Source organism: Ostrinia nubilalis, chromosome 11 (assembly GCF_963855985.1).
Source record: "Ostrinia nubilalis chromosome 11, ilOstNubi1.1, whole genome shotgun sequence".
NCBI lineage: Eukaryota > Metazoa > Arthropoda > Insecta > Lepidoptera > Crambidae > Ostrinia > Ostrinia nubilalis.
The window spans coordinates 16,478,376-16,727,500 of NC_087098.1; the positions used below are offsets into that span (position 1 = coordinate 16,478,376).

Below are 249,125 nucleotides of genomic sequence, written 5' to 3' on the forward strand. Positions count from 1 at the left end.
ATCAGTTTTGTTAACGAGAATCCTTCTCCATGGTTAGGTCGTGGATTTTTTTACAAGTCACTGAAACAGGCCAACCTAAATACGATAAAACTCAGAAACAATAAATAGATCGGTATGTTTCAGTACTGTAATCCTGCAAACATCAAGACTAGTTACGCTGTAAGTAAATTGGAGGTTGTTACATGACCGCTGCACAAAGCGCTCAACAATAGCCCCATGTAATTGCATGGCATCAGGCTGCGGGCCATGTGTGTGCGCAACGTGGCACAGCTACCAGTCATGAAATAACTGCCATTATCAAACCAAACGTTCACACCCCGTCATCGTGGATCGAAGATACACATGCGCCTAAGACGCAACCTAAGTTCATAAACTGTCTTTTACTGAACTGCGTGGACGGACGACTTAGATTTTTGCGGGCATTTATCTGAAATGGCGTTAAAACATTCTGCTGCGTGTGTTGCCAGTTAGTTGTTAAATCGTCTTTTTGACTTTTCATTTACAGGTGGATCATACGATACCTACATACCTACTTGTAACTTTGTGCTTATTCGGCTTTTATTTATTTACTTTTTAATGAAAATGTTGACAAACAAACAAACTTTTTAATGTTAACTTGATGTTATAATATACGAGTAGTACCATTGGCCAGATGACAATATGGCTGGAAGAAAATAGCATAATTGCAGACGCGTGCGTAACACGTGACCAGCGGGCGTTAAGCTGTTAATAGCGGTTAATAACTTTAAAGAACAACAAAAACAATTTTATTATGTGTGCTATGTCTTCTGGACATAAGTGCCACTTGTGGTCTAAACTGAATAAATATTTTTGATTTTGATTTTGATTTTTTGATTTTGGACATCTCCATCACTACTCTCACTCTTTTAGCTTTAACGCCTATCTATAATGGAGGCTACATGCGTTACATTTCTTGGGTGACTTTCTTGACTATTACTGGAACGCAAAGAAATGTTATGAATCGTTATAAATAAAACTCATTCCAAAGAAATGGGACGGGCACACAAACCATAAATGACTTCAAGGCAAGGTTCGGCCAGGTGGCGCCTCAGTCTTTTGTTTATTGCCCTCGGCTTAAGCTTACCCACTGGCGCCCAACCTGGTAATATTATGTGACCCCCAATTTTTAAAAACTTACAAGCATTAGTTCTAAAGATACGAGCTGAAGTGCTGCTACGAACTGTCTGCTACGGACTAGAGTTGGCTACGAAAGATTATTGCTTATAAAGCAGTGTAGTACCGGTCCGATGACGAGTGCCCCAGTTTCTTTTTTGAAGTTTGAGAGCCACTGGCCTAGACGGAACACTTTCGGCCGTGTCGTGACTGTGTCGTTGCAGATTCTATTCAATGAATATTAACTTATTTTTATAGAACGCATAACTCATCTGTACGTGTTAGGAAGTCTAAAGAGACTACATACTAATTCCTCGTAATGCTACGTCATACACTTTGTGTTTGATGTGTTCAAGAGCAAAAAGACCGTGTAATTTATTAGGCTTAGGTAGTAAATGTTAAAGAGTTTGAACTGCTAACCTGTTAACAGAATCTGCTGATCTCTGTCAGACTGATAAATTTGTGGATACTTTAGAGGAAATTGTAAGTTTGTGGCTGATTATAGAAACTAAGTGGTATTTTCGTACCACCCACCGCTACAATGTATGCTTATTTTATATTCTTTAATTTTATGGATGTTTGACTCCAGGGCACTGATCAATGTCGTAGTAGAGCTAGAAAAAGATGTGTTGATTGCGACCAAAGAATATTTATAAAGCGCCTCACTGTATTCTTATTGCATCAGTTTTCTTTAGCGGAGTTGAAGAATTTGCTAGTTTAAAAATCTTGTTAGAATGGTTTGGCTCGGAAAATTTAGTTAGTGAAATCTGTTATTTAGCTCTTAGAAACATGTTCCTATTTTTATAGAAAATGTTGCAGGTATAACTTGAATTTGTGGCTTGCTCGACGAGGATGGTTAAATTATAAACATCGCATACCTACATAATATGCCACGAGCATTTACTTATTACCTGGTTATTTTGCCCTTGCGGGATTCGACCCCGCAACCGCAGTTGGCATTTAATCTGTAAAACTAACCACCAAACTAAGACCGTCAAGGTACACCTGCTCATCAATTTTTAATCAAGGATTAGTAGCTAAGCCATTGTTATCGATATCAAAGAGACTGAAATAATAAAAGATATTTTAATCCTGAGTTAAGTTAATCTGTGCAAGTGGACTTTGGCGGCATCCTAGATAATGGAAAAAATATTGTTATAATATCTTTGTAATCACATTTTCTATTAAATCTCGTAATTCATGAGTGAAAATATCGTTCCATTTGGTAGTTAAAGTGTCGGCAATGAATAGATTTTACGATAAAGTCGAAATCAAACGGGAAAGGGTACATAAAAATGTTTGTTTTACAAATCAATTATAATAATTAAGTAGGAAAAAAGAAATAACAACAGACATTTGTTCTGAGGGAACATGACGAGAGATTAAAGTTTTGAACTTCACGACACGGGTGTTCTTTGCAGACCAACCACTGATTTCTTATAAATAAATAATATTTACATAATTACAATAAGTGAAGTACAGTTAGTTACACATGCTCATAAGATGTCATAATGTGCATGTGTACCTAACTGTACCTTATAATAAGATCAATGCTACTTTTGCGTAGCATTCTTCTTTCTCCCGAGGTCGGAGGCCTCCTCCATGGTGTCTGGGAACTTGGAACCCAGCGTCTCGGGCGTGACGAAGATCAGCGCGCCCGACAGGCAGGCGAAGCTCGCGAAAAGCACGAACGGCAGCTTGTCCCACACAGCCGCACCCTATAAACACAGCAATAAGTATTGTTTGTTAAAAATACAAAGGCTTTAATATAGAGATGTGATTAATGCCATTAAGTAAATGATCGTAAGAAAAACTAAGAGTAATTGTCATAACCATTTCAGAGCATAAATTTCACATAATATCTGACCTAATGAGCTGTGAACAACCAAGTAATAGTAATTATGGGGTTCGTTATGTTTGGACGGCACATCAAGCTTTCATCTTTAGATGCTATGTAGCGAGTATTTTCGCTTCCAACAAAATGTAGAGTCTGGTACTGGACTTACATAAAACGTATCACGTATTTGTTGTTTGTTATGTATGATATCATTCCCAAGCACTTATAGCACTCACCAGCGCGGGCGTGAGCGGCGCCAGCATGGAGCCGATGCGGCCCATCATGGACGAGAAGGCGAACAGGCTGTGGCGGTGGCGCGTGGGGTACAGCTCGTTGGTGTACACGTACACCGCCGTCATCACGGTCGCGATGCAGTACGTGCCCACCAGGTATAGCGTCAGGGACAACGCGTATTGCGCTGGAATCATATTGGTACAATTCCTTTCAAATTACAGTTATAATGAGCACTCATAGATTCACATACTTTACATTTGTGTAATTACTAAAAAGGTGTCATACCCTATAGGCGTCCTGCGTCATCATGAGGATTGTAAAAGGTATCGTGTAGACTGAAGTAATTATAATGAAAATTCGATTCTTCGATCTTCGATTAGACCAACGACTCTTTCCTCAGATGCATTTCAGCATGATACATTTTTTTGTCAGACAGTCAATAATCAAGTCATTCAAAACATACGTGCATACTATGGCATTCAGAATCAGATATCAAGTAAACATACTTCATGAATAATAATCAATACTTTTTCTTCACTGATAAAATATATCAATGTAACAATTGAAATAATTTAGATTAAAGATAATCCGGTTTAATAGCTGACAGTATTAAAGAGAATACCTACGTTTTCTGCTCAGCAAGTACATTAGTCGATTAAACGTAATCTTTATAGCACCTTCCTTTTTTGAATGTCATTGTAGATAAGTAAATTGGTTTAGGATGTTAAAATATTAATGTGACGTACCTTCTGGCATAAAGATATATCCTATCTGGCAGGCCGCGCACAGCCAGAATGCTATAATCAGGACGGGTTTTCTTCCGATCTTGCCCAGGAGAAATACAGCAGTCCAGTAGCCAGGTATTTGTGCAGACGACACTGCCATGTAGTTGAGATATTTGTTCCCTGACATGTTCACGGCGTTGATCGAGAGGCCATAATAGATGAAAGTTGTGGTAATCCACCAAATAGGTGAAACTACACACCGAATCAACACCCTTTTATGCCTGAACACCTGGACAATTAACCACGGTTCGTCCTTCTTTTGCTTGTCTATCTCAGCTTGATTCGCTTTTTGTTCTTCGGCCGTCCTTCTGAGAGCTTTCAAGGACTTGTCGGATAAGTGTTTCTTGTTTACTTTAGCGATTTTTTTGAGCACCTTCTCGGATTCTTCATAGCGCCCTTTGCTCATATACCAACGAACAGATTCGGTCATGAGCCAGAAGTAGGCTATGGTTATGAGCTGAGGGACGTAGAGGGCCAGCGTGAGGTTCCTCCAGTTGGGCACGCCCCACGCGATGAGCCCCATGGTGATCTGGCCGAAGGAGAAGCAGGTGTTCATGCTGGCGCCGGCCGCCACGCGGAACTTGGGCCCAACCACTTCCATTACTAAAAACAATCAACGTTCTTTGATTAGTACTAGTAAAACTACCAATATTGTTACTAGATAGATTTCTTGATAGGGTCATTAATTGTTTTTTATTCAGTAGGTACCATCATAGTCGCATGCTATGATCATGCCCCTCTATCATGCTCTTATCGGATTTCCAAACTACTATCTTTATGGGGAATTCAATAGGCACAGAAGCGTGCCCGATATCATTCAAAATATCTCGACTGCCATAAAACTTACTAAACCTTTTCGACATAAACTGTCTGCTTCTCCAATCAAGGTTGAATGTGGAAATACCAGTCAATAAAAAAGCATAATAATAAATAAATAATCTTATTTACCAAGCCTTATAGTTGTTTAGAAAACCATAATAAAATGAATTGAGTCGACAAAGCGAGGCAAAGAAGTAATTGCATAGGTTCTCAGTATTACTAAACAAAAACATACTTTGACAGATCAAAAAGTACTGGAACCGACTCTACCATAATAGTAAACTTACGCAAAATGTAAGCAGTCGAGAATCCACCGGAGCCAAAAGTGGCCTCCGCGAACTCGGAGATGACGAAGCCGACGTAGGTGCCGGCGAAGAACCTGAGCGCGCCGATCCAGGCCGTGTTGAAGCCGTTGAGCGCCAGCGCCGTGCGCCGGCCCCAGCGGTCCGACACGAAGCCCGTGATGGGCAGCGCCGTCAGCGTGCCGAACGTGCGGATGGTCCCGATCAGCGACCGCCGCCAGTCGTCGCACGCTAGTCCATACTGCACAAAACAATATACCTTGCAGTTTGTCATGAACATTATTAGCTTGCTAAATATGTAGTAAAATATGGATGAAATTAATTAAGGGCTGTTACAAGAAGAACACTGCAGTAAGCGTCAAGTGCAGAACGTTCCTCTCTTTTTTAACGAATATCAAGCCTTGATCTTTAATTGAATCTTTCAATATCAAATTAAAGCAAATCTCAATCAAAACAAAAATGTGATGGAATGATAAAAATAAAGGAATAAGGTAGATAAAAGTGATTAATTACTCGTACGCATTATCTTGACAAAACGTGTCAATGACTTTCCGAATTAAATTACGGGTAGTTTGCACGTATTAAAAAGTAGTTAACAGAAGCAGAGGCACTAACTAAACTGATACAAAAAAAGATTATAACTAAATAGTGTTTCCAAAGCAGTAAACCTACGTCATATACGACGGAGTCTGTATTCTCGTAGAGATGTCGCTCGCAGCTCTCGAGCCGGTCCCGGTCGAACCAGTCGGGCGGGCAGGCGTCGGCGCGCGCCGCGGAGGCGTTGGCGGCGGCGAACCGCTGGCAGCCGTCCAGCGCTGCCGGGCTGCCGGGGATCGCGCTCGGCAGCCACTCGCTGTGGAACTCGGGCTCCTCCAGGTCGCACTCCGGAATGTGACATCTGGATTGAAAAATGCATAAAGTTTGATTCTGATTATTTACTGTGGGCCTCACACGTAGATTTGAGCATGAGAATCATGGTGCCTAATATCTGCCATGATTTATGAATTTATTTATCGGGATTTTTAATTTCGTATTTTACTGCTACATACGAAAACGGACAGATACAGATGAGATGTCAATAGGCCAATTTTAATCTTCAGTTAAAAGTTATTCGACGATGAAAAATCAGCTCTCAGTGAATAATGCTATACGATAAAATAAAACAAACTTAACGAAAAAACATGAGTTTCCATGTAAAGCAGTTTATTTTTAAGGTTTTAAAAAAATTATAAGATCGAAATTTCATTCAAATCCCAACAAACACGTTGACTGACCCTAAATAAATAACCAAAATAAAAGTTACACTAGTAGTAACTTTATACTCTTGGAAGACATGGTGGTAACGGAGGCTCACCTGGTCGGGATCCGGGCGGTGGTGAAGACGTACTCGTTGGCGCCCCACGACGCGAAGACGACCATGAGGGCGGCCAGCAGCAGCGTGCGCGCCTGGAACCAGCCGAACTGCCCCAGCTCCTCCACCAGGATCGTGTCCAGGTCCACCGGCTTCGACTTCACCCCCTCCTCTACGTTATGGGAGTTAGAAAACTCCCCTTTCTCTGCGCTTGTCATTTTTTATTCTTTTAAGTTCGATCCGATCTAAGCTTGCCAGTTAAATTATCATTTCTCCAAACAGCGATTAATTTTTTGAGATTTTCTTTTCAATTAAAGTTCTCGACGTCTCTTTGAACCAGTGCCGCAGTGTGTAATAATGACTTTCACAGATATCGATACACAATTTAAAACACAATAAATGTTATCTGCGGTTGTCTTGATGGAAAATAAAAATAATAGATAGACAGATACACACTACTACAGTTTGTTGCACAAGAATTATTACGAGTAAGCGTTGTAGTTCGTAGTGTTCTAAGGGATTTTTTTTAATACACAACGAGCAAGCTCTTGGCCTGTATCTCACCTGATGGTCCTGATGGTAAGTGATGATCAGGCCGAAGGTGGAAACGAGCTTCACCCGGAATCCTCAACCACGGAGAAACTGGCTATCTCACCTCTAACTGCCGGAACACAACAATGCTGTTAACATTATTGTTATGGCGACGTAAGATGGTGGTAGCTAGCCAGGCGGACTTAGAACAAGCCCTACCACCAACCAAACCGAACAGAAAAATCTGCCCCCACTGGGAATCGAACCCGGGACCTCTGCGTCTGATTTTCACAAAGTGAAAAACGTTTCCGCCATGCCACATATTTTGTCATAGTATCACATCTCGTGTAGAGCCAAGCTTCTAACAGCTTGGCTCTACACGAGATGTGATAACTTTTTCACAGTGCAATTCATACAGTTCGCAAAATGTTTTGTATAAAAAAACGACATGAATTTTCCACGGAATGAAAACCCATTGAATTTTGCTACTTGGAAGCGTAGTCTGAACTCAATGATAAGTTTCTTGCCTCCGCGTTCCTACATTATACGCTCAAGTAAAGGTTTTGAATTTATTAACTAATACTGTCTTAATTTATAGTACAAACACATTTAATTTTATATTTACTGCAATTGCTTAGTCGTATTAAACAGCCAAAGTGATCAATAAACTAAAAATAATTTAAGTATAAAGTCGTTTAATCAATCTTATTGTATTGTTTATGAGAATGTTATTTTAAGAACATTGAATTAAAAAAGTATGGTACAAGTTTAGACAAATAAGTAGATTCTGTTAAAATTTTCAGTTCTCGTTACCCTCTCTACGCAGTTTTTACTACTGACGCTATCTACCGGCGACTTCCGCTATCAAATTGTAAGCTATGACGTGTGATTCAGCGTAAAATATTTTAAGTTCTTTAATGCTTGAAATAGATGGCGTTGCTTACCGATAAATCGATTAGCAATCGCGAAATAATAATGATAAATCATCACCATGATCACCATCAGAGAAATGCCGCCGACTGCGTTGTTAGCCGACGCCAGAGCCCTGGGACCCGATTACGCTAAAAATTTTCATCTTCAACGTGCCCGGACGTCAGCTGTGACAAATCAGTATCGCAGAATCGAAGAAATCGAAGAAGCGCGTCTGTATTGGAGACGTTAAAAATTAGCGTAATCGGGACACTGGGCTTTGTCACTCCGGAGTCCAGAGTAGTCCGGAGACACTTGGCTCCTACCTACCCACATTACCAATGCATAAATTATAATTAACTATGAACATCTTGGAGTCCAGACTTCAGACCGTCAGAAATGGAAGCACATCGCCAGGCACATCGTCAGCGCAACCACGACCACTCTGACAAGAGTGCCCGACTAAGAAGAAGAACAGACTTCAAGGATAAAATAATAAATAAAATTAATCAGTGTCTGTATTGTTTCACCTTGAATCAAAGAAGCTTCATTTTAACACTGTAAACCGTGTGATGTGAATGCTATTTATTTGTACCTTGGATTCAGGATAAAATGCATAGACAACTAGGCTTTGCTCGTACCGTGGGTCACAATAAGCTACTTCTTTGTTTGAGCTGGCTTAATCTGGTCAGGCCTGGCTCACTCCGCGCGGTACATCCGATAATTACCTAAGAAAGAAATATTGTGCGGCGTTCGGGTGTTTAAATTCGAAAAGAAATCTACCGGATTTATCTTTTTTTTCGCTTCCCAAAGATGCTGAAAGGTATGTTGGCCATGTAGGTAATCAATAATTCTTAGGATAGTATAGGAACCTAACCTACCATGACTACTGCTCAGAATGCGTTCGTTCGTTTCAGCCAAATGACGTTCACTGCTGGACAAAGGCCTCTCCCAAGGTTTTCCATAATGAATGCGTACTTACCTACATACGTACCTCATTACAAATAAGTAGATTAATTATTTTTTCACTAGACAGCAACCCTAACAGCGTAAGAAGAGTTCAGAGGCACGCGATAGAAAGAGACAAAACTTGTAGGTGAATAAAATTGTAGGTACGTAGTGCTGTGCGAGCTGAATTCCACTGTATCGCGTCGCAGCAAGACTCGCATTTATTTAAATCGTCTTGCGGAGTAATCCTTCTGTACCTGTACTATTACTTATTCTGTGATCTGGTGCCCGATATTGATAAAGGTAGATATCAATACACCAATGTCCGCACAAATGACATCTTGACATTGAATCCCGCGGCAGCAGTACAAAGAGACGTCGATAAATTAATAAAAAATCGTACCTACCTAATGCGTTATTACAATTATACTGTGTTGTCTTATCAGGAATAAATAATAGAATTGGAAAATCCATATAATCGGTGGATCGTGTAAGAAAATTTAAAGTAAAATATGGCAAGCGCCGAGAATGGTGACTTCCCAGACAAGCAAAGAATACAGGCGGAGCCTAAAATGAGTTCAATCAATTTGGATAAAGTCCTGGAGGATGAAGTTGGGGCGTTCGGGTGGTTCCAGAAGCGGGTCATCCTGCTGGCGGGGCTGCTGGGGGTGTTCGTGTCATGGTCCAACAACGAATACGTTTTCACTACTGCAAGAATCCCAACCAGGTACGTCTCATATTTTTACATTTCTGAACACTTTGATATTACAGGGATGCTGTTTCGTACAACTTAATAAGTCAAATCCACACAAATTATTTTAAAGAAAAAGAATTTGATTCCGAAACTGCTTGACTATTTAAAAAACTTTTTACCATTAGAATCCTACATTATCCCTGATGAACATAGGCTGTAGAATATTTTCAAAAAGGTATTTTTATTAAAGTTCGCCGAGTCAGCTAGTTGGTGATAAGATTCCAGATCGAAAATAATTCCTGATTCGAAGGAACATTTATTAAATATTTTCAAATACTTTAGAATTAAAAAAATACCTTTATTACAGACTATTTTGACAGAGGTTTTGATAATGATAGGTAGGTACTTTTGTTCCGATAAAAGCTGACAGAATGCAGCTTTACGCTCTATTTGTCATTTCAATAAGTTTACGTAGTAGGAGTTTAAGCAAGTTGCTATGTTATTTTTATTGATTGCCATAAAAATACAGAATACTGCTTATCTGAATATCAATTAAGTAAAAATCGATCTACTTGTGCGATAATATACCATAATTTGTCTCTTTTTTAGAAAGAATTTATCTAATCGTATTTTACTTTAGACTCGTTATGACATAATTGTACTCGTATTATCTTATCTTTTTCAGCCATGCTTATAAACAATCAAATAATATGCATCTTTCTAGAGGACATAACAATAGGTTTTTTATCAGATCTGATCTTTAATCAGAAATGAGGAGATCCGTTATCGAACTAAAGTTGCTAACATAGCCCGACAGATTAGCAAGCTGAAGTGGCAATGGGCAGGGCACATAGTACGCAGAACCAGGCCTGGCTCACTCCGCGCGGTACATCCGATAATTACCTACAGCCAGGCCTGGCTCACTCCGCGCGGTACATCCGATAATTACCTACAGCGAAGCGCCCCGCCGGCGGGTATTATATCAGTCGAGTGTCACGCGCGCGCCCGTCAGGACGCTGGCGTGCGTTGTAGTACCTAATTCTATGATCGAAGTATTATTACAAAATGGACATAAAGAGAAAGAAATATTATTGTGCGGCGTTCGGGTGTTTAAATTCGAAAAGAAATCTACCGGATTTATCTCTTTTTTCGCTTCCCAAAGATGCTGAAAGGTATGTTGGCCATGTACTCGTAGGTAATCAATAATTCTTAGGATAGTATAGGAACCTAACCTACCATGACTACTGCTCAGAATGCGTTCGTTCGTTTCAGCAAATTAATGACGTCCACTGCTGGACAAAGGCCTCTCCCAAGGTTTTCCATAATGAATGCGTACTTACCTACATACGTACCTCATTACAAATAAGTATATTTATTATTTTTTTACTAGACACTACTAGCACAAAATATAACAGAAGGTAAACTCATGTATGTACCTCGCTTTGCATACCTCTCTCGCTCGCACGCTCGGCCGTCGCGCTAGGGTTGTCTTGTCATGTGTTGCGTTTATTTCGATAAGATAGAAAAATGTTACTCTTAATACTATGCAAGAAAGACAATAACAAATATCTACGTATACTTATTTATATTTAGTACGTTATTATAGTAATAGTTTGCAAACAAATACACGAGAAGGAAGTAGTATTTAGTTGAGTGACACTATTATCCAACTAATATTATAAATGCGAAAGTTTGGATGTCTGGATGTTTGTTGCTCTTTCACGCAAAAACTACTAAACGGATTTTGATGTAACTTTACAGTATTATTGTTTATAACCCTGAATAACATATAGGCTATAATTTATGACGATCTGTGACAAACTAAATTTCACGCGGGTGAAGCCGCGGGCAAAAGCTAGTTATCCAATAATTCCTAAAACCTCTCTAAAACAATTTGATATTCCTAATAATTGAGTTGGCTTTCAATTTCAATTGAAATTCAAATAAATAACTTACTTACCTCCCCGAATCAACTGGTAATTTAAAAAATGAAAATTCGGTATTTAATGATGAGTTTAAGCAACCAAATACCGAACAATTATAATACGACTTTTTCTGTTCACTCATTTTCGTCAATTTCGCAAAACAAAATAATATCACAGGCGGTTGACCGGCGCGTGACTCAAGCGAACCACAGCGAACGTGTGGCGAACGTCTGTCGCGCCACGTCGCGCTCGCATTCGTCCAAGACAGTCTTGCTTGCTAGAGCGGTGTCTATGTGTGCGTGGCTCGAGCGCGTTTAGTATGGAGTTTGTCTTCTGTTATATTTTGTGCTACTAGACAGCAACCCTAACAGCGTAAGAAGAGTTCAGAGGCACGCGATAGAAAGAGACAAAACTTGTAGGTGAATAAAATTGTAGGTACGTAGTGCTGTGCGAGCTGAATTCCACTGTATCGCGTCGTAGCAAGACTCGCATTTATTTAAATCGTCTTGCGGAGTAATCCTTCTGTACCTGTACTATTACTTATTCTGTGCTACAGCGAAGCGCCCCGCCGGCGGGTATTATATCAGTCGAGTGTCACGCGCGCGCCCGTCAGGACGCTGGCGTGCGTTGTAGTATGATTATAATTCTATAATCGAAGTATTATTTAAAAATGGACATAAAGAGAAAGAAATATTGTGCGGCGTTCGGGTGTTTAAATTCGAAAAGAAATCTACCGGATTTATCTTTTTTTTCGCTTCCCCAAGATGCTGAAAGGTATGTTGGCCATGTAGGTAATCAATAATTCTTAGGATAGTATAGGAACCTAACCTACCATGACTACTGCTCAGAATGCGTTCGTTCGTTTCAGCCAAATGACGTCCACTGCTGGACAAAGGCCTCTCCCAAGGTTTTCCATAATGAATGCATACTTACCTACATACGTACCTCATTACAAATAAGTAGATTAATTATTTTTTCACTAGACAGCAACCCTAACAGCGTAAGAAGAGTTCAGAGGCACGCGATAGAAAGAGACAAAACTTGTAGGTGAATAAAATTGTAGGTACGTAGTGCTGTGCGAGCTGAATTCCACTGTATCGCGTCGTAGCAAGACTCGCATTTATTTAAATCGTCTTGCGGAGTAATCCTTCTGTACCTGTACTATTACTTATTCTGTGGCAGAACTGACGGCCGATGGGGCAGCAAGGTTCTGGAGTAGAGGCCGCGTACCGGAAAACGCAGTGTGGGACGTCACCCACAAGGTGGACCGACGACATCATAAAGGTAGCAGGAAAGCGCTGACGCAGGCCGCTACCAACCGGGCAACATGGAAAGCATTGAGGGAGGCCTATGTTCAGCAGTGGATGTCCTATGGCTGAGATGATGATGTTGAATAGGTTATTTGTAGGTATCCTAATTTTTCTGATATCCAGTAGGTACAGAAGTTTTTTATGCATAAAAAGGTAGGTATTTGATCAAAATCATTCCCGATATTATATTCAGCTTTTGTGGCTTTTATATCTTTTTAAATGGGATTCACTTTTTTACTTCAGATGTCACATTCCGGAGTGTGACCTGGAGGAGCCCGAGTTCCACAGCGAGTGGCTGCCGAGCGCGATCCCCGGCAGCGCGGTGGCGCTGGACGGCTGCCAGCGGTTCGGCGCCGCCAACGCCTCCGCGGCGCGCGCCGACGCCTGCCCGCCCGACTGGTTCGACCGGGACCGGCTCGAGAGCTGCGAGCGACATCTCTACGAGAATACAGACACTGTCGTTTATGATGTAAGTTCACGATTCGTTACGTTCTCTAGAATCGCGTTCTTAATTTGCTTTAAATCCAGTATTGATTTTTCTCAGTTTGACCTGGCCTGTGACGAATGGCGCCGGGCCTTGATCGGTTCCATGAAGGTATTCGGCATGTTGCTCGGGGTGCCCCTGACCGGCTACGTGTCCGACCGCTTCGGCCGGCGCACGGCGGCTGTCATCACTGCTGTCAACTGCGCATGGATCGGCATCTTGAGATTCTTTGCGAACACCTATATAGGGTTCATCATATCTGTGTTCGCAGAAACCGCTTTCGGATCTGCATACACGACTGTTTTTATTTTAAGTAAGTAAACCACTAAGTCTGACAAGAAAACTCAGACAACCATTTGTTAATGACATCAATTACCAATATTCAAGCGTAGCGTACCTTAAGGCTTGGTATTTCTTCTAAAGTAGGTATTTCGCGCTGTCAAAATCTGCGCGCGCAATTCTTCGCCGAAAACAGCGCGTCAAAGAGCTCCCGCCACAATTTCCAGCTACACAGTATAGAAATACGCAGTTGGTTAGGTTAGGTTGACTTCCTTCCCTTCAAGCGTCACACTCACAACACTTTCTAATAGAAATCATATCCAAGTGATACAAATTAAAACACCTTTCAGACTTTTTGGGAATATATTCTAGAATCGAATAAATATAAAATATAACTGCAGAAGTAAACACTGTTCAAAGTGGCCGTGGCGTCGCCCGACCTTCTGGAAGTTCTGCGCCGGCTTAAAGAATTTCAAGATTACGTCACCCGACCTATCGGTAGGCCCTTGGGAGCTTGAGCGATTGGAATTTTTTTTTATGATAAGTTACTCTTAGTAGCGATTATTTAGAGCTTGGATAATACATTTAATTATAGTTGTTGCAATTCACGAAGCTTTGCATGTGGTTAATAACATTAATCAGTATAGGTACGCATCAATTTTGTTCAGTCTCTTTGTTTATTAATAAATAAAAATATCATACTAAAATTGCAGAAACATTATTTGTTTGTATTGGTCTGGGTGTTTTCTTTCTATAATATGTATGACGTATGTACGGGGTTCTGTACCTATCAAAAATTGTTATAAGCATCACACGCGGTTACCTGCGTACCTCTGTGCACTTATGGGAGTTTAAGCAGAGGTCCCTAGAGTTTGACTTTGAGCTTTGTTTATAGTCATTACGAAGCAGACTGATGGGAAACTGCACTGTCTTGAATTCGAAAGGGTAATTTGACGGTGTTTGGGGAATTCTAGGAATAAATACAGTCTCCTCATTGAGATTGAGACATTTCAATTTGAGATTTCACTTGACATTGAACACAATCTGAAATGGAGTTTTCAAACACTTGTAAAAATAAAAAGTAATTAAATCAAAGGCACTAAGTAGTATTGATATCAACTTCGAAGAAAATGACTGCCAAAATTACTTTCTACCCGAATCCACACGTCTTTCATGAATTATATTAAGGTATTGTTAAACTAAATTTCAAGTAGATTGAACCAAGGAATCACTTTGTCCCATACAAACTTTGCCCCCTTTTTTCACCCCCTTCATTTCATGACCCCATTTCGGAAAATCTTTTCTTATGAGATGCCTACGTCATAAAAAGAACACACCTTCCAACTTTCAGGTCTCTACGATATCCGTCAGTCATTTAGGACAAAGCATTTTTATTAGTTGTTCAAAACTCTATCGTTCCAGGTATGTCATTGACAGGAGGGCGCTACTATCTTAATGGGTTATTCATTAGTCCACTTGACATTTCAGAATCGTTTGACTTTAGATACCTAAGCGATTTGATATTCGGAGTTTTTTAATGAAATCAAGTTCTGAAATAACTTGAGGTGTTGTACCCGATCAAGCTTTTCATTGCAGGACAGTTAAATAGTTTTATTATTAGTTTCTTCTCTAAGTCTTAATTTGTCAGAGTAGGTAAAGGCTCCATGAGAGCAAAATTTAGCTTTATAATAGTTTTTAATTTTTTTCTTGAAATATTTGACGCCTTGTAATCTCTTGTAATCTCTCGTTAATATAGGTCCACACAAATAAATAATGTTTGACTTCGACTTTAATAATTATGCTCTTACATAATTATAAATAAACTAGCTTTCCGCCCGCCGCTTCGCCCGCGTGGAATTTTTTGGTTTTTATATAACTTATTACACTCAGATATAATGTGGCTTTCTATTGGTGAAAGATTTTTTAAAATCAGTTCAGTAGATCCCGAGATTACCCCTTACAATTTAACAAATATACAAACACACAAACTTTACCTCTTTATAATATTAGATTTATAGATAGGTAATTTGAAACCCTATTTTGTTTTATTCTTTTTTTATTTTAAATATTTCACGATCCAAACTAATGATTTACTGTAAGTAAATGCTAAATAGTAAATATTAGTTTGGATTGTGAAATATCCTACTAATATTATAAAGGCGAAAGTTTGGATGTCTGGATGTCATGATGTCTGGATGTTTCACGCAAAAACTACTGAACGGATTTTGTTGAAACTTTACAGTATTATTGTTTATAACCCAGATTAACATTATGACGATATGTGGCAAATAAATTTCAATAAATAAATAAGACGTGTCTAAAAGCGCCATCTATCGTCATTGGTTAAAATCTACAGCACTGGACAAACTACGGTATGACGTTCGTAAATATTCATTAGGGGGAAACCGTGAAACGCCATCTATCAACATGGGTAAAATGAGGTAAAACATCATATCTAACGGGGGTAAAACGAGGTCCACGCGAACGAAGTCGCGGGCGGCCGCTAGTTTATAATAGGTAGCTTTCCCTCCGCAACCTTATTGGTATTCCATGTATGTGTCTTTTAACTGAGTTCTGTTAAACATTTCATGTAAAATTTGTCCAATTATAACTCTATTTACATCTGCATCTGTAAGCAAGGATTCATGTTCTCCAGCCCAGATGCCGAGTAAACAGAATCGTCTTTCAGTGACGTGCAGCTGCCCCTATATTTGACCCACTGACCTAATTTTTTTTTATTTATTTGTGTCAGTGTGCTCTTCTAAAGAGTGAAGACGATTGTATGTAGGTACTATTAAAATGTAATTTTAACTCATTGGTTTTGTCTCATATTTGAGGAATGTATCATGAGTAGAGTCTTAGTTTAAAAGGATGCCAACGATTTAAATTTCAATAGGTAGACAAAATTCAGAATTCTTAATTATCAAAAATTTTAGCTTTCTCCAGTAACACTGGTATTATTATACTGTGACTCATCAAAGTCATCATTGTCAAAAATATTGACAAATCGAGAACTGTCACGGCCAAAAAACTGGCACGCGTCCGTCCTCCGTAAGCGCCACCGCGCGACTGATTGAGATTGTCCAAGCCGTCATGGGCGATTTTTTCCACATTTTTTAACATAGTAACTAAATAAGACGCAATATGAAAATTTCATCCGTTAAAAGCCCTCAAGTTATTTCTGAACTTTAGTTTAGTAAAAGATTCAGAATCTCAAATCGCTTATTTTAAAAATAAAACCATTATTAGAAAACGAATAGAGGTAACTTTGGGAATTTATTCTATCGAGTCAACTTCATCAAATCGTGTTTCCATCCGTTAATAGCCCTAGAAAATATCCTCAACTATGCTCAAAAAAAATCTTAGCCTTTTATTTTACTGTTTAGTACCTCAAAAATGAAAAATGAAAACCTCATTTTCGGCATTTTCTCTGTTACCCGGCCTTAACTGACAAAGTTATAAAACTACTAAGATATCAAAAATAGTGATTTCAAAAAATATACGATTAGAACGCGGTTCTCATCACCTTTTTTATTTCAGTGATGGAAATAGTGGGCCCTAAGTTTCGCGTGGGTGTCGGTGCCACCATGACCTCATTTTTCTCCATCGGTCAAATGATAATGGCCCTAATCGCGTGGGGTGTACCAAACTGGAAGCACCTCACTTTGGCGCTCTTCGCTCCGCAGTTCATTACAATAGCGTACTTCTGGCTTCTGCCTGAGTCGTTCCGCTGGTACATGAGCAGAGGTCGATATGAAGAATCTCAAAATGTATTAAAGAAAATTGCAAAAGTAAACAAGAAAACACTGTCCGAAAAATCTTTGATAGCCCTAAAACAGTTCGGCGAAGAAGAAAAAGCAAGGCAAGAGAAGCTGAAAGAACAAAGTAAAAACGAACCATGGCTGATTGTTTTGGTCTTCCGCCACAAACCGATACTGATCCGGTGTTTAGTGTCGCCCATTTGGTGGATTACTACGACGTTTATTTACTACGGTCTTACGATAAACGCTGTAAACATGTCCGGGAACCGATTTGTGAATTACATAGCTGTAATGGCCGCCCAAATACCGGGATACTGGAGTGCGGTGTTTCTCATTGAAAAAATTGGCAGAAAACCGGCTTTGATCACAGCATTCTGGCTATGTGCAGCATGCCAGATAGGATACATTATCATGCCAGAAGGTACGCTTAACATATTTAATCTAATTATATTTGAGTTTTTTTTATACAAGGTCACCTCCAAAAGCCAGACGAGATTTAAGGGACAAATAAAACATCTTAAATTAATTCGTTTTAGATAATACAACCATATTTTTAGAATGCTAGTTTTCGAGATTTTTTGATGTTATAGGTATCGAGTGAACCCGAAGTGCTCAGTGCGGTCCGGAGGCATGGCATCGATCGTGCCAGACAGTGCATCCGTGTACAAGGACGTCACGTATGTAAATAATGTGAAAATGACAGAGAGGGCCGATAAACAGGATGCTCTTAAAAATATTACATTTAGTTTGTTAGGAAAAGTAAAAACAGACACTAGCGTATTTATTTTTATTTTAATGCTAGGGTCCAATTTTTCTAATATAATTAGATGCCCTATTAAAATTTCGTCTGTCTTTTGGAGGTGACCTTATATACAGTGTGTCCGGGCATGTAGTGATCAAACTTTATGGGCCAAATCTAGGGACAATTTTATCGATAAAAATACTTCAAATTTGGGGCTTGACCCATTTATCGCAAAATTACAAGGATTTAAGTTTTTAATTTTTAGTTTTCACCTCTTCCTTCAAAAACAAGTGAAAGCGTGGGTAGCTTAACATTAATAAGCAAATATCTTATATCTTGCGATAGCCAATAAAATTATCTATTAGCAAAAGTAGAAAACACATACAAGTTTCATACATTTTAAGGGAGTAAGAATGGATTTAATTAGAAAAAAACATGACTTTTTTCACTTCTTTTTCAGTTATTTTCCAACACAAGAAAAACCAGGTCGTTAAGGTATGTTTTATTTGCATTGTATTATTAGTATTTGAGCTATTCTACAAAACGAATGTAAATTTATTAGTCTACGTCTATTAGTTTCGACGTAATTGTTGAACAAAGATACCCCTTCGCAGCGGTTTCCATAGTAATCGGAATAGGTTGTGTGATTCTTTCAGGCAGTGGATTTTCGCATGTCGCGTGCGCTATGGAAACCGCTGGGAAGGGGTATCTTTGTTCAACAATTACGTCGAAACTAATAGACGTAGACTAATAAATTTACATTTGTTTTGTAGAATAGCTCAAATACTAATAATACAATGCAAATAAAACATACCTTAACGACCTGGTTTTTCTTGTGTTGGAAAATAACTGAAAAAGAAGTGAAAAAAGTCATGTTTTTTTCTAATTAAATCCATTCTTACTCCCTTAAAATGTATGAAACTTGTATCTGTTTTCTACTTCTGCTAATAGATAATTTTATTGGCTATCGCATGATATAAAATTTTTGCTTATTAGTGTTAAGCTACCCACGCTTTCACTTGTTTTTGAAGGAAAAGGTGAAAACTAAAAATTAAAAACTTAAATCCTCGTAATTTTGCGAGAAATGGGTCAAGCCCCAAATTTGAAGTATTTTCATCGATAAAATTGTCCATAGATTACGCCCTTAAAGTTTGATCTCTACAAGCCCGGACACACTGTATAGTAGGTATACGAGTACTAACAGCATGAAATTTAGGCAGCTGTGATCACAAGCGGACTGGTGGCTCAATCGGGCTTGAAGATCCTCAGCTACCCTAAAATTGACATTTATTACACTGCTACTGTTACCTCGACACACAACACTCAGTGTCGGGGTTAATTGTGATTTATGTAATGAAATAGCACATTATTATTGTCGTTTTCAGGGCAATACGCGCTCTCCTTGACGTTGTATCTAGCGGGCACGTACTGCATTTCCAACGTGGTAACTGCAGTCTACTCGTACACCGCCGAGCTGTATCCGACTAAGTACCGCAACAGCTTGTTCGCGTTCTCGTCAACGATGGGCAGAATCGGCAGTATCTTGGCTCCACTCACGCCTGCACTAGTAAGTGTCTACTATAATAAAGCTTTGCTTAGAGTTCTATCATTGCATAATTTGAGTCGTCTTGTGATCTTCACGAACTAGTCTAACGCCCGTTTCCTATATTCAATCCTTGTCCGAATCCGGATTTCAATATTGTCAAACAATCAGTTTTCGATCGAATATCCACAAATTTTTATGCGTTTATAAATAGTCTTAAAATAATATAAAAATACTGCGCCGCTTGCATCCAGGTACTTCCCGCGACCTTCACCAGATCGTCGGTCCACCTAGTGGGAGGCCTGCCCATGCTACGTCTTCCAGCTCGTGGTTGCCACTCAAGAACTTTCCTGCCCCAGCGGCCATCAGCTCTTCGAGCTATGTGCCCCGCCCCGCGTTCGGTCTTTGTGGAAATCCTTGGGGGAGGCCTTTGTCCAGCAGTGGACGTTTTTCGGCTGAAACGAACGAACGAACGAACGAATATAAAAATGTAAAAACATCGAAAAACATTAATTTTGACCAAAAACATACTGTTTGACAGTTGACGGTCGGAACGACGAACGGATTTGGATTAGGATTGAACATAAAAAATATTTAATAAGTCTAACATACAGGGTGGAAACGATAAGTGATCTCACTCGATTATTTCTAAACTATACAAGATATCCAAAAACTGCTTACTGATCCTAAAAGTGCTTCATGAGCTCTATCCAACGGTACCAATAATAGGTTACATAATAAATTGGATCTATCTGAAAATTCAATGATTCCAGCCTCCATACATTTAGTAAAACCTCATAATATTAAAAACTATACAAGATATCCAAAAACTAGTAACTGATCCTGAAAGTGCTTCACGAGCTCTATCCAATGGTACCAATAATAAGTTATAAAATAAACTGGATCTATTCGAAAATTCAATGTTTTCAGCTGCCATACATTTAATACTGCCACAATCATAGCACTCATGTCTTGATAATATTATAGCAAGTAAAGCCTAAAACCAATGTTTTCCGTGAATAATTTTAAATAAGAATGAAATTCACGAATTAATTTTAAGTGTTTATTATTTAAAATAAAAAAATTAACACTTCTAATATTGTGTGGCTGGCATAGTGGCATACATTTAGTATGGAGGCTGAAAACATTGAATTTTCGGATAGATCCAGTTAATTCTGTAACCTATTACTGATATCGTTTGAAAGAGCTCGTAAAGCACTTTCAGAATCAGTAATCAGTTTTTCGATATCTTGTATAGTTTAGAAATAATCGAGTGAGATCACTTAACGTTTCCACCCTGTATAAAATACGAAGATGTTTGTGATCAGTAAGACATATTGAATTCCAAGGACATAGGAGAATTGAGTTTAGCACTCAGATAAAATTATAATCCAGTAGTTAATTCTAATGTAGCGCCACAATACACTAGGATCTCGTTGATGATTTTCCCATTTCCAGGGAGCTGCGGTGTGGGACAAGCTGCCGTTCGCGCTGTTCGCCGGCCTGGCCTGCCTGTCGGGCGCGCTGGTCTTCATCACGCCGGAGACGCGCGGCACCAAGTTCCCCGACACCATGGAAGAAGCCTCCCAACTTGGCAGGAACAACAAGCGTACTAGTACTAGGTTATAACGAAAAAAAAAGAGCTAGAAGTTAACTTTGCATTTTATTACCCGACTGCGCCAGAAGGAGGGCTATGTTTTTTTTTATTTTGGTACTTGCAACTTTACTACTCAATACTCTAGGATACCACTCCACAAACTAAAGGGCTTTAATGAATGTGCTAAAGTGTAAGTTAAATGGGGGTCAAAAGCACCTCAAAATTATTTATTTAATGTTACACACGGCTGTTGAATTGCTAGTTTACGAGTATTTTTCTTTGAACGTGGCTGGACATGCTTCCGGATGTATTTGCTTCCAGGTGATGTGGAAATTAGTTTTTTTTTGCAAAAATGCATACTGGACTATACTTTGCGGCGATCTTTTAACAGCACAAAAAAGTTATCAAGACATCAAAAATTTTACATTTTCTCTAGTTTATTTTTGTATATTTTTTATTATCATATGTTCTCCCCTTTTCTATGATTGATGATATGAATCAAACATATTATCTGCTACTTAAGAAAAGGGAAGAAGAGAGTACAAAATCAACTATTAGGCGCAGTTTTTCCAATATGGCGGCGTCCGCGGCAACAGTAGGAGGTCGCAAAGCTGAAATGTAAAATTAGAGCAGTTACCTAAATAGCACATCGAAATCTATAAATACTAATTTTCAATACTCCCGGAAAACTTTATTTTATACCAAATGACTGGATTATAAAAATAAAAAAAAAATTCATTTATTTCCAAAAATACTTGTATACAGAGTTATTACCGAGTCTTCCCGGTAAGTAGTCAGAGACACTTGTATTGGGAATAACTCGCTACTTCCCATTAGGATATCTCTAATTAATTCTAGGAGTATTAGTTCACTAAGTAAGCATTTACTTTGGTATGTAAGAAAATTACAGCAGTATATTGTAATAAGTTATGGTTGATTACTGACTCTCTTTCATTGACATAGAAAGATTTACGCTTAATGATAGTATATTAAAAAAAAAGAAAAGAATAGGATAATGCTCGTTATGTGTGGTTGTGTGTAGGAGTGTTAGTGTGAGTGTGTAAGTGTGAATGTGTAAATGTGAGTGTGAAGGTGTGAATGTGTAGTATATGTATTCGTTAAAGCATGAATAATATGAACATGTTCAAATACTATGTGTCTTGTCACGAGTCTGTCCTGTATGCCCTACGGAGTGGGTTCCTTGGGATCAGTATAAATGTATGTACTGCATACAGGGATCGTGATGGTGAGTTTTACAGTCAGGTTTTAGTGGTGAAATTTGTTTAAATAATTCGTACTAGTAGGTTTTCAACCTCCTCATAATTAAGTGAATATAACCATTTAGTTAAGGTTTCCTTGCAAGTATGAGTTATCATTGGGTAAATATTCAGTAATTTATTAATTTTATTGTAAACAAAGGCAGACTGGCTCAAATATTGCCTTGTGGCAAAAACTGTACGTATTGTGGGGGCAGGCGCAACAGCATCTTTCCTTCTCTTGTGGGTAAGGTCGACATGAGTTAAAGATTTATGACATTTCAGTACAAGGTTCAAAATATAAAGTTTCCTAATTGTAAGTAGACCGCTAATTTGATATAATTTATCCGTAGGAAAACGGTAAGGTTTAGAATACATGACCTTGATGAGGGATCTCTGAGCTCTTTCTAATTCAAGAGCGTGGGTTTTGCCTGCACCACCCCAGATTGGGATACAATATGTAAGTACTGACTGAGCTAGGGCTATGTAGATTTTGTTGTTTAATTTATTTGTCATGACCTGTCTCAGTGACTTAAAGACCCAAGTGAGCTTTCTGGTTCTATTGATTAAGAGCTCCATGTGTGGGTACCAACTGAGTCGCTGGTCAAGTATAACACCCAGATATTTGGTTTGATTGACTTTATCTATAGGGGGACAAGTACAGTTCAAGTTACCAGGGTTTCGACAATTGTGAATTTTTATTTGAAAATTACTGTTAGGTTGTGATTTGTTAGATGGAGTAAAGCAAATATAATTAGTTTTCTGGATGTTTAATGTTAGGAGGTTATCTCTGAGCCAGTTGAATATGATATTCAAGCCCCTCTCAGTCCGTACAAGAACTTCATTCCAAGTGTTGCCAGTAAACACCACAGCAGTATCATCCGCATAGGAGAAAATCCTCCCCCCAACATCCCGGAGATTACATAACTCGTTTATATATATTAAAAAGAGTGTTGGGCCGAGGACACTTCCCTGCGGGACTCCGAAGTTGACTGTTGCTTTTTCACTGATGAAGCCGTCAATTTTTACTTCCTGGGTTCTGTCCTCCAGGTAACTTTTAAATAGTAGGAGTGGAGTGCCTCTTATTCCTATATCCTCAAGCCTGCGCACAAGAATAGGCACAGAAACGGTGTCAAAAGCCTTTTTAAGATCCAAAAAGACTGTAAGACATTTGTGGATTAAATGCCGTTAGATTTATTCTTCAATGAATTGAATTGTCACTTCCATTATGGACTTACCTACTTGTTCGTAATAAATTATATACCTAGGTGTTTTAGGTTTTAAATAGAAAAACTTTCAGCGCGTTCGAAGCATAGCAGAACAACTATTCCCAGCTCTCGTTCCCACCACTGCAACTCCTGTGTAGCCAGGATCTACAGCTTGACCGTCACAAAAACCCAACCAATGAAGGTCAAGTTTGTCCCGGGGGAAAGTTAAACTGTCATTAGACCCGCAACGGAATTAATCAGAAGAACATAGAATCAGACTGCTCAATGCTCATGACTGACATCATCAGTGGAACACTCGCAAAAAGGCAAGACGGAACAAGTTTGAATTCGTAAGTCGAAGCATAGCAATAAAAACATGAATTTTATTGGTCTCCTTATTTATTTTAAATTCGCGTAAATTCGGTAGTTGGTTGTCTTGGCGTGCGCGTGCGGCCGAGGTCGGCGGCCTGCCGCATGGTGTCGGGCAGGCGCGCGCCGCGCGTCTCGGGCGCCAGCAGCACCAGCGCGCCCGACACGCACGCGCAGCCCGCGAACAGCGCGAACGGGAACTGCTCCCACACTAACACGCTCTGAAAACAAGTGTTCAAATTCTGTATCTCATAATCATCATTTCAGCCATAGGACGTACACTGCTGAACATAGGCCTTCCTCTGCTTTCCATGTTGATCGACTGGCAGCGGCCTGTGTCCAGCGCTTCCCTGCTATCTTTATGATGTCGTCGGTCCACCTTGGGGGTGGACGTCCCACGCTGCGTTTTCCGGTACGCGGCTCCCATTCCAGAACCTGGCTGCCCCATCGGCCGTCAGTTCTGCGTACTATGTGCCCTGCCCATTGCCACTTCAGCTTGCTAAACCGTCGGACTATGTCAGCGACGTAAGTTATTAATTTTGTACCTCAAAAAAAATAATTTAACCTACAATGCGATATTTCGATTGGATCTTTCAAGATCCGTCATAACCTTCTCGGTGCATCATAAAAAACGTTAATCAAACATATTATCTGCAACATAGTTATGTCACAAAATAAACACTTGTGATTCACGTGTCGACAAGTGTCGCGTCCGCAGTTTGTTATCTAATCTTCGGCATAATCTTTAAGACGGCGCGGCGGCGCGGATGGCCGCGCCGCCGCGCCGTCTTAAAAATATCGTATACCGCCGTATTTATACAAGGTCTCAGCTCACCAAAGCGGGCGTGAGCGGAGCGAAGACGGAGCCGAACCGCCCCGTCATGGAGGAGAAGGCGAAGAAGCGGTGCCGGTACGGGGTGGGGTAGAGCTCGGCCGTGAAGATGTACAGCGCGCTCAGCATCGCGCCGCTGCAGCTGCTGCCCGTCAGGTAGAACGCCAGGGACAGCGCGTATTGATCTGAAACCGACCGACCTCATAGATAATGCTATCTCTCTCACTTCTTCTAGGTCAGAGGTTCTTAACCTTTAAGTCACGAGGGACCATTTTACCAAATTTCTGTCTTGTCAAGGACCACTTTTTTTTTTTCAATGACCTATGCAAGGGGAGGTCGATTTCTCGCCCACTGTGCGCCGTTTGCGTTGTATTGACTCGACTCATCACATCACATCACTTGTTTATTACGATGTCTTCGTGGACTACTTGGAATGCCTCCAGGGATCACCAGTGGTCTGCGGACCACCGGTTAAGAACCACTGTTCTAGGTCAATGAAAATTTAAATACTATTCTCGTTTTTAGGATCTTCTCTCATATTGACACGTTATTGCTCAAAGTACAAGCACGTTTCAGACAGTTTACACAATACTAATACCTGCCTTTCTAAATACAAATGACTTAAATAAGTACCATAAAGAGTAATATAAATAAATTAGTCTACCTATTAGTCTGTCTGGTACATATTTGTATATTTATGTCACTGGTTTAAATTACCTAAGTACTTACTTTTGGGTATGAACATATATCCTATTTGGCATGCAGCACATATCCAATAAGCACCAGCCAAAACTGGTTTTCGTCCTAATCTGTCCAAAAGAAAATTAGCTATCCAGAATCCAGGAATTTGGGAAGATGCCACAGCCATGTAGTTGAGGTATTTATTCCCGGATATACCCACTGCATTAATCGTGAGGCCTTGGTAAATTAAGGTGAAGGTGATCCACATGAAAGGGGTCGTAAGACACCGAAATAGTACAGGTTTATACTTAAATAGAAGCTTAATGAGTGATGGTTCCTTTTCTTTTTTCTTATTTTCTGTGTCATCTTTTCGTGACTGAATTTCATTTTCTGTTTTTCTTCTTAGAAACTCTAAAGATTTTTCAGATAGTTGTCTCTTGTTGACTCGCGCTATATTTTTCAAGGACTTTTCGCAATCTTCGTACCGGCCTTTGGTTATGTACCAGCGGACTGATTCACCCATTAGCCAAAGGTACGAAATAGTAAGCAGTTGAGGTGTAAACAGCACGAGGCTCAGGACTCTCCAGTTTGGCACGGCCCACGCGATGAGGCTCAACGTAACGAGGCCGATTGACAGGCCGGTGTTCATGATCGCACCGGTCAGCACTCGGTTCTCTGGACCAACCATTTCTAGGACTGAAAATAATAAACAATCAGTTAAAGAAACTGCTAGGTGAGCAAATATATGTATATAATTATTATTCAGTAAAATTCTTATAATCAGGTTTTATTCCTTCATCCTTTCAACCAAAAGACGTTAATTGCTAGACCAAGGATTTTAAGTAAGGATTCATAAGTGCCACTTGTGGTCTAAACTGAATAAATATTTTTGATTTTGATTGATTTTGATTTACTCAACGACGAGTCCTGCGCTACCCTAATCTAGGTGTTCAAAAATGGTTACTTACTCAGGATATAAGCACATTGAAATGTCCCACCGCCGATCGCAGCTTGAATGAACTCCAAAATTATGAAACCAACGTAATTATACGCGAAGTATTTGAGAACTCCCAGCCAAGCGCCGTTAAAGGCAGTAAAGACCAGCGCCGTCCGCCGGCCCCAGCGGTCGGATATGAACCCCGTGAACAGTTGCGTGAACAGCGTCCCGAAGATGCGGATGGACCCAATCAGTGTGCGGCGCACTTCATCGCAGGCCAAATTAAACTGTTGAAAGATTAAATTGTGATCAGACAACTATTCATTAAATACATATTTTTTTGTGTGCCTTGTATGTCACTATTAATGCAAAATATACCTTACATCATACACGACGGTGTTTGTATTCTGATACAGGTGCCGCTCACAACTCTTCAAGTGGCTCTGGTTGAACCAGACGGCAGGGCAGACGCCTGGCTCGAGTGGCCCGGCAGTCGCATTGCCGAATCTTTGGCAGTTGTCGAAGGAAGTGTGACTGGTACCAGGAATTGCGTTAAGTAACCAGTCAGGACTAAATTCAGGCTCCTCAAGGTCACATTCTGGAATATGACACCTGAAATCGAGATAATTTATGCATATGATAAATTATTATTTTATCTTAATTTTGTTCGTGCCAATTATGTAAATATTTAGGTACGTACCTGGTTGAAATTCTGCCTGTTGTAAATACATAGGCATTATTGCTCCATGCTAAAAAGATCACGGCTATTAGGGCCAAGAGAAGATTCCGCACCTGGAACCAGCCAAATTGCCCCACCTCCTGTTGCAATATTGAGTCAAAGTCTAGAGATTTCTCCACATTCTGTGTTTCTCGATTTAAAACTTCTGTTTGTTCTCTATCTGCGTTCGCCATTATTCTAACCGATTTTATAGTTTAAATTATGCTCTCAAATAGTTTTTCACATACAAATGTGTCTCTATTTAAAAAAATTAGCTAGTCGTATTTTTGGAATGTTATCTTTATAACGTCTTCCTACTTGTATATTTTAGAAGGGAATGAGGATAAGTCAATGATGTATGGCCCCGGTGTCATTTGATGTGTAATAATAAATATGCATGGCAAATTGATACCATTATTTGTGATAAAATGATTTGTGATTCAATTATTCTGATGAAATCTTTGGTAGGTAGTCTTTTAACGTATTTTTAAATACGCTCGTCGATGATATTTAAAGTAGGTACAGATTGTTTGAACACAAACACCTTACCGGATCACATCAACATTGCGTCGGGTCTAATTCATTCTCGGTTAACAACAGGTTTCTTATGAAAACATACAACTGTCCCAATAACTTCAATTTATAATACTTTTTGTGTGCCGTTGTGTGTTTGATAGCAGTGATAGATAGTTCACTTTTTGTTTAGACTACATTAAAGTTTTGTTTACTTTTAGAGAGTTTTAAGTTTCTTTGCACTTTAATAAGGTTTTTTTTAAATCAAAACACTTTCGAAATCAAATATTAGTTTTTATCAACGTTATCACCCGATTAAATGTATATCTTCATAATTGATATTCTATGTACCTGGTTGTAGACTAGTAAAATAACCAGAATTTAATCTTATTTCACTATTTTCATTCGTGCTATTCATACCTTTCCCTTTGATCTTCAATTATTACATAATGTCACCAATCTTGGTATTTTTTAACTTCTTAACACTTCAATCACTTTTCCGGTTTTTAGCACGTGTTGCTATTATTATCACTATAATGTCGCGGCGTCGTCGCGAATGATAGGTTTATCATGACTGTCGATCGACCTCTATCTTTTTGGTCGATTTATTTCGTTGAACAACTTTATCGAACTGGAAACTTGTAAAATCACTGGGAACAAGAATTGTGCGCGGTCGCAACGCGCGGCCCGCGATGACTGCCACACACAGCGCGTGCGCTTCGGTGAACTTGTTCTGCACACCATTGAATCCAGTTATTTATAAGTCAGGAATGGCTAGATCGATTTTAATGATCTCTAATGTGTTGGATTAACCACCAAATGAATTAATCGCTACTTCGCTCCGCCCTGAATAGCAGAACAAGTATTTACGAATCACAGAAGAAATAATAAAATTGATATAATAAATTCATTCATTCCGCCATATTCTGCAATTGACAACTTTACGTCACACCACACAGTTGACGAGATAGTAGGTATACAAAGTACACCGGTACAGCTAGTATTAATAAACTACAGTGATTGGAATAAAAAAAAAGTCGATCGTTCGCGATTGTGCTAGCTACTTAGCTATGAGCCAACAATCAACATAACGAGTCACATGGAATACGTTGAAATTACACCTTACTGCGCCGAGTTCTGGCAATAAATGTGAAGCAATGTAACTAATTTCAGAAAGTTGTCCTTGTCTTCAGACAAGGCCAGAAAAAATGTGGGTTGAAAGGATACTCTATGCAAATTTTGAATCGAATAAAGTAATATAAATATTACGTTTCATTCATAACAATAGTCCAGTTATATGTTATTAAAATAAAATGACAGACCTTAAAGAGTAATAATTTATTTATATAAGCTATCTTCCAATCTTTGTTCTGAATAAGGAATCAATTATCTACTGTTATTTTTAAAATAAGTTCTTAAGTACAATTTATTATTATCTCCAAATTAAAATCTAAGCTTCATGTTACAAAAAATGTTTTCGAATTATCTTTTAATAGGTACTTTATGACTAGACTTCTAGAAGTTAATGACTCTGGTGATGGTGGTTTAACCAGTTGTGCAGTGGCCTTTCTTCAATTTTAAAAAGGCAGCCTGAGCTGAATATGCGATTCTGGTGCATTTTGAATTTAAGTTTGTCTTGGCGTGCGCGCGCGGCCGAGGTCGGCGGCCTGCCGCATGGTGTCGGGCAGGCGCGCGCCGCGCGTCTCGGGCGCCAGCAGCACCAGCGCGCCCGACACGCACGCGCAGCCCGCGAACAGCGCGAACGGGAACTGCTCCCACACCATCGTCGCCTGCAACAAGAAAGAAACATTTATTGCAATGGACATCACAAAAGACAAAAAAAATAAAACCGACTCCAAAAAACCTACACTAAAACGTAGAAAAATAATTACTAATTACCTACTTATTTATTAGGACGAATTATTAATATTTATGTAGGTATACCATGATTGATACTTCTGGAGTCGGTGCCAAGATTATGAAACATGTAAAGTTTGCCTGCACCGACTCCAAAAGTATCAATCATGGTATACCTACATAAATATTAATAATTCGTCCTAATAAATAAGTAGGTAATTAGTAATTATTTTTCTACGTTTTAGTGTAGGTTTTTTGGAGTCGGTTTTATTTTTTTTTATAAAATTTTACTTATTTCTTGCTTTTTAGTTAACTAATTATTACCTTGATGTTACCACTGAAGGTAGGCAGTACACTGAGACCAAAAAAAATGGGTTCATAATCGGCGGAGATATTGCGTATAAAAAAGTTCATCCCCAATTTTCCACCCTTGGGGGTGAAATATTTTCTTCAAATTCGCATGAAACCACCCTTTTGATAATACCAATTCAACAAAAAAATAATTGTTCAAATTGGTTTATAATCGGCGGAGATATTGCGTATAAAAAAGTTCATCCCCAATTTTCCACCCTTGGGGGTTGTTTTTTTATTATTAAATTTAAATGGGACCACCCTTGAGGTATTACCTATACGCCGAAAAAAGATTTGTTCAAATCGGTTCATAATTGGCGGAGTTATCGCGTAACAAACATAGAAAAAAAAAAAAAAAAAAAAAAAAAAACATACGGGTCGAATTGAGAACCTCCTCCTTTTTTGAAGTCGGTTGAAAAAAGCAAACTAGGCAGAGGTAACACACAAAACATACAATGGAAGAGAAAGTAAACTGAGCAGTGTCACTCTGTCGCACAACGATGCCCATCGCAATGGGACCCCGACTCAGCATTTATATTCAACCGGCCCACGGTGAGGAAGGCCATGCCATTTACATTTTGATCCGGTTTCTAAATTCAGATTGCATATTCGCCCACAGATCCCACTCCGGCTTCTAGGGTACCCCCATTCTCCTCTTCCAGTGTTTTTTATACAGGTTTTCTCCACGCGGCCCTGACAGGACGGCCGCCGTATAGGATTACGGTCTGCTCTATGCCGCTGCTCAATCAGCTCTGCTGATCAGAGAAGTATTGAGAGCGGCCCTCTAAAAAATGGGCCCCGCCAGCCCCCGGCTTTAAAGATGTCCCCTGCATCGTGACCCGGCAGCCTCCGGCCCAATTGTGAGTTACAGGTTGCCCTACAGGCCCGCCGAGTTGATGAGACAAGCGAGCCTCTAGCCTGAGGCGGAGCTGCGGACGAATGTCCAACTAGGATAATAGCTCGCGGCTCCGTTTCTTTGGGTTCTGGTGGAAACCGTCGGGCTTTAGTGGGTAGGCGGGGAGAGTCTCACATAATCCACTGGCCGTCCCCATCGACCAGTGGGTATGCGCAAAGCATTTCCCGACGTAAAAAAAATGGGTGTGTGTCCCGTATCTTTAACCCGGGGCCGCGTCCAATGGTAAACCTAAAATTGGACACGAATTAGTACACCTACCTACTTCTCCTTCAGTTGTAAGATCGCATCCTTTATCATTTTGTTTTATTTTAAAGTATTTATCCTAAAAACCGAATCATGAAATGATAAATTTGGGAAAACCGTATTGTGCTAGATTAGATAATTCGGAAGATAAATTATTTGTAGTTAAACAATAATGATACAACGTAAATCGATGTAATATAAATATTATGAACCCGTTTTATTATCAACATTGAACCTTCTCATAAATGCAGGCTCCTGTTGTTACTGACGTTCTTCGTTCAGAACAGAACGCTTTTTTTTAGCTTTTTCAATGGGCTAAATCTGGTGTCCAATTTTGATAAGAAATAAAAAGTTTAAACACTTATGAGGTCACCTAAGTGTCGGCTATAACTTGTTTAACGTGCTGTTGTTTTATTATTATCCGATTTTACGACTTAGTAACTCTAACTATTGATATGCAACAACAACAAAAAAACAGAGATATACAGGGTGTTTGGCGCATCGTGTGCCAAAATGATTTGGCGGATAGAATGGGTCATTTCCTATATTTTCAGCCCCCATAACACGTTCCATGCCAGGCGGCTACTTTTAAATTAATTTTTTTAGTAATTTCACCAAAATACCCAAATCGCATCATTTAATTTCGATTTAAAAAAAAACTACTAGGCGCAGCCCTAAAGTAAATATTTTGTTTTGACGTGCATTAATGTAGGGTTGCATCAAATCTAAATTTACTGGCAAATATCATCTAGTTTTTTTAAAATTCAGCTTTGAAGTTTTCAGAAAAGTTAAAAATGGACTGAACATTTAAGTTTACATGGGTATAATTTTCTTTTTTAAAAGAGATAGCGATCTTCGGATTTTACCAAAACTTCTCTAGTCTATCCTCATTCAAACGGTATACTAATCTTGTTTAAATAATAACAACAACTTCACAAATTACTTAAATTAGTGCATTGACTCTACTCGGACTGATTTGCGAAATTTGTGTTTATAGCCCCTTTATGTGTGAATATAGCACGTTTAACACCTACAGGTAAAAAATATTTATCTTATGCAATGTAAAAACCTTTTCCCAATCGTTTTTCAATGTGGATTTCTTGAAATTAAAGACGAAAATAATTATTTTGATCGTTTATTACTTATTACAAATTTTGTTCAAAATGTCCGCCTCGGCAACGTATACACTCAAGACATCTTCTTCTAATTTTCTCTTTTTATTACTACAAAGGCGTTTTCTACTCGTGGATTGGAAGAGAAGAAGATGTCGTGAGTGTATACGTTGCCGAGGCCATTTTGAACAAAATTTTTAATAATTAATAAACGATCAAAATAATTATTTTCGTCTTTAAATTCAAGAAATCCACATTGAAAAACGATTGGGAAAGTCAGAAATTTGATATCATCATTTTAATTTTTTTAATTTTCATACAAAATAAATTTTATAAAATCCGGTTTGTATGAAAATTAAAATGATTAAAATGAAGATATCAATTTTCTGACTTCACCATACCATTTATATGCCCATGTTAACATGGGCTAGTGTCGGATCATATACCCATTTACCTAACACCCTGTATAATTAAATAAATAAAAAATGTTAAAAAAGATATATTTGAGCTCAGAGTTATATTTTATTTTCTGTACTTAGCCCACTGTAGTACTTTTGTAACTCTGCATCAAAGTGTTCTCAATCGACAAAACTAGTATTGCTCTCTGATTGTTCGTTTATTTCTACCACTACAGACTCCATAAATAAAAATCATAAATAAAATGACTCGTTATAATGAGAATTATTATCAAACAAAACAACAATTGCTAATTTTACTACTGTAAATAAAGAAAAACAAGTACGGACTAGATAGATTTGTTTACGTTTAAACCGGTAATGGCGGCGGCCGGGTGGCGGGGAGCGGTATAAAAGCACGTGAGTCTTTTAACCAATCAACGTGCACCTTGCCTTTGTCGGATGATTTAACGGCAAGACGCCGTAAATTAATCAACTTACTAAAATACATACGTTAAATAGTACATTTCAAATGCCGTTTATTATTTTCCGAGAGTTGATCAACTACCTAGAAAATTGATCAACTTACGAGTCTTGTTATTTTCCGGTGACAGATAGATATAGATAAATTATTTTTGTAAACTTGCTTTTTTGTTATATTCCTTGATCAATGATTTCTGCGGTCATAAGCGGAGTAAGAAATTGTACATAATGTCAATGGTTTTACGGTCGAATATTCATTCGGTGAACTGCTAAAAACTCAAACGATGCGTTGGTCAAACGTGCATTGGTCTACAGTTCATTCGGTGAAAATTATAAAAGTGAAAAAATTCCATGGGATCTGTCAGTTGGTAAAATGGTTTTCGAAAACATGTTCGGGACTCGATAATGAGTATCGTCAACAAAATAAAGAAGTTATTTAAGTAGGTACAATTTTAAATCAAATTTATGCGTCCAAAGAGGATCTATAGAAGATGAATGCTTGAAATCATAACTCTCCTTCTGGCGCAGTCGGGTAAAATGGTACATGTTTAGATAAGTACACGGCAATAGCTATACTATGAACAAGAACAAGTATTATGGAATTGTTTTTTACTTTGATCTAACCTGCTAGGTATTCTCGCTGTAGTGAATATGTACTCGCCCGATGCAAACGCTGAAAACACGACCGGTATCGTGGCGAGAGCCAGCATTATGAGCTGGTATCTTCCAAACTGTCCCAACTCCTCAGTGAGAATAGTATCCAAATTGATGTCATTTTTTCCCTCGCCAGCATCCCCTTTCTCCTCACTGGACATCCTTTTGAAGACGTTATGGACAGCAACTGACTTAAAAATAAAACTTACTTCATACACTCATAAGTAACTTTCTTTAATATTTATAAAAATGCCAACCGAATTAAAATGTTCAAACGTGGGGTACGTTTGATGTTTGGGTAACATCTATGATAATTAATCGCTTATCTTCTGCTTTCCCACATTACGATAAGATGGTATGTGACAAGTCTATCTAGTATCTATCTAGGACAGCTTCCTCATTGACTTGAAGATAAATCCTAAGTAGGTCATTTAAATAATTTTAACATTTGGTAAAACTGCGACATTGTTTCTATGAGTTAGGTTTTGTAAGCTGGAAAACTTATCCCATTATATTTTTTATTTTAAGAAATCAATCCGAGATTATCTTGGCCCTCTTCAGAACAGACATTTATTCCTTCTCTAATAAATTAAGTCACCATCCTTTGAATTATTCGCTATTATTATGGGATATTTTTGGGTCTCCGAATTGCCTAATTTTTTAATGTTTATGGCATACTAACTTCTTGGCTGATGTGTTTAGCTTCTTTACGCCTAAAATTTTTTCACCAAAACTTAATTTCCCAAATACGACATTATTCCAGTTATTTGGTACCTACAAATTAACGTGGTTACCCGGAAAGATTTCCGGGAGTTTTAAAAATTGGTATTTTTATAGATTTTGATGTGCTCTTTCCGAATTTCAACTTTGCGACTTCGTACGGTTGCCGCTCTCGCCGCCATATTGAAAAAATGCCGCCTAAAAGAAGGTTTTTGATAATTACTTTTACCCTAAAGTCTGATTTTTAATTCGACGGAATTTCGACATTTCAGAAGTGTTGCCAACATTGAAACATTCCCACTAAGAATGGAGAACATTTTCACAAATTAAAAAATAATCCTTTCTTGAATTTAAGGTTTCACTTGAAAAGCTAAGGCTTAAAAATGTACTGATCATTTCAAAATGGTTATTTGAATTTTTATTATCATATTTTTGAAGTTATAAATAAAATTGGGAAATTATTTTTCTATTACTGGACTCCCTGGCCAATAATCCATGGGTTACAAACCTTTTTTATGAAAATCCTTTTGTTAATAAAATCTTAACTACATAAAATAACCAATTTAACAAGATGCCAATTTTATAATCCAAGTTTTATTTATTTATTGTAAGTTGTACTTGATGAAATTTCATTACATACCTATTATTTATTAATAATTCAAAGCAAAAAAGGCTTATTACATCTAAATTGTCAAAAAATGACAGCTGTCAGAATTCCGCCGAATTAAAAATCGGACTAGACCTACATGATAAAATTATTTTATACAAAAATAAACTAGACAACATTACATTGTTTCCATAACTCTTTTTGTAAAATCAACAGTGTAGGAGCAGGAGCGCCGCAAAGTGTATTCAATGTGCATTTCACCTACAAAACTAATTTCTTTACCACCTTGTGTAAAGTATTATTTTATTCTTCAGCATATCTAGGCACCCGGTAGCGTGTTCTGTCACGATCAAAGAAAAAAGAACTCGCAATTTACAGGTGTGTGTAGTATTAAAGAAATCATTTCGAGCTACCTTTGACCCCTTCACAATTCAAAACCTATTTAACCTACATGCATACAATTCAGCACATTTATTTAACCATAATTTACTTGTCCAGAATCAAAAATTTTATAAATGGAGCTTAAACAGTTATTGATATATTGACGTTCCAATCGAGTCAAAGAGATCAAGTTAGTGAGTTAAATAGAAAGACACGGGTGTTACCCGACATTTATTAATGAGTTTCATTATGTACTCACGGTTTGACGTTTCGGCTGCTATGCTGCAGCCGTGGTCACGAGCAGACTGGCGGTTCGCGAGTACATAATGTAACTCATTAACCCACTTGTTACGGAATTCACTTTTTCTATCACTTACCTTAAATCAGTCCTGATAAATTTATCTCAAAACAATCGCTCCAAAACTTTATAGTTATTTACGTCAGTGTACTTATAAGACTTGGACAGTACTGCGACACACCTCATCTTTCAAATGTTGCACATAAAAATTGTTTACACTACCCACATTAATAAAAATATTTATGTAAAAACTAGCGTTCTTTTAAAAGAACGCTAGTAACATAGTCCAGTAGAATTAGCTTTTAAATCGGAAATAATTCCTACAAAAGATTTTATTGTTTTAATGGCTTCATTGGTTGCCCATTAAGACTCTCCTAAGTTTTCGACTTCGACGGAGTTGTGCTTAAGTGGTGGGGGCCCCCGAAAGAGGCATTTTTTCGGTTTTCCGGTTATACCGCCGCGTAAAGGACTTACCCTATCAAAAAGTGGTCTTCATGACGGTTGAAGGGCACTTAATCCTGCATTGAATAAGACCAAATTCATATGTTTTGGACAAACCGTTCTCGCGCTAAAGTTCGGCAAAATAGAAAATATACGTATAATTAATGACCCTCTCCACGTCCAATGGTTTGTTACCCACAGGCTTCCATGTCTTGAAAAGGGCCACCTCAACTAGTGTAACCCTATCAAGGCTTACGAGCTTGATGCGCCTATCCTTGTTCGTCCCAGCCGTTCCTTAACTGCGGTTGCTGCACCTCTTCCTGGCACTCACCTGAACGACTCTGTGTTACCTACTGTGGCTGCCCCTCTTCCTTGTATCCTCCGGCATGACTACGTTGCCTAGCCGTATGCCTGGTCTAAAATTCGACGCCAAAAATCAACAACAACAAGTTCATATTAAAACGCTGAAGAGTTTTTTGTTTGTTTGTTTGAACGCGCTAATCTTAAGAATTGCTAGTTTGATTGAAATCATTATTTTTGTGTTGAATAGCTCATACATTGAGGAAGGCTATAGGATATATACAATCACTCTACGACTAATAGAGGCGAAGCAGTAAAGAAAAATGTTGCAAGCACGGGAAATAGTATTTAAACTATTTTCACTCGTACGAAGTTGATTTTGTGGCGTCGAATCTTGGACCAGGCATATGGCTAAGCAATGAAATCGTACAGGAGGGTACAAGGATGAGGGGCAGCCACATTAGGTAACACAGAGTCGTTCAGGAGAGTGCTAGGAAGAGGTGCAGCAACCGCAGTTAAGGAACGGCTGGGACGAACAAGGATAAGCGAATCAAACTCGTGAGCCTTGTTAGGGTTACACTGGTTAAGGCAACCCTTTACAAGGCTTGGAAGCATGTGGGTAACAAGCCACTGGACGTGGAGAGGGTCATTAATTGTACGTATATTTTCTACTTTGCCGAACTTTAGCGCGAGAACGGTTTGTCCAAAACATATGAATTTGGTCTTATTCAATGCAGGATTAAGTGCCCTTTAACCGTCATGAAGACCACTTTTCGATAGGGTAAGTCCTTTACGCGGTATAACCGGAAAACCGAAAAAACGCCCCTTTCGGGGGCCCCCACCACTTAAGCACAACTCCGTCGAAGTCGAAAACTTAGGAGAGTCTTAATGGGCAACCAATGAAGCCATTAAAGCAAAAAAATCTTTTGTAGGAATTATTTCCGATTTAATCAATTTTTGTGTTTAATTCTACTGGCCTAACAAGTGGGTTAATAAATTTTGCGTTAAGACTCGTGTCTTTCTTTTTAAGTCGAAATGGAACGCGAAAATTTAAAATCTTATGCGTTAGTGAGTAACAATCAGTCATACAATGCCCGTTTAAACGTCAATATAATAATCAATAACTACATAGGAGCTACATTTAGTCCAATGAATGCTTTAACGACGGTGTAGAGCGAAACTCTGAAATGTTCACTTCCTAACGTGACGCGAAATTTTAAAATTTCGCGTTCCATTTCAATTATTAAAATGAAGAAACTTAGCAACTCACAGCTTGACGTTTCGGCTGTATTGTTAAAGCCGTGGTCAAAAGCAGACGTCCACTCATATAAAAATGTCGCGTTGAGACCCGTGTGTTGTTGTTATCTGTACTCTAGCTCTCTATTTGAGTCGTGGTAGCCTCGTATATTTCACTTTTAGAATACACCTGTGTCAAACTGAAAATCTTTAAAGAAAAGGAAACATAATAACAATATCGGTAATTGTATTTGTGAGTTTACTTTATGATTTTATTAACTGTCCTATGCTCTTGAATAAAGACACTCGAGAGAGTTTCAATTCTGAAATCGCTTATATACCTTTGTTTATCACGAATGAGTCTGAATCTATTTTAGTGGTAATTGTAAAGGTGCAAATAAAAATATTAAGTAATATTAAATTTTTATGTAAGTTTTAAAGCCTTTTATCAATATTGGTATAAATAATATTTTATTGTGAGTTGTCAGTGTTCCGGCCGAGGTCCTCGGCGTCGCGCATGGTGTCGGGCAGCTTGGTGCCGAGCGTCTCCGGCGTCGTGAGCACCAGCAGCGCCGACAGCAGCGCGAAGCTGCCGAACAGCACCGACGGCAGGGGAGCCCACACCTCTTGGGCCTGAATGTGATAACGTGAGATTTCAATCAATATTTATCAAAATTAAATAATATACCTAGCCCAATAATTTTACCTTTATCATCATCATCATCATTTCAGCCATAGGACGTCCACTGCTGAACATAGGCCTCCCCTAATGCTTTCCACGTTGATCGATTGGTAGCGGCCTGCATCCAGCGCTTCCCTGCTACCTTTACGATGTCGTCGGTCCACCTTGTAGGTGGACGTAACGCTGCGTTTTCCGGTACGCGGCCTCGGCGGCGGCGACGCATTAGCAAGCTGAAGTGGCAATGGGCAGGGCATATAGTACGCAGAACTGACGGCCGATGCTGCAGCAAGGTTTTACCTTTATATTGTGAAATTATCTCATATTCATAATGCCCAAAATAACCATATTCATATCATAATACTCGTACCTATAATGGACAACACGCATAAGTCGTAATATTAAGTTAAATTATGACTTAATTTAAAGTTTAGATCACACACATTACACTAGTTTTTATTTCACCTCAATCCATCCAGTATTACCGAAGATAGAGCCTCGAGAAGTTTACGGACATTTTAAAATTTTCAAAAATTTCCAATATTCGCGCGTGACGTCACAACATGATTTTGCAGCCCCCGCACGTTAACCCATTTACCACTTTTTGTCTTTTTCCAACTAAAATAAAATTTTACCTAACTGACAATTGTTGTTAGTTGTCATCGTTCAATCACATTTCAAACTAGGCGCTAAAAAAGTAACCATTATTATGCCACCTATTGCCAATTTTGTGCACTATGAAGCCATTTTTACATTTATGCACTTAAATAGAAATTTTCTGGAAAAATAACCAAGTTTGTGTCTCTGTGCTCAATAACAAGTAAATAGTCCAGTATTTGTTAATTTTACTTGGAAAGTTTTCCGGAATTTTTGAAAATTGGTGAATAAATAGATTTCGCTATGTTCTTTCCGAATTTTGTGACCTAGTTTATAGCCGCGCGCGCGCCCGCCTTATTGAAAAAAATCCGCCTTAAAAAGGTTTTTGACAACTACTTTTTTCATTTTATAATTTTTGGGACATAGACAAGCTAAGAAGCTTTGATAAATGTGATAAATTTCATGTAATGTAAGTTAAATAGATTAAGAGTTGTGAAACAGTCAAATTAATGTACCTGCTAAATTGCGAGTTATTTGTTTTCTTTGATCATGGCAGGACACGCTGCCGGGTGTCCAAAATATGCTGAAGTATAAAAAAATTCGCGTTGCTGAAGTATACATTTTTTTTGTCTTGTTTGTTTCTACATTACATAATTGTAACCTACTAATATTATAAATGCGAAAGTTTGGATGTCTGGAAGTTTAAAATAAAGTAAAGTAATGTTTATTTCTCACCAGCATAACAGATAATATTATGATAACAAACAATCAGGAAAAACAAAAAGTAAGAATGTTGGTGGGTTGATACCTGAACTAGGAAGATTCCTGTGTCTCAGGTTTGTTACTCTTTCACGCAAAAAGTACTCAACGGATTTTGTTGAAACTGTACAATATTATTGTTTTGTTTGTTACTCAGATTAACATATAGGCTATAATTTATGCCGATCTGTGACACTAAATTTCACGCAGGTGAAGCCGCAGGCAAAAGCTAGTCGTGAAATAAATAGGAAAGTTTAAGGTTCTGAAACGTGGTCGCTTACTATGGGCCTCATAAGAAAGCTCAAGGTCACCCAAAGGGTGATGGAGCGGGCTATGCTCGGGGTTTCCCTGCGTGACCGAATCAGAAATGAGGAGATCCGCAGGAGAGCCAAAGTGACCGACATAGCACGCAGAATTGCTAAAATCAAGTGGCAGTGGGCGGGACACATAGCTCGTAGAGACAGACAGAGTTGGGGCAGAAAATTTCTTGAGTGGCGACCACGGGCTGGAAGACGTAGCGTGGGCAGGCCTCCTACTAGGTGGACCGACGATCTGGTAAAGGTCGCGGGAAGAACCTGAATGCGGGCAGCGCAGGACTGTTCATTATGAAAAACCTATGGAAAACCCAAAGGCCTCTCGCCTTTGTCCAGCAGTGAACGTCATTTGGCTGTAACGACGAAATAGGAAAGAATGTAACTATCAAAAATCTTCTCTAAGGCAGCATTTTTCCAATTTCGCAACGAGCGCGGCAATCACACTTAACTAACAGAGAGCATAGCGAAATCTATTTTAATCACCAATTTTCAAAACTCCCGGAACACTTTCCAGGTAACCACGTTAATTTGTACCAAACGACTGGACTATAATTAAATAGATATAAAAATTTGGGTACATCTTCTCAAAAACAAAAGAACTGGTGCTAAAAGGGTTAAGTGACGTTTTGACGTTTGTAGAGGGCCTTGTAGAAGGGGAGGCTATGGTGCTGAATGTGGATTAACTCGAGTGTCATAGTAACTTATTAGACTGCTAAGCTTGATGATAAAAAGAAAAATATTTTATTCAATGTACATAGTCTGGTCATAAGTTCTGTCATATGATAATAACTTTTGAATTTTGAATGTAGGTTTCAAAAACATTTTTTACTGAATTAGAATTAAAAAGAAAAAATGTGCGATAGTTCGAATTTTATTGTATGTGTAGTGGACGCATAAAGAAGTCCGAACTGCAGTTGTCACGTTGCATTGCTACGCGCCAAAGCAGATTTTCGTTGTGCTGAAAAAGTTTAGTTTATCTTTTCATCAAATGATAGGTATAGGTGTACCAGAATCTCATGGCAAACAAAAATATTGGAAAAGTGTGTCTTTCATATGGCAAATGTCTATGGCTTTATTGTCACCTGTCAAAGTAAATCAAGTGAACTGTCAGTCGCTGCAGAAATTTTGTAATCTCTTCATGCCTATTTGTTATTTTTGTGAAAAAGTCGAAAAAGCTCAAGCAAGTCATATTGTTTTCAATGTGTATTGTAAAATAAGGCATAATTCAAAGTCAATCTTTGATTTTAAAGCGCGTCGTTGAGTTGACAGTAAGTTGGAGTGAAATTGGATACATTTAGTTTATTACCTAACTGCGTCAGAAGGAGGGTTTTTATTATTATTATTCTTATAATAGCTGCTTTATCGGGGGTTTCAGGTGTACCTCACAAATTGGTGCAGAGGAATGGTGAAATTGTTATGACCATGTAAATAAAATTGAAAAAGATTTCATCAAGTAAGATGTAAGATAGAATAATTGAAATGGTGGAAGAGCAATTTATAATAAATACCTCTTTATCTTGATCATCTATTGAAGAAAAGTGTAATCCTTGGAATCGTTTTCTAGTTCTGAATGAAGTGATTAGTTATAAGTATGATACATAATAAAATTAGTTACATAAAGTAATATACGATTTACTTATTTTTCAAGACATTTTCCTATTATTATTACTGACGGGATTGCTACCATGTACCTTAGTTTTGAGTTTCCAATATTTCGGCACTGTTGCAAGCGCCATGGTCACGGAGTAACTGAAGAAATTAAAACCAGACATCGTTCAGATGTGCGTTCAAAAGACCTGAGATTTTAAAAAATCCCACGTTTTGTTTAAACAGTAAGCGAAAAAAAAGTGACTTGAAAATGGAATACAAAATGATAAGGTATGGTAAATGATAGATAAGTCTTTATCAATGAAGAAGCAGAAGTTCAATTTCATGTGTCCTCCATCTAGGCTAGTTTCCATCGTCACTCAAAGTTTGGCTGCGGTCTCAAATTTGGGCTTAATTGAGGTATTTTTTGGGTGAGAGGCATAAGAACTAATGCCGTTTTATATCAAAAATTCATACTTAAAGGTAATCAACCAGGTACAAAGTATTTCCTTGTATGTTAGTCTGCCACTCTTTAGTAAGTCCCGAAATCCCCGCTTCGGCTCCCCTACTAACCATTCTAACCATTGTACACAGATAATATCTTACATGCAGCTTTTCATGTTACTACGTCACATTTTCAAAATCCGCGCGGAAAATCGCTCCTAGCGGAAGAGCGCACTTTGAGCTTGAATATTTCAGTCATTTTTAAAGATATCAAAAAAGTAAAAATACAGTATTCATTCTAATTTTTTGTAGTATTTTTTTGGCATCTTCAACAAAAATTGTGCGCCATGTCCATTGTGTATTATAGTTTTACGTGTTCGTTAAAGATCTTAGATGCCCTACAGGTAAGCCTAGTTTTGTTAGAATTCCAAACGTTATTCTTACCGGGCATCAAGGCAATCAGGGTTACGTTGAACACCTAAGCTTCATATATTGTAATGATATTTGTCTGTGTATCAGAATTGTTTGTTTCCCTAATATAAATAAATACCAAACAGCAGTGGTAGGGTTAATATTGGGACGTGTAAAAGTGCTTTTTAAAAGCCTATTTGCAAAAATAAATGAATTTTATGAATTTTACCTAAATTACTTTGGGTACAGACTACCAACTCATTATCTACACCATGTCTCATAGATAGCTTGCAAAAGCTAACGCTAAAGCAAGATGTTAGGTAACTTCAAGAAGAGAGATACCTATTGTTATTGATTTTAACTAACCAGAGCTGGCGTTAGTGGCGCCGTGATGGAGCCCAGCCGGCCCACCATGGAGGAGAAGGCGAACAGCTTGTGTCGGTGCTTGGTGGGGTACAGCTCCGCCGTGTACACGTATACCGACGTCATCACCACCGCTATGCTGTACTTTCCGATCAAGTAGGCGGCTAATGAAAGCCCATCCATACCTGAAATTGTTTACCAAACTTGGCCTTATTAACTGCTTTATTCGGCATCCTAAATAATTCATAATACATACATAGGTTTCTTTAAAAAATATGATAAATATCTTGAAACAAACTCATACGAACCTTCAGGTAAAAATGCAAATGTAAATTGACAAACTGCGCACAATGTGTAAGCGCTAATCAGGACAGGCTTCCTTCCAATCCTATCCAACAGTAATATTGCTGTCCAGAAGCCAGGAATCTCGATTGCTGCTACGATAGCGTAGTTCAAGTACGAATTTCCAGAAAGGTTCACCGCATTGACGTTCATGCCGTAGTACACCAATGTGTTCGTTATCCACCAGATTGGAGAGACGCAGCATCTTAATAAAATCACACGAGACTTGAAGACTAAAATTGGGAGCCAAGGCTCTTTTAGTTTCTCTCTATTCTTCTCCGCTTCAGCAGAGGCCCTTAATGCTTCCAATGATTTCTCGGATAATTCTTTCCCATTTCTCTTTGCAACTTTTTTCAGAATATTTTCAGCTTCCTCGTACCGGCCTTTGCTCATGAGCCACCTCACTGACTCCGCAAGTATCCAAAAGTATGAGATGACGAGCAGCTGAGGGGCGTATAGTATTTGAGTTAAAGGTCTCCAAGCTGGCATTCCCCAAGCGATGAAGCCCAGTATTATCTGACCAACAGCGAACATGGTTGAAATCGTTGCTCCTGCTATTACTCGGTATTTAGGACCAACTAGCTCAGTTACTGTAACAATAAATTCAGTTTAAAAGTTAAACTACCCATTTTAAAGCAGGCGTAAACTTAAAAATTTAAAACGCCAATAAACATTTCGGCTAAAGAGCGGAATAAAACACTCTCTCCTACTACTCATCTTCTCTACCCATCGGTCTACTAACAAACAAAAATTGCTGAGGGCCAACTTTACTATGTCAAAAATTTGCTAATGGCCACTTTCACACACCTAAAATATAGCATGAAGAGAAAGCCCCTGCTCCCACAGCAGACTCGATGACCTCCAGCGCCAGGAACCACTCGTAGCTGTTGACGAAGGAGCGCACGAGGCCGAGCCAGCCGGTGTTGAAGGCGTTGAGCGTGAGCGCCACGCGCCGGCCCCAGCGGTCCGACACGTAGCCCGTGATGGGCAGCACGAGCAGCGTGCCGATGGTGCGGATGGACCCTATCTGAGATCGCCGCCACTCATCACAGGCAAGATCAAACTGAAATCACAATTTCCAAAAAATGGTACAATTGTCCCCGGTCTACCCTATTTATATTATAATATAGACTTTATACGAGTAAAGCCTGGTCCATGAGCACGTAGAATTTTGTCCAATGACCCCGTAATTATGTTGCTGTCGCGCTCGCACACTCACTGCGGGCGCCCGTCGCACAGTCGCGACAGCAATATAATTACGCGCGAGCGATAAGGATGGGTAGCTTGGGGTCATTGGACAAAATTCTACGTGCTCATGGACCAGGCTTTGGTCACTACTTCAAATATAATCCCCACTCATCCCTACTTTGCCTGTCTGTCTACATCTCTGTCTGTCTGTTACCGCTTTCACACCTAAACCACTGAACCAATTTTGATAAAATTTGGTACCTATCTATCTATAGAGGTAGTTTCAGTGGCGGATTTACCAATAGGCCAAGTAGGCCAGTGCCTAGGGCGGCAGATTTAGAGGGGCGGCAAATTTAGCAATTTTTTTTTTACAGGAAAAAAATTACAATAATACGTATACACAAACCATACATAAATAAACGATTAATAAACGCACTGTAATATATACTAGGTACTTATGTGATCATGAATTTTAAAATATTCCAATAGCGTTTCAATAAAAATAAAATAAAAAACTCGTAACACAGGATCTTCGGAGCCTAGCACGAGCACCATCTCTCCACAACTTCGCGTATATTGTCTTACAGGGTGGCCCAGAAGAAAATTCACTTTTTAAAATTCAAGCAAACGAAAACTGTACATTTTTGTAGAACTTTAGCTATTGCAGTTTAAAGGAAATTTAGTGCAATTTATTTTAAAATTTACTATATTTTATAAATTTTATCGTACATGTGATTCCCTTGACGTTTACAACATTCGGTCAACATACGTCAAAATTTTGGAAAACTTTCGTAAGCGCTCCTGCACACGACGCCGCTACCACGCCGCCGCCGCGCCGTCGCCGCACCTTTGCATTGTTTATACGCGCCGCGTGAACACCGCTGCCGCGCCGCCGCCGCGCCGCGCGCGAAAATATGCTTTGACGGCGCGGTGGCGGCGCGGCGGCGGTTTTACTCGGTGCGTATGAACAGTGTAGCGGCGCGGCGGCGGCGCGGTGGCGGCGTCGTGTGCAGGAGCCCTTAGAGTTACCTCAGGATGGATGAATGCTGCAGAGTTTTTGGATTATTAGAGTACCTACTCTGCTCATAAGGTAACCCCACAAAAAGAAGTCTGCTGGAATGAGATTAGCGCTTAGAGGCAGTGAGATTTCACCCCTGCTTAATTGGTTTATTGCATTGAAAGGTGATTAATTTTTGAGAGCGCTATACTGGTAGGCTGAAAAACTTTTTGATTTCAAAGCTGCAAGATTCTCAAGGTTATGACCGGAGCACTTGGTTTCATCAAGATGGGGCTGCGTGTCACACTTCAACTGAGAGCATTTAGATGGTAAGAGACATGTTCCCACAAAAAAATAATTTCAGGCAGGGGCGACATCTCCTGGCCACCAGAAAGCCCTGATCTCACTCCAGAAAATTCTTTTTTGTGGTGTTACATTAAGAATAGAGTATACTTTTATAATTCAACAACCATGCAGCAACAGAAGCTGAGCATTCGGCAAAAAATTGAAAATAGGTTTCGAGGTGATTCTGACGAACGCATTCCAAGATTTTGATGTATGTTGATCGAATGTTGTAAGCGTCAAGGAAATCTCCTGGGCGATGTAATTTAATAAAGGTAAATTTAAAAATAAATTGCATTAAATTTTCTCTAAATTGCAATAGTTAAAGTTCTATAAAAATGTACAGTTTTCGTTTCCTTGAATTTTCAAAAGTGAATTTTCTTCTGGGCCACCCTGTATTACCAAGCCTTGGTCTTTCTGTTTACCTTTAAGTAGTTCTTAGCTAATTATACTGGATATAGCACTTCGCATGGCTCTGTGCACACCGGTGACAAATTGTTCAGGTGAGAGAAGCTTTTCTTGCTTAAAACGGGTTAAAAACTATCTACGATCTACTTTAAGTCAAGAAAAGCTTAATATCATTAAGTTCACAATCATACTACCTAATAACGGGATTAAACTAACGTATTGAATTTCAAAAGTCAGTAGGGGCAGGCCTGCTCATCTCCGCGAGTTTACATCGAAAACAAAACACGCACGATGGCCCACCTACAGGATACTATTCGACAAGGCCTCACATACAAGCGAACATTGACTCACGCACGCGTATTCTTGTGTATGATGGAAGAAAATAAAGAAAATGGTGTTACTAAATACTGTGCAGTATTTAACTGCCTAAATAATAATAAAAAAACCGGCCAAGTGCGAGTCGGGCTCGCACACCGAGGGTTCCGCCGTACAAACGTAGCGGTTTACAATTTATGACGTATTAAATCAAATTACTTACTTGATTCCGTTGCGAGTAGTGGCGAATTTCAAAATATGCGGTATGATTATTTTTTATTTATTTATTTTTCCTATATTTGCATTATAGGTAAGTACTTACCTCAGCGTTTTGAATTTTTGCGTTGATTTAGAATTTCTCACAGTTTAGAGGCAATTAGATTTAAGAAGTGTTTGATATGAATTTCAACTTTAATATCTCTACGCGTTCATGTGAAAAAGGGTAGGTAGTAAGTTTATAATTATTAAAAAAATATTTTATGTCATGTAAGCAAAAATAATATTTTAAATTTTAATATAACTTCAAATTTATCATTTTCGCAATTTTTCCTTTATCTGTACTATATAACGTTGCTTCGTGCCGAATTTCAAGATTCTGAGTTCACAGGAAGTACCTTTTAGGTTTTGATTCCCTAGCGTGTGACGGAAATTCGTCTAAGGTGTCGGTATAAACTGCTGTATCTTTTGATCGCGTTAACTTAGAAGTTTGATTTTTTTACTTCTTAAAGGGACAATAGATCTAGGTATTTGGTATAAATTTCAATTTGATACCTTTATTCGTTCGTGAGAAATAAGGTAGTAAGTTTCATTTTATTAAAATATTTTTATTATATTATATAACTAAAAAAATGTAATTTTCGCAATTTTTCCTATATTTGCATTATATGCCAATGCTTTATGCCAAATTTCAAGATTCTGAGTTTACGGGAAGTATCCTGTAGGTTTTGATTCCTTTGCGAGTGTCGAAAATTTGTTGAAAATATCGACATAATCGGCTGTATCTTTTGATTAGCTTGGCTTAGAAGTTTGATATTTTCACAGCTTAAAGGGACAATAGACCTGAGTATTTCATGTGAATTTCAGCTTGATACGTTCACGCGTTCTTGAGATAAAGAGTCTTGACAGACGGACGGACAGACGGACAACAAAGTGATCCTATAAGGGTTCCGTTTTTTCCTTTTGAGGTACGGAACCCTAAAAACAGAATGTACTTTTTTAAGTTAGCTCAAGACACTGAGAGGTAAATAAGTAGTTAATATTATTCATGATAATTCATGCTAAATCATGTATTTCCTCCGCCATTTTCCGCAGTTTGGCACCTCACGTCACATCATTTTACCGAAGTCAGCCCTATAGCTTCGGCGCAGTGCCGATCACTGACGTTTGTCAACAAAATGGTGCTTGACTCTTGAGACAGGCTAAATTACACCATATTGCTAATGACATTGAGCATACATTTTTTTAAATACCTTCGCGTAGTAAAACTTCTGTACTGGTAGTACTTATTAATTATTATTCTGTGGTAGGGGCGGCAAAAATTGAATGGCCTACTAGCGGCAAATTTGCAAATCCGCCACTGGGTAGTTTTAGTCAAATTTCACGTGGGCGAAGCCGCGGAAAAAGCTAGTAGGTAATAAACTCAGTTCAAAGATGATCTGAGGTAATAAAAGACTGATAAAAAAAACTTATCGTGCTGCCATTAGGAAGTCAGCGTTTCGAGACCAAAATCTGGCAAGTGCTGAGAAGAACGCACAAAACTTACGTCATAAACTACACTGTTCATGTTCTGATAGACGTAAGCTTCGCAGGGCTCGGTGTCGGAGGTGAACAGCGCGGCCGGGCACGTGCCGGGCGGCGCCGGCGCCTGCTGCGAGCTGTTGCTGAAGCGCGCGCACTGCTCGAACGCGCCGCCGGCGTTCGGGATGGCGGCGCCCTTCCACGCCGGAGCGAAGTCGGGCTCCGCGCCGTCGCATTGCGGTATGAGACACCTGCAAATGGAAATCATCAAAACAAAAATAAATCATGTGCATGTATCATTTTAAACTAAATTTCTGATTATGAAAGATAGAACAGTAGCCATGGAAGATTGAATTTAATATTACCTCGGCATCAAATAAATCGCACCTCCCGCAACAAGCACTTCTGAAACGTATGCATCCCCAATTCCCACCAACATTGGTTCCATTTGAAAGTCTAGTTCTGACCTTCATTTCATTAAAGGAAAGTTATTTACCCCAAAAATGTGTTTTTAGAAGGATCCAGAGTCACTTCTTCAAAAAATAGTAGTTACGCTTGAGCCAACTTTTATGGCCATAAAACTGTTAAATTGGTATTAATCCCTATTCATCTGTTAAAAAGGACACGTAAGATCATTATTTGGTTTTAACACCACAAAAATTTGTCTAATTGATCCTAGCAGAGGTGAGCCCGAAGTGAGGCCTTTTTTCAAGTCACATTTATGGTACCTGTTAATTGCTTATAAAAAAATTAAATGTGTGTTTCTTTAAGTTTATTTATTGGGCTTTCAAATAACACCAATATTGTTGGGGCACCATGATTGTGTCAGAAGAAAATCTTTAAAGTTCACGTTGCGGAAGGTGCGGTTTATTTGATGTTGAGTATATTATTACCATGTATTAAGTTTTTTTTTTTTTTTTTTTTTTTTTATGCTAGACAAGGCAGGTATTTGACCGCAATCGCACCTGGTGTTAAGTGAGATGCAGTCTAGGAGCCTAGTCTAGTTTGTATTTCGTGCCCCTGTCTCATGGTGTCTGCAGAATACCAGTGGCCGTAATGTGCTTCTGAGTAAGTTATGGCCTCATACTAAGCAAAGACCAATTTGGTACAACTAGCTAATACTATTTTTGCTCTTTAAGTTGATTTGTATCGTTGTAATTTTGTTGGTGTTATTTTTATACACGGCAATAAATAAACATTATCACCATACAAATTAATTAATACTTTTTAATTAGATCTGACCTGCTAGGTATTCTCGCAGTAGTGAATATGTACTCGCCCGATGCAAACGCTGAGAAGATGACCGGTATCGTGGCGAGAGCCAGCATCAAGAGCTGGTATCTCCCAAACTGTCCCACCTCCTCTACGAGAATAGTATCCAAATCGATGTCATTTTTTCTCTCGCCAGCTTCCCCTTTCTCCTCACTGGACATATTTTCGGAGATATTTCAGACACCGCGACCGTTTCACAAATAAGTAGTATTTACATAGATAAATTTCCAGCCAAATTAAAAGGATAAAACGTACCCCCAAAGTACTATCTGTGATAACGCCATTATCTACTTTTATATTGCATTATTATAGGATAATCGTAATAAAGATGATAATTAGAGCTTATCATTGATTGTATAGCCACACATATTTACATTCAATTATGTATTGCCGTTACCTAATTATAAATATTCTTAATTCTTTCATTCAAATTCAAATTATTCGTTTTACTTAAAAACATGTTAAGAATAAGGCTGAGTTGCACCACCTTTTGACCGTAACTTTGACGATAACCGGTGTGTTTTGTATGGAGTTTGACAGATTTTTGACGTTTGTCAAAGTTAAAATAAGATGGTGCAACTCAGCCTAAGAAAAGTGAAATGGAAATTTTGTGAAGAGTAGTTTTATTACAAAATACAAATAAAGGTCATTAAGTTTCGATAAGCAAAATAAAACAAGCAAGGTACATAATGCATTGCTAGTGCTTGCGAGTCGAGATCTTTCTGCTGGCCAGGTCCTCGGCGTCGCGCATGGTGTCGGGCAGCTTGGTGCCGAGCGTCTCCGGCGTCGTGAGCACCAGCAGCGCCGACAGCAGCGCGAAGCTGCCGAACAGCACCGACGGCAAGTTGGCCCACACCGTCAAGGCCTGCAATATTGTTTGCTATTAGTTTAGTTGTAGCAACTTTGTTGGCTGGAATTTTGGGTTATCAATAAAGCACTTTGTACTCCAAAGCCACTGGCACAAGTCCAGGACATTATGTGTGGCGCTCTGATTCCAAGAGCAAGTCGACTTTGGTGTGCTAATCACGTGCGTTTTGCTTTTGGACCATCCTTAACAATCTAAGTATTACAAAGTAGTTTTAAAGGAATCCCATAGTGTTCCTAAAGAAAATATTTTTTTTACTTAAATACTACTACTACTTTGCCTAGCCGATTCCCATTTTATTTGGGGTCTGCCCTCCGCGTCATGCGTCTCCAGGCGGCTCGGTCCTGGGTTTCTTACTTACCTAAATCTCCCTAGTAAATATAGCATAATTAAAGTAAAGGACTAATAAAGCTCTACCTACGTGTAGTAGTTCATATGAGCTATTTACCAGAGCCGGCGTAAGTGGTGCGGTGATGGAGCCGATCCTGCCGATCATGGAGGAGAAGGCGAACAGGTTGTGGCGGTACTTGGTGGGGTACAGCTCGGCCGTGTACACGTACATCGACGTCACCACGATCGAGATGCTGTACTTGCCGATCAGGTACACCGCCAAGTTTAGTCCTTCCATTTCTGAAAGTGATGATTAGGTTGAAGCTAAATACACTTTTTTTAATTGAGTCAGACAATTTTCTAGGTAATAGGAGAGTGGAAGCTTTGGGAGATTGTTCCGTTCCCTTGAATTGATGAAGGTAGTAGCACATCTCTATTATTATAGGAAATAATATTCGTTCGTTCGTTCTTTCGTTTCAGCTGAAAGACGTCCACTGCTGGACAAAGGCCTCCCCCAAGGATTTCCACGGTCACGGGAAGAGCCTGGATGTGGATAGCGCAGGACCGGTCGTTATAGAAAGTCCTTGGGGGATGGCCTTTGTACAGCAGTAGACGTCATTTGGCTGAAACGAACGAATTCTAATAAAATTAATGTTGCCAACTTACCTGAAGATGAAAAGGCAAATGTAAATTGACAAATTGCACACAATCCGTAGGCCGAAATCATCATAGCTTTTCTTCCGATTCTATCCAACAATAATATTGCTGTCCAGTAACCAGGAATTTCTACTGCTGCCACAATTGCATAATTGAGGTAAGAATTTCCTGAGAGGTTTACTGCGTTTACGCTCATCCCGTAGTATACTAAAGTGGTAGTTATCCACCAAATTGGAGTTACGCAACACCTAGACAAAATTACTGGGGATCTTAATACTTGAAGCGGTAGCCATACTTCTTTAGGCTTTACTATATTTTTTTCTGCTTCTACAGACTCTCGAAACGCTTCAAGAGATTTATCAGATAATTGTTTTTTATTTCTTTGAGCCACTTTTCTTAAGATCGCCTCCGCTTCTTCATAGCGACCTTTACTCATCAGCCATCGCACAGATTCGGTGAGCAGCCAATAATATGAGATAACGAGCAGCAACGGGCCGTAGACGACCCGAGTCAGAGTCCTCCACGCGGGCACGCCCCACGCTATGAAGCTCAGTATTATTTGACCGATCGCAAACATTGTTGAAAGTGATGCACCCGCTATCACACGGTATTTGGGGCCAAACATCTCCGCAACTGAAGACAAAAAAAACATCATTTGCAGTAATAATGGTAATAAATAACAAAAACATGCAATTTACTTAGGACTCGGATATAAGCCCTTTCTACTCTCATTAATCATTAACTATTTACCTAGTAGATACCTCAAACACAAATCATGCATAAGTGGCTGGATTTCACCATTTTATTTTAACTTTAACAAACGTCAAAAGTCTGTCAAGCTCCATACAAAAACACTGGTTAAAATTATAGTTACAGTTAAAATTAAGGTGGTGCAATGCCTAATGTAAAGACATTATCTTTTTGTGAAAAGGAGGCACGGTCATTATATGCCACCAGTGAACAAAGATAATTTTACCTGGCTTGTACAAAAAATACTTTTACCTAAAATATAGCAAGAAGAGTAAGTCCCGGCACCTATAGCAGACTCAAGCACCTCCATAGCTAAGAACCACTCGTAGCTGTTGACGAAGGATCGCGCGAAGCCGGTCCAGGCCAGGTTGAAGGCGTTGATGGTGACGGCCACGCGCCGGCCCCAGCGGTCCGACACGTAGCCCGTCAGCGGCAGCACCAGCAGGTCACCCATCACGCGCACCGACCCGATCAGCGACCGGCGCCACTCGTCGCACGCCAGCCCGAACTAAAAGGCACAAGTGGTTGGAGGTTCGTTTCGTTTTCAGCCAAATGACGTCCACTGCTGGACAAAGGCCTCCCCCAAGGTTTTCCACAATGAACGGTCCTGCGCTGCCCGTAGAGACGATGGCCGTTGGGGCAGGAAAGTTCTCGAGTGGCGACCACGGGCTGGAAGACGTAGCGTGGGCAGGCCTCCTACTAGGTGGACCGACGATCTGGTGAAGGTCGCGGGAAGAGGCTGGTTGGAGGTACGCGTGTGCTTTTAGAGATACCATCCAGTATTGGCGTCGTTTGTGACTGTCGATTGTGACTGAAGAGTAAAGTGAGCAAACTTAAAATATGGTATTCTTTAAACTATGCTCCTTGCGATTGCAGTGTCCAATCATTTTTTTTTTAATTATGTTGGTACTCAATACAAGACTTACTTCGTACACAACACTATGCGTATTCTCGTAGACATACTGGTCGCAGGCCACGACGGTGGAGTTGTCGAACCACGAGGCAGGGCATGCGTCGGCTGCGACGGGGTCTTGGAGACTGCTGTTGCCGAACCTGGCGCACTGGTCGTAGCCGCCGCTGGCGACCGGCAGCGCGCTCGCGAGCCATGGCTGACTGAACTCTGGATCTTGGCCGTCACATTGCGGAATTAGACACCTGGAATTAACGAAAACTGTACAAGCGTGAGCTGGTCGAAATTAGTTAACAGATGTAAACTCGTCGAGATATTAGTTAAGATAGTTTAAACACAAGATTGGGGTGATAAGTACTTCAACGTAAAAAGATAAATAACATCTAATAGAGACAGTGAAACTGTAATTATAATAATAAATACCCTATCTACAATAAATTAAATATGAGTTACGACTTGCCTGGTGGGTATCCTAGCTGTCGTGAAGACGTATTCTGTCGTGAATCCAGAGAATATGACAGGGAAAGCGACGAACGTGAGGACGGTCAGCTGGTAGCGCCCCACCTGCCCCACCTCCTCCACCAAGATGTCGTCCAGGTCGATTCCCTTCTTCGACCCGACCTCGCCATTCTCCTCAGCAGACATCGTTCAGAGTGACGCAACTACCGAATCCGGGTTTATTTCCCAAGTTTATGCGGCCATTCTATTGCACGAGATAAAGAAAATGCAGGCAAGTCAGAGCTGTGTATTTACAGCGAGGTTTCTGGGCAATTACTACTATTTATTACTGTTATTTGTTCGAATATAATAACGTCCTCGACTTTTAAAATAATTCAAATTGTTATGAATGAAAGGAATCGGAGCTCGTGTGTCTAATTGTATTTTTACATATTTCAAATATTTTTTTTAAAACAGTTGGATAACAAGAAGCACATGAATTGTTCTTTTACAAACAATAGACTACTATATGAATACGAATGGAATATACGTACGCCCAGATAAAGATTTATTGTGTTTTCTTAAGCCTTACGAATGCTTTGATTCTTTATTTTGTTTAAAGAACAAATAGTGTCTAGACAAACATTACATAGGCTTTAAGACTTAATTTCTTATTTTAATTAAACATTGTAATGTAATATTAAATGTATTTTATTAGGTACCTATAATAATTGACCGTAATTAAAAATTTGATGTTACTAAGTAAGGTACGAGAACATAAAACTTATTGTTATTTTTTGTTACTGAAATTGTTCCACAATATAATATTAAGGTTCCGTGAATTTTCATGTTGTTCGCAAACTATTTTATAACGTGATCTTATTATTTTATTCCTTATCAATTTTTATTTATTATGATAAGATTTAAGTTTTCATACTCATGCACTCATCAAATAAAGCCGAACTTCTTGTCTCTTCATTTTACCAACACTTGCAATCCAAAGTAGTTGGTATATTGTTATTATAATGTATAATTAACGAGTAATATTTAAACCGTTATTATTATGTTCTAAACGAAAAGAACAAACTGACATTTATTGTTTCAGTTAAAATTAGAAACAAGTAACAATAAAGAATATTCAAATTAGGTCTTAGCTATAATTTATGTAATTACTTTGTAGATTAACTCAACGAGGCTAAGAGTAGCAAATATGGAAATACAACCCAATACATACATTTCATCATTATTTTAATTTACTTCAAAATTACCTATTTAAATGTAACAATTTGAGAATAATTTTAACTCATTCACTGAAACTTACATTACAGCAATTTTTCTTCGTGGCAAAGCAACATCCCGCACTAGATGCTAAAAACAAACATTAATTAAGACTAGTTTCTTTTTTTATACAAACACAATGATTATGTAATATATTCCATAATACAGCCTTTTAGTATCAGTAGATCTGAGGATCTAAAGAAATATCTCGTAATTTTTTTATCGAAGCCTGACACTTGACGACTTTTCGAGTAGTGTCTAATCTGCGCGCACTGACGCCGTACGTGCTAGCAGATAAATAACTGCGTGCGGTGCATACACGTGCAAAGAAGATACGTCAGTCACTCAGGATAGACTCCAAACAGTCTAGATAACAAACCTTCCGATATACTCGTAGTACAATATTACTAATCCAATACCCATGCTGGATGTTGAAATATTATTAATCATAATTATGTTCTTCTAATCTCCAGCAATCCATATCTATAATTTCATTGCTTTGTGATGCTGATGACCCTTTTTTATAATAAGTACTTTTTTTATTTCTTAACAGTTCATAGTTCATCATCACCATTTCAGCCATAGGACTTCCACTGCTGAACATAAGCCTCTCTCAATGATTTCCACAATGGCCGGTTGGTAGCGGCCTGCATCCAGCCCCTTCCTGCTACCTTTATGAGGTCGTCCGTCCACCTTGTGGGTGGACGTCCTACGCTGCGCTTTCCGGTACGAGGCCTCCACTCCAGAACATTGCTGCCCCATCGGCCATCTTAATAGTTAAAAGATCTGAATTCCTCCGAAACTTTGTTCAGATACGCCACTCCGCGATGAATGAATAGGCGGGTCAATGCGTTCCAGTAAAGATAGATATAGTCTGGTCTCCGAGCACGTAGAATTTTGTCCAATGACCCCAAGCTACCCATCCTTATCGCTCGCGCGTAATTATATTGCTGTCGCGTCTGTGCGACGGGCGCCTGCAGTGAGTGTGCGAGCGCGACAGCAACAAGATTCTACGTGCTCGGAGACCGGGCTTTAGAAGAAAGTATTTATTTATGTCAAAACAGTTCGGTGTCAGTAGTCGGTGCCCGCGTCGGAGGGCTCGCGCGGCTTGATGATGCCGAGCTTGGTGGCCAGCGCTGCCACGTTGGCGCGCACCTCCTCCTGCACCAGGTTGAACGACATGGCCAGCAGTGCGATCCCGAACAGCAGGTACAGCGAGCACAGCGCGATGGAGTGCACCGCCGCTGCCGGCTCATCCGTGTTCTGGCCCTGACAGACATATCATCATCAGTATCCTATCTACATACATACAACTCGAAAAACATAACCCTCCTTCTGGCGCAGTCGGGCAAAAAGGAATGCACTTATATGTAAACAGGATCATCAATTTCGAAATGTTCTTACTGGTATAATACGATCAAGTAAAACGACGCTTTTTAGTTTTGTTGCGGGATACTGATGACGTCATTTATATCACTAGTAAATACCAGACACATGTATATTGTTTTAAACTTACATGGTCACTATCACCCGCAAGTTTTCTCAGTTACTCCGTGACCATGGCGCTTGCAACAGTGCCGAAATATCGGAAACTCAAAATTAAGGTACATGGTAGCAATCCCGTCATTAATAATAATAACCAGACACATGATTCCGAAAAACGCGACAAAATAAACCATTTACTATTTTGATAAGATACATTTTTAGTAACTTGTCGTTTTTACTTTATTATGAGCCATTAAGTCAGATTAAAATTAATTTTATCAAAATCCTTTATCTCGAAAGTAAATCAAACAAAGAAATTATGAAGCCATAAAGCGTGTATAAAATAAAATAGAAATGTTTTAAGTTCAACATTTTAATCAAGGGCATATTAAATATGTCATAGTCAATCTAATCAAATTATTGGCTACTAAATAAAAAGGGCTTTAATTATCTTATCACTTTAAGATCTGTAAAGCGATAAAATACTATGAGAGTCAATTACGCATAAATTAAAAATTAGAGCGATTGAAAACGATAATCTAAGGAGTAATATAACACGTAACATAAACTACAACCGATGCTGTTGACATCCGAGGTGGGGTAGTATTCGATTCAATCACGAATCTCGTAAATTAATACCTCGGTGATCTAGTGTGGCGATGGACTTTGTAGGTCGGGCACTCTACAATACCTAGTGTAGTAGGTACACTGCCTCCTTACATTTTAATGGGTGGATTTAGGTCAATATAGTTTGGGACTAAGGTTGACTGGAGGAAAATGCCGAAAGTCATTAAGTCCGCCTTATGTACACTGTTATATGTGCATATAAGTTTGAAATAAATAAATAAATACAGGGTGTGTCGTAAATAGTGGTCCAAAGCAAACATACAAACATAGTACATACCAGTATTTTAAAAAAAATGTTTCAAGGTTGTTCAAAAAAAAATTTAAAATTGGTACCTTGCGTTACAAATTTGATTACATTTATGTATTAACTAAGTATTACAATCATTTTTTTTTTACAAACTGAATTTAAATAAACAAGTTTGTTTCGAAATTCAATACTCACTACTAGCAAATCGGTTGACTTTACCTTTACTTTTTAAACACCCTTTAACATAATTATATTTTTTTAAATACTGGTATGTGGTACCTCAGTGTACAGTGTATCGACCCTTTTGCTTTGGACCACTATTTACGCCACACCCTGTATATGCAATTAGGCTCTAAGTACGAGTATACCTAGTATTTGTATAATTGGACTTTTTATTGGGCATTCATATATTATTACAGTTTATGTGACTAAACATGTAAGCTATTTAGTTTCTCTGAGAGCTTCTTGTGTTTTTGATCAGTAAATAAATATGGCATGTGCCTATATTATCTGAAATAAACCATGTTTACGTGCTTCGAAGTTCCGTCGTCCGTAATACCAGAGTAAATACAAATGAGTAGGTCATCTTCATAGAAACGCACCGAGCGCGGTTTGTCACACACTGACAAAATTTAGCGTGGATTAGCGGGGTGTTGCGCTCCTACTCATTTGTATTTACTCTGGTAATACTTGAGGTAAGATGTTCGTACCTGCGCGGGCACGAAGTCCCCGAAGCCGATGGTGGTGAGCGTGATGAAGCAGAAGTAGGCCGCGTCCAGGTACTCCCAGCCCTCCCACTGCTTGAACAGGAACGTGCCGGCCACGATGTACGACGCTACAAGGAACACGCACAACCAGATGGGGACCGGCTTGATCTGGGAATTTGTAAAAATTAATGCAAATTTGGTATCAGAAAGAATTAAGTTCTTAAATATTTGCTTACCTCTTCTTTAACAGGTGCCTCCACTGCGTAGATTTCCGACTGGCGAGAGCCCCAAACTATGAAAATTATGAACAATATTTGTATATCCATTTCCCAATGACTCATTAGTTCAGTTCAGTACCCAAAAAATCATATATTCTGCAGGTATACTACGAATAAAACAAATAGTTCTAAAAAGTGCTTACCTGGAGGCCGATTTCGTTTTGGTATTGCTACTTCATCGCTCCAATCGTCTCGTTCTGGCGATGGAGTCTGTAAAAAAGTTAAAGTTTTTATTAGGTAAGTGCTCTACCATTTTAACTTGGACCATGTGTAAGTACATTATGCGGTCTCCAAGGCATTGTCTGGAGAAACAAATTATCTTGGGACAAATGGAAGGCAGACGCGCTCGGGGCAGGGCACCGATGAGATGGTCGGACGCGGTGAGGAAGACGGTGGGCGGTTGCATCGTGCGGTCCACACAGCTTATGACCGCAGTCTGTGGAGGAACACTATCTGTGGTCGCGATCCTCATCAGTGAGGGACCGAGGAAGAAGAAGATTTGTAAGTGCACATAATAGGTTCACTTTATATTCGCGCTCGTGGAATTGGACCTATGGAACTTACATAGTGTCTGTACGGTCTTGCGCCATCCTCGACGGTCTGCAGGCGCCGCAGCCGGCGGGCCCGGGGGTCGGGCCGCCTGCCGTCCTCCAGGTCGTCGTCCCAGCGGTGCTCGTACTCGTACGCAGCGCTCTTGGCCCGGCGCCCGCGCTTGCTCGGCCCGTAGTCTTCGCGCTCGCGCTCGTAATACTCAGACCTGCCTCGGCCCATTCTAAGAAAAATTTTGATCGTTAAAAATCTATTAAATTAGGTCCTAAACTTTGGTATACTTGGATACATGCACATTCCACAAATGCAAATTTTATGCACATAGATTAACATTTACGTACAAGACTTTACTGTACATGTATAATCTTGCCTTTTTATCTTGTCGAGAACAATTGCCTACCTCCAATCACTACGATCCCTCCTACTCCTCGGATTATCAAATTCATAATCATCATCTTCCGGATCATAACCACGATCTCTTGCATAGTAATCATCTCGCTCTCTCTGTTTTTTGTCCCTTTCCTCCAATGCCTTCCTCTCTTTGTAATTCTCGTAGTCTACATCGTGGAGGTCATGCATTTCGAACATATTTCTATCATCCATTTCGTAATGTCTGGAGTCATCAAAGTCTCTTCTTGGACCATAATCTGGCTTGGGTTTTGAAGGTCTCGGTAATGATTTACTCCGCAAATCAGGCTTCGAAGTTATTTTTTTCTGATGATTATCTAACTCTTTCAAAGCAGCTTCTAAATCTTGTAGAGGTAATGAGATTTTTGGGAAATCTTCTGAAAAAATAAGATGTCCATAAATTTCCTATCATTGTTATTCCACACTTCCTAATTTGTATTACCTACCTTCTTCCTCCTCATACGTGTCTCGGCCATATCGTTCATATTGAACCGGAGATCTATCATCTCGGTCAAGAAATTCCCTTGGCGCTAAAAAAAACATCATTCTCATTAATTAGACGCAACTTCTAGTAAAATACGACAGATCCTCATCATCATGATCATCAGCTTATATTGAGGCTTCCTACGAGCTGACAATAGTGACTGAGTTTCTTGCGCTGCTTCTTCTCAGCACTGGCCCATTTATTGTCCCGAAGCAGTGGTAGGGTTAATACTGGGACGTGTAAAAGTGCTTTTTTTAAGCCTATTTACAGAAATAAATTAAAAAAAAACTCATTACAACTCATTTATTGAGTTCGAGTATCAAATGAGTTTTAATGAGTTTTTAATGAGTTTTAAAAGCAACTAGAGATCAGTAGAGATCACGTCGTATCATTCAGTGTTCAAATCGTGAACTATCTTTCATCCGTCATCCTACTATTCCGTTACACACAAAACTCGTTAATCCTACATTTATAGCCTAGTGAATATAAAAAATAAATATGTAGGTGATAATTACCATATCCTCTGGCGTAGGTGGAGGGCGGCTGCGAGCGAGGCCGCGCCGGGGCGGGCGGGGCCGCGTGGGGCGGCGCGCGCGCCCGCCGCGCCCGCCCGCTGCTGTACCCGCTGTCGCGGTACCTGCATGCTCAAGTCAACTTAGGTAACGATGGGATAAATTAAAAGTTCTATAATACGTAAAGTAAGCCCAGAGCACAGTTTCAACTTATCAATAAGTTGAACTGAAATATATGCTAAAATGTCATTGAATCAAGAAAAAAGTCCTGAAAATATTGTGTTTGGGCATCATTTCAGTATACGGATTAAGTTTCTGTGTCACTGATGGCAATGAGCTGACAATCTCAAACCTGGTAAAGGGTGTTTGAAAATAAACACGTGGTGAACATCGGTTTAATTGAAGGTAGAGCCTTTATAATCTAGATGCTACTAAGTAATGCAGTTCGTATAAAACATTTTGTAATTTCTGGTGTCATATACTACAAGCCCAGCTTAGACAAAAATCCAAAGTAAGTACATACCTACACTAGGCTGTTCCTGTTCATTCACTATGGATGAACAGGAATAGCTAATATTAAGATCAACTGATAAAATGTATTTAATTGCTATTTAATGCAAATAGATTGAGATTGTACCTGCAATCCGTGTCGGAGTGAGCACGCTCGACGGGCCGGCGCCGGCGCGTGGAGCCGCGCGTGCTGCCGCCGCGGCCCGAGCGCCTGCGCACAACAACGGGCAATCTCTACGCGTGACTTCTAGTGTGGTAAGTTTGCTCAAATAACATAATAAATGCTATGTCAACGTGAAATTGTGAACTCTGTCAGTTTATAATATAACGCGTTAGATTGTAAACTAACAGTGGGTTAGGTTAGGTTAGATTGTAATTTAACTACGTCAGATTATAATCTCGGAAAAACGGAATTCACAATTTTACGGAGACAGCTACATAAACTGAGCGCATTCAAAGGATAGCCAAATCGAGAAAACGAAAACATCTGCAGAGTAAATGCTCCCGACTTCATGGTTTCGACTTGAGTAAATTCAGTTTTTAAAATATCACGGGTTATTTAACAGAGTTTATGACTAAATGCTCTTTCATTTGTGGATTTTACAGTCCAGCTGGTTTGGTGATAATGTAAACTTAAGATCATCCTGAGTGGTATGGTATGGTACCTATTTACTGTCGTAGATTTGTGAAAATCTTGTGTAATACCTGATGGAAGGATGGTGATGTCGATGCCGCCGCTTTGGAGGCCGCGTGCAGACGTAGCAGCACACGCGCCAATACAGGAATCTAGGTCACAATATTAAAAATTAGTTTTTTTTTTAACTAAAAGATTTAGCGTGGAGTTAGGTCTTAACAGTCCAGTAACACAAGCATTATGAATGTGCGCCTGTAGCCACAATGCCCGCACCATTTTACATTTAGGCGGATGGACGCTCCCATGATTAGTAGTTTAGTACTAACAGAGGCAGTCCGATGCGCGTGACATATTTAAGTGCGTAAGTGTAAGTAACTCGTGGGCTTAACTTGGTCGAGAGTGAGCGCTCACTTTGTGAGTGTTCTTACCAATGGAAACCTCCTAATTAGTGTATAAAGTCTGGCTCGGCATCGATGGCCATGGTTAGTACCTGAACGATGAAGCCATGACGTCTCCGATGTTGGAGAGGCACAGCAGCATGAGCGGGATGCCCAGGATGGCGTAGAAGATGGTCACCACCTTCCCCGTCTGCGTCTTCGGGGCTATGTGCCCGTAGCCTGAATGACAGACATATTCAATTGAGAAGTAGTAGGGTTAATGTGGTAAAACTACGATTGATTCGCCAAACTACGTCTACTTGTACTACTTATAAAATGTACCAAGATATTAAATCGCATGATTGTGTGAGAATTCGTTAGGAATATTATTTGATGCACCTGAAAAGTGTTATATGCAAAGTGTATTCATTAGTTTGCTAAGCGAAACCTGCAATACATCACCTACCTAATATTTGCAGATTATTGCCGCATAATCAAACTTATTTAAAATGATTTATAGAAAAATGCTGAGTCAGGGACCTTTTTGGCACAGGGCACTTAAAATCTATTTTTATTTTTCTTTTTTGTTTTTTTCTATGTTTTAATCTTGTATTGTGCCTATATCATGTACCTATTGTGTATTGTGCCAAATAAATAATATTCTATTCTATATTCTAAAAATATTTCGTTTAATAGCTATTGAGTACCTACTATTGACTAGTTTCCAAAATATTTTTCGACACTTATAAATCGGTATGTCCTTCTTCCTATTAAGTACTTGATATCAAGTTTTGTGAAACGCTAGAACTATAAAAACAACCTATTACTTATCATACATCGCGATAACCGCGTGCGAAACAACTAGTAGTCCATTTTAACCAAAATAAACAACGACCTTGTCTGTGGGTTGCATAACGTGAACGCCTGAGCCTGAGCAAGAGGCGGATCGACGTAGAGCCCGTGGCGGAGTGCCGCAATGCCGTCACACTACGGACCTAAATGTTAATTTCATCTCTGAGTCATAAGCATCGGTGGTTCAGTGGTAGAATGCTCGCCTGCCACGCGGGCGGCCCGGGTTCGATTCCCGGCCGATGCATACTTCTTTTAGTGTTATTTTTTTAATTACAAAAGAAATAATTTAATTTTTCATAATGTTGGATATAATTTCCATTTCACTGGTCAAACACCATAGGCATCCACTTATCCTACAATTTATTGATTCGTATATCATATAAAAACATCCTTTATTCGTTATTTAAAGCAAATTATTACTACATATTTCATTTGGGTGATTAAAGGTCAGACTAAATACCATGAATCATTGACTACCTACTATTTTTTGTCGTTATAACTTATGTACCAACATGATTAGGCAATATAAAAAATTAGGGTTCAGTGGCGAATGGTTAAACTTAATTGGTCATGAGAAATGGTTATACAATTTGCTTATTTTATTTTAATAAAAAGTAAGAAAGAAGGAAAATGATTTATTCCTTGAAAAATTACGACATAACTTATGAGTTAACAAACTTAAAATAAAAATGCTGTAAAGTTCTGAAGAACAGTCAATTCAGGTTATTTTAGGTAAGTGCTTTCGTATGAATATAAATCTGTTTGAACTATAAAACTATCATCGATTATATTACTCGCAGTAATTTATATGTGTAGAAAATAAAATAACAAATGTTTAAAGTTTTGTATGTACTTACAAGATGGTCAGGCATAATAAAATTTATGGTCAGGCATAATAAACTTTACAAGTTATTCGAAAGTTATGCTATCTATTATTTAATAATAGATAGCATAACTTTCGAATAACTTGTAAAGTTTATCTGTGGAAACTGATTAGGCTACTGTACTATTTTTATTTTTTAACTTCACATGTATCAACTCATGCTGTTTGTTTCCTTAATAAAGAAAAATAAAAATAAAATAAAATAGTAGGAAAAACAATAAAGCTACTATCTTTTACCCGCGGTTTCGCTCATGATGATCTTGATTTAATATAAAAAGTCCAGGTAAGTATATCGCTCTCCCACGATCAATAACAAGGATAGGTAAAATAAACTATTATTCAAACTGAAAGGTATTTACCATATTTACGAACTAACCTATGAGATTGATATTTGATGAATGTAGTATTAAAGTTTCTTTGAATGTTCTAAGTTTACAGCAAACTCCTTTTGTGTGGTTTTCCATCGAAAAAACACTTAAATAAACATTTTGGTGAATGTCATAAGTACGTATGCATTTTTTGTCTCGATACAAGATATTATCTGGACTTGATCTGCCTTTATTTAGAAGTCCACGATTTTTTTTCCCTAAAAATCGAAGTGATTTCCGTTACGTTATATGAAACGGATGCAGCCGAGGTCGCCTTCTTGCGCCCGCGCCGAAACAAACAACAAAACGGCCCAATTACTGCTTCATTAGCCGCTCGAACGACCCACATTATATTTTGATACGTGTACTAATATGATTTGCGACTAAGAACCACTATTTACCAGGTAGACGTACGATATCAACACATTTCTCAATAACAAAGTCTTTATAAAATATTTTCAGTATTTCATGCAAGTCTAAGAAAACCGAAACCATTACATTTAACTGCTTAGCTGCCAGTCTATCACAGTACAATAAAATATGAAAGTACTTATAACAGGTGCAAAAAATACGAGTATTAGAATAAAATCTCCACTATGGCTAATACCAATTTAATGAAGAAATTACCAAGAAGTATTGTTGCCCACTAATTACGTGTATTTATTCAAACCATTACACTCTAGATAGATAAACATAGAGGTCATCTATTATTATGTAAAAACACCAAATATAGGGTATTATCTCATAATTAGATTGTATATCATATCGCCAAATGGGAGTAGCCTTCGGCCGGTGATTGTAGAGACAATGGACGACCTCCGTGCTTTCCCGCGCACGGTCGCCACGGGAGACGATGGACAGACGGTTGGCATCCTATGCAGATGTAATAGGTTATATTTTACAAAAATGAAAAACAATGTTGTCTAGTGCTGAAGCTGATGCCTCATTTAAGCTACACGGCTCATTGTTAGTATACTACGAGATTGCAGATAGTTCACCACAACGCGACGGAGCTAAATAATGAACTTCAGGGCTAGTTAGTACACATAAACACGATACGACGTTGTATCGTGGGAATAAGAGCCACGATTTCATTTTGATTTTGATTTTTTGACTGTATTAAAAAGACGAATAAAGAAGAAACAAGGTCACAGAAGATACTGGATACATCCATTTCATTCAATTAAGAATAGCGAGAGTCAAAAAGTCAACGTCGTGTCGCTTGCTCGTCGTAGATTTCCACTTTACAACGTCGCAGCACCCTTAAGTAGCAGTATCATTTCTTAAACCGACTCATTTCGGAATCTCAGTATACAATTAATTTAATAAATCTGATAAACCCATGGCTCGTGAAAGGCTATCGGCGCACAATGTTTGGTGAGTGCGTGGGTCAAGGGCGCGCTGTTCCCACCGCGCGGCCTTCAACTTGCGGCCGCGCTGCGTATCGTTCAGAATGTAGGGGTCTACAAACGTAGAGCTTTCTTGATAGGTATAATACTAAAAGTCCTTCAGTTTATCAGTATCTACATTTAGCTATACTACATCATATCAATATAGAGTCATTAATGGAATTTCAAAAAACTTTCGCTAATCTTTTAGGTAAACTGCTTATTTGAAATACGTGCGTAGTTTCCGAAAAGCCTTTTTTCTAGTGACTTACATAATTAGGTACATAAGAAAGACTTCCCTATAAGTATTTAATAAAATATAATACCTAGGTACCTAATTATTACAAAATTTTTGCGAAAAATCACCGGTACCTTTAAAAAGCTTTTGGAAGATCAACCTTCGACGAAGTATGTGTCAAGGGTGCCAGCTTCTGTCTTATGACGTCACATCGTTTAAGGGATGGCCTCGGTCTGTAGAATTTTGAGACGAAACGAATTACTCTACGTATGCATATTGCATCTGCAGCATGCATCGATTTATTATTTAAAGTAAGGTCACGTTTTATTGCCATAAAGGATAAAAATAACAATTTTATGAACATGAATTAAGTTAACAACGTAGGTGGGTACGTAAGCGCACTCGCCGTCAGAAGTAAATTATTATAATAAATCTAACTTATATTTTTATTTTATAATTTCTTTACATTTATTACGGACTGAAGGAATTCTGTCGTAGTTAAAGTAGCCGAAGGCGGCTTGGGAGTATACATATACATTTACACAAACAGTACAACACTAAGAAATACAGACTACATTTATTTTACAACAAGATCTCCTCCAGCCGACCGTGGTCTTTGTGTTGTATTGTATTATCTTACAGTCACCTTGATAATTGAGTTAATTTATTGAAAAACATTAAATACTTTAATAATTTTACTCAGTTTCAATAATTTAAATAATCTTAATTATTGTCAAAGTTACGGTTCTTTTCTAAAACCAATTAATAAATTGAAATTTGTGGACAATAAACATGGAATCTGTTAAGTCAAATCGATCCAGCATCTTGAATGCGTTGTAATTTGTTACGTAGTGATTTGCTAGTTCTCTGGTTTCCGTCCGTCACTTCATGTTTGACGATAGATGAAGGTTTAAATGTCTTTATTGTCCAGCTAGACTTAGAGGCTAGTGAGCGGCGGGCATTACAGCAGCGTCGTTTCATCAGCGGCGCGCACGCAGCTGAAACGCCGCAAAGCTCAGTTACATAACAGAGGGCGCGAGGAACGGTCGCTCCCAATCATGCTATTAATTTTAACAAATTAATTGCGTTGTGAATTTTGTTTAATAACTTCTAGTAAACCAGAATGAATTTTGGTGAGTTTTTTTTTGTTATTTTGTGTTTTGCTTTTTTTAATTAATTCTAGTTCTTTTATGAAAAAGGTAAACTCCAAACGTACTATTAATAATAACAAATTTATTAATGTTTTTAATAAAATATTTAATTTTTAATATCTGAAATTACCAACTTTTCTGAAATAAAATTGGTTATAATAAATTAAATTGAATAATTTCAACTATAAAACAAAAATAAATGTTTTCCTTTTATACATTATCAATAATAATGTAGTTTAACTGAAATTAATTTGGGCCCATCGTTTTTTTTAATTATTCATGGAAATAGCTATGATCAAAACAATAGATGTCAAATAGTCCATGTCACATGTCGTCAAAAGCCTAATAAGCGATATTAACATTGTAATATGTTCGCCGTCCCCACAAAAGGACTCGTTGCCTCAGAAGTCCTTGTGGATTTCGCAACCCTCGCCGCCCGCCCACGGCCGCGGGCGCCGGACTTGCGACGCTGTTCCTTAAACGCGTACACATTGCTGTTTTGCTGCTGATTCTTTAAAGTATATTCTTCCTCGAACGCAAATATGTGTGCGGTGCAATTTTAGAGTCTGCGTATACCTACAGAACCGGTGGCTAGTCTAAAGTTAAACTTTAGGAATACTAAACATTATCATAGTCGTATGTACCAGTTTCGTTTTGCAATTAACACGTTTTGATAAGTTGTTAAAGTTTTGATGTGTGTTATCTATTTTCAAAAAAAAAGTATTTAAGTATGTTTATATCCCTTGTCTAAGTACCCATAGTACAAGCTTTGCTTAGTTTGGGACTAGAGGCGCAGTGTAAAATTTCCAAGGATATTTAGTACTCATTCGACTTTCAATCACTACTTACACATAAAAGTTACAAACAAACAAAAAATTATCTTAATTTTGGTAAAAAATAAGAAAAAGATCATTAAGCCCTTATTTTGCAGAGGTTTACCTAACTAATCCACGCGCCGATATAATACGTCCGTATTTACAAACAGCCCTGCGTAATGACCCGCCGCGTGTTTTGAAAATACGCGCACGTGAATCGCAAGCGTAAAAGATTTCTATATTATTAAATTGCTTACCACTTTAACTATTGTATAGACAACGCAAAACAATGGCTTGATGACATAAGACAGGTACTAGCACTAGATTTTTCCGTGTTTAATGAAAATACAAGAAGTAGGAATGGACATTCTAACTTCTTGATTATGCTGAAATCTCGTTTCTTCACTCTGCGCCATTTTTCACAAAGTAATCTTTTCGAATAATTAAATTGTCTAAGGATGTGACTTACTTTTTAAATTGAGTACAAGTGAGTTTAAATCGTCATAGGTATACAAGATGCATTGATAGTAAAATTATAATAATATGCCTACCAACTCTCGGCATTTAGAACATTTATGGGATCATTAAAAGGGTGATGATGTGGTTGGTAGTCGAGTAGTAGCTACTTCTCGTGATTCAAATCATTCTGAGGTCATCTTCTCTTGCATAAGATCTATACGCCCATTCTCTTGAAAGATTCATAGGTTTCAGAGCTACCTGGTTATTAAGTGTTGAGTCATGTAAACATAGCGCTAGCAGGAGGTGTGGTTTAGTATAAAGCAAGGCTAATTTATGCTTCCATATACTTTAAACATAATATGATGTTTAATATCAAGATACTCGTATTTCCGATGTTCAAAACAGTTCTATGAGTAGATTAAGTTGGTAGAGACTAAAATGTGTTCATTATTTATGTAGAATGGAAAGGAAGATTTTAAAAATATGCCAATTCTGTAAAGATAGATTAAGGTAGGTAATAGATTAAGAGATAAGGTAGAGTCGCTATAATAAGGTAGAGTCGCAGTGGTGACTGAGTTTGTTGCGGCGCTTCTTCTCAGCACTTGCCAAATGTTGGTCTCGAAGCGCTGGTAGGGTAAAAAGATTATGAGACATGTAGAGGCTCCTTAAGAGCAAAATGACGATTTGTAAGAACTATTTATTAGTCTAAACAAAAAAAGAAATTTTGACTTTGAATAGATTAATAGATATCGTAGAGTGCCTAGACAGACTTTATCTTAAGAAGAGAACTGATAATAATCAGAAAGAACGTAACAAATTGCACGAGGATCATCTTATCATTAGACAGCAGTTTCTTTCAAGCATCAGACAACCCAAATGATATTTTGAAGAACTTATAAAAAGATAGACGAGAAGCGATCGCATATGACCGCTTTACAATTGGTTTTGTCGCTATATTTTGATATCGATTCGCGGGACTTAAAAGGCTACCAAATAATAATATTTCTGAACATTTTGTTACAAGAATGTTTCCCTCGCAGTGCTGGTGGTGCTATGCGCGGCGGCGGCGCTGGGCGGCGCGCGCGCAGACAGCTGGCGCTGGCCCGAGGGCGCCGCGTCCGTGCGCATCGACACCAAGGTGCGCTTCACCGACGACGCGCCGCGCAGCGAACACAAGTCAGTACCTAACTAACCCCTTTATTTAGACTCCCCGAAAACTGCAAATTTTAAGTCAGTCGATAGTTTGGTCGGCTTCCAGTTTGTATGAGGAATCGGCCGATACCAAATTCCCAGTCGATGAAGCACCTGATGTCGTGCCCAAGCAACTGCACTCAGGAGGATTTGATGAGTGCTGCTGACAACGCCACTCTTGTGGCGGAGTTTTGGGCTGACACTGTGTAGGTTTATTGTCGACACGAAAAGAAGAAGAAGATACCAAATCGGTGTAATGTGCGCACTTCCCTAAATGTTCATACTGATCAACAGCCCGACCAAACTATCGGCAGACTAAAAGTCTGCAGTTCCGGGGTGTCTAAAACTCCTCTCAAAACATATGCATTTTGAACCCTCTCATTACGATGCATCCCCAGATGTTTGTCTGGCTCTGCGCTAATTTTTTGAGAAATTGTGACAAACTCGTGAAAAAATACTAGAGAATTGTACTCAGTTATGCTCTATGAACAAGCATCTGCCTGTAATTCTATACTTCCTGTAACATAGGTAGGTATTTACCTACTCGTACTTAGTTGTAAAATGTTTTAATTACTTCGTAGCTACATTATTAGTGTCGTTAAAATTGTATGAAGTTTAAAAACATAACAAGCATTAAACATTGGATCAATTAAAATAAGGTATTGCTACATTTGTATACTTCAAAACATTGATATTGACAATGCAACCTTCGCAAACCAAATTACATTCTCGTTCAAAAGTGCTCGTAATTACATTGGAAAACCCCAACAGTATTGCATCTTACAACATTGGCTCAGTGAAAACCCGTAGCCTCAGCACGATTCGCTTGAGCAGTAACAGACAAGCAACAGTAGAATCTCGCAAAGTAACTTGTACTTACGCTACATCACATTGTCTTCTTCATTATCTTTACTTAGATATTCATTATTTATTCATCAAAAATAACAAGCAATGTTTAGAGATGCAGCTAATTAGAGATCTAAGTGCTCCGGAATAGTTTCGACCTAAGTTTCGACCGATACAATAGTTTTAGGGTTGTACATTTTCAGTAATTTTCAAAAACAACATTTTGAACTAGCTAGTTATTGACATAATTAGAAGGCCACTTGGTGTAGTGATTCCCTTACTTGTCTGGCAGTGTTAGGGTAAATAAATAGTGAAGAGTCAATATCTTTATTGTATTTCATGTTCATTTTTTTTTATTTTTAGTTTATCTACAACAAAAACAGTGTTTCTACGAATAGTCGTCAGAGTGTAAAGTCTGCTTGGCTTAGTAGAGCTTATGCAGCAACTTATTTCTTGTAATTCCTGATTCTTATCGCCGTTTGCATAATGTGTACGAGTAGCTGGCAGCCCTACGACACGCGATATTTCCAGTCGGCTCAGTTTCGGCGCCTTGGCACATATTCGCGCGTCATTGTTCCGAGTCGCGCGGTATCGACTGCATCGAGTCATGCACCACTGCGCGAGACGGTGGACTATCACATAATAAGAATAAATTGCGATAGTCCCAGGAGAAGCACATGGGACCCTTAAACTGGCGACTCTACATAATTTAATGGCGACGGGGGAAACTTAAACCCATATTCTATGATTTTACGTAAAGATACCTACTTAGTTCAACAATTAATTAGAAACATAATTTCAGTAGTTTCTAAGCTGAAAAGTCTTCCCATTGGTACTCAATAGCTTGCATTGGAGAGAGCATGTTGAGCTCTATGTTGACGTAGGCTGATTTTTGGGCCATTGCAATTCAAAGTCAAAGTCAAAGTCAAAATTTCTTTATTTGTTTAGACTAATAAATAGTTCTTACAAATCGTCATTTTGCTCTTAAGGAGCCTCTACATGTCTCATAATCTTTTTACCCTACCAGAGCGCTTCGAGACCAACATTTGGCAAGTGCTGAGAAGAAGCGCCGCAACAAACTCAGTCACCACTGTCTGCCGGTTAATATTTTCGTTTCACTACTTACAATTCTTAAACGTTTTAACATTATTCGATTCGTTTCTACAGAGGAGCTCTTGTTTTGGTCCTTGCTAATATCCGGCGCAGGCGCATTATTTTCCGATACAATACGCGTGCGTGCGCGTCCCTTGCAACGTCCGACGTCTCAATGGGGTGACGTCATCAAGAATGGCTCCGTTCATCTGATTGCCTAGTTTCCTTTCGCAATTAGTAGTACAAAGGTTTAGCAATATCATGAATATCCTGCTTTATTTCTTTTATAGGAGAACCTAATTATACACCTTAGACAAGGAATAAAGTGATCTTAAATATGTTTATTAAATTCAGTGTAATCGTTTTTGAAAGATGAATTCGAAGGGCAGCCACTACTCGAAATTCATTCATTTTTTATAAGTTTATGTGTATGTAAATATACATACTCATGTTTCTTTCCACGTGATGGGTGATCATATCCCCACTGAGAAGACATGAAAATATTTACTAGATTATAATCATTGTGTACAGGAAACATAACTGATGATTTCTTGTTTCATTGAGCTATTAATTCAAATGATTTCATCATTCATTTCACACTAACACATAAATCGTAACAAAAGATTAGTGTTTGCGTGCAGACTTTATGTATCCATAAATGATAATATTATGATCATCTGCAATTTGAATACATTCGCATTAATGCCCTGCTCGTGCGTAAGTGTAACAATTAGTTTCTAATTTGATCCTTGAAAGAGTCTTAATAATACCACTTTATTAAAATATGCCAGTTTTCTCAAACGCCCCAGATCCGAGACTATGCAACTGTTTTACAACTACGATTAAAATCATGAATGATTTTCATCAGCTTCATTTACACTGAACACCAAAGTAGAGCATGAAAATTAATAGTACTTGTGTTACGATATATTTGGTAATGCGAAAGTAGGCTGTAACGAAAAATGTAAGGGCAATATAATGTAAGTCAATAGACGCAATATCCGTAAAGTATTGCAAAAATGCAACACAATCTATACTATCACTAGCTGACCACGTCTGCGTTGCCAAACCGCGGCGTTGGCAAACCATTTCACTGTTGTACTTCCTACCAATCTTGCGCATTGACACCAGTTACAATGATACGGATTACCTGCAATTTGATGATCGTCAAATAAAATAAAATTTAGCTACCTACTTACCCACAAGAAAGAACTTCACGGGTACAATAATACGATATTGAAATGTTGAACAGAAATAATCGAGGCGAGGTGCAAGCCGATGAGCCCCAGTTCGAAGAGCCGTCCAACACCGAGGGGTTCTACAACCGCCCCCCGGGGGCGGGCCGCTACCCCGTGCGCGTCCAGGCCTACCACCCCTACAGGGTCGACGAGCAAGGCATCTACTCTTTGAAGAAGACGTAAGTAGCACCCATAATTATGAGCCTCGGATAAGGGACATGGACATGTATCTCCCATACATCTACTACTGGTGGCATCATACCGTTTGGTTTTAGAACCATGATGAATCACTTGACATTGACTCATTCCATAATAATCGGTTGCCATAAGTAGGCATGAACACGCGAACATTTAATCATCATTTCTTCCGTGATTTGCGAAATTAACCCCAATTATAAGCCATTGTAGGATCACATTAATAATATTAATTAAAAATTGAACGTAAACACTGAGGTACTGAAATAGTTAATTAGTAAGTAATTTGTATTTGTAAAGCAAGCTGACATTATTATATTTGTCGGCCGTTTGGTGTAGTGGTTCAGAACGTGCTACTATGCCAAGAGGTCCCGGGTTCGATTCCCGGCCGGGCAGAAATTGAAATGATGAATTTTAATTTCTGTGACGGGTCTGGGTGTTACTATGTATAATATGTATGTATTAAAAAAAAAAAAAAGTATATAAGTAGTATATCCGTTAAGCTAGCACCCATAACACAAGCATTAAGTTGCTTACTTTGGGGCTAGCTGGCGATGTGTGAAATTGTCTAAAGATTTATTTATTATTTATTATTTATTTATTTATTATCATTATAGAATGTAGGTTAACACGAGATGACTCTTATCTATCACACAGGATGAATGAATACCTCAATTTGATATCACAGTCTGCAGTGCTTCTTACGCCATCAAGTATGTCATTTTAATGCTGAACTCAGCCCATTCATATTATCCTTCACTCAAGAACTCACTGAGCAGTTTACTCAGATCCATTTGTTCGTATTAAAGTTCCCATACTTATATTTTTGCAGGCCGCAACACTACTCGGACGGGACCCTGGACTCGCTTCAGTACTGCAAGTGTGTCTCCACGCCCGAATGCAACCCGTCCGTGGACTCAGCTGTAAGTACACCACTCAGGACTGGACAGGACATTTTCTTATGCTATCCTTTCCTCTCGTAATGAATGCAATCGTGCAGTTTATAGGTATAGCCTAGCCAGTAGCTATTATTTTATTATTTAAACTTACCGATTCCATTACATTTTTCAGAAAGCATGTGGTTTGGGTAAATTCTTATGTTGCTACAAACGGCCGAACAAAAGCACACCCCAGAACACAGGTAACAATACCCTCTATGGCCAAATAGATAAGGACTAACTACTAACAACAGGTCACTGAAAAAAGCCTGATTTCCTTGCAGAATTTTTCAATGAAGTCGAAGACGAACGTCCAATGTTGCTGCCCGGTCAAGGCGAACGCGCCGGCCCCTTCCCGCCGCCGCCCGATACCGTCCTCAACGGCGTGTTCGGGCCCGGCCACGGACACGAGGCCGCGCTCCTCGGCACCCTGCAGGACAACCGCGGCCCGCACCAGGCCGTCCTCATAGGCCCGGAAGGCCCGACTGGCCAAATCGGACCTAAGAGACCTGTACTCGTGGGCCCCGGGGGACCCACCGGCATCATCGGTCCTGATCAAAACCGAGGAATGCTCGTTGGCCCCGACGGTCCGACTGGCATCATCGGCCCGGGAAATAACCGAGGAGTTCTCGTCGGCCCCGACGGTCCCACTGGTGTCATCGGCCCCAATCAGCAGAATAGAGACGTATTGGTCGGCCCGGGTGGTCCCACCGGTGTGATCGGCCCCGGTCAGCAGAATAGAGGCGTGTTAGTGGGCCCGGGTGGGCCCACCGGTGTTATCGGGCCGGGTATTGTGAATAAACAAGAATACGAATATTTCAATTCCGGTAAACACGATGCTGGGCAAGACGAAACGGCACAGAGAGGAATTCTAGTCGGTCCCGGGGGTCCCACAGGAATCATAGGGCCGGCGGGCTATGGGCGGCGACCTGTGCTCGTGGGCCCTGGCGGCCCGACGGGCATCATCGGGCCGTACGGCGGCCGCAGCGGCGGGCGGCCCGTGCTCGTGGGCCCGGGCGGCCCCACCGGCATGATCGGGCCACCGAGGAGATACTACGGTAAATAATGTGTGTGACGTGTGCGGCTTAGTGACTAATAAACTTAACTTGACCGCGCCATCGCGGCAGCGTGTTTGAGCGCCGCAGTGGTCGCCGTAGACTGGTATGTGTAAATATTATGGTAGTTAGAAGCGTGTGCGCCTCGTTGCTCGCTGTAGTCGCCTAGGAGGTTACCGTGTGCAGTAGATGTAAGTGAACATTGTACAACTAACTCGCCCGACCGTTCGCAGGGTGTTCGCGACAAATTAGAAACAAAGCTAAAACTTCACCCACTTCCAAACCTAAACCATGCAAGAGACATTGATATCTAAGTAATAGTTTTTTTGGATTTTTATAAGCAAGAGGAACCATTAATTTTGTACCTAAATAAAGTTACCAATCATCCCTTTTGTTTCTTATTGTTCCTTATCGTTTTTTCTGAAAGTTTAACTGAATTTATTTATTCAGTACTTATTCATTTCACTTTTACGAACATCGAGCTACAAAGTTTATTTAAAAATATGTCAGGTGAAAGTAATCTCCGAGGTTCTTCACCGGAGCGATTTTGACAGATTTTCTCGAATTAAAACAATTTGCCTGAGGGAAGAAACAAAGATGAAGGAGTGCCGACCGCCTGGCGCGTGGCCAGCGACTCAGGCTGGGACTATGGCCGACAATGTTACAACACATTACGCATTCAATTCTTATATCAAAGAAAATCTATGTCTTATGAAAACAGATCAAAGTTCGTTATTTATAAAAAGAGATTAATGTTCTGTGGGTGTAATAGACTGTTTTGACATCACATAGATTAAACAGATAAACGTCTCTAAGTCCCATCTTAATTTCATGTACCTACCCACCTACCACTAAAAGTGAATGTGTACTAAAATCAATGGAATTTGTTGTTAACTACGAGTATAGTACGGGTATACATTTACACGAGCACATACTTACTGACACAGATAATATAATATAGACTGGTAACTTATGTGATACTCACCGATGGTGGTGATGACAATGATGGAGTAGAACAGGGCCCCCGTGAAGGTCCACTGGATGTGGTCGGTGCTCTCGTTGCCGTCCCAGCCGCGCACCTTCATCTCCAGCAGGATAGAGTTCTCGAAGTCCTGATGAAAATTATTGATGTCATTACTTTAGATTCTTGGAGCTTTGCCAAGCTTCAAATGAGTTTATCACAGGTTAAATTTTATAAATTATAGAGTTAGAACACTTTTATAATAGTGCATATTTTCATTAAGTTTAACGTATATTCTTATCATACAATTTTCCTGATAAATTCCGTGTTCCAAAAATAACAAAGGTCACATCCAAATATTGAGGAAAACCTTGCATAGTCACTTGTCGCCACCGGACACTTATAACTATCATTTTATTAGACCTCATGTAGTTAGGTTCCTCGATTTAAGCAATGAGGTACTTTATACTTCCACCTTGCCATGAGTTGTCCAAAAATCTGCCGTAACAGTAACAAATGTAATGGCCCTTTATTATCACGGTAAAATACTAGAAAGAACTGACGATCTGGTGAAGATCGGGGAATGGACGCACCTGGACGCAGGTAGCGCAGAACCAGTCGTTATAGATGGGGGAGGCCTTTGTCCAGCAGTGGGCGACAGTATAAATGAGAACAAGTGTTACCTTGAGCATGTCGACGGCGCCGGAGGTCCAGTTGCTCTGGTTGAGCAGCGGCACGCGCGTCGTCATCAGCCACATGCTCTGCGTCGTGTTCTCGCGGATCCTCGAGATGTTCATCTTTACCTTCAACACAAACTCCTTGTTTATTCTAAGAAAATCATTTTTGTACAATACACAGTACTTAGGTTTATTGGATGCAACTCTATTAGTATTCATCCTAAAACTTTGAAGCTGTGTTATTTAGAACTGAAAGTTATTATGATAATTTTGTAGTAGTGTTTTATATTTATAAGTAGGATAGTCTACCATTCTTGCCTCAAAAAGCGCTACAAATCCTTTAAAGACATAACTTCGAGACAGACAGACCTACGAGTATTACAACAACGATTCCGATACAGTTCTTTTTGTTTACGAAAGATTTACTTATTTGATTAAATCATTATTTTTCTCATTTTGTATGTAGACCTAGCTAAATTTAGAGTACATTCCATTTAAGAATAGAACTAAAACATTGAAACAATCATTCAAATCAATGCCAAAGCTATGATGTGCCGGTGCCGCGGTACGGTGGCGTCCGCGCGCTCTGAACATATCTCTCACGCGCCAATTAGCGTCATCGCCTGAAAAATTATCGCGCAGTTTGATTTATCTGCAGACAGCTATTTTTCACCATTGACTGTGAGTAGAAAGACTGTCAAAATAACTAAATCTAATTCTAATCTCTACGTCTAAATAACGTAACTAAAAGTACCTAAATATGGATGGGAAATTATTTATTTTCATCATCATGGAAATGATTATATCTGAAAACGTAGTATTTACACCAAATGACGAAATATGATGTAGGTACCTAGTTAGTGTGCATGGGTTGAGAGGACCCTCCATACCACGGTCTTTGGGATTTAGATAAGACACAGCGCCTAACGTAATAATCATACTTATTGTATTCACCTTGGGAACTGCGCTGCGACTCTAGGCGCTTGAGTGAATTCAATTTCATAGTTCGTTCAGAGGCGATTAATCCTTCATAGACTGATAATAATATAATTATCATGTATATTCATAGCCAAGACCTATCTGGGGGCACGGCACCCCACCAAGTCGAGCAAAAAAGCGGCACGGCCGTACCATCCTTTTCTCGAAGCAATTCAGGCCATTTTCGACCGCCTGTAACTTCGTTGTGGATAAAACTAGAAGGCTGAATTTTCATTAGTTATGCAGGCATTGTAAAGACACGGTATATTTAAAATTTCATTCAATTTGAACCAGTAGTTTAAGAAATATAACGGGTCAAAGTTACTTAATTTTGTCACTCACTGACTCACTGACTGACTCACCGATCATCAAAATTCTAAGGCACTTCTAGCAGACCTAGAAGCTTCAAATTTCGAATATAAGTAGTGTTTGGTGTATGAATCAAGGAAAAACTAAAATATTTGGGGGCACGGTAGTGCAACCGCCAAGTCGAGTAAAATTTTTCAATTTCGGTCCAGTTTTCTAGATACATAACTGCTGTCTACAAAATACAAAAAGAAATGAGATTTGGGGGCACGGTAGTGCAACCGCCAAGTCGAGTAAAATTTTTTCAATTTCGGTCCAGTTTTCTAGATACATAACTGCTGTCTACAAAATACAAAAAGAAATGAGATCCCATCAAAAACAATACTTGTCAAAAAAACCAAGTCTCGCAACTCAGTTGTTCTACGGTAAAAAGTTGTGAGATCCATGTAATACCAAGTCCAGGCCAGGAAATCTTTAACGTTTTACATAAATATTTGACTTGGCCATCGCATGAAAACACGTGTAAATTAAATTATTTAGTGCGATGGCCAAGTCAATATATTTATGTAAAACGTTAAAGATTTCCTGGCCTGGACTTGGTATTACATGGATCTCACAACTTTTTACCGTAGAACAACTGAGTTGCGAGACTTGGTTTTTTTGACAAGTATTGTTTTTGATGGGATAACTTTTACTCCAGACTTCTGTACTAAATGCTCTGCGATAGTTTTGAGAATCTATGCAGCAGTCCATTGTCATCAAGATCGTAACAGGCACACGACTTTGATGTGATTTACTACTAACAAAATGGAAGTAAAAAATAATAATAAGACACCAGGGGGCGTACTGTGAGTTTTCGTCAAACGCATTCGATGTCGACTGCGTAAAAAAGTGACAATAAATGTATGACGAATTGTACAGCGCCTCTCGCGGAGACTTTCAAGAACTAAAAACGCGCTCGCTCGCTAGTGACGACGTTGGAGGTAAACTCACTCTAAGCCCTCAGAATAACTTCGTACCTCTCGCTCGTACTGCGCCTCCAAGCGCTCGAAGGTGACGGCGCCGAGGATGCAGTAGGCCACCACGAGGCTGATCATCACGAAGTGCGAGAACACCACCGAGCACAGCCGCCACGTGTAGTACAGCACCTGCGCAGGCCACGGGAATGGGCTGATAAAACAAAAAGAAAACATGGCATCTATATTTCCTGGCCAAAGTTGGAGCGTAGAATTAGTTTTTTACTATGCCGTGATATCTTTGGAAAGTAATTTATAATATTTCCATATTTGTATTAAAATTTTTTAGTTATATCTCGTGGCATATCAAACTTGATAAAATCGTATAAACTTCGAAAATCTCTAGGATACTTAATTACTTATTTAAAACATTTACTTACATATTGTTAAAGTTTATTTTAAAATTCATTACTGAATTTTTAATTATAAAAAGTCATTTATTTATTTCTATAGCAACATTCATCAAATAGTTTCTTGACAAAAATTTAATAACTACAAAATGCACATTTTATTATTTTAATGTGGGTAGTTGTCGTACAACCGGTCGGCGATAAGATAGCTCGCCCGCTCAGTCCGTGTTTTATTGTGCGCGGGGACAGTCTTGTTCGGGTGTCATTTTAAGGATTTTTCAAATAATTTCAAATAATAAGCGGCCGCCCGCGACTTCGTACGCGTGGATCCCGTTTTACCCCCTTTTCCCGAATTTTCTTTGCTATAAACCTCACGGAGCCCGAGACCTTTCCAACGAATGCAAAACCGTGGAAATCGGTTCGTGCGTTCTGGAGTTATAGCGTCAGGGAGGAAAACCCGACTTATTTTTATATAGTAGATTTCGGCATCGTGCCTACATGAAATGTGGTGACAGTTGTGATTTTTAAAGTGTTTGGAGCGTACAGTGATCTCGGTGGAATTAGTGGCCACAACATCAGTACGTCAGTACATTGTGGAGCATGTGAGTAGCTTTTTACTACTGCATTTTACTCGTAAAGTGATCATACATTCACATCTTGCCAACCACAATAATATGTTTTCAATCTATTAATATAAAACTACCTATTTAATACAAACATTGTGTGTGAGTAACGTAAGTATGCGCTGTTTTCCTATTGCCGTTGTACTCGTATGTTTAAAATCTTTCGCGGTGTGTTGGCATATTCACATACCTTACCTATTTGAAGTCAATTTAATGGAAAACAGCTATCATCTTGTCGACTGTTTAGATTTAGTAGGACGCGTATTGGGCAATTTCCCGAATGCTGGATGTAAGTAATATATTTATCAGCGTGTTCCTCATCGGCGCGCGCGCAGTTTACGAGCGGTCGCTCGCTCACCTCCGATAAATCACGGCTGTAGTAGCCAACTCTTGATTAATGTTTCTGAAGCTTTTTGTTCTTAACAATTTACCCATTAGTTGAAATTTTTAAACAGATCTTTTTTTAATAAAAAAAAGTCAAAAGTCAATGTAACAAATATTTGTAGTGGGTAACATTTAAAAAAATCGATGAAACTCAGAACATTAAGTAATTAGGCACATTATTATCCATTTCTTCGACCAAACTTTTATCCGAGATCTCCTGGTATAACTGACATATTGACAGTTTTAGTATGGAAAATATATCAAAGCTGACGATTTATTCTGAGATTAACATTTACTCTTGTTTGGTCGAATCCACCCTAAGTAATTTTAAATCTACGCGTATTATGCTCACCGCTCAGTCTTTTTATGAATCAATAGAGAGGAAAACAATAGTAGGTTATGATCGTATTTGCGGCATAGTTCAGATTATTCATATACCTACAAAGCTCGTCTGCCGAGCTTCAGTCAGGCCAATATAATATCATCGTTTCAGCCAAATGACGTCCACTGCTGGACAAAGGCCTCCCCCAAGGTTTTCCACAATGAACGTTCCTGCGCTGCCCGCATCCAGGCTCTTCCCGCGACCTCTACCAGATCGTCGGTCCACCTAGTAGGAGGCCTGCCCACGCTACGTCTTCCAGCCCGTGGTCGCCACTCGAGAACTTTCCTGCCCCAACGGCCATCGTCTAATAATATCATACATACCTTCATCACATAAATGCTTTCGTATAAACGAAGATTACTGTAAATTCGTAACGGTAGCAGTAACTAAGTACTCACTTTGGCACATTTGCTGGGCGGAGGCATCGCGGGGCCCTCGGCGCGCTCCACGCGGCCCTCGCGGCGCGACATGCCACTTACGCACTTCGCACTTTCACACGAGAAAACACTTCAAACTCTTCTTAACACTCAAAAGTAAATATATGATATAGTACACAGTTTCCATAACGATTTGTTTTTTGTCATATTGTCATCTTGTGTCGGATTATACACATTTTATCTTATTAACTAAATATTGTACACAGTATTTATTGTCTAGGGCAAATGTTTAATTAAAATCAATTAGAAAAAGTCACATAAAATGATGACTACACAGAGGTCAGAGATTGAAAAATTAGCTCTTAATATTGACTGAAATAATAATTTATTGATTCTGCTTATCGAGATTCTTAGAGCTTAAAAAGATTAATCACTTTTTCATTTATACGAATATGGTATAAACTGACAGAGATTGCTTTTATGGCATTAAGTTCGCTTGGCGTACCATTAATGACATTAAAGCATAAAACAATATCTGCAATCATCATCATCATCATCAACAGCCCTTTACAGTCCACTACTGGACTATGAGCCTCCTCCACTATAGTGGAGGGTTTTGCCATAATCCCCACGCCTGGCAGGCGGGTTGGAGATCGCAGTTTAAAAGATTGATGTTTTTCAGAGAGCGCTGCTGCCCGTTCTCTGTTTGATGTGTAGTCCCTAAGTCGCCTCTTACGACACCCGCGGGAAGAGTAGGGGTTGGTGACAAATGTATTCTACTCTGCCGTCACCACACGGCACATCTGCAATATTGATGTTAAAATATATTAGCTGGCTTCACAGCTGAAACGGACGTAAGTTTTAAATGAGCAAACATTTTCTCAGAATTAAATCTAATTTTCCAGAGTCAATATTTACGTTAGTACTACTCGTATTTACTACACTACTGATCGGTTTCTACTAAATAATCACTGGCCGCTAACACACTGACAACTTTGTTGCAACAGTCATTTGCACTTTTCAACACTCTTTCCATCGCTATTTTCTCCTGAAGTCGAAAATTAGCGAATTTTCCCACGAACCGTAGATGCGCGTGCGCTTTCCGCGAACTGGTGCCGGCTCGGCGCCCGTCGGCCGCGCTCGGGGAGTCTCGGGATACTAGGAGTAGGTACCTATTCCGCGAGCCGCGGGTTTTATGATCAAACGGCTATTTGGGTCACCACTGGACAGGCAGGGTTAACAAACTCAGTGTTTGAATTAGAAGAAAATTTGCAGGTTTTGCCACTCTGTTGTGCTTCCGTGACGCATGACAGAGTGGCAAACGACGCTAATGCCTATGTGACAGATAGGGTAAACCACCCAATTATTGGCACTTTAAGCAGCTACTTCACAAAACCGGTAAAATTTGCATGTAAAAATATGTTTTATCAAAGAAAAAAACATTTATATTGGTCTTTTAATCTTTGCAGAATATTATAAAGTACTTATCATTAATAAATTAAATCATTTATTATATGATCAAACGAACTTACCAAGTGAAGTTCGATCTGAATTATCCTGTTTTCGCCGAAGAGATTTTTAAAAAAATACCTCAAAATACCAGTTGTTGGCATAGCCAAACCTTTTATTGGCAGTGATAAATAAAAATACTGAAAAATAGCTGCTAGGTCTTATGTAGAGGTTTTAAAGAGATTCATGATAGAAATAAACAAAATAAAATCCTTTGTTATAAGAAAAGTAACATTTATTTGTATAGGAACATACCATATCAGTTCAAACGCTTATATTTAAATATGGTTTTAAACTTTCCATAAACACTTTTATCAAATCTTCTTTTCTCTTCGGAAATACTTTTTTGCTACTGATTTTTATTTTATCCAGTCAACAAAAAGCTGCGTTCTTCCTCGTCAGTTAAAATTGTGAAAGGACCGGGCTTAGAGCGATGATCAGGATGTTTCAATCTGAATTGTATAGTAGACCGTGGTACCACTTTCAAAGCCTTATTCCACTAATCCCGGGGATTAGTGAACTTTTTATTCATTAATCCCCGCTAACGCCAATGGAGCTTATAATGGGGATTAATGAACTTTTTAGTTTATTTTATTTTTCTTTATTCAGAAAACTACGTTAAAAATAAAATACTAATGTATGCATCATGTACCTTCTATTTATTATTGGATAAGAACTCACTTATTGATTATTTTAATAATCAAATTAAATTAAATTTAAGCCTGATTACAAAGCTATTAATTTACGCCATTTTTATCTTGTTACATCTTGGCCCAAATTTGTATGTAATCGTTTCCATCTTCAATGATGAATGGGGAATAACGATTCAATATCCATAGTGCTTTTGGTTAATCAGGTAAGTGTTAATTTTTTTAAGTATTGTAATCAGTCTTAAATTTAAGGCCGGCAACGCACCTGTAACGCCCCTGGGTCTGCGGTCTGCGGGTGTCTATGGGCGACGGTAATCACTTACCATCAGGTGATCCGTCTGCTCGTTTGCCTTCTATCACATAAAAAAAAAAAATAATTTAATTTGATAATAAAAATAATAAGTGAGTTCTTATCCAGTAATAAATAGAAGGTACCTGATTCTTACATGAGTATTTTATTTTTAACGTACTGGGGATTAATTAACTTTTTAGTTCATTAATCCCCATCGTAAACTCCATTGGCGTTAACGGGAATTAATGATCAAAAAGTTCACTAATCCCCGTTGACGGGGATTGTCAACGGGGATTAGTGGAATAAGACTTTGAAAGGCTTTGAAAGTGGCTGAAAAGATAATATTTTTTATTGGCACCTTTTTAACCAATGTTTGACACCCGTGCCAATAAATGGATTTTATATAATTGGCAGTGGGCCAACATTTGGATTGGTGTATCCAAAACGTTAAAAAATATTTTAAATGCAATTTAAACTCAATTTTGAGACAAACAAGGTATAATTTTTAATAAACTCAAATTATTTTAAATACCCTTTTATTGGCATGTGTGCCAATAAAATGTATAAACAGATTTTACGCATACCAAATGTTGGCACAGCACAAATAATTAAAAGTTGGCGGTTAAATTATAAAATAATGTTTTAAAAAGGCAGTAAATATATTCAATAATAAGACAAAATGATTATGTATAGGGACAACAAAATAGATTTGCATTTTTTTATAAGATTATGATAGCTCTTACCTTAGTAAAAAACGAATATTTCGATTGTTTTTTTCGCACACGTCGCGGTTGTCAAACAAATGGTTGATGCGCCGCGATGTTTGAAAAAATAAAAAACGTGTGTAGCCAGTTGAGTAATAAATGATATTACTGTACAATTTCTACTAAAAAATATAAGGTTTGGCTACAAAAAACCTTAATTTTCTTAAAAAACTGGAGCATGCCAATAAATTGGTAGAGTGCCAATGATTGGGTGGCTTACCCTACTCATATTTTTCCGTATATTATAATAATCAATCGTGCATGCCACTTCTCTTTAAACTCTTTATTATTTTAAAAATAAAAGTACATAGGTACATAATATTTTCAATGCAGAAAATTGTCAACCCTAGCTCAGCGTTCATTCATAAGCTATATTCCCTTGCACTGCTAATAATACGATTGGGAACATCAGTTTTATGGCACGTGCGCCAGACTAGTGTTTCGGGATCTTATACTGAGCCATAGGCTTTACTCCTATTATTGTTAGTTATTAATATCTTACTATGTTATAAGATGATGATAATAGTAGTCTCCATAAATCACTAACTAAAGCATTTTTTTATCAAAATTTATAATTGATTTGACTTTAATGTTAAATTAGGATTTAAAAATAAAGATAAATTCACAAATATACTTTTCAAATAGTGGTTAATTCAAAAGATAGATGAATAAAAATAAATTACGATTAAATATGGAAGTTTATTTACAGAATCACAACATTACATTGATACACAACAAGAAAATAAAGCATTTACGTTAAATACTATGGAACATTTGTACCAACCTAATTGCAAAATAACGTATAAGAATAAATAAACTATGTCAACATTAATATTTAATATTATTCCTGTAAACACGGAATGTAATACACATGATTGTATGTATGTCATAATGAATTCTTCTATAAATAGGTAGTCTACATGTATAGCGAGTGTCTTTTGTAGGAACAGTGTCAATCTAGCTAATGTTTCTTTCAATCTGAATATTACAAACAAATAATCTTGAATATTGCCTGAAAGAATATGTACTCTACATAGTACATATAAAATTATTTCAATACTGTTGTGTCTCGCTGCTTCACTTTATTTCATAAGCAGTGAGTACCTCACTCGAATCAACATTCAGAATCCTTTTATGGAATGAAGGCTCTAGTCACCAATGGCACTATCAAATACTTTAAAATGGGCATAATTCAAGGCTGCCGTCTGTTGAGATTTTAAATGCAATGTTTTAAGTAGTTTTGTATATAAAAAAGGAACTCCGGCATGTATTCTAGCATGATAGAATTATTTTACATTATACCTAATCAATCACAATTCGAATATTTTAAAGAGATAGGTACAGAATAGACAGACAATGAGTAGCAAATAAATTGAGGCTGATAAAACCACAATAATAAATATAATTTACGTATAATAATAATAAGGTCTTAATAAAAAAATCATGGTCATTTGCTTTTACCTAAGGGTACTTACATCTAGATTGGTAATTAGAAACCTGACATCGCGGTAACAACGAACTGTGACATATAAATAGATTTACAAGAATAACTTAAAAACCATAGCAATAAGTGTATTGAGGCTTGTTTAGGAGAGTCCTGCACCTAGCTTCTAGAATTCATCTGAATATCCTCGTTGGGTGGCGCCTTCTGCGCCAGCTGCTCGGCCTCCTGTGGAAATTGTATTTATTAGAGTTTTTAACTCTTTATACTTTAACTACTTAGTTCAGTAAAATGACGCGTGATATTGTAGGCAGCTTTAACAAACTACCGTAAAGTGCACATTTGAATGAGTAAGGTCATTCGTATCCTGCGATAGCGCTCTGCACACAAGTCAACATTCGTAAATGTGGTGGTCTAAAGCCTGGTCCGTGAGCACGTAGAATTTTGTCCAATGACCCCAAGCTACCCATCCTTACCGCTCGCGCGTAATTATATTGCTGTCGCGACTGTGCGACGGGCATCCGCAGTGAGTGTGCGAGCGCAACAGCAACATAATTACGCGCGAGCGATAAGGATGGGTAGCTTGGGGTCATTGGACAAAATTCTACGTGCTCACGGACCAGGCTTTAGCTAATACTCGTAGTACGGTATTGGCTCGTACCTGGATGGTGTCCGGCAAACGCGTGTTGAGCGTCTCGGGCGTGGTGAGCATGAGCGCGCCGGCCACCAGCGCCGTGGCGCCGAACAGCACCGATGGCAGCCATTCCACGTAGATGGCCTGCAAGAAGGCGCACACAAATTATCATGGATGCCAAAAGATCCTGATAATAAAAACCGACACAGTATCTGAAGGATTGATACGAAAATGAATCTGCTGTACCAAAATGCGCGCCCACCATCAAAGACCTAGCAACGAGTGTCATACTCGTACCAGAAATATACATCTCATATGCCCTGTACCTCTAGCATGAACAACTTTCGTCTTCGAATCGTTTTATTCGACAAAACTCTATACTCAACCTTCGAATTAAACGCTAATGTGACAATTTTGATTCTGATCATAAGTTTCGTGTGACCATTTCTCATACTAGGTTCACTTTACGACACGTTCACAAGGGCGCAGTTGTAGTTTTCGTACTAAATCTTTTGGTGACGATTCGAATACGCAAACGATTCAAACTCGAAAGTTTTTCGTGCTAGCCGTACTGGACACACCTGGCAGCTAGAACTCACCAAGAGCGGCATCTGCGGCGCGAGGATGGAGCCGACGCGGCCCACCATGGAGCAGAAGCCGAGCAGCGAGTGGCGCGCGTGCGTCGGGAACAGCTCCGACGTGTACATGTAGATGCCGCTGAACGCCTGCGTGATGGCGATCTTGCCCAGCAGGTACAGCAGCGTCGCTAGCCAGGAAAGGTCTGAAGAACATTGTCAAAAATCATTCAATAATGATAAAATTTTACGTCCGATCAAGTTGCGTGAACAAAACACGATAGGTGTACTATCATTGTGTCAAAGTGAACAAAGCGCTTTGAGTAACATGAATTCTAAGGCGGGTGTAAATGTTGATGAAACATTTAAAATTAGTTTCAGATCTTACCTTTAGGAACAAATGTTATGGCAACACAAGCAAACCCGCACACTACGTATGCGGCCAACAGTGTCCGCTTTCTGCCGATGCGGTCCAGCACCAGCGCGTTGGTGACCACCGCGATCACCTCCACGCTCACCACCAGCATGTAGTTGGTGTACTTGTCCCCGGCCAGCGACACCGAGTTGATGGCCAGCCCGTAGAATACGAATGTGCAAGTGATCCACCACCACGAGCAGATAGCTAAGCGAGTCATTATGATCGGCGAACGCAGCACTTGCATCCACAGCCCTTGCTCATTCTTCGCTTCAAGCTTCTCCTCTATGGGCTTAGTCTTTTCTTCTGTGAGCTGCTTCATGGTTTCATCTGATAAGGTCACGTTGTTAGTCTTGGCTGCTTTCATAATAATTTCAACTGCCTCATCTTTTCTTCCTTTTGATAATAGCCATCGAATACTTTCTGGGAGGAGGTAAATGTACAGAAGGAATAATAAAGATGGTGGATAGACGACCAGGATGAATGTTCGCCAGTAGGTGAAAGTCTTGGCTAGCATAGCGAAGCTGAGGCCTCCCAACACCAACATAATTCCGAGGAACGCCGTCGTCAGCACTCGCTTGTCTTGTCCAAGTAATTCGATGGCTGAAAAAAATAGTTTATTTTTAGATTTGGCGCTTGCTTTTGGTAGTCTCTATTAATATTAATTAATAGACATGTTAGAGATCAGAGGTTTAACATTGAAAACATTGACTAAGTAATTCATATCATGTGGATAAAAATTAATATTATTACAAGAAAGAATCCTGTAGGACTACGGACTACTAGTAGAAACGAAAGCAATATGTAGGTATATTCCAACGATAAAACTTACTAAGAATGTAAGCAGCCGGGAAGGCACTGGCACCGGCCACGGTTTCCAGGAACTCGACGATCACGTACATCTCGTAGGAGATGGAGAAGGCCTTCAGCGAGCCGATGGCGCCCACCAGCGTGCAGCTCAGGATCAGCGCCTTCTTGCGGCCCCATCTGGAACAAGGTGACAAGGATTTAAAGATGACATCAATTTGAAGACGTCCCTAGACGTCTTGAACTCAAAAAAGTTGGGCTCCCAACCACTTGGGCTAGATAGAGGGCTGAATTTTTTTTTATCCACAACGAGGAAGCTCTTGGCCTGTATCACACCTGATGGTAAGTGATGCTCAGGCCGAAGGTGGAAGCGAGCTTCACCCGGAATCCTCGACCACGGAGAAACTGGCTATCTTAGATACTATCGGCAGTTAGAGGAACTGCCAGAACACAACAATGCTGTTAACATTGTTGTTATGGCGACAAACTTAGGTAATATGGTGGCAGCTAGCCAGGCGGACTTAGAACAAGCCCTACCACCAACCAAACCGAACAGAAAAATCTGCTCCCACTGGGAATCGAACCCGGGACCTCTGCGTCTGAAGCAGGTGGTGTTACCACTAGACCACAGAGGCGGTTATTTATTTATCTGATATAATAATTTGATCCTTTTGTAGGCTTAATTTTTTAACCGATGGAATAAAACGAATATGGTTACATCCTAAGGTTAAATCCTGTTTATATTTCGCAATATACATTTTAAAATATTGAGCGACTAGCTACGAACTGGATGGCAATCACATTGGCCTATGTAGCATTAAATTACGAATACTTAATTTGCTCACCTGTCGGATATGTACCCAAAGATGGGCAGCGAGACCAGCATGCCGATGTTGTGGATGGTGCCCACTAGAGTGCGCTTCCAGTCCTGGCAGGCGAGATTAAACTGGAATGGAAAATTGTTTCGTTATTAGAATATTATTACAACATGTAAAATTGATGAGTAATATATTCGGGACTATTACTTAAAATTAAAATTCTCTATGGTTTTAAAAACAAGGGTAGAGATTTTCTATCCCCATGGTAACGTTTAACCAAAAGCTACATAAAGATTGCGAATCACATTTCAGAAAACACGTAGTTTTTGCTAAAAGAATCGTACAATATCACAATGTACCTAAGTGGACCTTTTAACCACAATTTTTAAAATAACATAATAGTCCAATTAACGAGCACTGTTAGGCAAATTCAAGATCCCCAGTTGCAAAAAAATATTTTTTGTCTGTATCACCACTGTGGCATCTGTAAATAAACCAAGGGTGCGCGCGCGCTGCGTGAACACCTACTGACGCGGAACCAGGGCTGTCACACATTCAGTTTAATTTCATACTAAACAAATAAAGACACGAAGCAAAGCATACGAGTAGGTGCTACGAAAAAGCTTCGAGAAAAGCTTGCTATGAGTTAGTCAACATTGGATCCGCAATTTTTAAACTCAGACACTATGTTCTTCTGAACACGCCTTCAATAATTGTCTAAGAATCAATCAAATAAGTATAAAATGAGTCGATCAAATAATTGAGTTGTCAACCCTCACCATCAACAATAAGAGCACCGGGCCGTAGCGCAGTCATTGCTGAATTGCACAATCATTCGCTTGCGATTGTGGACTCAACCGGAATCGAACTGGGATCGATTTAGAAATGTATGTGTTACGCATTTGTATCGTAAATAAAAAAATACAAAGTATACTAAAACTAGGTAAAAGTTACAAGTATACTTTTTCCGGTTTTTAAGCAATACTATGCACGACTGTTTTTGAAGCGTGTCAGCTGATCGGCCCACTCCCGCGCAGCGACCGGTGGTCACGCGTTGATGCAACCAATGTCACGGCAAACCATAGCGCTCGCCGCGACCGCATTATTGAATCTACCCATAAAATACCTACTTTATTGCATTAGAATACAAATAAACTTTTATTTTCGTTTAGCAAATTGCTAAAACGGTGGCGAACTTATTATATTAGACGTAACGCTTTTTATGACCCCAACCACTGTGTAAAATACCTTTGACATCATTGTATAATTTGTTAAGTCGATGGCGACAGAAACGACGCAGAAACAGATTTTAGACCGCAAACATCGCGTGAAAGGACTCTTGTGTCTTGTCCTCTTATCGTACATCATATCTAATACAAATACACAAATAAAACAAGTCATAAAATTTTACTCTGTTCCGTCTGTATTAATAAATCTATCTTGAAAATACCTACTTTCACGTTCTATGACGGCAATTGTTAATATTACACATTATGTGTGTTGCTAACAAACTTTTTTTTAAATATACGAGTAAGTTAACATATAATAATACTATCTACGTCCACGGCTGAAACAGTAAACATGCTTTTAATGTGGTAAACCTTCAACAAAGAACCTAATATTTATTTGGCTTTATCAATTCAACGAATTATATTATTAACGGAGTTATTCCTAGTTATAACTTTTATAAGTAGTTATGTAGAGTCATCACATGAATTAACGATGTTAACGATTAAGTAGGTATACAACGAATGTATTTGCTTTTGCGGAATTCAAGTTTGTGCAATCAACTTAAAAACGAGTTAGTCTTGGCCTTTTACAGACAATTTTTCTGTTCGTCTTTAATAGCAGCGTCATTTGTATGAATGAAAACATCGCGTGCGGTGCGATTGAGAGTCCATCCGCGTTGTCTCAAAACAATGAATGGCTTCTTTTCTGTTGGAGATGCGCGCCCATTCATAGCGGCGCGGACGTGTGCTGCCACACGTTTACGATGATACCGTTACAATCCAGTGGGATAAAGAAAAAAAATGGTCATTCCCGAATATTGTTGAAATAAGTGACCTCGCAAATTTTCCATATACCAAAAAAGACCCTATGATAACAGTCAAGTGACAAAACCCAAGTAAACAAAAGATCATTAATTGTTTAATAAACATACACGAGGTAAAATCTTCATTCAGCAAATAATTCACGAGCAAAAAGTTGCGGCTGTTTTGTTTGACTGAATGCTATTAGGATTCGGTTTTCCCATATTCATTTGCGTACATAATTCTAGGAAGAATTAGAAGTTTGCTGTCTTCAAGCAAAACACATGACACTACCAAGTGGGTACCAACCAATATTTGACGTCGTAAAAACAATAAGAGAAACGGAACTTGATCACGATCATCTTTATATTTAAGAGCTTCTAGTGCTCTTCATAGCCTACTTAACCAGTTTAGAACAAAAACGAGAAAAACTAGTATTGACCAGATTTAGTTCCAAAAAACATAATATTACCTACATAAAACTCGGGACTAAGCAGTGAACTCTAAAGACAAGGGCTGCCACAATAGATCAAACCTGGTCGAGTTGGCGCAAATAAAGGCCCAAAAACCAATAATAATAAATAATACATAAAACTCTTTGATCCTGCAACACGTAGGTATTAGGCCTAGACAGTCATGTCATCAAGTCCGTCGGGCTATTTACGTATCGAACTGTATTTATGCATTAATAATCACTTTGTAACCATAGTGTGCGCATTGTCCTTCCGGTGACCTGTCATGCCATGCCACTTCCGGTCTAGCGCGTATAACTTCTCTATATTTCCTGACCTTTACCTTTGAAACCTGTATCCTCTACATATTTTATCACGCGAAATATTCTAATGCATACGAGAAAAATGTCAATGAAGCTAAAAATACATTTTTGCATGGAAAAACCGATGCAATAATGGCATTGTTATAAAAATATGACAAAACTGTAATTTATACAATAACAATCATGATTAACATTTAATGTATTGTAATGTTAATAGTAATAATGTAATGTCCGTGTAGTGTCCACTACAGGTATAATATTCAAAATATTTTTGTACTTAAATAGATGAGACAAGAATTCTGTAGGTACACAAGAGCCTCATTATGGTTAAAAAAAAATTAAAAAGTTTTGCAATGTAATCATTTACGTAAAAGTGCCTTTTAAAACAGGACAGGCAATGCCTAGTGTGGAGGTCTGTCTTTTGCTTTGTACTATTTGATCTGTTAATAAATATTTTCATTTTCATTTTATTTTCAAAAGCCTATTTGCAAAAGAAAAAAGAAGGAAGAAAGTATTTATTTGATGCGAGCATTAATCTATTCTAAGATTATAAATGCGAAAGTAACTGTCTGTCTGCCTTGCTTTCACGCCTAAACCACTGAACCGATTTTGATGATATTTGGCGAGCAAGTCTGGGGTCTTACTTTCCACATAAGTATTTAAATAATTAACATAAAAAAAGGATTTCAATTATTTACCTCAGCCACTATAGTGTCTTTCGAGCCATACACCCAGTGGTGACAAGGCTGCAGCTCGTCGCTGAAGGCGTCCTTTGCGCAGGAGTCGGGCTCGGGCAGCGCTCGCCGCGAGCAGCGCTGCTCGCGAGCGCCGCTCGGGAGCGCCAGCCACGCCGGGCTGTACTCCGTCGCGTTGGCCGCCTCGCATTCGGGGATCAGGCACCTGTAAAACGTCCAACACAGGTTCAATGCCTATGTCGTGTCGGGTGTCAATGCTTGAACGTAAACGGTCCCGCGCTGCCGTGCTAGCTTTTGCCAAAAAATGGAGTTTGCTGATAGCAGTAACTCCATTTTTTGGCAAAACTATAATGAGCTCTATTTCAGATGAGCTGAGAGGACTTTTTTTAACAGCAAAATATTGGAGTTACTGATATCGCTAGCACGGCAGCGCGGTTGATGGTAGATTAATGAAGTAGTTCATCCTGGAAAAAATAACCAAAATACCTAACTTACGAAGAATAGAATATAACGTTTCATCAATTCGATGCGTTGTGTTTAATTAATAGCAAGTCATTATTAATAAATTAATGTGATTTCAATATTAATGGTTTAAACTGCTCTTAAACTGGTGATTTAATTATCAATGAACGCACGAAGCTTTTACCTTACATGACACGATTGACACAGAGTTTTGCAATTGGCGTTGAATTCTAAGTTTCTTGCAACACTTCTTATCAACACTTACTAAAATAAAGCTTTATAGAGGCCCTCTAACCTCTTTAGCAGTGGCTGGCATTAGCCCTGGAAGTGTACAGGGCTATAAAGTATTCAGTAAAATATAATAAGTAAAGGTAGTCATAGTCATAGTCATAAATGTTTATTGCATCATGTTGGTACATTTGGTATTCTGCATCCAGCGCCTTCCTGCTACCTTTATCAAGTCGTCGGTCCACCTTGTGGGTGGACGTCCCACGCTGCGTTTTCCGGTACGCGGTGCGATGTGGAAGTCATTGGGGGAGGCCTATGTTCAGCAGTGGACGTCCTATGGCTGAAATGATGATGAAAGGTATTCTAATTGATAAAAACTGTGCCTAATATGGGTACCAGACAACCGTTGTAAACATACTTACGTAATATTTTTTTAAATTGTACAATGTACATACAATAAATTATAAATCGGCCATTCTCAGATTAGCTAGTTTTTACGTGTCCGGGCTGTTAAATCTTTAAAAATGACAAATTAGAGACATGCAAGTATTTTTATATGTTACTTAACAACCCCATCCAGTTGTGCATTAAATCATAGGCCTCTATTTTAAGTATTTGTGACTTAATTAATTTCATGAACCTCTGTTCTCTAATTACCGTTACGCGTCCGCACACCGACTTAATGTTAAAACTTGGCTGTAATTTTTATGTCGTATAGATTTGGTTTACTCCATTCAACATTTTAAAGAGTACAAAAGATTGTCTTACGCATAGCAAAATATCTATTCAATAGAACTATTCTGTAAATAATTAGAATTAAAAAACTGCTTGTCCGAGCGAAAGTCCTAATTCCCGTGACGTTTTCTGTTTTTGGGCACACAAGCCTAAATAATAATATTTGACACATCATTTACGCGCGCGGCGCGAGCCCTTAGTTAGTTCTAAGACCTGTTAGCAAGTAGACGTCTATTGCGTTGGCGTACCGTCGATGAATTGCGTAAGAGTATAATTACCATATCTTTGGTTTTCAATTTTTCTAATTACCATATCCTTATTTTTATATAAGATTTATAAAGGTCGATCCACGTTGTTAGTTTAAATAGAAACATTACTTTGGCCTCCGTACATTGTAGTAAGACAGTATTTGCATACCCTGCAGATTTTGGAAATTTTGAAGAAAATCTATCGTTTTATAATTTCCATGTACTAATTACCATATATTTATAATCACCGTTGTATGAAATTATTACCTACAAATTGCACTCACGATTGAATAAGTATGATGATAAAATATGAAAAAATACCTACACTTTCGCATAACATCTTTACGGACTTTTCTTCCAATCTGACATCAAAATTTTGAAAAGCTTTCGTTAGAGTTACCTCGAAATAGATTCGATTTCATGATGAATGTTCAGCTTCAGTTGCTGCATGGTTGTTGGATTATAGAGTATATTTTAACTCTTAAGGTAACCCCACAAAAAGAAGTTAGCTGGAGTGAAATCGGGGCTTCCTGATGGCCAGGAGATGTCACCCCTGCGTGAAACATGTCTCGTACCAGATATTTATTTTTACTATCAATATCATTGATATTACCATGTTCAATCATTAATTAATATTTGTATGTCTAATACCATTAAAATCGATCCATATTACCTTCGCAATAAGAAGAGGAGATTGTCCAACAGTAATACTTACCTGGCGTGAACACATTAAGAACAAAAGGGAAGAAATGAACAGACAATGGGCCTTTTCAAGGCGAGATTGTATAGGCACTTTGTACCATCCTAGACTGCATCCTACCTGCCTTGTTATGCATAGAACGAAGTTTTTTCTATGCATAACAAGGCAGGTACTTGTTATGCATAGAAAAAACTTCGTGATATGCAATAGATACTGGGCAGAAGAAGCTTGGAGAACAAACTATTTACAAATGCATCCTAAGACCCATGTAGACACATGGCATCGACCCAGCCTAGCAAATGTAGAAATAATTTAACGTTTTCAAAATAAAGTATTAAAAATCTTGAGCTGTGCACCTTGGTTTACAAAGTCCACTGAAGTGATACCAAACGTCAAAGAGGAAATATATTTGCTGCATCCCTTCTAAATTCTGAGAACTCTACATTCAGGCTCAGGAGAAAGCGAATAGCATCAATCTGAAAGCGTATTGTAAAAGAATCGAGGTGACAAATCATGGGATGTGCAGAGCTGGTGGAACTGTCATTTTTACAAATTCAATCCAATCTGATAATGGCTGATGGCTGATCGCAGATAGATTAAAAAGAGGAAAAAAACATTAATATCATCAATGCAAGATGTTGTTTTTTTGTTATTTTACATATCTTTTCTAATTACCGTTAGATAAGGTATTAGCCTTATCTAATTACCGTGACCATAAAATTTTTAGGTCTCATTTACGCGGAAACCGCTTTGAATAATTGGACGCCTTTACAATTGTTAAATTCGTACTTTTCAGGTGTTTTATATTTAAATGCGTTTAAGTCAATTAAGCCAAATTTCAAAATTGATATGGTAATTAGGCTGAGAACGCCTAATCGTGAGAATGACCGAAATACAATTATTAAACAAATATGAAAAATTGCGTATTAAAAATGGGTGAAAACGATGTCAAAACTATTTTTCATTCAAATACGTATTAGTCAAAAATTTTTAAAACGTATGATAAAATTGAAGATTACTGAATTATTGCAATAGGCACATTTTCTAATATCTGTTAAAGATATGACACGAATAATCATGGGTTGGAATATAATACGTGATTTGCGACACATTCTATGGGTATTATCTTTAATAGTGCAGTAGTCTCTAATATTGAATCCAAAGCAACGTTCATGCAAACTATTGTTGATTGTTCTCATCTAAAAGACATGTTAGTTGAACAAAAAGCGACTGTTTTATTCCAAATTAGATGTCATTTTGTTGTTATTGAACTCTACAAGTGTACACTCAGGGGTGACACATCTTCCTCTAATAAAACTAGTTATTTGGTAGAGATGCAAACAAGTGTTGGACTAACTGACACGAGCTAAACACCACCATGACGAACATTCTCTTTAGGCTCTTAGAAAACATAATATTTCATTTGAAAAAGCAAAGTAAAAAATTATCGTTTTCAATCATTCTTTTCCTGTTCATCAAACAACATCGACGATTTTTTAAGCAACTAGATACATTACTTTTAATGTTTCTTTAAAATGTTGACCCAAAAGTTCAATTTTGATTTTATTACAAGTAGATTGACACTCCCATGTCAGTTTCAGTTGGATTCGCATCCTTAAGTGTAATGACTGGTTTCCTGGGCATCAGCAACAATGGAGACGCAATTAGATTGTACGCCATTAGCCGGACACGTGGCCAGTTCATGGTTAAATAAACGTAGAACTTGCGTTTTGCAGTGAACAATACGAGATATCCTTAAATTGATCCTTAACTTATAAGCTTAAACACTTTTCTAACAAAAATCAAACGTAATATTAAAATAGACCTACTTGTTGGCGACAGATCTGGTAACACTGGTGCTGGGCTATGGACTCTAGCCTAGCAACGGTGTTGGCCATCTTGTTTTTCTACATACTTTTTCAATACGATAGTTTTCTGTTACACGTGATCCAGAATACAGTTTTATTTAAAATTATAAGCATTTCATTTCTGTAGCTGCAGAACTCAAACTACTCTTGTGCTTCAAAAGAAGAAATCTCCATGAACTTCATTTCGACAGAAACACAATATTGTGCACCACGCAGTAATTCGCATCACTTAAGTCTTCCGACCTAGGTATTTTAATCACGTTGCTAATTTTTCAAAATCTGTTGTAGAAAGTAACTACCACAACTGAAACTTCAGCAACGAAAACCACTCAGTTGATGATAGATTTGATTGTGGTACCATTTGCTCGGGTTCTAGATTATTTTTTTATAGATGTGCCAAGAATCGATCAATATTATTTCTAAGCTATTCTGTAACTTGACATATTTATTAAATTCCAATCAGTACCTCTATTACGAAAAACTTTCGAGTTCGTTTCGTTTGCGTATTCAAAGTGCCATCGAAAAATTTTGTATGAAAAATTAAACAGCGCCCCCTATATTATAGCCGCCCTAGGGGGCGCTGTTTAATTTTTCATACAAAATTTTTCGATGGCACTTTGAATACGGAAACGAAACGAACTCGAAAGTTTTTCGTAATAGAGGTACAGTTCCTCTGAATGTTTGGTCGCGTCGGGAACAGGCTTCTTGGAGATATGCTATTGCATTGCGTTCATTTTTCTTGCGATTACCTTTGTTTCGATTGACGTCATTATTCGCATACGTCGCTATTATTAGCACTATTATGTTTGATGGATGCAAGGTAAATACTGTTGAATGCTAGAATTAAAAACCTAAGCCAGTTATTAAAACGTCAGTGAGGGAATCTTTGTGGATTTTCGCCACCTGCGCAAATCACAGTCCATTTGACTAATAAATGCTTTTTTCCATAGAAGGAAGGTAACAAAGGTCATTCGTTACTGGTTAATGTTCAAAACTAAAATAGTTACGCAACATTCACATTCATCATAATAGTTATAATGGTCGTTATTACGAGTGGGTATTTCAACCTTTTTATGTTTGCAAATAGATTTCGAATAACTGTGTGCTGGGCCATCCTTTAAAATGATAATGATATTTACCTGTACCGCCTCTACCATAATGTGATTAAATGACTGCTATTTGATTTCCAAGTGTAGTTGGGCTTTAATATACCAAAACTGTGCAATCGTCACCTGTACGGGACATCCCCCGCCAGGAATATGAAGGTGGCGTTGTAGACGTCGTTCACGAGCACCACCAGCCCCACCAGCGCGAACAGCGCCAGGTGGAAGCGCCCGCGCACGCCCAGCGACCGACACGTGAGGTCGATGACCGATTCCTCCTCATCATTCACTCTTCGTGACATTTCCACTGACTCTAAGGCTCAATGTCTAATCTCGCTTTGTTACCAATCGAAATGAAGTTACACTACTGTAAATCAAACTTACACACACTAGAACTGACTAGTTTACACTAAAACTTAGAAAGCTTAACACGTTGTGTCCGAGTAGGCCTGTGTAGACGAGAAAAAGTAATACGAGAAATTATAACGGGTTCTGTCTGAACTAGTATTGACAGTATTGTTAAACCAGAACAAATTAATACGTTGGCTATTATTGATGTAATTGATAGAACTCTATATTTTTGTGTAATGTTTAAATAACATTTGTTTGTAATGAAAACATAAAAAGTTTCAGTTAAGCTGAGATAAAGTTAAAAGGACAATGTTCGTTCTCCATACATTGTTCGCCTAAGAACCAACAATTTTGACATATTACTACCCGAAAGCGAAACAATACGATTCTGTGTGTAAGAACAATGATTCCTGATGGACACTTGCCATTAAATTAATGATTAAGAATATTAAATCACAGCGATTTTATAATATGTCGTTTATGACAACATGGCGTCTAATGTATTGTGTGAATGTATGAACACCGATTCGCGAAAAATGTTTTGTATTGTCGTCACGCCGAGTCGCAGCCAAATAGTATAAAATAATAGAACAAGTTTTAGAAATACAACTCGGCATTCCACTTTTATAATATGCCCACATATTGCACGTAAATAAACAACATGAATCGTAGGTTGTTTCCACCCTTGTCATCTGACACATGAAATAAACTCCTATTGTATTATAGATATCGAAGCCGAATCGTATATAATAATAGAATGGGTTTTGGAGATCACTCGGGGTTCCACTTTTATAAAATACCTACATATTGCATAAAAATAACACGAATCATGAGTTTTCTTTTCACCATTTACATCTGACACGAGATAACAAACTCCTATCTCCATGACTACCGTCGTAGTCTATGCCGCAGACTACAATATTTTAAGCAAGAAGTTTCAAACCTTAGCGGCTACAGTAACCCCTGGGCCACATACATCGTGATAACATTCGGTCGACACCGGAACGAAGTCTTGCGATTATGCAAAAAAGCACCGTATTCTAGTGCGGCTATATCACGTTCAACCGGGGTTTTAATTCGACTAAAGTCCTGACTAAAGACTGGAAGAAAATACGCCGCATTGTATGAGCACTTCGTGTTCGTTAAAGCGGCTTCAGATCTAGAGCCTACATAGTTTTCTTTCCAATAATATCCGCAAGTAGCGCTGCATGATCTTTACAACAAAAACGGCAATAGTTATTAAGGTGCCAAAATTATATGATTACTTTGACACGGTATTATACACGTTCGAAGATTTGTCATTTTCATTCATTTCATCATCATCATCATTTCACCCACAGGACGTCCACTACTGAACATAGGCCTCCCCCAATGACTTCCACATCGCACGGTTGGTAGCGGCCTGCATCCAGCGCCTTCCCGCTACCTTTATCAGGTCGTCGGTCCACCTTGTGGGTGGACGTCCCACGCTGCGTTTTCATTCATTTATTATTTTCTTAAAGTGCCGGAAAAAAAATAGTTTCTAGCTGTCCCAGCAACTTCGTCAATAAAAAGTTGTCTTGTCTTATCTTTAAAATCGTAATATTAATTTCTGAACGTATCCTGTTTGACACCTAATAATATTATTTGACACAGCTGGCTCGGCGAATTTCGGCAAATTAATTTTGACATTGCAGAATATGACTTTTGATAGGTTTATCATAGAATTCGGCGGGGATATCCTCACGGAGGAAGTTCGAAAAATGGCGGAACAAGATCTTATAATTATGCAAGGCCGAAGCTGTAACGCGCGTGCTCCTACGTGTAATCCGGCGAGTATACAATAAATAGTAATGTCTGGTAAATACTGGTAATACGTATCGTTCGTTCGTTCGTTTCAGCCGAAAAGACGTCCACTGCTGGACAAAGGCCTCCCCCAAGGATTTCCACGAAGACCGATCCTGCACCGCTCGCATACAGGCACCTCCCGCGACCTTTACCAGATCGTCGGTCCACCTAGTGGGAGGCCTGCCCACGCTACGTCTTTCGGCTCTTGGTCGCCACTCATGAACTTTCCTGCCCCAGCGGCCATCAGCTCTACGAGCTATGTGCCCCGCCCCGTCTATGTCTATATGCGCTACGATTACAGGGTATCATTTTGCATAGTCGCAAGACTTCACTCCGCTGCTGTCAAATCAATGTCGCATAATGTTATCGCAATGTGTGTGGCCCTTGGCCAAATCACAGAAGCCTATGCGAAGAAAGAGCACTTGAATGACAATGAAAATCAGGGTTACCATTTTATAAGATCTCCTCACTATTGAGGGTAACAAAGTAACATTAATAATCTAGCCATTAATTACATTTATTACCTATACGAGAAAGTAAAGCAACATGCGGTTTTATTTTAATTTGTAAAATATTTGTAACAGTTTGTTCTAAGTTTAGTTTTACAACAGTATTGCTGTTTCAGCTGTCACTGTGAAGCTTTGGGAAAATAAATAAATAGAAAAAATATTAACATAAATATTTATTTAAGTTTTTATGTTCATTATCATAATATGCCAATTTAAGTTACACTGTATGACAGTCTTTGACACTAAACAAACTCTTCAGCTTAATAATACCTACCTACAGGGCGTTTTTATAGTTACTCTTGCTGATGAAACAAGAAGGGTTGATTCTACTACTGAAATACAACTACTTTTCTTACAGGACCAATATCAAATTCTCAAAAAAATTCACATCCTCGTGATGGTGATAATTTCTATGGAGAGGTTTTTTTATATTCGGTCTCTTGGGATAAGTTATTCCATTTGAGCAGTAGCATTAATCCTGTTTATTTGATCACATACAAAAATAACACAAGTGTTTAGGAAAACTTCTTCTTTGGTATGGTATCACCACGGAGTTATAATGGCGGCAACTTTGTATCACTGACTTGTAACTTTCAAACAGTATGAATAATTAGGGCACCACATTGGTTTTCTTTCTGAAAAAAGGCTTTCACTTTTAGTACTAACCCTTTAGCACTATTTCATTGAAATAAAAATACAATAAACGCACAGAAAACTGAAATTGAGTCAACTGACGTGACATTTATAATTTGTTGACATTATGACAGTTTGACAAGACTAGGGATTGAAAAAGTTTTAATTGAAAAAGTAAAATGACAATTTATTAATCGATTCACAAGGATATAATCGATTAAAAATATTTATAAAATGTTCTGATACTTGCCTGTAGCGATTATCCAATCCTGGTTTCTACTGAAAAACTACCTCGTGGCAAGATTTTAATAAAATAATAAAATCTTTATCTTCTCTTTCACAATCTATAAAAGTTCATTTGGTCTATTATTATACATGTGCTATGAATGAGGGTTTTCGCGATTGAAAAATCCGCGAGATGGCAATACGTAGACGCGAGGTCCAAATGCTGCATGATTGGTGGATTTTGACATATCTGTCAATGTCATGTCAAAAATAACCAATCATGCAGCATTTGGACCTCACGTCTACGTATTGCCATCTGGCGGATTTTTCAATCGCGAAAACCCTCATTGGCATAGATTATGAGAGACTGGCAACTATACTAGGTTGATATATGTTTCTCTCACTTCAACTGGCATTGGATTCAACATCGGATTCTGACACTTTTACAGTTATGATACCATGAATATCAGTTTATGGTCCTAATTATTTTTATTTTATTTACGACCTTCGACCAGTTGGACACTTTAGATAGCTTCTTGTAATAGTGTCAATATCTTTTTAGCTTTTATAGCAAATCTAGTCTTCAAAGCAGTTTAATCGATTTATTTTATTTTCAAAATCGATATTTTATTGTCTATGATGGCCGCAGGAACATCACTATACATGGACTCCCAGCAATAAAGTACGGTAATGCCTCGTACAGATTTTATCGGCAAAAATTATGGAACTTGATAGGTTTTAGACCATGCCACGCACCAAAACGTCCGGAAGTTGTAATAGTATTATAGAATAAACGTTAAAAGACTTATTTATTTAATTTTTCAATGCTTAAGTGTCCATTAGAATGAATGGGTGCTTAATGTATTAAAAAAAATAGAAAATAATTATGATGGGTTAATGTTTTTGGGCGGTTTTTAGGCGGTTTCTGACAATGTCCTTTGCGTATTTTTCAATTTGTAAGCGTTTATTTAAGACTCGAACCAGGCTGTGAACTCTACATGGAAAAACTCTTGAATTTTTTGTCCTACAAAAAGAAGACTGTAATAAACGCCAGAATGATCAAAATAAAATTTAAATCAGTGCTCCGAGTGGCTTGCAAGTTGCAGGTTCAATTATCTCCTGCGACGAGCCCAATAGGTCCCAGGACTTAGTTTGCTCAAGTCCACGAATAATAGCATATTTTATATAATTCTATATTTTCCTACTTACGCCGCTAAAATTCAATTAAACGTACTTTTTGAATTCTTGGTTTCATGCGACTGATGTTATACAAGTGTCGTCTTTGTAAGTAATTCTCGTAAACGCTACAATGTAACCTTGTTGTTGATCAAATAAATAAATAAATAAGAATACCTACGAAAGCTTATTGCGTTGACTTGTAATTGACACTTATTTGTGAATAAAGTAATAAAGTTCTATTTACTTAACAAATTACATGGACCTATAAAAAAAGGCGGACGGAACTCGCGCTACAACAAAACTGTGACGCAAAATTTTGGCGTTTGTCTATTGTGTGAGTGAATTTAGGGATGCCATGTTAGCCAAAACATTTTACCCATTTATTTTAAGAAAAACATAGATCGGCAGATGTTACTTGGAAATGTAGACAGAATTATTCCGTGCCATTTTAAAAGGATGAAAGGTGTATGCGTTTAGGTTGGCGCGAAATTTTCAATGTTCAAATTTTCTTACATTGTTTGCAAGTCAGTGTGTCAGGGTATGTACAGTCACGGAATGAAAAGGTTCGTCAGTTTTCAAATTGATTCCTTCAACGAATCACGAGCACATATTACCTTTTGAAACTATGTTACAGAATAATCTCGAGTTAGAGAAAATAATCTTTAACTGTTCGCCAGTAAAGTTCAAAATTATTCAGATCAAAGTTGTTTGACGATTAAACTTGTCAAGAAGATTATTATGATTGATAAACTAAAACCTTTTTGTTGGTTCAACCTGCCATTATCTATTAAATAAAAAAAACTATATTTTGTAACATTGCACTGATGGGATGGAAAAATAAACAAGCAAAACCTTATTCGTTAGCAAACGTCATACCTATTTATTTAAATGTTAGCAGCACTGTTTCTTGCACGGTTATGTTGGCAGGTTTGACTCTAGTGCAAGCGAAAACCGACACTAAGGTGACGAACCTTTTCATTCCGCGACTGTACATAATGTTGATCAAAAATGATTCACGCAGTTACAAATTACGAATCTTGTGTACATTATAATCATAATCTTATGCATCATCAATATATTATTATTATCTCTGATAGATTTTTTTTAACATACAACCTGACACTGACTTGCAATCAATGTAAGAAAATTTGAATTTCGCAGTTCCACATTTTTGGGAAGGATCAAATTTGCCTATGAAAATATATCCCATTAAAACACAATTATTATGATAAATTATTTTATTTCCATAGTATGCGTAATACATACTAAAAAGTCCTAAAATCATTATTAATTTCCCATATTTCGGGTAATTTTCCCACGTAAATAACTGAGAACACTGGTCTTTGACGTATTATTTTTTCGAGTGAATGACGTTTGATTTCAATTAATTTCAATATTTTAATGTCGGGAAATAAGTGATTGGATTATTATTTTGCCTGTGAAATGTGATTCCTTAATTTTTGTTTGTTCGAACAGAACGGTTTTTACACAATTTCATCACACAAGACATGTCGTATTCGTGTTGTTTTTTCGCTGCTTAAATGTGTCAACTGTGTGAAGTTTGCACTCGAAGTGGTGTAACAGGGTGTGAATGTGTGCGTGCCGGCCTGTACGTACAGGCAAGCTGGTGTATCCTAATGTCACAGTATTTTGTTGATGAGAATCCGTCCGACTTTTTTTATAGGTCCATGACAAATTATTAAAAATTTTGCCCGCGGCTTCACCCGCGTGAAATTTAGTTTGTCACAGATCTTCATAAATTATAGCCTATATGTTATTCTGGGTTATAAACAATAATACTGCAAAGTTTCATCAAAATCCGTTTAGTAGTTTTTGCGTGAAAGAGCAACAAACATCCAGACATCCAAACTTTCGCATTTATAATATTAGTAGGATATGTAAAAGAAAGAGCAAAGTTATCTGCGGATTCCAACATTAAGGTCAAAACAATAATTATTGGATGATTATTATTTATATAGATCGTTATTTAACCTAACGTGTCCAGGTTTCTCCATATCAGGTCAACCGGGATCGAACTTATCTCCAATCGACCAGTCTGCTTCTCTGACAATTTTCAGTTTAATATCATAGCTATTAAAAGTTATAATGTACTTTACATAATAATATCTAATGTTTTATTTATGTTTGGAAAATCCAAGAACATAAAAAGCTTATTTTTTTATCTTCGTATGGTACTATTAAGAACCTTAGGTTGTAGTGACCTAGTAAATAATCAGTTTTGCGTGCCGCTAAATGCAACTTGCAGTCACACAAGTAATTTTCACGCGCCCCACTCATTACTGCGTGCATTTTAAAGTGGTAGCTGATATTATTAGGGATCTGACTGACAGAAAGTATAAATAAAACAAATAAGGTATACCTAGTTATTTATTGGAAAAGAAAATTGATACTGTATCCGTATTTTTTATGCATAACAAATAACAAGGCAGGGATTTGACCACAATCGCACCTGATGTGAAGTGGGATGCAGTTTAGGATGGTACCTACGAGTACATAATACATAATCTGCCCTTTTATAACGGAAACGGATGCCACTTATGACGAGCTGTTTTGAAGATTTTAATGAATTCTAGTGAAAAAATAAAAATAAGCGTAAAATTTTATTAATATATGTAGTTGAGTCCTTGAAATGAAGCTTAAAATAAAAAAGAATCATGTACATGGCTGTTGTACTAAAGGAGTTATGTAGGTATTAATGAATATTCAATTAAATAATCGGCAATTTCATACTTTACACTCTATTATGTATACTTGCGACATTATTTATCTTAGAAAAAAAAAATCTAAACACCTTTTAGTAGCTTGAAAAATAATACAGTTAGAGAGAGAGATGGTTAAACGGGGGGGGCGGCCCTGAGTATGTCGTGCCCTGAGTGCCCAAGCAACTGCACTCAGGAGGATTTGATGAGTGCAACTGACAACGCCTTCGGATTTTTGGGTTGACACCTGTGTAGGTTTGATGTCGACACGAAAAGAAGAAGAATCAGGCTTATAATTCGGTCCAGGATGCAGTAGTAGTGCACCAGCTTCATGGTTGGTGTTCTTTAGTTGACAGGTGGAGCAGTGATCCACTTACCTATAAGGTACATCTGCAGCCAAGAATACGTAGTTGATAGCGTACAGCGCGGCCACAAACACAGGCAGCGCCAGGAGAACATAGTTAGTGAGATGAAACCGCTTGAACTGGCCCAGCTCTTGCATGAGCCGGTCCGTGTCCACGCCGCCACTTCCAGACAAGTCCACTTCGTCTTTCTTAGACATTTTTACTAATAAATTAAACCTTGATTCGAGGAGATTGTGTTAACTAAGCGATTCAATTCAATATAATTTCAGAAGTTAACGGAGAGTTTTAGATTACGCAAAATTTACACACCGCACTTAAATTTTAAACGATATGTGATCTTAATTCACTGATTTATATTCTTGTATGTGATATTTATGTTCTTTAAAAAAATAAAAGTAAAAGTCAAAATTCACAAGTTTAAAGTTTACAAAATAAGGTATTTATATTTGGATCAGTCTTAGTATTCAAAAAATCATTTGTTGTTTAACAAAGTATGCTCAAGTACATTTAAAATTGTCCACGTAAAATCATATGCAGTTAAAACAATATTGATAGCAAATGCCGGATAAACCGCGCGTGTTGCGAACCGCGTGCGCGCGCGATCTGTGCGCGGGAGGGCGCGCGAGTGATGCGCCCGCGCCGAGGGTTACGGAATCGTTGCTATCGACATCTTTCTACATGAGTAGGTCTTAAGAATATAAATTACAGAGGAAACAAATTGGGTTTTTGTTTTCACGCTTATTGTTAATTGTATCGGAAAATATCGAAAACTAAAAAACAATGAGGCACGTGATAAAAACCCAACAAGTAAAAAAGTATGGAAAAATTAATCAAACTAGACACCACCAATTCCAATTTCAAGATTAAATGCTTTTTCAGTACGTTCGTAATAAATACGTAAGATTGTGCCATGATTCTCGGTAAATATAAAAAAATGTAGAGAAGTTTCAGCAATGTTTTAATTACGGTACAAGAGACGCACTAAATGCCATTTTATATAGCATTATCTTCCAGTCAACCAAAGCCTAAAAACATATTTATAACTAAAGGTACTGGCAGTAATTTAAAATAATGAACATGCAATTTATGCATATTAAGTTCCCTCACAAAACATCCTTTCGAAACGGCAAACAAAACATTAGGTTGAAGAACTTATTTAATTTAATATTATTTTATCATTTATGTTATTGTGAAAAAGTTTTATCGCAGTTTCTTTTGTCTTTATTAAAAGAGGCTTTATTATCATACATTATTTAATCATACAAGTATTTAAATCAATATTGTGTTTGGAATTAAAATTATTACCATTATAAAATGAACATCTTCCTTTGTTCAGTTTTATTCGTTCCTCAGCTGGATAAAGCCTTTATATCCAAGCTTCATGAAGGTAGTTTATTGACTTCAATGACCAATTCCAGGTAGAAAGGTCTATTAACAAAAAACAACGTTATGGCACTACCTTTGGCTTGCCTTGCAGTGCTTATGCTGCCCATTGCTGCTTGCCGATGAACGATTAATCTTTTGGAGTATAAAATAAAACAGAGTATTATTAGCATGTCAAATTCGCACTTATCATAACAGCCATAGGACATCCACTACTGAGCACAGGCCTCTCCCAATGATTTCCATAATGATCGGTTGGTAGCGGCCTGCATCCAGCTCCTTCCTGCTACGTTTATGAGGTCGTCGGTCCACCTTGAGGGTGCAGAACTGATGGCTGGAGTGGAGGCCACGTACCGGAAAGCGCAGCGTAGGACCACAGAGTACGGCCCTCTTTTATTAACCATGGGTAGAAAGAGCGTTCAGCGCACGCCATTGGGTATTTGCCCTCAGCGTTCTATGAACACTTATCTAAAACAGTATCACATTCAGATCACGTAATGCGTGTTCGAGTGGACAATAAACATTTTTATTTAACATTAAACATGTAGATAAGTAGATTTTTATTGCACGCGACACCGTACGAGGCATCATTATGATTTACCTTCCGGAAGTGGACATCATTGTGTGCTAAACACGTATTGTGTAAACGACTTATTATGTTTAGACTCGTATTGATAAACCGATTTCAGTTCTGAAAATATTTTATACACATGTACCGCCCACAGAGCAGATACAATACTTACAATATACCTCTAATAGAACCCTTCATGTAACCTTTCGTACAATGACAACTACAGTTAATTTTACACCAAAAAATGGTAATTTCAAAAGTACGTACTCGTATATCTGAACGTAGCCTCCGGGGAATCAACAACCTACCACCAATGTGACGTCCGAATTAAAAACAACATGTACAAGACTAAATTGTTAAATTAATTAAAGGTTCTGGAGACTGAATGCTGCCCCTGACCACTGCTAAAGTGTTTAAGCTTTCTTGCTAAATCGAAACCCAATGATGACACAGATATTACTTTCCCTGCCTATAGTATATTATGAAAACTTGCGTATTTATAGAATGTATCAAACAAAACAACTGTAAGGTTTATTAAGCACTGTTGAGCTTACTCTGTCATTACTGATTGCTCATTTTATATTCAGCCAAGGCCCCCAGCTAACTACTGAACTACATCGTTGAGACATTTTGTCCTTATCACAAGTGGCTATTAATGACCACACATTGACAGACAACTTGCGAAACATAGAAAGGCCACCATTGAATAGCTCTCAGTGAATAGGTGTGTGCAAACATACAATAGATCGATTTGGACAGGTTTTCAATAGTCTATCACCAGCAAGTGCCAATGGCGAAATAAGTATGTAATTGTAATTTAGGTACTCCTATACATATAATTTTAAATTAATGACCTAAGAAATAATTATGCTACTTATTAATTTTCAACTTAAAAAGACAATTTGACAGACATTTGACCTACAGTATATTTCGTTATTATAGCATGTAGATCTCAAATAAGATGTTTTGCTAAATACAATTTATTATTAGCAGAAAGTCAATTGATTAGGGATGTTGGCATTATTAATAACTTGTGTTTATCCGTTTTCCAGGGTCTATTATGTCGGCAAATAGATTCTCAGTGTCGAAATGTAATACAAATATTGAATTGAATGCGATATTGGCTTGTACTGTTTGTCATCGACGCCTCGTGGGATAGTTATGTTTGATTTATCTTGACAATGTGTGTCGGAACTCGCGACGTTTCCACGGACGAACTAAAAATACCTAAGTATATTTTATTGCTTTATAAATAATCAAGTATCGAATTGAATTGAAGCTTCATCTACTATGTAACTGCTTAATTAACTTAGTTTATACTCGTATATTCCGAGTTCCAGATATACATATTGCTGTTTTAAGTAATCAGGCGTTCATAGGCCTGCTAGCTCTACCATCGCCTTACACCTTACACTTATCTTATGTATAAATGCGATATCAGAGTTTTCGTACAAACACACTCTTAACAGTATTTTAAGAATAATTATATCACTGTCAATTATGTTTGTTGGTGGTTAGACCAAATATCTATCAAATAACAATATTAAAGTTAGAAAAGTTTCATTTTTAGAGACAAACGAAACGCCTTATGTTTTCATACAATTTATATTATTATATTTCTCAGGAAAAAAAGGAATCTATCGGTTTCTCCGTTATATTATATGTCATATATCTAAGTATATGTATTACTTGACACATTTTTTAATATCGTTTTAATCATTTACGACTATATTTAAATTAATCGAAATGGGTTTCGAATTAATGTAATTCATTTTATATTATGTATAAGGGTGAATATCAACAAACTCGTTTTTTGCCTAATTCCGGTGGCGAATTTTAATTTCCACTTTCCAAAACTTTTTTGTGGCAGAAATAATAGTAAATAACTTGTATTATTCAATGATATGGTAGAGATCAAAATATTATTAATACTTCTCGAGATATGTCAATTTGAAATTATCAAGAGCCACCGAAATTGTATTTGAGCCACCGGAATTAACAACCCATCCACCGAAATTTATTTATACAGCGGACTTCGGAATGTTACGGATGATTGTCTCAAATTACTTATTTATTTGTAATCAATTAAGTATTATTATCCAGTAAAGATGTTTATAATTAAAAACAATATTCAATCCTGTATTGTGACCCTAAAAAAGCATCAAATCTTCCCACGTAAGTCGTAATAGCCGACTAAGGAATCAAAATACTGGAGGGTGGGCTGCAGCATCTTTCCGGTTATTATACTACCATACTGGAACTACCAACCAGCCTGTTAAGCATGGTGATAACGGCAAAATCCCTCCATAGAGAACAAATCCAAAACTTTCTGGCTCTAGCCGCCAACAGCCCCGTTATTCTAGAGTCATCACAAAGACATCATACATGACCCTCAAACCCAGAAACCAACTCTAGTCCCGGGAGGGCGACCAACTGCCCCAGGTTGGTGTTAGGTTTATCTTCCATAAGTAAAAATATTGGTCCAGGCTAGCCAAGTTTTCATGATGGTATCATACCTATCCTATACTCAGAATTACGCAACTAATTATTCGCTAAAGACCATGCGAACTGGAGATTAAGTATGAAGATATTTCTAGATCTATACCAGCTACTGAACTAACACATTACATAATTATTTGTGACAGGGTAATTTAACGGAAAACTATGCAAACCTAGCGACAATGAGCTAGATGAAAGTATTACAATTAAGAAACGGAGGACTAAATCCAGCCAGCCTCATAGAGAGAGAAGGCCTAGCAAAAGATGCCAGAACTGTAAAAGCGTACTGAGCTGCACCCTAATAGTACTGCAAAAATCAAAATGTAGTAATCATTTTTAGACGAACAGGCAATTTAATCACATTTGCATTCTCCGATCACCACACAGCTTATGACCGCAGTCTATGAAGGAACACTATCTGCGGTTGCGATCCTCATCAGTGAGGGACCGAGGAAGAAGAAGAAGTCATCACCGAAATAGAAGAATGCCGAATAAAAGATGCTCAAAAGCTGTCGACTGATGAAGCCTAAGCCACGACCAGTGCCAATCCAGCTCCAAAGCCCCACGAATTTTCATCTCGAGTGGCAGAATAGATTGCAACCTACGAGACTAGGGAAATTTTAGCTGTTTCAGGACTATTCTCATCTGTTTTTAAGATTCTGCTTAGTATCGATGTATAAATAGCTATCCAAGTCCTCACGCTGATACAAAGTGTATTATAGAGACGATTTTTTTGTAATAAATCAAAAGTATGTATTTGCGAGGACTAAATTGAATATACCAACATGAATAACGAGGATAGCAGAACCATTTTGGTAAATGCCTAAGCTGCTAGGAGAGATTAAGAAGCACTACTAGTAATTAGGCTGAAGATCGAGATTATTCCGACACTTTAGCGAAGATATCCTAGACTTTAGCTTGAGTGAGATTAGAATGCCCTATTAAAAACAACAAGGTATGTACCAGGAGATAATGAAATCACAACTGAGCTTATGAAATCAGATGGAATGCTAGTACTAAAGTTCTCTTAAATACCACCATGTTTATTGGTCGATAAACCAAAAAATAAGACATGGTGGTGGTGCTAGAGACTGGAATGGAATGGACGTTGGCGATGGTCCAGAGTCAGGTGAGGCAGCTTTTTCCTGAAACATCCAGTCTCCCAGACAACCTCATTTTCGAAAAGACGTTTGTAATACTACGTACATATTTAATGCTGCGTCAAATTATGCAGAAGACTGAGGACTATAATCAGTCATTATTATTGGCCTTTTTGTACCTTCTTCGATTCGGTCAAGACCTGGGCTGTGCTACAGTCTCTTTAATGGCGTCAAATTGACTGTCGATACATGCAACTTCTGAAGTATTTGTATGAAAACTTCATCATATCAGCCCTCCCCCAAGATCAGAACTCGAAACTTATCTGATTGCTGCGAGGGTTCAGAGTTGGAGACACCATAATCTCTTAAAGTCTTCACTACCTCCCACTTAGAGGTTTTCAAGCTTCTGAGCTAGACCGAGCTCAGTATCAAGATACGGCGAGTATATAACACAACTTCGATTCACTGACGATATTGTAGTTATGACTGAGACCTTAGTAGACCTAGGTACAATGCTCCAGAGCCAATAAGACCAATTCCGGCAATAGATTCGCCACCGGAGCCACCGAAATTGCGCCACCGGAATTGAAAAACTGTTACAAAATTCAAATTATAAAGAAAACTATAATTCTGATCAATAATTTCTGTATGCAGATACAACAAAACACCAAACTTTAATCATGTTAAAGAATCGTTTAGCATCTAATTAAGTAGCTTTCACTAATACACTTGCCAGCGAAATTGAAAAATTTTGTATTCCTGTGCCGCTGATACTAATATTTACGGGTCTGCTGGAAAAACAATACCACAAGTCGCAAGTCTTTATAGCCCGATCAGGAGGACACAGTTGAGTGATGCAGGGAAGAAGAACTCTACGTCTCTCAAAGATTCTTTGGAGAAGTAAGAGAGTGTCGAAATTGAGCCACTGTAATTGCTTTTTTTCGTGGGACAGTTTTGAAAGGCTATTTAAAACACTTAAAATATGAAATATCACATTTCTTTCATATCATTTGGAAGTCTTATTTAATGTATTTTATGGCTATACTATGTTTAAATTACTAGAATCCCCGAGAAAGAAGGAATAACACAATTTATGAGTAGAAATAGAGTTAGGACGCGCCACCGCTATTAGATTTTGGGTCTTTGAAAATTTTTTTAGTACATAAAATAACTACCTATTGTCCTGAAGACTTTGCTATCGTGTAAAACGCTGTATAAACTATATACAGAAAAAAAATCATCGCTCTAGTTACATTTCTCCCATCGATTCTCAGCTCCGCCGCGTAAAAAACGTGTTTGGGATATTCACCCATAATATAAAATTAATTTATTGAGAAATGTACACCAACAACAAAACACAAAACAATCACAGCATAATAAATTAAAGAGGTTTTGGTTTAAATATGTGTGTCTAATTTCACATAATTTTATTAAAAGACCAATGTGATTAATAATATGGCACACAATAACCAACGGAGATAAAATTATGTATTTAAAACATGTTCACATGTTATTTTTATGAGACTACAAAGATTTTCCTTTAAACTCGATTTACCTCAAGATGGTGCATCTGATATATCCCTATCTTTTAATCAATTTTCCGCGATACGTTTTCTTCCCTCGCTGCCTCTTCATCTTTCTCAGGGCAAACGACAGTGATACAAATCGAATGATTTGTTCAGTGCTAGTAAGGGTTGTTGGTTAACGTATTATTTTTTAGTGCGTGCCTTTGCTCATTTAGAATCCGATCTGTCACAAGAAGTCGTTACTTCATAGCGCGTTTTGAATTCCAGCAGATTAGCGATCTTTTTATCGGCTGATAATTTGGTCGTCTTCTAAATATGGGGACACGACCGAATCAAATCGGTATAATGTGTGTACTTTCATACTTGTTCATACTGATTAAGTCTGTAGTCTATGAAGACTGATACATAGTTTTGTCTATTACCAAAAGTAAGTTAACACGTTAGTATTCCGAAGATGGTAGTAAATATAAGATTTTCAACTTTCCCGTTCCATTTCAACCAGACACGGGTCTTCACGCTACGTCTATTAATGAGTTACAGTCTGCTTGTGACCACGGCTGCAGCATAGCAGCCGAAACGTCAAGCCGTGAGTACATAATGCAACTCATTAATAAACGTCGCATTAAGACCTGTGTCTTACTATATTAGTAAATAAAGAAGCGGTTACCTGTAAGGCACGTCCGCGGCCAGGAAGATGTAGGTGGTGTGCAGCAGCCCCACCTGCACGGCCGCCAGCGCCACCAGCGCGTACACCCGCAGGTGGAAGCGGCCCGCCTGCCCCAGCTGCCGCAGCACGGCGTCCGCGTCCACGCCGCAGCTGGCGCGCGCTCCCGGGCTCGCAGTCGCCGTCATCGTCGCGTCCGTCAGGCGCCAGCGTCGGCCGCGCACGGTGTGCTGACTGCTGCTGCTGGAGCGCCGCTCAGTGGACGGCGTGCCCTGAGGGCGCTGACAATGCCGTAGAAAGCCACTCGGTCATGGCCGCCCTCGGTCTATTGTACCGTCACATAGGCTGCACTCGCGCTGCAAATGAATTCATCTCGTTCACTACGAAATTGTGCAATCAACACTTTGGTGACGATGTATTGTTGAATTAAAGACATGTTTGCAAAGAAAATACCTCATCAACGATTTCCGTTGCACATCACATTACATATTTGTCGGTAGATCTGTAAAAATTAGGCTTGTCGACTAATATAGTTAAATAGCTTTCCGCCCGCGGCTTCGCCCGCGTGGAATTTTGTCTGTCACAGAAAAACTTTATCGCGCGCGTCCCTGTTTCAAAAACCGGGATAAAAACTATCCTATGTTCTTTCCCGGGACTCAAACTATCTCTATGCCAAATTTCATCAAAATCGGTTGCGAGGTTTAAGCGGGAAAGCGTAACAGACAGACAGACAGACAGAGTTACTTTTATAATATTAGTTGGGATATACATTATTCGTAGTTACTTAATTAATTTTTATAGCGCTCTGTGGCTGTGATGACACAGTGTCTCACGTACTTGTATATCGATACAAAATTAAAAATTTGACAAAGATTATAAAACGATACAAACATTAAATTGATAAAGCTCTCATCAGCCGTTTAACTGCACCGTCAAATGCGAAACAACTCGTTTTATGCAGTTAGCCGTTCTAATATACGCGTATTTCATTTCATAAAATCTCTACATTACCTAGGTACACGAGTATAGCTTCGGGTTTTCCACTCCGTAGGCACGCTTCGGATGTATATCCATTTGAAGCAATGTGACTAGTTTAATTTTCCTTTTAGCGCGGAATTATTCGTCCAATTGACATTTTAGATGAGAAAATTAGGATCGCACTTAAAACTCTTCGTTCGTTTAACTCATACCGATGTCATTTTTTAGAAAATACCTAGTATCAGAGGAAAACATCTATCTTAAAAGGCCTGCACTTTAGTAATATTCTGATATAGGCGTGTTCAATGATCTGTGCACAGTGTCTAACTGAACTATGCGAGAGCTCCCACACTTGCCTATTAGTGCATAATGGCTGCTGAAAGCGCACAAGTAAATACGTTTCAGCTCTCACACGGATGTTATAACACCATGGCCCTTTGTTACCCACGGTGAACCTTACAGTGTTGTGTAAATTACTTAACTGTGACTGCTCATGTTTTTTTGATACCTACTTCACGAATGTAGTGTAAATTAACACATTGCAATAGCCAAACTGTGTCATCCAATTCCACTATGATACCAATAGAAACTAGAGTGATCCTCTAGTACAAGTTTATATTTTAATTAATTTTTTCAAATCAAGTAAGAAACATAATATACCTTACCTATGTATTTTTTGCAAGCATCAACTTGTATGTAGAGCGTGCCCGTGCCAAAGAGATATTAAACTTTACTTACATACACTTCAAAAACATAACCCTTCTTCCGGCGCGGCGGAGTAAATTGTTCTATTATACGCATAAAATTGTGAAAATACAAAAAGGTTCTCTAATAAAACAAAAACCATTGAGCAAAAATAATTATTATATTTTTACTACAAAATAAACAGAGAATTTTATTACTCAGGGTACATTATAAATTAGAAATATTTGAGCACTTTAAAAAAGTAAAAGTAAGTTGCAGCAATCCTACACTAAACATTAGATCTCAATAGACCTTTACATTTATTCTGTACTTTTAGCCTTAACTACAATTTAACGTGACTTTAACTATACAGGCTATGAGTAAGCCGGGAAGGGAACCGCTCTTACAGAGAATTCTGGCACTCGCATATTTACATGTAATCAAATAACAAATACGGCAAATATTACAACTAAACTACAACAGAAATTAAAAGTCCATACCATTAGAACTGGTTATAAAAATCGTGGAATTATAATTATGAACATCATGTAGCCCACTTATAGAAAACTTCACAAGATGTTTTGATACTTAATCAAATCTCATCAACTTTAATAACTTGTACTTACACATAAAACGCTAAATACATAGTTATTATTTGCCCATGGCAAGAGTACATACATCCGAATTAACCGGATCGTTTTACCCTGTTACATTGATATTATATTACAAGTTAAAGTCTTAAATCAAAAGCAGGTTTAACCTCCTTTTACATTACAATAATTTATTCATAATCTTAGTACTTTTGTCTTGTACTTTGTGTTAAAAACTTAATCTAAAGGCACGTTAGACGCCTACTCTAATATTAGCAAACACTACTGTTTGCAATAAGACTCACCGCACCGATTTTGCTTAGAATATATTTCCAGGCACTCAGAGCTTCACATTAAAATTATAATTACACTATCGTCCTCTCGGTTTGAATACGTTAAACACTTATTTCTAAATTTCTTATATTTTCCAGCGGTGAAGATAGATCACGGCGTGTCGGCGAGCGAGGGGGTGGCGGGCGGGGAGGAGGAGGAGGAGGCGGGCTCCAGGTCGGCGAAGGAGTCGGGCAGGCGGCGATGCAGCGTGTCGGGCACCAGCCGCGTCAGCGCCGCGCTCAGCAGCGGCAGCGAGCCGAACAGCGCCGTCGGCAGCCACCACCGGTACACCGCCTGGACAATGACAGGTACTCTCATTAATATCTACTTACATGATTAGGCTCTTAGGCTATCTCCCATGCTTCAATTTCATTATCTTGCTCTATGTACAAGAAAATATATTTATTAGGTTAAACGCATGAGTTTTTCCACTCATTTATTTGCGTAAAAAAAGGTTTAAAAGCTGGTCTAACTCGATGGACCAAAGAAGATACCCGGCAAAAAAAAATAGGAAACTCTTTGGTGATGCTTGCTTACTTCCATTGATTGATGCGATGAAGCTCTGAATGAGGTTAATCCATATCTTTTGAAAAGGCTGGGAGTAGAGCTGCTAAATAGAAATCAGTATAGCATTTTATATGCGCTGGTCCAACGCTGATGGGCAGCATTATAGAGAACTGGTTGATTCCTATTTACGGCGAGGAGGTATCATCATTTATTTTAGATAGATATTGCTTATAATTTTGTAATCAACTAACTATAAGCCTTCTACATTAGGTAAATCTATATCTTTACTTATTCACGTTATGCGACGACAATGTCATAATAAAGTCACAAGGATTTCGCTAGTTTTTAAAGACACTCTATATTCCTACAACTTTGCCGTTAGACATTTTCCCTATCTAAGAGATACAAAGTCGTAAAGTAAAAACCTAATTAGCTTGCTTGGTGTATATTTGCTTGCACTGTGCGTATCACAAGTACGTGTACGGGAGGTCGACCGGTCTCAAAATCTGCTTACACAGTTGTGGCACTAAGTGTTGAGCTAAGTATAGCATAGCAATCGACGACACAAATAGTACCAGCGCCGTAACTGGCAGCTTGCGGTCTGCCACACCCACCGCGCGATCACATGACACTAAGCTTCGGTAGGTACCATACGAGTACATAATATAATCATAGAGAGTGCGCCTATAATTGTGTATTTGCAAAATATTTATCCTATGTATCTAGCTCTTAAAGTTGCTAATTGAACTTTAAAAAAAATACTTAGGTGCGATTATAAGCTATGAATGAGCTAAGGTTTGAAAATGATAAACTCTAAAAGTTTACTTACTAAATATTGAAAAAATACTAACGCTAGAAATAGAAAACAGGTAAAGTTAAATAGATTTATATCGAAATGATGATGAAAAATGAAATATTCGTCTTCTCACGAGTAGACTACACTATCAGACAAGTGAGCAATAAGTTTCCTCCTAGGGAATTGTATAAGTACAATTTGAAAGTAAATAGTTTTCTGGTATCACGCCAACACTACGGAGATTGATATTAGCTGGTCACGTCAACTCTTAGGCTGGGTTGCACCAACCAACTTTGACCATAAATTAAGCCTTAGAGTGTATGGCGATTTAACAGTATAATATCCAAAGACCTTCATGCTGGACAATGGCATGCGACCATTTGTAGAGAGTAGTTGGTCTTGTATCTATAGTATGCGAGTAATATACCAGCCGTACGATGTCACAGTAGTGTCAAGCCTCCCACTCGGTGAACAGACGATCTTGTAAAGATCGCGGGAAACACCTGGCTGCCGGCAGCGTAGCACCGGTCGTTGTGAAAATCCTTGGAAAGACTTTAGAGTCCAGCAGTGGACGGGATTTCGTTGAAGCGAACAAAGGAACAAGGTAGCAGGGAAGCGTTGGACGCGGGCCGCTACCAATCGATCAACATGGAAAGCATTGGGGTAGGCCTATGTTCAGCAGCGGACTTCCTATGGCTGAAATGATGATGATGAACAAAGGAACGTACCAGCAGCGGCGTGAGCGGCGCCAGGATGGCCCCGACGCGGCCCATGGTGGAGCAGGCGGCCAGCAGGCGGTGGCGCGCGCGCGTGGGGAACAGCTCGGCCGTGTACACGTACAGCGCGTTCAGCGACATGGTGGCGCCCACCTTGCCCACCAGGTACAGCGCCGTGCCCCACACGCTGCTCGCTGGAAACCAAAAAATTTCTTTATACTTTTTACCCTTCCTTATTTCCTTTTGAAGCCATTAAGAAAAAGCAAGAAACTGATAACTGAAAACCAGTAGGTTGTTTATAGTTCGTTGTCGTCAGTGAGTCATCGTCGCCGAGTCACAAGACGTATCAAGTGGTTCTCACCAGGACCAGTTCGCGGGCCGGTCGCAACATACCGGTCGCCGGCGCCGCTAACAATTTCCAAACGACGGTTATGTATCGATAGACACTTTCTCATATATTATGTTAATGGCTTATTGATAAAAACAAATAGCATCTAAAATAAAGATGTTAAAAAATGCCATGTTCTGTTAAAAGTGCATACCTAATAAACAAAAAGCAAAATCTTTTTCATCATCATAATGCGAATATTATTTGTTGTTTTAGAAAGCTCAAATTAAAGCTCGAGGAAGCTTAATAATAAGCTTTGTGAGCAAAGTTAATTTTTCATCTAAAAATTCTTTACCTACCTAGGTACTAGGTACAAAATATCTTGGTTTTAGCGCAAGACGCTAACAGGTACGCTGTATTTCTCCAAACTTGGCTTATGTCTACAGTGATGTGTGTCTAATTTATTTTAAACAGCATTTCATATTTATAAATGGGCAGATATAAATTAAAAAAAAACATCTACCTCAAAAGCCACGTGTGAACACGTGAACTGACAGAGTGGTTGGCCTTGGCGGAGTCAAAGGCCTATAATGTTTTGACTGTGGGTAGCAATAAGATTCGTTAGAGGAATGATTTTTTAAGGAAAAGTTCATTATTGTTTAAAAAGCTTGGACGGGTTCGTTGCTATGAAGGTGTCATTCTGAGTATTTTATTTTATGGCGCTTTCCAAACAAATCGTTACTTTACATTATTCTGGAAAGAATTTTGCGTGAATTTCATAAGTTCGGAGAACAAATTGATGCTCTCGAGGGTTATAACAGCACACAATCTGTAGAAAACCTGTTGATCATTGACAGATTTGCAATACAAAGAGCCGGTTGTTCGTGTGTATCATTTTTTCAAATCAGGTTTGAAGCCACCACCGGGCGTTAGGGCTATATTTCACCGGGACACCATGGCGGCGCAACCAGTCGCCGGCTACCAACAAAATGTATACAGCTCTATAGAGAGTTACTCACCTGGTGTCCGTTTGGTTGCGCAAAGCTCTATACATTTTGTTGGTAGCGGCGACTGGTTGCGCCGCCATGGTGTCCCGGTGAAATATAGCCCTTACAGTACTAAGCAGCGCAGTGCACTCACAGTCGGGCAGGCACGGGATGGTGATGAGCGCGGCGGCGGTGACGAGGAAGGCGCCGGTGAGCAGCGGCCGGCGGCCCACGCGGTCCAGCAGCAGCGTGTTGGCCAGCAGCGCCGGCAGCTCGGCCGCCGCCACCAGCGCGTAGTTGGCGTGCGGCGAGCCCCACAGCGCGTGCGCGTGCACCGCCAGCCCGTAGAACACGAACACCGCCGACGCCCACCACACGAAGCACACGCACAGCCGCTGCCGCAGCGCCTGGTACCTGCGGCGATCAAGCGATTAGCGCGTGCTTGATTCAACTTATATGGAAAATAATATAATGGACATGCCATCTAAAAAATGCATGTCCAGCAGACGATAGGAGATAACGACGTGGAATCGTTAAAAAGTTATTCAAATATGCACAAATAATAAAGGTTCTACCTACTGAGAGAATTAAGATTAGAATCTTTTGAGCTTACTTTATTAACGCTCTGAACAAGCTGTCGTCTTCAATGTCCACCTCAGCCTTGTTGTTCAGCTGCTCTGCTTCATTCAGCAGCATCTTCTCGATGCCTTCTTGAGGGATGATGACCTTGTTCCAAGTTGCTGCCTTCTTGATGACTTGGACGGCTTCGGTGAGTCGGCCCTGGATGGTCAGCCATCGGACGCTCTCGGGCAACAACCACGGGTACAGCAGCAGCAGGAATGAAGGGGGATAAGCGAACCGAGCCCACGTCCTCCAGTAGCCAGTCAGGTAGTCCAGGAGAGACAGCGTTGCAGCCCCCATGGCCAAGGGTATGCCCAGCACTAAGCTTGCCAGAATCCTTTGCTCAACACCTAGCCACTCGATCACTGCAAATACAGTAGAATGTTTGTAAGTCCTCGGTAAGTCAAAAACCTCACTAACTCGAGAAATTTTTTTGTGATGAAATGCTAGGACTTTAAAAATCACGAAAATTGGTAAAATGATGTATACTACAATACTTTGTTACAAAAGAGTTTGTTTAGAGGTGTTGCTGAAAATGTAGTGAATAATTCATTTTAATTAAAACATTTCCTGTTTGGAAACAGCAGAGTTACAAGCACTCTGTAACTCTGTTTAGCTTTTAAATATTTAGACGCAATAGAATAGTCCCCTAAAACCTGGAATCGTTTAATAGCACCGATTACTTACTTAGCACAAAAGCAGCAGGATACACGCTGGCTCCAAAAACTGTCTCTAGTAGCTCCGAGAGGAGATACGCGGGGTACGAGGTCACGAAGGACTTGCACAGGCCCAGCACTCCCGCGCCGCAGCCGCTGACGATCAACGCTGCGCGGCGTCCCCATCTAAACATACCCTCCAAATACATAAAAATATCCTAGAAGAATAACTACAAAAAAGCTTTACAAAGCTTTAAAAGGGAATGGAGTAAATGACTTCAAAGAAAACTAGCGACTAAACATAATATTGGTAAAATACTCACTCTATCAGAGATAGACAGAGGTAATTTACCATTTTTTGGGTTTTGCATTACATAAATTCCTTTATGGAGGCCAGGCTGCCTGGCCAGCAGGCTTAAATTATTTGAATGAAAATATTATACTTTTACTCCCTAATTTCAGGATATCAAATACACTGACCTATCTGAGACGAAACCCATTATAGGCATGGATATTAACATGCCAATGTTGTGAATGGTGCCCACCAGGGAGCGCTTCCATTCTTGACATGCCAAGTCGAACTGAAACAAAATGCAATGTGAGATTCGTGCGAGTGCAGATTCTAAAATGTTATGTTATTTTATATTGGCTTAAAGCAGACAAATACTACGAGATAAATTAATTAAACGCACCTCAGCAACTATACTGCTGCCGGTCTGGTAGACAAACTCCTCGCAGACGACTGTAGTTTGGTTGTCGAAGGCCTCGTCGTGGCAGAGCGAGTCTGTGGGTTTGAAGCGTTTGCACGCTTCTTCGGGGAGGGCCCAGCCCGCCCACGCCGGCTGCCACTGCTCCGGAGTCGCCACCCGCGACGCCATTGAACCGTTCTCGCATTCTGGTACATGGCATCTGAAAAATCCTTTCGATTAATCATCTCAAACGATTCTTGTTTACGGTTCGTTAATTTCGTGCAGATGAATGACTCAGGCGAACATTTTTAAGTTCAATTTAGGTAATTATACTAGGTCATCAGGAAAATTACAATCGTTTAGGGTTCTTAGTGAAAGGTTAAAGATGTTGTTCTTCATTTGGAATAGTTTGTACATTTCTTTTTACAGATAACTACAGTCGATTTAATTTTTTTAATTGAAAATTACTAGTGCAATGCAGAGCCCATGTTGCGCGCAGCTGATTGTCTCCTGGCAGTATTGAACTCTCATGACCTACCGTCTAATTTCGGAGCACCACGAATGGACCAAAATACCTTGTCTAATAATAACACTAGCTATTGCTTTTCTTTTCAAAATGTAGGTTGGTGTGCTAACACCCTCGCACGCCACCGCCGGCTGATCGCTTGCAAAAACACACCAGAACCGAACGTAACTCAGGGTTGGAGAATGTGTTGTTCTGGAAAATGCCATTGAAACAAAAACTCTTCACAAAAAAGCAATAACGGTGTCCTTGCCAAGAAGTGTGAGCTGCGCATTTACTTGATCCACCTTTTTGTGCGTAAACTTAAAGCATGCCTTTAATCATTTAATGTACACAATAGCATATTGTCGGCAAAAAGTGCAACCTGCAACATTGCGAAGTGTATTTTTAGATCGTTGCGATAATGTGATTGAAAACTTTGTTACATTATTTTTACAAAAATGTTTATCAACACTGATTTTTAATGAGTAATTAACTGATAAAACAATATTTGACGATCATGAAGAAAACTATAAAATGAAAAAAATCAGGTACACATGCACCAGTTCTTTTTTTTTAATCACATGTTGCTGAACCATGGCCGAAGTTAATTAATGTCCATAGCAACATGCCATATTCCACGGATTCCACCTCAGGAGTCAATACTCTCTCAGATGTGGGTCAGCGCGCGCTGATGTCACGCGGAGATGTGAACCTGCTGAAAAACTAACTGAGACATCTGGCAAACTTCCACCTGGAGATAAATACCTAACTTGCAATAAGACAATAACTTTTGCCAAAGGATTTGACTGAATTTTTAATCACTTGATACGATGAAATACTCCTCTAATGTTTGCTGTGGCCGACAGGGTCCAAACTGTAACTATGATGTATTTTATCTTATAGAAAATCCATAAACGTGTGGAATAGCAATAAAGAATTGAAAAATTGAATGACTCACAATATTATGTTGTTTGTTTGTGCACAAGTGGTTGCTTATCAAACTCAAATATTACGATATTTTGTCTACAATACGTTTATTTGTTTTTAATACGAGTAAGTTGGTTGCCAAACTTTTGAAAAGTCTTATAATTTGCAATTCGTTGCTAGAAATTTATTTAATGAATACCGTGGATTTTTAATACTTAACTAATATAGTAAAGCTTGGAGAAACGTTCAAAGAAAGCTCAATAAAAAGCAACATTAGCTTTATTTAAAAACAATAAGTACTACGGAACACCTACGAGTACGTAATGAATACATTTAATTACGTCACACGCTGTTTCAATGAGGTTAGAGTTGGAGTAACAGCTTGTGTGTGGGATCATACCAACGTTTTGCTTCATGAAGGTGTACAAAATAGCCGATCATTGGCTTACTGATCTCCTTGTGGGGTCAGAGAGTGACGCGCGCTCACGTGACGGCTCAGTGACCTGCGGACACTCGCAGGTACTTTCTACGCGCCATGTTGCGGCCATCGTGACAGATATGGTACATTCACTAATCAACACGCCTTTCGAATTGGTCGTTATTTTGAAAAAAATAATTAAGGTCACGAGGTAGCGTTGAATGAAAAAATAACATTGTACCGCTATCTTTGATGCTGTGATAGTATCGAATTATACCTAATTGTGGATAATTTATTTTATAACTACGAGTAATACAATCAATCTGGGTAAACGTCTTTAGGCATCAATATAGTTTTAATTTTGGCTCAAAATATAATTTTACGAATTTAGATAGGTCAGACCTAGAGATGTGCCGCTGAGAAAGTTCTCGTTCCCGGCAATATTCCCAGTGAGAATATTCTCGAGAACTGAGAACGCTCCCGGGAATATTCTCAGTGTTTTCGACAGAATACATTTAGTTTTAATTTTAATTTTGTTGTTTATATTATGTGGTATTATTTGTAATGCTTCGATGTTTTATTAACTGGGCGTTAAGACTAGTCGTTATATAAACAAGGCATGAAACGTGTGAGTGAAATATTGCTGTCTTGCTCACTCTTTTCGTGGCGAACGCGTACCGCGGCTTTAGGACTCGGCTACGGTATTTGAACATGAGTGTGCCTCTGAGTTATATGTTGGCACATAGATGGTCGCTGCACAGATACTGTTAAAATAACGCTTTTTAAAGCATATTGTGTGTCATTTTATTCGTGCAGCTTATGGACCAACTATACCAAAAAGGCCTACAGTGCTCTGCGTGTCCAATACAATAACGCCTTCAGGGCGCTGTTGCGGCTGCCGCGGTTTTGTAGTGCGTCTGCGATGTTTGCGTTGGCGGGCGTAGATAGCTTTGAAGCTATAATGCGCAAAAAGTTCGCATCATTACTGCACAGAGTGCGCGGCCGCTGCCACAGCGTACTGAAGGAGATAGCCGATAGTGGGGATTGTCCACTGATCGGCCACATGCTCAGCAGGACGAAGTCTGTTTTAGAAATAAGATACTAACATAGCCTAAGTTTTTTACTAACATTATGGATCCCTGTTATCCGAAATAAATACTTTTTATTTTTTATTTTATTTTTAAGGCCCTTGCCACTCTGGCGGATTTCAAGCGGATTCAAAGCGGATTTAAAGAGGAGCGGCGACGCGACGGCGACGCCGCGTGAAAATATCGTGAAGCTTCCCGAAGGCTGCCCAACCAAGCTGGATTCGATGATTGACCTTTTTTTTTCGAAGTTGGACCTACCTAACTGGACTGTTTGTCCCAGGTATACATTGTTGTCAACAACTTCGAGTGTAGAGTCTCCAACTTTTAGAGGAGTGGGTGGGTGCAACACGGATTTTAGACATGATTTTTAAATCTTGTCCATGGTCATTTTGAGACCCACTTGTTGAGAGACTCTATTGAGGCCATCGAGCATTGTGCCTAGATCTTCCTGCTAAATCCGCTCCAGCCCAGAAGCTTGAAAACATCTTCTAGGGCGGTGGTGATGACGTCTCCCTGTCTCATCCCTCGCTGCAACTGGATAGGTTTCGGGTCCTGATCTTGAAACGGACTGTTACTATGGCGTGTTTGTACAAGCCTTTCAACACTTCAATGTATCGATAGTCAATTTGGCACAGTTGGAGAGACTGCAGCACTGCCCATAGTGCCCATGTCTCAATCGAATCGAAGGCTTTCTCATAGTTCACAAACGCAAAGTGGCTGATTATACTTCTTGATCTTCCGTATAATCTGCCGTAGCGTATATTATTATGGTATATGGTACTAAAGCCTTTTCAGAAACCGGCTTGTTCGGGGGGCTGAAAGTTGTCAAGCCTGCTAGCGTGACAATTCGTAATGACTATCAAAAACAGCTTATAGATATGGCTCAGAAGCGAAATGGGTCTATAATTCTTCAACAAGGTTTTGTCGCCTTTTTTGACGAGGAGTATCACCATACTTCTTTGCCATGCCGTAGGCGTAATTCCCTTGAGGATGACGGAATCAAACAGCTTCTGAAAAGCCTTTAGTACCGGCGTTCCACCTGCTTTCAGAAGCTCAGCCGTGATTACGGTGACTTGTTGTTTTTCAGCTGTTTGAGAACCATTCTAATCTCGTACAGACTAAGATCAATCTAGCTAGCACGTATTTTATATAAACATGTGTCAAATGATCCGTCAGACAGGCTATCCACAACTTATTCAGAAGTGGCGAAACAGGCCCTTACTAAACGATTGTGAAATATGCCCTTAATGTCAAATGTAAAGAATAGTTTAAAAAACTAAAAACACGCTTTTAATTACTAACAGGAATCATCAGGACCCTGGACATCATCTAGCATTAAAGTGCTCGAAAAGACAAATCCAATGAATCCAAACTCGATGTGATTCCACCGTTTCGTTTAGGAGTTCCTTTGGCCACCTTCCAGTCCCATCATCAGACCAGCTGGTACCACAATATTGTATTGTCATCTAATCTACATAAAGTTTCATGATGATACAAGACTTAGAAATGCATGTAATTTAGATTCTAAGATTCCATTACATAGTTAGTTACAAACACGACGACCTAATAAAAGCGTGTTAAAAACGAAAAAATTGACAGTTATATTATTTAATTGCATGTAAAAAGAAATTTCTGTCATCTTACATATCATTAAAACGACATTTCACGACGAAAAAAATAAAATATAATAAAGGAACAGTTGCCGAGAATATTGCCGAGAAAGTTCCCGAGAATATTCTCGGGAACACTGAGAATATAGCCTTTCTCTGCAAATAGAGTGTATTGTTTAATATACACTTATCTGTCGACTTAATTTAAAACTATTTTACTTAAGAAAGTTTGTTTATTTCCATTTGATAAACATGATTCTCAACCTTTCTCACTTAGGAGAACGCTCCCGGGAGCGCTCCCGAGAATATTCTCAGTGAGGAGAGCGTTCTCGGGAACGGCACATCAATAGTCAGACCTGATGGTCGCCCTGATACTCTGTGAGTAAGTCAAGTTTGTGGTCGAGTCGAGAACACATGTGCGGTTTCTTCCGCGTGACATTCAATATATCTTTCAGAGATTAATTAATTAAATTATCGAGTGTTGAGCAGATAACATGAGAAGCTGCGGTTTACTACAACTTTGATTATTTTATTATTATAATTAACAACATATTAAGCTGTCAAAATTATCATGATTTTTTACGAAAATCTTAACTATATCGATAAAAACTTTACAATCTTACAAATTATTCAATTCATGCATAACGCATTGTTTACATCATAAATTATTCAATGATCGCTCCATACACAATGTTCGTGATCAACAAATATTACGTAATCGAACTTAGCAAGTGCTCGTCTGCAATTAACTGGCGCGTGTACAATTATTATCATACAAGCTTTACCTAAACGTTATTGCTACATAAGTATTTTGTATTTTTTTCTATTTAACCACAAACACGCCTCCTTGGTAAAATATTATTTTAAATACACTTTTTTTTAAATAGGCGTGTAATGCAATATTTGAAAAAATAAATAAAAATGAAAAGCTGGTTATGAATCTTTCGATGTAAGTAAGTATTCAGTAAGCCAGAATTTAATGATGGTTTTTAAAAGGTATACTTTCGTTAATATTCGTATACAAACGCCACCCGTCAGTATTTATGGGTGTGGGCCACATGCGCGGCCGTGGCGCCTATGGACGCCATTCAATGTTTTTTTTAGTTCGTCCTTGACTCTGGAGCCGCCGCGTGTAGACATTGCGAACTGGCTTATATCGTTCTTTAAAATAACATTATTTCAATTTTCCGTGGTCTTAATTATGAAAAAATATCTGAAGACACCGCATAGTTTTTTCCATAGTTTTCCATCTTCACTCGCTTGCTACGCGCGGTCTCAATAAGCCGCAGCCCCCTCATGCATTGACTGTGTGCATCATTGCAATCGTAACTAATGTCCAACATTAAAGAGAAAAGTTCATAAAACCACAACAGTAATATTCCGACTTAATCCTACTGCTTCGATTAATTGGATTCGATTTAGAAACATTTAAAATAAATTCTTGCTCAATAACACACAAAGAATGTTTAATGATCGGAAAATTTTAAAGATGGCACGATAATAGATTCATTTATAAGCATAATGTGACCAAAATATAAGTTTAATGCTAAATGTAGTATAACACATTTTATTTTAAGGCCATGTAGAAAAAAAAATTAAAACAATTGTCAAAATAATTATAATAGGTGATTCAGGTGTAAAATGACGGCCTCGTTTTAAGTGTGACTCTATCCTGACCTGATAGAGCCGCCTTAATACGAGTAAGAACCAAAAACTACACTTGTAAACACGCCGTCATTAAATTGACTGACTTGACTTGATGAAGTTCTCCGGCATTTAGTTATTGTGCAGTAGTGGTAGGTATATTAAACTCACCAGCGCAGCTATTGCATGATGGAACAAAATGGATGGATTAAAAATTTAGATTTTACCACATTAGTAAGTTACCTATAGTACCTTTATTAATTCCTACGTATGATATACACGGATGAAGTTAATTTTTCCAACAGCATATTATAATCTAGTTAAAAAAAGGTATTTTTTATTTTGGTTTCTTTAATCTGGGGGCACGGCAGTGCCCCCGCCAAGTCGAGCGCGAAGCAAACACTGCCGTACCATCTTTACTGGAACCATTTCGCCGCATTTTCAGGCCCCTATTTGAGAACCTCTGGATAAGACCAGAACGCAGAAATTTTCGTCATCTAGTAAGCTATAATCACATACTTAAAATCCAAAATTTCAAGTCTGTAGGTCATTTAGTTCCGAAGTTAAGCGAAAGCAAAGTTTCGCATTTACGACACTCACTCACTCACTCACTGATGATCATCAAAATAGAACTAGTACTTCCCATAAACTCAGAGAGCTGAAATTTGGTACAGAGTTAGGGTTTAATGGCCACATAAAGGGAAAACTATAAAAACTAGGAAAATCGAAGATCTGGAGTAACACCACATTCATAATCAATACTACTCCGGCACCGTGGTGTTCGCCTGTATCGCTTACCGCTAGATGGCGCTAGCACTAGCAAGTGGTGTCCAGATTTTTTTCCTTTCTAGAGCCCCCCGTCGATTAAGTTGAATGTTGTGTAATTTGCATTTCGTTGATTTCGTTTATTATATTGTAAGGTTCGCTAAGGTCATGTTATTAAAACAATTCTGATTCGTTGTCCATTTTAAAGGTCGTTGAGTTTATTTGTGTTTAATATCGTAAAAAAAATCGATAAAACGACGACGTTAAAAAATTTTGCCACTTTCTACAAAAATAAGTGAAATCCCACCAAAAACATTCTGTAAAAAACTAGCCAAGTCTCGATGGAGCTGTTGTTTATCTCTAAAAAGTAATGAAATCTAGACAAAGTCGTGCCAAGTCTATGGTTCCTTACTGCGATTTCTTTATTATTATAGTTAATGTTGTGTGACTTGGCCGTTGAACAATCTTTATTAAGATAATCATACATAAGTTTTATTGAAATACGCAGCTTTATTAAACCTACAATTGACTGGTGATTGTTGAATCAACGTTTTCCAAGTGGCAATTTTCCATCGTCAATGGGTAGCGGTTCTGGCGACAGATTGGTGCAATGGTGTCATGGAGCACCTGGTTTTGTCACCCTTCAACGGCCAAGTCACACAACATTAACTATAATAATAAAGAAATCGCAGTAAGGAACCATAGACTTGGCACGACTTTGTCTAGATTTCATTACTTTTTAGAGATAAACAACAGCTCCATCGAGACTTGGCTAGTTTTTTACAGAATGTTTTTGGTGGGATCTAAAATGTCAGTTTGTAAACAGCGGCTGAAATGATCGGTTATTACCGGTGCTTATCCGCGCTTCGGGTGACCCCGCCCGCCGCCTCTGACCTGTATGCGCCCGCGCTAGCCAAAACAAATGGCTTCAGTAATCATGCGGGCTTCATTGACGCGATGACGGTGACATTTACGAAGATTCCTATTCCCCGACATTTTTTGACATGCAACTTTGCAAGTCGTCAAATTAGTTACCAGTCTACCTATATGACATTAAGGCTGAGTTGCACCACCAAACTTTGACCGTAAATTTAACGATAACCAGTGATTTTTATATGGAGTTTGACAGATTTCTGGCGTTTGTTACAGTCAAAGTAAGATGGTGCAACCCAGCCTAAGTTTTTTGCCTAAACTTATTGTCAAATAAAATCAAACAAAACCTGAATGTACAAGTTACTAACTTATGTAGTAACATATAAACAAAGATATAAAGCAAGTAATATAATGATTTTACGATCACTTTCTTGAAATTAATATTGTAAAACCAGTTAGAAAGCTATTTTAATGTTACTTTTTCACTTACCTACTCAACTTAAGCAGTAACAGTTACCTTGTGCGGAACTCAAATTGACTTAAGCGTATCGATTTCCGCGATGTCTTGCACACCTCGGAAATTAAGGGGCCTCAAAACGAGTTCTATTTGTTGTTTTGATCTAAAATACAAAATCGGTAAAAATTCTGACGCTACTCTTTTATCTAAACTGAAAGCGATGAAACACAGACCTATAATTTTTCACCTTGTAAAAGCTTAATGAAATAAATATGCAGCAAGAAGTTTTTGTACACAATTTTGCGAGTATTCTTCTCGCGGATTTCAATATCAGATTTAAAAATAAGGAATTAAAATTAATTCAATTACGCAACGCGAGTGTTTAAAATTAATTATTAAAAATAAGGATTCACTATTATCACTGCACATGTAAGTCCCTTTTTGAGCTGTTGTTAAATTTGCTATATGCAAATCATAAATTGTTTGTATAATTACTTCTCTTCTACCTGCCTTATTTATTTCTTTACTCTCTGGGAGTAAGACTTGGAAAGTTAGTACAGGTGTACCCATTGGGTGTACTTGTGTCTCGGTGCAGAGTTCTGAGATCAGACTTCAAAGGGTTTGTTCTAACTGACCTGTAAGGCGTGTGGGCCGCCAGGAACACGTAGTTGGTGCCGTAGAGCCCGGTGAGCAGCACCGGCAGCGCCAGCAGCAGCGCCAGCCGCGCCTGCCAGCGGCCCCAGCCCGCGCACCACCAGTCGCCCGACATCTTCCCGCCGCTTCACTCGCGCACCACCACCAAGAGAGCCCGTCACGTAATTTTGATATCGACCACGTATTTATTATATTTTGATCCTATTTATCCCCTTTGAAATATATTTTGGAATGGAATATATTTGCACAGACTTTTATCCAGCGAATAAATACACTGGCACGCGACTAACGGATACTTAAATAATTTTAACTAAAATGGTTGAAACTACAGGATTTGAATATTTTATCCAGGTTCCTTACCATATAATATTAACGATCACAAAAAGCACCTAATACTATGCGCTCCGTATTCCTATTATCACAACTTAACACCACGCCTACAACCGTATACTGACTAGTTTGTAAATATAATATAGTTAATATAAACTACGACAACTAAAACCTAATTTTCCCTTGTGCTCTCACACTAACTACACCCATATCCTCGAACGCAAAGCTCGTTGACACCGAGTTAACCGCAAGTTAAGAATGTAAACAAGTTTATCTACATCGATGGGAGTGGACGCGTCCTACCGCCTGGAAGGCCGGCGTGGTTGTGCGTCTGCGCCGCAACTTCAGGACTACTAAACTACTTCAGTCGCCGGTTAAAAGGAGATAGGCGTTTGATTACTCGGAGCGGGTCACGCGAATCTGAGCTCTGCGCCGTTACGCTAACGGTCACGCCGCCGCGCCGCCGCGGGCGCGGAGACTGCGTCCCGCCGCGGAAGGCCCGCGCCACGTGCGCGATGGAAATAAACATCAAGTTACACGCACGCGCGCCGCACGGAGCGGCCCTACTAATCTCGTTAGGCGGCTAATGACCGCGATAATACTTTCCAAATTTTGGCAGAATGAAAAATGGGATGGCGAGTGAGACTATACTCGTATTGCCCTTTTTACATGTATTGTCGCTGAGCTTATGTTCGAAATAGGCATCTACTTTAAGATTTTATCGCAGGACTCGTCTATTTTTTTTTAATCTCGGGGTTAGCCTGTTTGCATTTTAGTAGTATAATAAACGTTTTGTTAATAAGTAACCGCAAAAATGATAATGAAAATTGTTTGTGACACATAGTTACCAACAATTTGTCCAATTATTTTATCGCTAACTTCATAATCCATTTGGCGTGCACTACATGCCTTTCTAACACGATACCTATTTCACGTGCATAAATATTCGTAGAAAGGTTTTTCCCGCGATGTTACCCGCGTGACTTTATCGCTCGATCAACAATTAATCCGTTTCTAATATCATCAAGAATCAAAGTCTAAGTCAAAAATTTCTTTACTTGTTTCCAGACTCCCTGACTTGACTTACTTGACTTATGGTCCTATGTCCCCTAGATGGGGCAGAGGGCGTCCACAACAGTCCTCCATCTCGTTCGGTCTTGAGCTTCTCGCTTGATCTCGCTCCAGGTCTTGCCGATCTTCTTCGCCTCGTCCGCTACAGTGCGCCGCCAAGTTTGCCTGGGTCGACCACGTTTGCGTTTTCCTTGGGGGTTCCAATCCAGAGCCTGCTTAGGGATGTGATCGGGGTCCCTTCGGAGAGTGTGGCCAATCCAGTTCCACTTGCGGCGCTTGATCTGCTGGTCGATCGGAACCAGACTACCTGACCACCTATTTAAATAGTGATTTGAAATCGTTAAATATTTAAATAAAAATTAACTAAGAAACGTAACTGTTTTGCCCGTAAGGAGCTTACGTACCTACATGTCTCATAATCTTTTTGCCCTACGCGCTTCGAAACAGCCCATCAAGAATGAAAGAAGGTGATAGTTTTGAGTTTTGCAATATTATGTGCCTGGACTCCGAATTCAAAAAAGTATCGTATTTACAAGTATGTATACAACTGTCGTACACATGTTAGAAGGTTACTTCTTGGTGATAATTTTGAGTTTTGCAATATTATGTGCCTGGAATTGTTATTCAAAAAAGTATCGTATTTATACAATACTGCGTACCTACACTATTTAATTGTTACTTTGTACATTTTTGGCATTAGTTTGTAAGTGAAGTTTCAGGAAGCCACATACTGCATTCGTTAGAACATTCATGAATTTCAAACTGTCTCAATCATCTTGTCCGCGATACTGTGGTAATATTGCTTAACTCAAAAGTATTTCTGACAGCTGAAAATTGCACAGATGTTAGGAAAAACAGGTCCTGAGACTCACTAAAAGCACTCAATCTTATCATTCACAAAATGAAACATGTCCTTTTTGTAAAATCATCTTTTGTGTAAAACAAGGCTTTTTGGAATGACTTCAAATACACGTATGTTCAACTACACACACCGGCAGATTTAGAGGAACGGAAAAAAAAGCATCAATATCATCATTATTTTAGGAAAAAAATGCCTAATTATGACATTATTTTTTAATTTAATTCTAAATATGAAAAAAATAATTGCCAACAGTATATTTTTTTAATTATTTTGTTTAAATTACCCCATCAACAGTTTCGTTGAGTGTTTTGAATTGAATGAAGCTTTTGCTAATTTGGATTTCTTTTACGTGAAAGATGTTTTTTTCTGAGAATTTTGTTGTGTAAGCATTCAGTTACTTATAAGGGTTTATTATGCCCAGCTTAGCACCGTCAGAAATCATTAAGGCAGATGAAATGAGAAGTAATGGCCATGCATACAAATCGGCTGCCGTAAGACGTCGTTGATCAGTATCGACCACCCATGGCAGTAACCAACGGTACAGATTGATCATTTCTGTCGTTAGGAGGAGGGTTCAAGTCAGAAAAAGGCGTACTTCGCGACGGGATGACCGTTTTTTACAACTTCGAGTTTTCAGAAAGTCGCGGTTACCTGCTGTTCAAGCCAGAAATAACCTTAAAGACACTCGAGGAGTAAGAGTGACTGAGCCCACAGTTCACAGGAGATTTACTGAAGTTGGTATAGGGTCGTGCATACCGAGAAAGCTCCAACTTGTGACACAGCACCGAAAAAACATATTGAACTTTTCACGTGAATATCGTGATTGGGTCTTGAACGACTGGAGGCATGATCTCTTCACTTATGAGTGCAGAGTTCTCTTAAACCAGATCGATGGAAGATAGCGAATATGGAGACACAAAGAGAACGTAACATTTAGTCTTAATTTTGAAAATATCGTGGTTTATGGAGGTAGCTTAATTCTGGTGTGGGGAAGGATTTGTTTGGGAGCTCGCACGGAGTTAGTGGTGGGTGATGGAGGAAATACGACTTCTGAATGGTACACTAGGAACATTTTAGAAGAACATGATGTGCCATTTACTCCATTTATTGTGGACTCCTTTAGTTTAATTCACGATAATGTTCGTTTTCACAGTGCTCGCTCAGTACAGGCACATCTAAACCATTTGGATATACCCATGATGCAGTGGCTGGCAAGATCCCTAGACAAGAATCCTATAGAACATGTCTTGGACTTTCTTAAAAGATGTGTTAAATTCAGAATACCACCGATGGTGTTGAGAAACGCGTTACTAGAGGAATGACAGACATTGCCCCAAAATAGGTACCCTTCATAACATTAACTGCAGCATGCTCAGATGAATGGAAACCATCATCAGAGCAAGAGGGGGAAATACCCATCATTAATTAATTCATTTGGTTAGTGATAAGCTACCCTAATTTTTAATCTTGCCACAATTTCTAATTTTTGTTCAAAACTGAAAAATTGAAATTTCGTTTCGATTATTTTTTATTAAATAAAAACGACTAAATATTTAAAAAATCTATGTTATTTTATTTTATTTTAATTATCTCTTTATTTTGTATAATAAATATTTCATAGATCAGTAGTAATTTTCCTTATTTTCATACTTTTTTTTGCGTTCCGCTAAATCTGCCGGTGTGTATAGGTACATTTTTGAAAAAAATACCATAATACTATGAGCACATTATTATAATTGAACCTTATTATTTATTAGTTTTTGGTCATTAGTGAATAGACGAGTAAAATCAGCTTGGTGCATTAGTATCGCGGCGGAGCGGAAACAAAGGCGCGCGCGCCGCGCACGCTGGGCGCCCGTACGCGGCGCGCGATCACGGCATCGAACGAAATAGCTTCATTGCTCGAAACAGAAATAATAATGATCATCAATCATTATAAAATTCTGAAAACAAAATCTTCTAACGCGTTGAAGTCTTTTACATTAACTTACTTACCTTACCTTTTTTTACTTAATACAGAAATAAATGTCATAATCTCGTTGAACCATTTTGTCCTAATAAATATAGCTCCAGATAATTATTTTCGTGCTTGTTTAAATTTGTAAATAAGTACATAGGAAATGTATTGTTTAAGTCTATCCAGCAAAAAAAATTCATTATCACCACTACATTATAAAACAAAGTCGCTTCCTGTCTGTCTGTCCCTATTTATGCTTAGATCTTCAAAACTACGCAACGGATTTGGATACTGTTTTTTTTAATAGACAGAGTGATTCAAGAGGAAGGTTTTTTTTAAAGTATAATACATTGTACCTGTGCGAAGCAGGGGCGGGTCGCTAGTAATGTATAATTCGTTTATTAGGTTTCGTGTGCGTAAAAAGTCGTGCGTTTTGTTTATCATTCACACGCCCGCTGAGTGCGATGCCACGCTCCGGCCGGCTGTCCGCTATCGTCGGTCCACTATCGTTACCAAAATTAGGCTTGTATTATCTACATATTAGTCACTTATCTTACATTAATATCGTTCTTTATAAAAGTAATATCATGTTATTTAGTGACTGAGGCGTGGGAATGGCAGCGTTTCATCAAAATAAAAAAAAAACAGATTAAAATGTCGTCATATTGTTTTTAGTTGTAACATATCATACACGTGTTTTCTAAACACATGTGGTCCATGGACGCGTGGGGGTCCGCGAGCTTATGTATGGGGGTCCGCAGCCTTATCTATGGATTACTTAACAATCTAAAAAAAGCCACCGAAAGTAATAATCGAAATTTATTACTGCTTAAAAATTGTGCTTGCTTTCCTAAAGGGTCCGTGGACAAAAAACGTTAAGAATTATCTATCTATACTAATACGAGTATTATGAAGCTGAAGAGTTTGTTTGATCGATCGATCTCAAGAACTACTGGTCCGATTTATATTTTTGTGCTGAATAACCAATTTATCGAGAAAGGCTTTAATATAACATCACACTATTATGATCATACAGCCAATAGTGGGGCGGAGCAGTAAAGAAAAATTTTGCAAAACGAGAAATATTATTCAAACTATTTTAAAAAGCATCTCTTCCCAAGTTGCATGGAAAGGGTCGTTTCTAACTGCCTAAAATGGGTTAATCTAACATAATGCCATTTATTAATGTTATATGTGTAGATATTGTATGTTATATGTGTAAAAATATCAGATCTATCTTAGTTTTTACTTATAAATGAGCAGCTGCCATTATTTATCATACACGGAAATTTAACATTTATAAAATTTTGAAAAATAAAGATTTATACTCGTGTTATCAAATGTTGCAGCCAGAATTTAATTCGTTAAAATCATAGGACACGTGTCAACATGCCTACGGTGACGGTTCATAGTGGAAGGTTATCGCTTGTTTGAGGAACTGGGTCATCTCGGCGGTTTCGTGAATCGTTCACTTTCATGGTCGCTCACTTGCTAATCTTATCAGCATTAGACCAGACTGTTCCAGCAGAGCCACTGTTGCTATCCCGGCGTCTTGTAAGGAAGTTTTTTTTTGCATTTTTTTGCATTTTCAAAAATTCATCGTAACTTATCGTCACGCCGAAATCGTCAGTTTTTTTAAAGGGAGCTTCCTTGGGGCCTACTTAACACCCCTTCCGAAAATCTGACGCGCTCGAGTATTTTTTTTTCATTTTTGACTACTTTATATGCCTACCCCCACCACGCAAACCGGCAGATTAGTATACCGTTGTTATCAGAGGCACTCGGGGCATACGTAGTATGAATATCTGACGCGCTCGAGAATGCCCAAGTAACTGTTTTTTGTAACATTTTTGAAAAACCGTACACGCCAAACCCACCGCTAAAATGGTTTTTGCCATACGAGCTTTTCTTTTCGAAATTATTTTATCTTTCGATTTTGATAGGTCTCGACGGCGCCGTTGAATTACAGCATTTAGCTACCTCGCCTCTATGAGGTCTTTTCGTATTGGAACCAAAGTAATAGAAACCAACTGATTAACCAGGGGCTCGGAAGTCCCGCAAGCCCCTTGCTTCATACCCATTAAATACATTGAAGGGGTTCACCTTGTGACCGTGTCTACTACGAGTTGACGCCGCAGATTACAAATAACTAGTACAGTACCACGGTAATACTATCTATACAGTATTCCAACTCGACCATATTTTTGAAATAAATGTCAACAGCCGCGCGGTTATTTAAAAAATAAATGTTTATTGACAATAGATAAATATAATTATCTAAATAAATATTGTAAAAGACGAATAGCGAATTCGCTATCATATTTTATTAAATATTTAGCCATTAATTTGGCTAGCCAAACTGCTTTTATTGAGCAGAACATGGATGTTCGACCCTTGGAATCTGTTCCAAATCATAATTTAAATTACATCGTAAGACAATAGAGGATAACTCTGGCATACAAAATTCGGGTACAAAGAAATTTAACGGTTTTAATTTAGTGCATCAAAATGTACAAGGCTTCTCCGGCAAAGACTTGGAAATTGAGTTATTTATCCAAGAATTGAATATTCATGTCTTATGTTTAACGGAACATTGGCTCAGGCAATATGAACTAATGCTGAGCATTAATAATTATAAGCTTATTAGTTCATTCACTAGAGAGTTAGCTATTCGTGGAGGGTCACTAATATTAATCAATGATAAATTAAAATGTAAAGAACGTAAAGATATTGTATCTCTCTCTGTCGAGCGAACTATTGAGCTGTCATGTGCAGAACTGGACGACTATGTTATTGTATGTGTATATAGACCCCCATCTAGTAACTATGAATTATTTGAAACCACAATGGAAGAGGTACTTAGAAGAGTGTGTAATAGTTCAAAGAAAGTAGTTGTATGTGGAGACTTTAATATTAATATAATAGAAGATTCCTCTCTTTCAATACGGTTTTTAAATTTATTCAAATCTTTTAACTTGTTAAATCTTTTCTCTGAACCAACTAGGGTGACTCCAACATCAGCTACTTGCTTAGACAATATATTCTGTAACTGCTTAGTGCTAGAGAAATCAATAATAAATTTTGTTAATTCTGATCATTGCGGTCAAATAGTGTCATTTCAACACCATTTTGTGCCATCGAGTAAGGAAATAGAATATAGACCAGTCACTGCATCCCAGAAAGACAAATTTAAATCTCAAATATCTAATAAGGTCCCACTTTTGCATTATTTTAACTGTAGTATAAATATTTTATATGAGCAATTATTTGAATTAATTAAAAATGAGTTCAATAAAACTTTTCCTAAGAAAACAATTATTATTAAAAACAATAAAACTAAATTCAGTGACTGGGCTACAGTAGGTATTTATATTAGTAGGAAAAAAATGTTTGAATTATATGGTAGAAAAGCCTATAGTAGCGACCCGGACTTTATAGAATATGTAAAAAAATACTCAAAAGTTTTTAAACAAGTTTGTACCATGGCAAAATCTATTTACATACGTGACAAAATTAAAAACTCTGGCAACAAAATTAAAGCTACTTGGAATTGTATTAATAAAGAAACTTGTAGAATTATATCTCGGGATGACACATTCGCATTAAAAATTGATAATAAGTATATTAAATGCAATGATAAGGTAGCAAACGCATTCGAAGGTTACTTCTCAAATGTACCAATCATAACAACAAGCAATCTTAATTCATGTTCATATCAGGCAATGTCTCTTCTCGAGGGTTGTGTTGATGTTTGCAATAGCCCATTAAAATTTAGAAAAATAGACCCCATAGTTATTATAAAAACTTTCAAAGAACTAAATATAAAAAAGACAGAGGATATATGGGGCATATCAACAGACATAATAAAACCCATCATTCCTCTTATAGCTCCCCATTTAGCTCATATCTTTAATGAATGTATTAACGAAGGTCAGTTCCCTACCCTGATGAAACATAGTAAAATCATACCATTATTTAAAGCAGGAGACAAAAGTGACCCATCCAACTTTAGACCTATATCGATACTACCTGCGCTCAGTAAAATATTTGAAAAAATTATTTTCAATCAACTACTGTCTCATTTTAACTTAAATAAACTGTTTCATGAAAAACAATATGGGTTCACAAAAGGGAAAAGTACGACCGATGCAGGGGTTGCTCTTATCAAACACATTTTCGATGCTTGGCAGGAGAAAAAGGATGCTATTGGTGTATTTTGTGACTTATCGAAGGCGTTTGACTGTGTTGATCATCAAACTCTGTTATTTAAGCTAGAACATTATGGCGTATCAGGCAAGGCCTTAAGCCTATTACACTCTTACCTCTCAGACAGATTACAAAAAGTAAATATTCACGGAACTAACTCTTCGGGCGCCCCCCTAAAAATGGGAGTGCCCCAAGGCTCAATACTGGGACCATTGCTCTTTCTGATTTATATAAATGATCTACCTTTTTATTCAAAGGACCTTTGTGAGATAGTATTATTTGCTGATGACACTTCTTTAATTTTTAAAACTGACAGGCGTCAGGAAATATTTGACGACGTGAATAATGCTCTTTCCAAAGTATTAGACTGGTTTACAACTAATAATTTGCTATTAAACGCAAAAAAAACTAAATGTTTAAAATTCACTATGCCTAATGTCAAACAAGTTAATACTAATATTACAGTAAATAATGAACGCATTGAACTGATAAACTCTACTGTCTTTCTAGGTATTACCCTAGACTGTAAATTACAATGGGGCCCCCATATTGCTGCCTTGGCGGGAAGACTTAGTTCAGCTGCCTTTGCGGTGAGAAAGATCAGAAACTTGACTGATGTTGAAACAGCAAGGCTTGTATATTTTAGTTATTTTCATAGTATTATGTCTTATGGTCTTTTACTGTGGGGCTCAGCAGCAGACATAGAATCAATTTTCATTTTACAGAAAAGAGCTGTTCGGGCAATATACGGTCTTAAACCACGTGACTCGCTTAGAGAAGTTTTTAAAGAAATCAATATATTGACTGTGGCTTCGCAATACATATTTGATAACATTATGTATGTCCGTAAACATATACATTTATTTACTAAGAAAAGTGACGTCCACTCATTTAACACGAGACATAAGAATAAACTTGCTGTTCCATCATTCAGGTTGCATAAGATTGGTAATTCATTCTTGGGGAAATGTATTACCATATTTAACAAAATACCACACAACCTTGTCGAATTGCCAATAAACAAATTTAAGATACATATAAAAAATACCCTTATGTCCAAAGGGTACTACAAGGTTCGAGACTATATTGATGACAAGGATGCGTGGTCAGTTCAGTCTGCACATATTTGATGTACTTAAATTTGACTATTCTTACCGTTAGATAATTCCTGGCAATAAGTGGTGACTGAGTTTGTTCCGGCGTTTCTTCTCAGCACTTGCCATATGTTTGTCTCGAAGCGCTGGTAGGGCCCAAAAGATAAGGAGACATGTAAAGTGCCCCATAAGGGCTACCTTTTCTTTTTTTATTATTTTCTATTGACGTTCATAAGTGCCACTTGTGGTCTAAACTGAATAAATATTTTTTGATTTGATTTGATTTGATTTGTACGTCGCAGTATGACAACATGCGATAGGGCTGCCCACCTGCAGACCCTTTTTCATTACATCAGCCTACTTAGAATTTCTTTTAAGTTTTTTTGTTTGTTAGTTTTGTGAATGTAGGTATTTTGTGATTGTATTTTTTTTTATTTTGACAAACAAAATACTTCTTGAATGAAATAGGATAAAAATGTAATGAATAAGTCCGAAATAAGTGAGGGTCATCTAACTCTCAGGCACTAACGAGCTGTGTTGCTAAATTGTGCTAAAATGATTTCCACAAAAGGTACAAGGTATACATAATTATGTATGTACTGCGCCTATGAGTACTGTGTGTTTACGCAGATCATGAGTCGGCTAGTCCGACACCTTCACCGTTCGGCTACTGTCGCCATAACTTCGTTTTATAACATCCTTATTCTCCAGACACTACTATAGTACCTACCAAATTACCTAATACATAGTTACTTCGTGGGTCTTATTATACTACAAAGTTAATTAGTGACAATTTTATCTATACTTATAATAAATCTGTAGAGAGGTCAATTCTGTACATGAAATATATTTTCAAAATAACTATCAGGCGGTGATTAGTGATCGATACTGATGCCAAAAATGCAATCAGTTAAATTTTTGTCTGTCTGTCTGTCTGTACCTATGTTCCTTATAGAAACAAAAACTACTCGACGGATTTTAACGAAACTTGGTACAATTATTATTCATACTTCTGGGCAGGTTATAGTATAATTAGGAATTCCCACGGGAACAGGAATTAGCGGGAAAATCCCTTTGTATGAAAAATCTAAACCGCTTAATTTAGACGCTTGAAATTTGGCATGTAGGTACCTTAGTAAACTAAAAGCTTAGTTATAACAAGGAATTCCCGAAATTCCCGCGGGAACGGGAATTAGCAGGAAAATCCTTTTGTATGAAAAATCTAGACCGCTTAAGTTAGACGCTTGAAAAGCATGCAGGTACCTTAGTAAGCTTAAAGCTTTGTTACAACAGGATATTGCAAAATTCCCACGGAAACGGGAGTAAGCGGGAAAAAGCATTTGTATCTAAACCGCGTAAGATAGATAAAGGGGGTAAAACGGTATCCACGCGTACGAAGTCGCGGGCGGCCGCTAGTTTTGAATATAATTACTCTGTAGGTTATTATTAATCTGTTATTGACAAGTGCATTCATTCGGGGCAGCGACAGATAAATATAGGTAGTTGATTATTTTTCAATAAACCTTACCTTCCTTAAAACTGCATAATAGACATGATCAAATTTTTAAAATGTAGGTATATTAAATGCAATTGATATCAAATTCGCACTAATATATTTTTTGCAAATAAGAACTATGTATGTAAAGATGCCATAATGTTGGACTTGATATATATGAGCTATATCACCTGTAATCTTTTGAAAGTTGGCTGAAGTGATTGCAATGTCTCTCACGTAATCTAAATCTCCGAAACAAAGGTAATCTTATCAGCGTGACGCGACGGCCGTCACAAGTGCCCCTCGCGCAGTCGAGCGCGCGATGGCGGGGAAAGCAGAGCACGGGGCGCGCACCTCTGCCACCGGGCCCCCGGGGCCCCCGAGCCCGAGCCCCGGCCCGCCACCGGGGCCCGGCGCCGAGGAGCCCGACGCCCTGGAACAAGCGCTGGAGCAGCTGGGCGCGTTCGGGCTCTACCAACGCTACTCGCTGTTCATGCTGTGCCTCCCAGGTCTCTTATCTGCCATGTACTCCCTCAACTATGTGTTTGTCGCTGACCAGGTGCCGTTTCGGTGAGATTTGTAGAAGTGAAATTTTTATATCTTTGTAGTATATGTTATACATAATGAATCAGAGAAAATACAGTGTATAAATACATAAAGACATGTGTTCCCAAGGATACATCTCGCTATAGGAAGCCCCAAGAAATATGATTTATGGGACTTTTCTTGCCAGAGATAAAGGGGTATTTCAACTGAATGGAATACATAATCACTAGGTGGAATAATAATTTAAAGTTAGGTGAGTTGCGAGTACTACTTTGAATCTCTTTGTTATTTATAGTGTAACTTATTAGTACCTAACTTATAGCAACAAATTAGGAATGATATGTTTAGGTTTAAACATACCATGTGAATATGGTTTTACATTGCAATATGAATATTACGATAATTTGCATTTTCTATTTACGGCTGTCCCCGATGCATGCGCAATCACCTGTTGTGAAACCCTGATTAGGGCCATCAACCCACAAAGGTCTTTATGGACTTTATCAATATGCAAAACAAAATCAATTTAGAAACTTAATATAGGTACTAGACTGTAAATAATAGATTTGCAATTTCTATGTATAGTCGTTGGTTGAGTAGTTTTCTTTTTATAAACAAACAATGAATACTTAATGAATGAATAAAGCTAACCAGGAAAAACAAAGCCACAGTCACGCTGTTTGTACAAGTGTAATAGCCCATTGTAGTGGCGTCTCAAAACACTTCGCCATAACAAGCGCTGCGGTATCTGTATGTACGAGTAGTATTCAGATGGGTTTAAAAAATAATGCAACTATGTATAAGACAGTACCCACTTGGCCATTAACATCACCTATTGTATATTATAATGAGTATATGACCATATAATATGTATCCGAAATAAGATGCTAAGAAGGTTGTTGAGACTATCTAATCAGTATCTACTTAACGTCACTCTCACTCATTAGCTAAGTGATACATTATCATATCGGCTAATCGTTACATTTATCTTTTACCAAAATAGGCACCGCCAGATACTAATAATATAATTCGCATCGGAATTATTACAGTTTAGCTGTTTGTAGGTAATTCACTCTTAAATGTAGAGTCATGCTCAAAACACATTTAGCTTTGACAAAAAGTTTTAAGTATAGCTTAAAGTTTGGTGAAAAGATTCAAAATACGAGTATTTAAGTATCTGTGAATGGCGTATTTATATGAAATCATCGAACATCATCTTAGTGCAAGTGCACTCTAATCTTAGAAATTGCTTAACTGATTTAGGTGCGGTTTTCACTAATATGTTGTGAATAACTTCGGTTAACATTGTGTTTGTAGTGGGAAGTAATGTACCTAGAGTGCGGACAGGGGGAGAAGTTGGAGGGTGGAGCGTGAAGGAAGGGGAGCAGAAGGCATAAATATTCTTTCTTTAGATTACTAATCCGAAATAACGAATCTGTACTTCAGTTACAAGACAACTTGGCAACATATTTTTTATCTTTTAAAACATGCGATAAATCACATAACCTACTACCTATGTGATTTGCCCGCAATTTATAATGTGGGTAACATAATGCTGATATGTTCGTGTTTTCACTCGCTTTTACTTTGAGTTGAAATAGATTGAATTGTTGTTATGAATTACAGGTATGCTAATAGTTCCTTCTTCTTCTACTTCACTGGCCTTGAAGGAATGTTTTTAGTAATAATTTGATATATAATAAATATGCTCGTAGAATAAGTTAACAGCTTCCTACAGCAAGTAAATTATGCCAATCAATAGTCATGATATCAGTATTTATTGCATGGTAATCGCCTTCAATAAATCTATATCTTGGGATTAATTTAATCATGATTAAAATTATTCAAATTAATGAATTTATTAAAAAATTAATTGATTGGTGCCAACACTGTGTGACGCCCTGCAAGGGCACAGGAAAACATCAGAGAGAGGGCCTAGGCCTAGCCTGGTTGTGTATGCAGATGCGTGGTCCCGGAGTGCGAGGGTGCGGGTGGGGCGGGGTTCGCCAACGAGTCGGCGCTGCCGCTGCTGGCCGCGGCGCGCTGCGAGCGGTTCGCGCCGCTGCGGCCCGGCCTGGCCTCCTGCGACCGCGACCTTTTCCACCCCGTCGACACGGTGCGCTGCGAACACTTCATCTACGAGAACTACGACACCATATTTGCCGAGGTGAGTTCACTTCGAATACACCAATCCTTAGTTTTTTAGTCACGTCTTAAAGACGATAACTAGATTGCATCGCAAATATTTTTGTAGAAGTGACTTTATTTATCCGTTGCTGATAATAGAATCAGAAATTGTCTGCCGATTCTTATCGAAAACGATAGAGAGTTTAAATATGTAATATGTAAACAAATGCCAAATGTATCACGTTACTATCCAACTGTGGCTGAAATGTTTCATTACCACCATAAAAAATATTCGAAACTGAACTACGAGTAACTATAGTGCAGTAATTTATATTACTTATCTTATGATAAAATAGAGAATGTCCGGTATCTAGGTACGAGTAACTACATTCATAATAATAAAGGCAAACATATACCATACCATATAAAGCGAGGGGTTTATCCAATGGCATGGAATTCGAGCAATTTCAAATGGCATGGAATATATTAAAGATCCAAGCAGATCAATTGAATAAGTATTAATGTTTGCGCGCAGTTCGGGCTGGCGTGCCGCGAGTGGATGCGCACGCTGGTGGGCACGGTGCGCAACTCCGCGCTGCCCTTCGCGCTCATACTCACCGGCTTCGTCTCTGACACGTACGTATTGGTTCACTGTCTGCTTCACCTCATCAACGCATCTAAAACTCCAGCGCATCGAGTACACTGAACTCCTGGCAGTAAAGTGTGAGCAATTGTGAGTAAGTACATCACGCTACAATATTATTAAAGGGACTGGTAAGTGGAAAAACTAAATTACTTCTTATTCCCTTAAAAATCCAGCAGCCAACCATTTTCAATTATTTATTTATAAAAAAAAATTAAAACTAAAAGGTAAACAATGAGGAGATCCGCAGGAGAACCAAAGTGACCGACATAGCTCGCAGAATTGCTAAAATCAAGTGGCAGTGGGCGGGGCACATAGCTCGTAGAGACGATGGCCGTTGGGGCAGGAAAGTTCTCGAGTGGCGACCACGGGCTGGAAGACGTAGCGTGGGCAGGCCTCCTACTAGGTGGACCGACGATCTGGTAAAGGTCACGGGAAGAGCCTGGATGCGAGGACCGTTCATTGTGGAAAACATTGGGGGAGGCCTTTGTCCAGCATTGGACGTCATTTGGCTGAAACGAACTTTGACCACCAACCAACGACCATAAACGGAGGTAAGCGTGAGCCTAAACCCAAATGACACTGAACATTTGTTTGTATGTCCCCAGGTACGGGCGGCGCACCGCGTTCTGCATATTCTCGGCGTGCGCGGGCGTGCTGGGCATCGTGAAGGCGCTGTCCGTCAACTACCAGATGTACGTGGCGCTGGAGTTCTTCGAGGCGGCGCTCGGCTACGGCTTCAACAGCGCCGCATACGTCATGAGTGAGTTGCGACTACAGATCCTTGAACTATAGTAGAGCAAAAATATTATAAACGGAACCATACTCGTACATGCATTGCATGAAGACAGCGTTAGACAGTGTTAGTTGCTACGCCACCTAGTTAGATAATATAGGTAATAGCACAGAATAATAAAAAGGTAATAGTCATAATAGTTACCTATTATCTATTAGATGTTTATTAACATTAATTATATTGTCATGTTATCCACGTATATCCCAGTATCAACATACGAATCTTACGACGTCTGAACCAAGAACTAACATTATTTTTATAATATTTTAAAGACGTTTCCGCTAAACTAAAATACAATGTAGAGCGGAACTAGATAAGCATTGCATAATCATAAAACTACAAACATATTGAGGGCTTACAAGAAAATTCGAGATATTTCAAACACGTGGCCTGATAATGCACAGATCAAATGTCTTTGACTTGCAACAATAACTGTACTTAACCAGTAATCTTATCGCGAGGTCGGCCCTCCGCACCCGCACTCGACCGCCATTGATGGAATACTTCGCCAACTTAACCTTAGGCTATTCTGAAAAGGACCTACTTGTATTATCTATATTTGGACGCTTATCGATGCGTCAAACAAAGACCTGTGACTATCACAATTTTTATCTTAATGCCATCTGCTAGTAATGGTCGTCAACATTAATTTAATCTCTTGCTTAATTTATAATTAATTATTATTTTCATTTTGGTGTAATCTCAGCTATTAGGTTCCGCTATCGTACACACAAAACTAAATTTCACCTTCATCATCATAGGTTTCGATTAATAAAGCCATCATAGGATTTAGTTACGAGAAAAATGAATGCGCTACCACCATTAGTATTTCCAGTCAAATAACGACGGTAATGCATCCGTGTCAGTGTTGCCGGGTCTCCTGTTTTATCTGTGTTAGCTTGAAGAGCTTTTCCAGCTTCACCGGGCAGAGTGGCGAGTACAGAAGGTACTCTAGCCGTTTGGCGATCGTCGGTTACGGTCGCAGACCGACGTTCGCGTTCGGGCCGTATCGAGTGCATAAGGCGCCCGATCAGTGGTGAACCCAACTAGAGGGTTGCCCACAGGGTCTTCTGATATCACCTGTTCGTTTTTATCTTACATTGCAGTTGTGGAGCTAGCGCGTCCCTCGCTGCGGGCTGCGTTCGCGAGCGCGACCGGCGTGGCGTACGGGCTGGGCGGCGCGCTGTTCGCGCTGGTAGCGTGGGCCGTGCCGAACTGGCGCCGCCTGCTGCTCACCATCCACGCGCCGGCGCTGCTGCTGCCGCTGTACTGGCTGCTGGTGCACGAGAGCCCGCGCTGGCTGCACGCGCGCCAGCGGAGGACCGAAGCCGCCGCTATTATTAAAAAGGCTGCTAGAGTCAATAAGGTATGATTTACTTAGTCAGTAGTCTAATGTTCGTTTGAACTGAGTGCCTAGCCAGCTAAAGTGAACGGTGCATTGAGAGAATCAAAAGTGCTTAGAACTTAGAAGTTGTGAAGAACTGGGACTTAGAAGTCCATAAGACATTAGAATCTATGATTTGAAGTAACGAAGGTGCCTCTTTTTTATTTAGAGCTTGCTAGAGTTAGTCATAGGCGGGTTTTAGAATCGCGCTGACCACTCGCTGATCCTCACAGATCAATATGATGTATGTAATTGAAGGGAACGTTCCTGAGTGACGCTAATCGCTCGGCGTCGACGTTTCATACAATTTGGCTGACAGCGCTGACGGTCAGCGTGCGTCAGCGTGACTAAAACCAGCCATACATTAAATGAAAATCATTTATTATATCATATTTTAAACTATTATGTTGCATTTTTTACTATAAAATTATCACTTCACGGGATTTATTGCAACAATATCTATTTTAACGGTAAATAATATTTACCCTCCCGACGTTTCGGCTCGGTTGCACGAGTCTGCCCGCGACCATGACTCGTGCAACCGAGCCGAAACGTCGGGAGGGTAAATATTATTTACCGTTAAAATAGATATTGTTGCAATAAATCCCGTGAAGTGATAATTTTATTTATTATATCATCCAAAGGTCACAGTATCCGAAGATGTGATGAAAGCTCTACTAGAGACAGAGACTGAAAAACAAAAAGAGTCCCTGAAGACGAACGCCTGGCTCCGGCTTTTACGCTCGCGCGTGCTGATGCTGCGCTTCGCGGCGTGCGCGTGGTGCTGGGTGGCGGTGGCCTTCGTGTACTACGGGCTCACCATCAACTCGGTGGCGCTGGCGGGCGACAAGCACGTCAACTTCGCGCTGAACATGGGCATGGAGGTCGTGGCGTCGCTGCTGCTCATGATGGCGCTCGAGCGCTTCGGCCGCAAGTGGACCATTTTCCTCGCGTTCCTGCTGTGTGGGCTGGCGTGTGTCATTCCTTTCTTTATTTGTGAGTTTCAAATTAATGCTATGGGACAACGACAGTCAAAATGAAAAACTTTTCTATGATTATTAGACTACTTAATTAATTAAGCTAAAATTAAAGAAGCGCTGCCGCGCTGGTCCAAAAGATAAGGAGACATGTAAAGTATCCCATAAGGGCTACTTTCTTTTTATTGTCGGCCGTTTGGTGTAGTGGTTCGAAACGGACTACTATTCCGGAGGTAGCGGGTTCGATTCCCGCACAGTACAAAAATAAATTGCATTAAATTTCCTTTAAATTGCAATAGTTAAAGTTCTATAAAAATGTACAGTTTTCGTTTTGTTGAATTTTCAAAAGTGAACTTTCTTCTGGGCCACCCTGTATTTACATAAAAAAAAGTATTTTTAAGTATGTTTATATCCATTGTCTAGTACCCACAGTACAAGCTTTGCTTAGTTTGGGACTAGAAGCGCAGTGTAAAAATGTCCAAGGATATTTATTTGTTTATTTTATTTATTTATTTATTTATTTTATTTATTTATTTATTTTATTTATTTATTATATTTGACGTTCATAAGTCCTACCACTGGTCATATTATTTGAATTAAATATTTTTATTTGTTTGACAACTCGCCAATTTTTTTGCGTGCACCCTCAAAATTGTAAGTTCTCTGAGCAATGTTTCATACATTTCCCAGCACACACCGTCACGATCGTGGCGCTGTTCTTCGTCGGCAAGCTGGCCATCACGCTGGCCTTCAACTCCATGTACGTGTTCACGGCGGAGCTGTTTCCCACCGAGGCTCGCAGCTCGGCGCTGGCCGCCTGCTCGCTGGTGGGCCGGCTCGGCTCCATCCTCGCGCCGCAGACGCCGCTGCTGGTGGGTATTGCAATCAGACTCGAAACATTCTAAAGCCTGGTCCGTGAGCACGTAGAATCCCGTCCAATGACCCCAAGCTGCCCATCCTTGTCGCTCGCACGTAATTATGTTGCTGTCGCGCTCGCACACTGACTGCGGGCGCGCGTCGCACAGTCGCGACAGCAATATAATTACGCGCGAGCGATAAGGATGGGTTTACAAATGGCCATGCCAGATTTTGTATGTAAGGTGGCGTCTTTTTTTCGCGCGGCCATCGACCAAACCTTGTTTTTTTATTACAAAATAGTGTAATAAACCCAACTTACTAGGACACGTGTACCTCTAAACTAAGTCTGAACTGAGTTACGAGCATTAGAAGTTTGATGATTTTACATATTAGGTTTACCTTTTGTGTGTAAGTTTTGTAAGAAATTGCAACAAAATAGTGACATTGTATGTGTAAACAAACAATACCTACCATCCATTATAGGTTCCAGCCATCAGTGTGGAGCAGAATCAGCGCAATAAAAAAGACAGCAATTTCCGGCATTGTCTTTTATTTCTCTAGGCACTCAATATCCTTGCCAGAGAGTGAAATCGCTATCTACATAGCAGCTGTAGTCCTGTATTGTTTCATATGACTTACTTGACTTATGGTCCTATGTCCCCTAGATGGGGCAGAGAGCGTCCACAACAGTCCTCCATCTCGTTCGGTCTTGAGCTTCTCGCTTGATCTCGCTCCAGGTCTTGCCGATCTTCTTCGCCTCGTCTGCTACAGTGCGCCGCCAAGTTTGCCTGGGTCGACCACGTTTGCGTTTTCCTTGGGGATTCCAATCCAGAGCCTGCTTAGGGATGTGATCGGGGATATAATTGTTTCATATGCCACGCATTATTTTGGTAAAATCAAAATCAAAATTATCTTTATTTGTTTAGATTAATTAAATTAGTACTTACAAATCGTCAAATGCTCTGAAGGAGCCTACACATGTCTCATTCTTTTTTTGCCCTACCAGCAGGTATTATTACAATCTCAATTATCGTAGCAGTTGTATTATTTTGTTGTACTCGTAGCACTTATCATCAAGTGATCCGTTTGCTCGTTTGCCTACTGTCACAAAGGTCGCGGAAAAAACCTGGATGCGGGCAGCGCAGGACCGTTCATTATGGAAAACCTTGGGGGAGGCCTTTGTTCAGCAGTGGACATCATTTGGCTGAAACGACGACTCGTAGCAACGATTTTCGTTGTGCAGGGCTCTTAACAGTACGACTGTATTATTTTGCTATCGTATTTAATTTTATTTTGTAGTACCTACTCGTAGCAGTAGATTACGTGTAGCAGGGCTCGTAACGGTCGTAGTTGTCTCGTAGTACCTCCTCGTAGCAGCGGTTTTCATTCAGAAAGACTCGTAGCAGTCGTAGTCGTGTTTTTTTGATTTTGGTAATCTACGTAGGTACTCGTAGCACTGGTTTACGTGTAGTAGTGCTCGTAGCAGTCGTAGTCGTTTCGGAGTACCTACTCGTAGCAGCGTTTTTTGTTTTGTAGTGGTCGTAGTAGTCGTAGTCGTTTCGTAGTAGCTACTCGTAGCAGCGGTTTTCGTTTAGTAGCGGTTGTAGCAGTCGTAGGCGTTAGATAGCTCGTAGCAATAATAATCGTAGAACTCGTAGCTGTCGTAGTGTACTCGTAGTACAATGCAGCAAAAAACTAAAAAAAAACTCAGTAAAACTCATTTATTTCTGTAAGTAGGCTTTAAAAAAGCACTTTTACACGTCCCAGTATTAACCCTACCACTGCTTCAGGACAATAAAGGAGCAAGAGCAATCATATTACAATTGTGTACAGTGAACATTTTAGAGGTCATAAAATTCCGTTACGTCTTTTCTAAGACATTTACTTGCGTAAAAAAATAATGATCGTAAAACTCGGTAAGAAATCTCCCACTAAACCAGTGGACAAAATTTTAGTTAATAATAATTTTTAATCATAGTGACTATTTGATAATGAAATAGTGTTCGTTGGTGTGTTTGCAGAGCGCATACGTGCAGGCGCTGCTATACGGCGCGTGCTCGCTGTCGGCGGCGCTGGTGGTGCTGGCGGCGCCCGAGACGCGGCGCGCGGCGCTGCCGGCCGGCGTGCGCGCCGCCGAGCGACTGGCCCCCCCGCGCGCGCCGCCGCCGCCCGCGCCCGCCGCGCCCTCCCCGCGCGTGCTCTCCGCCGACTGCTGACGCGGCCTGGCCCCCCGCGCGCGCCGCGCCCTCCCCGCGCGTGCTCTCCGCCGACTGCTGACGCGGCCTGGCCCCCCGCGCGCGCCGCGCCCTCCCCGCGCGTGCTCTCCGCCGACTGCTGACGCGGCCGCCTGGCCCCCCCCGCGCGCGCCGCGCCCTCCCCGCGCGTGCTCTCCGCCGACTGCTGACGCGGCCTGGCCCCCCGCGCGCGCCGCGCCCTCCCCGCGCGTGCTCTCCGCCGACTGCTGACGCGGCCTGGCCCCCCGCGCGCGCCGCGCCCTCCCCGCGCGTGCTCTCCGCCGACTGCTGACGCGGCCGCCTGGCCCCCCCCCGCGCGCGCCGCGCCCTCCCCGCGCGTGCTCTCCGCCGACTGCTGACGCGGCCTGGCCCCCCGCGCGCGCCGCGCCCTCCCCGCGCGTGCTCTCCGCCGACTGCTGACGCGGCCTGGCCCCCCGCGCGCGCCGCGCCCTCCCCGCGCGTGCTCTCCGCCGACTGCTGACGCGGCCGCCTGGCCCCCCCCGCGCGCGCCGCGCCCTCCCCGCGCGTGCTCTCCGCCGACTGCTGACGCGGCCTGGCCCCCCGCGCGCGCCGCGCCCTCCCCGCGCGTGCTCTCCGCCGACTGCTGACGCGGCCTGGCCCCCCGCGCGCGCCGCGCCCTCCCCGCGCGTGCTCTCCGCCGACTGCTGACGCGGCCGCCTGGCCCCCCCCCGCGCGCGCCGCGCCCTCCCCGCGCGTGCTCTCCGCCGACTGCTGACGCGGCCTGGCCCCCCGCGCGCGCCGCGCCCTCCCCGCGCGTGCTCTCCGCCGACTGCTGACGCGGCCGCCTTTCCCCCCCCCCCCCGCGCAAGATGTCGCGCGTGTCGGCGTCTTCCTGGGGCATTCGATATCATGGCCTACGTATCTTGTACCAGGGCACTTTCGTTGCAACCCTTACGTATGCATCGGCTTGCTGGCACGAGCGCCTTCGGGTGCAATCCGTATGCGGCACCCTTCTCCGGGGGCAGCGGCCTGCACTGGTGCTACTGACCAAAGCCTATCGGTCGGTCAGCACAGCCGCGCTCCCGGTGCTTGCCGGCGTACTACCCGCGGACCTCGAGGTGATCCGGGCTGGCAGCACGGAGGTGGCACGCCAGACCGCGGCCAGGGACGAGATGAGCAGGCGAAAACGCGAAATTTTGAAGTCAGTTGTGCATACTTGGCAGACCAGGTGGGAGGGAGAGACGAAGGGTCGGGAGCTCAACCAGTTTTTCCCCGACGTGTCTGGGAGACTCAGCATGCGCTGGGTCGAACCAGATTATGTGACTTCCCAGGTTCTTACGGGGCACGGCTGCTTTAACAAGCGGCTGTGCAATTTGGGGTTAAGGGACAGTGCGAGCTGCGAGTGCGGAGAGCTCGAGGAGGACCGTCACCACATATTGTGGGATTGTCCCCTATATAGGGACATACGCGAGGAGCTGCTGCAGGGAGTCGTGCTGGAGACGCACGGCCCCGCTTGGTACCCCGATCTCGTTGCGTCAGAGGCGAACTTCAAACGGCTCAAGGCGTTCGCGTACAAGTGGCATGCGAGGAGGACAGCACCGAACAGTTCGGCGCCATAGGGTGCCACCCGTTGTTGTGATAGTCGCAGCCCCAGAACGGGGAGAGTAGCGCATAGGGACAAGGAAATAGATCAAAGAATTTGTAGGGAGTCAAGCGTTGTGCGCGGCAGAATGCAACCTGCTACGGACGGCAGACGCAGTTTCGCGCGCATCTCCCGCGATTCGGCCAGTATAACCGCAAGGTTGGTATGGCCATGGGTGGTGGTGGGTTGGCCCCCCAGCGCGCGCCGCCGCCGCCCGCGCTGACAGGATTCAATCGATCTGCTTTCTTTTTATGCTACTGATACGCACCAGCACCGCCTTCCCCATGATCTCCTGCTGCCAGAAGCAGACGCCGACACCACCTAGCCTGCTGCGCCTGCGAGCTCCGACTCCACAACGGCCGTCACAGCACCGAGGCCCCGCTTCAGGATCGTGACGGCCCAACGCCCGCACCAACCCAACCCAACTCACTGGACTTGACTGATGACTACCTGCCAGCTCCCTGGCATCCAGGAACCGCCCGCTCGCTGGTCGTTCACTGGGCCTCGACCAGTGGTGGTGCCAGGTAGTTAAGCCACAGGTCAGCCCGTCGCCAAAGCGACGTCCCAACCACCGACTGGCAGTAGCCAGCCGAGAAGAAGCACGGGCCATGAGCGTCAGCGCGATGCCCGAACCGGCCACTGGCCAAGAGGTCGAAGACCACGATAGATATCGAGTCGACGTCGGGACGCACTCTTCCGATGGAACTTTCCCTTCTGAATGTGTACCGGTTATTATGCTGCTATTAATTCGACGTGATGAGGTGATAAAACGTCGTTTATCGACTGCGCCGTCGCGTCGTTGTGTACATTAATTGCAATCAATCAAAACCTACACTAAAACGTAGAAAAATAATTACTAATTACCTACTTATTTATTAGGACGAATTATTAATATTTATGTAGGTATACCATGATTGATACTTCTGGAGTCGGTGCCAAGATTATGAAACATGTAAAGTTTGCCTGCACCGACTCCAAAAGTATCAATCATGGTATACCTACATAAATATTAATAATTCGTCCTAATAAATAAGTAGGTAATTAGTAATTATTTTTCTACGTTTTAGTGTAGGTTTTTTGGAGTCGGTTTTATTTTTTTTTATAAAATTTTACTTATTTCTTGCTTTTTAGTTAACTAATTATTACCTTGATGTTACCACTGAAGGTAGGCAGTACACTGAGACCAAAAAAAATTGGTTCATAATCGGCGGAGATATTGCGTATAAAAAAGTTCATCCCCAATTTTCCACCATTGGGGGTGAAATATTTTCTTCAAATTCGCATGAAACAACCCTTTTGATAATACCTATTCAACAAAAAAATAATCGTTCAAATTGGTTTATAATCGGCGGAGATATTGCGTATAAAAAAGTTCATCCCCCATTTTCCACCCTTGGGGGTTGTTTTTTTTATTATTAAATTTAAATGGGACCACCCTTGAGGTATTACCTATACGCCGAAAAAAGATTTGTTCAAATCGGTTTATAATTGGCGGAGTTATCGCGTAACAAACATAGAAAAAAAAAAAAAAAAAAAAAAAAACATACGGGTCGAATTGAGAACCTCCTCCTTTTTTGAAGTCGGTTGAAAATATTGACAGCGATCGACTGAACCATATTAACGGTTAAGAAACGTAACTTATTGGTGAAAAAGCAGCAAAAGTCATCTTAGGGAATCTTTGCGAGCGAAATGTAGACCGAAAATGTTCTATTGTATGCCACTGACGTTTATGACGTTACATCATATCAATGACTGAGACGACAGACTACAACTAGCATTATTTTACTGAGTTCGAAAGATCTTTGACAAAATAGTATAAAGTGATTACTCATATTACAGGTGTTATTGTATACGTTGAGGTATTTTGCAGGTATCATTACTAATAAGTCATAGGCATCTTGTCAAGACCAGTCTGATTTTAGTCTCAAGATTAATCACAGTCACAACACTCACAACTCACAAGTGCATGGTAGGTAGTATTATATGCGCGCCGAGAGCTCGTAGAAACAAACGTAACAATATTATAGAGGTATTATTAGGGTACAAAGGGTTTTCTCATAACAACTTACTTAAACGCGTTAGCCCTTAATCTATTTAATTGTAGTAAATTTTGCTGTGATAATAATAATGTTAATAAAAATGTAAATAATCGAAAAATATAATCTAAATAAATTTATTTATTACTGACAAGTTTTATATTTTATTATCATCTTAATCTAGTAAATAAAATAACCTTTACACCAATTACCCATTTAATTAAATATAAAAAAATATGATACATTCACCTACTGTAGGACTGAATATCTATCAAAGAACTTATTTTTAATTAGGCATCTATTTTATTATGATTAGTCAAAATACACCTAAAAAAATAATTATTTTATTTTATACACATATTTATAAAGAAGAATAAATAATAGCTGTGTGTTATCAGGGAACTATGTACATAAATACAAACGGTTTGAGCTACTCCCACGTTTCCTTTATTTCAATTAAATACACCTACTAACATACAAACTGTATAATTATTTAAGTCTGTATTACATTGCACAAATAATATGGCATTCTAAGAAATAATTTATTATATCTTTCTATATTTATTTATTACACTCAGTCTTACGATTCCTAATGCCTTCACTTACTTATCAGCTACCGTATCACATAGTCACTATCTTATTATTTATTCGATTAGGGAACCATTATGCCGTTGTAATATAAGCAATATATTACAATAATATTAACAAAGAATTAATCAAATTGTTGGCTCTTACTAAAATATTTTTCGATTGAAATATAGGTACGCTATATTATATTCAAAACACTTGTTTATTTAGATACTACTACCTATTACTTTTTCGATGTCCGCTCGTAACACAAGAATCTATAAGGTTTATTGAAATTACTTTTTAAGTGGACCTTAGAGCCATTTTATTGTTAAGGGATATGACCCCGGAAATAAGTACTTTTCATTCATGATTAAATTATTTACAGTGACATCAATATTACAGCTTGTAAGGTTAAAACATCATGTTTTGCTACACCTTAGCAATTCTTACTGTTCATTAGGAATCTTGAGATCATTCAAGTTGCAGAGCATTCAAAAGACAAATAATAACTTTTGTGACAGTGTTAGCTAACAAAATGCTAAATCCGTGTGCAGTCGCTGCTGTCACTGTTTACTTGTATGACGCAAAATATATTTTTTCCTTCTCGTTAAGGAAAAAATACCTACCAGAGACTAATCGGCTAATCATTTACTTCTTCTTTGTAAACTTATTACAAATAACGGCATAGGGACATATCTCTTAATGCTGTCCAGTCAAATAGAACTTAATATTTGGCTTGGCCACTAACTATGGTTATTTTATGACTAAATACTTAGTTAAGTACTTGCATAATCTTGTCTACAATTATTGCACTTAAATTCTCGTACTTTGAGCGCTTCATAAATATAAATTGTGCGAGTATAAACTGCAACTTTAGCCAATAGGCTGACATGACGACAACTAGAGGGTTATTCGACGCACGACAGCGTAATGAGCACGACTCGAGCGAAAGTTACTTAAGCACTTTAATCTACTCTATCACTCGACACTCACTACCTCTGATAACTGATAAATAGACATTTTCATGTTTAACTGTCGGTTTCGGGCATTCGTCGAGTCGCAACAGCCCGGGCTAAGCTCACGCCGATGTCACGTGGCTTGCGCTTCAATTTTTTCCACGTGTATCGAGTCTGGGTCTCCGTCGGCGGGCGCGGGCGCAACCAGCGGCAGCAGCTCTTGCGCGGCGGGGGCGACGGCGGGGGAGGGGGCGACAGAGGGGGTGGCGGGGGGCAGCAGGCGGCCGTACACCAGGCGCAGCGCCAGCAGCGCGGCGAAGGTGAGCGCGGCCGTGCTGCCGAACGTGGCGTCGGGCCCGCGCCGCGCGTACACGCTCGCCACGAACACCGGGCCCAGCGCGCGCGACACGCAGCCCGCGCCCGTCAGCACGCCCATCCACACGCCCTGCGACATCATCCACATCACCAGGGACTCACACACGGCATAATTACATTTGTAATTATGCCGTGTGTGAGTCCCTGGTGACCTGTAATACAGGCTCTTTCAGAACCTACTTCAGGCACCAGTCTTCACAATACGGGTATATGATATGCCAGGCCAAAGCACCGATTAACATACTAGCAAATAATGTATCACAGAATGACAAACTATCGTATCTTTCCTATGTGCTGTCGTGTGTACCTAATATCTTGTCAAATAATTTATTTTGTTTTATTCAGAAAACAAACAGCTTACAAATATATAAATTGCACAGATACAGTGTAGTTGGTCAAAGCCTATAGTTTTCACCTCTATATAACCAAGGGGTATAAAATTTAACAAATTTTAATTATACGTAGAAGCAAAGAGAAAAAAAAATGGATACAAAGAAGTTCGAAGAAATTTGACTATAGGTCAGAGTATAGATCTACAATCAGTTTATATAGATATACCCGATTCATGTTATCATAAAACCATCGAAGATAATCAATATCGATTGAACACGATAATCCGTCTCTTGATGCCAACTTTAAAACGTTATAGTTACTCGTATCTTGCCATATTTGCGATATCAAGATCTTTACGAGAACGATCAAGTTTTTGTGTCTTTTTGCTTTCTAATGAATTCAGAAAGTCACGGTTGGTGTCTTCATGAAATCTGAGACACAATCACTAAGTAGATAAGATAGATACGTGAAATGCATAAAATAATATTCTTATTTTTATTATACCTACATAAAATAACCTGTTTTACCAGTGGATTTCGCAATCGCTTGACTCAATTTATTTGCTTTAGATGCGCGTGACAGGCGTGCCTTGTTTGCCAGCACTCCTATTACGAAATTACTTTCTAAAGGTGCCCTACCCAAATTATTTTATCAATGATAGCGATGGATTACTTATTCACGAATGATACACATTTTATTCGATAACAGTCCTTTCAAACTTTCAAAATAAAACTTACCTGAGGCCTCGGTCCGAGAACCTTCGAGAATATCGTTTGTATGAGCGTGACCCCGAGCGAGTAGCCCACGGACACGAGAGCGTAGGCGAGGAAGAACTGCGTGATGGTGAGGCCGCGGGAGTCCTGGCACCAGGGCTGCGCCTCCTGCGGGCAGCCGCCGCCCGCCTCGCGCGCGCCCGGCGGCGCCAGCGGCGGCGGGCCCGGGCCCCACGGGATGCACAGCAGCGACGCCAGCCCCGTCAGCAGGAAGCCGCCCCACAGGAGAAGAGCGCTGTAACCAGTGCGCCGGATTTATCAGTTTTCTCACTACGACCACTTTCTTTGTGATATTTGTCTTCTCTCTAATAGGTTGGTTAGAAAATCATTAAAGCAGTTTTGTACCTTCTCCAGGCGAGCTCGTCCATATCTCAAAAGGGTTACAGCAATTCTCAGTTTTATCAACTTGAGCTGCCCTTAACGACTGAAGAGTGGCACTCACCGCTCCTCAAAGAACTTGGTGAGCGGAGATATGAGCGCGAAGGTGACGCACGCCAGCACGGCGCCGGCGCTCATGAGCGCGCCCAGGTACTCCAGCGCCTGCTTCTTGCTCCACGCGAACTGGTCCATGGTGAGGCTGGACGCCAGCGTCTCCAGAAGCACGAAGTTGAACACCAGCACGAAGAACGCGCCCACCAGCGTCCAGCTGCTGACCAGGTCGGGCTTCATCGCTTTTAGAGCTTCTTTTTCTGTAATAATAATTGTCACCAGTGGTGTATCCGTGCAAATCAAATGCCTAAATATAAATATCCTGAAAGCTTAAGCCTAATTTCTATTATTCAAAGAATATACTTTCTTGAGAGTTCAAACTGAAATTGGAAACAGATAAATAATACATGCCTGAGTTTTTGCCCTGAGCGAGCATCGCTTCCCTGGCCGCTATGGTGCGTTCCTTGAAGCACCACGGCAGAAACAGCACAAAGTTGACGATGCCAAGCACCGCGTTAATCCAGCCCGCCGCCGTATACATGTCCAGCCGCAGCGCCGCGGGCGCCCCGGGCGGCGCGTACGGGGCCCCGGGGCCCAGCGGCGCCGCGGCCGCCTGCAGCGCCGGGCCCACCACGAAGCCCAGCACCTGCGCCAGCGACACGCTGGCCACGGCGCGCGTGCGCTCGCTCACCAGCGTCGCCGCTGAGAGGTAGGACCGCGCCACAGCTATATTGGCTGTTGGACAACAAGTTTTGTCAGCTAGTAGTCGACACGAAAACATAACCTATTTACTAAATTATGTGACTATGTTTGTTGTATAATAAAGAATTGAGTATTGTCCACAACTACTAAGTAGTTTTCAAGCACATTTAAAATATTCATATTCATTTATTTGCTCACTAAGTGTAGGTACATAAGGTCTTATAGAATAGAGTGACCTGGAGTTCATAAATCGTGTACCTGAGCTGACGCCGACGAGGAACCGCGCCAACACCATCCAGTACCTCGCGTAGGGGCGCGTGAGGTGCAGGTTGGCGTAGAGCGCGCTCGCGAGCACGAAGAGCGCGAGCGTGGCGAGCAGCGGCGCGCGCGCCGACGCCGCGCGGTTGGCCCACAGCCCCAGCAGCGGCGAGAACAGCAGCTGGCCCAGCGGGTTGGCGCCCACCGCCAGCCCGAGGATCTCCTTCTTCGAACCCGGCTCTAACTGAAGCAATCGAAGAAAACACTTTTAGTCGTATTCTTAATTCTATCAGCCTCTTCCCAGGTAATTTGAAATAGGTACATATATATATTTTATATATTCATTATTGAATTATACAAAGTCGTATATTAATTAAGCATTAAGTCCGCCTTATGTACCTACATTTGTTTTACGTGCATATAAGTTTAAAATAAATAAATAATAAGTTGGTTATTTCACCAACACATTAACATTAAATTACAATACTATATTTATTTATCATACCTAGATTACGTTTAAATATAACTCAAGCATGTATTTACAGTTAATAAAGATAAGCAAAGCATTGTTTCTTGAGCGTGTTGAACGTCAACTAGCTGATATAGGTACTCGTACCTACTGATGGCTACAATATAACTAGAACAAGTCTTCAGTCTGGTGGCCGGTCGAGAAAGCATAAATTGATTGACTCAATTTCTGAACAGTTATTTGTATGAGTAGTTTGTATGGAAAATCTTGGAAAATTGTGTGTCCGTACAGTAAAATATTATTTAAACTCTTCGCTCTACAGCGGGGTTCTGTTGTGAGCGTAGATCTCAAAAGGTCGCTTAAGTACATGCGTGAATTGTTTCAGTGGCCTCTCATGTCAGCCTTTGTAATCGCGTGTACAGCGCCGCGAGAGGAGGCATTATTGGCTCGTGGTTCGCAGGCTACCATTAGCCACGTCCGGCGCAGTGACTGGCAGCAGTCATTTATCGCTGCCGCTAATTCGGCACAGTTAACGCTTGAGATTAATCCTTCAAGCTCCGCGAATCTAGACACAATAGATAATCAATTGTTAGTTATGACATTAATTAATGCCGTCCTGGGACTCAATCGGTTAACTACTATAAATGATTACCTACGCGAATGCTAAACGCAAGGGAGACTGATAGTTAAATCAATAAAATAATAATGATCCGAAATCAATTTTTAGGTGGCGGAATTGCAAATTGAAATACGTACTTTAGGCTTTTATTTTCCTTTGTTATCTTAATCACGTGATGTTGTGTTAAAAAGTTTTGATTAATTCTATTTAGGACTTCTTGGCAAGACAGTAAAGCACCATGTTTAGCTTTGTTTTATTTTATAAAATTTGCGTTTACCCGCCTAATTAATGTGTAATCATCACAGATTTGGATTAGCTTAATCTGTGGTACCTGGGTACCTAATAATGGTGGATTATTATCCTTATATACTTAGTTCGTGCACGCGCATGATTGTAGACAAAAACAATACAGTGCAACATCACTTTCTTTTCAAGATCTCTCAAGAAGTCGCAGCCGCGTCAGGTTTCACGTGTAAAGTGCCACATCTTTACAGAAATTCAAGGGAAAGAGAGGATATCATCATTTATATTGTCAGTATTTATCAAACATCCATCACTCATTTTGATTTCTTGAAATGTAGGTAATCAATTTATTTGACCCTCTCTGCGGCTAGATGTCCAAACCGCATGAAGCAAATATTAAAACAAAACAAGTTATCACTTATTCACACACAGTTAGCCCGACATTAAGGTATGAAAATATAAAGCATTGACATTTTCATGGACACTGTGTTCACTTGTTCAGGCAACTTTTCTTTACAAAACATACTTTTATGAATTTAGAAACTGTTCAAGCAAAAGAAAAACAAATTTTCATACCTACCTAAGACACTGTAAGAGAACTAAATTTTTCTGCACCTACCTAATGTCAATGACATACCACTATAAAAACATCTTAGCCTACTGTTAAAGAAATTCAAAACAATAGACGACGAGTCCGCCGCGCGCGCGACCCCTGCCCTCGCGTCCTGCCTCTAGCTAGCTAGAGACACATTTTGATTGGATAATGCTATTTTTATATTGGATGCCATGATTTGGAAAATGTATTTACATAAAAGACCATACATTCTGAAACAAGGTACTCTTGGATACATAGTTTTGTTGCCAACTCTGTAGTTTAATACAAGTGAAATTTAATTTTAAGTAAACTGACAAAGTTCAAAGTCTATTTGAGCAGACTTTTATATAATTATGCGAAATTTCCGGTATCTATTGGCACGAATTATACCTTAATTTTAAATAATTATACTTAAAATATAATATTTTAAGAACTTTTCTATGACAAAAAAGTGTTTCAAGAAATCAACAAGGTAGTTAGGTACCTACCTAAATAATATTAGTTTAAATGATCACTACATACTATTATAAAACAAAGTAGCTTTCCTATCTGTCTGTCTGTCCCTATGTAGGTATGTTTAGATCTTCCAAACTACGCAACGGATTTTGATGTGTTTTTTTTTTAATGATAGAGTGATTCAATCAAGAGGAATTTTTAATTATTGTGCGAAGCAAAGGGCGGGTCGCTAGTAAATAATAATTATTTTCGTTCATACTTCGTGAAATTAATTTCTTTGCTATGTATTAGGTGTCTGTTAAAAATTATTTATTTATGTTAGGTACAGGATCTTTTTTTTTTAATTCGTGTAGGTCACTGTATGTGTAAATTAGAGTTGAAAACAAAGGATACTTAATCCTTCAAGGCCCGCGAATCTAGACACAATAGATAATCAATTGTTATGACATTAATGAATGCGGTCTGGGACTCAAGCGGTTTTATTAAGTACCCTATTAGTTTGGTCCAGATTCATTTTGAAAAGTGCTAAGTAATTTTGGTATATTACGTAATTTTATTTTAATCTTGCTAGATAGGTATTCTGTGAATTACATTCCCGCCTAGATAGTGAGCAGTTTCACACAGGTTCATGGCTCAGATCATAGATGATCTGAGGTTCATGGGTACGTTAATGTCAAAATGCCTACGAACTTAAGGTCTGACAAAATCCTCGTTGTAAACGCTCAATAACAATAGGAATATAACGAATTGTTTTCCTCACGCTTTAGATAATTATTCTTGATTGCACGCCACACAAATATGACAACTCCAAGAAAACAAAAATTAAAAACATCAGTAGCTGAGGACTTATGTAGAAGATTCACGTGACTGCAATGTGAACTAGTAAATCCAAAGTTCATTTATTACCAACTCGACAACAAATCGTTTACTAACGAGGTTTTATACAATGTAGATCTTGCGGTCTAGCTTGACGCCACCACTGTACTCCATTAGGTATGTTCTTTTAATACGAGTAAATATAAGTCAGAATTTATGACGTGATATCAAAGTAAAAGTTTCAAAGTTTATATCAGTACTTAGGCCCTTTCCTTATTTTCTTGGCTTATTCACAAAAGTATGTTAATATAATAGGTAACTATTTATTGCAGTCACGTTTGAATGCAGTTTGATCTGATTTGTTTACATACTTGCGATGCATGAATCATACAGTGGTATTGGTATTAGTGAAGGTTTTAGTGGTAACCAGACCGGTCCGCGTAGCTCTGGGAGACCTACTAATAGTACATAAATATTATACATTCATCGCTAAGTAAGAGGGCCTTGCCTGAGGCCGCGTGCGAGAGGGCTTGCGACATGCGAACAAAATATTTTAGAGAATATCTTAAGACTCTACAACTGAATACAAAACAAAAATACCTTTTAACTTCGCATTCATACAGATTGTGTTATAATAAGTATAATATAAGTATGTATAATTATACAACATTAAACCTATGAATTCAATACATACTCGTATAAGTACGTAAACACTTTATTTTTTCTGAATCCTACTTGCTAAATCAAAAAAAATACCTCTTGCTTGACATACTTATATTTTACCATTGACCAAACTGTTCCCAAGTTCACAATAGCGCCCTATACTAAGTATTGCTTGTTATCGGACAATGCCCTCTAACTCTACTATTATAGAAACGAATCTGTCGACAGCTCTGAGATTAGTCGTCGTGCTCTTACATTACGATTACAATAACCAACTGACGCGACGGCATAACGCCCTCTACTGAGGTTCACCTTGTCGAGGTAAGGCCAGACACCTGTAAGCACGATGCTGAACCCCAGCGACATCTGGAACATGGTGAAGTAGATGACGTAGACGCTGCGCCAGCGCTCGCGCCGCTCCTGCGGGCTCTCCAGCGCCGCGGCCGCCTGCTCGGGCTCCATCGGGCCTCTCTCCCTGCGCACCTTCTCTACCACTCCCTTCAGCCACTCCATACACCGAATTTAGCAAATATGCTACCCAACAATTCTAGTAAACATCTGTTGCCTCCGAAATATCGTATTATAAATAGACACACATTTTTGTCTCCTCAATGAACGCGACGTCGAGCGTAAACAAAGAAACTTAGTATGCGCGCGCGGCGTGTGCGTGCGCAGCCCTCGCGCGCCGCGCCTGTCGCAAGACTGGCTTGTTGCTACTCTCTCTGCATTATCTGCGCCTGGCCGCGGCCGCTATGAATGTTTTTATTGGCATCGCCCGTTTCCCTCTCGTTGAGCCGTGACAGTGATAGCAATCCGATGCATCATCGCTCATCATCTTAGTCACACACACGTTTGTAGTAGCTTATTGTGCGAAGCAAGTCTATGTTAACAAAATATTTTTTCTAAATAAACATTTTTGATAGGACGACTCCATGGAGTGGTGGTTTATTAGTTAATAAAAATACTTAAGTAAGTCCACAAATGCAACTACTTAAAATCAAAATAAGTAAAACATGAAAGTACAAATTGGTAAGATGTACCTAATAGGTACCTACTCGTACAATAAATTGATAATGAAGTTGGTCAAAACAGTGACTTTTAATTAATGTAAATAATAAGTACATAATTGAATCACTTTAACGTTTTGTGGTTAGACATGAGTAAGTAATTTAATGACCTATAATTTACATTAAAAACCCTTTGTCTCCTTAAAGTTTTTCAAACGTAAATTTGAGTTAAACAAACATTGCTAAATAAATTATATCAGGCACCGTATTCTCTGATTGAGAAAATGCCTCTGTTATAATCATTTACATTTATTAGTTTGAAATAGTTTGAAATTATAAATACCCAGGCTTTAGTAATTATTAGAAGTACTAATTAATTAACAATGTACGAGTTACAATAATTATTTAATTACGGATTTTCTAAGATACCTACTGGCAATCACAGAGCTGAAAAAAAACCGGCCCACGCGCAGTGTAGGGTTCCGTAGTTGTCCTTCGTTACCACAATATACCTACTTCAGAAGCAAGCAATACTTTATCTAAAGTCACTTTTAATATTTTCTTTTAAGGAATTTTTATTAGGTATGAAATTTTATAATACCTACATGAGTAAAACGACTATTCCTCGTAAACTAACTGATCTATTTTAAGCGCTATAGTTTACCTTGAAAGTTCATAAAAAGTGCTATTATCATGATTTTTTCCAGATTTTTCAAGCCAACAGTTTAGTTTTTAGAGGGGGGGACGTCCTACTCGAACAAAAATTGGCACTATAAACTTTAACATTTTGTAAACGGATCCCTAAATTGAAAAATGGTCTTAGAAACCCCTAAGCTATTTTAAAAGACCTATCCAACGATACCCCACACGATGGGGTAGAAGAAGAAAAAAATTCATCCCCACATTACATTTTAAAATTAGCGTAATCTGTGCCCCGATTACGCTAATTTTTAACGTCTCCAATACATACGCGCTTCTTTTCCAGTTGCGCTCCAAATTCGGTATCACGGTAATGGACATATCCGGGCACGTTGAAGATGAAAATTTTTAGCGTAATCGGGGCCCAGGGCTCTGGAAACATTTTCTTGTGACGTTACCAACTACAGCGTGCTCGGTACAAAGTCTTCAGCAGAAACGTAAACAAATATGGCCAACTAGCTTTTGCCCGCGGCTTCACCAGCGTGAAATTTAGTTTGTCACATATCGTCATAAATTATAGCCTATAATGTTATTGTGTTATTACTTATAATAAATCTGTAGAGATGTCAATTCTGTAGTTACATGAAATATATTTTCAAAATAACTATCAGGGGGTGATAAGTAATCGATACTGATGCCAAAAATGCAATCAGTAAAATTTTTGTCTGTCTGTCTGTCTGTCTGTCTGTCCGTCTGTCCGTCTGTCCGTCTGTATGTTCCTTATAGAAACAAAAACTACTCGACGGATTTTAACGAAACTTGGTACAATTATTCTTCGTACTCCTGGGCAGGTTAAAGTATACTTAGGAATTCCCACGGGAACGGGAATTAGCGGGAAAATCCTTTTGTATGAAAAATCTAAACCGCTTAAGTTAGACGCTTGAAATTTGGCATGCAAGTATCTAAGTAACCCTAAAGCTTAGTTACAATAGGATATTGCGAAATTCCCACGGGAACGTGAATTAGCGGGAAAATACTTTTGTATAAAAAATCTAAACCGCTCAAGTTAGACGCTTGAAATTTGGTATGCAGGTATCTTAGTAAACTTAAAGCTGAGTTACAACAGGATATTGCAAAATTGCCACGGGAACGGGAATTAGCGGGAAAATTCTTTTGTATGAATAATCTAAAGCGCTTAAGTTAGACGCTTGAAATTTGGCATGCAGGTATCTTAGTTAACTAAAAGCTTAGTTACAATAGGATATTGCAAAATTCCCACGGGAATGGGAGTTAGCGGGAAAAAACATTTGTATGAAAAAATCGAAACCGCGTAAGATAGATGAAGGGGGTAAAACGGGATCCACGCGTACGAAGTCGCGGGCGGCCGCTAGTAAACAATAATACTGTAAAGTTTTAACAATATCCGTTCAGTAGTTTTTACGTAAAAGAGTAACAAATATCCAGAGAAGAATTTTTGTCTACTCGAAATATTTGGCCATGTTTCTTTCCTAATTCATGTATTACCAAGCATGTTAATTTTATAAGTAATGCTCGGTCCATAGTAATATACATCAATGGTATGGTTATGAATGGTAGAATTGGATGGATGGTAGGAATTGGTAGGTATTTTAGTAGTTTTTCTCTTGTCAGTCTGTGTCAGAAGAGAAGTAAAGATAAAAACAAAGAGCATAAAAGAGTAAGAGACGGCACTCCATAGATATTTTTTGAGCTCACGCACACATATGCATTTTAGAGAACGACCCGCAAATCTTTACCAACCGCACAAACTACAGGCGGAGCTACCAACATAATGCCTTATTTTCTGACAGTATTAGTGACGTTCGTAATAACTTATCGATTATCGATACTTTGCTAGGGTTGTAATTGCATATCGATATCTAGTATAGGAACCTTCAATATTTTAATGATTACTATTTTTATTTTATACTATGTGTAAGTAAAACGAAGTTTTGTAACGTAAATTATTTATTTCGAAATAAAATAGGTATATTACAATAAGTATTGAACATGACATAGCAGTTGTAGGCATGAGGAATTATTGAAAATTATAACAAAGTACAGAAATGATAATTTTGTAAACTTTTATTTTCACAACTTTTTCTAAGAAAAAATAGGATTTTTATTTATAAACATCTTTAATTTTCTTATCAGCTGATCGAACCTCAGCCCTAAGATTACTTTTCAATGCTTTGTTGCTGTGCTTTTTTACTTTTGTCAGCAAAATTGTTTTCACTTTTTATGAGGCTGTCATTAATGATTTTACAACTTTTTCTTAGAAAAAGGTAACTTAATATTTTAAACATCTTATCATAAATTTATTTATTATGTTGTTGACATTTAAACCAACTAAAATTACAATTTGTACTCAACATTAAGAAAATGAATTTTCCAACATTTTCCATATATATCTGGTCGGCAATATGGTCATGATAAAATTGTTTAGCTTCATTTACGGTGGTACATAATTGAATTGTTGGATAAACGAGACTTTTTTTATCATGCCACCATTCGCGAAGAGATATATATGCATACAAATCATTGTCAACAGGAGTTTTCACGCTCAAACACTCTTCACAAATTAAACAAGAACTGTTCTGTAATAGTTTGGCAGCTAAATACCCGCTTACATATACTACTGGTTGGTTTTCAAGGCTACACAAATTTTCAATGGGCTGTTCTAAGTTTTCAGGGTCCGGGATAGACAACACAGGATAAAATTCAGTGTCTGTGGAATCTTGAACATTAATTTTTATTTCTGTTGTTTTTAAATTAGTTTTTAAAATGTCTTTATATTCCAGCATATGTTTATTGTTGTCTGCTTCACAATTAGCACTTCTGCTATGAGGCACTTTCAGCCCAGTAACCATGCTTGTTTTAAGCGCTGCAGTAAAGTGCGTGATAGTGGGATTTCTATTGGTTACACTGTGTTGCCTAATGATTCCAAATAAGTTTTCCAGAGAGTCTTGGTTAAACTGTCTAAGGTTCATATATTTAAACCCTTCATTCTTTAACTTTTCCCAAATATCGTTTAAGGATTTGATAGATATTTGATATCCCTTTACGCATTTAACATTTTTTAGTATCGTGTTTTCTGCTGTTATAAATTTTATGGTTTTTAACTTATCAGTATAAAAGGTCCAAGACTCAATGTGATTACTTGATGTGGAAACATTTTCCCGGATCCCTTTCTTTACGTCATTTAAAGATGATGGACCATTTGTACAATCAAATAGTTTATCTAACTGTTCAATCACAAATGCTGTATCATTGCAATCAGAAACTTCTTTCCATGCCATCATTTTTAAAATAGCTGCCACGGTATTACTCAGAGCATGCGCAGCATACTTCACCCTCATCTTAGTTTTGAATGTTGGATTTACAATGGTACTATTCAGTTTTTTAAAATTTAAAAAATTTCTGTTGTGTTCTTCTGCAACTACCAAATGCCTCCATTGTGCAATTTTTCCATCGAAAGACATATTTCCACTTTTAAAGAAATGGTTTCGTAATGATTTGAACAAGTGAGGGATGTCATAGATTATAAAAATTTTGTCATTATTTACAGAGAAAAAGTTGCTATCTATGCCTTGTCCACAGTTTCTTTTTAACATGTTAAGAGCTCCTATATTTGTAGATCCCTGATCACAAACTGTTGTTAGAACCATAAATCCGATTTCTTTTAATTTTTTGATGATGTCCGATATAATTTTTGCCAGTTTTGCTGTTGATATTGTGCCTTCCACAAAATAGTGCGCAATATATTGCTTGTAATTATGTTTAGCACCCTGTATCATAAACACTAACGCATGGTCTGCAATTTTCTTTTCTCGTCCCATGTTCTCGCCCTCTCCATAATCCACGTAGCCATCCACTTTATCAGCAATTTCGTTATAAATTATCCGTTTCTTTAACGCCATCTCGTCAAATATTAACGAGCAATATTTATTTTCCTTTGGCATACTTGATGCTTTTGCCTCTAACATATCAATTATATTTTTATTTATACCAGGCTCCATTGGTATATTTTTTAAAATCCTTTGGAGCGTTTTAGTGCTTGGTAGCGTAAACAGCTTTTGCATATAGCGGTATGCTTTAGGGGACCGTTTAAATATAGCCAAAGCATATATTTTGTTGGCACCTTTTTCCTTGTGACTTTTTTTTGTTATTCTGCACTACATCCTTTACTAACGATGTCAGCACTTCCGAATCTAACTTGTCTAAATTCACTCTTGACTTCGCTATATTCCTTATTGTTTTTTTTGCATTTTGTAACTGTCGCCAAAGCCTCTTCTCTTTAATTGTAAATGTTGATGAAGTGTCTGTAATAAAAACATTTCCATTAGTAAAAAAAACAACATTAAAGCAAATTGAATTGAATATCGGTTAATTAATCAGCAATTTTACTTAGTTTTTTAAATTAGGTATGTTTTATCTTACCTTTCATTTCAATGTTTTTCTTAGGTCTTTTATAACTGTGGACTAATATTTCTGCCTGTGCATCTTGATGGCAAATGTTTTTATCATCTGAAATATTATAAATATGCAAATTAGTTTAAAATTTATTTTGTTGTTTTATGAAATATATTATTTCCAAATCAATCAATCATTATCAAGTTTTTAAAAAATGCAAAGACAGGATAATGATAGCTCTTCTCATAAAATATGAAGCGTGGGCCCACCTTCAATAACAATGACATAATATTAAATTAAAGGCATTTAGAGGTTTTAATGTTCTGCATTCTGGATGCGGTCTGCGGGTATGTCAAGACAATCTGTAAGTGGTCGTGATAAGGCAATCAGTCACGTGTGCTTTGCGTTCTTTGTTCGTATCCGCACGGTCAAATCGCATTAATATAAAATGTACAGAAACCTAGAATGTTGTACATATAAGTTCATTTTGACCTGACTGCAGACTGCAGAACGCATCCAGGGTGGCATTCTTTAGTTTGAGGGAAGGCATATTTTAGAAGGTAAATAATTAGTTTGTACACTTACCATGAGTAATGGGTTTATAGGTCATATGTTCTGGTGCATTGGAAGTAGAAGGAAGAGGTTCAAAAGTTGTTTTCGCAGAAATACCAGAATCTGGTATATCCACAGCTCCCAAACATGTTGAATTTAGTTGTCTGGTTGTAGTTGTAAGGGGAACTGAAAGCAGATAATGAAATGTGAATTGGGTAATAAAATGTCATGTTCTTACCCAACTTTAGGGTACAATCAGTCTAGTACATGTCTTGCTCACATTAAAAATTACTAGCTTATAAATATTATTAAACTAGCTGACCTGGCTAATTAATGTAGATTGCCTAAAATTTTTCAAATTGGTCCGGTACTTTTTTTGAAGAATTTGTATTACACAAATTACTAAAGTCCCTCTAACTCAACACACATTCTAAGCTAAATTGTGTTACGAGTGGGTTTACTACAATATTCAAGCTGTGGGGTTCTAACCCGCACTTTAGGCTATCTTGGCTTCGAGTTACGGAGCCGATCAAATACAAACAAACAATTAAATATTTCCTTTTTATGTTATTAGTATAATTTTAGATAAACATACCTCGTTCAACTGGATTTGACTTCTTTGGAATGCAATATGAATGATCATAAAGAACTGTAACAAAGTATAGATATAATTAATAATTGAAATTATATATTATTTATTGATAAGCATACAACACATGTTTGTGGTTACAAAGAAAGAACCTTGTTAAATTGCATTCGGTTGGTTTGTTTTGGAAACCAAAGAAAATTAATTAAGACATCTAAATAATTCAGAAAAATTTATAGATAGTAAATTAAATTTTAAAAAAATAATTGAAGTCATCATCATACCTGTCTTGAGGTTTTCTTTATTGGAGTCTTTTACATGAAGAGGAAACTCTGTCAAAACTTCATCTGGCAAGATGGGATTGCTCAATTCCAGTGTTGGAATAGCTGAGTTCTTCAGCCGAGTTCCTTTGGCATTGAAGGATTCAGGAGTGAAGTGCCCACCACAAACAAACTTCAGTTGGTGTAACTTTTCAATAGGTACATATGCTAAGTCTTCTATGCCAGCATTTTTAACCCACATTCGACAACTGAAATAAGAAATACCTATTAGAAAAGAAAAAGAATAACAAACTGAAATTTATTCATCAACTAATTTCTTTTAGTATTGTTATGCAATGCATTTACAGAGTACGAAACAAAATACTGAAATTAAAAATTGGTTATGGTTATTTACTGTATGATTAAAAATATTAATCCCAGCCTTTAAGTTTACACAATCATTAAAATTATCTTGTAATAAATGAGTGTTATTAGAAACTTACCGGTCAGAATCCAGAGGAAACCTACTCAAAAGTAAGGGTGATCCACCACGACTTCGCCTCTTATTACAAATAACGCACTTCTTGTTGTTTCTACTCTCCATTATCAGTAGAAGCCTAAAATGAAATAGGTATTAATTAAACAAACCCTATAATTTCTCTCCAACCAGTGTCAATGCCCTGGTTCATGCATTTACCAGTTTTGAAAGTACATTTACATTTTCATCACATAGGGTTGTTTTTAATGAAAAATAGATTTGTAATAGATCTAATATTTCAAGTAAGTAGATAACATACCCATTAAACAGAAAAGTAAATAAGAGTTTAAACTTCTGTAGAAGTTGAAACACAGCTTATTTAAAAGAGTCTCTATCTCACAAAAAACAAAACACTGAACAGCAAACTTTATCACGCCCGATACGGAGGAACTTAATCAACTCAACGTAAACGACAGAAAAGTTTATTTACAGTAATATTGCACCAAATCTGAGAAAATAACTTCACACGAATCAATTCGCCGGTTAAAAACTCAAACTCAATTGACAGACATTTTTTTTCATTTGTCAAACTAACAATACTACCAACATTAAGGACACTAACAATTATTTTTAGTATGGTGGTATTGATCCGCGGGTTCCCCTGCTATATTGAAATCAATCCAAAATGCACTTTATTGCTTAAGGGATAAGGTTGTATATCAATTGCTACATATAGAGACTAGTTTTTGTATGAGAAGTGTCTACCCACTGGATAAAAATCTAGAAAAAGTTTGCAGTTAACGTGAGATCTAGCAAGTCCTTATTTCCCTTATTCAATTCAAAGTTTATAAAAAGAAAACCACGATGTTTGTTTCTCGACCAATCATCTCACGCTTCATGCAACAGACAGGTAAATAACCACCATTTATTTTGTTAATTTTTTTGCAAATAGAACTCCACCGCGTTTTGTTTTAATTAATTAATTAAAGCTTTTGAAGGTTATTTAAGCCAATATGATATTTGTGCTTTCTTAATTACAAAGTCGATCACATTAAATGCAATGAAACGTTCTGTTACATAATATAACCTATATTTTTACAAATCTTCTGATAACAAATTCTATAACTTTAGCAAATATTTACTCTTTTCCCTGTAAGAGATTACACCGAACAGTCCCAGGAATGATATAATAAGTCCATTTTTGAGTAGTAACAAATGCTCTAGTCTAGTACTAGGATTTGCTACTAAAATCTATACTCCAAAAGTAACAGAACAAGAACAAGAGGATAATAATAAAATTCAAATTTGTCTCAATGTCCATTATTCGGAAATGTACCCTTGCATGTCTACCATCTGATGTTCTATGGTCCTATATCATGGAATATGCATGAGTTTTAAAAGTTAAACTATTTGTAAATAAAAACTTCATTTAATAGAATTTATGTAAGCTTGGACTACATTTTTTATAGGTCCATGTATGTAAGTAATAAATAATAGGATCGGAAACAAAACAAGTATTTCAACTTTGTTAACAATTGACTGAAAGTGACATCACCATCCTTGCACCCATATCAACTAGTATGGGATGCTCCATGTTGTTTCATGACCTGTGATTTCACCAAATCACAAATATCTGTATATTAGATATTTGTAGAGATTTATGAAAAATAAAAACGCTGGATGATTCGATAATGACAAGACTAAAGAAATATGATAAATATTTTTTTTTAAAATTCCCCATACATATTGTTACGACAATGATTGAGGTCAGAACTGTCGCTTTCCAGTGCGGCGCTACCACGGCGGGCACGACTTCAAGCCGGCCACCATGGACGAGCTGCCGGTGCCGCGCGGCTCGTGGCAGGCGGCCTACGACGCCAAGCAGCGCAAGTACAACGCCGTGCTCGCGCTCGGGCTCGTCTTCACCGTCGGCACCATCGCCCTTGTGAGTGTCCTACATACATCGGGACTTTCGTTTCAGCCAAATGACGTCCACTGCTGGACAAAGGCCTCCCCCAAGGTTTTCCACAATGAACGGTCCTGCGCTGCCCGCATCCAGGCTCCCGACCCTTCCCGCGACCTTTACCAGATCGTCGGTCCACCTAGTAGGAGGCCTGCCCACGCTACGTCTTCCAGCCCGTGGTCGCCACTCGAGAACTTTCCTGCCCCAACGGCTAATCGGCAACATCGGGACTAATGCTGATTAATTGTTACTAAACAGCCAAAAAGCTTGTCTTAAGAATTAATTGATCGCAAAATAGAATCTGTATAGCAATACTTCTACAAAATAGTCAGATTTTAATAATTCTTAATCATAATTCTGAATCACAAACACCACTGGAAGACATGAGCTACTAGGGTTTCTGGGCTACTTTTACAACACAATATGAGCTAGTGCTCATTGTGTTAACTTTACCTTGAAGTAATTATTATGCTGAAGTCCGAGTTAAAAGCGTGTATATACTTTATGAATTATGACGTACCACCAATATTTAATTCATTTATTATCTTTGCAGGCTAAGGCAAGTGGACTGGTGTACCTCAACTACTCTCCCCCCAAGTCCCTGGACTAAGCGCTTGATGGCAACAAACTAGTAAAGAAATAGTTCAACCTTTGCAATATACCCAAAATCAAGTACTAGATAGTATGATATTGATGAAGGCTGAACTATTTACTAAATCCATAAATTAATTACTTAGGCTATAACAATAAATGCTGTGAAACATCTTCTGTTGTTTCAGTTACATAATTTCTTTCTAAATGATAATGAAAGACTCAAACATGCAGTCAAATAAAAAAAAATTACAGAAATAGTTTTTATTTCAATACAAAGAATAACAGTGCAATAATATAAATATGTACATCCATTTTATATACAATTTCATTCTAGCACTTATTTAAGTAATAACCCTCCTGACGCAGTCCGGTAAAAATTAACTTGTTATAAATAATTTCAGTCTATTTATAGGTCAATAGGCCACAGAAAGGTTTATTAAAGAACTCATAATAATACCCATATACATAATATACATTTTAGAATTTAGAATGATTTTTCAATGGATTTGGTGGCAATATCTATTTAAAAATGACCATAAATAACTTAAACCTAATCTGGTCATGGTAGAATAGCCAGATTTTTTTTACTTCGAGTAATAATAGATATAAGCGTGCTCTCACGGGTATCTCGAAGCGTAGCCGTTATGTAAATATTCCCAATTTTGCTTTCACACGTTCCTTTTGTAATAGAATTAAGCACCGGGCGTCTAGAAAGATCAGGAGACGCGAAACTGCGCTCGGACCGACGTTCGAGGGCTCGCGGTCGCGCGCATCAGTGCTCGCGCGCGATGTCGGAGAAGGCGTCCAGGATGTCCTGCGTCGTCAGCGGCATGGCCAGCCCCGCGCCCGCGTAGCACGTGGCGATGCGAGACTGCACACGAAGAATAAGTTTTAGAAACATCGGTAATGAGGGCGGATGCGAGTTTAAGGCCTCAGCCTCGAATTTAGCGGGCAGCGGGGCGGCGGCGGTAGCGGCGCGGGAGCGGCAGGATCTTATGCGTAAAATCAAATAGACGGTTCTCGAAAACAGCGGCGCGGGAGCGGGCAGCGTACTCCTTTTGCCCACAATAAATCGAGCGTTACGAATAAATTTGAATCGAAATAAAATTGTCGCCGTTGTTCAGACGTTTCGTTTGCGAATAAAAACAAATATCTCGACAACACAACCCCGAACACAACACTTCGCCGCTAAAGCGCCGCGCGAGCTGCCCGCTTGTTTCGAGAACGGGTCTGCGTTGCCCGCCCCGCTCCCGCGCCGCCGCCGCTCCCGCCCCGCTGCCCGCTAAATTCGAGGCTGCGGCCTAAAGGTAGCATTCGGATCAAGACGACCGCGACGCGAGACCGCGACTCGAGACCGCGACCGGCGACCGCGACCCACTGCTTTATATGAATTAATAGGAAGTGCTGACGGATGCAAGCAACCGAGTCGCGCGACGTGTGGGCGTGGCCTGCCGGCTACTTGCGTCGCGCGACTCGGTCGCTCACAAGGCAGTGCCGTGACGCGACAGATGCAAAATGGCCGTGTTTTCTTCGCACGAAGGCGAAATTTTAATAGAATTAGTAAGTTTCGTATGGGTCGCACGACTCGTGTCGCGAAGATTCGTAAGTAGCTGTCGCCCTGCGACCTGCGACCGGTGGCCTGTCGCGGTCTCGGGTCGTGGTCTCTCGTCGCGGTCGTCTTGATCCGAATGCTATCTTAAAAGTGTCGTATCCGACGGTAATCGTCGCTCGTCACCTGCAGCGCGAGGTGCTGCGCGAGGAACTCCTCCTGCATGGCGCGCCACACCACCTGCAGCAGCCCGCCCTCCTCGCTCAGGTGCTTCTCCACCGTGCGGTACAGCCGGTGCAGCGACTTGCGCACTGCAACCAACCACGCGTCACGAGAGATAACGATCGCACTGAGAAACTTAAGAAATACACTCAACATCAAATAAATCGCACCTCCCGCGACAAGCACTTTCAAACGTATGCATCCCCACTTCCCACCAATATTGGCACCATTTAAAAGCCTAGTTCTAAACTTCATTTCATTAAAGGAAAGGTTTTTACCCCAAAAATGTGTCTTTAGAAGGATCCAGAGTCACTTCTTCAAAAAATAGGTAGTTACGCTTGAGCCAACTTTTATGGCTATAAAACTGTTAAGTTGGGATTAATCGCTATCCATCTGTTAAGGAGGATACGTATGATCATTATTTGGTTTTATAACCATAAAATTTGGTCTAATTGATCCCAGAGGTGAGCCCAAAGTGAGGTCTATTTTCAAGTCACATTTATGGTATATGTTAATCATTTATTAAGAAATTGAAAGTGTTTTTCTTTAAGGATATTTATTGGGCTTTCAAATAACACCAAGTAGTAAAAACGCGGTACCTTCGGGCGCGGGGTACATGGCCAGCAGGCGGCGCAGCTCGTGCTTGCTGAAGGCGGCGCGGTAGCACACCTCGTCCTCGCGCACGCCGCCCGCCACCGCCTCCGCCACGCCCTGCGCGCCGCATGGAACAAAACGGATCCCTTTGTCGTCAGCCGAACGCGCGTAACGCGCACTATTATTATTATTTATGTATGTATATTTTATGCAGTATAGGTTTAGTGTCCGTGACTCTCACTCGGCATGGGGCACACTGAAAACCAACGTCGTGGCTTCCCTCACCGGGGGCCACGGCATATGCTGAGTGGGGTCCCATTGCGATGGGCATCGCTGTGCGACAGGGTGGCACTGCTTAGTTTACTTGCTCATTCATTGTACGCTTTATGTCACCTCTGTCTTATTTGCTTTTTTTTTATTTCACATCTTTTGTCTTTTGTGATGTCCATGGCAATAAATGTTTCTTTCTTTCTTTCTTTCTTTCTTTCTTTCTTTCTTTCTAACGAACGAACGACGGGCCGGTCACCCGGGCGACTGACCTCGAAGAACTGCGTGAGCTTCTCGAGCGGGCGGCCGAAGTACTGCGTGACGTAGGCCTTGAGCGCGGCCGAGTAGCGCGCGCGGCTCTCGCGCCGCAGCGACTCCAGCGCCGCCGCGCGCAGCAGCGACAGGATGCCGTGCAGCCGGTGGTAGTTCTCTGCGGACACAGCGGGTCAGTTGCGGCCGGCGGACGCGTCACTAGGCCTGTTCAATGTTCATCTCCGCGAGTTTACATCGAAAACAAAACACGCACGATGGCCCACCTACAGGATACTATTCGACAAGGCCTCACATACGAGCGAACATTGACTCACGCACGCGTATTCTTGTGTATGATGGAAGAAAATAAAGAAAATGGTGTACTAAATACTGTGCAGTATTTAACTGCCTAAATAATAATAAAAACACAGAATGTACTTTTTTAAGTTGCCTCAAGACACTGAGAGGTAAATAAGTAGTTAATATTATTTATGATAATTCATGCTAAATCATGTATTTCCTCCGCCATTTTCCGCAGTTTGGCACCTCACGTCACATCATTTTACCGAAGTCAGCCCTATAGCTTCGGCGCAGTGCCGATCACTGACGTTTGTCAACAAAATGGTCCTTGACTCTTGAGACAGGCTAAATTACACCATATTGTTAGTGACATTGAGCATACATTTTTTTAAATACCTTCGCGAAGTAAAACTTCTGTACGTAGTACTTATTATTATTCTGTGGCGTCACACTCGCGCGGCCACTCACCCATGTGCAGCACGGCGCGCGGCGTGCGCGGGTGCTCGGCGTGCTGGATGGCGTGCAGCATGGCGCCCGCCAGCGACACGTACCAGCGGTCCAGGTCCGCGCGCCGCCCGCCCGAGAATATCGCCTCGCAGGCGCCGCTCAGCTCCTGGGGACGGACGCGGAGGCGACGTGAAACGAAAAACGATCACGAGCGACCGGACGGCCCGGCGGCCCTTACAATAATTTATTTATTTATTTATTTTATGGAAAACAAACAGCATATATGTATTATTAATAGATGAGGCGGTTAAGATCGAAAATGCCTTACATAGTTTTCACAAATAGCATATCAAGATACAATCCAAAACAAATTATTTAGTATGCAGTATAACTACATGTTAACATGTTGTAATGTAACAATGTTGGTAGACCTAATAAAGAAATAAATAAACTACAATATATGAAAAAAGTTAAAACAATACAGAAAATACCTACTAAAGCCATACCAAAATAGCAGAATATTAAGCAGTAAACAGATACTTCAACTTTTTACCGGGAGAGTGCTAAGTAGTGTCGCCAAAGAATTCTTTATTACTTTGATTTTTGAAGTAGTTTGGTCTCACAATATGAAAAAGGTCAACATTTTCAGAAATAATACCTCGAAGTCCCTCAGGAACGACAGCAGGCCGCACTTGGGCCGGCGGGCCGCCTGCTTGACGGCGTCGGGCAGCGCGGCCAGGCGCTCGGCCACGGCGCGGTCCGCCTGCCGCTTGGCCGCCACCGCGCCGCCCGCCAGCGCCGCGCGCGCCCACCGCGCCTCGCCCTCCGCGCCCGCCACCACGCGCCGCCCGAACACCGCCAGCGCGCGCATCGCCCCGCTGCAACACGACGAGTGTGTGAGTGAGTGAGGTCGCGCCCCGCCTAGGGTTGCCAGGCGTCCGGATAAAGCCGGACATAGCTAGGCTTTTTGATTGCGTGTCCGGCCAAAATAACCTATGTCTGGACTGTCCGGCTTTTTTTAGGCTTTTATTTGGCTGCCGCGCCAGGCCAAAGTCGAGCTACAGAATAAGGCACGCACGCATCAAGACGTTAGGCAACCGATGATGATAGTACTCACTCGTGAGCTCACTAATTACACCCCCCCCCCCCCCCCCCCCCTCGTCGCATGTCCGGCTTTTAGGGTAAAATGTCCGGCCAAATGAAGCACATAGTCCGGCTTTTGTGTTTTTGGATCTGGCAACCCTAGCCCCGCCCCGCCCCGCCCGCACCCGCCCCCGCCCGCACTCACTGCCGGTCGTGGCGCTCCACGTGCCCCACCAGCGCCACCAGCTGCGGCTCCAGCGCCGGGAACAGCTCGCCCATGAAGCGCCGCGTCTCGGCGCCCGCGCGGCGCTCGCGCTCGCCGCCGTCGCTGCGCTCGCTCCGCTCGCCGTCGCTGCCGTCGCTCTGGCGTCAACGAAAGTTCAGTTGGCGCCGGTCCGAAAGAAACCGCGCGACGGGTACGAAACGGACGAACCTTCACGTCCACGTCGAGGTAGAAGAACTGCGTGCAGAAGTCCTGTTCCGCGTCGCACAGGCTCTCGACCAGCGTCAGCACCTGGACACAGAGGAGCGAGATCGAGATAGCCCCGGGCGGCCCGGGACCGACGCGCGCCCACTCAACTCACGCCGTCCAGGATGGGGTCGGCGCGCTCGGGCGCGGCGCCCACCAGCGCGGCGCGCGCCTGCTCCGACGCCGCGCCCACCGCGCGCTCGTACACCTTCGCCCACGTGCTCGTGTACACCTGCCGGCGGAACAAACACGAGTCGAGGGATCATTCGTACGGTCATCGTCGCGCGCCGAATGCGAACGAGGAGCCCACCTTGGCCAGCCCGTCGAAGGCGCGCTCGTCCATGTCCTTGAGCCAGCGCATGAAGGGCGCGTAGGGCAGCAGGTCGGCGTGGTGCTTGCGCGGGCGCGGCTCGTGCGCCGCCTCGTTGCCGAGGTGGATGAGCGCGTTGTTGAGGTGCCGCGCCAGCGCCGCCGCCAGCGCCTCGCGCGCGCGCGCCAGCCGCCGCAGCCGCTCGCGCACCGCGCCCAGCCGCGCCAGCCGCCGCGCGCCCGCCGCCCGCTCCGCCCGCAGCGCGCCCTGCAGCGCCGCGCCGGCCGCCAGCGCGCGCGCGCGGCCCTCCGCCGACGCCAGCGAGATCTGCGCAGCCCACGGGTCAGTGTGTCAGGATGACGCACAGTATGTTATGAGACTGCATAATCGGACATTCTCATTGATTTGATGAAACGTATAGAGCTCAGTTATACAAAAATGATAGTAAAACTCCTGTTTGAAAATTCCAAGTAGTTTTCGCGGTATAAAATTTCAAAGTTACCTATTTTTTTACTTCAAAATTATGCAAAAATATTCTCACTCGGTAACTAATAACATTTAATTCAGAATTGTTATAATACTTCATAGAGCTCTTAAAACTACACGTAATAAGCGTATTAAGTGCTTCGTAAACGCATTCAGTTAATTAGGAAAAATGATTTTAGTGATTTTTGTTTTTATTTTTTTTCTTAATTATACCTTAATATATGCAAACATTTTGAATTGCAAGATATAGTCTGATATTTAATCTAATTGTATAAAAAAAATCAGCTTTAAATTCCGTGATATATTTGAGGAAAATCAAATTGAAAATATGCACCATATAGAATTGTAAATTTCCCATCACTTTTTAATAGCAATATTTCTTTTTGATGTTTAAATATCATCAGCTCGATTGTACCAAATTATTGTATTGACATTCGATTTACATAGGTTTCCAATCGATGAGAAAATTATTAAAGGTAGGATAAATTCGACTTCCTAGATTTGTTTACATACTTTTTTAGTTAGTTACTTACATACAACTTAAGTTAATATAAGAGTGTTAAAAAAGAAAAAAGACTCGACTTGAGAACCTCCTCCTTTTTTTGAAGTCGGTTAAAAACAATGTGAATGTGACTTTTTAGAACCTTCAACACTATGCACATAACAGGCGGGATTTGAAACTTTTTAGACATGAATTATTCCTTCCAAAATTGTCGACCCTAGACTCGTAAAAATTTTATTAAGACGTTTTATGTTTTTTCTCAAATATATCACGGAGTTTAAAGCTGATTTTAATTATACAATTAGATTAAATATCAGACTATGTCTTGCAATTAAAAATGTTTGCATATATTAAGGTATAATTGAGAAAAAAAATAAAAACAAAAATCACTAAAATCATTTTTCCTAATTAACTGAATGCGTTTGAGAAGCACTTAATACGCTTATTACGTGTAGTTTTAAGAGCTCTATGAAGTATTATAACAATTCTGAATTAAATGTTATTAGTTAACGAGTGAGAATATTTTTGCATAATTTTGAAGTAAAAAAATAGGTAACTTTGAATTTTTATACCGCGAAAACTACTTGGAATTTTTAAACGGGAGTTTTACTATCATGTTTGTATAACTGAGCTCTATACGTTTCATCAAATCAATGAGAATGTCCGTTTATACAGTCCCATAACACACTGTGTGACGCTGTGCAAGTCTGCACTATGCCCATGCGGCGAGGGAGTCGAAGAGAGCCGCGATCACGCACTTTGGGAATGTAACCTCTATGACGAAGCTCGACAGAAAATGCTGGGTGCGATACGGAGAGCCGAGCAGGGACCTGTTTATCACCAGGACCTCACGAGTAGTCGCAGTAACTGGATCGCGCTGTGGATCGCGCTGCGCGAGTTCGCGCACTCCGGGCACACAATCAGGCGAAATTATGAGAAGTGATGACATCAACGATAGCAGCCCGACGCGAAGTACCGTATTTGTGGTGTCAAGCCCCAGAAGGGGGAGAATTGACTATGAGAAGGGACATGGATCAGAGAAATTTGTAGGGAGTCAAGCAAAGCGCCCGGGGAAAGGAGCCCAGAGCAAGTACCCGCGCGCTCTCCCGAGATTCGGTTCGTACGCCGTGAGGCAGGAAGAACCATGGGTGGTGGTGGGTTATGTTGGGTCAGTGTGACGTCACGGCGCGCCCGCCGCTCACCTCGGAGATGGAGTCGAGGTCGCGCAGCGGCGGCGCGTCGAGCCACAAGTACAGCTCCTCGAGCTCGGCCAGCAGCGCGCGCGCGTTGGCGTCGGTGCGCGCGGCGCCGAAGCGCGCGTGGGCGGCGTCGGGCGCGGCGCGCACCACGGCCTCGCAGCGCCGCAGCCGCGCCGCCAGCCCCGCGCCCGCCGCCAGCCCCGCGTCCAGCCGCGCCGCCAGCCGCACGCCGGCGCCCAAGCCCTGCGCAACCCGCTGCTGTTATTGGACAGCGCTGACAAATACTTCAGGAAACTTGAAAAGAATCGGTTGCCGTTTCCTATGAAAATCAAATTCAAAAGTGTACGAACTGTACATACTTCAGGTGTTATTCACACACCATATTTATATTAATAATTAACTGTGTGACTTTTAGGTACACATTGAATACCTAAAACTAATGATAAGTAAGTATGAAGATTATTTTTTAAACATGACTTGGTCTTCCGAGCCTTATGACTTATTTTAATAGAATACCTAAGATGAGCAAACTTAGGAATATGACAGTTTGTAATGGTTATGTGGCTGCGTCCGTGGCGTGACGCGCGCGTGAGCACCTCGCTGGCGGCGGCCAGCATGCCGGCCACGTTGAGCGCGTCGAGGCGCGCCAGGCGCTCGGCCAGGCGGCGCACGCGGCCCTCGGCGTCGGCGGCGGGCGAGCCGTCCTCCAGCAGCGCGCCCAGCGCCGCGTCCGACGGCATCGAGCCCTCCGAACCCTGCACGAAAAACTTACACTTTATCCTCGCACTGTTATGCACTTTTCCACGATGAGAATTAGCTCCCGTAATATCAAACTTATAATGATGTCGTTTGTTCGATCTGAGCTACGAATGATTTCCTTTGCGTAATAATGAATATATTTCAGTTTACTTACTACATCCACAAATAGTTGGTCCCGACCGTCCAGTTCTCTCTGCATCGCCAGTGCTTCTTGCTTCATAGTTTGTGTGGTAGTTTTACACCCTCTTTCTTTTCAGTCTTCAGTACCTATCATCCGCTTGATGCCACTTAGATTTACCTTACCTATAGGCTATAATACAACTGTATTGATAATATAATGAACAAATTGAAATTTCAAATTAAGTTTTAAACAAAACATGAATGAATAAGTTCATCACATTCACGCCTACAACAACAACCAGAGCTGACTGACATTGACAGTTCATTGACAGAATAGACAGCAGTGTAGTGTGCATCATCTGTGGTGTGCAGTGCTGCGGTCCGAAATATAAGCCAGTGGGTCAAAGAGCATAAAAGAGTAAGAGACGGCACTCCATAGATATTTTTTGAGCTCACGCACACATATGCATTTTAGAGAACGACCCGCAAATCTTTACCAACCGCACAAACTACAGGCGGAGCTACCAACATAATGCCTTATTTTCTGACAGTATTAGTGACGTTCGTAATAACTTATCGATTATCGATACTTTGCTAGGGTTGTAATTGCATATCGATATCTAGTATAGGAACCTTCAATATTTTAATGATTACTATTTTTATTTTATACTATGTGTAAGTAAAACGAAGTTTTGTAACGTAAATTATTTATTTCGAAATAAAATAGGTATATTACAATAAGTATTGAACATGACATAGCAGTTGTAGGCATGAGGAATTATTGAAAATTATAACAAAGTACAGAAATGATAATTTTGTAAACTTTTATTTTCACAACTTTTTCTAAGAAAAAATAGGATTTTTATTTATAAACATCTTTAATTTTCTTATCAGCTGATCGAACCTCAGCCTCAAGATTACTTTTCAATGCTTTGTTGCTGTGCTTTTTTACTTTTGTCAGCAAAATTGTTTTCACTTTTTATGAAGCTGTCATTAATGATTTTACAACTTTTTCTTAGAAAAAGGTAACTTAATATTTTAAACATCTTATCATAAATTTCTTTATTATGTTGTTGACATTTAAACCAACTAAAATTACAATTTGTACTCAACATTAAGAAAATGAATTTTCCAACATTTTCCATATCGGTCGGCAATATGGTCATGATAAAATTGTTTAGCTTCATTTACGGTGGTACATAATTGAATTGTTGGATAAACGAGACTTTTTTTATCATGCCACCATTCGCGAAGAGATATATATGCATACAAATCATTGTCAACAGGAGTTTTCACGCTCAAACACTCTTCACAAATTAAACAAGAACTGTTCTGTAATAGTTTGGCAGCTAAATACCCGCTTACATATACTACTGGTTGGTTTTCAAGGCTACACAAATTTTCAATGGGCTGTTCTAAGTTTTCAGGGTCCGGGATAGACAACACAGGATAAAATTCAGTGTCTGTGGAATCTTGAACATTAATTTTTATTTCTGTTGTTTTTAAATTAGTTTTTAAAATGTCTTTATATTCCAGCATATGTTTATTGTTGTCTGCTTCACAATTAGCACTTCTGCTATGAGGCACTTTCAGCCCAGTAACCATGCTTGTTTTAAGCGCTGCAGTAAAGTGCGTGATAGTGGGATTTCTATTGGTTACACTGTGTTGCCTAATGATTCCAAATAAGTTTTCCAGAGAGTCTTGGTTAAACTGTCTAAGGTTCATATATTTAAACCCTTCATTCTTTAACTTTTCCCAAATATCGTTTAAGGATTTGATAGATATTTGATATCCCTTTACGCATTTAACATTTTTTAGTATCGTGTTTTCTGCTGTTATAAATTTTATGGTTTTTAACTTATCAGTATAAAAGGTCCAAGACTCAATGTGATTACTTGATGTGGAAACATTTTCCCGGATCCCTTTCTTTACGTCATTTAAAGATGATGGACCATTTGTACAATCAAATAGTTTATCTAACTGTTCAATCACAAATGCTGTATCATTGCAATCAGAAACTTCTTTCCATGCCATCATTTTTAAAATAGCTGCCACGGTATTACTCAGAGCATGCGCAGCATACTTCACCCTCATCTTAGTTTTGAATGTTGGATTTACAATGGTACTATTCAGTTTTTTAAAATTTAAAAAAATTCTGTTGTGTTCTTCTGCAACTACCAAATGCCTCCATTGTGCAATTTTTCCATCGAAAGACATATTTCCACTTTTAAAGAAATTGTTTCGTAATGATTTGAACAAGTGAGGGATGTCATAGATTATAAAAATTTTGTCATTATTTACAGAGAAAAAGTTGCTATCTATGCCTTGTCCACAGTTTCTTTTTAACATGTTAAGAGCTCCTATATTTGTAGATCCCTGATCACAAACTGTTGTTAGAACCATAAATCCGATTTCTTTTAATTTTTTGATGATGTCCGATATAATTTTTGCCAGTTTTGCTGTTGATATTGTGCCTTCCACAAAATAGTGCGCAATATATTGTTTGTATTTATGTTTAGCACCCTGTATCATAAACACTAACGCATGGTCTGCAATTTTCTTTTCTCGTCCCATGTTCTCGCCCTCTCCATAATCCACGTAGCCATCCACTTTATCAGCAATTTCGTTATAAATTATCCGTTTCTTTAACGCCATCTCGTCAAATATTAACGAGCAATATTTATTTTCCTTTGGCATACTTGATGCTTTTGCCTCTAACATATCAATTATATTTTTATTTATACCAGGCTCCATTGGTATATTTTTTAAAATCCTTTGGAGCGTTTTAGTGCTTGGTAGCGTAAACAGCTTTTGCATAATATAGCGGTATGCTTTAGGGGACCGTTTAAATATAGCCAAAGCATATATTTTGTTGGCTAAAGTCCACCTTTTTCCTTGTGACTTTTTTTTGTTATTCTGCACTACATCCTTTACTAACGATGTCAGCACTTCCGAATCTAACTTGTCTAAATTCACTCTTGACTTCGCTACAACTACTACCAACGGTTGTAGTTGTAAGGGGAACTGAAAGCAGATAATGAAATGTGAATTGGGTAATAAAATGTCATGTTCTTACCCAACTTTAGGGTACAATCAGTCTAGTACATGTCTTGCTCACATTAAAAATTACTAGCTTATAAATATTATTAAACTAGCTGACCTGGCTAATTAATGTAGATTGCCTAAAATTTTTCAAATTGGTCCGGTACTTTTTTTGAAGAATTTGTATTACACAAATTACTAAAGTCCCTCTAACTCAACACACATTCTAAGCTAAATTGTGTTACGAGTGGGTTTACTACAATATTCAAGCTGTGGGGTTCTAACCCGCACTTTAGGCTATCTTGGCTTCGAGTTACGGAGCCGATCAAATACAAACAAACAATTAAATATTTCCTTTTTATATTATTAGTATAATTTTAGATAAACATACCTCGTTCAACTGGATTTGACTTCTTTGGAATGCAATATGAATGATCATAAAGAACTGTAACAAAGTATAGATATAATTAATAATTGAAATTATATATTATTTATTGATAAGCATACAACACATGTTTGTGGTTACAAAGAAAGAACCTTGTTAAATTGCATTCGGTTGGTTTGTTTTGGAAACCAAAGAAAATTAATTAAGACATCTAAATAATTCAGAAAAATTGACAGTAAATTAAATTTAAAAAAAATAATTGAAGTCATCATCATACCTGTCTTGAGGTTTTCTTTATTGGAGTCTTTTACATGAAGAGGAAACTCTGTCAAAACTTCATCTGGCAAGATGGGATTGCTCAATTCCAGTGTTGGAATAGCTGAGTTCTTCAGCCGAGTTCCTTTGGCATTGAAGGATTCAGGAGTGAAGTGCCCACCACAAACAAACTTCAGTTGGTGTAACTTTTCAATAGGTACATATGCTAAGTCTTCTATGCCAGCATTTTTAACCCACATTCGACAACTGAAATAAGAAATACCTATTAGAAAAGAAAAAGAATAACAAACTGAAATTTATTCATCAACTAATTTCTTTTAGTATTGTTATGCAATTCATTTACAGAGTACGAAACAAAATACTGAAATTAAAAATTGGTTATGGTTATTTACTGTATGATTAAAAATATTAATCCCAGCCTTTAAGTTTACACAATCAGTAAAATTATCTTGTAATAAATGAGTGTTATTAGAAACTTACCGGTCAGAATCCAGAGGAAACCTACTCAAAAGTAAGGGTGATCCACCACGACTTCGCCTCTTATTACAAATAACGCACTTCTTGTTGTTTCTACTCTCCATTATCAGTAGAAGCCTAAAATGAAATAGGTATTAATTAAACAAAGCCTATAATTTCTCTCCAACCAGTGTCAATGCCCTGGTTCATGCATTTACCAGTTTTGAAAGTACATTTACATTTTCATCACATAGGGTTGTTTTTAATGAATAATAGATTTGTAATAGATCTAATATTTCAAGTAAGTAGATAACATACCCATTAAACAGAAAAGTAAATAAGAGTTTAAACTTCTGTAGAAGTTGAAACACAGCTTATTTAAAAGAGTCTCTATCTCACAAAAAACATAACACTGAACAGCAAACTTTATCACGCCCGATACGGAGGAACTTAATCAACTCAACGTAAACGACAGAAAAGTTTATTTACAGTAATTTACAGTAGAAGTGTCTACCCACTGCAGTGGGTAGACACTTCTCATTCAAAAACTAGTCTCTATATGTAGCAATTGATATACAACCTTATCCCTTAAGCAATAAAGTGCATTTTGGATTGATTTCACTACAGCAGGGGAACCCGCGGATCAATACCACCATACTAAAAATAATTGTTAGTGTCCTTATGTTGGTAGTATTGTTAGTTTGACAAATGAAAAAAAATGTCTGTCAATTGAGTTTGAGTTTTTAACCGGCGAATTGATTCGTGTGAAGTTATTTTCTCAGATTTGGTGCAATATTACTGTAAATAAACTTTTCTGTCGTTTACGTTGAGTTGATTAAGTTCCTCCGTATCGGGCGTGATAAAGTTTGCTGTTCAGTGTTATGTTTTTTGTGAGATAGAGACTCTTTTAAATAAGCTGTGTTTCAACTTCTACAGAAGTTTAAACTCTTATTTACTTTTCTGTTTAATGGGTATGTTATCTACTTACTTGAAATATTAGATCTATTACAAATCTATTATTCATTAAAAACAACCCTATGTGATGAAAATGTAAATGTACTTTCAAAACTGGTAAATGCATGAACCAGGGCATTGACACTGGTTGGAGAGAAATTATAGGCTTTGTTTAATTAATACCTATTTCATTTTAGGCTTCTACTGATAATGGAGAGTAGAAACAACAAGAAGTGCGTTATTTGTAATAAGAGGCGAAGTCGTGGTGGATCACCCTTACTTTTGAGTAGGTTTCCTCTGGATTCTGACCGGTAAGTTTCTAATAACACTCATTTATTACAAGATAATTTTACTGATTGTGTAAACTTAAAGGCTGGGATTAATATTTTTAATCATACAGTAAATAACCATAACCAATTTTTAATTTCAGTATTTTGTTTCGTACTCTGTAAATGAATTGCATAACAATACTAAAAGAAATTAGTTGATGAATAAATTTCAGTTTGTTATTCTTTTTCTTTTCTAATAGGTATTTCTTATTTCAGTTGTCGAATGTGGGTTAAAAATGCTGGCATAGAAGACTTAGCATATGTACCTATTGAAAAGTTACACCAACTGAAGTTTGTTTGTGGTGGGCACTTCACTCCTGAATCCTTCAATGCCAAAGGAACTCGGCTGAAGAACTCAGCTATTCCAACACTGGAATTGAGCAATCCCATCTTGCCAGATGAAGTTTTGACAGAGTTTCCTCTTCATGTAAAAGACTCCAATAAAGAAAACCTCAAGACAGGTATGATGATGACTTCAATTATTTTTTTTAAATTTAATTTACTGTCAATTTTTCTGAATTATTTAGATGTCTTAATTAATTTTCTTTGGTTTCCAAAACAAACCAACCGAATGCAATTTAACAAGGTTCTTTCTTTGTAACCACAAACATGTGTTGTATGCTTATCAATAAATAATATATAATTTCAATTATTAATTATATCTATACTTTGTTACAGTTCTTTATGATCATTCATATTGCATTCCAAAGAAGTCAAATCCAGTTGAACGAGGTATGTTTATCTAAAATTATACTAATAATATAAAAAGGAAATATTTAATTGTTTGTTTGTATTTGATCGGCTCCGTAACTCGAAGCCAAGATAGCCTAAAGTGCGGGTTAGAACCCCACAGCTTGAATATTGTAGTAAACCCACTCGTAACACAATTTAGCTTAGAATGTGTGTTGAGTTAGAGGGACTTTAGTAATTTGTGTAATACAAATTCTTCAAAAAAAGTACCGGACCAATTTGAAAAATTTTAGGCAATCTACATTAATTAGCCAGGTCAGCTAGTTTAATAATATTTATAAGCTAGTAATTTTTAATGTGAGCAAGACATGTACTAGACTGATTGTACCCTAAAGTTGGGTAAGAACATGACATTTTATTACCCAATTCACATTTCATTATCTGCTTTCAGTTCCCCTTACAACTACAACCAAACAACTAAATTCAACATGTTTGGGAGCTGTGGATATACCAGATTCTGGTATTTCTGCGAAAACAACTTTTGAACCTCTTCCTTCTACTTCCAATGCACCAGAACATATGACCTATAAACCCATTACTCATGGTAAGTGTACAAACTAATTATTTACCTTCTAAAATATGCCTTCCCTCAAACTAAAGAATGCCACCCTGGATGCGTTCTGCAGTCTGCAGTCAGGTCAAAATGAACTTATATGTACAACATTCTAGGTTTCTGTACATTTTATATTAATGCTATTTGACCGTGCGGATACGAACAAAGAACGCAAAGCACACGTGACTGATTGCCTTATCACGACCACTTACAGATTGTCTTGACATACCCGCAGACCGCATCCAGAATGCAGAACATTAAAACCTCTAAATGCCTTTAATTTAATATTATGTCATTGTTATTGAAGGTGGGCCCACGCTTCATATTTTATGAGAAGAGCTATCATTATCCTGTCTTTGCATTTTTTTAAAACTTGATAATGATTGATTGATTTGGAAATAATATGTTTCATAAAACAACAAAATAAATTTTAAACTAATTTGCATATTTATAATATTTCAGATGATAAAAACATTTGCCATCAAGATGCACAGGCAGAAATATTAGTCCACAGTTATAAAAGACCTAAGAAAAACATTGAAATGAAAGGTAAGATAAAACATCCTAATTTAAAAAACTAAGTAAAATTGCTGATTAATTAACCAATATTCAATTCAATTTGCTTTAATGTTGTTTTTTTTACTAATGGAAATGTTTTTATTACAGACACTTCATCAACATTTACAATTAAAGAGAAGAGGCTTTGGCGACAGTTACAAAATGCAAAAAAAACAATAAGGAATATAGCGAAGTCAAGAGTGAATTTAGACAAGTTAGATTCGGAAGTGCTGACATCGTTAGTAAAGGATGTAGTGCAGAATAACAAAAAAAAGTCACAAGGAAAAAGGTGGACTTTAGCCAACAAAATATATGCTTTGGCTATATTTAAACGGTCCCCTAAAGCATACCGCTATATTATGCAAAAGCTGTTTACGCTACCAAGCACTAAAACGCTCCAAAGGATTTTAAAAAATATACCAATGGAGCCTGGTATAAATAAAAATATAATTGATATGTTAGAGGCAAAAGCATCAAGTATGCCAAAGGAAAATAAATATTGCTCGTTAATATTTGACGAGATGGCGTTAAAGAAACGGATAATTTATAACGAAATTGCTGATAAAGTGGATGGCTACGTGGATTATGGAGAGGGCGAGAACATGGGACGAGAAAAGAAAATTGCAGACCATGCGTTAGTGTTTATGATACAGGGTGCTAAACATAAATACAAACAATATATTGCGCACTATTTTGTGGAAGGCACAATATCAACAGCAAAACTGGCAAAAATTATATCGGACATCATCAAAAAATTAAAAGAAATCGGATTTATGGTTCTAACAACAGTTTGTGATCAGGGATCTACAAATATAGGAGCTCTTAACATGTTAAAAAGAAACTGTGGACAAGGCATAGATAGCAACTTTTTCTCTGTAAATAATGACAAAATTTTTATAATCTATGACATCCCTCACTTGTTCAAATCATTACGAAACAATTTCTTTAAAAGTGGAAATATGTCTTTCGATGGAAAAATTGCACAATGGAGGCATTTGGTAGTTGCAGAAGAACACAACAGAATTTTTTTAAATTTTAAAAAACTGAATAGTACCATTGTAAATCCAACATTCAAAACTAAGATGAGGGTGAAGTATGCTGCGCATGCTCTGAGTAATACCGTGGCAGCTATTTTAAAAATGATGGCATGGAAAGAAGTTTCTGATTGCAATGATACAGCATTTGTGATTGAACAGTTAGATAAACTATTTGATTGTACAAATGGTCCATCATCTTTAAATGACGTAAAGAAAGGGATCCGGGAAAATGTTTCCACATCAAGTAATCACATTGAGTCTTGGACCTTTTATACTGATAAGTTAAAAACCATAAAATTTATAACAGCAGAAAACACGATACTAAAAAATGTTAAATGCGTAAAGGGATATCAAATATCTATCAAATCCTTAAACGATATTTGGGAAAAGTTAAAGAATGAAGGGTTTAAATATATGAACCTTAGACAGTTTAACCAAGACTCTCTGGAAAACTTATTTGGAATCATTAGGCAACACAGTGTAACCAATAGAAATCCCACTATCACGCACTTTACTGCAGCGCTTAAAACAAGCATGGTTACTGGGCTGAAAGTGCCTCATAGCAGAAGTGCTAATTGTGAAGCAGACAACAATAAACATATGCTGGAATATAAAGACATTTTAAAAACTAATTTAAAAACAACAGAAATAAAAATTAATGTTCAAGATTCCACAGACACTGAATTTTATCCTGTGTTGTCTATCCCGGACCCTGAAAACTTAGAACAGCCCATTGAAAATTTGTGTAGCCTTGAAAACCAACCAGTAGTATATGTAAGCGGGTATTTAGCTGCCAAACTATTACAGAACAGTTCTTGTTTAATTTGTGAAGAGTGTTTGAGCGTGAAAACTCCTGTTGACAATGATTTGTATGCATATATATCTCTTCGCGAATGGTGGCATGATAAAAAAAGTCTCGTTTATCCAACAATTCAATTATGTACCACCGTAAATGAAGCTAAACAATTTTATCATGACCATATTGCCGACCGATATGGAAAATGTTGGAAAATTCATTTTCTTAATGTTGAGTACAAATTGTAATTTTAGTTGGTTTAAATGTCAACAACATAATAAAGAAATTTATGATAAGATGTTTAAAATATTAAGTTACCTTTTTCTAAGAAAAAGTTGTAAAATCATTAATGACAGCTTCATAAAAAGTGAAAACAATTTTGCTGACAAAAGTAAAAAAGCACAGCAACAAAGCATTGAAAAGTAATCTTGAGGCTGAGGTTCGATCAGCTGATAAGAAAATTAAAGATGTTTATAAATAAAAATCCTATTTTTTCTTAGAAAAAGTTGTGAAAATAAAAGTTTACAAAATTATCATTTCTGTACTTTGTTATAATTTTCAATAATTCCTCATGCCTACAACTGCTATGTCATGTTCAATACTTATTGTAATATACCTATTTTATTTCGAAATAAATAATTTACGTTACAAAACTTCGTTTTACTTACACATAGTATAAAATAAAAATAGTAATCATTAAAATATTGAAGGTTCCTATACTAGATATCGATATGCAATTACAACCCTAGCAAAGTATCGATAATCGATAAGTTATTACGAACGTCACTAATACTGTCAGAAAATAAGGCATTATGTTGGTAGCTCCGCCTGTAGTTTGTGCGGTTGGTAAAGATTTGCGGGTCGTTCTCTAAAATGCATATGTGTGCGTGAGCTCAAAAAATATCTATGGAGTGCCGTCTCTTACTCTTTTATGCTCTTTGATATAAGCACAGACGGGACTTCCTTTTGGTATAAGTACTATACTCTATGTCCATATCTTTGGACAAAGTGCACATTATAATCACAAACCAGTCGAAAAGCGTTTTTTTGTATGGAGTTATGATGACGGATTTAATTTTTGATTCGACCAAAAATTGCAACTTTTCCAGGGGACAGAATCGTTTGATAGCGTGTGCATCAAAGAGCGTGGATACATACCATTCATCATTCTTTTATTCCTTTTGCATGATTAAGCAAAGGCATTATTCCTGTCAGTCTACAATTTATATATTTCATAATCTCGGTACCGGTAATCGGTATTTACATCGCGATGTTAGTGTAGCGTACGTACATCACTTAAGTTTAACCTCAAAATTTGCTTGCTCAATTTTGATTCAATGGATTCAAGTATCGCATTACACAAATAAATGTGTTACAAAAATCTTGAAGTATTCTGATTTAATTAGGGTCTGGACTGTAGAATTCAAATAAAAGAGCTCGTGTACTGTAAAAGTGTAAAACAAAAAAGTAATTTCTTACAATCATGGCCACAAGCGCTTCGACATCAACATCAAAAGGTGGAAAGCCCAAATCCAGTGAAGAGATCTTTGCAGGATTTCAAACACTCCGCACCGAACAAAGGCAACTCGCTAACAAAATATCAGAACTTGAAATGGATCTAAATGAACACAAGTGTGTGAAGTATAAATTGTTCATTAACTTAAATAACAACAGTAAGTAGGTACCAATTCTCATTATTTAAATAAATATTATTGTTCACAGAATTGTAATTGAAACCCTAAAAGGTGTCGATGGATCTCGAAAGTGTTTCCGAATGGTTGGCGGTGTCCTAGTGGAGCGAACGGTGGCCGATGTCTTGCCAGAGCTCGAAACTAACCGGGAACGTTTGCCAAAGGCTTTGCAGGCTTTACATGAACAATTGACAAAGAAAGGGCAAGAAATTAATGATTACATTGAGTGCCACGATATACGTGTTCAGCGAGCTGACCGACCACCAGCTGAAGAAACTCCTGAGCAACCTGCAAAATCAAACGTCCTAGTGGCTAGTGCTTAATTGAAGAATTAATAAGTATGAACAATTTATAACTTTTGAGTATTTAACCTATTTAAGAAAGTATTCTAAAATATTTCAACATTTAAGTTTGAAAATACTAATCCAAGTGCTTGTGCTATTTAATTTGCTAATTATATTTAAACCACGGATACTTTGGCAGGTATATCTACTTTACTAAATACTCATTTACCAAGATTGCAATAAAATTGATAATCTATGATTATCCTGATCAAAAGCTGCCATGGCATGTAAATTCTATTGAAGTTGAAATAAATATTTGAGTAAATTTTATTTTATTTTTTATTTATGTATCTTTGTAAATTTCTTTACAAGTGTAATGTCCAGGCAGGTAGCGCATTTTCTTACATAACTTTTCAATTCCTATCATTGGAGGTCCGAAAATATTTCTCATACAATTTGATATCATAATGATCATTCTTCATAAAAAATTTAAAACCTACATATTTAAAAACATAATCATTGATATTCATAATATCACTAATCATACACTTAGTTTTTACTAATATTTGTTTTCATATATTTTTCTATACTAATGATCGAAACTCATAATCATTCGAATAAATAACTATAATATTCATAAATGTGATGTATCCTAATAGGGTAAACCGTATAGCTATTGCCCACTTAAAGATTTCAAACACATTGAGATGAAAAATTAAAGAAAGTATTTTAATTATCGACCATTTATGACTTTTTTCTTATAACTCAATAAACTGTTAAACAGAATATTAACAGTTTTTAGTTAAAACTTACGTAACTTAGAAAATATTGAAATAAATTTAAAATCCTCCAAAAAGTACAGTCATTGCCCATTACTTACACTAATTGCCCACATCAAAGCACAGTAATTGCCCAGTATCTTAAACCAAAATAATCAATTTTAAAATGACAAAATAGGCTTTAAATAAACAAAACAAAACATTAAACTTAAATTCTAGTAGACACTAGTAGTACAGTCTTCAAAATTTCAAAATAAATTGCGTTTGGCCTTATTAACATAAATTATCAAATATTTCTTGAGCTGTTGTTGATGTGTCAAGGCAAAATTTTGAATTTTATATGTATTTAGTTTTTTATCTTCTTTGATATCAGTTCAAGTGGTTACTCAGAATGTTCAAATAGCTGTTGGTTATTCTTCCCTAAAGTTGTATCTATTTCCTTACAATTAACATTTTCACTAGTAGATTTAACGTAGGATTTTCATTTTTTGTATTTGCGTTTGAATTTTTATCAATTTTTTCAAGCCAAACCATATTTTTCAGCAATTCATCTTGTAGATAAATTGTTGGATACATCTTCGAATCGCTGCAAAACCGACTCCACGTAGTCTTGTCTGCCCTACCCCTAGAGTGTAATTTAAAAGCCGGAGACGAGGAGATACCAATGCATGCTGCATGCTCTGCATGCTTATCTACTCTATTAAATTATATATGATTTTTTTAAAGATACGAGTATGTCTGTTATAAAGTAAATTATTCTGAACAACAACTTTATGAGTTGAAGTATGTTCTTAGTAACAACATTATTAATTAAAACAATATGATCAATGAATGTTATGAAGAAAAAAGATCTGAAAATAAAAATTATGTATTTTAAATGGTTCTTGGTAGTAACAGTATTGATAAAAAAATTATGATTACTAACTGTTATGAGCTCCGATGGTAGTAATAAAAATGTATGAATAAAAAAAGTATGAAAAATAAAATTATGAAGAGAGATTATTATGAACACAAATCGGTAGTAAGACAAAGAATAGGATTTAGAATTTTATGTGAGCCAATATAGAACCGTCCAGGCATGATAAGGCATCATAGACATTATTGATGCATTCATATGAAAGGGAGTATTAAAGATGAACTAAAAACATGTGATACATAATAAAAACCAATTATATTTTTCATGTATACAAAATATGAAAATATTATCTACAAATAAAATATTTTATAACAACAATAGATGTATACTTTAATGCTTAAATTAGCTTAGGGCCCTTTCCCATGGCAGTCCAGTGCAGGATCCTGCAGAAAGTACTTATGTTTTGACATCCCATTTTTTGGCAGTTGCAAAAAAATTTGCAAGAAACTGCTAGTGGGAACACTTCTATTAAAAAATTATAAGTTGTAAACTGGATCCTGTTTAAAACGGGATGTTCATGTGAATGTTAGTATTAAAAGATTCTGAAAAAAACAGTACTAACAAAAAACTGATGTTGCTGTGCGAAAGAGCCCATAATGATTAATGGAATCACAGAATACTTGATGTGTTTACACATCTTTTGTTATTCGAACAATATCACATACCTAGTTTAAGATACATTATACTTAGCAGTGTAGTTAACAGGGCCATTAACATAATATTCTGTGTGTTTGAGCTGCAGTAGAATCAGTAGAGTGGAGCAGTATACAGGGTGGAATTTTGTAATGCCACCTGGAGGGAAAGTACTCTTAATACTGTAGATAGAAAATTTTACTACAAGGAAACATTTCTTAATTTAGGAAAAGAGATAAAAACTGCATTCAAGGATTTCTGAAAATTTGCTGCCACACCCGGGAATCGAACCAACTAAAATTTGTTAAAAATTACACCCTGTATTTTATTGCATCGATCATTAGGGTTAAGTATAAGGATGAAATCTCTCTAACAAACTTGATAAATCAAATGAAAGGAAAACCATGAAATCTTAAATTATTTTAAATATTTGCAGAAAATTGTATGTTGGTGAATTTTCGAAATTTTTTAGAAAATCTTTGAATGCAGTTCTCTTTCTTTTCAAAAATAAAGGAATGTTTTCTTTGAGTAAAATTTTCTATCTGCAGTATTAAGAGTACTTTCCCTCCAGGTGGCATTACAAAATTCCACCCTGTATAGTGGTACAAGCTCGAAGCGCGCAGCTGCACTATACTACGACGATACATGCTTTCCTATGAAACTTTTATCGACGTGTCACTAATAGCAATTTCATAGAAATATATAGCAGTCAGTAGTGTCGCGAGGACTTATCGTTCGCTTCAACCGTGTGGAGTCGGCTACAAAATTATACTTTTAAGTATCAGAAGCGGCTCTAAAGGTGAGGAAAATTGGTTGGGGCATATATCTCGGGACCGGGGTCAGATTCGGCGGGGGTGGCGGCGGCGGCGGGCGGCGCAGGGGCGGCGGGCGGCGGCCACTCGCCGCTGCGGCCGCCCGACTTGCGCACCACGCGCAGGTCCGTGATGCGCATGTCGCGGTCCACCGACTTGCACATGTCGTAGAGCGCCAGCGCCGCCACCGCCGCGCCCGTCAGCGCCTCCATCTCCGCGCCCGTGCGCGCCGTCACGCGCACCTCGCACGCCACGCGCAGCGCGCCGCCCGCGCCCGCCGGCAGCTCCACGCGCACGCGCGCGCAGTCCAGCGGCAGCGGGTGGCACAGCGGGATGAGCTCGGCCGTGCGCTTGGCGGCCAGCGCGCCCGCCACCTGCGCCACGGTCAGCGCGTCGCCCTTGGGCAGGCGCGCGTCGCGCAGCAGCCGCAGCAGGCGCGCGCCCACGTGCAGCCGGCACTCGGCCTCGGCGGCGCGCGCCGTCACCGGCTTCGAGCCCACGTCCACCATGCGCGCGCGCCCCGCGGCGTCCAGGTGCGAGAAGGCGCCGGCGTCGTCGTCCGCGCCCGCGCGCGTGGAGTAGCAGCGCGCGGCCGCCGGGCGAGCGGACGGGGCGGCCCGGACCCCGGCCGTTATCCACCGATCAGAACCATCGGCCGGTTTTTCATCTTGGCGAGATTCTGCATACCTATAAACGTTAACAGAACAGAACGCATTGTGAATTTGACCCGGAAATCGAACGTTCCGTTGTGGGTGCGTCCCCGATGAGCCCTCGAAAGTGTGTTTTAATAAAATATAGATACTTTTGTCTTCGTGTCACTGCAGAACGTGCTTTTTATCAGACTGTCTAAATATTAAAATACTAGCTTTCCGCCTGCGGCTTCGCGCGCGTGGACTACATTATCTACATATTTTACGGAACCATATTTTTTTCTAAAATAAAATGTAGCCTATGTTACTCGTGGATAATGTAGCTTTCGAATGGTGAAAGAATTTTTAAAAACGGTCTAGTAGTTTTTGAGCCTATTCATTACAACCAAACAAACAAACCAAGTTTTCCTCTTTATAATATTAGTGTAGATGTATAATATAAGAAAAATATTTTTTTGTATCGTTGCTGTGTAGAATTTTTTTTTGGGAACGTTCGTCTTCAGGGTCGCACGGACGCGTGTGGAGTGTGGTGTGAGAGGGCCGGCACTGACCGGCGTGCTGCGGCTTCTTGTTGCGCAGCGCGGCGCGCACGAGCTGCTCCAGGCGCGCGTCGTCGGCGCCCGCGCGCATCGCGTCGCGCAGGGACACCTCCGCGGCCCCGAACAGGCATACCTACATCAAAAATTATTTTATTTTTAATTAGAAATGCAGGAAATCTTCCGAGCTTCAAGCGATGCCACACGGATAGATCGTAGCTCAGATGCAAGTCTGACGTCGCCACCCGTCACCTTGAGGTTCCCGTCGGCGGTGAGACGCAGGCGGTTGCAGGAGCCGCAGAACTGCTGCGTCATGGACGCGATGAAGCCCACGCTGCCCGCGTAGCCCGGCACCTGCCACACCTGCCCGGCAAGACACGGAATCGCTAACTAGACAGCAACAGCAAAAAAACCCTTCGCCGTAGCCGGGTAAAATAAATAGTAAAAAAACAACAACAGTTAAGAAATTTAATGAAAAAGGGCTACTATAAAGTCGATGATTATTTAAAAGATAAAAATGTTTGGGATACGTTACTGCCTAGCTCGCATAAATATTTATAACTTTGTACATTTTAAAGCATGTAAACCTTTGAAAAAGAGGCTGACAATAGTGACTGAGTTTCTTGCGCTGCACGGTGGTCTGAAAATGAAGCTCCCATACCATAGAAACTTAATGTCAGAAATTAATAAATAAAAATATGCATTGTGTTTAGTATACCTCCCTTTGTTTTACTAATATAGTATGAAGGGTATGAGTAGCTCCATGTGTGAGAAAAAAAATATTTTAATTTTTTTTGTATGGAAAAAAACACTTAAAGTTGATTTTTTTTAAACTGAATAGAACTGAAGGGCTGGTACTCACATGGGCTATTGCACCATACACGGCGATCAAGATGACATACAATTCTTGTGCCTTTGGGTGCCGCTTTGCATGTACCAAGCTTTGGAAATTTTGAATTTTCGGTAGGTGATTTTTCAAGTCTTTGATGTTATTTTATGAAGTTATTAACCGCTTTCAATACGAGAATAGTATGTAAATTAATACTCATATAACTAGGAATACACTAGGGATATTTTGAAATATTTTTTATTTTGAAAATATAAAAAAATAAAACGTTTAATCATTGAATGAAGTAACCAACCAGTTGGTAACTGACATTGTTAGTAGTTACTAACCTGCTAATGACTTTTAAAGAAAATAATAGAAATCAATATTGATTAAATAAACAACTTAAAAAATCGAACTGCCTAATAGGCCAGTAGAATTACATTTGAAATCGGAAATAATTCCTACAAAATATTTTATTGTTTTAATGGCTTCATTTGTTACTCATTAAGACTATCCTAAACTTTCGACTTCGACGGAGTTGTGCTTAAGTGGTGGGGGCCCCCGAAAGGGGCGTTTTTCGGTTTTACGGTTATATCGCGTAAAGGACTTACCCTATCGAAAACTGGTCTTTATGACGGATGAAGAGCATTTAATCCTGCATTGAATAAGACCAAATTCATATGTTTTGGACAAACTGTTCTCGTGCTTATCTTCGAAAAAGTACAAAATGTACGTATAATTAATGATCCTCTCCACGTCCAATGGCTCGATACCCGCAGGATTCCAAGTTTTGAAAAGGATCGCCTCAACCGAGGAAGAGGTGCAGTAACCGCAGTTAAGGAACGGCTAGGACGAACAAGGATAGGTGCATCCACCTCTTAAGCCTTGACAGGGTTAAACTGGTTGAGTCGGCCCTTTACAAGGCTTGGGAGCCTGCGAGTGACGAGTCATTGGACGTAGACAGGGTCAATAATTATACGTACATTTTGTACTTTTACGATAGGGTAAGTCCTTTACGCGATATAACCGTAAAACCGAAAAAACGCCCCTTTCGGGGGCCCCCACCACTTAACCCATATATGCCCAGAACTATTTAGGTCCCAGATTTTTATGTATATTGGCATATTTACTCTATATAGGCCCATAATCATGAACCAAGATGAGTTTTTGGATTTCAGGATTTGGAACTATTTTTTTTTCAGTCGGTCGAAAACGACCGCCTGGGCATATATGAGACTACAATGTAGGTTTTCATAGTATAAAGTATTTTCAAATAATAGTCGTATTTATTATATAATTAGTTTACAAATTTGAACAGAATATAGCAAATAGTGTATAACAATCATATTTGGTTTATATAGGAACTTAAATAATAATACAGTTAGTACAATTTAGGCCTCAAAACATTTGTCATGGAGATTTACACTACACTTGCTGCATTTCTTCACAGTTATGTGTTTGCATACTGCACAATTTCTACGAATCTGACCGGTGAGGATCAATCAAATGCTCAGCACCATATCGCCTTACACTTAGTGGTATATTAGACGGCACTGGGTGTGTTGAAGGTAGACTGAGTTCAAGGAGATCTATATTTTGGAAGCAAATTTCTAGCAATTGACCTTCGAAACTCCAGAGTTATTATTGACGGTGACATCAATCAACCATGTCAAAAACATTAGAACCATTTTTTTCCTTCCCATGAATAACTTTGCCGAAATAGCGAGATCCCTTGAAGCATCCGTAGACACTTTGAAGTTTCGAAGGTAAATTACTAGAAATTCGCTTCTTACAAATGGATCTCCTCGAACTCAGCCTGGACCTTCTACACGCCCAGTGCCCTCTAATATACCTCTAAAAGGCTGTATGGTGTTGAGCATTTGATCCTCACCAGTCAGAATCGTAAGAATTGTGCTTTACGCAAAAACAAACAAGTGTTTTGCAGAATTTCGTGCCTAAATTGTACTAACTGTGTAATTATTCAAGGTCCTAAATTAACCAAATAACATTATTTTACACTATTTGCTACAATTTGATGAAATTTTAAACTAATTATATAATAAACACGACTTTTATTTGAAATACTTTATACAATGAAAATCTACATTCTGGTCTCATATATGCCCATGCGGTCGTTTTCGACCAACAGAACTTTTGCAAAAAATAACAAAGCACATATTTATATTTTCATAACACTTCTTAGTTATTTACCTTGGAAATATATTCATTTCAATATTTCAATCGCAATAATCGTTTAAAACAGAATACATAAAAGAATATTTACATTTTTGTAAGACTGGGTGCACTAATTTCAACAACAAAAAAATTAGTGAAATTCAATTTCAAATTCTAAAAAAAGTGGCGGCGTACGAACTTAGTAACTGTTATATTTGATTAGGAAGTTCTTTCAACGTTATATTTATAGCGCTAAAACAGAAAACAAACGTACAGTTTTTTTGTAATTGGCATCGCAAGAGAACATGTACCATTGGGTCGTTTTCGTGCCTCTGGGCATATATGGGTTAAGCACAACTCCGTCTAAGTCGAAAATTTAGGTAGTCTTAATGGGTAACAAATGAAGCTATTAAAACAATAAAATCTTTTGTAGGAATTATTTCCGATTTCAAATGTAATTCTACTGGCCTATTAGGCAGTTCGATTTTTTAAATTCTTTATTTAATCAATATTGATTTCTATTATTTTCATTAAAACGTCATTAGCAGGTTAGTAACTAATAACACTCCTGGAATGGAAAGGATTCGGCATAAACATTAATGGTGAGTACATCACTCACCTTCGGTTTGCCGCTCAGAATACGGAACAAACCAGAAACCGTCAACGGGCGTAAATGTGTATTCATATAAAGTACTCCAAATCGCACTACTTTGACTTTAGAGCAATCAGTCAATGGCCGGCGCGCGCATTGTTTACATATCCGTCAGATTGACACTTTATAATTAAATTATGCCGTCTTGTGCCGTTCCAACATGTAAGAATGCTACTGGAATTACGAAGAAAGTGCATGGGATCATGTTTTATCCGTAAGTAGCACATTTCCAATTCATTTTAATTAAATAATAATTTTCAAAAAAAATCACGGTTGTATTTTGTAAGTGTTGCCACAGGTCAACGGAATATTTTACCCTACTTTTTTATATTGAATTACATTTGTCTACTTATAAAAAATTCACGCGTTAATTTTGTTAGCGTTACCACAGAATAATGGAATATTTTCCCCATCCTTTTTGTTTTAATTAGTTTTTAGTGTAATTTCATCCATGACATGACAACCTGATTAATTAAATTATAAGTGCCACTTGTGGTCTAAACTGAATAAATATTTTTGATTTTGATTTGATTTCAATATATTGAATTAATTTATAATATTACTCCCTAATAATGAGGAGATAATAAATTACTATCGTGAATTTCATACTTTCCCATTTATTCAAAAGTAAGGCATTGGTATCAACAGATCAGCAGCAGCAATATTTGTATATTTAATAATAATTTTAAGTAATTAATTATTGCTTACATACTTACTCTGATTTTTTTTCAGGATACACAGCCAGAGTTGCCTCGCAATCAAATTTAAGTATTGGTGATGTTTTTGATTTGGATTCTGTTTTTGACTCCAAGAAAAGTTAAACTAAAAGCACTACTGCGCCGTAAACAAATGTTTTGTTGTCGATATGTTTACATAATAAAGAACCTTAAGTTTCTTTTTTGTTTTACTTGGCATTCTAAAATTTATATTCGACTTTTGTAATTGACTTTTAAATAACATATTATACCTACATAAAATATAGTACATATATTACACTATTTAATAGAAATAAATAATCATCTTACACTTAGTTACTTCGGAGTAAAAATTAAATTCATAGGTAGGTAGGTACTATCTATGCCTATGGCCAGTCATGTCGTCTCGTTCTATCGCAAAGAATCACCATTTGATAAGAGCGAGAGCAAAAACGGAAATGGATAGTTAACACTGGCCGTGTGTACTTATTTCACTTACTTATTTTTTACTTGTTTAACATCTCTTTAAAAAATTACATAATTTTACCCCAAAAATGGGGGTGTCACACGGCGCTAGTAACACTAAAGGGGGTAGAGGGGCGCGGGAGGGGAAGTATTTTGGACACAAGTTGCCGCGTAGAAATGTTATCGAACACTCCTTCTGGTTTGTTCTGTATTCTGAGGTTTGCCGACGATATTGTGGATATGGCAGAATCGTTAATGGCGAGTACATCACACACCTTCGGTTTGCCGACGATATTGTGGATATGGCAGAATCCTTGGAAGATCTTGGCACAATGCTCGAAGACCTTAATCGAGTTTCCCAACAGGTAGGTCTGAGGATGAACATGGACAAAACGAAGCTTATGTCGAATGTCCATGTTGCGCCTTACCCAGTTTCAGTTGGGAGCTCAATTCTCGAGATTGTCGACAAGTATGTCTACCTCGGACAAACGATCCAGCTAGGTAGGTCCAATTTGAGAAGGAGGTCAATCGTCGAATCCAACTCGGCTGGGCAGCGTTCGGGAAACTACGCAACATCTTTTCGTCCAAAATACGTCAATGCCTGAAGACTAGAGTGTATAACCAATGTGTTTTACCAGTGATAGCTTATGGCTCGGAAACGTGGCCTCTCACTATAGGCCTTATACAGAAGCTCAAAGTTGCACAGCGTGCTATGGAGAGGGCTATGCTTGGTGTTTCTTTGCGAAATCGAATCAGAAATGAGGAGATCCGTAAACGAATCAAAGTCGCTGACATAGCCCGACGGATTAGCAAGCTGAAGTGGCAATGGGCAGGGCACATAGTACGCAGAACTAACGGCCGATGGGGCAGAAAGGTTCTGGAATGGAGACCGCGTACCGGAAAACGCAGCGTGGGACGTCCACCTACAAGGTGGACGGACGACATCGTAAAGGTAGCAGGGAAGCGCTGGACGCAGGCCGCTGCTAATCGATCAACATGGAAAGCATTGGGGGAGGCCTATGTTCAGCAGTGGACGTCCTATGGCTGAAATGATGAACTAATAACAATGTCAGTTACCAACTGGTTGGTTACTTCATTCAATGATTAAACGTTTTATTTTTTTATATTTTCAAAATAAAAAATATTTCAAAATATCCCTAGTATATTCCTAGTTATATGAGTATTAATTTACATACTATTCTCGTATTAAAAGCGGTTAATAACTTCATAAAATAACATCAAAGACTTGAAAAATCACCTACCGAAAATTCAAAATTTCCAAAGCTTGGTACATGCAAAGCGGCACCCAAAGGCACAAGAATTGTATGTCATCTTGATCGCCGTGTATGGTGCAATAGCTCATGTGAGTACCAGCCCTTCAGTTCTATTCAGTTTAAAAAAAATCCACTTTAAGTGTTTTTTTCCATACAAAAAAAATTAAAATATTTTTTTTCTCACACATGGAGCTACTCATACCCTTCATACTATATTAGTAAAACAAAGGGAGGTATACTAAACACAATACATATTTTTATTTATTAATTTCTGACATTAAGTTTCTATGGTATGGGAGCTTCATTTTCAGACCACTGTGCGCTGCTTCTTCTCAGCACTGGCCCATTTATTGTCCTGAAGCAGTGGTAGGGTTAATACTGGGACGTGTAAAAGTGTCTTTTTTTAAGCCTATTTACAGAAATAAATGAGTTTTAATGAGTTTTTTTAAACCGAATGTGCTCACGCGCGCAGTGTCGTTGGCGCGCGGCGCCAGCGGACGCAGGTCGGGGTGGCGGCGCAGCACGGCGCGCAGCGCGGCGCGGTACGGCACCAGCTTGCTGTCGTCCCACGCGTTGCCGCTGAACGGCATGAACTCGATGAACCTGCGGCGGAGGCGTTCGCGATTACCGTCTCGACTTCGGGTGCTCTTTTGTCGGCAGATACGCTGCTTGACGTCGTCGTACTTAATCTCGTTTACCTGACTTCGATTTCACGGTCCCGTGTGTACTCCACGAAATCACAAATTTCATCATCGTTGAAGCCTGAAAAATGCATTATTTTATTATTAAGATTTAGCAATTGCATATTCTTGTTGTAATAAAACAAACCTATCCAAAAGCAACAAGCGATTTCCCGTCGCTTTCTTAAGGAATTGACACACTGGATGTGGACTGCGGTGACCACAGAAACGCATCTGGTGTGGTAAATTCTTTATACAGCTGGTTGTTATAATGAACGAAGGTCAACAAACAAAATAAATTGTATTCTGTGTTGCGTGACGGTAATGATAGGCTACCTACTCGTTTAGAAGGTAACGCATAATTTATTACATGTACCTACCTAGTTCATCCGGCGAAACAGAATGCCGCGGCGGCGTCACACCGAAATTAAGTATCAAATAAATAACGTAGCCCTCCTATACAAACCTTTGCAATGCCTTATCTAGGTAACTAACACCCGTATTCACAAACGATGCTTGCTTAAGTGAAGCAACAAATCGAACGCACAGCGTTGAATAGAGCTCTGTGATTGGTTCGTGTGTCACCCTGTGCGTCCACGCACTGTGAGACCTCATAGAAATGTTTGTGAATACGGGCATTAGTAAGTACCTAATAAGCACACTCATGTATTAGTGATAAGACCTATATGTACCTACACTTAGTACGCAAATAAACAATTTGAATTAAATTGTACAATAAATTGTTTAGAGACCTGAATAAATAAATAAATACACTACTACTCGCTTCGGCGTTTCGGCGGAATCTTCGAGGAAGTTAACCAAAATTCAATGCGAGTGACCGACCACACACTCATGCAACCTCGCGAGGAAACCAGTCTCTCGGAGGCTGCGCACAGTGTGGCTAGCACGAAAATCTTTCGTCTTCGAATCGTTTGCGTATTCCCAGAATTCGAATTCAACGATAATCAGTATGACGATCTCGACTGTCAAAATTATTTTCGTTCTACCATTTCTCATACTGAGTTCACTTTACGTCAAGTTCATAGGGGCGCTGTTAAAGTTTTGATACTTTTTTTTTATGGCGATTCCAATACGCTAACGATTCGAAGTCGAAAACTTTTCGTGCTAGAGGTACAGGTAACATGTGATACAACATGGTATTCAAGTGGCGATTGCATTTGACAAGAATAGGCTAGTTTCTTAAAACGAAACGTGATAATTAAAGACCGGTATAATTGGAGCATTTACAAATGGACCGGTCGGGTTTTATGCTTACCCTTCATGAGCACGGTATTAATTTTAAGAGGGCGGTATCCCAGCTGCAGGGCGAGGTCCACGCCCGCCAGGACCCGCGACAGTCCCTATATGAAAAATAAAATTTGCTACATTTCACTTCCATGACATGACACGTGTAAAATACACTTGAGATAATCGGTTACTTACCAAAGGAAATAAATGTAAGTCAGTAGCATAAAATAAATTAATTCTTATCTACCTGTCGTTACAGAAAACAACATGCATTAATTTACATTACAAACACATGACTTTAGAAACGAACAAAAGTCAATTTGATATTTTAAAAAATAACCAACTTTCAGTTCGTTTAATTTTAATGTTTCCTAGTCACACGGTGTGTGTCAGTGCTCGTCACCGAGTACACCAGCCCATTCGGCGTGCAGCTCCAGCGGCCTAGATCAGTCCTGGGCTTATTCCACTATTAGCCGTTGACAATCCCCGTCAACGGGGATTAGTGAACTTTTTAGTTCATTATTCCCCATTATAAGCCTCCAATTGGCGTTAACGGGGATTGTCAACGGGGAATAGTGGAATAAGCCCAGTCCTGGCACTCACCGGGCGGCGCGCCATGTGCTCGTAGCGCTCGGCGCGCAGCGAGTCGAGCGACACGTTGAGCGCGGCCAGCCCGGCGCGCTGCAGCGCGGGCAGGCGCCGCGTCAGCACCAGCCCGTTCGTGGTCATGCTGACCGTTTTTATCCCTTCTATGCTGGTTAAGTCCTCTGTATTTTGAAACATAGAGTTTAAAAATTGGCGACATAACCACCTGTACAAATGTAACTGTTCAACTTTTGTCATGTTAATATTAATAATATCGGAAAATAGTTTGTTCAAATGTCTTAAGGAACATTATTACTTTCATGAATCAATATTCATACGGTAGATTAGTCACAATAACCTATAACTTCTGAATTAGTATAGTAGTAAACGGGGTTACTCGTTCGTACGTATGATGTCGGCGAGGTCAGCGCGCAGCGTGGGCTCGCCGCCCGTGAGGCGCAGCTTGCGCACGCCCAGCGCCGCGAACACGCGCGCCGCCCGCGCCAGCTCCGCGCGCGACAGCAGCCGCTCGCGGGGCGACAGCGCCGCGCCCTCCGGGGGCATGCAGTACTGACCTGCGCAACGCCAACCGAACACAAAGCTGAACACCCTTCCGTGCACTGTGCAAAGACCCTGACGGATGATTAACATTTAGGCAATAACTGACATCGCAAATTACACCGCTCGGTCAAAGAAATTCGCAAGTAATCGTGGCGGCGACCCAGCAAATCGGTGAGCGGCGACCGTGCACCTTCCGGTGTCGCCGGTGACGCCTCATGATGCTCCCCCATAGAGGAACTTACTGGCGCTGAGCTTACCTGTAATAAAAAATACACAATTTATAGCATAGCATACACGACGTCCTATGGGATAGGCAAGTAATATTTTAAGGTATTATAGATAATTTAAAAAAAAATTGATATACAAAATTTTGACGTCATGTAATTTTTTTTTTAAATATACTTCTAAACTGTTTTTTTTTTTATAAAATCACAATATCTAATATTTCTTCGAAACTAAGAAAATACAACTACTAGTTCCTTTATCAATTTTAAACATAATAGTAATATCTAACGATTGAATTAATAAAACATGGATGTCAAATCAAATCAAATCAAATTTCTTTTTTGTCCGTTTCTATAAGGCAAAATAAAACACTGTGCAGTGTACTGTACCGCCTCATTGTAGCCAATCATAATATATTTCATTTCTTTTAACATTTCCAATTTGGAAGCCAAGCAAATTGGTTAAAATTAGGTACTAACTTACTACATTATTAGTTACAAGAAATTACGTAAATAAATTATGCACATTATTTTCTTTGAAAACTTACATCAGTATACAATCTTCTGTAGCGCACCGCAAATCTTGCAACATCAGCCTCGACCCTTGGCACACATGATAACGATTTTAATATAATTACATTAACCCGCATATTAACTTGATAACACGAGCTGCCTTTAGCAAATAACTAGTAACAATAAAATTGTAAAGTATTTTTTCAGCAAACAAGTTTTTGTTTGAAGTTTATTATCACTAGCTAGTGACGTGGCAGACAAAAGATAAGGAATCGGTAACCGGTAAGGAACCGGTTAGGACCTCTACAAACAATGGAATCTGAATATAACCAAATAATGATTTATTGATTTCTATTCTAAATTTAATTAGGTAAATGAATAAAGTGAATACCTACGTAATAATATAATTATACAAAATTATAAAGAATGTGAAAATTGTATCGACTCAAACGATACATTTTATTATTTCTTTGCTATGCAGTGTAAGTAAAAACGACTCACGAAGTGACAAATGAATGACAGACAAAAAAAAAAAAGTCCAAAAAACCACACACAGCCGTGTAAACAACAATACGAGAAAACTGAAAAATAATCTTGAATTAGGATAGTTTTATTAGTAAAACTTATCTAGATCTGTAATTTTGTAAGATTACAAGCTTAAGCAGCTAAATTAAAAGCTAAACTTTGTGTTTGTAAAGTGCTATTTCCAAAAATGTCGCTTTTTCCGGCATATGCACTAGAAGATGCCGAAAGTTGCACCGATGTGCAAGGAATGCAAGGTAGGTAATATAAAATTTAGTGAGCTATAAACAAATCTAAATGATATCATAGGAGAAAAAAGATTCTACAGCCATTTTACCTTTAACCTTTACCTTTATCTTTTAAAAGTAATGTACTTACCTGCAGTACAACCAATATTATAGTCAGTTAAAAGAGACCGGAGACACCGGAGGTAGCTGAATCTAAAGACGCATCGAACAAGCCATATGTGCCATAATACAAAAAAGTTAAACACCTGATGAACTCTGGTTTAAAATAACATTTCTAAACAAAATGCTAATTGAAGTCAATTAAATCCATGTAGATCATTATCTATACGGGTTTAATATTTGGTTATAAGGGGGTTTATGCATGGGCATTAGTTAAATACATATCACCAACAAAAGAACTAGTTCTTGATGCCTTCATCTGCATTGTGAGTAGTCTCGTTTCAAAATTTTCAGTAAATTTTTAAGCAGTCTGTTTTTTTTTATAATATTTACCCACTGACCCAGTGGTTCCCAAAGTTGTCTGGGCTAAGACTCAGCTAATACAAGTTCCCAAACTTGTGAAAATAAACTGTATTCGAAGTTTTCGAACATGTATTTCCACACTTTCGTCTAGTGGTGGGCGTTAATCAACATAAGTAGTTATAAAACCTATCTATTTAGCTTCAAAATGATCACTAGTTAGTTAGTTTTGCAGGGCAATCGAATACCGCACTTAGCCTCATGATTGGGCCATTGTGCGATGATCAGGAGTTATCTAGCGTCAAAATATTTATCTATAACAATTCAAATTGTTTATTGTATGTCACATTGCAAATAGCTTGGTGTTACAATAGAAATAGCAAGTGATGCCCTGCAACAAGGGCACAGCAAAACAAGGTTGCACAAAGCAATATTTATACCTACCTATAAAACAAAATTGGCTGCAATTTTTTGTAATAAATAATAATAAAAAAAAAATTAGTTCATTATTTTAGACTAAAAATTAAATGAACTTTTTTGTTCATCTTTGAACTAGCTCAACTTTACGATAATATTGGATATTGTAAATTCCAGAAATGTCTCCTGCATGCGAGGCGAGCTTACTGGCCAGCGACGACGAGGCGCCGCCGCCGCGCTCGCCGCCGCCGCCGCCGCCGCCGCCGCCCTCCTTCCGCGACACCTTCTACCTAGACCCCAAGTCGGACTACGGCAACTTGCGAGTGTCGACCCTGTACTACCCTGGCAGACCTCAGTGAGTGAATAACGCCAATATTGCAACCCAGAACCTGGTCTTGGTTTAGTTCATTAAAATAAAACCGACTTCAAATGCGTGAACACAAAAAAAAAACTAAAAATTATTACTTGGGTGTGAAATATTTTCTTCAAATTCGCATGAAACCACCCTTTTGATAATACCTATTCAACAAAAAAATTATCGTTCAAATTGATTTATAATCGGCGGAGATATTGCGTATAAAAAAGTTCATCCCCAATTTTCCACCCTTGGGGGTTGTTTTTTCTATTATTAAATTTAAACGGGACCACCCTTGAGGTATTACCTATACGCCGAAAAAAGATTTGTTCAAATCGGTTCATAATTGGCGGAGTTATCGCGTAACAAACATAGAAAAAAAAAAACATACGGGTCGAATTGAGAACCTCCTCCTTTTTTGAAGTCGGTTGATAAAACATTCGGCATTATCGTTGTGAAGGTACGCCAGCCGCAGCTTGGCGGCGCTGGGCGCGGCGGGCGCGGCGGGCGGGGCGGCGGGCGGGGCGGGGGGCGCGCGCAAGCGGCGCTACTTCGAGGCGCGCGCGCCCGAGCCCGGCCCGCTCGCCGACGAGCTGGCGCCGCGCCTGGCCGCCTTCCGCGCCATGCTGGCCGACGCACCCACCGACGTCGACCTGTGGCTCCAGTTCATCCGCTTTCAAGTCAGTATCGGGACTCTTTGCTATAGACAACATAATGACACCACAGTCAGTAGCGGCGTAAGGGGGGGGCGGTGGGGGCGGTCCGCCCCGGGTGCCAAGCATCAGGGGGTGACACAAGTCGCGCAGATTAGTACTCACTGGCGCATCTGCATGGCAAATCTGCGGTCTATGGTCTATGTCGTAATAGGGGGGGGGGGGGGGGGGGCATTGTCTTTCAATCTTCGAATCCCAAAATCCTGGGGGGTACCAGCCAGGGGGTACGCCGCCACTGACCACAGTCGTCCGATTGAAGTGTTAATTTTTAATCCGAACGGAGCATCGAGCGTGTCCAGTATGAAGCGCTCATGAGTGAAAGATAACAGGCCGTCGACAGTTGACGTTAATGGATTTCACTGACGCGACGAGTGTCGGACGGTCCGTTCTGTCGCAGGAGCGGCACGCGGGCGCGGGCGCGGCGCTGGAGGCGGCGGCGGAGGCGAGCGCGCGCGCCGACCACGCGCTGCTGCGGCGCGAGCGGCACCGCCTGGCGCGCGAGCTGCTGCCGGCGCACCGCTACCACGCCTCGCTCCGGGACGACATCGCCAAAGGTACCGCGTCGAACGTTGCGTTTCGTTGTCGAAATTAACCTCGAACTAATCTGTAAGTCTAGATATTAGCACGTCACTACCTTGTTTAATATACCACGCAATTTTGTATACCCATTATACACTATACAAGAATGCATGGTAAATTCAGTGAACTGCTCCTGAATCGAATGTACCTACTACTGCTATTTTCTATTTATTTATATTAACCGGCAGACAGTGGTGACTGAGTTTGTTGCGGCGCTTCTTCTCAGCACTTGCCAAATGTTGGTCTCGAAGCGCTGGTAGGGTAAAAAGATTATGAGACATGTAGAGGCTCCTTAAGAGCAAAATGACGATTTGTAAGAACTATTTATTAGTCTAAACAAATAAAGAAATTTTGACTTTGACTTTGACTTTGAAGCGACTCACGTCCGGCCTGCGTTGTCCCGACAGAGAAGTCGGCGGCGCGGCGCGCGGAGCTGTGGCTGCTGCTGCTGCGCGCGCTGCCCGACGAGCCGGCGCGCGTGGCCGCCGCCGCCGCGCACGACTGCCCCGCCGCCTACCCGCACGTCCTGCACGCCTACGGTGAGCCGACCGCCCGCCGCCCGCCGCCCGCCGACGCTCGAGCTCTAGAACCCGTCCTGTGCAGGGTCGCACCTGCGCGAGGCGGGGCTGTGGGAGCTGCTGGTGCTGCTGACGGAGCTGGTGGCGGCCATGAGCTTCCCGGCCGGCGCCGCCTTCCCGCCGCCCGCCGACGCCGCGCGCGCCGCCGACGCCGAGCGCCGCCTGCTGCGCCTCGAGGACGAGGTCGGTCCGTCTCCGAAGAATCGAATACGTCTCCTTTTTCTCACCACCGACTGTAACGCCTCGGACGCCTCGGCAGGTGCGCGCGAGCGGGCTGCCGCTGGCGGCGCGCTGGGTGCGCGTGGAGCGCGCGCGCGCCGCGGTGCACTGGCGCCCGGCGCGCGCTCTTTCCGCGCAGGACCTGCAGGTGAGCTCTCCCACACCAAAAAGGCTGTTATCGAATCAACGACAGAAGCGATTTTGTTTTTTTTTTTTAAATAAATTAAATGTTTATTGCGATTAAATCAATGTACAGAGTATTCTTATTCTTATGACTAGCGACTTCTGCACTAAGCAAGCGTAGCTTGTGTCGCAGTAGCTTTAGTTTTTACAAGAAGTGACATTGTGAGCGCTCTCAGCTATGTTTGTTGGTGTTTAAGAGGGGATAGAAAACCTAATGTCCACTGACGAGTGGGATATAGAAAAATGTAGCTTTTATTTTATTAATAACTAGCTGACCCGGCGAACTTTGTTCCGCCTTAATGGCAATAAATAAGCAGACTTTTTTTTTTAAATTTCGAACGGGATAAAAAGTATCCTATGTCCTTCTCCTGGCTCTAAACTACCTCCCTGACAATTTTCAGCTAAATCGGTTCAGCCGTTCTTGAGTTATAAGTGGAGTAACTAACACGACTTTCTTTTATATATATAGATTTTATTAAAGATTCGTCGCACCTAATTCGATCTGCGGTCAGGTCGAAGCGATCGGACGTCACGCGAGCTGCGTTCGCTTCGACCTGACCGCGGACCGCATCGGTGCGATGAAACCTAACCTTTATCGGTCGAAACGACCCGGGCGTTCGCCAGGCGGACCCGCAGCGCGCGCCGCTGGCGGCCGACGTGACGGAGCTGCTGCTGCCGGTGCGCGGGCCCGACGCCGCCTTCCTGCTCGCCGCGCAGCTGCTGCGCCTCGCCAAGGTGAGAGAGGGCCCGGCCTCGTCGCGGTCGCCGCCGAGCGAGCCTCCAACCTCGATGACCGCAGGTGCCGATGCTGCCCGGCGGCGAGCACGTGCGGCGCGCCTTCTCGTGCGGCGCCCACGACGCGCGCGACGACTGCGCCGAGGCGCTGCTGCCGCTGCTGCGCGCCGCGCGCCGCCTGCCGCCCGCGCACCCCGCGCGCCCCGCGCCCGCTGCCGCCGCGCGCCTGCTGGCGCTGCTGCTGGACCCGCCGCACTGCCTGCACCGCGAGCCGGGTGAGCGCTCGTGTCCCCGCGCCGTCGCGTCGCGATCGCGAAGTGTCCGCTCACGTGTCGCCCTCCGCAGAGTTCGCGAGCTGGGTGGACGGGCTGTGGACGGCGTGCTGCTCGTGGGTGACCGGCGCGCGGCGCGCGGCGCTGCTGAGCTGGCGCATGCGCTGGATGCACTCGCTGGCGCTGCTGCTGGACCCGCAGGTGGGCGGGGTTCGGGGGGCGGCGACGCCCGCGTGCGTGCCGTGCGGTGACCGAGACGCTGCTCGCAGACGGAGCACGGCGCGCGGCAGCTGCGGAGGCTGCGGCAGCAGGCGCGCGGCGCGCTGAAGGCGGCGGGCGCGGCGCCGCTGCCGTTCGCGCAGTTCGCGCGCCTGGAGCTGCTGGCCGCCGGGCCCGCCGCCGCCGCCGCCGCCGCCCGCCACGCCGCGCGCGCCGCGCTGGCCGACCCCGACGCGACGCTGAAGGAGCGCCTGCACGCGGCGCGCGTGGCGGCCGAGCTGCCGGGCGGGCCGGGGCTGTGGCCGCTGGCGTGCGCCGCGCTGGGCCGCGCGCTGCCGCCCGACGCCGCGCTGGCCGCGCCGCCGCCCGCCGCGCTGCTGCAGCGCGCGCTCGCCGTCGCCGAGGAGCGCTGCCAGGAGCTCGAGGGCCAGTACGCCGACGACGCCGACCCGGGTGAGTCGATCGACGACGGTTCGTTTCGGTCGTGTCTGCGTTCGCGCTTAACGTGTGTTCCGTCCGTCGGGTGCAGAGGAGGAGTCGAGCGGCGGGGCGCGCGTGCTGGCGGCGCTGCTGCCGGGCGCGGGCGAGTGGGCGGCGGCGCGCGCGCTGCTGGCCCCGCCCGCGCGCCGCCTGCAGCTGCTGCAGCGGGCCGCCGCCGCGCCGCGCGCCGCGAGCTGGGCGGCGGCGCGCTACTGGGAGCAGGCGGCGTGCGCGCTGCTGACGGCGGCGCCGCCCGGCCCGGCCCGCGCGGGACTCGCGCGCCGCCTCGCCGACCGCTTCCCCGACAACGCGCTGCTGGCGCTCGGTAACTACGCACGCGACTTTTCTTTCGAACTCCTTTTGAATTCGTATGAAGGGAGATTTATCTACAATCGAACTGCCTGAGGCTCTATAATTTACACTCGCTCTGTAATCTATAATCTGCACTCGTATCGTAAAATCCAGCCAATGAAAACGTAATGTGCCGTTTAACCTCGCCTTAAATTTTAGTTTCCATGAGTGCAGACAGTGTTGAACTGTCCTATTTTGACACTCCTCGTGGATGCGGTTCCACGAGCACTGTCAGCGTCCGCTCTGTGTGTCAGTGTGCAGCGGCGGGCCGGCGTGGGCGGGCGCGGGCGCGCGGGCGGGCGGCGCGGGCGCGCGGGCCGAGCTGCTGCCGCCGCTGCTGCGCGCCGTCTCCGCCTGGGGTGCGTACGCTCGTTGCGGGACCTGACCGCTCCCCGATCCGTTTTCACCGAGCGACTTTAAGGGCTAATTTCACTGGGACACCATGGCGGCGCAACCGGTCGCCGGCTACCAACAAAATGTATACAGCTCTATAGAGAGTTACTCACCTGGTGTCCGTTTGGTTGCGCAAAGCTGTACACATTTTGTTGGTAGCGGCGACCGGTTGCGCCGCCATGGTGTCCCGGTGAAATATAGTCCTGACGGTGCGATCGTGGCACAGAGTCCGGCGACTCGGCGGAGTCGGCGGCGGCCAGCCGTGCGGCGCTGCGCGCGTGCCGGCGGGTGGCGCGCGCGGGCGGCGGCGCGCTGGCGTGGGCGGCGCTGGTGGAGGCGGCGGCGCGCGCCGACTGCGCCGCGCTGCCCCCGGCGCACGCCGCGCGCGCCGCCGCCGCCGCGCACCCCGCGCACAAGTGGCTGTACGTGCGCGGCGCGCAGTGGAGCGGCGCGGGCGCGGAGGCCGCCGACGCCGCGCTCGAGCGCCAGCTGCGCCTGCACGCGCTGCCCGACGAGCTCGCCGCCTCCGACGCCGACGCGACCGCCGCCGACGCGACCGCCGCCGACGCGACCGCCGCCGACGCGACCGCCGACGACGCGACCGCCACCGCCGGGCGCCCTGCAGCTTGATCGCCTCGCAACGCGATCCACCAAAAGTTACGACGGAACTGTAGTGAACGTTCCAGTTTATCCCCGACGAAAAACGTGTCTGTCTGTGGCATAGTAGCTCCCGACCGGGTGAACCGATTTGGATTTTTTTTTGTCTGAAAGGTGAATTAGTCGGGAGTGTTGGGCTATGTTTGATGATTGAAAATAAGTCTTAACCTTGTTCAGACGAACATTGATCTCTGATCAGCAACAAATTTGGCCTACATCATAGTGCAATCGTTGCACATTACACGGGCGTACACTATTATAGATTTAAGTAATGTACTTGTATGTGTGTGTAAATAGCGTTAGTATAAATATTGTAAGATTGTTAATAAATCCTCTTTAACTGTTTGGACTTGGACTACATCATTTCAACCACGTATCGTTCCACCTGGTAACTATATTCCTCTCACTGTGGCCAAGACACCCTTAGCCATCAGATCCTGATCAGTCTTGTGAGTCTGCTTGACTGGCAGTGAGAAAACCCACTCCTCACCTTATTCCTCACCACATTCCGTCTGTTACCTTAGGTCTCACGGTGCAGACATCCCTCACTTATTTATATATTTATTTATCTTACATTTATGCTGTAGGTTAGGGAACTAGGGAATTAGGATACCTAGGGACATAGTTCTATCCTATACTTAGTATAATTGTTCATGTGTAGCTAGCCGGTGCCTTTACAAGAGACCACACTTCCACGCACTTAAATACATTATTTTCACACTCTACATTAACATTAGTCGGCAGCTGCACATTATGGTCCTTCGAGCAAAAATAGGTTAAAATACTAAATTAATTTACTACGCGGTCCTATTACCCCCTTAGGAATGACAAGGACAGACTGACACTTCGGAGAGTTATGTGCTGGTGTACTCAACAAGCATCAGTTTCGTAGCAATCTGGAGTACTTAGATACCTGTTGTATCCTGTTGGAAAGCTTCTATTACGGTAGCGGTTCGGTCACTGGCCTCCCGGAAGAGGGTCTCACCGGCTGATTGAGAAGTCGCAAAATACCGTAATTAGGGCGCAGGTACATCAAGTATTGACATAAGTTTTATTGATAGACGTAGGGTAGGGTATTAGGAAGGAACAGAATAGACAAGAGGAGCACCATGGAGATACAAGACATCAACGAGTTAGTCAAAGAGCAAGAAAACATATACAATGATATCCTACGATTTATGGCGAATATGAAAAAGGATTCAGCCTCACGACATTCACGACAATACATAGACGACAGGACATGTCGATTAAACAAATTATACGAAAGAGCAAAGACGAACCATACGAAACTACAAGACCAAGAAATACTTCCACGCACTTAAATACATTATTTTCACACTCTACATTAACATTAGTCGGCAGCTGCACATTATGGTCCTTCGAGCCGGAATACGACGACACTATTGACTACTTGCAAAAAATACTTTCAACGCACAAATACACTACATTAAACTACTTTGAAAATTACATCAAGAAAAAATACGACGACACTATTGACTATTTGCAAAAAATTGAAGCCAAACTGCAAATTGTACACGAACTATACCAACCAGAAGAGCCGCAAGAAGACTCAACAGACGAAAATCTTGAACAAAGTCCAAAAATATTCATACAAAATTTTCGAATATCACAACTCGCTAAGAAGCTTATTCAGGCAAAGACAGGAATCACAGAAAATAAACCTACGTGGCATCTACAATCATTATTACAAGTTATACAAAACCAATGGCAAGAAATTGAAAAAAATCACCTAGAACTACTCATGACTGAAAACACGCACGAACTAAATTACTTCAAGAACAACTTATTCGACAAAACCCAATTAGATTATGAAATCACTACAGAACTTATCCAAGAAAAACTATTTGAGAGTAAACCAACCACAAGCAATATAATTCCTAGATCATCAGGAAAATTACCACAAATTAAAATCCCCGAATTCTCTGGAGATTATAACAATTGGAATACTTTTCAAGACTTATTCACTAAGATAATTCACGAAGATCACTCAATATCATGCACGGAAAAAATGCAATATTTGAAATCACATGTTAAAGGCGAAGCAGCAAAAATTATTCAGTACTTACCAATTAACGAATCAAATTACAAAACAGCGTGGGAATTGCTAACAAAGAGGTTTGACGACAAGCGAATGATCGCAACAAAGTTCATTGACAAGTTAATTGAATTACCAACTATAAAGAGAGCAAATTCAGCACAACTTCGAGACTTACATGACACAGTACGTGAATGTTTAGAAGTACTAAAAAATCAAGGACTCGATACAACATCTTGGAGCCCTATTCTGATCAGACTTATCACGCGCAAATGGGATGTTGAGACAAATATCAAGTATGAGTACCAATTAGAAGACAGCACTAAGATCCAAGACTTTGAGCAAATGATGAACTTTTTACAAAAACGCTTCAAATATCTTGAAACATCTCCGAATCCATCTACATCCAATATACACCATAAACAGAACAATTATCAGAACAAACCTGAAACACATTATGAACAACCTTCGGAAAAATGTTGGTACTGTCTGAGTAATGACCATTACATTCATATTTGCCCTAAATTCAAAACACTAGATGTAAACGAACGCATAAAGGTAGTTAAAAACAAACAGAAATGCACCCGTTGCTTAAATCACAGTGCGACAAAGCAATGCATCAGCATTAAATACGTAAACTGCGAAGTGTGTCAACGACCCGGTCACCACGCATTATTGCATCGAAATTACAACTACATGCCCAACGAAAATATACGATCAGATCAGACGAATGAGAAAAAGAATACAAATAATTACGCTAAATCAAATGAAAAAAAGAAGTTCCAGTCAAATGTATCCGAGATAACTACTACAAAAAATGTACTACTTGCCACAGCGTTAGTACAAACAACAACAATCGATGGTATGCCACAATTATTACGAGTGCTATGTGACCAAGGTTCAGAAGCATCCTTCTGTACAGAGGAAGTGGCACAACTCTTAGCACACCCAAGAACAAAAATATACGCCGAAATAAAAGGTATTGCTGACGACAATCCAAAAACTTCAAACTACACTATTGATGTAAACTTACGACCACGATTTTCTAGTGACTATAGTTTACCTGTAACGCTAATTATCCTACCGAAACTAACAAGTTCACTACCACGACAAGATTTGCAACAGCTCACGCCACGGAGTCTAGAAAACAAGCTGATTGCGGATCCAACATATTACAAAAAGGGACATGGTTTTGAAAAAATAGAAGACGGTATAATCGCCCAGAATACTGAATTGGGTTGGATTTTATCAGGCCTCTGTGACACCTACAAAAACACTGAGCTAAAAATACTCAGCATGACTGTACGCACGGAAGAAGTACAACAATTAACTAAATTCTGGGAATTAGAAGAAGTTCCAGAGAAAAATACACTAAGCAAAGAAGATGAAATTTGCGAAAAATACTACAAAGACACGACAATACGAAACAAAGACGGAACATACACCGTACGACTTCCTTTCAAGGATCACGAATTACAATATGGAGTGTCCCGACCACGAGCTGGGGCACGACTATTACAACTAGAACGACAATTTAAGAAAAATGAAAATTTACAAAAACAATATCACGATTTTATGAACGAATATTTACAAATGGGTCACATGAGGAAAGTGGACAAAAAACATCATAACACAGGAAAATATTATATTCCACACCAAGCTGTAATACGCGAAGATTCACTAACAACAAAATTGAGAGCTGTTTTTGACGCAAGTAGCAAAACAAACTTGAAAATAAGCCTAAACGACAACTTATACAAAGGTCCACGATTGCAACACGATTTGGCCACCATACTTTTAAGATGGCGCACACACAAAATCGCATTTATGGCGGACATTATGAAAATGTATCGTTTCATAAAGATACACGATGACGATATGACATGCCAAAGAATATTGTGGAGATTTCATCCAGACCAGCCAATTGAAGAGTATGAACTCACCACGGTCACGTATGGTACTACAAGTGCACCATACCTCGCAGTCAGAACACTACAGCAACTAGCAGAAGACGAGAAGGATGAATATCCAATGGCTAGTCAAATAACATTGCAAGACTTCTTTGTCGATGACATCTTATCAGGTCAGGATGATCTAGAAACCGCAAAGGAATTACAGAACCAATTAATAGCTATGCTAAATAAAGGTGGTTTCGTATTGCGGAAATGGTCTTCAAATAGTGCTGAATTGTTAGCAAACATACCAAACGAGAACAAAGACGACCAACTACTAAAAATACCTTTAGATGAAAATAGGAAGTCGCTAGGAGTGGCATGGTCAAAAGAACCATTCAATCTTTGACAAACATAGAACATTCACGAAAAAAAAAGGGTTTGCTAGGACAATTCCTAACTTACGTCTTCGGAGTTAATGATGAGGTCTACAAAGACACAGAATAAGTAATAGTACAGGTACAGAAGGATTACTCCGCAAGACGATTTAAATAAATGCGAGTCTTGCTACGACGCGATACAGTGGAATTCAGCTCGCACAGCACTACGTACCTACAATTTTATTCACCTACAAGTTTTGTCTCTTTCTATCGCGTGCCTCTGAACTCTTCTTACGCTGCTAGGGTTGCTATGCTGTCTAGTGAAAAAATAGAATTAATCTACTTAGGTATTTGTAATGAGGTACGTATGTAGGTAAGTATTTGTGTTATTTTACCTTTGTAAAAATAACATTTTAAATATACCTACTTAGGATAAAAAAAGTACTTATTTTAATACAATGTCTTCATTCATACCTATTTTAACATAAGACAAATAAATTAAACATACCTACTATCACAGAAGAAAGAATGACATCATACCTACCTACTTACTACGCAAACACGAAACGGCTACATCCTATTCGCTGGGTGCGAAGTACTAGGTGGGGGGGACATAATCTATCGCAGCGCTCATGGTGGTCAAAAGTAGAAATAATGTAAGCTCTGTCATCAGATGTATCTGTCAATGGCAAAGCGATTCTACATAATACATTTTAATATCATTAATTAATCGCATGAAAAGGGTCCTACTGGGAACTTAAATAAAAGAGTGGACTGTATTTCGATAGGGCTGTTTTAATAGCCGTTTACAATTTGGAAATAACTAAACTATACAACGTGGTAGTACAAAAATGAGTCACAGTAGTTGTTGTGCACAGATGTTTGCCTTATGATGAGAGCGTGAATTATTGAACTCTGCCCTTGTTTTGTTCTTAATTCTTCTACATCTCGGACTTGTCCAGCCAATACCAACAACTTTCCTTTAAATACGGTTTGTGGTTGGAATTTGATATTGTAACTCTCACAAACCCGGTCTTCAAAACGATACTCATTTCGATCTGAAAACGATATTTAATTTATTACTAGCGATACAGAAACATTTAAATATATTTACTGTTATATAATGAAACCGTTAAAGTAGCTTTTTCTTTTTGTTTTACTGTAAAACTACAACTATAAATGAAGTAAACAAACCCTGACACAATCAAAATTAAACACACTTTTTGGACTTACCTCATTTGATTTGAATGACCAAAATGATTTCAAAACCTTTTTTCCACCCAAATCGTGGTATCACAACAATTTATTAGTTGAAAATATTTGTTATTTTTTCATTTCGATATTTTTTCACAAATATACGACCTAAATGTCAATGTGACAGAACCCACAAAGTTGTGGACGCTAGTTGGCGCTGTAATCGTGCACGGAGCCAATAGTCTATCCAATATAGCTTGATTAGAATGACGGCTGTCAAACGAATGTGACTAGTGATGGGTATGTTTCGTACGGTTCACATAGATGTATCGATAAGTTTTCGAAAAAATGATATGAAAAAATGCACCCAATTTTTCTTCATATATCTTTATTCATAAAAATGACAATTATGATTTAAATTTAAAGACAGTAAAATTTAAAATTCATGTCAAGGGTGTACAACCTAATTCGTAGTCATTATCATCAGTGTTCTTCAGTGGTTTTTTCCTCTCGCTAGAGGGCGGTGGGCATCTCTTCTAGAGCAACGGTGCTATGAATACCCAAAAAATTACCGGTGATTGATTTCCGATGTTTGATTATTTAAGAATGAAATGTTTTTTGGTTTTTAATAGTGAACATTTAGAAAAACGTATAACTTGACTTAAATATGTTAAAAAGCTAGTTAGAAAAAAAATTTGTTAAATATGTTTAAAAAATAGTTTTAATTTAATATGACATTTGTCGATATGTCCCAACACTAACATTTTTGTAACTCGAGATAACCTTGTAGAGACGTCGTTAATACTCTAGCTTGATTTTTATAATTTCGAATTACTACTTATTGGTGTAATTTAACGCTGCATTTACACGAAATTATCATTTTTATTGGAAGCACTGTCATCGAAAATATTGTTTGTAGGTCAGACGTGAATTATTTCTTGTCCGCCAATATTTAGCTCTCATTGATCGCTACTACAAAGTTATGTCGTTACTTTTGATGACAGCTGTCATTCTAATCAAGCTATGTTGGATAGAACGAGAGGCATCACCCGAAAATCATATTTGTATTTGGCTTTGCACAAACTTAATCTAATGTTACTCCATTGAAGTAATATTACTACGTATAGAACAGACATCGCGAACAAAATATGTACAGTGCGGGGTGCGGGGCGGGAATTTGACGGACAGCTGTCAGTCAAATCCATGACTATCAAGTTTCATAATTTATGGCGATAAAATCTGCACCAGAAAATGTCGTACTTCATTGACAGGAATGAACGAATAGTGACGTTCCTGCGGTCGCCTCATCATAGACATTGTGAATCGATTGTGAAAATAAACAAATCGGCTAAATTGTGTTAAATTTTCATGGTGCTCAATAGCAAAAAGGTTCAGCTACTTACATTATTTTCTTTTATTATATTGTGCGTTTCCTGTAATGTAATCTAAGCACCCCTCCCTTAGACTAAAATTATCCCTCCTAGACAAGTGACAAAACGTGGCAGTTGAAACATTCAAAATCACTTCGCTCTGCCGTTTTTTGGTGTTAGTTACTTCACTCTGTGAATCGATTTTAAAATTACAACTGGCGATTCCGAATTCACAACTGAGGGGACTGAGGCTAATCGTGTTACTTGTGCTACAAGTGCGTATGGGCTTCATACTGATGCTTAAGCCATTAATTATTTTTCGTCCCGATTAAAATCTAATGTAATCGATAATCGCCTTGAGAATCGTTAACTGGTGTTTTCTAATTTGATTATCAAAATTACCCATCTCTAGTTTAAAACTGTCATCCAACAGCGCACGAAATATATGAGTTATAGATAATGATACCATTACAGAGGCGACACTTCGTTTACGTTTAGTTTCTGCCTATTGAATTGGATACTGTAAGGAAACATCGTCATCATCATTTTAGCTACTGGACGTCCACTGCTGAACAAAGGCCTCCTTTAATGATTTCCACATCGCCCACGCGTCTTCCTGCTATCTTTAGTCAGTCCATCTTGAGATTTTAGAAAAAAATCCACTCGTCACGGTAGGAACACAGCTAGGGATGACCCACGCCTTCACTCCAGAACCTTTCTGACTTTCAGTTATTTTATTGTTTCTATTGTTAACTATCTCAGCGGTTGAGTACACGTATAATAGCTGTGAGGTAGAAGTTACGGGACTAATCCCACCTCTCCTTTCCACCGCTGCATCTCCTGTGTAGCTAGCACCTAGATTAGTTGATTTAAAGCCAAGGTATTCTATAAGTTTTTATGTAATGACTTAGTGCATCTAAAAATGTAAAACTTTCTAGTTTTTTTGTAACATTGAAAAATGTAAAAATAAGCATCATTTTTTTACGTTCAAGTGTTTCTAAGAAATTTAAATGGAAGCTTTTGGTAAACTTTTTGATGACAACGTATTGCTTACTTTTTCAGCTGTCGAACGAATTCACTTTTATACTCATAGGTCCTGTACATCGGTAGATTTGGTAAATAAATGAATCCGGACTCAGAAACTAAAAAAATTAAAATAGCTGTAATTTTTTAATAGTGGATTTGTCGATTAAATTGATCATATTACTGCGCCCTAACGGGTCGGACACTGGTGACCAGACACTGTACAATTATTATAATTTTAGCCTATCTCGTGAGCTAGGTGTCAATAATTAGGGTGATTTACTAACTAACCAGTTGCATACGAACAACAGCAGTGAGATTCAAACAAGTTTGATCTATGATGCCGCACGACTATTGTGTGAGTCCACCCGTAACCCAAGCTTATTTAGCTTAACACAAGGGGCTGGACGGGACTATTAGTAATTTGTGCAATACAAAGTGCTTATAATCTTTTAAAAAATCTTTTTATTGCTGTATTTAACCTTACTTTCGTTATACTAATTTATGCGTCAGTGTCAAGTCTGCGATTTTTATTCTTTGAAATTTTCGTAAAATGGCTGCCGCCGCAGTGACGCCTTGTAATTAACAAATTAAAATTAAATTAGTATTTAAAGTGCATAAATGTACAACTTAATGGTAAAAAGTCATTCCTTGATTTTTACTTAATATGTTTCTGGAGTTATTTGAACAGTATTTTCGTCTATAGGATGGCATATTTCAAAAAACAAAACTGCACTCAAGCGTGTTGTCACAGCAACCGCTGAGAACATACTAATTGAAGATCGGTCCGTGGACCTGTTTGCGTGCCAGAAACAGTCTAGTTGACATGTCTTCTCTAGTACGTAGTACATTATAACTCAATGTGTTACTCGCTGTACTTTGGCAACAATTTATTTTTTACTGAATATTGTTGGGGTACCTATGCATTATGGTAATAGAACTAGCTTGTCGTAATTTGGTGTATCGATGTTACTCTTCCGTTTCATTTACCTACACGGAAAGGTAATAGTTAATATTTTAACGATAAAATTCTTAAAACATCATAAATTGTATTCAAAAGAAATTATTTATTAAAGGCAAAACATCAAGTCCCGACGGGCGCGCGCGTGACACTCGACTGATATAATACCCGCCGGCGGGGCGCTTCGCTGTAGGTAATTATCGGATGTACCGCGCGGAGTGAGCCAGGCCTGACAAAGATATAAACACTCTTCAAGATAATCAACGTCTACTGATTCAAGCAGCTAACCAACAAACAAAATTCATGATAGCTACTGTCTCCACGGTCAATCAAACTGAAGAGAGAATACAAAAGAAACTACAAAAGTTTCAAACTAAATTAAATCAAGCCATCCAATTCATGAACAACAACAACGTTTGGTACAAATCAATAGATGCCAATCGAATTAAGATCCAAGTGATGCAAACATATCATCTAGCAAACAATTACATACCTATCTGAAATCATAGATCATTACGAAAACTTACTTAAGATCCTGTTAGATAATGCATCAATATACAACGTTTTATCTCCACAACAAGTTGAGAAAATCATAGACTCAGCAAATGAAAAATTACCACATAACATACGAATCATGCAGAATCAACTTATTAACACAAGAATAACTCGTCGGCGTCGTCGAACAACGACGTATCTGCAAAATGTTAAGTTTCCAGGAGAGCGTTTTGAAGTTTTGGAACCGGTTTTTTGTGTCTACAAAAAAAAGTACTTGACTGATCAGTTTCAAATTTGGGGATGTTATAAACATAAAGATGTTATTTTATATAAACTATGTACCCATCTCCAAAAATACTTAGTTTTTTGTAAAAATCACATGTGTCAGTGTTCTATGGACAATTTGCGGATGTATGTGATAAACCGTCGTTGTTCTGCGAATTTTTTTAATCAAATATATGACGTATGTCACTTTTAGTCATTATTCTACGGAACTTCTGCCATGAGTACCCGTCGGATGATGAAGAAAGTTGGAGGAAATAAATAAAAAACATTGTTTATTAGGTTTCATTATTAATTAATTTATAAATAAAGACAATAGGTATCAAAGAAAATTAACAAAAATCAAGGATAGATAAACCACATCCATATACTGCGGCAGGTTATGCAGAAGATCGAAGAGTATAACTTGCCACTATGCTTGAAGTTCGTGGACTATGAGAAGGCCTTCGATTTGATCGAGATTTGGGCAGTGCTGCAATCTCTCCCTGCACCGCGGCCGTATCGACTCTCGTTACATCGAGGTACTGAAGTACTTCTACATGAACGCACCAATCCGGCCCGAATACAGAAGCAGAGCACGAGCGCGATTCCACTACAGCGAGGCGTAAGGCTGGGAGATTTTATACCTATTTCCAAAACTGTTCACCTGTCCAACTCCTGGAATGAAAGGATTCGGCATAAATATCAACGACGAGTACAACACTCACGTTAGGTATGCCGACGATAATATTATGGTCATGGCAGAATCTTTGGAAGACCTCGTCACAATATTAAATACCTTAATCGAGTATCCCAACGGGGCCTTTGGATGAACATGGAAAAAATTAGCTTATGTCGAATGTCCATGTTGCACCCTACCCAACTTCGGTTGGGATCTCAATTCTTGAGATTGTTGACAAGTAGGATGTCTACCTTGGACAAAAGATTTAGCTAGGTAGGTCCAACTTCGAGAAAGAGGTCAATCGACGAATCTACCTCGACTGGGCAGTATCCGGAAAACTAGACATCTTTTCGTCCAAAATCCTAAAGTGCCTAAAGACGAGAGTCTACCATCAGTGTGTGTTACCCTATTATAGGTCCAAAACGTTGGCTCTCAAAGAAGCTCAAAGTTGCACGGCGTGCTATAGCAAGGGTTATGTCAGTGTTTCTTTACGAGATCAAATCATAAATGAGGGAGGTCCGTAAACAAACTAAAGTCGATGACATATCCCGACAGATTAGCATGCTGAGTGACAATAGGCAGGACACATAGTACGCAAAACTTACGGCCAATGGGGCACCAAGGTTCTGGAGTAGGCTGCATACCGAAAAACGAAGCGTGCGACATCCACCCACAAACCAAGGCGGAACGATGATCTCATAAAGGTAGCAGGAAGGCACTGGATGCAAAAACTATCACCTATAAGATCTTGCATTTTTTGAATAATGTTGGGATCTGCTTGAAAGGGTAAAGGGGGCATTGATTTGACGGTGTAAGTGCTACTTAGAAATGAATAAAATAAATAAGTATAAAATTTAACTTAGACGAAAAGCTTTCTAAGCATACCTATACTTACATGGTGACGTGTAATAAGTGAACATCCTTGTAAGGGATAACAGGTTATTGTAACCAATTTATTTATGTAGGTATATGCCTAGGCAAAAGTCAAGCATTTCTCAGTTTTAATAGGGACATCCTAACATGGTGTTCCGATAAAAATTGAGCGGGCGCCCTTTTATCACACTTTTTTCTTTTATTTTATTACTTTTATGTTTTACTTTATGCAGGAAAATTTAAAATCAGCTACGGGATATTAATTATTATTATTTTGATTTTTTGTATGGAAAAATTACATTGTGTTTTACGTAGGCAAATACTTATCTAATTTGATTGCAAATGACATGCACTATAATCCTTTACAAGGATGTTCACTCATTACAAGATGTCATCCTGTATATGCAAAAAAAAACTTTATTTTTAACACAATGTTTATTTTGAGTAACAAATCGTCAAAAAGAAACACATTAAAATCAAATTATTGTAGTCTCAATTTTTTGTTTTATTTTTTAAGCAATTTAAAAATAGAACAAAGACGCAATTGGAATACCCGTCCCGAGTACAAAGTCGGTTGTGTATATCCGACGTCAAAATTACCAAACTTTACCGAAGTACAACGATGGTTCTGATCAAACGTCAAACAAAAGTCCTTAGAACAATGTAAGTTCAGTACATCCGCCACCAAAAACAATTATTTTGTACCAAACATTCTTAATGTTTATACTCATCAATCTACCTACAAATACCATAAAATAAAAACAAAAGGACACTGTTTCTTTTATTTTCGAACTTCCTAGTACAACGACGGGTGTGTACGTACGTCACAGTTTTTTTTTCTCTGACTTCCCTAGTAAAGAGATGGTTGTGACTTTCAGTCATCAAAACGATAAAGTGTCCAAACTTATAGATATAAAGACGAAATTCTAGATACATTCAATATCAATACGAATACAAATGTATAAGCTATTCCAACAAACGATGTGCAGTCTTCCTAAGTACAATGACGCTTGCACAAACACGTCTCTGTACTGCGTTAGAATAATCACATCCGTCGGTGTTCGATTCTGTATCTTCGATATTATTACGAATTTTGAAAAATAAAAAAATTAGTTTATAAAGGGGCTATTTTAGAGTAGTTTAATGCAAAAAAACAGATTTTGACGGTTGCGATCATACGACGTTGTTCGACGACGCCGACGAACTGAAAACAGTACACACATTAAAGTATTCGCACATTACCCAATCCATGACATCACGAAATACGTTTTAGTACACGTCACACCTGTACCTTCAAAAAATAAAGATAACTATTTTCAAACTATAGTATTACAACACACCTTTTTGGGCATTGACTACAACAACGAACATTACTTTGAACTTAGTCAGGAAGAATTCAACGACTGTATTCAAAAGGACATGAATTTTATTTGTAGTCCTGTAGCCGTGAAGAACATGCAATTTAATAAAAATTGCATTGTTGAACAACTCTTTCAAACCAAAAGTCATAATCATACTCAATGCATTTTTAAAAACTATAAAATTACTTCAGATGTTATATGGAAACAGCTGTACATGGCAAATACATGGTTATTTATAACTACACAGCCAGTGACAGCATCTATTATTTGTGATGGCCAAAGAGTAGAAGTAAACATTCGCGATGTCGGTGTTCTTCGTATCTCTGAAAGTTGTATTATAAAAACTATCAATAACTTATTGTCTGCAAAAAGAACTGAAAAGGTTACAGTATTAGAATCATTTTCTAAAGGTCTAAATTTCTCTGTACTCTCTAACATAACGTCAACTGTCATAGAAGATGTATCTAAAGAAAAGATAATAGATAGCTCCAGGGACAGTTTCCAACACATAGTAAATTCAGAACACAATTTACAAACTCAGTTAGATAATACAGTTTGGGCACAAATAGAGTCTCATTCGTACTTAGCTAGCTTTATTACTACAATTACTCTTTTAATAATAGTTTTACTAATATTTTGCTACGGTCCACAGGTAACAAGATGGGTACGAGCCAGGATCCATCATCGACGGTCTGCAGTTCAACCAGAACAGCTGATCTACAGCATCCCACACAGGAGGCACGGACGGACGGAGAGGACGGCAACAACACCGCCTCCAAAACCATTACGACGCCAGGCACCTGACACCCAGCTGCCACCGGCACCAACTGAGATGATCGAGCTGTACCAGTTGGACCCCAGCATCTTGGAGGCGCCAGGATGTTCAGACGAACATTGATCTCTGATCAGCAACAAATTTGGCCTACATCATAGTGCAATCGTTGCACATTACACGGGCGTACACTATTATAGATTTAAGTAATGTACTTGTATGTGTGTGTAAATAGCGTTAGTATAAATATTGTAAGATTGTTAATAAATCCTCTTTGACTGTTTGGACTTGGACTACATCATTTCAACCACGTATCGTTCCACCTGGTAACTATATTCCTCTCACTGTGGCCAAGACACCCTTAGCCATCAGATCCTGATCAGTCTTGTGAGTCTGCTTGACTGGCAGTGAGAAAACCCACTCCTCACCTTATTCCTCACCACATTCCGTCTGTTACCTTAGGTCTCACGGTGCAGACATCCCTCACTTATTTATATATTTATTTATCTTACATTTATGCTGTAGGTTAGGGAACTAGGGAATTAGGATACCTAGGGACATAGTTCTATCCTATAGTATAATTGTTCATGTGTAGCTAGCCGGTGCCTTTACAAGAGACCACACTTCCACGCACTTAAATACATTATTTTCACACTCTACATTAACATTAGTCGGCAGCTGCACAAACCTTTAAAAATTAAGATATGGCGAATTACATTTTCAATAATTTTTTAAAAATAATTAAGATAAAATTGTATTGTTAAATGGTTCTATAAAGCTTATTAAAAAGGATACTGATTACAAATACACCCTGTATACATATTATCTATCTATTTCTTACCTATTTAAAACAGAACTAACTTACTAAGGTTGGATTCGACCAAATAAGTGTTAATTATACACATCATGTGTTAAACCATGTTATAATGTATGAATTGTATGTGACTTTATTGGCGTACCTACTAAATAAATAAACACCTATTGCAGTCGGGTAAATACAATGTCACGAATAATGAAATGTAGTGTGAGTCACGTTAAAGTGTACATATGAAAATAGATGAAACTAGACCTATTTTTATCGACAAAAAAGAGGTCAAAAATTTTTTGAGATTTTTTTTTAATTTTTTATAGATTTTTTTTCTTCCAATTACTTATTGTAAAGAAAACGTAATAACTTTTAAACTAAGCGATAGTCGTAGCAAATGTTGTGATAGGGATAGAGACATGTGATTTTTGGTTTTACAAAGATAATACGATAGAGAATAATACAAAGTAATAAAAACCACCTGTTATAGGGGCATTTTTTGGAGAAATTTATCAAATAACCAAAAAAACACGAATTTAAAAGCAGATTTTTTTCAAAAAGAATATTTTTTTATTATTTGTTGGCATTTTTTGTGTATTTAATGTATTTTTTTAGTATCACCTATTATTTAGCATTATTACTGTTTTTATTTTATCAGGATATACCGCTTAGTTTAAAAGTTATGACGTTTTCTTTACAATAAGTAATTGGAAGAAAAAAAATTCTATAAAAAATTTAAAAAAATCTCAAAACTTTTTGACCTCTTTTTTGTCGATAAAAATAGGTCTGTATTTATCTATTTTCATATGTACACTTTAACGAGGCATATGGGATCTATACATATTGCCCCATCTATTATTTGTTGCATGAAATATGTGCTATTTGTTTTTATTTATTTATTTATTTCATGGAAAACAAACAGCATATATTTTCCATCAAATAAATAAATATTTATGTCGGTCATGCAGCAATTTTTAATATTATAATATTCGCAGACAATTATACACAAGTTTTCAACCAATTAATTAGTGTGTGTGTATGTTACGGTAAATGTGATAAAAAATGTAAAAATTATGAGATCATTTCACACATGTAAAATATTTTTTTATATCAATATCTCAAATAAGAGTTTTCCTTTTATCAAGATGTTTAATTAAATAATTGAACTCCAGTGATTTTTGTTTTTTCTAATGTTTAAGTACCCTAACCTTGAAAAAATAATTATATCCTTAATTTAGGCTAATGAGGAAGATGTAAATCAAAATTTATTCCCCTTTTTCAGCCCTAACAAAAACTTTAAGCTAAAATAAGACCACAGAATAATAATAAGTACTGATAAGACTAACTGTGAAAAAATTTTGTTGATATCACGAAAATTGAATATTTTATAAGCAAATCAATATGGGAATGCGCGAAAACTGATTGCACCCCTGGAATACGAGCGGTGACGTCACACCGCTCACCGCTGGTTGGGCAACGACGGAACGGGCGGCGCGGGTGGTATCTGCGGTTTTTATTACTTTGTATTATTCTCTATCGCAGTGTTTTTCAACCTTTTTCATGACACGACCCCCCTAGTTAGTATGAAAAATTTTTTGGCGACCCCCCGACCGTTCGCTTTTTTTTTCATGCATTTTATAATGTTGCAAAGATGTTAGTAGGGACCGAATACTTCAATCCATACAACATTTGCATAATTCGATTTCGGATTAATCTGTCTTTATAAGATTTTTTTTTACTGAGGTAGTTTTTAAGACCTCTCGCGACCCCCCTATAGAGGTTTCCCACAGGTTGAAAAACACTGCTTTATCGTATTACCTTTGTAAAACCAAAAATCGCATGTCTCTATCCCTATCACAACCTTTGCAATGATCGTTTGAACTAAGCCTCTCCGGGCGCGCCGACGCTTCGTTAACAACGAAACTGAAAGTGGCTGTAGTGTATGACACACCTCTAATGCAAGGCATATACTTATAAGTTAGCTGTAAGTCATTTTAAAGCAGTATTAAACCGATCGTCGACGAACTAACATCTTTTCATTCCATCTCCTTGGTCCCCACATTACATGGCGACCCTGCCAGTGCTGCCTTAGGGCAGTGCTGTGCACATAATAAGTAAATAATAAAATGTGAATTTCGTGTACAAGTGACAAACTAAATTCGGACAATTAATTGAAATGCTGCGATAAATACTACAATAAAGTGCGTTGGAGGATACATTTTGATGGCAGCCGGGCGATGATGGTGCTCAAGGTTTTGAAAATGAAGCAAAATGAACTAATGGAATAATGGCGAGTTATGCTGGGTGCCGGGCGATGGTAGGAGTCCGATGTCGATGATGTTTGTTGCTGGGCGCTGGGTGTTGTTGGAGCCGTGACGATTGTGGTTCCCGCCGGGAGTGTCATGCGTGTCAATGGATAAGGAGAAGACGCAGTTTCGAAAAAATGGAGAAGACACGGCAATCCCATAGTATAATTTTTTTTTTCTTTTTCCCTTAATGGAATTTTATTAATTTAACTTTTACGTGACCACGCTAAGTTACCTAGTATGTACGCTAGATTATTATATTACGGTAAATGAGAATGGACGGATCAATTCTATTTTCATTATTATGCTATATTATTACTTAAATTTTGGTAAATACAAACAACGTAATTTCTTTTGCTTCACTGGAATTAACTAATTTTATCAACATAGATTGCTGCTCTACGACAGTAAAATTACTCAAATTTTATTTTAAAGGTAAGTGATATGATTAATTATTCATTCCATTACTCCATTAATCCTATAAATAACTTTACATACTGTGATTATTGCATTTTGAAGTAGCTCTACACGTCAGGAATAGCGATAGGTTAAAATTGCTGATTGGATGAAATGTTATTTTGAGATGCCTGTACGAATATTATGATGTTTTAAACAAAGTTCTAGATTTTTTACTTCTTTAAAAATAATTATTTTTGCAAAGTAATTTACAAATTATTGTACTGCGAAAATAAGCTTTTACTTCTCATTTACATCTTTACAATCAATGTTATTTTGTTAATAAACATTTTTCATGATTTTACCCCATTAATAGTAATTACAAACGACAATTCGTAAAATTATTTAAAACAGTTAGATACCAACTAGTAGAGAAAATTATTTTATTTATTCATTTGAATTATGATTTATTCACAAAAAAAACAGTTATAGTTAGTTTGTTTTCATATTTCTAAATGATTCCAAAAGTTACATTGAAATAGAGGTAAAGTCCATTGGCTATTTATTAAAGTATGATGCATTTATTAACTTGATGAAATATGAATTGTTCATAATATTGAAATTATTTAATTCATTTTAATCTATCCTTAGTACACGTTACATGTAGTACACACTTACCTACAAAATAATTATTTTATGTGGTTAAATTTGTGAACATTTCGTGGGTTCAAATCCCGCCTGAGGCAATTAGTTTTTTTTTCTCAAAGATTTAGGTTAATTTCTCATTTATTTCTTTAACACATTAGGTATCTATTATTTGCACAGTTTGCATACAAAATACATGATGTTACATAAAACTTTTAATTTGGTTTTCTCAAATTTAAATGTAAAAAATGTATTGGCGTAAGTAATTAGGTACAATCGGATTTGCAATTTTCTAAGTAACAACTCTTTTAGGCTTTCAATTATTCAAGATTGTAATATCCAATCATTTTTTTTGCATAATAATAATATTAAGTAAAACATCGTAATCAGTGTGTCCTTATACATTTAAATTCTTAATAAAGTTTAAAATTAAGTAAATCATATAATTGCTAATATCAAAATTATTGCGTTAAAATGTTCTATAGTTTTATTATTACATCTGTTGATTTAAAAAAAAAATACATTGATTTGTAGAATTCATTGTAAATTACAATAGTTGAATTGCATAATAATATAATTTAAAACATCGTCTTACTTTTGCTAGGTAAGTAGGTGATTGCATCATTTTGCATCGAACCATATTTGTCGACACGTGTTGTAGCATCAGCATTTTGCGAAATATGAAGCCCATCTTTATAGAGAAACGAACACTAACACAAACAATGTTTATACCAGGAATCATTTTGCAAATTAGCTTAATCTAATCTTTGTTATTTAATATCATAACTATCTTATTTGGAATTCTTGTTACTACTCGTAGAATAATAGGATGCAGCAATCCGTTTAACTTGTTATTTTTCTCAACAGTGGGTTATCTAAAAATGTTTAATTTTCATTTTCAAGTTACATTAAAAAGCATTAGAAAAAAAAAATGAGACAGATAGGTAGTTAAATAGAATGATGTGTCTAATAATTCACGGAATTGACTTTTACTTATATGCGATGAGGAAACGTAGGAATAATGTTGAGAGAGTTATTACAGGAATAGCTATAGGAATGTATTAAAATAGCTTTGCATCAATATAAGTTGCATTAGCTACATTCCAAATAGTGATAGAACGGTGGTAGGTAAATAGCAGGTAGAAGTAGTTAAATGAGTCTGAAAATAATGATTGACAATTAGATGGTGATGAATATGTAAGATGTGGTAGATAATTTAGAAACAGGGAATACTTTAGCCATAATGTTTTATTACACTTTTGGACTGATCACCCAAATGTCAACAAAATAATTATGCTAAAGAATTCGTTTTGATTGGTTTGATAGTTGGTGTTGGTTATGATAGTGGACATGGTTGAAATACGATAATATGTTGAGATTGAATGTTTCAGAGTTTTGTTTATGTAGAGATAGGAAGAAAGGATAAGGTTGCCCTACCTCATAACTAGAGGCACAAACGGTGTCAAATCCTTCAGTTTAATCAGTGTAAACGAGATTTCTCTGTAAAAAACCGTTGGAGATCAATAGGATCTTAAAAGTGGACCCGTTTTATGACAATATAAAATAAGTATATAAATAAAATATAATAATGGTACAAGGTACAGTAATAGGGTGTCAGATCCTTCATTTGATCATGGTGTAGACGAGCTTCTCTCCGTGAAAATAGTTGGAGATCTTTTAAATAAATGTGATCTTAAAACGTGACCCCATTAAAAAAAGGCTATGCATAGCAAGTGTTAATGACTAAAATGTCATAATATATTAATTAATAAAAGTCGACTATAAAATAAATATAAAATAAACTGTACCAATAAATGAGTGTTGTATAAATAAAATGAAATAAATAAAAGGGACCGGCCGGCCCAATCAATTATGACAAATGAAAAAATGATGATGTAAATAAATACTTAAAAGTACGTACTTACTTACTTACAAATACCTAATATGATTATGACGCGTCGTAGATAGAATACACTATGGAAGTTGAAGAAGAGAAATGTTTAATGATTTGGACAAAACGTAACGTAATGTTAATTAGGTAATTATGATATTGCCATACATAAATTTTATAACAATTAATTTAGGTGTTTGTGGTGGAAAAACCTTTTAAATAATTTCTGGAAGTGACCTTTTTAATTAAGACAGTAGATACTTGCATGTTATGCTTTATGTTAGGAACCTAATAGAGGATACCCACTGAATCACTATTCTATTGTGGAATGTAAATTTACTAATTGTGCAAAGAACGAAAATCAGTATATTTAATAATTCATTGTAACTATTATGAGATTGAAAAATAAAATAAACCTAATTAGAAATTTGATTATTTTATACTTAATGAATAAATTGATCCGTCTACCATCAACAAAATGTATCTTGTTTAAATCTTTAGTTTTATAAATACAATAAGTGAGTAAGTGTATTATGCCTTCATTTATTAAGTACATTAATAACGTTTGATGAATATTTACGTGGTAGTCTGCCCAAATGTATGTGTAGGTATACTAAATTGCGGAAACATAAAAAATTGGTTTGTGTGTTATCTGTAACTGTATCTAACTCTATAAATGGTTTATGATAAAAGGATTCTCTTCAAAATATAAATATATGAATGAACTTTACACAATAATATTGATTGTAATTCTGTGTGTAAATTAATGGCAACTATTGCTTACATAACTACAAATGTATTTATTTAGATGTGTCTATACTTAATTTTATTGAAATGAAATTGTAAAATGAAATAAGTAAATTTATTACCTGTTCAAGAACATGATCTTTATAAAATAGTGTTACAATAGAGTGATTGTGTAAATTTTTTTCTAGATAAATATAAAAAAAAAACCTGTTTTGATCTGAATTAAATATCAATGAAAATGTAATTTTGAAAATGAATATAGAATTTATTTATGATTGATTATTATTAAATGGTAAATTAATATAAAGTATTTCATAATTTCGGTCAAATAATAAAATTGTGTAATGTCATATTTTTATTTTCTGCATTTGTATGTATTAATGGTATTTTTTGTTATAATTTGGAATAATTGGAATATTCATAGATATTTGGATAGTCATTATTTTACATTGTATTTTACAAGTACCTAGTTGATTTAAAAATTTTACTCTTTACCAGTCGTTTTTTTGAATCAGGCCATATTTCAATACGATCTACAGATTTATGTTTTTTCTAATAGACATAATAATATGTACTTATTTAGATCTAGTTTTTGTAACAAAATGCAAAGTGAAATATGTATTTTGAACAGTACATTACTCCGACTTGTCCTATTTAATTGTATTAAATTCAAAATAAAAATGTATACTTAAAACAAACAATTGGAATCAATAACATACCTACTAATAATTTTCTAAATTTTTATTCTATTTGGTTTAACTAATTAAAAAAAAAAAAAGATAATACATTTTTTTTCTCAAAATTACGGGGGTGGTGTAGTGTATGACACACCTCTAATGCAAGGCATATACTTATAAGTTAGCTGTAAGTCATTTTAAAGCAGTATTAAACCGATCGTCGACGAACTAACATCTTTTCATTCCATCTCCTTGGTCCCCACATTACATGGCTGTAGATTTGTAATTTTGATAAAGACAAGTTAGATTTCAAATAAAAACAAAAGATTTCAAAGTAAAATAAGCATTTTAGTTAAAATTAAAATTGTCTGTACCTGTAGCGGAGAATAATGGGGTGGCAGGCCTTTGTTCAAACGATCATAGCAAATGTTGTGTTAGGGATAGAGACATGCGATTTTTGGTTTTACAAAGATAATACGATAGAGAATAATACAATGTAATAAAAACCTCCTGTTATGGGGGCATTTTTTGGAGAAATTTATCAAATAACAAAAAAATCACGAATTTAAAAGCAGATTTTTTTCAAAAAGTTTCATTTTTTATTATTTGTTGGCATTTTTTGAGTATTTTATGTATTTTTTAGTATTGCCTGTTATTTAGCATTATTACTGTTTTTATTTTATCAGGATATACCTCTTAGTTTAAAAGTTATTACGTTTTCTTTACAATAAGTAATCGGAAGAAAAGAATTTCTATAAATTTTTTTTTAAAATACAAAAACTTTTTGGCCTCTTTTTTGTCGATAAAAATAGGTCTAGTTTCACCTATTTTCATAAATGTGCACTTTATCGTGACTCACACTGTATAAAAGGAGAAACTGACTAAGGCTAAGGCGGTTATCATACTGCGCCGCGCTCCGCCGCGGAGCGCGTAATCCCAATCCCAACTAATATTATAAATGCGAAAGTAACTCTGTCTGTCTGTCTGTCTGTCTGTTACGCTTTCCCGCTTAAACCTCGCAACCGATTTTGATGAAATTTGGCATAGAGATAGTTTGAGTCCCGGGAAAGAACATAGGATAGTTTTTATCCCGGTTTTTGAAACAGGGACGCGCGCGATAAAGTTTTTCTGTGACAGACAAAATTCCACGCGGGCGAAGCCGCGGGCGGAAAGCTATTTCATATAAAAAATCACGCGCGCGGACGCGTTGTCAGTGTGAAGTAGAGGTGGGCGCCGATATAAAATTGGCCGGCGGCGGCGCGCCGACTTTTTGACCTCGGCGGCGGCGGCGTCGGCGGCGTGACCTTGTTTGACCTTTGTTCATTAGGTATTTTTTTAAATCTGCTTTTTTAGTATCTGTCGTCAAGACTAATCAGGTGATTTGCAGTTGGTTGGGGTTTGAGCCACTAAAGCAGTGGTTTACCCTAGTAAATTAGCTCTCTTGATCATAGATACTTTGATATTTGGATAGCGGGTTTGGCTGAGATCAGGTTCTCGTGTATTTCCTAAAGGCGAGCGTACCAATGTGCCGATAAAAGTACCCTTAACATGTATTTTTGAGCTCTTTGGAGGCACATAGTTAATGTTGGATTCGCTGACTGTTGGTGGAATATTATATTCAGTTCCATTTTATTTATATTTATGGTCTTTCCATGTTATCCTACGGTCCAGGATTTTGATGCAGGTTGATTGCTGCAATGTGTCGAGGTCTAGATTGGCCGGAGGATAGGTTTCACGTCTTAAATGATAATATGGTGAGACTTCGGGGCTTAATTACATGCGCCACTTGGTCAGCCAAGCAGCTGACATTGCAACAGTCTAGTCACTTTAAGATCACAGTTACATTTGAGGAATGCCGCAGCTTTCTGGTGTCTGGGCTACTTTACTAGTAGATGTTATAGAGTATCGGATCAAGTACAGAGTCCTGGGGTACTCCAGCTCTGCAGCTAAAAAGAGAAGATTTTGTCACCGAGTTTGATTTAAAACTGTCTGTCACTGAGATAAGAATCCATCAGCAGGTAGTAGAAGTGTGCTGAAAGGTACTTTTTAATTTCATAGAGTAATCCTTTATGATAAACCCAGCTGAAGCCGCAGCGAAAGTAGACGTACAGGATTCTTTCTTTTCCAAACATTGTACTGATTATGGTTAGTATGGTTTCTGCCAAAATTTATGGTCGGGTATACTATATTACATGGGTCATACTTAGGCAAGGGAATAAACGAGCAAGAATGATCCTTTTCCATAAATTTAACAATACAAATGTCAGATTAATTGAGCGATAAGAGAATTCGTTAGGCGACTTTCCAGCCTTATGGATCATTTCCAAAGTTAAGAGACTTGCGAGGTTCTTCTCACTCAGTGTGGTCATTGTCAAGACCATGGACTTCATGGTGATCAGATCAAATGCAAGTGCTTTACGAGGGTCCATTTAGGCTATTTCTTTAGCTTAGCCATCTCTCTTAGCGTTAGTTCTTTCGTTTCAGCCGAAAAACGTCCTGCGCCGCTCGCATCCAGGCACTTCCTGCGACCTTCAATCCTGAATCCTCTCAAATCACAATGGGAAGGTTTGGCAGCACAGCACCTAGAATGGCGGGAGATTGTGTTGTGTAGAGGCGAGTCTGCGAATTCAACGAGCAGCGCATAACTGAACTCGACGCAAAACGCGATGATGTAAATCCCGTCCATCTGCCGCCATTCACTATAATTATGTTGGCGGCAGGTAATTACTCTTAATGTGCGAGGAGTTTGCCGTGAAGATCGGCTATGTAAGCCATCTTCGGGCGCACCAGCGCCGCTAAGACAGCTAAGTCGAAGTGGTCACCATGACCGAAATCGGTCGGATGAATCATCATCATCAGTAGGAATCAAAGACAGGCATAGCTGCAAGTCTCGGATCAAGTCCAATGCTTGATCTTATTTTTTTGATTGAATGGTGGATTTTTGGATTGTCCGTGTCAATGGGTTTAAATATACCGGCTTGTCATGTAGCAAAGGTCTGAGATTTTTCTTGTCAGTTCGCACTCATGTATTACCGGACCTAATAAGCGGAGAACACTTTGAGGGAGGTACTTTGTTGCCTTCCAGAGGTTGTGGTTCCCATTTGCTTTCCGAGACATATTTGACAATCTCTGTGTGTGATTCGCTTAAAGTATAGTCCAATAGTGTGGGTTATCTGCCAGACAAAGGCGGGGATTTTTTTCTTGACAGCAAGAGGGACCGGCGCCTCTCGCCATCAATTATTTACTAGACCAAGCAGTAACTTGAATAATGTACTTGATTAACTGTTAATATAGTTAGTATTAAGTTATTCAATCAATTATTAGTATATCAACGGCATTAAGTTCGCCTTGTGTACTAATTTATGTGGCATTCATCATTTCAGCCATAGGACGTCCACTGCTGAACATAGGCCTCCCCCAATGCTTTCCATGTTGATCGATTGGTAGCGGCCTGCGTCCAGCGCTTCCCTGCTACCTTTACGATGTCGTCGGTCTACCTTGTAGGTGGACGTCCCACGCTGCGTTTTCCGGTACGCGGCCTCCATTCCAGAACCTTTCTGCCCCATCGGCCGTCAGCTCTGCGTACTATGTGCCCTGCCCATAGCCACTTCAGCTTGCTAATCCGTCGGGCTATGTCAGCGACTTTGGTTCGTTTACGGATCTCCTCATTTCTGATTCGATCTCGCAAAGAAACACCAAGCATAGCCCTCTCCATAGCACGCTGTGCAACTTTGAACTTCTGTATAAGGCCTATAGTGAGAGGCCATTATATGGCATTAAAGAATAAATATTATAGTTAGTTCTTCTGTTATATGGTTTACTGATGGGTCAAAAATGGGCCCTAACGTAGGCTTTGGCGTGTATGGAGAGCAGCCGAAGCTTAGGCTATCTCAAAGCCTGGGTAAATTTGCCTCTATCTTTTAGAAGTCTACGCCATTATTGAATGTGCGGAAGCTAACCTGCGAAAAAATTATGCCAACCAAATAATTTACATTAACTCAGACAGTCATGCCGCGCTGATGGCCTTAAACTCCAACTTAATCACCTCAAAGTTGGTAGAAAACTGCATGAGTCGACTGAATACCCTAGCAAAACGTAACAGAGTAACGCTGAGATCGGTTCCAGGTCACGCGGGAATCGTAGACAATGAAAATGCCGACGAACTGGCCAGAGCGGGAGCGGAGGGAACACAATATGGTCCAGAACCCTTTTGTGGCATTCCCAAAAGTCTCGCTCGAATGACCCTGGAGAACATCTATTTAAACAAATCCTTTAAGGCATGGTCAGACACGCTAGGATTAACTCATTCCAAAGCTCTTATAAAAGCCTATGACCGAAAATACTCTAAGCAGATCATAGGACTGAGTAGGATCAAAATGCGCATCTTAGTTCGAGCCTTCACTGGACACTGCAGCTTAAACAAGCACTTGTCCACTATGGGACTGTCCAAATCAAGAACGTGCAGGATGTGCCAAGAGGCAGATGAAACGCCACTACACATTCTCACGGACTGCGGACCTTTGATGCGCAAGTGGAGCTTACGCCTGGGCAAACACATCCTAAGCCCACAAGATGTAAAACATATCGCCCCCCAAAAGATACTGCAATTCCTAATGGATGCAGGACTCGGAGGCGAACTATAGGGAAAATCGGCGATCACAATAGATCGGTACCGGTCGCAGTGATACTAGGACTTTATTGAACTAGAATAGCCGCTCAACTCAATAAAAAAATAGTTCTTCTGCGTTTGAAACACAAATTAGTACAGTATAGGAGAGGAATAAATTGCAAATAGTTTGTACAGTATCAGTATCGGCGCGCCGACAGCTGGTCGTCGGCGGCGGCGGCGTGAAAAAATTCGCGGCGGCGGCGGCGCGCCGGCGTGGCGCCCACCTCTAGTGTGAAGTGCCGCGCGTGTTTTCCATACCTAGTATTATATTATCTGTGTTAATACTTTTAGACTGAGTAAGTACTTATTTAAGAGTGAATTTAAAAAAGCTTGTAAAAAGGGACACATTTTTCTATGTTAAATAGAAATATTTCAATGAAACGTCCGAAATCGCTATGTGAATTGTTTATTAGATATCTATTAAAACATAAACAAAAGGAACGAGTATCAAAAGAGGCAACGAACGGAGGCTCGGGCCGCGGGCGGTGGAGGCGGCGGGCGCGTCGGGCTGGCGGCCGGCGGCGCGGCGCTCGGCGGGCGGCGCGTCGGCGGGCGAGGGCGCGGCGGCGGGCGAGGGCGCGGCGGCGGGCGCGGGCGCGGCGGTGCGCGTGGGCGCCGGCGCCGGCTCCTCCCCGCCGTAGTCGGCCGCGTTGTCGCCGTACTCGCCCGCCTTCAAGTACGCCCGAGTAGATCGCGACGGGGTCGACGCGTGGGCCGCCTAGAACCACCGTTCGCGGCACTAAGGCGCCGCGGGGGGCGCCGGGGGGCGTCCGCCGCGCGCCCGCCGCTCACCAGCGATGAAACGAAAACAGTTACATTAAACTGCTTTTTTCATTGCTCGTGACAGTAGAGATAATAACCTATCTATGTTATAAATGAAAGGTTTTCCCCATAGGGATATAGAGAGATGCCAAATAATGCGCTGAGTTCGAACCTCAGTGTCGCATTAAAAATTATTCACACAATCATTGCTTTCACGAGCAATGTGTTCTGTTTTTGGGCATATTGCTGAGCACCGGCCCCGTCCCCTTGTCACATCTTTTTTTAGTTTCTCTGTGATCTGTGGTTAAATATCCCTTTCCGCTAGGGCTAGGCGATTAGTGAGTAGATAGTTATTCCATGTTACTTAAGTAAGTACTAATTTTCCTACGAATATTCGCTGGAATCGTTCGTTCCATTACCGAAGTGAAAGGGTTTTACAATGACTTAACCTCTACCTCATCTGGAATCTAAAGGAAACCCGTAAAAATAGGTATTAAACTTAAAAATATATAATTTGTTTTACCTTGAAGTCCGCTCGATTGGGTTCAAACTCGAACGAGGGCCTCGAGGACGGCGTCGCGGCGTCGTCGGCGGGCTCCGGGAGCGGCGCGGGCGGCGGGGGCGGGGGCGAGCGCGCGGCCGAGCGCGTGGGCGGCGCGCGCGTGGGGCTGGGGCGCGCGCGCGGCGAGGCGCGCAGCATCTCCGTGTGGGTGGGGTAGTCTGTGGACGACGCGATGACGTGTGAAATCAGATTTGTTACGGACCTGATGGAAACGAATGAAGAAATAATCAAAAACAGTACAAAAGACGCTAGGCGTGGTGGTGATGGTGGTGACGGTGGGCTTCCGGGGACGCGTGGGCTGCGGCGGCGGCGCTGGCGGCTCCGAGGCCGGCGGCTCCGGCTCCTCCACCAGCCGCCGCTCCACGCACAGGTCTGCGCAGTCGCCGCCGCTGAGGGACACGTTGTGAGATGTTCGTTTAACTGTAAAACTACCTTAGATTAATAAAACCTAGATGGATAGTCTTCATACAAACGCTTCGTCAAGAGTGAGGCAAAAATCTTATGTCATTAGTGTCAATTTTGTTGGGGAGTGTAGACAGTGAAGGCGATTTTCCCGAAAGTAGGGAAATTTTTAATACGTTTTTAATTATTTTATAACTAACAAAAACAAAACGCATCATGTACTTACTTATTTATTGAATTCAAAGTACCTACCTAATTACAATAAGATAAATCGACTTAAAAGTTTCGATTTCATAAAAAAGGAAGTGTATTTGTACGGCGAACAATTGGGAAATAAATTTTCTTGTTTCTGGTATCATTCCCTTATTTAATTTTTGAAAGCCAAATTCAAGCAAAATACGCGTCGAATCGTAGTACTTACTTATGAAATGTAACACTGGTCACTTTCTTTAGTTTTTCTGATATATTTAGACACCCTTTCACAGCACAAACCGTCTTAATTAATTAAAAGTCGTCGGACGTGTTTACCAATTTTTCACTTTGACAGTTCATGTGACGTTTACGAGTAAGCCATTCTGGCTCACTAAAATCTGCCTCACCTTTCGTGCACTGACTATCTATCTAGGTTTTATTAATCTAAGAAAACTACCTTATTTAACTACAAAAAAAAAGTTACTTAGGTTATTTAATAAAATTACTTAAATGGTCTTTGGACAACAACACATCTACACACAAGCACAATATGCACACACTCACCACTCATTCCTAATGCCCTTTCCTAATTTTTGATTCCTTTTCCTTTTATTCCTTCCTCCACAGGACAGGCAGGCAATGCCTAGTGTGGAGGTCTGTCTTTTGTTTTGTACTACTAGATCTGGCAATACTTAAATACTTATTTTAATTTTCACATTCCCGTTTAGCGACTATTCTCGAATAGCAGCGTGTTTATTTCATGCTTTACTACCTACAGTCTATCGCTCCGCGGAGTCACCCATTGTTGGGTGTAAGTTGGTTAGTACTGTGGATATAAAATTTTACTAAAAGAAAACTTTCCTTATTTTTAAAAGAAAGAACTGCATTGAAAGATTTCCAAATCTATACAATACCGGCCACAAGCACGTAACGTATGGGCGCAGTGCAAAAATCGCCGCCAAAGCGAAACGCTCTGCGCTGCATGCGTGTCGCCGCACTCCTCGCTCGCCGCCGCGCCGCCCGCGCCCGCGCCCGTCGCCGGCGCCGAGCGCACCGAGCGGCTCAGCACGCCGCACAGCTTGCCGCCGCACACCACGCCCCCGCCCCAGTCGCTCTGTCGAAGTCGGAGATGCATGTCAAATGACCACTGTGACGGTGATCGGCAAGTAGTTGTAGATGGATGACGGACGAAGACGAGTTTGCTGTGGTGTTGTAGTGGTGTTTTTAAGAAAAAGACAAACACTGGGTGCATCATCCTTTATGTGAAAGATTGGACAATGAGGGTTTTCGCGTATGAAAAATCCGCCAGATGGCAATACGTAGACGCGAGGTCCAAATGCTGCATGATTGGTTATTTTTTGACATGACATTGACAGATATGTCAAAATCCACATAACACGCAGCAGTCAGACCCCACATCCACGTCCCGCCATCTAGCGGATCTTTCATACGCGAAAACCCTCATTGGAAACACTACGTACAAAATAATCTGTGTTTAAACCACTAGAACTTCTGAGTCTCGGTCGAATCCGACCGGGAGTCGGATGCGACGTAATGGAAACTGGGCCCAAATAGGAAATAGGCCAGTAGAATTAAACACAAAAATTGATTAAATCGGAAATAATTCCTACAAAAGATTTTTTGCTTTAATGGCTTCATTGGTTGCCCATTAAGACTCTCCTAAGTTTTCGACTTCGACGGAGTTGTGCTTAAGTGGTGGGGGCCCCCGAAAGGGGCGTTTTTTCGGTTTTCCGGTTATACCGCGTAAAGGACTTACCCTATCGAAAAGTGGTCTTCTTGACGGTTAAAGGGCACTTAATCCTGCATTGAATAAGACCAAATTCATATGTTTTGGACAAACCGTTCTCGCGCTAAAGTTCGGCAAAGTAGAAAATATACGTATAATTAATGACCCTCTCCACGTCCAATGGCTTGATACCCACATGCTTCCAAGCCTTGTAAAGGGTCGCCTTAACCAGTGTAACCCTCACAAGGCTCACGAGTTTGATTCGCTTATCCTTGTTCGTCCCAGCCGTTCCTTAACTGCGGTTGCTGCACCTCTTCCTGGCACTCTCCTGAACGACTCTGTGTTACCTAATGTGGCTGCCCCTCTTCCTTGTACCCTCCTGTACGATTTCATTGCTTAGCCATATGCCTGGTCCAAGGTTCGACGCCACAAAATCAACTTCGTACGAGTGAAAATAGTTTAAATACTATTTCCCGTGCTTGCAACATTTTTCTTTACTGCTTTGCCTCTATTAGTCGTAGAGTGATTGTATATATCCTATAGCCTTCCTCAATGTATGAGCTATTCAACACAAAAATAATGATTTCAATCAAACTAGTAATTCTTAAGATTAGCGCGTTCAAACAAACAAACAAAAAACTCTTCAGCGTTTTAATATGAACTTGTTGTTGTTGATTTTTGGCGTCGAACCTTAGACCAGGCATACGGCTAGGCAACGTAGTCATGCAGGAGGATACAAGGAAGAGGGGCAGCCACAGTAGGTAACACAGAGTCGTTCAGGTGAGTGCCAGGAAGAGGTGCAGCAACCGCAGTTAAGGAACGGCTGGGACGAACAAGGATAGGCGCATCAAGCTCGTAAGCCTTGATAGAGTTACACTGGTTGAGGTGGCCCTTTTCAAGACTTGGAAGCCTGTGGGTAACAAACCATTGGACGTGGAGAGGGTCATTAATTATACGTATATTTTCTACTTTGCCGAACTTTAGCGCGAGAACGGTTTGTCCAAAACATATGAATTTGGTCTTATTCAATGCAGGATTAAGTGCCCTTCAACCGTCATGAAGACCACTTTTTGATAGGGTAAGTCCTTTACGCGGTATAACCGGAAAACCGAGAAAATGCCTCTTTCGGGGGCCCCCACCACTTAAGCACAACTTCGTCGAAGTCGAAAACTTAGGAGAGTCTTAATGGGCAACCAATGAAGCCATTAAAACAATAAAATCTTTTGTAGGAATTATTTCCGATTTAAAAGCTAATTCTACTGGACTAAAAAGAGAAGACGCAAAAATTACAAAAAAACGTTAATACCGAACAAAGTTCGGGGCCGACGAGACAGAGAGCACGATCGCGCACGGCGGTCCAGTAGACGGCGGCGCGCGCGCAGCGCTCGGGTGGGACCACGTCGGCGCTCACGATGCGAAGGCGCGCGCGACGCGGCGCGGGCGGCGGCAGCGCGCGCGACACGTGACACGCCGCGCCGCCCGCGCACTCTGCGCCCGCCGTGGCCATGAGGATGGGCCGCGCGCGCGCCGCGCTGCCGAACGGCTCCTCCAGCTCCGCCACCGCCAGGTCTAGCGCGCCGCCGCGCCACGACTCCGGCGCCGTGTCCGGGCCATCGCCCACCTCCTGCGACAGAACGTTCGGGTCGGGTTCGTTAGATATTCCGTTCCTCCCTGCTCAATCTTTCGAACCGGTGGAAATCTACGCGGACTCACCGCGTCGGCGCCGGTGGCGACGGCGACGCGGGCGACGCGACGGGCGCCGTGCAGGCGGGCGGCCACGGCGGCGGGGCTGGACGGCGGCGGCGCGGCGGCGGCGGCGGCCAGCGCCCACAGCTCGCGCGCCGGCAGCGGGCCGCGCCCGCGCGCGCACCACGCCGACGTCAGCGCCGTGCGCAGCGATACCAGCGAGCCCGAGCATCGCCACCCGTCCGTGTGCTCCACCACTATCTGCGAGATACGTTAAGGGGTATCAGTTCTTTGTGCTAGGTTTCGTTCTTACATTCTTACATCGTGTCTTAAGTCATGTCACTTTCTGTCGTTACTAAAATCTTTGCTCTCGGTTGCGTAATAATTAAGTAAGCCTGAGTTCCTACCATGAAAGGTGCGAAGTCTCCTTCACCATCGTCGTCCACGTCCGCCTCCTCGCTACTTGAATCTGAAGACTCTGCTGCTGCGACACTAAACTCTGTGTAAAAAAATAAAACCAATTAATGATAACAGACCGTTTTAATTATGACGAGCTTAGCCTAGTGCGACCCGGAGCCCCGGAGTCCCGGAGCCCCGGGCTGCCAGTGGACGCTAGTGGACAGTACCGCTCGCGGCGGCCGCCGCGCACACGAGCAGCAGCGCCGCGCCAAGCGCGCGCGCCATCGCCGCTCTCGCGCCGCCACCGACGCGCTACACACACGCTAGCTAATGAACCACTCTTACAAAACGCAAACTTTATCATTTATTATTTGCTGTTCTGTCATGTTTTGTTGCCGTCAGCGTCGTCAGTCATCATGACAGAAGGGGTAAGAGTACATAAAAAGTACCGGTGCATTCACAGAGGTTTTCTTATGGCCGTTTTGCGGTCGTTGGTCGGTGACACAAAATCTATTTTGTGAGGTTTTGTGAAGGCGGACGGCGACGATGCTTCCTGCATGCTCTTGTGCAGCGTAGGTATTGTGAAAACCTAGTTTCGTTTCAACATCCCAACTAATATTATAAATGCGAAAGTAACTCTGTCTGTCTGTCTGTCTGTTACGCTTTCCCGCTTAAACCTCGCAACCGATTTTGATGAAATTTGGCATAGAGATAGTTTGAGTCCCGGGAAAGAACATAGGATAGTTTTTATCCCGGTTTTTGAAACAGGGACGCGCGCGATAAAGTTTTTCTGTGACAGACAAAATTCCACGCGGGCGAAGCCGCGGGCGGAAAGCTAGTAAATAATATAAAATTAATTTGCGTTTTCAATGCATTTTTTTTAATAAAAAATAGTAAATATTTGATCGTACCTAAGTAGGTAAGGTAGATAAAGACAGATTTTCGTTCGTTCGTTTCAGCCAAAAGACGTCCACTGCTGGACAAAGGCCTCCCCCAAGGATTTCCACAAAGACCACTCCTGCGCCGCTCGCATCCAGGCACCTCCCGCGACCTTCACCAGATCGTCGGTCGATTGTCGTTTGACCGCTGCTAAGTACCTATTTTGTAAGCATAAGCTTCTTCTTGACAGGCATATTGACTCAATAACTTCTAAACCCACAAAAACCCTTGGATTCGTAATTAGACTCACGAAAAATTTTAAAATGGCGAAGTCACTAAAAATATTACATTGTTCACTGGTTAGAAGCCAGCTTGAAATGCATGTCAAGTGTGGAATCCCCAATATGATTATTACATAGGGTAAACCACCCAATCATTGGCACCCTACCAATTTATTGGCATGCTCCAGTTTTTTAAGAAAATTAAGGTTTTTTGTAGCCAAACCTTATATTTTTTAGTAGAAATTGTACAGTAATATCATTTATTACTCAACTGGCTACACACGTTTTTTATTTTTTCAAACATCGCGGCGCTTCAACCATTTGTTTGACAAACCGGGACCTGTGCGAATAAAACAATCGAAATATTCGTTTTTTACTAAGGTAAGAGCTATCATAATCTTTTAAAAAAATGCAAATCTATTTTGTTGTCCCTATACATAATCATTTTGTCTTATTATTGAATATATTAACTGCCTTTTTAAAACATTATTTTATAAATTAACCGCCAACTTTTAATTATTTGTGGTGTGCCAACATTTGGTATGCGTAAAATCTGTTTATCCATTTTATTGGCACACATGCCAATAAAAGGGTATTTAAAATAATTTGAGTTTATTAAAAATTATACCTTGTTTGTCTCATAATTGAGTTTAAATTGCATTTAAATTATTTTTTAACGTTTTGGATACACCAATCCAAATGTTGGCCCACTGCCAATTATATAAAAACCATTTATTGGCACGGGTGTCAAACATTGGTTAAAAAGGTGCCAATAAAAATATTATCTTTTCAGTCACTTTCATTCAAAGCCTTTCAAAGTCTTATTCCACTAATCCCCGTTGACAATCCCCGTCAACGGGGATTAGTGAACTTTTTGTTCATTAATCCCCGTTAACGCCAATGGAGTTTATGATGGGGATTAATAAGAACTAAAAAGTTAATTAATCCCCAGTACGTTAAAAATAAAATACTCATGCAAGAATCAGGTACCTTCTATTTATTACTGGATGAGAACTCACTTATTATTTTTATTATCAAATTAAATTAAATTTAAGACTGATTACAATACTTAAAAAAAATTAACACTTACCTGATTAACCAAAAACACTATGGATATTGAATCGTTATTCCCCATTCATCATTTAAAAGAAGATGGAAACGATTACATACAGATTTGGGCCAAGATGTAACAAGATAAAAATGGTGTAAATTAATAGCTTTGTAATCAGGCTTAAATTTAATTTATTTTATTATAAGAATAATCAATAAGTGAGTTCTTATCCAATAATAAATAGAAGGTACATGATTCTTACATTAGTATTTTATTTTTAACGTAGTTTTCTGAATAAAGAAAAATAAAATAAACTAAAAAGTTCATTAATCCCCATTATAAGCTCCATTGGCGTTAGCGGGGATTAATGAATAAAAAGTTCACTAATCCCCGGGATTAGTGGAATAAGCCTTTGAAAGGCTTTGAAAGTGGTACCACGGTCTACTATACAATTCAGATTGAAACATCCTGATCATCGCTCTAAGCCCGGTCCGTTCACAATTTTAACTGACGAAGAAGAACAGCTTTTTGTTGACTGGATAAAATAAAAATCAGTAGCAAAAAAGTATTATTTCCGAAGAGAAAAGAAGATTTGATAAAAGTGTTTATGGAAAGTTTAAAACCATATTTAAATATAAGCGTTACTTTTCTTATAACAAATGATTTTTTTTTGTTTATTTCTATCATGAATCTCTTTAAAACCTCTACATAAGACCTAGCAGCTATTTTTCAGTCTTGCGAGAACAGTGCCAATAATAGGTAATTATTACTGCCAATAAAAGGTTTGGCTATGCCAGGAACTGGTATTTTGAGGTATTTTTTTAAAAGGTACACTATATTGAATAAATGATTTAATTTATTAATGATAAGTACTTTATAATATTCTGCAAAGATTAAAAGACCAATATAAATGTTTTTTTCTTTGATAAAACATATTTTTACATGCAAATTTTAACGGTTTTGTGAAGTAGCTGCTTAAAGTGCCAATAATTGGGTGGTTTACCCTACATAAAATCGAAAAAATTCAGAATAGTTAAGTTTCTTAGATTTTTAATCTTCAAGCACCGGATAGTAGGTACGACTTATGAGGCTGACTGTAAACATCATCATCTACTTCCATTAAAACTGCGAAGAGAGGTCGCTGATCTTACCTTTCTCCATAACCTACTTAATTAAATGGTAAAATAGACTTCAGTGAACTTCTGTCGCGAATCAAGTTACAGGTGCCGATTCGTGCCAAAATCAGGAGAAATTATCTCAGACTCCACGTTGATGCATGTATCACTAATTATGGACGCAATTCCTTCTTTAACAGAGTTTCCAAAACTTTTAACAGCAATTATTCTGAAAATTTTGACTTTTTTCATATTGTGAGACCAAACTACTTCAAAAATCAAAGTAGGTAATAAAGAATTCTTTGACGACATTACTTAGCACTCTCCCGGTAAAAATAAAAGTCATTATTAGTATTAAAATAAACGTTAGACTGCTTAACTTGACTTGTAGACGCTTATATCTGTCGCTGTACTGGTTACATAGCACCACTGGGTGCCCACGACACAGGTTATTCCTAGCGTGGGACCTGCAGACAAAGCAATATAATGTTTACCGATTTAATTGTTACCAATTGTAATATTTGAAAGTGTATGCGTATTTGCGTAAACGGTGTGTTTGCATACATAAAATATTTGTATTTGTAAGTATCTGTTTATTGTAATAGTAAGACACGGGTCTTAACGCGACGTTAATTAATGAGTTACATTATGCACTCACGGCTTGACGTTTCGGCTGCGATGCTGCAGCCGTGGTCACAAGCAGACTGGCGGTTCGCGGCGTCGTCCTTTCGGGCGGGCTTGAAGACCTTTGACCAGGCATACGGTTAAGCAATGCAGTCTTACAGGAGGGTGCAAGAAAGAGAGGCAGCCATAGAAAATAACACAGACTCGTTCAGGAGAGTGCAAGGAAGAGGTGCAGCAACCACAGTTAAGGATCGGCTGGGAAGAACAAGGATAGGCGAATCCAACTCGCGAGCCTTGACAGGGATACGCCGGTTAAGGCGGCC

General features: G+C 39.5%; 19 protein-coding genes, 1 long non-coding RNA gene and 1 other non-coding gene across 23 annotated transcripts; 8 read left to right on the forward strand and 13 right to left on the reverse strand.

Annotated features, from left to right (window-relative positions):
• Positions 1-2,420: 2,420 nt before the first annotated feature.
• Positions 2,421-6,831, reverse strand: LOC135076383 (organic cation transporter protein-like). Its single transcript, XM_063970876.1, has 6 exons — positions 6,466-6,831; positions 5,784-6,009; positions 5,097-5,352; positions 3,952-4,593; positions 3,208-3,389; positions 2,421-2,852 (listed from the first exon to the last, which is right to left on the reverse strand). The coding sequence occupies exons 1-6, from the start codon at positions 6,678-6,680 to the stop codon at positions 2,688-2,690; spliced, it is 1,686 nt and encodes a 561-aa protein (XP_063826946.1). The 5' UTR covers positions 6,681-6,831; the 3' UTR covers positions 2,421-2,687.
• Positions 6,832-9,173: 2,342 nt separating this feature from the next.
• On the forward strand, positions 9,174-21,423 carry LOC135076382 (organic cation/carnitine transporter 2-like). Of its 2 annotated transcripts, none has more exons than XM_063970873.1 (6): positions 9,174-9,577; positions 13,023-13,248; positions 13,324-13,576; positions 17,083-17,724; positions 19,431-19,612; positions 21,047-21,422. In XM_063970873.1, the coding sequence occupies exons 1-6, from the start codon at positions 9,363-9,365 to the stop codon at positions 21,215-21,217; spliced, it is 1,689 nt and encodes a 562-aa protein (XP_063826943.1). In that variant the 5' UTR covers positions 9,174-9,362; the 3' UTR covers positions 21,218-21,422. The 2 variants fall into 2 exon arrangements, with proteins under 2 accessions (XP_063826943.1, XP_063826944.1); XM_063970874.1 differs by lacking the exon at positions 9,174-9,577 and adding an exon at positions 12,084-12,243 and having other exon boundaries at positions 21,047-21,423.
• Positions 21,424-21,724: 301 nt separating this feature from the next.
• LOC135076379 (solute carrier family 22 member 1-like) lies at positions 21,725-28,422 on the reverse strand. 2 transcript variants are annotated; one of them, XM_063970872.1, is made up of 6 exons: positions 27,169-28,422; positions 26,852-27,080; positions 26,500-26,755; positions 25,580-26,227; positions 24,854-25,035; positions 21,725-21,796 (listed from the first exon to the last, which is right to left on the reverse strand). In XM_063970872.1, exons 1-6 carry the CDS (start codon positions 27,378-27,380, stop codon positions 21,740-21,742), a joined length of 1,584 nt encoding a protein of 527 aa, XP_063826942.1. In that variant the 5' UTR covers positions 27,381-28,422; the 3' UTR covers positions 21,725-21,739. The 2 variants fall into 2 exon arrangements, with proteins under 2 accessions (XP_063826942.1, XP_063826941.1); XM_063970871.1 differs by lacking the exon at positions 21,725-21,796 and adding an exon at positions 24,031-24,239.
• Positions 28,423-38,154: 9,732 nt separating this feature from the next.
• On the reverse strand, positions 38,155-49,708 carry LOC135076387 (organic cation transporter protein-like). Its single transcript, XM_063970880.1, has 6 exons — positions 49,419-49,708; positions 48,202-48,427; positions 43,997-44,252; positions 43,156-43,779; positions 42,851-43,032; positions 38,155-38,326 (listed from the first exon to the last, which is right to left on the reverse strand). The coding sequence occupies exons 1-6, from the start codon at positions 49,607-49,609 to the stop codon at positions 38,165-38,167; spliced, it is 1,641 nt and encodes a 546-aa protein (XP_063826950.1). The 5' UTR covers positions 49,610-49,708; the 3' UTR covers positions 38,155-38,164.
• A 397-nt stretch (positions 49,709-50,105) lies between these two features.
• LOC135076386 (organic cation transporter protein-like) lies at positions 50,106-55,117 on the reverse strand. Its single transcript, XM_063970879.1, has 7 exons — positions 54,720-55,117; positions 53,421-53,663; positions 52,977-53,205; positions 52,303-52,558; positions 51,310-51,933; positions 50,762-50,943; positions 50,106-50,313 (listed from the first exon to the last, which is right to left on the reverse strand). The coding sequence occupies exons 2-7, from the start codon at positions 53,603-53,605 to the stop codon at positions 50,146-50,148; spliced, it is 1,644 nt and encodes a 547-aa protein (XP_063826949.1). The 5' UTR covers positions 53,606-53,663; positions 54,720-55,117; the 3' UTR covers positions 50,106-50,145.
• A 411-nt stretch (positions 55,118-55,528) lies between these two features.
• Positions 55,529-80,350, reverse strand: LOC135076006 (uncharacterized). The gene is made up of 15 exons (XM_063970452.1): positions 80,279-80,350; positions 78,145-78,273; positions 75,848-75,967; positions 75,189-75,315; positions 61,608-61,734; positions 61,189-61,269; positions 60,611-60,694; positions 59,977-60,098; positions 59,424-59,507; positions 58,970-59,354; positions 58,585-58,792; positions 58,164-58,230; positions 57,979-58,034; positions 57,746-57,910; positions 55,529-55,945 (listed from the first exon to the last, which is right to left on the reverse strand). Exons 1-15 carry the CDS (start codon positions 80,348-80,350, stop codon positions 55,748-55,750), a joined length of 2,025 nt encoding a protein of 674 aa, XP_063826522.1. The 3' UTR covers positions 55,529-55,747.
• Trnag-gcc (transfer RNA glycine (anticodon GCC)) lies at positions 62,520-62,590 on the forward strand. The gene has a single exon. It is a non-coding gene; the product is annotated as a tRNA-Gly (tRNA).
• LOC135076389 (collagen alpha-2(I) chain-like) lies at positions 66,180-74,590 on the forward strand. Its single transcript, XM_063970882.1, has 6 exons — positions 66,180-66,356; positions 68,737-68,824; positions 72,030-72,194; positions 73,043-73,133; positions 73,282-73,351; positions 73,433-74,590. Exons 1-6 carry the CDS (start codon positions 66,347-66,349, stop codon positions 74,212-74,214), a joined length of 1,206 nt encoding a protein of 401 aa, XP_063826952.1. The 5' UTR covers positions 66,180-66,346; the 3' UTR covers positions 74,215-74,590.
• A 3,797-nt stretch (positions 80,351-84,147) lies between the features above and the next one.
• Positions 84,148-105,428, reverse strand: LOC135076388 (organic cation transporter protein-like). Its single transcript, XM_063970881.1, has 8 exons — positions 104,828-105,428; positions 91,666-91,867; positions 88,190-88,290; positions 87,370-87,524; positions 86,511-87,140; positions 86,147-86,328; positions 85,575-85,691; positions 84,148-85,141 (listed from the first exon to the last, which is right to left on the reverse strand). The coding sequence occupies exons 1-8, from the start codon at positions 105,010-105,012 to the stop codon at positions 85,076-85,078; spliced, it is 1,638 nt and encodes a 545-aa protein (XP_063826951.1). The 5' UTR covers positions 105,013-105,428; the 3' UTR covers positions 84,148-85,075.
• Positions 105,429-114,382: 8,954 nt separating this feature from the next.
• On the reverse strand, positions 114,383-130,086 carry LOC135076391 (organic cation transporter protein-like). The gene is made up of 8 exons (XM_063970883.1): positions 129,365-130,086; positions 120,446-120,662; positions 120,234-120,334; positions 119,785-119,939; positions 119,090-119,462; positions 118,631-118,890; positions 117,175-117,356; positions 114,383-115,437 (listed from the first exon to the last, which is right to left on the reverse strand). Exons 1-8 carry the CDS (start codon positions 129,496-129,498, stop codon positions 115,255-115,257), a joined length of 1,605 nt encoding a protein of 534 aa, XP_063826953.1. The 5' UTR covers positions 129,499-130,086; the 3' UTR covers positions 114,383-115,254.
• A 10,630-nt stretch (positions 130,087-140,716) lies between these two features.
• LOC135076008 (organic cation transporter protein-like) lies at positions 140,717-149,945 on the forward strand. The gene is made up of 8 exons (XM_063970453.1): positions 140,717-140,968; positions 142,907-143,111; positions 143,607-143,707; positions 144,323-144,477; positions 145,617-145,876; positions 146,539-146,890; positions 147,562-147,743; positions 149,751-149,945. The coding sequence occupies exons 1-8, from the start codon at positions 140,721-140,723 to the stop codon at positions 149,943-149,945; spliced, it is 1,698 nt and encodes a 565-aa protein (XP_063826523.1). The 5' UTR covers positions 140,717-140,720.
• A 5,316-nt stretch (positions 149,946-155,261) lies between these two features.
• Positions 155,262-162,570, reverse strand: LOC135076009 (major facilitator superfamily domain-containing protein 8). The gene is made up of 6 exons (XM_063970454.1): positions 162,172-162,570; positions 157,999-158,242; positions 157,450-157,773; positions 157,052-157,298; positions 156,574-156,844; positions 155,262-155,573 (listed from the first exon to the last, which is right to left on the reverse strand). Exons 1-6 carry the CDS (start codon positions 162,370-162,372, stop codon positions 155,262-155,264), a joined length of 1,599 nt encoding a protein of 532 aa, XP_063826524.1. The 5' UTR covers positions 162,373-162,570.
• A 2,945-nt stretch (positions 162,571-165,515) lies between these two features.
• LOC135076392 (THAP domain-containing protein 5-like) lies at positions 165,516-170,576 on the reverse strand. The gene is made up of 6 exons (XM_063970884.1): positions 169,838-170,576; positions 169,359-169,603; positions 169,084-169,137; positions 168,522-168,674; positions 167,964-168,050; positions 165,516-167,845 (listed from the first exon to the last, which is right to left on the reverse strand). Exons 1-6 carry the CDS (start codon positions 169,936-169,938, stop codon positions 167,631-167,633), a joined length of 855 nt encoding a protein of 284 aa, XP_063826954.1. The 5' UTR covers positions 169,939-170,576; the 3' UTR covers positions 165,516-167,630.
• An 11-nt stretch (positions 170,577-170,587) lies between these two features.
• On the forward strand, positions 170,588-172,540 carry LOC135076393 (uncharacterized). The gene is made up of 3 exons (XM_063970885.1): positions 170,588-170,722; positions 171,600-171,757; positions 172,329-172,540. The coding sequence occupies exons 1-3, from the start codon at positions 170,677-170,679 to the stop codon at positions 172,383-172,385; spliced, it is 261 nt and encodes an 86-aa protein (XP_063826955.1). The 5' UTR covers positions 170,588-170,676; the 3' UTR covers positions 172,386-172,540.
• A 75-nt stretch (positions 172,541-172,615) lies between these two features.
• LOC135076010 (exocyst complex component 1) lies at positions 172,616-181,241 on the reverse strand. The gene is made up of 13 exons (XM_063970456.1): positions 180,963-181,241; positions 180,541-180,804; positions 180,053-180,292; positions 177,863-178,189; positions 177,668-177,784; positions 177,517-177,597; positions 177,289-177,446; positions 176,659-176,878; positions 176,022-176,166; positions 175,274-175,431; positions 174,740-174,851; positions 174,105-174,229; positions 172,616-173,240 (listed from the first exon to the last, which is right to left on the reverse strand). Exons 1-13 carry the CDS (start codon positions 181,026-181,028, stop codon positions 173,142-173,144), a joined length of 2,112 nt encoding a protein of 703 aa, XP_063826526.1. The 5' UTR covers positions 181,029-181,241; the 3' UTR covers positions 172,616-173,141.
• On the reverse strand, positions 181,209-185,569 carry LOC135076011 (THAP domain-containing protein 5-like). The gene is made up of 5 exons (XM_063970457.1): positions 185,112-185,569; positions 184,633-184,877; positions 184,362-184,415; positions 183,891-183,952; positions 181,209-181,214 (listed from the first exon to the last, which is right to left on the reverse strand). The coding sequence occupies exons 1-5, from the start codon at positions 185,210-185,212 to the stop codon at positions 181,209-181,211; spliced, it is 468 nt and encodes a 155-aa protein (XP_063826527.1). The 5' UTR covers positions 185,213-185,569.
• Positions 185,570-185,600: 31 nt separating this feature from the next.
• On the forward strand, positions 185,601-188,316 carry LOC135075928 (THAP domain-containing protein 5-like). Its single transcript, XM_063970376.1, has 5 exons — positions 185,601-186,352; positions 186,587-186,831; positions 187,049-187,102; positions 187,512-187,664; positions 188,136-188,316. The coding sequence occupies exons 1-5, from the start codon at positions 186,252-186,254 to the stop codon at positions 188,252-188,254; spliced, it is 672 nt and encodes a 223-aa protein (XP_063826446.1). The 5' UTR covers positions 185,601-186,251; the 3' UTR covers positions 188,255-188,316.
• A 3,028-nt stretch (positions 188,317-191,344) lies between these two features.
• On the forward strand, positions 191,345-192,369 carry LOC135076394 (prefoldin subunit 2). Its single transcript, XM_063970886.1, has 2 exons — positions 191,345-191,696; positions 191,787-192,369. Exons 1-2 carry the CDS (start codon positions 191,548-191,550, stop codon positions 192,076-192,078), a joined length of 441 nt encoding a protein of 146 aa, XP_063826956.1. The 5' UTR covers positions 191,345-191,547; the 3' UTR covers positions 192,079-192,369.
• Positions 192,370-195,160: 2,791 nt separating this feature from the next.
• LOC135076012 (cyclic pyranopterin monophosphate synthase-like) lies at positions 195,161-195,688 on the reverse strand. Its single transcript, XM_063970458.1, has one exon. It carries the CDS (start codon positions 195,686-195,688, stop codon positions 195,161-195,163), a length of 528 nt encoding a protein of 175 aa, XP_063826528.1.
• Positions 195,689-195,732: 44 nt separating this feature from the next.
• On the reverse strand, positions 195,733-206,511 carry LOC135076395 (uncharacterized). The gene is made up of 10 exons (XM_063970887.1): positions 206,302-206,511; positions 205,636-205,786; positions 205,376-205,543; positions 204,987-205,150; positions 204,412-204,496; positions 203,154-203,217; positions 202,920-203,058; positions 196,618-196,728; positions 196,381-196,501; positions 195,733-195,866 (listed from the first exon to the last, which is right to left on the reverse strand). Exons 1-10 carry the CDS (start codon positions 206,401-206,403, stop codon positions 195,811-195,813), a joined length of 1,161 nt encoding a protein of 386 aa, XP_063826957.1. The 5' UTR covers positions 206,404-206,511; the 3' UTR covers positions 195,733-195,810.
• LOC135076396 (uncharacterized) lies at positions 200,006-200,916 on the forward strand. Its single transcript, XR_010258254.1, has 2 exons — positions 200,006-200,235; positions 200,754-200,916. It is a non-coding gene; the product is annotated as an uncharacterized LOC135076396 (long non-coding RNA).
• Positions 206,512-249,125: the final 42,614 nt, after the last annotated feature.

What these genes read in the sequence shown, in the direction of transcription:
- LOC135076012 (XM_063970458.1), bottom strand. Translation starts at nt 195,688, where the DNA reads ATGGTGGACGTGGGCTCGAAGCCGGTGACGGCGCGCGCCGCCGAGGCC.
- LOC135076379 (XM_063970871.1), bottom strand. Translation starts at nt 27,380, where the DNA reads ATGGCGAACGCAGATAGAGAACAAACAGAAGTTTTAAATCGAGAAACA. An exon ending in CAAACACCGTCGTGTATGAT is followed by an intron (nt 26,756 to 26,851) that starts GTAAGGTATATT and finishes ATCTTTCAACAG; the next exon opens with TTTAATTTGGCCTGCGATGA. An exon ending in CTCCGCTCACGCCCGCTTTG is followed by an intron (nt 24,240 to 24,853) that starts GTGAGCTGAGAC and finishes ACTTGTTTTCAG; the next exon opens with AGCGTGTTAGTGTGGGAGCA.
- LOC135076383 (XM_063970876.1), bottom strand. Translation starts at nt 6,680, where the DNA reads ATGACAAGCGCAGAGAAAGGGGAGTTTTCTAACTCCCATAACGTAGAG. An exon ending in CAGACTCCGTCGTATATGAC is followed by an intron (nt 5,353 to 5,783) that starts GTAGGTTTACTG and finishes TGTTTTGTGCAG; the next exon opens with TATGGACTAGCGTGCGACGA. An exon ending in ATATATCTTTATGCCAGAAG is followed by an intron (nt 3,390 to 3,951) that starts GTACGTCACATT and finishes ATATGATTCCAG; the next exon opens with CGCAATACGCGTTGTCCCTG.
- LOC135076395 (XM_063970887.1), bottom strand. Translation starts at nt 206,403, where the DNA reads ATGCGGGTTAATGTAATTATATTAAAATCGTTATCATGTGTGCCAAGG. An exon ending in AGCACATGGCGCGCCGCCCG is followed by an intron (nt 204,497 to 204,986) that starts GTGAGTGCCAGG and finishes TTTTTCATATAG; the next exon opens with GGACTGTCGCGGGTCCTGGC. An exon ending in GCGCCAACGACACTGCGCGC is followed by an intron (nt 196,729 to 202,919) that starts GTGAGCACATTC and finishes CTTGCCGGGCAG; the next exon opens with GTGTGGCAGGTGCCGGGCTA.
- LOC135076392 (XM_063970884.1), bottom strand. Translation starts at nt 169,938, where the DNA reads ATGGAGAGTAGAAACAACAAGAAGTGCGTTATTTGTAATAAGAGGCGA. An exon ending in TTTCCTCTGGATTCTGACCG is followed by an intron (nt 169,604 to 169,837) that starts GTAAGTTTCTAA and finishes TTCTTATTTCAG; the next exon opens with TTGTCGAATGTGGGTTAAAA. An exon ending in TAAAGAAAACCTCAAGACAG is followed by an intron (nt 169,138 to 169,358) that starts GTATGATGATGA and finishes ACTTTGTTACAG; the next exon opens with TTCTTTATGATCATTCATAT.
- LOC135076388 (XM_063970881.1), bottom strand. Translation starts at nt 105,012, where the DNA reads ATGTCTAAGAAAGACGAAGTGGACTTGTCTGGAAGTGGCGGCGTGGAC. An exon ending in CCCGGCTGCTTACATTCTTA is followed by an intron (nt 87,141 to 87,369) that starts GTAAGTTTTATC and finishes TATTTTTTTCAG; the next exon opens with CCATCGAATTACTTGGACAA. An exon ending in CGCCGCAGATGCCGCTCTTG is followed by an intron (nt 85,692 to 86,146) that starts GTGAGTTCTAGC and finishes GCCTTCTTGCAG; the next exon opens with GCCATCTACGTGGAATGGCT.
- LOC135076391 (XM_063970883.1), bottom strand. Translation starts at nt 129,498, where the DNA reads ATGTCGGGCGACTGGTGGTGCGCGGGCTGGGGCCGCTGGCAGGCGCGG. An exon ending in ATGGGTTTCGTCTCAGATAG is followed by an intron (nt 119,940 to 120,233) that starts GTCAGTGTATTT and finishes GGGTATGTTTAG; the next exon opens with ATGGGGACGCCGCGCAGCGT. An exon ending in TTGTTCAGAGCGTTAATAAA is followed by an intron (nt 118,891 to 119,089) that starts GTAAGCTCAAAA and finishes TGATCGCCGCAG; the next exon opens with GTACCAGGCGCTGCGGCAGC.
- LOC135076009 (XM_063970454.1), bottom strand. Translation starts at nt 162,372, where the DNA reads ATGGAGTGGCTGAAGGGAGTGGTAGAGAAGGTGCGCAGGGAGAGAGGC. An exon ending in CCTCGTCGGCGTCAGCTCAG is followed by an intron (nt 157,774 to 157,998) that starts GTACACGATTTA and finishes GTTGTCCAACAG; the next exon opens with CCAATATAGCTGTGGCGCGG. An exon ending in ACCAAGTTCTTTGAGGAGCG is followed by an intron (nt 156,845 to 157,051) that starts GTGAGTGCCACT and finishes CACTGGTTACAG; the next exon opens with CGCTCTTCTCCTGTGGGGCG.
- LOC135076393 (XM_063970885.1), top strand. Translation starts at nt 170,677, where the DNA reads ATGTTTGTTTCTCGACCAATCATCTCACGCTTCATGCAACAGACAG. An exon ending in ACGCTTCATGCAACAGACAG is followed by an intron (nt 170,723 to 171,599) that starts GTAAATAACCAC and finishes GTCGCTTTCCAG; the next exon opens with TGCGGCGCTACCACGGCGGG. An exon ending in CCGTCGGCACCATCGCCCTT is followed by an intron (nt 171,758 to 172,328) that starts GTGAGTGTCCTA and finishes TTATCTTTGCAG; the next exon opens with GCTAAGGCAAGTGGACTGGT.
- LOC135075928 (XM_063970376.1), top strand. Translation starts at nt 186,252, where the DNA reads ATGGAGAGTAGAAACAACAAGAAGTGCGTTATTTGTAATAAGAGGCGA. An exon ending in TAAAGAAAACCTCAAGACAG is followed by an intron (nt 186,832 to 187,048) that starts GTATGATGATGA and finishes ACTTTGTTACAG; the next exon opens with TTCTTTATGATCATTCATAT. An exon ending in GTCAAATCCAGTTGAACGAG is followed by an intron (nt 187,103 to 187,511) that starts GTATGTTTATCT and finishes ATCTGCTTTCAG; the next exon opens with TTCCCCTTACAACTACAACC.
- LOC135076382 (XM_063970873.1), top strand. Translation starts at nt 9,363, where the DNA reads ATGGCAAGCGCCGAGAATGGTGACTTCCCAGACAAGCAAAGAATACAG. An exon ending in CAGACACTGTCGTTTATGAT is followed by an intron (nt 13,249 to 13,323) that starts GTAAGTTCACGA and finishes GATTTTTCTCAG; the next exon opens with TTTGACCTGGCCTGTGACGA. An exon ending in CTCCACTCACGCCTGCACTA is followed by an intron (nt 19,613 to 21,046) that starts GTAAGTGTCTAC and finishes TCCCATTTCCAG; the next exon opens with GGAGCTGCGGTGTGGGACAA.
- LOC135076394 (XM_063970886.1), top strand. Translation starts at nt 191,548, where the DNA reads ATGGCCACAAGCGCTTCGACATCAACATCAAAAGGTGGAAAGCCCAAA. An exon ending in ATGGATCTAAATGAACACAA is followed by an intron (nt 191,697 to 191,786) that starts GTGTGTGAAGTA and finishes TATTGTTCACAG; the next exon opens with AATTGTAATTGAAACCCTAA.
- LOC135076389 (XM_063970882.1), top strand. An exon ending in GCGCCGCGCAGCGAACACAA is followed by an intron (nt 68,825 to 72,029) that starts GTCAGTACCTAA and finishes AATGTTGAACAG; the next exon opens with AAATAATCGAGGCGAGGTGC. An exon ending in ATCTACTCTTTGAAGAAGAC is followed by an intron (nt 72,195 to 73,042) that starts GTAAGTAGCACC and finishes ATATTTTTGCAG; the next exon opens with GCCGCAACACTACTCGGACG.
- LOC135076006 (XM_063970452.1), bottom strand. Translation starts at nt 80,350, where the DNA reads ATGTCGCGCCGCGAGGGCCGCGTGGAGCGCGCCGAGGGCCCCGCGATG. An exon ending in GCGCCGTCGACATGCTCAAG is followed by an intron (nt 75,316 to 75,847) that starts GTAACACTTGTT and finishes AATTTTCATCAG; the next exon opens with GACTTCGAGAACTCTATCCT. An exon ending in CACCTACGCCAGAGGATATG is followed by an intron (nt 59,508 to 59,976) that starts GTAATTATCACC and finishes TGTTTTTTTTAG; the next exon opens with CGCCAAGGGAATTTCTTGAC.
- LOC135076008 (XM_063970453.1), top strand. Translation starts at nt 140,721, where the DNA reads ATGGCGGGGAAAGCAGAGCACGGGGCGCGCACCTCTGCCACCGGGCCC. An exon ending in ACCGGCTTCGTCTCTGACAC is followed by an intron (nt 143,708 to 144,322) that starts GTACGTATTGGT and finishes GTATGTCCCCAG; the next exon opens with GTACGGGCGGCGCACCGCGT. An exon ending in CGCCGCAGACGCCGCTGCTG is followed by an intron (nt 147,744 to 149,750) that starts GTGGGTATTGCA and finishes GTGTGTTTGCAG; the next exon opens with AGCGCATACGTGCAGGCGCT.
- LOC135076011 (XM_063970457.1), bottom strand. Translation starts at nt 185,212, where the DNA reads ATGGAGAGTAGAAACAACAAGAAGTGCGTTATTTGTAATAAGAGGCGA. An exon ending in TTTCCTCTGGATTCTGACCG is followed by an intron (nt 184,878 to 185,111) that starts GTAAGTTTCTAA and finishes TTCTTATTTCAG; the next exon opens with TTGTCGAATGTGGGTTAAAA. An exon ending in GTCAAATCCAGTTGAACGAG is followed by an intron (nt 183,953 to 184,361) that starts GTATGTTTATCT and finishes ATCTGCTTTCAG; the next exon opens with TTCCCCTTACAACTACAACC.
- LOC135076010 (XM_063970456.1), bottom strand. Translation starts at nt 181,028, where the DNA reads ATGAAGCAAGAAGCACTGGCGATGCAGAGAGAACTGGACGGTCGGGAC. An exon ending in CCGACCCCATCCTGGACGGC is followed by an intron (nt 177,598 to 177,667) that starts GTGAGTTGAGTG and finishes CTCTGTGTCCAG; the next exon opens with GTGCTGACGCTGGTCGAGAG. An exon ending in CGTTCCTGAGGGACTTCGAG is followed by an intron (nt 176,167 to 176,658) that starts GTATTATTTCTG and finishes GTCCGTCCCCAG; the next exon opens with GAGCTGAGCGGCGCCTGCGA.
- LOC135076387 (XM_063970880.1), bottom strand. Translation starts at nt 49,609, where the DNA reads ATGTCCAGTGAGGAGAAAGGGGAAGCTGGCGAGAGAAAAAATGACATC. An exon ending in CTCTTCATGCTATATTTTAG is followed by an intron (nt 43,780 to 43,996) that starts GTGTGTGAAAGT and finishes TTATTGTTACAG; the next exon opens with TAACTGAGCTAGTTGGTCCT. An exon ending in CGCCACTAACGCCAGCTCTG is followed by an intron (nt 38,327 to 42,850) that starts GTTAGTTAAAAT and finishes TATCACATTCAG; the next exon opens with GCCCAAGAGGTGTGGGCTCC.
- LOC135076386 (XM_063970879.1), bottom strand. Translation starts at nt 53,605, where the DNA reads ATGTCTGCTGAGGAGAATGGCGAGGTCGGGTCGAAGAAGGGAATCGAC. An exon ending in CTCTTCTTGCTATATTTTAG is followed by an intron (nt 51,934 to 52,302) that starts GTAAAAGTATTT and finishes TTTTGTCTTCAG; the next exon opens with TTGCGGAGATGTTTGGCCCC. An exon ending in CACCACTTACGCCGGCTCTG is followed by an intron (nt 50,314 to 50,761) that starts GTAAATAGCTCA and finishes ACAATATTGCAG; the next exon opens with GCCTTGACGGTGTGGGCCAA.